Raw genomic sequence first — 219,427 nt, 5'->3', positions numbered from 1 at the left:
CTGCTTGTATTTTAGAAAGACCATAGTTTGGATAATAACCCTGCAGTGCTGGTAGAGCATTTGTGACAGTAAATAACAATAGCATACCTTAAACTACGATAGTATTCAGTCCACGTGGAATCATATTTTGTTAGTATGCTTAATGGAACAAACTTCAGTGTTTAATTTGAAGAAAGCCTGGGTATGTCCACAGCATTGCACCGTGCCTAAAAGCTTGCTCGCCAGATAGATAGTGCTTTTTCACCTTCATTTTTACAACATGCTGCTTTATTTTTCTGAAAATTCTTTTGCCAGAAGAAATTATTCCCGTTTTTATTTAGGCATGAGTATTTCTTATTGTATGTGAAGGAATAGACGCAGCTCCTGACACACTCCCCGTTCTTCACTGTGACAGGAACAGCAGAGGGAGCACAAGAACATCAGTTTCATACAGGTCCATTTTCATATATAGTAAACCACATTGTTGAAGGGGCTCAAACCCTACGCCTTGTGGCAACTCTGCTGCGCAGTGGCCACCTCATGCTCAGTCCTGGTAAAGATACTGGAGGTTAATCAAGGCTTACCAAAGTCTTGCTTTTCTGCTAGTCTGATAATCTCTGCCTGCTGGTATAACATTGTCTTTGTACAGCTTTGTAAATACATGCAGCACTTCATATGCTGTCTCTGACAGAAACTATCCCCTGCATTTTCCTTTTGTACACTTTTTGTGTCTCCATTCCTGGCACTAACTGCTGCTATTTTTGTGCTTTGCTTTCTTGTTTTAGGGAAAAACAGTTCCTAAATAATACACGTGCCATTCATTATTTGTATTTTCAGACACAATAGACTGAATCAACATCTATTGTAACTTAGGGAGATTCACAACAAATGTCATTTTGGCACTTGATGACTGAGTTTGACAGCTAAAAGCTTGTCTTGCCTCCAGGCAAGTGGCAGAAGGAGGGACAAGTTTCCTTGTGCTCCAGGCACAGTTCAGCTTGGTTCAGCAGAACTGAGACAGAGTCTGATACAAAGTCCAGTTGCATGCATCTTTATTTTTATTGAATAGCTGCCCAAAAGCAGCACATCCAAGAACTTTAAAATTACTGTTTTCCCTCTCTCTTAGGAATATCCTTGATCCAGAGGGTTGAATATGTGGAAAGAAGATAGTCACACATGGTGCAATTTTTAATCTTGGCTCTGTGAGTTGTTTTTCTTTAAGTCTCCAAACTCTTCTCAGAAGCATAAGAAGATACTACTGATTCCAATAATGACTGTATATGAACTCACATTGCAGAGGGAAGTACACTTAAGGGCTCACTGAGGTTGTCCAGGCAGCCCACATGTAAGCACTTCTACTTTTGAACTGGACAATACTGTTGTGAGAGTAATGTGTATTACGAGACCTAATTGTATCTCAGGAATGATTCATCTCATAAATTCCTGTTTCTTGTTTCTAAGTACAGAGATACTGACTCATCTATCCCTGCTAAGGTGAAACTGAAGATTTCTTTAAAGCACAGTGTTGTTGTTGTATCAAAAACATCAAGTGGTATTCAGATGTGCCATGGGTCACACTACTTAGATACCAGTTAGTTAAAATAATTCCCATTCTTATTGCAGGGAGTAGCTAAGATGGCCTTTGAGAACTTTCATTTAAACTCTGCCTACATCATTAATATACCTTTGCTCTGCTGTTTTCCAGTTTTCACTGTATTCACTGTATTCCAGTTCACACAGTATTCACTGTGTGCTGGATAAAACCAGATGAAAGCAGGAGCAAAGAGATTGAAAGAATTGCAGCCAATGGTATGAACAAGAATTTTCTTCATTCAAGTTAATCAGATCCATGTAAGGTAAGTCATAATTAACGTCTAGGACAATGTATGAAATAACATTTAATGTGTATAGCTTTTATAAGTAAGTAATTTTAAGAAAATAGCTCAGTTATATCTGTATCCTTTAACCTCAGTCAATGTGTAAGTATAGCAGGGCCCATCCTGCAGTACAGAATTTCATGAGACCAGTGGGACTGAATTGCCCCACAAGGCTGTTAATGGTTTCTGTTGCAACTTTAAAGGGTTCAAGGATTTTCTTTGCCTTCTCCAGCTGACACTGGAATATCTGGAATATCATCTATGTACCCATATATCATATATGCTAAATATCAAACTGGTGGACAGTATAAAATGCATAAAATGAAGTGTTTTGTTTATGTCTTTTACACAGAAGGGTTGGATTTTTGTTGTTTGTTAAAATATTCTGGTGTAGGAATATCAGGTAAGCATGTGTAAATCTCCTGTTACAACAGCTAAAAAGGAATTGTCAGCAGTATGTTGCAGGTAGTGCTTAGAAATACAAAACTAGAACAAAAAATAATAACAAAAAGAACTCACAGTAGTTATGGATGATGAAACTGTATTACCAAGAGCAGCTGAATGACTTTTTTCAAGGCTTCAGACAAGGCCAGTTGCAGAACTGTAACACTTACTGAAGTATCCTGGCATTCAATGTGAGTTTATCAAACTGCAGCGACTCCAGAGAAAAAGGAAAGTGCAACATAAGCCAAACAAATATGTTCTGCTGTTTCCTCTCTGTGTCAAGAGCCTCAAATGAGTGTCAAGTAACATTTTAAGATCAGGCACCAAAATACATTTTCCTATTGACTGCTAACAGCAAAACAAAGACATCTGACAGAATGTTGACTTTATCAAGTAGTCTTAAAATAGATTTATTCACAAAGGCATGGAGGTGTGTATAAATACCAGTGTAGGAAGATTTACCTTCCTCACGTGGCATGGTGTGACTTCCATATGAAAACCATGTAGAGGGAAGGTTTATCTGTGCTTTCATCTGTTTCATACTTGCAAATTAAGTTGGCAGATTTCCATTGGATCTAGTTAGCAAAACAAGAGATGATCAGATAACATGGGATTGATTTTAGAATCTGTTACCATGCTAACCTTAGTGACTTGTAGAAGTCAGAGGTACTAAGCAACAACAGGGTTAATCCCAGCCAAAATAGAAATTCTTGGAATAATCACTGCTTAGATGACTCATCTGTATTATGAAATGGAAATTATTTCAAAACACATTCTGTATTTCCATGCTTACTGGGGATTCTGGACATCAGAAAGATCCTTTTATATCTGAATTGTACACAATGTTTTTCTATTCCTTGTTTGTTTATATACGTGGTGTGCAAGTCTCTAAATGTTCCAGCCTTTGAATCACCAGCTAATAGCTTTAGTGGCTCCAGAAAAACATGCCTTCGACTGCTACACTTCTGCAGCCTTCTTAAAGGCCAGCCAGCCCATGTATGTGGGATTGCTGCTCTGCCTACACAGTCAGGCACTTGCCCAGAAAGTTCTGTGCTTTAGTCCAAATTCATTCTCACATCTCCTAGAATAGAGATGAGTGATGTAGTCTGTCAGTTGTGGCAGGATGCCAAGGGCCATGTCTAAACAGGATTTTTATTGTCATTTATTGATACAAGAATACATCACAGCCAACCTAGCCTCCAAAGGGAACTTCAGGGTGGCTCCTAGTGATACACACAGGCAATCTCAGAAAGCGGGACCCACTAAATGAGGTTGGTCATTACACTTTCATTCCTTTTTGATGTGTTTCCCTCATCAGCCATTGAATAAGAAAATTCACCAGTTGCCATTCTGATGTGCCTCTCCCTGAATACTCTTGGCAGATATGTGAGACCTGAATCAGTTGAATTCCTGAGATAACAACTCTAAGGGTTAATACCATGCAAGTCTTTTAGTTATTTTTAAAAATACACATTTCTGTCCATTTCCATTTGTATTTTACAGATTTTTAGGTAGTTAAGTGTCACAAAATGAACCGATTTCTCTCTTTATTGCAATCAAAAATTAATCTAATTGATGCAAGCTAGTAAGTGGCTTGAATAGAAATTCCACCCTATTATGCACAGTGACACATGAAACTTGCGCTCTTTTGGTCTGACCATGAGAGCTGCTGGGCTGCATCTAACTACTGTGACTAATTTAGGAAGAGAGCCAAATGGTGCCATTCTCTGGCCATTGCTTTGCTTTACTAGCAGTGCAAAACTGATTTTGTATAGTTAATCTTTCAGGATATGCCACAAGCTCTAAGTAGCCTTAGCCAGAGGAGTGCTCTGTCAAAGGTGTTATTGAATTAGCAATACCCTTCAGTTTTAGAACAGGAATGCTAAATCCCTGGAACAGGTTTATACTCTAACTTTGTAATAACTTGAAGTGACTGTAATAATTCTTCCCCAGCTGACCTGAAAATATACATTAAATACTAGGTGAAAGAGAAAATTGCTTACGCGAGCTAGTAGATGCAAGTTCAAGTTACCACATGATTTTTGTTATGATAGTTCACTCAGAATCTGAAATCATCTGGAAGAAGAGGAATACTGAGTTCTTTGTTCGGTCTATTTGGGCAATGTAAAGCCAGAATATCAGGCCAGAATTCTTTTCTATTATTGCACAGCAATGAAAATGTTCAAGATAGGCACAGCCTCTCTTCTGAGTCAGCAGGAGGGATCCTGCATTGGGTAGAGCTATCCCAAATCCCAGCATTGAATCCTTAGTAAGATTTATTTCAAGTTCAAAAAACTTGGGCTTTTATAAATCATCTCAAACTGCCACTTCCACAAACAGAGAGTTGTGGAATGCACTGACAGAGGTCAGGAGATTCATTTATAGCTGGGGTGTGGAAGGGATGAGTGAAAATACACTGAGGAAATCCATCTTTTCTTTTGAGGGAATATCATTTTGAATTTAAAACAAAACCACTGAGAGCTGCCAGTTTGGTGTTCATCCATCACGAGCTGTCTCACTTGACCCTACCTACAGAGGCTTATTTTCAGTCTATGTAAATGTTAATGTTTATGCATGTCTCCAAGCAAAATGTGTTCTTAATCTCCTGCTGAATTCTTGCATCAGAACAAACTGAAGTTTGGCATGGCCACCAGTGATTTTCCAGTAAAAAAAAACCTACCTTATAGGAGTTCCATATGCTTTCAATTTTTAAGATATTTAATAATGTTTTCACCTCTAATTAGGAGGACTATCTGGGTTTGGCTCTTCCAGTCTCCTGGGAACTAAAAGTACAGTTTTGCCAGTTTCTGGGTCATTACAAAATTCCATTCCTCGTGTTAAATTTTGCTTTTCAAGTTCTGAATGAACTCAGAATTTGGATCCATGTTGAAGCAGCAACTGATTTCCTGGAAAATCCTAAACTAAATTAAATACCACAACTGTCATAAACAGAACACTTAAGTTTAGAAAACAATAGCAGAGAAATCTTGAGTAAAGGTTACTATATTCAACCCTTTGTTTTCTATCCTAGGAATAATTTGTTTCACACAGGTGGTTATTTATAAAATCATTATATTTACCCATATTCCTAGCTAGAAGTCATGAAATACAGATTCTTCCTAAGGTGCTTTGGTTCAGACTGTATTTCCTCTATTTATTTGCTACTTTATGACTAAAATGGCAATTTCTTTTGCAAGTCAAGCAAACAAAGAGTTCTGTTTGATGCCCTTCGAATCAGCTGAGATAGTAACCCACAAAAACTGGGGTTCACAATGGAAAATCAATTGTCTCTTAATGACAGCAGCCCCTCTGGTGCTGGTTAAATGTACTCCAAACTAAACAGCACAAAGTTCAGAGTCTGGGATTAGAACACTGCAAGCTGGTTTCAAGGAGCCCTGTCATGGACTCGCATTGTCTAATTTGGCTTTACATGAGTAACCTCAAGTCTGCATTCTTTCCACCAGTGATTAGATGTTCTCTGCAGTTTGTACTGTGAGGCCATGGAGCACATCCTCAGCTCCTGCAAACCACTGGTGGTGCAATTGTTTTTGGAGGAGCTATACTTTTTACACATCTAGATCTGCAGATACAGTATTTCTTTCACTGACTCACAAAACACAAATGTGAAAATTCATTTTCAAAGAGAAAATACTTTATCACCACCTCACATGTCCACACACAAGGACATTCATGTTTCATTGTGCCAGTTTATACCTGCTGGAATGGGATTTACAATACACAGATGTAAATGCTAGTGTTGGTGACAGATTGGGCATAAACTGCAGCCATAACTGAAGACACACTTGCTGCATGGCTGCATTGTCTGTCCCTGCCAGAGCCTGACTAGCCACTTTTCCTTCATTATTTAGGAAAAGCAATATGCCATAAAAACATCCGTTCAGTGCCCAAATAATGAAATTTTCCATAAAGGCCTACTGCTGTCAGGTCCTAGAGGTGTTCACCCCAAGCTCTTACAGCTAGGTAGAAATAGGTATTAGTTTCCACCATCTGTGTAATTCCACAGCTTCGGAGTTATGAGTCTATGCAATATTAAAAGCTGGTTTGTTTCTAGCACAGATTGATTAGGACATATTAGTATTGCATGTATTGAATAATTGTTTTAAGTGAAGTTTGCAGTTGCTTTGGTGTGTGTGGAGGGTGATGCAGAGATACAGTTATAAACGGAACTGGAAGCCTGTTTCGGTCCCAAGTTTCACTGAACTTTCATCACACCATTCATGCCATGTTCAACGATGGTTCTGGGGGAACCATTCTGGGTGATAACCACAGCATTGATCTCCAGAACTCAATGTTGGCTGTCAGGTAAGAGCTTTCAAAGCAGCCAACAGAAAGCATTAGCTTGGTGAAATTTAGAGGAGGGTGCAAGGACTCTGTACTCCCATTGACAAAAGAAGTCTGGAGATAATTTGTGGCAGAGATTTTTATTCCTGGGATGAATCTTTTTTTTACATAGCGAATGAAAAGGCAGCATATGAGGGGGGTTTCTGCACCAAGTAATCAAGAGATGTCTTTCCATGCTAGAACTTCAAACTCCATGAAACTTGCCCAGCTCGTGATTATGCACAGTTACTCAACACAGGCTGACAGGGGAATCTTCTTTATGTCCCTGTTGTCACTTGTGGCTTCCTATCAAAGCTGAATAACTTCACCATTTCAGAGTTTCCAAATGACACTGAAGAAGCCTGGCACGATCAGCTAAGCTTCTGTTTCAGTCAGGAACCTCCAAACAGGCTAGGATCAAAAACTTCCCATGGAAACAGGAGGGGGCAAATTAATCTGCAACATAATCTAATGGAATTCCATGGATTTATTAGCAGAAACTGGGGGAATGTGTCTAAACCAACATGCATTCAAACCAGAAAAAGCCATGCTCCTGTGTATTGGTCTGTGTCCACTGGTTCTGCTGGTCTCTTCTAACTGCTGCCCAGTTCTGAACAGCTCAGAGATGAGTCCTACCAGAGAGTAGCCCAGCCCAGAAACACTTCCTAGGGCCCTGCCTGCCAGTCCCTGAGCTTTGAAGCAAAATATTCATGATAAGAAAAAGTGTTAGATGTGATGTTTCAATAACCAGATTAAAAACTGCTGAATTTCCTTCCTGCACATCTCTTGCCACAAAGGAAATACAACCTTAGCTTGTGAAAACTTGCCACAATTCTGTACTGCTGCACTAAGAAGCCAATCTGTATTTTGATTTCTTCCAGAGTGACCCACTGTTACTGAACCTGGACAGATGGGAGCATTCATTTCCTGAGCACTTCGTGCCCCATTCATTTGCTTTGGGGCTTCAACATCCAATTTATGATGCAGATGTTCGACATGGGGGATACAAGTTTTGTTTTGTTGGCTGAATTCCAAGGACACTGCTGGATTTTGTATGCGATGATGTGCTTTTGGAGTCCTATCACTGCCAAAGCTGCCAAGATACTTGGCCTCATGAGGGGACTCTTTCTATTCAGGAATTTAAGCACTAAGCCTGCTTGCCTCTGTTCAGAATATAGACCTGTCCTTCTCTATGCCTGTTCTCTGCCACTTCCAACTTTTTCATTCAGGCTTCTCCTATGCTGAAAGTATATTTTCCCTTCTCCTTCAGGTTCCTACATTGTGGTTGGTGAACACTCAGGAGTTTGCTTGCTGTAGTGATGTTTTAATGGAGGCTTGAGTTTTCCTTACAATGCCATTTTCTTCCTGTGAAACCTTGGATAATAACTTGGAACTTCTGTGCTCCCTGAGTTGCCCATAAGAAGCAGGTACAAACAGGCACTGTCAGTGGTGGTGTGGAAATTATGCAGGCTTGTGAGCCATGTGAAAAATACTACTGGAAAGATAAGCCCAGTGCTATTAGTCACTCCACAGTAGCAAAGTGAATTACAAGCTCAGTGGTGGAGAGATGCAGGTTAGTGTGTAGTCAGTCTCTTTGTGCTTCTATCACATGTAAAAGAGCATTTTCTAAGCATTTCTTTTTTCCCTTAGCAGCAAAATGAGTAACTTCTGAAAGAGTTAGTAGAGACTTACCAGAGCCTTCACTTTCCCCTCAGTTCTTGTCATTAATGTAAATTAATGATGATATTATTAAAGAAACCTGTTGTTTCCTTTCTTTGTTTCCACTAGTTAGTTCTAGTCAAATATACCCAATGACAATTGCCTTGGTTTCTGGTGCACAGGGTACAAGTGACCTGAGCAATCAATAGGATATCCACATTTTGCCAGCTGTTTTATAGTCCAAAGAGGTTGAATCTGAACTTGTTTTTTCATGTTACATCCAGAGCTTTGGGAGAGTGTTTTGGCAGGCTTCCTGATGGGCACAGCTCCCGTTCCCAGAGTTCTCTCCAAAGCATTAAGAATGGAAATAAGCAGCTAAGAATTTTCCAGTTTAGATCAGGCTCTGTGTATGTTAAGAGAAACAGAAGCATAACCGCAAGTACCAGCGTAAAGCCCTTAATGTAGACAGGCTGCAGCAGAAAGCAGAGCTTAACCTGGTGAAACTCTTGTAAACTGTTATTACAGTAATGGCTTCACATATTTGCACCCCATGTTTGTCTTGATATGAGGATATAGTGGTATAAAGTGGGCTTTTTAATGTAAAGATCTGCCTAGCTAGGTTGCCTAAAATCAGAGGCAGCCTCAGTGAGTTCTTAATGATGTTTTACTCTGAAATAGGATTGCTTATAGGAAACTATCAAAGCCACTGTGACAGAGAGAAGCGCTTTACTTTGCTCTGCTCTCTTCAGGGTGATTCCTTGGTTTGTGTTGTGGATATTGCTTTAATGAGTGACAAAAATAAGATAAATGGTACATAGCATCCATTTTATGAGTGCTTTTTTGTGACAAATGCTGGAGAAGTGCTCCAGACACACCAATACCAGGAATATGGGGATAATACTATGTTACAGAGAGCATGAGCTGGAAAAAAACCTTGAGGCATAGGGGGGACGAAGGAAAAAGAACTGATTCCTGATTTCTCTTTGAGCAGCCTTTCAGTATCTGAAGGGGGCCCACAGTGATGCTGGAGAGGGACTATTCATTAGGGACTGTAGTGATAGGACAAGGGGTAACGGGTTGAAACTTAAACAGGGGAGGTTTAGATTGGATATAAGGAATAAATTCTTTACTGTTACGGTGGTGAGGTACTGGAATGGGTTGCTCAGGGAGGTTGTGAATTCTCCATCCCTGGCAGTGTTCAAGGTCAGGCTGGATGAAGCCTTGGGTGATATGGTTTAGTGTGAGGTGTCCCTGCCCATGGCAGGGGGGTTGGAATTAGATGATCTTAAGGTCCTTTCCAACCCTAACTACTTTATGATTCTATGATTACAGTCCAGATCTTGTGGAAGTAAATGGGAAACTTTCCATCTCCTCTAATAGGAGTTGGCCTGGATCCCCAGGATATCACTTTAGCAAAGCAGGGCTACAACTGGTAGTAGGCACAGGCAGATAGAACAAAAACAATTCAAAGGAATTTATTGTAGACAAGAGATTGAATTATGGCAAAGCTGTCACGTTTGCTGAGGATAACAATATATCCAGTGTCATGATCTTCATGCTGTTTGTTTTTTAATCTTGAAGGTGAACTGATAGAATCTCACAGCTACTCTGTTGTACTCCTGTTTTATGGGTAGCTTAGATCAGGAATGAAGTAATAGCATAGTCATTAAAGAGCTACTTAATATCAGAGCTACCAGCAGGCAGGAATCCTGGCTTGGAACACTCAGCTCCAGTTCCTAGAAGTTCTGCATCTCACAGGGACTGGATCTTTTACTACCAAGTTTTCCTTGCTGTGTTTTACCAATTTCTCAGGGTTTCCTAGAACATGTGCTCATTTCTAGATAATTTATATTCACTGAAAATTATGTTTTCATAGAATGAGACATCCCTATCTCAAGCATCTCCCCAAAATGAGATTCTCAGCCCTGGAAATACTGTTTGCACTTCAACTACTATCTTTAAAACGCTTAGCATCTGAGCCTAAACACCACTTTAAAATGTTCTGAGAAACTGGTTTTATTAAGCATGTCAAGCCTTTGGATTATTTTAAAAAGACAATACTCAAATATATTCCCTTACACACTTGTTTCCTTCAGTGTAAGAATGATCATTCACCTTAAATAGTAGCACAGTGCCCTGCAATGCCAAGCGTTGGTGGAATGGCTCTACAATAAAGTCAAGCTTCACATTTTAATCTCTCTCTGAGCCACATCCTGTTTTCGGTTAACTGATCTCAGAGGGGGGAAATTTACCAGAGGAAATATCTCTAGCTTGGAAAGTACCAAAAACTTATCTTTAGTTTCTTTCTGTAATTCAGCACCTTTTAAGACAGAGGTGTCATACTTTTGAAAAGCCTCAAAGCAAAAGCAAAGGAGTGAGCTCCCAGCACAGAAAGGAGGGGGATAGCTGCCCCTTCATCCTGAAACAAAACCTGACCCTCTGGTCTAACACTGATCTTTCTGCAATCAGCAAATTGCATCTCTTTATGTCCTGAAAGCTTCAAAAGCCACATCCAGAAATGTTTTAAGAACTTCTTCAGAAGCTAACTCACATCTGGGCAGAACCTGCCTGTGCCAGGTTAACTTGCCACGAGTTGTAACAGCCCTAATCACAAAACAAAGCAAGCAAATGTTTCAGGCCAAGGACTGCTGAAACTGTATCACACCTTCCCCATAGACACTGAAGTTAAGTTTAATACGTGGCCCTGGTGACTCTGCACTTGGAGCATCTACACACGCATGTACACACGAAGAAGTAGAGATAAGGAAGCGGAAATGAAGAGACATTACATGTGATTCTGCAGGTATTTAGTAGGGAAAGTCTTCTCCGTTACAGAGGTGGATGTTGACATTTAAATTGGAAGCCTTAATAAAACAGACATCCTTTTCCTCTGTGACAATTCCATTGCCAAATCTTATTAACATCCTGGCTCTTGGTAAAGGTCACGCAAGCAGGAGCCATGGCTAGAGTTGATCAGATAATTGCACACCCACATTGTTAAATTAGTGTTTCTTGTGCTGTGACACCATTACTGAACTGCATATGATCCTTTTCATCTCGTGAGATCTAAGGTTTTTACAAAAGGAAGCAAATGGGATTGCCTCTTTATGGAGGAAGGTGGAAGCATCTACTAGACTCAGATTTTTCTGACAATGTAAGGCTCAAATCCTTTTGGAAAGTCTTGTATGCTAGTCCTTTTTGGAAAGGGACTACAAGGTGGGACTGAAAAGAGTATTTGGTCCATAGGTGTATTTTCAGTAAAACAAATTGTGGACATAAATGTAGGAAACTTTTCAGATAAACTGCTTGCAAAAACGGGACTTTTGTTATTAGAACCCCTCCAGGAGATGGTCATTCTTTGTCTCTAGGGCCCATGAATGAACCAGTCCACAGCTGTGAAATGACATTGCCCATGCAGCAGATGAGCGAAGTTATGTTCTGCTACAGGCAGCAGAGCTTGGAAGGGCAGAGACAACTGAGCAGCGACCTGCCTCAGATAGACAGGTACATTCTTACTGTGTTCTGTGGATATTTTTCATACTTCAGTTATTTACAATTTACCACTAAATGATGATTGAAAATTTCAGTCTCTATTTTATACAAACATTTTTCATCCTGGTGTTTGGTATTGTATGGGTTTCTTTAGCCTTTGTTCTGCAAACAGTGCCAGGCTTGGTGCTTACAGTATCCTCACAATACTGTATGCTTGCAAAATTAACTTTCCCTGTGTGTACACAGACTTCCAGTCTATTTGCTGTATAAAGGATAAATGCATATCCTACCCATGGACCTGGCTACCTTTTGAGAGGTTCTTTCCTTAGGTGTGTTTGATTTTAAGCTAAACTGCCCTTTTGAAGTCTAGAGAAATGTTTTCTTTATTCTTGCTTTGTTTGACATTGTCCTTCTGAGACAAAAAAGCAGAAGTTTAATGGCATTTTTTCCTGGGAAATCTTCTGTAAACACAGTATGTGTATAGCAAAGGAATGCGTGAAAGAGAATGATGTTATATCATACAGAGCTGAGTCACACAGAGCTGTGTGAGCAGGGTTTAGGATGTTCTTAGCTTCTGCCTGAAAACAGGAACATGGCTGTTCATAGCAACTAGAGAAAAAAGTTCTGGAATTGGTTCTGGTATTTCTTCTAGCAGTGCAAGAACGCACTACAGTATATACTTCACTTATCTGAAGAAGGGGTATGTCTTGATCCCAGAAGCTGCTCTCCTCCCCTTCTGTTATTCAACATAGCTGTTTGGTATGTATTTGATAACCTGTAATATGTCAGGGGCAGTCACCCAGGTTAGCTGTTCCAGATGTGGAACTACTCTGTGTGCACACACAGCACAGGAAGGTGTCCGCTGATGGATAATAACCTCATCACAAGGTACCTGGATGTGAACAGTATTGTAAACACAGCTTCACAAGCCAAGTAAAGCATCTCAAGAACCACCTCTGTCCCTGCCCATGGCAGGGGGGTTGGAACTAGATGATCTTAAGGTCCTTTCCAACCCTAACTGTTCTATGATTCTATGACCTACCCCCTGTGGTATTCCCCAAGTTCCGTGCACACGGAAGAGCCAAGAGATCTGCATCTTCAGCTTTCTCTCTTCTGTCTGAATCCTACCAGGTCGGTAATTTCATAGTGAACTTTGTCAGGGGAAACGAGGATCTTCTCCCCTGATAGTGATGGTTTCTTTACTGCACTATGAGCATCTTCAAAGGATTTGCACCCGTTGTTTAATCTGCCTTGCATTAGGGTGGTGGTGGAAACACTTTCTGTGCCTGAGTGCAGCTGGAGGTGAGGCACAGCCCGGCTTGCTTGAGGCTTCCCAGGCCGGTTCAAGTCAAGCCTCCCACTCCCTTACTGGGGGCGGCGGGTTTCCCCCAGCAGAGGTGTGGAGAGGGCGTTTTGTACTGTCACTTCGCCGTGGGGAGGCAGGAATCCCTGTCACAGCCGGGTTCCCCTGTCCCATGGCCACAGCCGCTCCAGTTTCAGGAACTGGCTACGCACACTCAGCCAGCCTGGGGCAATCTGCTCCCTTGGGCCTTTCTTCGCTCCGTTCCCCATCCCCGGAGCCGGGGGCAAGGCCGGCTTCTGGCCGGCCCCGGAGGCGCTTGGGGCTGCCCGCTCCTCCCGGCCTCGGCGAGGCAGCAGCGGCAGGAGCCGCCCGGCTGCGCTTCCTCTGCCCGCGGTACCAGCTCCCCCTCCGCGCCGAGCATCGGGCTCCGGGCCCGGCCCCTTCCCGGCCCCCGCCCCACCAGGGGCCTGGGCTGCCTCTGGGGCGCCGGGCTCAGGTAAGCGGAGCGGACGGGAGCGAGGGGGCGGCCGCCGAGGAGCGCACGGGGCTGGGAGTGCCCGGCTCCATCCGCCCTGCGGAGCCGGCGATGGGGAGGGATGGAGGGAGGGAGGGTGTCCGCCGAGCCGGGGCTGCGGCTCCGCTCCCTGCCCTCCGCTGCCGTTCTACCGAGCGGTATCGGTATGACCCACCCGTGCGGGTGCTCCAGCGCCGGCCCGTCTGCCCCGTCCTCACCTCGGCACCGACCCATGACAGCTTCCTTAACGCGCAGGTGCACGTTTGGTGTTGCTGGTTTTATGGTTCTTGGCAGACTGGGAAGCTCCCTGTCAAATACCTGGAGAGCCCAAAGGAACTGGCTAAGCTAGGCTGCAGAAAGTGCTGTTTGCTCAAAAAAGAGTGTTTTAAATGCAGGGTGTGTCCTACCCACCGCTGCAGCTCTGCCTGGCCTGGTGCAAGCAGGCTTGCTTCTATTTGTAGAGACCTGTCAGTCAATATTACTTTTGATAATACTGAGAGAGGTTATTGTGTGTCAGTACTGTTGTAGGAAAAAAGAGATTTATAAAGGCATTATTATGATCAAACTGCACCAGGTCCCCAGGTGAAAACCTTTCCTGGACTTTCCAAGCAACTATGAAGACGCCAGGATCAGTTTTTGTTCCATTTCACCCACACAGCTCTTGTAACCAAAACCAATACTGAACACACGTGATGTGTGCCTCAAGGTATACCTGCTAAGAGCCAAGGGTTAAGCTTTTTGTGGACTTAAGAGTTGTTTCATTTCACCACTAGTTATATGACTTCAGAAAGGTCACTGTGAACTCATTTGCTCAGTTCCTCCATCTATGAAGTGTGATCACAGATTTGGGCTGCTGGGATTTGAAGGTGGTTGGGGATTTACTCTACAGGAAACACTTCTGTGTGACTTGGACTGATGGGATTGTAGCTCTGAGATAGTGGCTATATTTACTTCATCTTTCTGCGCACTAAAAAACCCTGGAAAGAAAACCCCAACCCTTCATTTTAATACACTGTCAATTTTCATGTTGTGTTTGAGGGAAATTTTAAGTCTGTACAGTAATTTCCTGCTGGTACCTATTCAAACCCCACTGTGACATTTAGTCATGCATGTCAGCTACAGGCTCAATTAAACAGGTCACTAGACTGCAGCACAGGTTTGCAGCTGTTATGTTCTCTCACCTCAAAGTGGGCCTGTTTCTGCTTGTTTGAACACCAATTCTTTTCCTTCCCTTTGACAGTAGGTTACTTCAGATGGCTGAGAAAACAAGCAGAGGCCCACAGGATAGCCCTGTCTCATCTCCTGATGAAAATGAATTTCCTTCTGGATACCCCACTAACATATGTGAGGATGTGCCTGATCAGAAGTACCTGTGCAGCAACTGCAATAACATTCTGAAGAAGGCCCTGCAGACGCTCTGTGGGCACAGGTACTGCTCAGCCTGCCTCGCCTGGATTGCACGGTAGGTCCTTGGGGTGCTGCCATGGCTGAAAGTGCTCCTGAGAGCTGTGTTGTGCTGGGTAGATGACCCTGTGGCTACCTGGCCCACAGTCATTTCACTGTCTGGAAGTACTACCTGCAGGGGACTGCAGGGTACTCTCTACCTCATTCTTTCCAGTATGGAAGTGTGGGGAAGGCTGGATTTCTGGGCTTGCAGTGTGAGAGAATGATTCTGATTTAGCCTTGAAGAACTCATACAAGGATGAGTTACTGCTTCCGTGGGACGTTACAGTCCTTTGATAAGTGATGTTATAGGATTTTAATAAATGTTATCTTGGAGTTTTATTTGTAGTAACTCAGCTGGGTCAGTACATGTTAAGATGCTGCTGCTCTTAGTGACGAACAATGACAGCCAATGTTCAGGACAACCTAAAAAGCCAGGAGCTGGGAGGGGATTTGCTTTGTTTGATTAGTTGCTTCTATCCTGCCTTTTCTTGCACAATTACACTTTGATCCAAATGCTGTGGAAAAGGGTATGTCTGCCTGAAACTGTAGTACAATTCCATGGATTTGAGCTGACTTCAGCTTTGATGTATTGGAAAACAGCAGCTGTCAAGATTCAGTGACTGGCTGAGTACGTGTAAGGCCTGTTACTGTGCTTCCTCAGGGATTTGTTAGTAAGCTGTTTGTGTTTGTCAATACATGCAGTCTTAGCTCTGGTCACAGTGTGGGGCACACAGAAAGCTGAGTCAGTGCACTGGCCACGTTGTGATTTAAAGATCAATGTGTAGTAATGTAAAAATGTGTTGAAATTAATGTATTTGACCAACTTTTGTAAATCCATTACTGTAAATACAGAACAAAGCTCCATAATGAAGTAGCATAACCCATAAATTCCAAAAACTGTCAGCAGAACAGAGCTAGAATTGTTCTATCTTCCCACTAGTCTTACTGCACAAAGGGGGAACTGCCTCAAAGGATCTGATTAGTGCAGTTTGAAAGCAGTTGTGCTCTGTTCAGATGGATGCTTTTCTTATGGCTTCTTGATCTGTGTTAGTTCGTTATTAGCTAATAACACTGTGCTAATAGCACTGGCAGTGCAGTACATCTCTAGTAAAGCTGTATTTTTGCTTTTCCTTTATGAAACTCTGTGGTAAGTATTTTGAGAGGAGATAGAAACCTTTTTAGCTGCAGTGGGATGTTGACTGTCTAGAACTCAATTCTGTACTGGTTTTATGATCACTTTGTGATGTGAAGTCTATGCATCTATCTGGAGAAAATGTGTTTTCTGTTCTAAAAGACTTTAGTTTTCATGTTACCTTTTCCACAAGGTGTTTTTGCATAATTCATGAAATAAATAGGTTTGCATCTTTATTTATTTTTTCCAATCTTATTTTGCTGAAATACAGATAAGATTTATGGGCCTAGTCATGAGGAACAGAAAAGCAGAGTGGTTTTGACATCACAATATTAAAAAAGGACTATGGATTTTGAGTGGAGGTTACAATGTCCATCACTTTGTGTCAGTGTCTATACAATGACCTCCTAAACCACAGCACACAGACTGATTGTTAGTGCATTCTTCTTTCTTTTTGCCAGAAACAATAAAAATGCAATTTGCCAGAAATGTAAAGAGGAAGATCCCAGCACTTCCAGTGAGGGAAGTCTGTTGGCAGAAGAAAGGGTGAGTTGTAGTTCACTAATTTATCATTAAATGTTCTGTGATCTACTCTGTAGTCATCGTTGGCCCACACTGCAGGAGGGAATAATAGAAAATGTGTTAGCAACTGATAGTTACACATTTTATTTTATGCTTTAGTCATCTGGATTTCCCAGGTTTTGACTTAAGGAGGTATAATGGCAGCCTTAGGACTTCCAAAGCCTGCCAGGTTCTGCAACATAAAATCCCACACACTTCCATAGGATTAATTTTTTATTGTCTCAAAGTAACCAGTGCTTTCCTACTTGTAATAATACATCTTAGCTGTTACTTACTATCCTTAGTGGATTTTCCAGTCTCATGATTCTCTGTACCCTTCAAACATATTACCAAACTTGCAGGTGGAGCATCCCTAAGGAGAGAAGAGTATCAGATAGGGGCTGAATTGCCTAGAAAGTATTTGACAGCCAGAGTATCTGGAGGAAATAGTGGAAAACACAGAGCTGACTATAATGATTGATCAAAACTAGGCACAGGCAAATGTTTCATCTATACTTTCACTGTGCAGATCTTTTCTGCTTTTGTGTGATTTTCCAGACAGATTGCTGCACTATTCGATATCCTGAATACAAACTGGGCCATAATATCCAGTCTCAGCTGATCTTTTTTCCTCCTTTCTGATTATGTGCAGGAATATGAAGAGGCACACATTCTGTCTGAATGTGTTAGGGAAAAATGGAAGTAAATAGGCAGTGAGGTGAAAGATGAAGTTTGGGAAGTGGCTGCAGCAAAATAATGAAGCTGGAGTTAATAGTGAATAGCACAGAAAAAATCCTCAATCCTGCAATAAATTTCCCAGTGACAAATTTAATGCATAATGTAACCAAAACCGGGTACAGTTAAACCCTTATGAACTTCTTGTTCCATGTTAACTCTCAGTTCTCTTATAACTCTAGGATTTCTCTGCTGCGGGATTCTCACAGGGTCTGCTGGGTCTTTCTGCACAATCTGTGGGTGGGTGGTTGTAAACAGGGCCCCATTCTTGCAAGCTGATCTGCCTGATCAGATTCTTATGCCCGCCTGAGTGTCCAGACAAAGTCAATCACCACGAAGGCATGAGGATCTGCCTGTGTAGATCAACTTACAGCAAGTTGTCTGAGTTTGTAAACAACATGAATAATAGCAGCTTTATTCGTAATATCTATTCCTGACAATCTCTGCTTAACTTTGCTGTGGGTTTGTTTAATGTTTATTGCCCATGCTGTTTACATGTTTATATTTAAAATATGATACCTACACAAGGAAAAGAAAGGCTTTATCAGGATGTGTGTTTGCCTTAGTTTATCTGATGATCTATTTCTGTAGTCTCTTCCATCCCTCCATCTTACACTTTTGACTTATAATCCCTTCCTATATATTTCTATGATTTATAATCCCTTCAACATTACTTCAAGTCTTATCATGGTGCTGTTCATCAGTATCAACCGTTGAGCGTCTTCATCTGTCAGTACAATCAGTTAGAGGAGTAGGGCATCACACCCTGGCTGCTGACATTCATGGGCCTGGCTTAGAGGTCAGTGCCCTAGTTTAAACTGGACACAAATCACTCTGTGGCTCTCCCCTCTCTGTCTGTGGTTAGAGCAGCCATAGTTCCCGGTTCAGCTGCAGAGGGCCAGCTTTAGCTGGAGAGAAAAAAAACCCCACTGGATTTATCCTGGAAAGCTTTTGGTCAGATTGGTCTGTTTGCTAACTTGTTCCTACCTGATGGTCCTGACCACATGAGCTGTAGACCAGTCCTGCCTTAGCTAGAAGCCATAAGACCCACACTGTGTGGGTCAGAGTGCCAAGGAGAAGTGCATATGGTAGTAGATTTTGGATGGGACATGGCAGGGGACCTCCACTTGTGTGACAAGCAGGACTGGGCAGGTATGCGTGCCATGACAGCCACCCATGGTCAACATCAGCAGCACCTCCACCAGCATCTTCCTTTGAAGCAGAGAAAATGAAAAAAGGGAGATGTGCAACTGCAATACATCAAATCAGATATGTTTCTGTTGCCTTCTGTTTGACCCAGAGCACTTTTATGTCCCCAAGAGTCATCTCAATTACTGTATGAATGTCTGACTCAGGTCTCTAAAGGAGTTCTGTACAGACTTGGGTTCCCAGAGGTTTGGGTGAATATTTCAAAGCAGTCACCTGTGCAGATGAAAGAAGAGATGAGGATTTCCTTCCTTGTTTTCCACCTGAGTAGTGTCCATAATGATTTAACAACCACAAGTGTGAACCAAGAAGCACAGGGAATGCACGTAGGAGTAAGAGACACATGCACTGCTGGGACTGTCCCTGTAGTTAAATATATTTTAAATTATCTATTTTGTAATGTCAGGAAATTCCTGGAGTTTTTCTCTTATGACACAGGGGGAAAAGCCACCATGTGCCTGGTGACTTGACTCATTTTACTTTGATTTTGCTCATAACTTAGATGGTCCTGACCAGGAATGTTGAAGCTGATGATTTTATTTATTTGTTTTAGCTCACTTGGAGGAATTGCAGTCACTTGACTGCATCATTTGTAAATCCTTTCCTTCCTCTATTTGCAAAGGTTCCCTCTGCCCAGTTCTTGCCTTCTCTGTGTTGGAAAATCTGCAGTCCTCTCCGTTGTGTACTTAACCAAGAGAGCATCTAAAACCATGCCATTAACTTTAGCAGTGCTTGTTCTTGTGTCAGTGTGCCTATTTTGATTGTGCAAGTTGTACTGTTTGCAGTGTGTAGTGTTTCATAATTTACATAAGAATTGTACATTTTTTCATGGTTAACATAGCAAAAACAATCTAAGTAGTGCAAAAAACCCCACTCACATATGGTTTACATTTCTTTAGTGCACAGTGCCATAGTAAATAGAAACAGCCATGGCCTGAGCAATGTATTCTCACTGCAGAACAGTCTCATGTCTTCTGTGCAGCACGTTTAGGAGGTGTTAATGACCCCAGTAATGAAATGCATTCATTAAGAGTGGCACATGGCAGCACCCTACAGTTAGGGTCCTGTCAGCACATTCATTGCATGTGATAGATTTCAGGCTTCTATGAAAAGGAACTTAAAATAATGGCTGTAGTTGGCTAGGGATATTTTCAATAAATTTGTATTACATCAAACAGTTTAATTTTGAACTGTAAGAAAGAAATTATTCAACAAATATTTGGGCTTCTGCTGCACAAAGATGGACTTGCTGGGTTAGAGAGCTTTATGGCAGTATAGCAAAAGTAAAAGAAATAAGGGATTTATCAAGATCTAAGATTTTAACACAGTCACCTCATTCCCATGTCAGAAATGCATTGAGGAGCACCTTCTGACCAATGCTTCTTTCCTTACTGTGCTTCCTTTCCAGGCATTTGGTGATGCTGCTATTAATAAAGAGATTTCTGAACTGAGAGTACACTGTGTGACCCTGGGATGCAGCTGGTCTGGTATCATGAAAAACTTCGAAGTATGTTTAAAGGCAGTTTATTTAAATGCACTCTGACTTGAATGGGGACAGGAGGACAATGAAACCAGGTTCTCAGCAAACACATATCAGTGTAACATCAGTAGAATCAACCAAAGCACCAGGATTTATACCAACAGAGTACCTAAAAAATGTGCCATTAACTTTAGTAGGCCTTAGACCAAATTGAGAAGAGACTGATGAGAAATGCCCCAGGTAAATAGGTGTGGGAAGAGAGGGTCTTTCTGCATTTGTAGTCTGCTATGTACCTCATGTAACTGTGAGAAGCAGCTGAGGTGCTGCTGCCTTTTCTTTGCTAATTATGAACAAATTTTCTGTGCGACTGTATTCATCTTTAAGGAAAAATCTACCCACTTAGCTTCATAGTTCTGAGAATTAGAACCCCTCTCAGCATGAATACATGGCAAAATTGGTTTGAGAGTTGGGTGTGTGATTGAAATTGGCATTTCTGAGCCAGGTATGTAGGGGACAGCCATCTCCCTGTAAAGACAAAATCAGTAACAGAGATCAGAGTAAATAGTTCTTATTGGAAGACTGTGTAGACCTACTGGATATAGTTATGAAAGAAGTAATGCTGATATTTTTCCTTGTTGAGATGAGATGATGCAAATAGTGTAAAGGAAATGTTTCAAGAGTTATTTTGAGTATAGTTATATACAACAATAACAATTGTTGCACAGAAGGTGTCAGACGCTATGCAGAGATGTCAGCAGACTAACCACATGCCAGAGCATGATGGTCTCAGTGGTCAAAAAAACCCTCAAAACCTCTCCAAAACCACCTTAGAAAAAAACCCAGGCTAAAAGTTAGGGATCCTCTAATATGATTAAAAAAGCTGGGACCAGGGTCATGTTATTTTCAAACACAAGCATTGGAGAAAGACAGTTCAAGGGAGACCTCGTATTTGAGATCAGCAAATATTGTTGGTTGGTTGGTTTGGGGATTTTTTAAATTAAGAATTAACAAGAAAGCCCCAATAGTATAGGTGATTTTTTCACCAATAATCTTAGTAACATCATGGAGTGGGGACTTTACCCAAGCTTAAAAGAAACACAAAGCAGAATGTTTCTAGGCTGGCAGAATGGAGACTGTTTAAAGGTGAATGTGTATCTGCAGTTTACATTTTGGTTTATGACTTTCTATTTCCAGGAGCATCAGAGTTTATGTGAATATGCTTTAATCCCCTGTCACACTGGTTGTGGACACATGGTGATGAGAAAGAAACTTGCAGATCATTTGGAAAATGGATGTGTTAATAACGTGACAACGTGTCAGAGGTGTAAGAAGAGCTTATCCAGTAGTGAATACCAAGTAAGATCATTTCTCCCTTTCAAATGAGGGCTCTGTATTAATGCCTTAAATAATCTATCATGACATTTTTCATCCCCTGCTACTGCACTTGGAGAATATTTAGTTTTCCTGAGTTTGCTAGATTTTCCATGCATGTGTTGGAGGGAAAAATGAGCTGTATTTGGTAGTCAGCTTGCGATGTTACAAGAGAGACGAAAATATCTGTGTGCTCATCCTGGGCTTGGCAGCCCATGTTTTAACTCCTGTCTTGAAGCATGTGTCCCGCTACCAGGTAGGTAAGAATCAGAAGAACACAAGTGATGGGAAGCAGTCTTGAAAGTGGCTGGAGTTTTATTTGAACTAAAACTGCCCACAGATTTGTAAGGCAGGCTTTTGTCACATAGTATTTCTATGAGATACGTTCAAGTGTACCTCACCAGATGAGCAGCAGTGTCCATTATAGATCAGGAAGAGCACACTGGATCTGCTGCAAATTGCTCAGTGACTGTTTAAACATATTTAGCTTCTATTTTTTATGTTTAAGTTGTGTTTTCCACTGTTGCCACAGGGACCTGCAAAATGAATTTGCATATACCCTGTATGTATACAGCCTGAAGTTAATAGTAGTGGGTAGCTTTGCATGTCATAACCATCACCAATTTATGCCTTTTCAAATACTGAACTGTGAGATTTACTCAACATGGAGGTAACAGTCCTTCTGGGATAGGAATAAAACATGTTTCTTGGGAAGCTTTTGCATGTGCTCTTCATAGCTTATTAACCCTTACAGAAAGAGAAGAATATAGGGATCCCAACACATTTTACCAGTGCTAAATCCAGTGTATGTTTCAGAGAGACAGTAAATACCAGAAGGTGGCAACCCTTAATCCCTTACTTCTGTGAGTGCCGTAGCAGGTTCGAGAAGGAAACCTGAGCTGCCTGATGTTCCCTGGGCACCCTGTCTTTACAGAGGTCTGTGATGCTGCAGATCCACCTCAGAGGGCTTAATTTTCCTGCTATGAAGAGCTGTTTTCCTCCCACTCATTCAGTTAGCTAACATCTAATTAAGTTTTTGGCTGGGAAACCTTGGCAACCAAGCAGGGGATTGGCCTTGAGATGTTGATTTTTCTCTGCTTCCCTTAGTATTTGTGAAACTGGAATTTTGCTGGTTGCCTGATGTGCTTTATTAAATTTGTAGTTACTTGACATAAGAATTGTGTGTATTCTACAATCTTCTGGGATCACACAGTAAGTTTTGGGCACTGCTCTCGCTCTCTCCATCTTCACCAATCAGTTATTGATCTTGTGATTTCTGTATTTCCATATTCTAAAGGAATGTCTCACCAGCCCCTTTCCCCCTCAAGGAATCAGTGATCTGAAGGAATCAAATAGTAGAAAGGAAGAAAATAAAGGCTTACTTTGTGCAATAGTTAAGACAGAGTATTAAAAATGAGTTAGAGAGTGACAAAAGCCTGTGGCTGCATTTAGGAGGATAGAAAGAGAAACCTCAGCGCTCTTTGCAGGGGAGACTTCAAGGTTGTTGGAATGGCTTTATCAAAAACTTCTGAGCTGCTATAGGAAATGTACTGGTGTGCAAAGGCATTTATAAAGATTAAAGACAGCCCCACCTATGGATTTGAATGCTGACAGCCGTTGTGTTCAATGCACGTATTACACTTGTGTGAACCGATGGCAGGAGGATTATTTTACCCTTCTTGGAGCCAGAAATGGCAGGAAGTCTCATGTTAGAGGTAATGCATTTTGCATTAGCACATCGTGATGGAAAATTTGGATTCCAGCCTTCAAGATGGTAAAAAGCAGGATGCAGGAAGGGTCTGCACATTAAACAAACTGGAAGTCAATGCAAGAAGACTTTATGTTTGGGTTTCCTGTATATTTGCTTTTTGTTCTGTATCCACCTACGTGTCATCGCATACATGTGTACATGTGTGCATGTGCATATAGCTACTGGGCAGGACTTGTACATTGCCAGTCTTGTATCAAATTCACCAGAGTGACCTTGCAAAGCATCTGTAAGCAGTTTCCAAGAGCTCTGGGCCCCATAAGCAAAAGATCACACTGTGTACTTCCACTTAACAGGTATTGCATCTGGAGACCCGTCACTGAACATGCCTGTGGGGCTGAGAAGTAAATTAATCAGCTTAGAGGCTTAGCTTGAGAAGCCTCTGAGCCTGCAGTTCGTTGTGCAGGGGACAGCAGCACCACTCTAAGCAGATGTGCTTTAGTCCCAGATTTCTGAACATTACTTCCTCTAAAAAGAAGCCAGAGAACTCTGCAACTATGGCACAGTGAGGCCCCAGGCAGGCACTCTCTGGACAGGGATTCTGCACTTTGTGCTGTGGAGCTCACAGTGCTCCTGAGGAAATTATCCTTCTTTTCTTTCCTCTTCCTTAAGCCCACACCTTCCAGGAAGAAAGCAAGAAACTTATTGTAAGCTTTTTCTCCCATAACATGAAGTTCCTGTAGAAAAGCCTCCCACATCCCCAAGTTTCTGTAAAACAGGAATAACATTCCAAAGCACAAGCTTTGTTTCAGAGACTCCTAAATAACGATGCTCAGTGATTTTAATAATATACCAAATTCTTTTCTTCTTGTTTTCACAACAGGAACATTCATGTGAAGGCAGTTTATGTAAGGAACAAACCCATGTGCAAACAGAAACACCATCAAGAGAAAAGGTAGGTTAAAGATGAGTGAATTTTCAAAGGTGGTTGGGTGCTGTAAGCTGTGGTAATGCCTTGACTTGATTTAACTTGATTTATAGCTCCTGGGATTGCGGCCTACTTGTTTGTAAGTAAATAAAAGAATCCCTTTAAACTGGTATTTGATTGTTTGCTTTGCTTCTCTGTTTTCTCTCAACAGAACTGCTCTACACCCTCAGTCAACAAGGATGGCTGTCGCTTCTCTGAGGTCGGCTGTTCATTCAGGGTGAGTGACAACGGCTGCCTTCAGAAAGGTCTCCAATGGTGCACAACAGCACTGTGCCTTTGGTCTGACCAGCTTTTGTGTTCTGGATAGTAGATATATAAATTGATTTAGATAGATCTTTAAGAAAAGAGGGAAAGTCTACCCACTTTTAGTAGAACAGCAGAGGAGAGACTGGAGCTGCCATGTTTACACGGTTCAGCCAATGAAACTCTGTATCCTGCACTGTACATTCACTTCAGCTAAAGATAGATATTTATTACAATTCTGATGGTTTATCATATACATTTTAGATATTCCTTTCAGGGTAACATCTCTCAAAACAGCAAAGAATCTTTGCATTTTAGTTGGCATCTGTTGCCTTGTCTCATCTTTTGTGGTCAGTATATATATTAAATACTGGTATATATAAGAATCTTGCTGGGACTCTGCCTGGAATCCTCTTTAATCCAGAAATTGTAGGTAATTGTTTTCTTTTCATGTAGCTTGTGTACACATGTGAACACGTAGCCTAAATGAGAGGGCTCCTCTCACCATGACTCCTTTGAGAATTGACTGAAATGTAGCTGGACCTGTACCTTGCAGTTCTTCCATCTTTGTCTCTCCCAAGAAATTGAAGTGAACATTGCTTGATTTGGCTGCAGGTCAGTTATGCTGGTTGTACAGAGTGTACTGACAGTGTCATCTTCTCACAGGGAAGCAAAGAGAAGGTAAAGGATCATGAGAGAACTGCAGTTGGAGCCCACATGCTGCTTCTGCTGCAGCACATAAAGCAACTGAAGGCAAGCTTGTGCATTGCTGCCAAAGCTGCAAATGGTTACATCCCACAGACAGAGCTGAGAGTGAATGGTGCAGGAAAAAGCATCCCTGATCTGCAGATCCCAGCAGGGCTGGAAACCCGTGGGGATGTGGAAGAAGATTGTTTTCCTGAATCTTCCGTTTCTCAAGAGGAATCTGCTCTGCAGCAACTTGTGAGGGAGAAAGTGATTTCTGAGCTAGAAAATAAGCTACAAGTGTTTGAGAATATTGTGGCAGTCCTCAATAAAGAGGTGGAGATCTCCAGCCTGGAAATCGTGGCCTTTCGGAGACAGAGTGAACTTGATCAAAATATGATACGAGGCCTTGAACTGAAGGTAAATAGTTATGATAAGCATTGTTTGTGTGCTTGTTCTATAGATAACAAGCATTTACACATACCAGTGAGAGGTGGTGTAGAGATAGGACAGGGATGAACACAGGAATTTGAGCTGTGAAGTGTTAAGTTCTGAACACATCTGCGGGATCCTTTTGGAGCTTTGGGTACATTTTCAAATGGACATCTCTTAATATTTGTCATCCAGATCCACATTTAGGTACCTAGATACTCCTGAGAGTTTTGAACATTCAGAGTTTGCTGTGATCCGGTTGTGAGCAAGCAAGACAGTTGCTTGATGCTCCTAAGGATGCATTATTCCTGGAGGACCAACCAACTATCTGTCCAGTTTGCTTTCATTTTGACACATAACTGTTGCTTAAAAAGAAATCAGAGGAGACCCTTCAGGACAAAAGGGCTCCAGAAAGATTCTGCTACTTCTGTAGCACAACAACCTGGAGAGCAGAACTGACTGCAGGCTGATTTGTTTCTTCTAGATTGCAGAGTTGCACCGGTGTCTGACGCAGAAGGACGCAGGCCTGAGCAGCCTTCATAAGAGTCTTCTGTTCTCTGAGCAAGCTTCCTATGATGGGGTCTTTCTGTGGAAAATAACAGACGTTGGCAGGAAGTTACAAGACTCTGTGACTGGAAGAACAGTCAGTTTGTATTCACCAGGTAAAACACATGATGTGTATGTGTGTTAGCAAAAACTAGTCCTTTAGAAAAGCTACTTCTTTCTCTACAATGATGCTTCTTCCTGCTCGTGTGGACAGGAAGTTCTTTAACTCCTTAAACTAAGACACTGTCTATGCAAAGACCTCATGCTTTCCTGCGTGTAGTTCAGGGCAGTTGTGATGTGCTCTTCCAGAGTGTTGTGTTCTGGTCTGGGCTTTCACATTGCATTTTGCCCACCCTGCAGCCTCTTGCAGTGACATCTGCTGGATCCCTCTCGTGTAACCCAGAGCCTGGTGCCTGATGGTACCCAGTGGCTTTCTGCTGCAGTTCTCTCCCATGTGAGAAGTAATTTGATTAGATAAAATATGCTTGCAGTGGCTAATAACGGGTAATTTTCACTGAGGCACTAAAAGCACTCCAGCCACTGGATTTTCATTGCTTATAATCTCCAGGGTGTACTGATACGTCTGTTCTCATCTCTGTGATAGCAAAATACATAATAGACCATCTTTTCCCATATGCCAGAACACTCATTATATCCTTTTCTTTCCCCAAAGGACACTTTACTAATAAAGTGTTCTGATTTTCAGCTTTCTACACTGCAAAATATGGCTACAAGGTATGTCTGAGGGTGTATCTGAATGGGGATGGGACAGGAAAAGGAACCCACATGTCCCTGTTCTTTGTTGTCATGAAAGGAGACTACGATGCTTTACTCTCATGGCCTTTCAGGAACAAGGTAAGAGGGGCAACCTTTTATATCTCTACCAAGAAATAATTCCTTTTACTTAATATAATATAATTTAATTTTATAGGTGACAGAGTTTTAAATCCTTCACCTGAGAACTGTTACAATTTCCCCTGTTGAGAGTAACTGACCTTGCAGCTTGTGAAACATCCATTATCATTTGTATTTAACTATCGATAGAGCATCCAGCTGCTTTTGCAGCATGTTTGCACTTCTGCCTCTGCTGTTTTCCAGTTTATTTTTCAGTTCAATAACTCATCATTTCCACGTTCTGTTTTTCAGGTTACATTTATGTTGCTTGACCAAAACAACAGGGAGCACGTTATTGATGCGTTTCGCCCAGACTTGACTTCTGCTTCATTTCAGAGACCAGTGAATGATATGAATATTGCAAGTGGCTGTCCCATGTTTCTCCCTTTGTTCAAATTACAGTCACCTAAATATGCCTATGTGAAGGAAGACACACTTTTCCTTAAATGCATTGTCGAAACAAATCATTAAATCTTGAAACACGGGTGTCTGGTAAAACACCCACTGAATTTCATTAGTTTACAAGGAAACCAAAACATCAGCTTGAGACCTTGTATTAGTTTTCACGCGCACAGATAATCCAGAGAGCCCAAGCCTGAATCCCTGAACCCATTCACATCAGCTGAATATCTGCCTGCTAGAGTTAGCTACAGCTGAGCATGCCCAGTACTTTGCTCATGGATACTGGAAATGAGAACTGTGATTATTTCATCAAAACAGCCAATATTCCCGGTGTAGGTGTATGTTACAGTCACACACACCCTGCAGATGCACTTGAGGAAAGAAGCACTATACTTTCTCACACCTGGCCCAGATGTGGGTGTCATTCTGTTGGTAGTGGGCAGAGAGAGCAGCCAGAGCTCCCTTCCAGCACCCTGGGGTTGGGAGGTTTCAGAAGCTGAGCTTTCCCTATCCTCCCCCGGCTGTGCAGCTCCATTCCCAGGAGGCACAGTGCTGGCTGGCAGCCCTGGTGTGGGATTCTGCCTGTTCCTCCACCAGGGACATGGGTAGATTCCTTCCCCTAAGGCACTGATTGGGTGTCTCTGTGCTTATTGGTGACCTTGAAAGCAGTGAGTTGTGGATAGCATTTGTAACTGGAGTTGATACCAGATGATTTATGTCTTGCTATTTATTTTAGATCTATATTTATGTGCTCTGTAAAGAGATGTCCTATTGCATCAGCAATCAGTGACCACATTGCACTGTGCCTTGGGGAAATCACCTCTTGTATTTCCAAAGGAGTCGTTTGACTTTCCCATTTCAGATTTGGAGCTCTGAGGGCTGGTAACCCCAGGGAAGTTCAGAGCCAGGCCAAGCAGTGTAAGGACCCCTCAGTAGCTCCATTTTCAAGTGTTCAGTCACTTCCTGGACCTTCAAGGCAAGTGACTTAGTAGAAAATACTGATTTTATTTTTTACTGCTTTATTATTTTTATGTCTAATTCTTATCACATGCTGAAATAGAACTGTTAGACATGTGTTTGTCTTTTTTATTATTATCTTAAAATAGAAGTGAGGAATGAATAATTTTACTCTTTTTTTTAATGAGGAAATCAAACTTGGAAATCATGCTTGGACTGCATCAAAAGGAGTATGTCTGACAGGTCAAGGGAGGGGATTCTCTCCCTCTGCTCCACTCTGGTGAGTCCCTTCTGCAGTCCTGCATCCAGCTCTGGAGCCAGGCGGAGAGAGCTGGGCTGGCTCAGCCTGGAGAAGAGAAGGCTCCTGAAGGGGAGACCTGAGAGCAGCTCCAGTGCCTAAAGGGGCTACAGGAAACCTGGAGAGGGGCTTTGGACACAGGCCTTCAGGGAGAGGACAAGGGGAATGGCTTGAATCTGCCCGAGGGGAGACTGAGCTGAGCTCTAAGGCAGAAGCTCTTCCCTGTGAGGGTGCTGAGGCGCTGGCACAGGGTGCCCAGAGAAGCTGTGGCTGCCCCATCCCTGGCAGTGCTCAAGGCCAGGTTGGATACAGGGGCTTGGAGCAGCTGCTCCAGTGGAAGGGGTTCCTGCCCATGGCAGGGGTTGAAGCTTTAAGGCCCTTTCCAACCCAAACCATTCCATGATTTGAGACCCCAGGTCTCTATTTCTTTCTCTCTTCCATGTTTAAACTGTTCTTTCAGGGACAGAAAATTGTTTTTCCAGTAATGTGCCAATCCCCGTAACCACACTGGAGTAACATGCCTAAAAATATGATGCTTTTCATGACTGTATAATTTTGACAAGTGCTGTATTTATTACAACCATTCCAATTTTCTTACAGTTTTATTTATTTCCTAAATAAAGCTTATAAATTTAAAAAAATAAGGTTTTGTGTTATTTTCACTGTAAAACAGGAAATTTAGCAACTTGGAAATAGGACAACAGCGATTTGCTGTCGGAAGAGCTGCACATTGCTGCAACACTCACTTATTTCTACTGCAGGAGGAGGTTTATGCAGTGCATGGATCTGAGCACTGCTCAGTGCTCCAGAACCAACCAGTCCCATGGGATTTTGACCTGGAAAACTGACTTAAGGGTTGGACAACACCAACTCCCACGGCACTACCTGCTTACCAGGCAGGCTCAGCACATAGAGGAACCTGCTCCTCCATGAGGGAGGTGAGTATAGGTGAAGGCAGCAGGATGTGCCACAGCAGCTTATTCCAGAGCCTCTTGTGGCTCCTGAAGCTGGAGAGAGGCAAGCAGCTGATCTCCCAGGAATTACTGCAGATTAAGATAGTGGTCAGCTCAGCCTGGTTGCCTGGGAGTCAGAGCTGCTCCATACGTGTCTAAGCTTCTGTGGTGCTCACTACCCTGAGCTGCTTTTCCACGAGGGTTTTTTATTAGCTGCTTTTATCACAGTGGCATTGACTTCCTGGGGCTGCCTCTCTGCTCCACTGTTCTTTTTTTGTGCAAAACCCTTTTCCCTGTAGAGCTGTTGTTTCTTCAAAATCAATCAGGAGGGTTTTCCTTGTGTGTGAGACACAGTGAGAGAAGGGGGGGGGGAATGAGTAAAACTGTGTGTGGGTGAGAGCTGGGGAAAGAAAGTGTGTGGGAGAGAAGATGTGAATGTGTGTGTGCAAGAGAATACTGATGCGTATCTGTCTGCATCGAGGGAAGCAAAACCTCTGTGTGTGCATGTGCAGGTTGAGGGATGCATCCAGCAGAGAGTGACTGACCTGATGCCTCCGTGCTCGTCTCCTGTGTGATCCTACCAGGAACAATTACACTGATTTTATTCTTCCTGTGCACAGACAGGATTTCACTGATGGCAGGAGCCCAGTGTCGCTGCAGGCAGGAGGTCACATCACACAGGAGCACCACAAGCTTCAGGGAGGCAGAAGCATCAACACTGGATGAATAAATACCCTGGAGAAAGGACACAACTGTGCCCACCCTGCCTGGTAAAATCAATTTTAAATGTTTATTGCAAGCCCTGTAGTTCCAGTTTTCTTTTTAGCCAGACATTCCCAGAGGGGCAATCCATGAAGTAAAATGGGAGGAAAGCTGCAAGGCTTCAGTTTGCAGGACCTTGTGCTCAGAATCCTGTACTGGAGGTGCCTCTACTTCAGTACAGCATCACTGTGAGCATCACCCAGAGCCAGGTTTTGGGATGACTCAGGCCTGGATGGCCTGAGTTTGCAAAGAGAGGAAATTCGTTACTGGCTGCACATGTGGGGTGGGACAGCCCATTGGTGTGAAACCATCTGAGGGGTGGGAGGTGGATGAAGCCTTGCTCATTTGCAGCAGGTAAGAGCCAGCTGAGGCAGAGGCAAATGGAGCTGCTGCCCAGCTTGTGAAAGTGGCACGTTCATGTGGGCTCTGTGCAACCAACGGCAAGGTCTTGAGGTGACTCAAGGCCTGAAAAGCAGTGGGGGCACCTGGAGCCACAGGCTTGAGCCCAGGCTGAAGCTCATGGAGGAGCATCATGGGCTGGAGGAGTAGGACTGGTGCTGGGGCTCACCCCAGCTTCTGAAAGGCAAAAGCAAAGAGATGGAGTTTGGTGTTTCCATGCTACAGGCTGGGGTGCAAGAGGAAAGGGAGAGCAAAATCCCCCAGGCAAGTGAGGGGCTACCACAGCCACACATGAGGCCATACCCTGGTCCCAGGGATGGCATCAGGGGATCCCTATCTGCACAGCATTGACCCCCACAGACACCACGCATGTTCTGGAGCAGTAATTCCAGTTGCACTAATGGGCATTTGCCTCCTGCAGTTCTTGTAGTTAGGGAAGCAGCACAAATATCCCCCATTTTTCACTCCTCCTCAGGAACAAAATGGGCTCTTCTTTCTCTCTTCTTGGGGTGGATATCTTTTCTGATCCTTTATTTCTTTCTTTTTGGGGGGATGTCTTTTCTAAGCCATGCTCAGGGACCGCAGACATGTCCATAATGTATCTATGTCAAAATTATGTCAAGGCTCCATTAATATAAAGCTTGCACAGCTGTAAGAACGCTTACACGCTCTTCACATCTTATGCAATTGCATAGAAGCACGCAAAGAAGGTTAAGTTTAAGGAAAAAAGGGATATGGATTAAATTCATGCTAAATAAACAATGAAAAGACATGAAACCCAATGCCTGAATGCTCTTCCTTTTAAAGGCAGGGTTGGCATAAGCCAGCTGAATGTCAGATTTAACTGCTCTGATTCTAATTACAACCATACCTTTGTTCCAATCTGCCCTTTGGAATATCACTTTTCTCTGCAAGAGCTCGAACAACAGCGAACTCCCCCGTGCACGAGGCACCGCTGGAGCATTACTGTGTCCATGTGGAATGCATCGAGCCGTGGCGCTTTCCAAACACAGGGCTCTGCTCCAGCCTCTGGTGTTCCTGGAACAAGCTCCTGATTTTCATCTCCAAGACCTTCAGCCACAAAAACGTCTTGATAAGGAAATGGATGACACTTGACTGGGAATGAAGCTGGAATTGGAGCGGTATTGGGAGTTCTTCAATCCAGCAAAAGTGCTTCTGTGGTGGAAATAAGCAGCCAAAATGATTTTGTTCTTGGTCTGGACCAGATCAAATGATGCAGAAAAATCAAAGAGAGTTTTAGTGAGTGGAATCAGGGCTGGTTGCTCCGCTTCTAACAGCCAGGTTGGCAAAGAGTCATTGTGCTTCTGTAGCTACCGTGGTCTCCAATAGTCAAGGACAAGGTTTGTAGGGAAAGAGAATGTATTTTTTAATTGACTAATAAAGCTAACAAATGTCCTGGCAAACTTTTAGGCTTATAAGCCCTTCTTCAGGACATGAAAGGAGCTCATAACCTTGCTCACAGTTGCTTCAAGCTTGACTTGGTTGTGTTGATAAATCAGGTGGTTTCAGTGAAAAGGTGCTTGAGACTCTAGAACAGATGGAAACACTGGCCAGGAGAGAGATAATTCTGTCAATATCCCAAGCTACTTCAGTTGCAGCTACTTTTATCACCATGGATGTGTCCTATTTTGCCAGCTGCATCTCCAGATGGGAATGACACTTGTGAACTGTTTAGAGCAGCCTATGAGAGCTGAGCTGGGTTTCTCCTGCATCGCTTTGCTGCAGGAGGTTCCGCAGCCAGTGCCAGTCATCCCTGCAGATCTATCTCCACACCAGCCCTGTAGTTCAGAGGCAGCTTCATGTTTGGGTTTCCATTCAATATTCCTCGGCTTCGGTCTCCAAGACTACAAGCCAACATCCAACCCCTCCTCCCACTCCTGTTTTCAAAGAAAGAAAAACACTGTGAAAAGGAGCTACCCAATTTCTGGGCAGTTTTCAAAGCAGAAGGAAAGGCTCTGCTCTGGCCAGGCCTTCTGATGGCTCCCGGCTGGGCTCAGCTGTGGTTCTCCGGGTGCTCAATCCTTGTGCCAGCTGGAAAGCACCTTCCCCACTTCTGCAAGTGTGAAGAAGCAATGAAAAGCTTCTAAGGATAAAACGGGGATGTCAGAGTAGTTAAAAACCTCTGGGGCTTCATTCAAATCCTTTTGCAAATGCTGGTTTTGGTTGGAAATAGAATAGCAGGGAAGGAGTCAGGGAGCTTGTGCTGGAGGATCACCAGCGCCTGGCTTTGCACCATCGCTTGGGGTCTCATTATTTCTGCTCATTTGCTTACAGGATATTCTGCTTCCAACAACGGGATTTAACCAGGGGCTTCCCTGCTTCTGTGGCATGGAGAGCAGGTCAGCATCTTCTGACAGCTCTGCACGATGGGCACCGAGATGTCTTCAGCTGGGGATGTGAGAGCAGCATGGAGATGTTCAGGTCAGCATGGGCCCAGGTGGGTGCTCCGTCCCCAGCACTGCGTGTCAGGCATTGTCCCAGCGAGGTCCCTGGAGCCCACTGGTGCAAAGCCAGTCACTCAGCTGTGTCCTACCACTGCTACCACACCAGTGTCTGTCAGGGGCCATGAGCCTTCACATGGTGCCAAAGAAAAGGGATCTCCAGCAGCTTCCCTGACTCCACAAAGGTGTGTGGGAAAAGCTGGGTGTGCAAAGAAACAGAAGGAGAAAAGGGATGAGGAAGAAGAGGAGGAGAGCAGCATCCGTAGCTCATGGCAGTGGGAGCTGAGGCTAGGCTCGATGGGGATGGCATGGCAGGAACACCCACAGAGAAACCAGAGTTAAATGATTGTGTAGCTTCATTCATGTTAGGAAAGAGAGGATGCATCTCTAATTCCTGGTGTTTTCTGTCTGGGACTTCAGTTCCAGGGCAATGTCACTGGGCTCTTCCCATTGGCAGGTGCCAGGTTTGGGGTACCCTCTCCATGCCAGAGGGATTTTGGTGAGGTTATAACCCTGCTTACACGTGGTGAACTCAATCCAGTGTTTGATTTACATGTCACATCATCTGCATTCCCATGGCAAACCACCAAGATGCTGCAAACACAACCCATGGTGGTGGGGAGGAGAGTGTAGGAACATCCCCATATGCGGCTCCACCAGCACCACATGGGGATGGGATGGGGCAAACCAGCACCACTGGCTGCAGGCAAGTGAGTGGCAGTGTTGGTCCAAGGGGAGAGCGATGGTGCAAGAGCTATTTTAATCTGCGGTGACTCACGGTGAGCCCATTGTGACTCACCGCAGAGTTTGGTGGTTTGGCTTGTTTGGAGATGTGTCAGGTTCACTGTGCAGGGGAAGGATGGTGTTGAACACTGGGGAGTGAGCTGCCGTTTCTTTCAGCTGCCTAAACATGGGCCCAGCCATAGGGTGTAGCCATAGCATGGCATTGCTTGGCACAGTACAGCATAGCTTGGCACAGTACAGCATGGCTTAGCACTGCACTGCACAGCATGTCAAGCCCCCACCTGCCACCACCCTCATGTTTCACTGGGCTTTGTCTTACACAGCACTGCAAAGCCAAGAGAACAGCCTTAGGGCACCCATGACTGGGGGAACCCAAAGCATCACGGGTGTGCAGCATCACCCGCACGCTGCCAAGGGCCGGTCAGGGTGTGAGGAGCGCTCAGACACTGGTGCTTTATGGGGCAGTTTGGTACAAAGAAATCATTCCTAAGGTGTTTCAAGGTGTTTCAGCCCTCGCTCTCAGAGCTGCTCACTTGCAGGACAGGCTCTTTTGCAGGTGCTCTGCCCCTGGTGCAGGGAGCCCACCCCACACTGCTGCGCAGAGCTCATCCCTTACAGGCAATTAAATCTGTGTCGACTCTGCTTGGGCTTGGCCCAGCCCCTGCTCCAGGAATCAGCTTCTCTGCTGCCTGAGCAGGCCTGAAAGTGTTTCTTTTTGGGCAGCATTTTCCAACAAACAGCAAACCCGTCAGATTTCTTCTTGGCACCGACCAGAGCATTTTTCAGTGATTGATTTTCTCTGTTGCGATTCAAAGAAAGGCTCCCCCCATTTCTAGGAATCCCGGCGAGCACAGGTTGTTCCCTCACGCAGGACAATGCTCTGCAGGCAGCGCACCCCTGCCCACACCCCATCCAGGGGCCCCGGGGGTGCCCTGCCTGGCTGCAGATCCTAATCCAAGAAGGGACACACGTACCGAGTCAGGGAGGTCCCTGTGTGTGTCACAGGGTGACGGTGCCCTCTGTAAGGACTCTGTGTGCATGGCTGACCCTGGGTGCCCTCAGAGACCCCCAGATGCCCCAGGGATCCCCAGTTTGTGGGTGCAGAGGGCATGTGGGGGTGATGGTGCATGTGGGGATGTGGAGTGCCTCGGTGGGGCTCTGGGTGTGATGGTACCAACGTGGGGCAGCAGCAGGTACCCCACGGATGGGAAGAGCAGGTACCCCAATGGGGGCGGATGCAGTTACCCCAGTGGGGGCAGCAGCAGGTACCCGAAAGGGGGGTGCAGGTACCCCAAGGGGGGGGTGCAGATACCCCAGTGGGGGGTGCAGGTACCCCAATGGGGGGGGCAGTTACCCCAGTGGGGGCAGCAGCAGGTACCCCAAACGGGGGTGCAGGTACCCCAATGGGGGGGTGCAGGTACCCCAGTGGGGGGGTGCAGGTGCTCCAATGGGGGTGCAGGTACCCCAATGGGGGGTGCAGTTACCCCAATGGGGGGTGCAGTTACCCCAGTGGGGGCAGCAGCAGGTACCCCAAGGGGGGGTGCAGGTACCCCAATGGGGGGGTGCAGGTACACCAAGGGGGGGGGGTGCAGTTGCCCCAATGGGGGGGATGCAGATACCCCAGTGGGGGGTGCAGGTACCCCGGTGAGGGGGGGCGGGTGCAGGTGCCCCGCTCCTTGCCCGCTCTCCGCTCTCTCTCCGGTCCCGTCCGCAGCTCTCGGAGGCTTCGGGGGCGGCCCCGCGGTAATTGCATAATCGGGACGTCAATGGGGGAAGCGCGGGAAGATGGCGCCCCCGCCGCGCGCCGCCGCTCCCCGCCGCGGGCCCCGGGCGGGCGGGCGCTGACCCGGAGCGGGCGGCGGTGACGGCGGCGGAGCGGGGAGCGCTGAGGGCACCGGAGCGGGCACCGGTAAGGGCAGCATTGAGGGCACCGCCGAGGGCAGCATTGAGGGTACCGGTAAGGGCAGCACTGGGGGCACCGGTAAGGGCAGCGCTGCGGGGACACGGGCAGTGCGGGGCCGGCGTGGGCGCAGCCCGGCTGGAAGCGCCCGGAGCGGCGGGGTCGGGTGGGACGGACGGACGGATGGATGGATGGACGGATGGACGGACGGCGCCGCAGCGCCTTTGAATGAGCCAATGGCGGCGGGGCCCGAGGCCGCCGCTCCCGGGGCTGCCCCCGGCGCTCCCGCCCGGCAGGTGCGGCCGGAGCCGCGGGGCTGGCGGAGGGGACAAGGGGCAGGCTCGGAGCCTCCCCCCGCTCTGTCCGCAGCCTCCTCCCGGTGGGGGGGGGGAGCTCCCATCCGTGTGTGCGGGGCCGGGAGCGGAGGGAGCTGAGCACCCACCACCGGGCGCGCTCCCCCGGTCTGGGTTCCGTAACGGCTCTAAGCCGTGCTGCCGGTGACACGCTGCAGCTCGCTGCTGCCGGCCCCGCGCCCGCCGCTGCACCGGGAGTGAGCTCCAGCGCTCCTGCTCGGGCAACGGGAGCACCGGGACCCGCAGGGCCGGGCGAGAGGGAGCTGGTGTCGCGCACGGCGTGGTCGGGCTCCGTGATGCGATCCCCGGCGCGGGGCCACGCGTGCGACGGGAGCGCAGAGAGGAGCAAAGTAACTTTGAAGCCGTTTTACTGATGTCTGTCGGGGATCTACGGGTGTCTGATGGGGATTTAGGGACGTCTGTTAGGGCTTTGCTAGTGTCTGTTAGGGCTTTGCTGGTGTCTGTTGGGGATTTGGTGGTGTCGGGGATCGCAGCTGCAGGGTGGGTGCTGCCGGCTGGAGACGGCTTCTGTGCCTTCCACGCTTCAAACCTTCCGTAGTGAAACTCGGCTGCTCGCCTGCGCTCGCTGTGTGTGGTGCTGCCGCTTCCCTGCGCATGCAGTGTGCCTGTCACTGCTGAGCCTGGGGAACGGCTGGGAAAGTGTGACTTAAAAACACATTACATTTAAAGCCATTATTGCTCATGTGCCCCTGCTCAAGGCTGAGCCGGTGCAGGCCTGCGGCATGTCCCTGTGTCACACAGAGTAGCTCCATGCTCCAGGAGCTAAGGCACTCGGGGTTAACTCATTCATGTCCAATGTTAGCAGAGATTTTAGCTGCTCCCTTTGATTTCACATGAACTAACCTGTCTCATCAGCACTTATTTTGTGGGTCCTGAACCCCACTGGTGGGGCTGAGCCAGCCTCAGCTCCATGCTCCTGGTAAAACCCTCCATCACACCATGCTTGGCGATGGGTGCCTGGTGTCACAGTGCAAGGGCCGGGTGATGACCGTGTGCATCCTCTCCAGGCTCTGCCGATGGAGACCACCAAGCTCAACCCCATCATCCGGGATGTCTATGCTGCTGCTGGCCGTGTCCAGCAAGCACCAGCTGTGGCAAGGAGGGCCAGTGGCTGCAGAGAACTCATGGTCAAGCTGACGGAGGGGCAGTACGTGCTGTGCCGCTGGACTGATGGGCTCTATTACCTTGGGAAGATCAAAAGGGTAATGTGGGCACCCAGAAAGGGTAATATGGGCAATCCCAAGTGTAGGTAGCACCACTGCAGGGTCACCTTGTGGCTCAGAGGGTTGCTGGCCTGGGCTATGGCATGTCCTGTGGTCACTGGGGCATTTTGGGTTGATGTCCTGCTGTTGGGTGTTGTACCCAGAACCCAACTTCCCACAGCTCCGGAGGCAGGGCCGATCACCAGGGAAAATAGGGAAGCGCTGGGAATGGGAGCTGATGCTTGACAGTTCTTTGTACTCTTTCCCTGCAGGTGAGTGGCTCCAAGCAAAGCTGCCTTGTCACGTTTGAGGACAACTCCAAGTACTGGGTCCTCTGGAAGGACATCCAGCATGGTGAGTGCCTCCCTGTCTTCCCTTCCCACTGTCGTGTCAGTGAAACATTCCCAGCACTGCAGAGATGGGGCTGTGCCTTGCACATCCCAACTCTGCCATCTCCATCCTGCAGCCGGTGTCCCCGGAGAAGAGCCCAAGTGCAACATCTGCCTGGGACAGACGTCGGGTCCCACAAATGAAATCCTCATCTGTGGGAAGTGCGGGCTGGGTGAGTATGGACCCGTACCCCATGATCTGCTGTATCCCACCATGGGGTCGGGGTCCAACCAGCCCAGCAGTGCTCATGCTGAGCCTTCCCACAGGTTATCACCAGCAGTGCCATGTCCCAGTGGCGAGTGGCGGCGAGAGCCCTCTGGGGACACCGTGGTTCTGTCGCCGCTGCATATTTGCCCTGGCTGTGAGGGTGAGTGGGATGCTCGGGGTTCCCAGCTCCTTGTGCTGCCCACCCTTGGTGCAGGATGCGGCCCCCAAGTGGCTGTGCTGACCCTCATCCTGCTCACCTCTGCAGAAAGGGGGTGCCCTGAAGAAGGGAGCCATTGCCAAGACACTGCAAGCTGTCAAAATGGTGCTGTCCTACAACCCCGAGCTGCTCGAGTGGGACTCCCCACACCGGACCAACCAGCAGCAGTGCTACTGCTACTGCGGCGGCCCCGGCGAGTAAGCCCCTGCCTGCCGGGAGGGGGATTGTGTCTGGTTTGGGGGGGAAGAGCATTCACAAATGAAGGTGGGATCAGGGAGAGAAGTCCCCAGCTTGCAGGGCACTCTCCTGGCTTTGCCATCCACATCTCTGCTCATTCCTGAAGACACCGTTTGTACCTACCTCTGTGGCTGCATTAAACACAAGTTGGGGCCAGACTTTCCCTGGCTGGGGTCTCTGTGCTTGGGAGGGGGCCAGGGCAGTGGCTGCCACACGCTGCCCTCTCTGTCACCCACCTCCTCTCTCCCCAGGTGGTACCTGAAGATGCTGCAGTGCTACCGCTGCCGGCAGTGGTTCCATGAAGCCTGTACCCAGTGCCTCAATGACCCCATGATGTTTGGGGACCGGTACGTCCCTTCCAGACTCTGCTGGTTTGGTGCTGGGTGTCAGAACTGGCTTCCCAGGAGGGCTTCATGCATGGACACATCTCCAGTCCATGTCTCTCTGATCCAGCTGCCCTGGTGCAAACGGGTGGCCCCGTTCTGCAGAGCTCAGCTCCTCCTGGCCATGCTGTCACTGTTAGCGACTGGAGCACTCTCCTCACCCCGCCCTTCCCTAGGCCCTGCATGGCTGTGGGGTGACCCCAACCCCAGCACTCCCCATCCCTGCTGTTTTCCAGGTTCTATGTGTTTTTCTGCTCCGTGTGCAACCAGGGACCTGAATACATCAAGCGCCTGCCCCTGAGATGGTAAGAAACAGCCCCAGCTCCTTCGTACCTTCAGGTGTACCTTGATGGTCTGAAAGCACTTTGTAAAGTGTATTAACAGTGCTGGCAGCCCAGCTCCTCCCTGCTGCTCCTCTTGTGCTTGGCCATGTTACTGGTGCTGATGGGCTGCTGGGAATGTTTTGGGTTGGAAGGGACCTTAAAGCTTGTCCAGTTCCAACCCCTGCCACAGGCAGGGACCCCTTCCACTGGAGCAGCTGCTCCAAGCCCCTGTGTCCAACCTGGCCTTGAACACTGCCAGGTATGGGGCAGCCGCAGCTTTCAGAGCTTGCTATCTAGCTGCAATTCACATGAATAAGATGTACTGTACCTAACATGCAAGGGCACATGGCTGAGGCTTGTTAAAAAGCTGGAAAACTGGGCTGGAACCATCCTGCTGGGGAGAGGGTGAGCTGCTGACCCTCCCAACCCCATCCCTCCTGCAGGGTGGATGTCGTCCATCTCGCCCTCTACAACCTGGGCGTACAGAGCAAGAAGAAATACTTTGACTTCGAGGAGATCTTGGCCTTTGTGAACCATCACTGGGACCCACTGCAGCTCGGGAAGGTAAAACTGTGCAGCTTGGGATGGGGCTGGAGGGCAGTCTTTGTGTCACATCCCTGCCTGACCACTGCCATCTCCCACAGCTGACGGGTACCCCCATCTCTGAGCGCGGCCCCCACCTCCTCAACGCCCTCAACAGCTACAAAAGCAGGTGAGACCTGTGATGGGGATGCGATGGGATGCAGGATGCTCCCGTGTTCCCCCTGCCTGAGGGCTGCTTCCTCCCCTTCACTTCCCAGGTTTCTGTGTGGGAAGGAAATCAAAAAGAAGAAATGCATCTTCCGCCTGCGGATCCGCGTCCCACCAAACCCCCCCAGCAAGGTGCTGCCAGAGAAAGCCCCTGGCATGGCAGAGAGCGGCTCCTGCGAGCTGAAGAAGAGGGGGAAAAGCAAATATGTCCATAAAGAGAGGTGAGAGACCAGAGTGACCCAGGCACCCCTTGCTCCTGCACCCCTGGGGTGCTCTCACCCCCCTCACCTCCGCTTGCTCTGCAGCCTGCTGCCCCGGCAGCTCCAGCAGCAGAAGCGGCGAGCAGCACGGCGCAAGAGGGCCAAGTTCCTGCTGGAAGATGCCATTCCCAGTGTGAGTCCATTGCCCCCTCCTCTGCACAGCCACTGGGCTTAGCAGCCGAGTGGGACCCCCATTCCCATCCCTGGGGCTCCCCACAAGGTTCCCCCGCTCCTGCGGGCAGGGAGAGCCCCTGTCCCTACCCTGGGGTTTGCAAACGTCCTGTGCCAAGCCCGCTTCCCAGGGGAAGGAGCGCGGTGGCTCCCGGGCAGAGGGGGACGATGCCGGGGCCGCGGGCAGCACCGCTCCGCTCGGCAGGGACCACTGAGCTTGTTTTCGCGGCGCAGAGTGACTTCACCTCGGCCTGGAGCACCAACCACCACCTGGCCAGCATCTTCGACTTCACACTGGATGAAATACAGAGCCTGAAGAGGTCCGTGCGGCCGGGGCAGGGCTGGGGGTGGTTCAACACCCAGGTGTGAAGGCAGGGCTGGGGGTGGAATGGGCTGCAGTGACCTCGCACCAGGCTGGGGCTGATGCTGCATCTTGTCTCCAGTGCCAGCTCAGGACAGACTTTCCTATCGGATGTGGACTCCACGGACGCTGCCAGCACCTCAGGCTCAGCCACCACAAGCCTCTCCTATGAGTCCAGGTGAGGGCTGTGCCCCTTGGCCCTTCCAGTGGCATGGCCAGGGAGGTAAGGGGCTGCCCCTTTCCCACCACAGCACCCTCATGTCCTGGTATGGGGATGTCCCACATCAGGGAGCCTTTCCTCTCTGGTCCCAAAGCCTCGCTGGGTGTGCAGGGTCAGAGCTGTTGGTCCTTCCTGAGCTCACCCCCGTTCCCAGCCTGATCCCCCCATGGTCACAGTGTGGGTCCACGGTGCAGGGGGGACCTTGTGGGTGCTGCCCTCACCTCTCCTGTGTCCCCTCTCGCAGCCGGAGGACCGTGGGCAGCCGCAAGCGCAAGCTGTCATCAGCAGCATACACCTCGGGGGCCAAGAGGAGGAGTGGGGACATGGGCAGGCGCCCGACCACCGGCACCCCCGAGGGCAGCGAGGCAGCCTGCGGCCCCGACCGCACCGACGACGGCATCGACAGCCACACCTTCGAGAGCATCAGCGAGGATGACTCCTCCCTCTCCCACCTCAAGTCCTCCATCAGCAGCTACTTCGGGGCAGCAGGCAGGCTGGTGTGCGGGGAGAAGTACCAGGTGCTGGCGCGAAGGGTGACGCTGGAGGGGAAGGTGCAGTACCTGGTGGAGTGGGAAGGCACGACCCCATACTGAGCCCCGCCAGCCCCACAGCCTCTCCCAGAGCCAAACCAGAGGAGATGGGATGATGGGAACCCCTCACTATGAATCGGAGGAGCTCGTCTGCAGCAGGGCTGGGACCTTTCCATGCTGGCAATCCTGGCTGGGGCCAGATCCTCAGGAACCACCACAGATAGAGGCAGTCCTGGAGCTGGTGCCTTCAGTGGTGCTGCTCTTGGTGAAACCCACAGCCTTGCTCTTTTAATAACTGTTACTTTAATGGCCACGTGTATGCAGAGAGTGTGGCCCAGCTCTGCTTTCCTGATGGAGCCTTTGTCCAAGCCCAAGGCACCACCACAGTGGTGGTAAGCGCAGTGAGTGGGTCTGGCCTTTCCAGAAGGGTCCCCCAGCATGGCTGGGTGCCCACTGGGGAAGCCTCTTTGGGGGGTACCCCACAACCTGCTCACACAGATGTCACGTCCAAGCCTTACAATGCAGACTTGAAGGGGTCCTGCTGCTAAAGCAGAAAGCACCCCCCTTGCCTGGGCTTTCACTGCCCATCCCTGTGCCTATAGGAGACTGTGGGTGACTCTCTCCAGAGTGTGTGGGGTTTTCCTCCTCATCATAAATCCATTCATTAAAGGAATGTGGTTTGTTTTAAATGAGGGGGAAATGCCCTGTCAACAGCCTTGTGGCCAACTTCTGTGGCTGCGGGGCAGATGTGTGTGGTTGCTCTGGTCCCCTGGCCTGGACTGTGTGTGGTGATGCACCAGCTTCTTTTCCCTGTTCTGACAATCATGGCCTTGGAAGAGATCAGCCAAAAGATACACCCTTGCCTTAAAACCACCACGGGCATTGCACAGACTGGAGCCTGAGGCCTTTGTTCCCACAGGAATTCTTGTCCTGAATGTGCCAAACAAGCAGACAAACCAAAAAGGCTGAAGAGGACAGCAGGGGCATGGGGAGCGGTTGTACCAGGGCCCCACAGCCATCCCCGTGGCCTCGTGGCTGTGCCTTGCTTGTGCTTTCTGCTACCAGCATGGTGTGGATGTTTGTGAGCATGTGAGGTTGATTTGTCTGCAGAAGGGGAGGAGCAGCCCCTTCTCTAACTAAAGCAATAGAGTCAGGGTGTTCAGGAGCAAAGCAGTTGTCTTTTAAAGGAATTCTAATAGCATCAGATGTATTTGTTAGATTTGTTCTAAGAGAGAAAGAGATTTTTAACGTTGACCTCCTCGTCTCTCCCCTATCACCAGGGGCTGTCCCATGGGGCTGGAAGGTGTCATCCTTTTGGGAGATGGGACTCCCCATCCCTACAGGGAGAGGTGCAGCTCCTGCAGCCAGCCTGGTCACTCCCATCCTGCCTTGGCTTTGTCACCAAAGGGTCATTTAAAGTGTTCCCCTTTCACAAGTGCCTGTGAAGCCCTTGTTACTGTCCAGGTTGCTGCCTGGGAGTGCAGGGGCTGCCAAGAGCTGTGCCAGGGCCATGCAGGGGGATTATTCCCATGGGATGGCCAATGGACATTGCATGGGTGGGAGCACCCAACATGTGGCCTTGGTTCCTCACCTCTCCCTCTGTTCCCTTTCTTCTCCTCCTGGCCTCTTGCAGAGAATTGAATGTGGAGCCTTAAAAACTACTCCTGTTGCAGAGTATATTTTGTATTAGCTGTAATAGATAATTATAATGACTCTGTGCACCTTCTAAAGATTTATGAGTTCAGGTTGCTGCTTGTAATAACCAGCCCTTGTTATACCCGAGTTGTAATTAATATGTCTGATGTACAATTAAAAAGTCGAGGTTTTTTCTAACATCACTGGTTCTTTGGAGTGTCAGAGTTGTTGGGTTTGGGCACTGGGGGTCAGTGTGTGCTCCCAGCAGATGTCCATCGCTGAGCCATGCTCTGTGCCAGGGTGAGATGTGCCCTCAGCTGGAGAGATGCTGCAGTGAAGCACAAGAACAGCAGAAGGATGCAGAGGGGAGACTGGGCAGTTCCTTTGGGTTTAGCACTGCTGTTTCCTGCTCTCAGAACTCAGACCATTTTCCTTCTTGTCTCTTCTTCCCTGCACCTCCTCTGAGAGCTGATGGGGTCACACAAGCCTGCCTGAATGCCCTGTGCCACTTCATTATGAGCCCAAAATGGGCAGATGGGAGCCAGTGGAGCATCAGCCAACATCAGGCCAGTCAATGCAAACCCACGATGAGCCCTTCCTGTTGCCCTGCTCGCTGTACCAGCAAACTGCATCAACACTGAGCCTGCCCAGGTAAGAAACACTGCTGTTTATTCCCTTCCCAGTCACACAAATAACTTGATCGTGTTCCATAAGTTATATCCCATTAAACTATTAATGTGAGCATCTTTTTGCAAGGTTAAACATGGCCTGGGTAGAAAGCCACTGTGGAGGTGTGGGTAGGGGATGCAGGGCTGGTGACAATGTCCTGGTCCTGCTGCACTTGCTGTCCCTGAACTGGCCATAGATGTTGCTCATCTCAGCCTAGCTCAGCCCAGCTCAGCAGGTAGGGTCAGTGTGTGTGCTGCTTGCAGCTCCTGGTAAATCCTTGCAGCATCTGCTTAAGTCTGCTGTTCCCTTGGATTCTGTAGGACTCGAACCAGCACGTTGCATGGCAGCAGCACAGGGTGTGACCCAGCGCATCATGGGGCACCTGGCCACATCCTGCTGCCCCCAGGCTGCTCAGTGCATCCTGGAGCACAGGGTCAGGCCAGGGAGGGGAGGTTTGGAGGGAGACCAGCAGGGCTCAGCACATTTTACCTGCTGCTTTCTGTACTTCTCAGTCCTGTGGGACACTTTCCTCCAGCCATTTGAGGTAGAGAGGGTTTCCTTGGTCAATAGGCAGGCTGATGGTTTCGGGAATTTCAAAGGGATGGATGGATCTAAAGTGGAAACAGCCGCAGAGGAACAGTGTCACCAGCAGCCCCGCTCGCAGGCGCAGGAAGCAGAGGTCTCTGCTCCCAGCCGTGCGCTGACTTCAAAGCACCCGCATCTTCTTTTTGCCATGTGAGAATGTTGCTTTGAGTCTGGGGCTTACCACAGCCAGCAGCTGACTGCCGGGGGCCCTGGCCCAAAGCTGCCTCTGTTCACCACCCAGTGCTTGGGAAACACAGGAAATCCTGCCTGGAGGCAGCCAGGGAACGACCTGTGTTTGGAGGAGAATCCCTCCCTGTACCCAGTACAGAGGGACTGCTTGGAAGCCCAAGAGCTGATATTCCCACCACCCTTTTCTACTGATGCCATCTCTGGGTTTTTCTAGCTCACAAGGTACATCAGGACCACTTAACCTGGCCCTTGGGAAGGGGCTCAAGGCCTGAGCAGGAGGTGGCAGCCTACCTTGGACTGGAAACCCAGTGCTCCACAGAGCAGGAGCCTCACCTGACATAGTTGGACAATTCGCCTATTTTCGATGTCCTTGTTTTCACCAACTGTGGAGAGGAAAAAAACCCAAACTGAAACAAACCCCGAGGGGGAAGGGGATGGAGCAATCCTGCCTGCACAGCCCCCTGCACCCATCCAGCACGCCAGCACCAGTCACCACCGGCAGGTGCTGAGGGTCCATGAGGATTTTGTGATGTGGGAATTGTCACTTACCAGCAGTATTTCAGTGGATTCTTCCAGTTCCCCTTCCCAGAAGTACCTAGATTTAAAGGAAAAGAAGCATCAGCAAATGCAGCTCTGGCTGCAGCCCTGCTGATACCCCAGGGAGGAGGTTCACTTCCCTGCATGGTGCTTTCTGCACACGGCCGTTCCTTTACAAAGTGATGCTCAAGAAGCATCACTGGCCCAAAATGCTGCTGTGCATGTGACTGAGCACCCTGGATTCCCCGACTAGAGCCTCCTTGGCTGTGCCAGTCTAGAGAGAGCTGCCCTAGGTGACAGCAGGGCACAGGAGCTGGGACTGGGGTGGCCATGGTGGGGCTGAGCAGTGGTGGCCCTGCTCCAAGCTTGGGAACAGTGCTCACAGGGACTGTAGCACAGCTGCGGCTGAGAAGCTGCGTACAGCAGCATCTTGCTTTTGTCCTCTCTTTCCCTGCAGGAGTTGCACTTCTGAGTCAGAAATGACCTCTCAGAACATTCATGTTGACAAAAGGCCATCAGGATTTCATCTGTGTGCTGGGTTCTGCAATCGGAGGCGTCACGGTGTCTCTTGAGCAGGGCTTGGAGGAGGAAGAGCTGAAGCAGGCAAGGCTGTGTGACAGCAACTGGGCTCTGGCCATTGTGGCACAACGGGAGGAATGATTTTACTGGGTTTGCCCCATTTCAGCAGCCTCAGTTGGGCTATGGGAGAGTCTTGGGGATGCAGGGGTAGGCTGGTTTAGGGTTTTGTTCTTTAACCACTTTAACAAGTACAATCCCTTTGCATGGATACCTGCAGAACATGGCTGGTTGTATTTCAAGGTCAAAGATGCTGGTTTTCCTTCCTGAAAGTGCTGCTTAATTCTATAAAGGCCAATTTTCTGCTCCCTGTCTTAGCTGCTCTTTAGATCCTCTAAAAATAGGCACCACATCCTTAGGCCCATAAATCACCTTCCTCTTTGCTAGATCTCTGTGTAGCCAAGTAACCAATAAATAAGTGGTCCCCATGGGCAGCTGGAGCATCTGCACTCCCGAATAAGCTGAGAGCACTTTGCAGGGGTGAGGATCATCTTTACCATCTGCAACAACCAACAGACCCAGCAGCCTTCTGGAAACTGCCTCCTCTCCCTGGGGCTTGGGGTGTCCATCTCCTCCCCATGGGGAGCCTGGGTTTGCCTCCTCCATTGGGGAATATTGAGCCCAACTTACAAGGCTGAGCTCTTGGGCAGGATGTTCACGTAGGCAGCCAGCTTCTTATCCATGATGGCCCTGGGTGAGAGAGGAGGAGGAGTTAGTGCCTGTCCCAGCTTGCTGTGGCTCAGCACCCACTCCCAGGCACAGGGACATCCCCTTGTGCTGCCCCCAACTGCCAGCAGCAGCTTTGATGCTGGAGTCCTGGGATCTAGGGTTAGTTATTACCCTGAGGAAGCAGATGCAGAGATGCCCTATAGCTGGAGCTTCTTCAGCTCAGGTCCTCATGATGTGGTTCTGGGGCACTCCCTGCTGAGCAGGAGGGTTGGGTGTTGCTCCTGGCATGGAGCAGCACACAGGACCTGTGCCTCATACACTGCGGGGATCCTGCCTGGCATCAGCCCAGTGCACATCTCCCCATGGGGACACCAGGGCATGGCCACAAGAACTGGGTCTGGGATGGCTAAGAAGGGGTTTGTCTCCCAGACATGTACTTATGCTGTCAAACTATGCCCCTTCCTTATATAACAGATTAAATGTGGAGGTTGTTAAACTAACAACATCAAGGGTTTTCTACCCAAAATGTCCTAGAAAGAAAGCCCAAATTAAATTCCTTCCCTCCGGCTGCTTCTTTTAGCTGTGGGCTGATGTGTTACTGCAGAGCAGCTTGGGTCTACCAGCAGAAGTGATATTTGATTAAAGAGCCCTGAGGCAATCTCAGGATGGATTTTGAGAAGAACTAGGTCAGATGTTGTGTTTTCTGACCACAGCAATGTCTGGGCCCTTCCCACAGTGATGCAGCCCCGTCCCTCCTGCAAGCAGCTCTGGTAAAGCAGGACACTAGTGCCTTCTCCTTTGGTTTTCCTTAACACTGGCCTCACCAAGTGCTATGACAATGCAAACATTTAACTTCTAGTTGACTTTGAACTGCAGAGAACACCGGGTGATGAAATATGGGAAGGTGTGATCCAACAGCCTGCAGAAGTTAACTCCTGAAGAGGAGAATGAGCTTCCCCACTGTACCTCACCTTGCAATCTGCCCTTGCCCCACAGGGAAAGCTGGGCTCTCGTTTGGATGTGCATCAGCTCCTTTGCATTTGCCTGCATTATCAGCCCTGCTTTCCCCATAGAGGTTTGTACCTTGCAACTATGAGCACAAGGCAAAAGTGCCCTCATGGGGCTGCTCAGGCTCAGGGAGGATTTGGGAAGTGCCAGAGCACTGGGAGGAAAGCAGCCCTTCCCAATGATCCCATAACATCTTGTCACCCCAGCACTGCACTGGAGAACCAGTGCCTGGACCCAGCTCACTGGAGGAATTGGGTTTAATGTCTAAGCACAGCAAGGTGATGGAGGTGGGCTTCTCCCTGCCCATGGCTCAGAGAGGACAGCCATCGAGGAGGCTCTGGCTTGCTTGCTCTCACCATGTGCAGCCAGTGGTAGGCATTTAATGCTTGTAGAGCATCTTGAGTTAATCTGTAGACCAACACACTGCAGCAGCAGGAGCGGAGATATCCCCCGCTGCGTTTGTCATGTCAAACACATGGCACAAATCCTTTTGTTTCTGCTGCCTGCATCCCCCAAGTCACTTTAGTGCAGGAACTTTTGGATTTGAGTGGGTAGCTTCTAATTGCTTCTGCTCTGTTCCAATAAGCTGTGATCCCGACTGAGATCCTGAACTTTGTTCCAGCAAACTCAGAGGAAACAAGCAGCCACCATGGGAACGGGAAACATCATAAAAAGCTGAACGTGATCAGTGGAAAACGTCTGCATAATACATGATATCTTTGGGCTGGGCACTTGATGTGTGTCCCTGCCTCACAGCAGGCTCTGAACTGACACAGATGAAATATTAATAAGCAGAGAAGCAAGGGAAATGATCTGCACAAGTCTAAGGCAGAACCCAAGGCTGCTCAGCTGTCATGGGAGGTGCAGTGGCCACATCATCCAGCCCAAAGGAGTCAGCTTCTCACAGCAGGCATGGGGCAGAGGACAGATCTGTGTGGACTTGGGGGCTTCTTCTGAAGCTTTAAAGTTAACAGTAATCCAGATAAACTGGCTCAGAACGGACACAGCAAGCAAGCTGGATACTGAATTCTACCTGCAGTTAATCCACTTTCCCAAACATTGAACCCTTTTCCCTTAAAAGCAGTGGAAATTTCCTTGCAGACCCATCTGTCAGAGTGAGTGTCCCTCTGAGCAAAGTAAAGGAAGAATAAGCAACAGCACAGGAAAAAGGTGTGAAGGAAAATGAGTGTAGAAGCCCATCCTCTACAACCACAGCTCATTCATCCAAATCCCAGAACAAAGGAATAATTTCTCTCCCAGTAAAAGCACAACCAAAGTACATGTAACTCAGCAATGGGAAGGGATTTCTTTCCCCTCCCTTCCCTGCAAGATAAGGAACAAAGAGGGGAAAACATTTGCAAAGGTGTTGAGATTAAGTATTTTGAGGAACTGAGGCTCTTTCAGCAGCCATGTACAGTCACTCCTTTTTGCAGAAGACACCAAGCAGTGCAGACATTATTCTGTTTGTATTTCCTCCTACAGTTGCAGTATTTAAGGTGACACAAAATCCCTTTCAGAAGCCTGTCAGTTCCTCAATGACTTTTTGGGAATGCTTTACAGAAGACAGAGAGGTTTTGGCAAGCAGCAAGGTAGCAGGGAAAACAGCACAGGAGGTGTTGCAGGAAACTTCATGGTCCATCATAAACATTGCCCCAGTCAACACAGTTACAGTGCTTTGAACAAACCAGCTATTGAGGCAGGGACTGACAGATGTGTGAAAAACAACCTGCATGCAAAACAGCATGCAAAGTATCTCATATGTTAAAAGAGAGAGGGAAAATCAAGGCAAAACCCTTATTCCCCGAAGTTTGGTCAGCAGAGTGCAGGCTTCAGGTGGTGACTGAAGCGCCTGTTCTCTTTGCTGTAGACCACTTCTGTCTCATTCTCATGGCAGTGTGCTGTGCTTTATCCCTCTGCATAAACACCTCTCCTGCAATTTCTGTATTGTTCTAGAGAAGAAAAAAGACTCTGTTAGATCAGATAACATGGAACTGGGGCTTAATCCATCTGAGGACCCGAAGATTTAGGGCCATGGCTTTAAAACGAAAGGCAGTGGAATAAACTGGGAATTGGCTTGATGTTACTGCAGCACTGACTTCAGAGACAATTGCCAGCTTTTAGAAAGCACAGTTCTTGGTAAGTGGATACATGGTACAGGGAGACAAGGAGAGTGCAGGAGCAAAGGAACACCATTTGGGTAGATGTACAAAGCGCAGGGAAGTAGAGATGCTCTCGAGAGACATAGGAAAGCTTTATTCCACAAGAATAAAGCTTGCTTTTCCATTTCAAACAATTCCAGCAGCCATCAGGGGAAGTGTCTCTGTACCTTGCAATATCCTTGGCAATCTGCTCGTTGAGGCAGTTGATGAAGGCAATGGAGTGAGTCCCAGAGATGTAGCTGCCGGTGATGGCAGAGTGCAGCTGAAGGGTGAGACTCCTCAGCACCGGGTACATCAGCAATGACAGAGTCACCACCTAAATGCAAGACATGTGAATGATGATGCCAGGGCAAAATACTGCCTTCTGTAAAAGCAGGCACTTATGTGTGGCTCAGGGGAAGTCTCTGGTCTTTAAACATTACAGTAACACCACTCATAACTTCAGTGAAAACACTGTCATAGGGAGATCCATTCTCCTTCCATGGGGCAGGAAAGGGTCAGGTTTGGAGGCTGCATCAGCCCAGGAGTGCCCAGACCCCTGGGTTACAGACTCTACCACACAGTCTCTGCAGCCATGACTGGTTTTCCAAAGGAGAATAAGGATGTAAGTCACTGGTTGTCTCTGTTCAAACACATCTTTCCTGCTGTAGCTGCAGGGTGAGGCAGGTCCACCCCTCTGGAAATCGGTGGGGATGGGACCCTCTGCCTCCCCATAGATGTGTAAAGGAGGAGAACAGTAGGTCAAGTAGGGGAGCCTGATGTGGGAGCAGAGCCATGGGGTAATACAGTCTGTGCAGGGACAATTACACTCTCCTGCTGGTGGATGTTGCACAGCCCACCCAGGCTATGATAGAGACTCACTAGCAGGCAAGGGAGAGAAGACTTAAGCATGGGGTTTAAGTTCATTTCTTCCTAATTCTCTCATACTAATAGGACAGTGAAATTGCATCCTTTGGGGCACAAAGCCCTTAGTGGGCACAGCCCAGGTCTCTGTCAGATGGGCTGCAGAAAACAATAACAGCCTCTCCATTGGCTGGCAGTGCAGTGGCAACAGGTTGGTTTTGTGTCCATTACTGCTGCCAAGCCCCTTCGCTCCTCTTTGTACCCACATGCCATAAACAGCCACATGAACATACACAATCAGCTCAGCAGGACGCTGCAGGAACAGCAATGGCAAGGTTAATCTGGTGTGCTGAGTAATGGCTGCAGGATGGTGCCATACCCGGGGCTGCAGCATTCACCCTCTCTGCACAGCTGCTCTCCCTTTGTCTTTTGTCTTGTTTTGGAATAAACAGCATCTGGCCCTTATTCAGCCACAGTGATGAAAAAGGTGCTTATAACACTAAGAATATATTCCTTATTTCCACCCTCATTTGTCCTCTGAAAATTCCATGGGCCCATGTCATAGATTGGGTTCTGTTAAGACTGAATTAAGGAAAATCTCTCTTGTCACCACAAGAGCTCATTCCCATTTGGAACATGATGGATGAGCTGTATCTGTTGTCTCCTCTTTTCCAATCCATTTGAGGAAGTATTCTTTATTATCATAAGGGTTCTCATAAGAATTTGTAGAGCTTCTTTAGTGCTTTTCTTCCCCCACTAAGCCATTTAGCAAATATGATGCAACAAATCCCAGGAGCTACTCAAGACAGTTAAAACAAACAGAACTATCCTGGTCTATGTGTTTTTCCAGATTACAATGTAATCATGCTCCCTGCTTAGCAAAGAGAACATAATCTGACCTGTTCAGCATGGCAATCATTAATCTCCTTGGAAAATGTAATGCATGGGATGGGGAAATCCCCATGACCATTTGCATTGAAGAGTGACCACTCTCTTGCAGGGGTTTTTGGGGTGGTTTCCCCCTTTTTTTTTCCTGTGAAGAAAGATAAAAGCTGCTTTTTTGCCCCCCCCCCCCCCCCAATAATTGTCTTTGCCAAAGGATGGTGCAAAAGTGGAGTGAAACAACCTGATAAACCCAACAAACCCCCTGCCAAACTGTTGACCAACACTGAGAATCCTGCTGTCAGATTTAAGCATCCATTGAACAGCATCGAGCAGCAGAATTCCAGCTGCAACTTCTGCAGGATTCCTTTTGGCTTCGGGGCACTACAAACAGCTTCAGGGTTTCCGATCACCGCACCGGGACTCTGTGCCCAGCGTTGATGAGGTTCTGTCGGAGAACACAACCCCCAAACACACCGGGATGTGCGGGGAGGGTCCTGGTGCGGTGGGAATCACCCCTGGGCAGCTCCCCATGCTCCCCGCAGGGATGGAGCACACTCCGCCTGCACCATCCCTTGTCCCTTACAGAGGTGTCCCGGGTCCCTTGGTCCATCCCATCCCCAGCTCCCGGACACGCCGCCGATGGACGGACCGCACTTACCAGCAGCAGCGCGGCGCGGCCCGCACGGGGCCAGCCCTGGGCAGCGGCCGGCAGCGGCCAGCGAGGGCTCGGCCACTCCATCCCCTCGGCTCCCATCGCTCCACCTGCTCTGCCCCGCGCTGGGAGCGCTGCCCGCAGCCGGCACTGACTCCTCCTCCTCTTCCTCCCCTGCAGGCTGAGCACCGGCACCGGGTCCCCATGGCCCTCCTGCAGCCCCGGGGCCAGCCCCAGCCCTGGCACCCAGGCTCCCTGCCTGCCCCGTGCTGTTCTGCACCCGCAGAGCTGAGGGCCCTGGAAATGGGGTCCAGCCACAGGGTTAGGGTTAGGGTTAGCACACCGAGGACGGGTGCTGTCACCACAACTGCACCAGCGTCTGCTGCAGGAATCCCTCCCTCCAGCCTCAGCACTGGGGTCCTGCCGGTGCCACCTCCTGTGCTCTTGTTGATGTCGCTTTTGCTTCGTTTTCCCACCTATAAAAAGTTGTTTTATCAGATTTAACACCACTGGGGCTCTGTTCTCTTTGAATACAAACTATGGCGAAGCTGCCGATCGCTGCTGTGCTGTTTGGGCCCAGGACGCTCCCTGAGCAGCCCGGCACAGAGACCCACACAGCTCCATTGTCACCCTGTGACTCCATCACCTCAGCTCTCAGCCGCTGTCAGGGAAGCCCATGTGCTGCCCCATGCACTGTGCAGCCCTTGTGAGGCAGCCCGAGCCTGGGCTCTGGTCAGAGCCTGAGGGCACAGGAGGGGCCTTGGGAGGGCATCAAAGACCCCCGAGCTTTGCAGTGTGGTAACAGCCACGTATTTGCCACCCTCAATTGTCTCTCCTCTTGTCCATGGGCTGAAAGTGACTTTCCTCTTCTGCTGTGAAGCAAACACTATGTGTTCTTGCGGCATGTCCCACCGTGAAGGGGCTGAGCTGTCCCCATCCCTGTGAGAGGGGATCCGAGCACTGCAGCCCCTTCCCAGCCAGCGGTACCCATTGCACAGCGTGACACCGCTCTGCCCCTCCAGCAGCGTGTGCGGCCCCGGAGGGTCCTGTTCCCACCGCCCCACGGCGCTATCCCAGGCTCGCTCCGGGCACCCCCGGGACGGACCCAATCCCCCCCGTTGGAGCCATTTCCCCTCTCCCCTCACAACCACAGCGCAGCCGCCGCCATCACCGCCCCTCAGCCTTGGCTCCGCCCCCCTCCCTCCTGCCCAATCAGCTCGCGAGGCTCCGCGCGGCCGCCATTTTGTTTACAGCAGAGCGGACGCGACAGGAACCCTTAGCGACGGCGCGGCGGTTGCTAGGGGCGGGGCGGTCTCGCGATGCTCTGAGGCGCCCCAAGATGGCGGAGGCGGTGTGGGAGCTGCTGGAGCGGGTGGCAGGGCGGGCAGCGCCCATGGAGGAGCTGCGGGAGCTGCGCCTCGCCGTGCAGGCCGTGCCCCCTGCAGCCCTGCGCGGCCGCCTCAGCGCCCAGCACCTCACGGCGCTCTTCCAGCTGCTGAGCGTCGATGACCGGTGAGCTCCGGACCGGCCCTGTGGGCCTGGCCCGGCCCCGAACCTCCCTGCCCGCACCCCGTCTGCGGCCCGCTCCTGCAACGGTTCTTTTCTCTCTCTGTCCGCCCAGGGAGCAGGTGGCTGCGTGTGTTTCCATCCTGGAGAGGCTCCTGCAGGCCCTGGACCCGCTCTGGGTGATCCGGAACCTCAGGGAGGAGCTTCAGAAAGGGCTGTTCCACCCCGATGACTCCGTGAAAATCCTCTCCATAGCTCAGGTACAGGGGTTCCTGCAGGAGGGGACAGAGCTCCGTTTTGGGCCGGGCTGGGTTAGTCCTGATCTGTTACTGTTGTTTCATGCCCTCATTAGGGGCAGAAGCGCTACAGCAGGTGTTATATACAGGAGTCGGGCACTTCTATAGTCATGGAGCTTTGGATAAATGCTGTGCAGTGTGTTGGTATATAACACTTTCTGACGTATCTGTTAAATGTGACATCTAAAACTATGTCTTAACAGCGGTAACTTGTAAATGAATCATCTGTCACATGCCCTGGATAAACCTTGCTAAACCAGCACTGGCAGCATTAAGTGCAGCAGCATTCTGATAGTCAGGATGCTCTGAAGAGTCTTGTGGAAGCACTGGAGACCGGGATGTAGTAACTTGACACTTGTTGCATTCATTTAAAAGAACAGAGTCGTGGAACATTGTAGTTTGGAACGGGCTTCAAGAGGTTTCACATTCAGCCCCTCTGAAAGCAGGGCCAGCTTGCAGCAGGCTGCACAAGGTATTGTCCGGTGGAGTTCAGAGGGGCTTCAGAAATGACTCTGTCAGTAGCTGTTCCAGTGCTCGGGTGTCCTTACAGGAGAAAAAGTTGATTTAATGTATTTAGTTTTCCTTTTTTCCTATATTAAATCCCATTTAGGTCGGGAGGATTGTTGAAAATTCAGATGCTGTTCCAGAAATTCTCAACAGTCCTGAACTGTTAAGGCAAATAATAAACTGCATTGGTGGAGAGAGAATAGCAGTGGCTAAAGAGGTAAGTGCTGCTTCCTTGCTTTCTTCCTCTGCAGACTGATGTAGCCATCACACACAACACCTTTGCTACTGTGTCCGAGATCATGACCACTGCTATTCTGTGAAGAAAAGACAGTCTATGTTGCCTTAAAGATTATAAGCAGGCAGGTGCTTTAAGCCCAGAAATTACTTAGATGTGATAGAAAATCTACATAGAACTGTTATCTCTCGGTAGCTGTTTATGCCAAAGTGAACTCAGAGCTAATTTTGATGCTAGAGACTCGGATCACAGTAATCATAACCAGCTGCCCTTCATGAGAAGTGAATCACAATTAAAACTTTAGGTGTAGAACTGGCTTTAATAAGTTAATTAAGAACATTGAGACTAAGTCTGACTGTGCTGTGGCTTTGCTTTTAATACTAAGCTCTTGTTTTTGCTTCCAGGCCATCAAATCTCTCTCCAGAATAGCACAGACACAAGATGGTTTAGAGGCTTTGTTTGTGAGCAGTTTGTTGAGTGACTTGAAGAATGTCATGGCAACAAGTGATGTTGTTCGATACCGAGTGTATGAGGTAGGGGTGTGATCAAGGTCACATTTGACTGACGTGCTACCGTGGTCCTCTGGCACTGTAGCTCTGCGTTGCTGTCTGTATTTTGTGGCTTTTATATTGTATGCATCACTGGTTTCCAAACTTCCCTTCCTGTCTGCATTTTGTCAAGACAAGAAAGGAGTAGGAAGAGTTCAGCAGTGTTGGCTCTCAAATAATGACATAGCTCTGTTTACAGGGATGCTGGGGAGGGACTCTTCATTAGGGATTGTAGTGATAAGACAAGGGATAAGGGGTTGAAACTTAAACAGCAGAGGTTTAGATTGGATAGAAGGAAGAAATTCTTTACTGTGAGGCTGGTGAGGCACTGGTATGGGTTGCCCAGAGAGGTTGTGAATGCTCCATCCCTGGCAGTGTTCAAGGACAGGTTGGATGAAGCTTTACATGGTATGGTTTAGTGTGAGATGTCCCTGCCCATGGCAGGGGGGTTGGAACTGGATGACTTTAAGATCCTTTCCAGCCCTAACTATTCTATGATTCTATGTTTGCTTCTCTGAAAGCAAAGTAGCTGCTATAGTCTCTTTAGCTTTGGATATGAAGTGCTGTTGAAACTTCCGGAAGGGCAAAAAGACTGAGAAGAGAGATGCCAAATGTGTCAGTCTAAATATGTATGACAAAGGAGAAGTAATAGAATTTAGGCAGTTTAATGAGGATAACATCTGAATAAGAGGTGACTTTGAGCAGAAATCAAATGTATGTGCTGTAAATTTGGAGCTCCTTATGAACTTGTTTCAGGCAAATATCTAAGTTAACTACGGAAACATAGGGAAATTCTGTATTTAATATGTGTAGTCAGCATTATAAGACTTACTTGGCTGTTACTGTGAATTGTTATCTCTATAATGTTTTTAGAATCCATCCCTTTTTTGTTTCCCTCTGCTTTTAGTTAATTGTTGAGATTTCGTCAGTGTCAGCAGAGTCCCTAAATTATTGTGCAAACAGTGGTTTATTATCGGAGTTGATTGGAGAGCTGACTGGAGATGACATGCTGGTCAGGTATGTCACGAGTGAGTTTCTCAATGAGTTTTCCCCTATTTTTGTTTGGATTTTGCCTTAAGGGTAGAAAACCAGTTTGTTGTTAACCAAAGAGGGCTTCAAAACCCCATCTGAAATAGGCCAAAATACGTGTCTGTTTCAGGGCTACATGCATAGAGATGGTGACCTCGCTGGCCCATACCCCACACGGGCGTCAGTATCTTGCTCAACAAGGAGTTATTGATAAAATTTCCAACATCATTGTTGGAGCAGAGTCTGATCCTTTCTCAAGCTTCTATTTACCAGGTAATGTCACTCATTTCTTGCTTCCAGTGTTTACTGCTTGCTTTTACTCATGAGTTAAACCAAGAGAGCTATCAAGCCTCTGAAAGCTCATGTTAACACTTGAATATAGATACATATGTTGGATATATATGAAATGCTGAAGGACATTCTAACACATGGATAATATTACTCATTAACAGTGGTAGTACAGGCAAGACCTGAAGAGACTGTGCTAAAGCTCTGAAGTTTGTGTTATTGGAGCCTTTTTTTGTCCATGATATAGCAGCTGTCTTGAATTCATTGAGTAACTTCCAAAATACTCTCCTGTTCCTTAGTTCTGTCCTTATGCTGATGCCTTTCACGAGGATTCAGTTTCAATAGCACTAGCTTAGCAGTGAAACAATCTTAATGTATATCTAGTTTTGCCATTGCTAAAGTTATTGTGCCCTCACTCTGAATGCTGCTTTTTTTTCTTGTTCCATCAGGATTCGTTAAGTTTTTTGGGAATCTGGCTGTTGTAGACAGTCCCCAGCAGATCTGTGAGCGATACCCGGTCTTCATAGAGAAAGTCTTTGAAATGGCAGAAAGTCATGATCCGACCATGATTGGAGTGGCTGTGGACACCCTAGGAATCCTGGGATCAAATGTGGAAGGCAAACAGGTTTTACAGAAAACCAGTTAGTATCTGAAAGCTGACAGGAGTTGTGTTGGTTTGGATACTTCTCTTTCTACTGATGTCCTCAGCCTCTTGCCAGGACTAGAAGAACATGAATGCTCATATAATGATGCTTTCTGTAAAGGCTGCTTTGTTTCTTTTAATATAGAACAATTTAGAAGATAGAAGGGAGATGCTGGACTACTTGCTGCAAGTAATCCTTGATTTTTAAGTGAAAATCTGTTTTAGCAGATAGCTATCAGAGTACTGTCAATGGGACTGAAGATTTCTGATTACAAGTGTGCTAATGTCTGTACTTCCCAAGATAGCTCAGTTGTGACGCACGACTTCCTTTCTGGAAATGTTTGGATAGTCTGAAGAATTAATGTAAAAACTTTGGATCTGTCTACCTTAGATCCATATGAAACAAAGAGAGCCTTACACTGCTTTTGTGATAGTAAATCAAGCAGTTGCTGTTCTCAGGTGTAATGTACAACGCTCCACCAGTTGTTGTAGTATAATGTGATTGACAGGTAACTCTCTACTCCTGTAGAGGTCTGAATTACTTAAAACCACTTTGTTTTTATGTTCCAAGGAAGTAGATTTCAGAGTCTGTTGAGCAAAATAGGGCACCAGGCAAAGAGTGCCCCCACAGAGCTACGCCTTCGATGCTTGGATGCGATTTCATCTCTTCTTTACTTGCCTGTGAGTTTGTGCTTTGGTTTGTTGTCTTTTAAATCTAAAGAATGAAATTACTGTGTATCTGACTGTGTGAAGATCTTTTGCAGTGTCAAGCTTAGGTAAAAGTGAGAGCTTTCTAATGTTCCAAGTCATTAACTTTACTGGTTTGAGTTTCTCCTATTTATTTGTTTGCTTCAAGTTTGGAGTTTGTTTGCAAGAAGCCAGGTGTTCTCAAATCATGTTTATAAAACATGAAGTCAAAACATCCTTGGCAATGGAATGAGAGTCAACAATTTAATATGATATGGTTTTAATAGTATAGCTCTAAATGAGTGAATAAGCCATTTCCATTTGTCTGGCAGGGCTGCTCTCCAGCACAGCACTTCTCTTGTGTATCAAGATCAATTTATTTAAATGTCTCCTCCAAGCCAAATGAAATAGAGAAAACCATTTCTTCATTCATGGAAGAATTTAAACTATTTCAATTTAATCTGCTAGTGGCTTATTTTAAATAATTTCCTTAACTATTGAATATACACTCAAGACATGAAAGCTTTTCAGAATCCTAATGAAACTCTTTCTCTACGTGATGTATGTAGCCAGAGCAGCAGACAGAAGACCTTTTAAGAATGACTGAATCGTGGTTCACATCCTTGTCTAGCCAGCCACTGGAACTCTTCAGGAGCATCAGTACTCAGCCATTCCCTGATCTCCACTGTGGGGCTTTACGGGTGTTTACTGTAAGTGCTTTTTGGTTTTAAAGATGAGGTAGTGAGTTGTAATCCATTCAGTCTCAGATGTTTGAGGGTTTCTAAGTGAATGCCATAGACCCCTTCTTGAAGCCCACAAGGGCTCAGAAAGAAGTCCTTTTTCATTATGCCCCACTTGTGTTCACCATTTAAATGATGCATCAGACGTGTCGTGTCTGTAATGCTCATTTCCTTATGAACTGAAGTGTGGGGAAGCATCAGCCATGCTCTAGGGTGCTGCTTCGATATCAGAGGCACTGCTGTGATAATTCACTTCACTTGAAAGATAAGCACTGAGCTGTACTTAATTTTCCAGTACAGTTAAACCCTGCTGCTTGATTTAAGTGGTGGTTGTGTAACTACTGTTTAGAATGAATAGCCCATTTAATTTTTCCTGTTCCTTGGTTATTACGTAAGTATACTGTGTAACTGGTTTTGGGGGTTTTAAAATGTTTCCCTCTTCTCTTTTCATGTTTAGGCTATTGCCAATCAACCGTGGGCCCAGAAGCTGATGCTTGACAGTCCAGGCTTCGTGGAGTACATTGTTGACAGATCTGTGGAGCCTGACAAAGCCTCAAAGGATGCCAAATACGAACTGGTCAAGGCCCTTGTAAACTCTAAAACAATTGCAGAAATCTTTGGGAATCAGTATTACTTGAGGCTTAGAGCTTACTTGAATGAAGGCCCTTACTATGTTAAGGCAGTTGCTACTACAGCTGTGGAAGGAGCAGAGTAATGTCACTGATGTCTTGGTTCCCCTTGCAAACCGTGTTACTGAAATAGTGTCAAGACTCCCCATGCTGGAGTCTCTTTAAATTGTCTCTTTAAAGGAACATGAAGCACTTCAACTCTGAAATGAAAGTCATGAGAGCAGATCAAAACCTATAGGGCACAGTGTATTTTCCCATAGAATGTCATGGCAGAAGTTCTCTGTGTACTGCTGTGAGACAGGTGACCAAGGTGAGCACTCTGTCAACTGCTGGCTGGTTTACTTTGCAGAAATGGTGGGTGTTTGGTTAAACTCTTGTTGGGTTTGGAGTTCCTGTCGTGTTTTCTCAGTCAATCACAGTTCAATTAAAACCAAACAAACACCAAAACACCTCCAGGTTTGTAACCTCAGCTGCTGCCACAATTTCTTTATCTGTTCTTATATTTTATATCTGCCAAAGTTGGCACTTCCATGGAACACACTCTTCCAGCCCAAACCTGGCTGATAAGAATGAGCTGGTAGCCTTCTGTCCACAGGAGGGAGTATGAACTGGATTCTCTTCTATTGTCAACTTGCTGGGTGTGAGTTGTGCTTGAATAAATAATCCTATACATTGTTTACACTCTTTATGCTGAGGATGTGGGGTAAGAAAAAGCTTTTAACCCTTTTAAAAATAAAGGAATATGCACTCTAGTGTGTAACAACCAAATTGGGAGCGTTGGCTCCCTGCTTGACTGCGGCTGTGTATGGCAGCTCAGTTTACTTGCTCGAAAGGAGCATGAGCTCTAGCACTGCAAGTCTGCTTCAGAACCAAATCTGAAATTGTTTACACTATTTTTTAACTAATTTTTTAGTTTTAAGGGTTGTTTTTAAGAAAAGTACTATTTTAGTTGCCTGAGTTAGAATAAAAGGCTCAAGAACACAAAGCTTTCGTGTTTTAAGGGCATGAACTGAATTAGGAGGACAAAATGTAGTACCTTACCATGTTGTAATCATCTTTGAAGATGGTCAGCTAGCTGCTGCTGAGATGCAAGCTGGACACTAGTGACATGTGATATATGTTCATCCATAAACAGAGACCATTATATACTTTATACAGAAGGTTTATATTATTTTTTGTTAAGAACATAAGAAATCTAAGGAATAGCTTGGGGGGGGTGGGGAGGGAAGCATCATTAAATATGAAATTACTACTTTTTTGCTTATTTTAGTAGTGTGTCAGGTCAGGTATATCTCTGTGGAAGGTACTTGCCCTGTGTCCCTACTCTGCCAAGTGAAGCAGGATGAGCTAGTCATGCAGTAACTCTCTTCTTGCTTGTAGTGACTTTGACCTGCAGCAGAAGTGATGTTATTGCCTGCCATAATTTGCTGGCAAGGAGTCAAAGTGGGCTCAGAAGGGCAGGGTACGTAGGTGAGGAAGTTCCCTTAAGATTAAATAAGCTGTTGGAATGGAAGTGATCTGCTTTGTTGCTTCTGATCTAAGATGTACAAAAGTTGTCACCCAACGTTATACTGCTGCTGACGCTTTCATCCTAGATGTGCATAATAAACATCTGCTAGTGAGAAATGTGGTACATTGTGTCTCATTTGTGAACAGAGAGAGCTCAGAACCTTCCTGCATCCAGCAAAATATGAAAGCACTAAAAAGGATATGAAAGAGTACAGAAGTCCTCAGTTTGTGCTTGTATTGGACAGCGTAGCTTTGTTGTTTTAGGTGGCTTTGTGTGCTGGTAGCTCTGTATGAGCTGTATGCTCAAATCTCAGTAAAGGAAACTGATGTAGAAACCTTTTCTGCAATTCATGAGTCTCTTCCATGTGTGTTTTCAGCTGTTGCTTTTGAAGGCTACTCTGTGTGCTAAGTTTTTAGCATCTGCTTTACATGGTACGTTTGCCAAGTACAATGTTTTAGAATACACAGAGATGCCAAACAAGGGGATTTTCATATGTGCACATATGCTTTATTTTGCTGAGCTTTGAGCTCAACATTCCAATTAATTGGTCAGGTGCTTACTCCTTACTACATGGAGTTCCCCACTCATCCTGTGTACTGCCATATGGCTTATGGGTTGCTGTATCTTGTATATAATGGAAACATTTAAGTGTGTTGTCCCTGTCCTCACCTCTGTAAAGTAACAAGTGGCGAGAATTGGGATAAAACCAGAAATTGAATGACAAGAGAGTGAGAATTGAGGTAATGCTGAACCTGGATGAACTTCATTCAAAACCACCAAACCCACAGCCCAGACCACTTCATCTGACCCTGGTTAACAAGCAGCATAACTTGGTGCTTAAGAACTGTGGATCCTTTGGAGCACATCTCCACTTCCTTCAGAGCAGGTGAGGCCCTCAGAGGTACCTGTGTGTCTCATCCCATGTGTCTGTCACAGCTGTAGAGCAAATCTGCCCAGCTGGTCTTTCTGCTGCTGAAATCCTTGGTGTGGAAGAGTTAACCTGGAGGATGTAGGCATGGGTGGGCTTTGCGTTCTGTTCCTAATGGGGAATTTTTGCACTTGGATAGTGTTGTTATCCCTGTGTTGGGAAATGTGTTCTGACTTCACTGCCAATACTCTTCTCCAGTGTAACTGTGGCATTAAGCTGCTTGTGCCAGTGTTCCTCTGATGCCATCACTAACAGAACTACACGACTCTAGCAGGTAAGTTAGATTTCTTGCCCACAGTCTCCCTGGGCTGCTCGCCTGAGCAATTCCCATGATGGTTTGATGTCTGTTCCCACTCTAAGCTGTTCTCTAGTTCCACTGGTGCTGTAAAATGGGCTGCTCAGAAGTAGCTCCCTATTGTGGGCAGGAAGATTCCCCTTTGGTACAAAAGATTTTGGGGTAGATGATGCCTCAGGTGTAGAAGGAGCATTGACATAAGGTAGAGAACTTCAAAAGCCTGAAAACACTGGACACAGACAAAGTTTCTTGGAATATTCTGTTTTACTTGTATTCGTGCACTTGTAGGTACTTTAGTTAACAGTACATCCAGCTCTGCTGCTCTAACACACTACAGCACTGAGAATTCATCTGCTGTGGAAGGAAAGAGACCTAACCTTGAGAGGACATTGTTATTCCTGATGTTAAAGGATAAAACAGCTGGTAAAAGGAAATTCAGACTTCCTTCACAAACATTAAATCTTAATTGACAAAATGAAGCACCTCATTTTTTATTCCATCCAAGTTAAACTGTTTGAACTTGTCAATATAGGTCAAAACCTTGCAGGACACCAGACTGTAGTAAGTTTCCAGTAAAGAGCAATCTTTCCCATCGCTTGTTTCCTTCCAGTCTTTAAATAACTCGTCCTCTTCCATGTTGGAAGAGGTGAAAATGAATTTGTAGCAGCATCGATTGTAGCTGATGTGTTTCTGCCCAGAAAACCGGGAGCTGTGAATGGGAGTGATGCCAGCTTTCTTAGCACAGATCCCAACAAAGACATCGGGGGGCACTGACCCTGCCACCTCCTTGGAGGCCACAAACACCTTGCGAGCGACATCCTGTGACATGATGAAGGCGCTCCCTTCACAGTAATCTGGGTAAAGCTCCTCTGGGTATTGAAGGATGGGAACAAAGCCAGGGCTAGCAGGGTCTCTGTTGGGCACTCCTTGATGAATGACCCTTCCAATGTAGATGTCCTCGAGTTGTGTTAAACTAAGCAAGTATTCAGCCAGACTGGGAACACCAACAAACATGTCTTCATCTGCTTTAAGGATATACTGTGCATGGGAGCAGGAAGTCACTGTCCACTCCACGCTCATCAACATCTTCTGTGTCTGTGTCCCAGGAGAATCAATGAAACTGCCTTCAATAATGTCTCTGTGCTCTTGAGACTCCTCATCGATCTCCAGCTGGGTGGTTACTGAAGCAGGCTTTCCTAAAGCAAACAGCGTGAGGACAGTGTAACCTCTGGTGTCTGTCACATTGCCCCATGTCTGCCTGATCACGTTGCGTCTCGTCCTGTTCTCTGGGCTGCTGAAGACAAGAATGAGCAGAAATACCTCTTGATCGGAGCACGTCGCTGGGCTGTGGCTGATGTAAGAGAGGTTTGCCTTCAGAGGCTCCGTATTGAGCTGCCTGGCCCGCTCCCTGATTTCAAGAGTCTTTGCATCGGTGTAAGAAAGAGGCAATGACCGCAGGAAGTATTCCTCCAGTAAGTCTGCTCCAAAAAGCAGCACGTGGAAAAGCAGGACATTGAAGAGAATGAAGCACCACTGGTGAGTCCGTAGCCTGCAGAGTGTCAGCTGGGGAGGAGAAGACACAGACACTGGATTCTCTTGCTACTACAGTACAGAAGCTTCCCTCTGCTTAGAACATATCCATGCAAAACAATCACAACTTCTAGACCGTGGTCTCTGTATCATTAGTGCAAGACTCTCCCTAGAAACCAAAGCATCCCTACTTCTTGTGGTGCAGCAAGATCCCAAGCTGAGAAGGACATTGCTCTGGGAGGCATTTTGTGCATCCATGTGTAGAAATACTGAGGAATACCTCACTATTAATGTTTTCTGACTGTTTTTAACCTGCTACTGGTGGCCTGAGATGCTAACGAAGATCTCTAATGTTAACGTATGTCCTCAAAGGTGAGCCTTTGGTACGTGGCCTGAGTTCTTGGCACAGTTTGAATCATAGAAGCCTCATGCTAGCACCCTGAGTAATGATCCAAATCACTTACCTGCATGGTGGTGGGAGCTCTCCCTGCAGCAGGGTCTGTGTCAACACCAGAGGCAGTTTCTCCCTGGCAGAGGCTTTTGGGGCAGTGTCTGTATCTGGGTCTGCAGGATCCAGTTACTGCCCAGCGCCCAGAGACTGTGGCTTCCCCCTTACCTGCGTGTGGGAGGAAAGCTGATCCAAGGGGATGATCGTGTTGCAGCTGCATAGAACACAAAGCAAACACAACTTGAGCCTTTCCCTCTATTAATTTCTGGCACTTGGGGTTGGGTGTCTCAGAAGCACAGAAGGGCAGCAGCTGCTCAGGCTCACTGGTGGAAGGGGTCCTCTGGTACCTGTGTGAATCTGTGCTAGCTCTGCCAGGTTGTTGCTGTTTCCTATAGCTGTGCCATTGTGGGCTTGGTTCCCTGGTCAGTGGTGGTTGATCCCTTCACTAAGTGAGTGCTTTGTGTCTCCCAGGGTGGAGGTTTGGGGTGTGAACCTATGGGCTTGTCTTGTGTGGGTTCCCAATGGATGTGCAGAACACCCGAAGCCCATGGGCACTGCTGGGCCAGGCTGTCCCTGCTGGAAACAGGTGTGCTTCCAATGAGCCCCTGGGAGGAAGGCAGGAGGAAAGGGCTGTGCAATGGGAGCTGATGGTGTTCAGCCATTAGGCTTATGGCCACGAGGCTGGGAATGTTCTGATGTGTCCCACCACCTCCTGCCCCTTCCAGCCAGGCTGTCACAAGCTGCATTGGATGTTCCTTTGTTTCCTCTCTGCTTTAAATGAGCCTTTGTATCCATGCTTGTGTGGTGGCTGCATGTCCTGGTGCAGAGCTGCAGTGATCTCCCCCTGGCCAGGCTCCTGCCTTCTGTGGTGGCCTCGGCTGCTCCGGAGCATCCCTGTGTTAATGTTGGCACAGCCACGGCTGTGCTGGAGCTGACTGGGCTGGGGAGCTGTGGGGGGCTGGAAGTGCTGGAAGGGGAAGTGCCAAAGACACCACGAACAGGATGGAGGTGTCAGCAGGGGTGAGGGTTGGGTTTGACAGCAGGTCTGTGAGCGGGGGGGCTTGTTGGGTCCCCAGCAGCCCCCTGGATGGGGCAGATGATGGCAATGATGTTGTTTGATGGGCAAATAGTGGCAGGAGGTGTCAGCTTCCATGCAGGAGCCTCCATTCCAGGCTCCATGCAGGAGCACAGAGATCATGGTGTATTTATCAAGGTTGAAAAGGTTTCTCATAGCAGTTCTGTTACTGCACCCTTAGGTGAAAGGGTGTGAGGGGAATGCAGAATTGCTGTGGCTTGCTTTAGCTGTGTGCCTTGCAAGGGTGCGATGCTCTGAGCATTGCAGTCCTCCCTGCAGCATCCTTAGGGCAGATGGAGAAGAGCTTTGATTTCTGGTGTAACCAAGGGTTAATTCCCCAGCCCTGAGCCCCTCAGCGCTTCCAGTGCCTGCCCCTGGGTCTGTGGCAGTGTGGGACATGCTGGGCAATCTCATTGCTTACAGAAGAAACCAGGTCCCCACAATGTGGTTACAGCTTGCAAAGCCAACCTAAACACTCACAGTGGGCAAGTGCCAATGTGGGGCTCTGATTTAGGCTCTCCAAAACTGGAACCAAAGCCCTTCCACAGAGCTGGTGTATCAGCTGGGCTGCAGCTTCAGCCGGACCAGCCCCACAGTCACTGTAAGCTGTGCTTTGAAGCTGGGCGAGCTGTCAGCACGGGAAGCATCAGTCAGATGGGCTCTCTGACATGAAGAGCTAAGAGGACGATATTTGTCACGTACAACAACAGCTCTTCAGCCCTAGACCCCCACTCCGGGAGAAATCCCCCTTTGAAGATGCTCCATCTCCAGCTAAACCGTTAAATAAGCAAACAAACACAAGCATTTGAAACCCGCTGCATTAAAACCTGTGTGTTTAGAGTACCAATAGGATAATGAAAGCCACATGTGCATCATCCCTGTCCCAGTTGTGCCCAGCGTGGTGCTTGCACTGCTTGTGAAGTCATTTCTTCAGCACGGCTTTGTGGTGGCAGCAGGAACTTCAGACATTGCTGATATCATGTGCATGGGATGAGCAGTACCCCACTGCAGGCAGCGCAGCATCAGCTCATGGGTGAGGGGTTCTGTGCATCTGAGCAGCCAGGATGAGACCCCAGGGGACAAAACTGAGGATCAGAAATGGGAACACTGCTGAAAGGTAAAATTGCTCATGTGGGAATGCCACAAACCACTCGGCTGCAGGGATTTGCCCTGGGATCATCCCTCCATCGCCTCTAAAACCCCAACGTAAGGTACAGCAGCTTCTGTCTGACCTTATCCCACTCTTCAGATGGGTACAGTCAAACCATTCAGGGTAAACCTCATTCCCAGTGAGAATGAAGGGTTTCCAGAAGAAGAATGAACTCGGGGCCCTGGAGTGGCTGAAGCCAGGTCAGTCTGGGGAAAGGAGTGATGTTCCTACAGCTCACATAAACCCCAAAGGATCTTGTGGGTGTAAATTAGGGGAACAACCAGGAAAGCAGCTTCTCCTGAGCCCCAGGGCTATTGTTTGCTTTAGGGAAGGTATTTTCCTCTTCTCCTTAAATTTATGTCCAAGCAAACCTCATTATGGACGCAGGGATGTACCCATAAAGCTGCAGACAACCTGACCTACCATATGAGCAGTGAGTGTTTAGAGTGGAGGATGCTTGGGGTGGATGTGTTGGAGAGGACAGATTCTTAAGGTCTCCTGGCTTCCCTGCCAGTGCTGGGAAGAGGGAAGCAGAGCCTGGCTTATCTTGATTCCGCTCTGCTCCACTTCATGAAGATGTGAAGGCTTTGGATGCCGCAGTGTTCCCGGGTGATGGCGAGGGCAGGCAGATGGATTTACTGGGAAACACAGTGAAAACTGGCTTTAATACCATAAATGTATGGTATAAAATCATAAATCCATTATGAAAGCCGGAGCTCTGCCTTCCCCATGTGTCCATGTGGGTGCTCCATCTCACCCACTGTTCTTCCCCCTCTCTGTCCCCTGCTCACAGGCTCTCCCCTAAAGCTGGGTTGATCCCACAGGCAGGTTTCAGCTCTTCACTCCTGCTCCAGGGCCATGCCAGATCCTCGCCCATTGGCAGGCACCACAGACTCTTCCCATAAGACATTCCCAGTTCCCTTATTTTAAGGGTTGGAGATATCCCTTGTTGATATCCCTTGAGATATCCAAAGCATCCCTTTGGATGGAAAGCCACTGGGATGCTCCTGGGACCACAGGGCATTCATAGGTATCCTCAGTGTCTCAGACCCTTCCTAAAGGGTCCCCCCTGTTTGCACGCTGCCTTTTGCAGTGCTTCACCTGCACATGCCGACTGATAGCACGAGGGCTGGGAAGGATTTGTCTGGGTTTCAATAAGAGCAGTGGCTGTGATAAATAAATGGAGATAATTGTCTTGGTCTTAGTCACCGAACAGCAATGTTTGTGCTGAGGAAGATGATTCAGCTCTTGCAGGCGATTCGTCACCTTACGTTCTCCATCAGGCTTGGGAGGTGATGGAAGATAAAGCTTTATAGGAGTTACACAGTGTGTGCTCCATTTATCTTTTGATATTAAACATCCCTTTGGGTGTTAAACATAAGGAGAAACCTTAAAAACAAGGCACGAAGGCGGCATGCTGACACACCGAACAGATTGGCTGCTCCTGGTGCATAAATGAGGGTGTCTTTTCTTCCTATTTAATGGCTCCATTGACTGGGTTAAACCCATGTTTTTATAGCCAAGTTCCTAGAATTCATTTTGCTTTGCATACATCAGTCTCGGAGCTGCAGCGATCAATCTTTTTGTAGGGGTATGTTTGATTGTTACTCCTTGAGTTTAATGACAGCTTTGACAACCAACTACCACTGTATTCCCTGACAGAGACAGCTTAAACCCTCCGTGCATTCTGGAAGTGCCACGTTCAGCCTCGGAAATACCAAACCCAATATAAGCTGAATGGGGAATGCATGAGCTTGTGCTGGGTTGAGGTGATGGGAATCCAGACCTTGGGCTGAGCCAGTTCCTAAGCAGTGATCTCCCTGCTGAGATGTCAGCCTGACATAAATCCCCTTTGTTTGCAGTGAACCAGAACCTTGCCTCTTGTTACTCACTTTCAGAGCAGGTTACTTTGCTTTGCCCTTTCCTTCCCTGATGTTAGAGACAGGCTCTGTGCTCGGCACATCCAGATTGCACATGAAACCCGTTTGACACAGACAACCCCCAGAGCATCTGAGCCTTGAGTCAAGCCCTGCTGTGATTCATTCAGTCCTTGCTCTGGCAACGTCTGCAGTCAGGAGCTGGTTCTGTGCCTGCTCCATGGGCACTGGGCAGAAAGCTGGGGGGTTTCCTCTGGGGTTGAGGGGGGTGTACGGGAGATGCACCCCAAAATGCAAAGCTTGCCCAAGGCTGTGGAGGGAAACAGGTCCTGGGGCTCATGCAGTGCCCCAGCCCATGCTCTTCGGGACACACGGTGCTGGATGGAATCCACTGCACTCCCATTGCATGGAGCTGGTGTGCCAAAGGTGTGGGGAGGGAGCTGCAGCCCCCCAGCCATAACCCATTGCCCTCCTGTCGGGGTTATCAGGGAGCTGGAGGATGAGGATGTTCTCCAACAGGAATCCTCATGGCTGGACTGGGGTAACGCACCCCCAGGGATGACTTCCTCTGCCTCTTGCCTCTGACTCATCCACTGCTGCCTCCCCAGGTTTGTTGTGCTCCCAGGCAGAGGCTGCATCCTTCAGTCTCTGCTGCCCCATCACCATGGGCCATGGTGGTGCCTGTGCCTCCTGCTGTGCTCAGCCTTTGTGGGGGGGGTCTCTGACTGGGGTTTGCCTGGAGCCCCTCGCTGGTTCCCCAGCCTGCCTCTGCCATAGAGAACATGTGTGTGCCCACAGCACACGGCCATGCAAACAGCACCAGCATCCCTGGATGCACCCACTCCCTGGTGTGCTCCCTGCCCAGCCCCATGGTGTGTGTGTGCTCTTGCATGCTGGATGCTGAAGGGGCTCCCCAGCAGAGTGGGGCTGAGGATGCCAGGAGGAGGTTGAGGTTTAGTGTCACCATGAAACAATGGTTAATTCTATGTTTTGTTGATAGGATAACGTGGGGAAATGAAGACTTGCAGCATGGATGGAACACTGAGGAGTGCTGCAGCTGGAGGTGGGGAGGGCTCAGCCACACCTGGGCCCCAGGTGCTGAATGGTGCCATTGCTGAGAGCACTGCCCTGCCCTCCCCTGCCTCGAGTTTAGGGCAAAATCAGACTGTGCAGGGGCAGAACAAGCAACCTCAGCTGGGAGCGGACACTGCTCCGTGACAGTCAATAGCAGACTGTAAATAACTCCCATCCCCTGCTTGTTCTCTGGGTCGTGGCACACACTGTGCCCTGCAACACCTTCTGGAGCTTAATACCTGGGCAAGGAAACAACAACCAGTGGGGGAGAAAGGAAGGAAATATTCTGCTTGTTGTGTGTTCAGCACAGGCTGCGAAGTGATGCTCTGAGGGAGCAAGGGCCTCGTGTTGTGTGGAGCTCCAGAACTGCTCCATGCTGGAGCTGGGAGCGGCTCCCAGGACATGGGCTCTGCTTCCCCAGGTGGGATCCCAGTGGGGCAGCTTGTCCCTGTGCCCAGGTGGCCTCAGCATCCCCCCCTGTGGGCAGGCACCAGGTCCCCTCCAGGCGCTCATCCTGCAGTGCTGGGGTATGGATGCTCTCTTCTTCTGGCTCTTTCTCATTCCCCAGCATCACCACCCCCCTCCCGTAGCCATTCTAACTCATTCCTCCCCCACGCCTGTGTTATCACCTCACATGTCAATACGCGGCTGTGCCACCCACCCCTCTCCTCACTGAGCTGCACGGCAACGTTTCACACCCGATAATGTGAGGCAATTAGTGAATGAAGAATAACGTGCCTGATGGGTGGGGAAGCATCACACGGGTGGATTGCACGGGGAGGATTAATTGCTTCTCTCTCAAATGACTCCTAGTGTAGGAGAGTCCATATGGAGAGGGAGGAGGAGGAAGAGATGCTGCGGGAGAAACAAAGTCCCTGGTCCCAGTGAGAAGTGTAAAGCCCAGTGCAGCTGAGTGGGAGCTTCCCGCTGGAGCTGGAGCCTGCGGCAGCCAATGGGTACCATGTGTGGATGCATCACACGAGGGCTGGGGCTCACAGGAGAGCAAGGAGGGGGTAGCAAGGGGAGAAGGGGGGTGAGGAGCTGCTGGAGAGAAGCATGGAGCCAGGCTGAGAGAGCTGGGCTGGGGCAGCCTGGAGAGGAGAAGGCTCCTGAAGGGGAGACCTGAGAGCAGCTCCAGTGCCTAAAGGGGCTGCAGGGAAACTGGAGAGGGGCTTGGACAAGGGCCTGGAGGGCCAGGCCAAGGGGAATGGCTTGAACCTGCCTGAGGGGAGACTGAGCTGAGCTCTTAGGCAGAAGCTGTTCCCTGTGAGGGTGCTGAGGCGCTGGCACAGGGTGCCCAGAGGAGCTGTGGCTGCCCCATCCCTGGCAGTGCTCAAGGCCAGGTTAGACACAGGGGCTTGGAGCAGCTGCTCCAGTGGAAGGTGTCCCTGCCCGTGGCAGGGGTTGGAGCTGGAGGAGCTCTGAGGTCCTTTCCAACCCAAACCATTTATGACTCTGTGAAAACACCTCTCGGGCAGTGGGGAGCTGCTGCCCTGGTTGTTGTCACCCTCCCCCAGGGTCTGACTGAAGTGGCTTTGGTGGCTGAGGCAGTCGGGGAGCATTGCACAAGGCACAGGGCTCCTTTGTCTGTGTGAGAGCATTTCCTTCGTACTACATGGTTCTCATTGAGCATTTCTGCTCTCTCCAAGCCTGGGGTCCCAGGAACCTGCACCATGAGCTCCCCAGCGCCTGTGCAGCAGCGTGGGCTCCGGAAGAGGGATAAAGAAAGAAGCAAGAGAGGTGAGGAGTGGGCCAGAGCTGGGGTGAGTGGAGGCTGCTGTGCTTGCATTGGTGGTGGGAGACAGCTTTGGAGCACTTTGGATTTGGCCACACCGTTATGGATGGCACCTCCTAGCACCCATGGGCCTGAACTTGGAGACAGCACCTTGGGCTCCATCCCCTTAACCCTTTCCCAGAGGCAGCCGGCTCATTTCCAGCTGTCCCCGGGCTGGGGTTGTGTTATTGCAGCAGTGTCCCCCCGGGAAGATCAATGCTTCCCGGCCCCGGCCGCGCAGCACGGCACAGGAATTCCCCCGCAGGCCGGGGCTCGGCTGGGCTGTTTGCTTTGGGTACAGCCCCAGGGCACAGCGGAGCTCAAATATTTGTGCGGCGGTAGGAAAGGAAATGATAACAGTAATTGGAGAGAATACATAGGAGTCAATAGGAGTCAATAGAAGTCAATAGGAGTCAATAGAAGTCAATAGGAGTCAATAGAAGTGAACAGAAGGACACCAGGTCCTCCCGGGGCGGGCAGGGGTCGGCGGTGCGGGACGCGCTCCGGGGGCCCTGGGCTGCTCCATTGGCTGTTGCCCGGAGGCCGTGGGGCCGGTGCCGGGGGGCGGTGGGAGGTGCCCGCACGGCCGCCAGGGGGCGCCGTGGTGCAGCGGCGGCGCGGGGGGCGCGGAGGGTGCGGGAGCCGCCGCTCGCCATGGGCAGCCCCGTTGGGCAGCGCCGCGGGCGGGGGGCGGACGGGGGCACCGGGGCCCCGTAGGGACGGTCCTGCCCCGCTCCGCCTCCGGTCCCACCGAGCCCCGGCACCTGTTGCTGCCGCGCTCCCCCCTCGGCCCCGGCATGCGGAGCTCCCGGCCGGGCGCGCCGTGATGGGCGGCCGGGAGCGGAGCCCGGACGGCGGCGGCGGTGGTGGTGGTGGTGGTGTTGGTGGTTGTTGTGGTGGTGTTGGTGGTGCTGGTGGTGGTGGTGGTGGCTCTGCCCGCAGCCGGCAGCCCCCGGCCGTGGGGTGCTCTGCTCCGCCTCGGCTCTCCGCGCACCGGCGCCGCTTCGCCGATGCCGTTCTCGGGCGAGGAGCGGAGCCTGCAGGGGATCTACAAACCGGCGGAGGGCAGGGCGGCCGGCGGGGCCGCCGTCTGTACCGAGTGCTACACCAACCGCTCCTTCCTCTACGACGATGGCAGCGCTCACAGGTACCGCCGGTGGGGCTCGGACCGTGGGGGTCGCGGTGGGATGTGAGGGGGGGGGTCGGAGGCTCCATGTGCCGCCGTCGAGGGGAGCTGCGGGGCAGGGCCGAGGGGAGCCCCTGTCCTCCGCCGTCTCCTCCCGGAGGGGCCGGGACCCGCTGCAAGGTCCTGCCCCCGGTGCCCCGTCCTGTTATCGTGCTCAAGGGGAGCAGGAAGTTTCTGCACCCCTCGCAGGGGTCCCCGTGAACCCGCTCCGGGCACTGGGGCCCTGGGAAGGGAGCGCTTGGAGGCTGCCTGGGCACAGGGGATGCTCGGAGGTCCCGAGTTGTTCCCAGTCACATCCTCCGAGGGAAAAGGGCAGATGCAGCCCCTCTGTGGTGCCTGCACGGACTGGGGCCCATGGGTCGGGCAGGGTTTTGGAGGAGCCCTGAAGCCATCCCAGAGCCAGAGGACTCAAACGCACAGAGGTGGAAAAGCCACATTCCCACAGGCACATGGCAGCTTTGGGCTTGTTTTGTGCCAGACTCAGTGTCCTGAACGAGGGAGGGGCTGTAGAAGTGAAGAGCTGCCCAAAGGGGAGCACAAGGACTTGGTGCCACTGTCCTCTCCTGCTTACATATCTCACAAGGGGATGAATGCTTGTTGCTGAAGTACCCCAGCTTTTCCTGATAACTCCTTTGTATTGTCATTGATCTGGTTATATTTACTGATGTGGCCCTTCTGTCTGTCACACTCATCAAACATCAGCTTAAACAAGGCAATGAAGTGTGTACATCAGTTTCTTCCTGGCAGATAAGGACCTTGCCTGGGTTTGTGCCCTGGGCTGGTCAACTGGAGCTCTCCATGTTGAGATGTCGCTCTGATTTAGGGACACCATCTTTTGTTCCTAAAAGACCAGGTAGAAAAAGAAGGAACAGTGTATTTGGTGCACCCCATAACTTCCAGTACATCACCATTGACTGGGTAGTTGATAAAATCCTTGAATATTGGTTCTTGGGATTAAATCCCTCATTGTTTCCCTGCAGTCCTCTCTCATGGACCTCAGGAGCCAGGCCCAGCTCACTCCTGACAACACCACTTGGTTGCCTTGGGCAAGGCCAAGGTGGCTGCAGAGCCCCAGTGTCTTCAGCAAACCCCATTTTGCAGCTGTACTTGGTGTGTTTGCAGTAATGGTGTCCTTGAACATCATTGAATGTGTCTGGGGGGGTCAGAGGCAGGCTGGAGATGGCAGCTGTGAAGGGCTCCGACTTAAGCATTACAGGACAAGGATGAGTTGCTGAGCTCAGCAGCAGTTATTGCTCCTTATACTGCAGAACTGCTCAGGGTCATTTAACCTCATCTAATGCACACCAATGAAATCCTTGTCCATAGCTCTTCCCGACTGTCCCTTTAGATCTGGATAGAAGAGCTTTGTTTTCTAGTTATTATTATGCAGCTCAATGTGTTTCTAACCCCCTCTGGCTCCAGAGAGGTTGAAATGCTGTTGTTTTCTGTGGCTTGTCTTGCCTTCCTCTGTGTTCAGCCCTTTGCTGCCCTTCAGAGATGTTAAACAAGCTGCTTGGAGCCACCAGGACTCGGCAGCTTTGCCCATAGGCGTGTGTGAAGGGTACGAGAGCCAGGCTGTATCTGAGCAGCAAAGATGTGTAGCACAACCCATGTACGTTTTGCTGTGTGCTCAAGGGGACTTCAGCTGGGTTGGCCCCATTAAAAGAAGTGGAAGCCCCAATTATCCTCATGCTTAACAGATCTAGAGATGGCTCAAAAGCTGCTGAGGACAAACTACACTTATCCATTGCCTGAGCGTGATGGGGAGGTGCGGATGTCTGTGTGCTGTCTTCTGTCCTTGTAAGGGGACAAAGGCCCTGAAAGTCCTTTCCAGTCGAAAGAAAGGGGTTAACAGTAAAAGCAATTGGAAGTCTGTTTGGAGAGCAAATACACATTTCTGGCACCCAGAGGGTACAAATAACCTCAATTTTACTTTCCTACCTCGTGGGAAACCAGGCACTGTTTGTTCAAGGAGCTGTCACTCAGGGAATACAGGATTTCCTCTGGCCAGCAGCTCCTCTTCCCCTGCCTTGCCCATGTAAGGGCACTCTGGGAAGAAGCAGTGATGGATGAGTGGCCATATGGAAGAGCTCATGCAAAAATACCCTGCACAAGGAAGGGGCCTGCGGGAGAAGCAGGGACGTGCGAGAGGAGACCTGGGTTTTCCATCCGCTACCTCCCCCTGCTATGGCTTATTTAAGAAGATGAAAGAAGGTGGAATGCACGAGGATACCTGGAGAAGCTGCTTGGGAAGATCCCATCTTTGCATTAGACGTATGTGGCTTTCCTCATGTCTGTTTTTAATGCCTATTATGGGAGCTCTATCCCCTGTCTGTTGGGCTGCACCTCTCTGCTTGGGTTCAGTGCTGCTGTTTGTACTTGGAGTGAGCAGTAGATGTCCTGTGCTGAGCAGGGTGGGTTTGGGTGCTGTGGGATGTGGGTCCCAGCTGGAGCATCTGCTCCAGTGTTTGGGAAGCCGAGGATGGGGTCTTAGAGCAGCAACCAGAGGGAGCTGTGAGTGCTGCAGGCAGGGAAGCTCTGATTGTGGTTATCCAGGTAGGTTTGATAGGGGATGCCTCACCTGGGCAGCCAGGACAGGTTGTGCTTTCTGGTGCAGCAATCACAGCCAGATGTGAAGCAGAGGCTGCAAGGTTAACAATGAAAGAGAAGAAAGAAGCATTGTTTAACCTGGTTTCTTGCTCCGTGTGAGCACGTCAGGGCCAGGCTGTGATCTCCCATCGCTTCTCCTGCCACTCATTAGATGTATCAGATGGACTGTCTCAGTTCAGCACAGGGACAGGCCCTGCAGCTGAGAACCTGTTGTTGTCTCTTAAGTTTTCCATTCTCTGGAAGTGAATGGGAAGATGCTTTGTGGCAGAGCTTGCACTGAATCAGCTGCGTAGCTGATCAATAACCAGGTCATCCAGGTGACATTACAGACGTTTATGAGCTTCCCAAAAGTCAACCTTGTGGATTGCAACTGTTGCTGTGGCTGCCCATGGGGATCCTGGCCTGGCTGTTCCGGGAGCAGCCGCAATAGGGAACCATAAAACCTCAGGGACAAGCACCCTGTATCTTCGGAGCACAGCAGAGATAAGGAATTCTGCTCTAGTTTTCCTCAGTTGATGGTGAGAGGGATGCACGTGGCTGTGATCCAGGGCTCAATGGGGCTGTCATCAGGTTATGCTGCTAAAACTGCCTCCGGAAAGCACCCCCCAGCATACCTGGGGCAGTGGGGAGAGGATTTGGGACCCTCCTGCTGTTCTCTTTAATGAAGGGCCATGACAGACCCAATGTCCTCCTTGCAAACTGCCTGTGGGCTCTGTCTGTGTCAGCCATGGCTGGAGTACAGCAAAGCAGGTCAGTGCCTGTGCTCAGGGCTCCTTCTGCCCTGCACAAATATGTACAGCATCTATTTGAATCCTCCATCAGAGACCTCGTCCTGACCCCAGTCCTGGTTCCCAAGTGCTGCATGTGGTTTGTTTTGGAGCCCGTTAGCGTTTCTTTTGCACCCGTGCCAAGCGGTGCCGAGTGTGGAACATCTCATTCATTCTCCTTGGGAATAAACAGGCCAAGAGCCACATTAGGGCTGAGCACAGGCTCCTCTGGTGTCGCTGGTGACACCACAGATCAACCCATCCCAGGGCTGTACCTCTGCAGCCTGTCCGACCAGCATCACCAGTGTGCTTCAATGGTGCGGATGGAAGCTTCCCCTGGGATGTGCCTGGTCCCTCTTGAATGTATTGGTACTTTCTGCCTCTGCAGAGGATGTGAGTTCTCTGATGCGGCTGCTCCATGTGAAAATGTGCTGCTTGTCCTTTGATTTCCCTGGGCTCCCACAGCTCTTGTGATGCACTCGCTCCCCGGTCATCTGCTCTGATTTCACCTGCTTTTCATCACGTCCCTTTCCAGGCTGAAGACTCCTCCTGATCTATTTGGTCTCTGCTTGTACAAAACACTTTATAACCCCATAGTTATCTCCATTACCTTCTCTGTGCCTTATCATCTCTGAAGAGGGGAACCAGAGTGTGTGTGGCTCTGCGGTGGGTTTATCTGTGCTATCACAGCCTCTTCTGATGCTTTGGGTTTTGGCCACCACTGACAGCTGCTGGCTTTGTAGTATTGTGTGCTGTGACTTTGGCTCTTTCCTGAGGCTGATTGGCAGAGCCTGTGCAGGAAGGTGATTTCTCTCCCTTTGGATTAGTTGGCATTTGTCAATGCTAATTTTCACCTGACATTTTGGCACCGGGTCAGTCAGTGCTGCAGCTGTTTACAGGCAGGTTCAGGACTGACCTTCCTGCCTCATTTGCAGTCATCACCATCACTTCTGAGCCCACGGAGGAGCAGGGAGCCTGGTGGGAGCCCACAGGAGATGTTTGTTCCCTTTCTGTTTGCCTCCTGTCTTTAATCCAGGAGACATCCTGCTCTTTGTCCTGCCGCATCCTGGTCTGGCAGTCGGGCTCAGAAGCCTCTTGGGGTTGTTTCTGTGCTCTCGAGCACTGGGCAGACTCTTCCTCCTCCCACCTCTCTCTGTTATGTTCTGCATTCAGCAGAGGGGAGTGTTCTGCAGGGCCTGGAGCACATGGAGGTTTCTTCTCCAAGCTGCATCCCAGCTGCCCACAGCAGTTGGGACCATATCGAGGGAGGACTTTATCAGCAGATCTTTATCAGAGTTAGCAGCCGTTTTGACATGAGCCTGAGAAACCCTGGGCACTGACTGCGGTGGTGGAGGGATATAACAGCCTGGGCTGAGGGACTGGGACACAGCCAGGATTGTGTGCTGTGGGGAGCCAGGCATGCTCCTGTCTGTGAATGATGCTGGAGAGTAGCGAGCTCTGCCTTGAGAGCATCTCCTTGCTCATCCTGGTGGGAGCTGGGAGCAGGTAGCATTGAGAGCATCTCCTTGCTCATCCTGATGGGAGCTGGGAGCAGGTAGCATTGAGAGCATCTCCTTGCTCATCCTGATGGGAGCTGGGAGCAGGTAGCATTGAGAGCATCTCCTTGCTCATCCTGGTGGGAGCTGGGAGGAGGTAGCATTGAGAGCATCTCCTTGCTCATCATGATGGGAGCTGGGAGCAGGTTGCGTTGTCCTGCTTACAACTACCAAGATGAGGGTTTGGGCTGGTTCCCAAGGGTTAGAGGGTGACTTTGGTCCCAGGTAACTCCATGTGGGAGGAGGAGCCCCAGGAAAAAAAACAGATTGGGCAACAAGAGGACAGGACTTTCAAGCCCTGCTTTAGCTGGAGATGAGCTTTTCTGTGCCCTGGGCTGGAGGAAGGAGGGCTGCTGCTGCCTGCAGGAGGGAGCACGGGCAGGACCCAGGCTGCGATGGAGCATTAGGATTCATAGGGACTAAGAAGAGTCCTCGTGGTAGAACTAGAACTGGCCAAGACCCACTTGGCTTTCTGGCCTCCCTCATGATGCCAGTGGCTGAAACTGGGACCCAAGGGACAGCTGAGGGGTGAGCCTTGGCATTGAGTGTGGCTGCAGGGGTAAGCGGTACCTAATGGCAGTGAATAGAGGAGTAGCTAAGGTGTGGAGACCTGCTTGGTGTCAGAAGGAGTTATATTGAGGTCCTTTCCAATCCTAACTATTCTATGATTCTATATTGCCCTTCTTAAGCAGGTGATAGCAGAGGGTTGGCTATTGGCTCCATGAACAGAGCCTGAGGCTGTCACAAGTGAATTGCTCCCTTTTTGCTTTAATGATCTGTTTAGGTTTAAGCTTTTTCACTGTTGGCTGGCATTCCTCAGGAGCCTGGTGTTATCCCTGTGTGCAACAGCACCCTGCCATTAAAGCTGTGTGATTCCTAGGGAATCCCGGTGTGCACAGCCTCCGAAATCCCCAGCAGGACTGATGAGGCCTCCCAGTGAGGGATCACTTCTCACTTCCAGCACAGAGAGTCTCAGTTGCTTGATTCCTTGAGCACTAGGGATGCTTCTGCTCTCAAATGATCTGCGGGTGCTCCCCAGCTGCTCACAAACCCCACACGGTGATAAGGAAGAGAAGGGTCATGTCCTTGCTGGGGAAGGGCTTCATGCTCTGGGAAACCTGCTCCTCAGCATATAGCTCCTTCAAGGGAGATATAGTTTAATGTTGTAATCCATAAATAGCCCTGGAGATAGCTGGGTCAGGAATTTCCCGGCAGGGTTGGTGACCTTGGCTCTGCAGGCTCTGGTTTGGCTTTACCCCTCTGTCTGAGGTTGTTCGTGGCTGAGATGCTGGGGAGGGCACTGGCTGCTGGTGGGAATGGTCAGGCTGGATGGGGGCTGCAGGCAGAGCTTAGCCAGAGGGTTGTGCCCAGCCTGTCCTTTGGTGCAGGTCACTGGTGTAAGTGGTTTGCTTCCAGTAGGGAGCTGAATCTTCACCTTTGGAGGAAGGGAATGGAGTGAGGTCCCTGGGACATCCTTGACCAAGGACGTGGGGATGGGGAGCAGAGCTGTGGCCTTAGGAGAGATGGGTTGGTATGTTGTGCTGCAAGGGATCAGGAGAGCTAATCTGCACTCTGATTGCACATGTACTCAATAGACTAAACCCATTGCAGATGGATGGTTGTGCTCTGGTCTGGCTCTGATGGGGAGCAGGGAGCCTGGCTGGTGCTGTCCTTCCCCTGGCTGTGCTGTGAGCCAGGTCAGGATGTGTCTGGTCCAGTGAGTCCTGCCCTGTGCCAAGCACCAACCAAGGGCCACTCTGCTCCTGTGCTCCTTGAACTCCTCTTTCTGGTCTTGTTGCTGCCTCTCCCCAGCAGATGCTGTGCTCATATCCCTGGTGCTTGGCACCGCAGGGTCCTGTGTGTGCAGACACAGTGCTCATGAATCCAGGCCCCTGAGGATGCAGCATCCCAGAGAGCTGGATCCCAGCCTGGTTCCTGTGCTGTTCACCACAAACACATCCTTCAGCTTCCTTTGTTCCCACTGGGGCTGGAGGAGCCGAGCTCCTGTGCTCCGTGTGCTGCTGTGGCATGAAAGATGAGTGAAAAGGCTTCTCAGCAGGGCTCTGCCTTGCCCGAGCTTTACCCTGTTGTACAGAGTGAATGTGTGCATCAAGCCAGAAGGAAATGGGGAGATGTGGGGTTGAGCTGCTAATATGGGGTTGTCTAATAAGAAAACCCAGCTCTGGACCTGGAAGGAACACTTTCCACTTTTATCTTCTAGCAAATAGCATTGCCAGCGGGGGGAAGGCTCGTGGAGCTTTGCACTGACTCACGCTTCCTGTTCGTTTTCAATGTGAAATACACAAAATGCTAATCCTGCCATGAGGCCTGTGGTGCTAAATTGCCTGCACTTGTTGAAAGCGAAGCGATGGATGGATTTGTCACGGGGCTCTGCAGCTCCATACGAGTTTTGAGCAATGGCAGCCCCTGATGTGGATGCTCTTCATGTGGACAGATCCGGATTTGGATGCAGGAGTTTAATGTGGGGGACTGAGCGCTTCATGTACTGCCTATATGTGTGTGTGTGTGTGTTCTATGGCTGTGGTACCCACAGAACTTGGGCTGAAGCTGCTCAGAGGATCTGGAAATCAAGCCTTGGATGTTATGATGGATCTGGTCACATCCCTTGGAGCACTTTAAGCTCTCTGAATCAAAAAGTAATAAATCCACAGCCATCAGACAGGTAATAAGAAGCTGATAAAGCAATTAAGTGGAATGGAGATGATTGCTTGTGGACACAGAGGTGTTTATGAAGTAGATACAATGATTTCATTAACAGAAATAGACTCCATCTCTCCCCGATTCTGCAATGATTTCTCACTTGTTATGGGACTTATGCTCAGGAAATAGGAGGTTTTAATGTTGTATTTTTGGGGTAAAGAACACTACCACTTGGCCTGTGTGTGTGCTCCTCCCTAAGGGACCACATTGTGGTGTATAAGACCCTCCTGTGGCTCTGGACACATCATCTGGGTGCCAGGGCTGTGATCTCTATGAATGGCATCAGGGTCACTGTATGACCTCTGGGGAGGGAAAGGGGATGGTGGGATAAGGATGTGGGGCTCTCCCTCTGCCAAGCTGAGGTGTAGGTTAGCTGCTTTCCTTCCTCCATGGTCTTTGCCCTCTCCTTTGGGCTGTGTTGTGCTGCTGTGCCAAGGGTGATGCCAATGCTGGCAGCAGTTGTGTGTTGAAGGCACAGGAGAGGTTTCTGCCTTCCAGCCCAGCTCTGGAGACTGAGCATGCGTCTCCCCATGGGCTTGGGCCATTAAGGGACCCCACAGGGATGTCACTCAGAAGAGAAAAGGCAAAATGAGAGGGGGAAACTACTGTAACCCGGTAACCAGAAGGGCTGTGGGAGGAGAAACAAACAGGAGATGATTGTGTGTATTTAAATAAATATAGAACAAGAAAAGGCAGAATTTCCTCTATGACTTTGCTCACCTGAGAGGCTCTGAGAGCCTGGCAGAGCTTGCCTGCACTGATGGACCAGGGATGCAGGGCCAGACTCTGCTGGGTATCAAAGCTTGAGGAATAGCGGCTGTGTTTGGGATAGGGATGCTGAGATTGGATGTGAGGCACTTGCTTTCCTTCCTACACATCTGGACTGCCTGGACATCCTCGTGGGGAAAGGATGGAGTTGGGACAGACAGCTGCCAGCAGGACCTCCTACTTATGACTCCTTTTACAGCATGGGACACTGGGAGAGGAGGAAGTTAGGCTGTAAATCCCTAAAACATGGGGCAAGAGTTTGCCCTAAATGTAGGTTCAAGTGTTTTGCACACCCCAGCCTCTAGAAGAGGAAGAGCATTTTGGGAGGGTCTTTTTGGTGCCGACAGAGCAGGGAGCATCACCTGGAGCTCCTGATGGTGCCTGGCAGGTTTGGGTGTTACATCACAAGGGTTCCATAATGTAGGATTATGGATCTGTTGATGCCCCCAGGTGGTTTGGGACTGGTTTGTGGTGGGAAGCAGGAGGATGCTCTGTGGTTTCTGTGGTGCATGGCATGCAAGGAAGCAGAAGAGGAACTTGGGTTCTGTCCTTCCTCTTCTTTGATATGTGTTAGTCAATAAACACCATAAACCCCTAACACACATTGCAATGAGCTTCCAGCTGTGGAGTTTCCTCTGAGCAAAGCTGCCTCTTGAGCACTGGGGACCTGCACAGGGCCTATGTGCTGCAGAGCCGCCATGGCCAGGAACAGCCCCAGCCGGTACCAGCACACGTGTGAGCTGCTGCTGGTCTCCTGCCTGCTTTCCCAGTATCAGGGATGGTGCCATCAGCAGCGCAGCTTTCCCGATGCCCTGGTGGGAATGCAGCAAGGGAAGAATGCACTTGCAACCATCCCACGCGTGAGAGAGCGCACGGAAGGAACCCAACGTTGGTGCAGCTCCGAGGTGCCTGCTAGAACACGCTCCATGGAGCTAACCTGCTATGGGGACTGTCTTAGCTGCAGTTTAACGGTAGGAGAGATCCAAGGGGTGATCTGGTTTGGGTCACGCTCTCCTTGATCCCAGTTCCCGTGTTCCCCATAGGGTGTCCCCTTCCTGGCATGCCGATTGCTGCTGGGGAGCTGGCCAAGCTGGGGGAGAGACGGTGTCGTAGTGAGAAAGTGGAATAGTGTTGAGGTTTCCATATGCTGATTACAACGTGCAGCTTTAATGGTACATGGTTCTGGAGGAAGGAAGGGAAGAGGAGATAAAAATAAAGCTGCAGTCCTGTATTTAGCTATAAATCACTTTGGGATATTTTTTTTCCCAGTAGTATTTGAAGAGTCTGCAATAACCAGACTTGTTCATGAGTGTTTTATTTTAGCCACTACTGTTTTGAAGAAGTAGCCGGGTTGCTGTGGCAGTTCTGGAGCTCACAGTCCCTGTGTCTGGGTGGAGAGGAGGGTTGCAAACTCTCTGTGTCAGGAGAGACAAGGAAGGAGCACTTACTTTCTAAGACACTGATTTGAAACACGTCTTAAAGTGCCCGTGTAATTGATAAAGACCCGTTATCAAAGAGATGCATGCAGTATTTGTCTTGCTGAACCTTCATTCTGAATGGTTTCTTATGTGAGGATAAGAGAGAATGTATTCAAGATGTAGCTGCTACTGCAGATAGGAGAAGAAACTCAGATGCAGATACACAGAGATGGATTAATCGGGTTTGAAAAGAGCCATACCCAAAACCCAAGAGACAAGTGTTTGACAAGTGGATGGGCAGATAGGAGCCTCCTTAGCTTTTGGTGAGTGCAGGGTAATGATGGACCTGCCTGGACCACAGCCATGTGGGGAGTGCAAGCCAGGGCAATAGCTGTGTGTAAAGGTGCCCTTTCCACATGGCAGTCGGTGTGGCTGTGGTTGTGCAGCCGTAGCTTTCCTCTGGGAAAGGAAACAAAATGCTCCTTTAAACAGGCACTTAATAATCAATGGAGATTGCTGTGTGTGACAGTCTCCTTCAGATGCAATTATAATCACCCACATTGGGAGTGAGGCACCTGGCTCCCCACTTTAAAGTATGCATTATAATAGGAGAGTGGATGATTTCTGAAGTTTAGCTTTTCTCTCTCTGAAAGTCCAGTTTTGGGATGCTCCCCTGGCCTCACAGCATTGAGATGTCTCAGCTGGGCTAGAACTTTGCTGGAGGTGGCCCAGAGAAAGTACATTTTTGGTATAATTTATCATAGTTAATCTCTAAATTAATTGTGGCTTTTATAGGGGGGATTAGATTAGTGTTAGATCCTCCTTTGCAACGTGAGCTAGAGATGCTCAGCTAACTTCTGTGCTTCTATTTAATCCAGAGGGAGTCCTTGAGTTAAGAGGAGTTTGGCTTGATTTCCCCTAAAGACCAAGTTTTGGACCAATGGATGTCATAGAATAACTTCACTGATACCCAAGTCCCTGCACAGATGCGTTACTCAGTGCAGAGCTGCAGTGGCTGCAGTGTGCATATGGCAGCTGAAAGGGATTGAAAAGCTCTGGGGGTGTAGAATTAAGTGGCAAATAACATCAGTGAAAATCATCTCAAGTGCAGAGTGAGCTGTCTTGTCTTCTGGGGCCGTGTTCAGCATCATGCTGGATGCTCTTCCAGAGACTTGGGAACGACAGCTGATCAGGTCTTTGGAATGTGGTCAGCTGGGAACTTCCTTACAGAGGTTTGAGTTGTTGAAGGAGAAGACAGTCTGTGGAGCTTCAGATCCCATCTCTGCAGCCAGCAGCAAACCCCCTAGATGGCTGCTTATTGCCAATTTAGCATTCAGCTGTTTGAAGTTCTTTTGCCTGTATATAGCTTATGCAGTATGTACTGGAGGCAAAGCTGTGGGAAGGTGGTATGAGTGGGTTGGAGCGGCTTTGGGTGAGACCCTTGGAAGTGCAGCTGACAGGAGTTGGAGCCTTTCATCTATTTGCCTGCCTCACACTCCAAAGTTATATCTAAGGGACTAGGAATCAGCTCACTGCAGAGGTGCCATGTCTCCTCTTCCAAGTTCTCCCTGTCCTTCCCACTTCTGAAATTGGGTTTCCTGGCATGGCACAGATAAATGTTGCTGGTGAAGGATCAGGACCTGTGATCTTGCCTTGTGTGTGTGCACTCTGGCTTTCCGGCAGTGAATGGCTGCTTTGCCTTGGGAAGTTCCAGCTTAATCCTGATCTGCTATAATTAGTAGCTCTAGCTAACATGGGGAGCAGTGTCGTAGTCATGTTCTGGTTGGTAAATGTGGTTTGAAAAGGAGACCAAAGACAAGCTGTTAACCCTCTGAAATGAGTTTGTGAGCTGATGGAGTTTCATCTTTCCTGTGTGGCAGGGCAGGTTGCATGTAGCTGTCCGTATGCAGTTTTCCATGTCTGAGCAGTTGCCTCGCATCTCTCCCAGGCACTGTGATCCCCCCATCCCCTGCTCAGACACATGGGCACACCAAGGGACAGGTGACATCCCTTCCTGGCCGCGACACTTGGCAGCTGGACATGACTGACTCATCAGCGTTAGCGGTTTCTCATTTAATCCTGAGGCTGTTGGGATGATTTAAGCACTGGCAGTCCAGAGGGGCAGCTTGTGCTGCTTCCTCCAGCACAGTTGTGGAGCCATCACCTTGGCTGCCTCCCATCCATACTTTTCTTAGCGGGGGGAGGCTGGGGGTGGATCTGGGCTTGGCTGCCAGCTGTACATCTCTCTTGCGAGCAGTTTGATTTCCTCCTGCCGATTGGGCTTTTCCATTGGCTCCCTTTGCTCGCTCTCTGTTCGCCTGCTGAGGAGCGAATGTCCTGCGCTCGGCGCTGCCCTGCGCGGCGCCGGCCCCTCGCCTGAGGCCGGCAGACCCCCCCCGTCACCCATGCCCCCGGGGGAAGCGATCTGCAGAGGGGGCACCGCCGCCTGCCCCGCAATGTAACTGCAGCCGACGGGCGGGCAGCCCCTCCCGGCGCGGGGTGCGGGGCCGGCCCCGGAGGAGGTGCCGGAGCGGGCGGAGGGCTCGGGCAGGGCAGGGTCCGTCCATCCCCCTACCCCATTGCCGCTACCCCCTTCTCTCCCGCAGGCTCTCGTCGCCCGGCGGCTGCGGGGACGGCGGCGGGGGCCGCAGGAGCGGGGTCATTCTGGACATCGCCGCCCTGAAGATGACGGAGCTGGAGTCCGAGGTGCTGCCGCTGCCGCCCCGGTACCGCTTCCGCGATCTGCTGCTGGGGGACCAGTCCTTCCAGAGCGACGACAGGTTCGGGGTGCACGGGGGGCAGGGACGGGGACAGACACGCACATACCTGGGGATGGGGATGCGGTCCCGGGAGCAGGCGGACCCCGCTCCGGGGCGGCCGTGGAGCTCTCCGCGGTGCTGTACCTGGCTCGGAGCGGAGCTCTCCGCGGTGCTGGCGGCCGGTTCCCGTCGTGGCGGCCGCGGCGGATGCGGGCACTGGGGTGCGGGAGTGTCCGGAGGCTGCGGGCACTGGGGGGGTCGGCAGGAAGCAGTGGGCATGGCCGGGAGAAGGGGCACGGGGTGGGTGGGCTGGGGATGGAGGTCACAGGGATGAGCCGTGGACAGCAGGCACCAGAAATATGTGCGTGTTCCAGGGCTGATGGACATGCTGATGCTGCTGGCGTTGGGAGCTGTGGGTCTAACGGGCCAGCAGACGTTGAGATATGTGCATATTCTGGGCAGTTTGTTGTGTCTGTGAGTTCTGTCAGGGGCTGACAAGGAGGGAAAGGGATCATTGTCTAGGAGATGCATGGGATATAATTGGAGAGGTGAGAAGCTGGTGGAACTCCCTGTTAAGCCGTATGCAGAGTTTGGGCTAAGCACATAGATTTATTTAGGAGGCTAGGCTCATCCAGGCTGTTCTCAGAGGCTGTCTTTGCAGCAGAGGATGCTGATGGGAGCGGAGTAACTCTAAAGAGCTTCCGTGAATATGGCACAACTCTCCCTTCCTTGGGATGCCTAAAGAAATGGCCTTTATGGGTTGCTATTCCTGGCTGACTGGCAGGGATTTATTACCAGGTTGAGTGAGCTAAAGCAAGAGGAGAAATGCCGTGAGTGGCAAGTGAATTCCATGAGCAGAGCAGTTAAATGAAGAGGAATAAGAACAACCCTCCCTTCAACTCCATTCATATCATAAAAATCAAGGAGCTACAGTGCTGATGGGGAATCAGTAAGATTGTCATCTGCATGATGTATGCAGAGAGATGTAACTCGTGTTGAGAAAACCCTTCCGTTGCTGCTGAGTTAGCCTTTGGTTGGCTGCTGTGTATTTGGTACACCCGCATCAAGGCTTTTGTGCATCTGTGATAAAAGGCAAGTGAATTCTTTTATGTATGCACTTGTCATGCGAAACCAAACAAAAAAAGACGTGGACTTTGATACTGTGGGATTTACAGATGCTCTAAAGACGTGTTCCTAACTTTGGTAGCTGTGTAAGAATTGGTCTGTCTAGAAAATGTGACCCTCAGGGTTTTAAATCCCTGATTTCCTTACCAGGCACTTAAGCATTAATATAGTTTTATGGCATAATGTGAGAGGTTAATAGGAAACTCCTGCTGCAGAAAATGCCTGGCTTTCAGAATGGTTACGATATGGCTCAGTTGGATAAGTCTGAAGTTTAGAGTTCTAATAGTTTTCATATTTAAGTATTTTAATGGATCTGAAATTCAGAGGATGGCAATTGCAGATTGTGGTTTTCCTGCATTTCACTGGTCTACCCCTTAACCTTCATTTTCATCTTGATTTGAGTGTTTCTGATTCAGAACATCTCCCTGGTTTTAGTGTGGAGATACTCCGGATTATTCTGTTACATTCATTAGCCTTGTTTCCCAAGATACCTGTGTTCCACTGGCTCTGTGTGCTGCTATCTTTAGTTGTTTGACTTTCCCCTTCACCTAGAAAATACTAAAAGCTTCACAGTGTATTTGGGAATGCAAATCTATGAGCATACATTTGCTACTCACACAAAGTCCTCTTGGCTTCCCTGGGCTTTTGGAGATGCTGCTGTTAGGCCTCAGTGTCAGTCTGGGTCAATAATGATACTGGGACCTTATAGATAAACCAAGCTCACTGGTGTAATTAAGACTAGTAGGTTAGTCTGTTCCAGATCAACTGAATAAGGAGCTGATTGAGGCTAGCAGAAAAAAAGCAGGAAGCCTTTTGGCTTTGCTGTGCTTATAAATACTAAGCAGCTGAGGGATGTGCTTTGAAGTTACAGCACTGACAGGAATGCATGGAGGAAGATTCCCCCATGTAAGCAGTATGGGGAACTGTGCATGGTAAAATAGAGCTCATTGGACTTGTGTAACACCGAAGGAAAACACCCAGAGCACTAAATATCTCATTTGTAAAAGCAATGCTGAATACATTAGCATCTCCAATATTTGCTTGTGAAAAGCTCCCCTAGAATGATAAGAGTGCTGATGAAAGTGAGGAGGTTTCTGGGGTCAGCAGGAGACTAAAAGGATGGGAGGCTGTGGGGGAATCCAAGTTTCACTACTGGGGATTTAGAGCCACTTCTGTTAGAGATGTATTAATCCATCCTCATCACAGAGGATGCTGAGGAGACACCAACACTGGTCTGAGGTAGTGCTGGAGCCTGAGGAGACAAGAGCTTGGTGAACAAGGAGATAATTAGAGAGCTGCGGTACAGCAGGAGGAAAGTGTCCAGATAACCCACAGCACTGAAAGAATTAATCAGTGAATATGAGGTGGAACAGGTAAAATAGGCTGCTTCTTATTTACTTGTAGAATATGAAAGGTGAAGACAGTCAGTCTAAGGACGTAGGGCTTAGTTTCTGGCAGGTAGACTGACATGAGAATTACAATAATACTTTGAATGTTGTGTGGAGGATGCTACTAAATCAGCCAGGAAGCAAATAGGAAAAGATCACCTAGAAGAGGAATGGGTGAGGTAAATGCATTTGTGCAATAGGGGGAAAAGCCTAATGACAAGAGAATCTAGAGTTGTCAAATGGAAGTGCTCCTTCCAAGGTCTTTGGGACTCATTACCACAAGGCATCTGGAGGGCTTTGGGCTCAGCTGTATTTCAGTGCCATACAGCTGTACTTAAATACCATGCTTGACATTTTTGTCAGGCAGGTCTTCAGGTTCTAGAAACAGGATTAACTGTCATTCAGATCTACATCTCCAGAGGGCACAAACTACAGGGTACAAACCCTTACTGACAGGGACTGAGAGGGTGATTTCTCCTTTGGGAAGGAAAGGTTCTCTTTGGGAACCTTGCAGTTGCCTCGGTGCTTTGGCAGAAGTCCTCTCTGGTTCTAGAAGTTTCTTTCCCTCTTTTGGGAAGGTTCTGTCCATGTCAATAGTGGGATGAAAAGAGATCTGTTCTGTTTTCCTATGGCAGTATTGCATTTCTTATCTCACTGATGTTCTCTTGTCGTAGAAGTATTCATAGCCACTGGAATATAACAGTCAAGAGGCAGGGTTTAAAGTGTTGAGCCTGTAACTAAAAGAAGGTGAGGAACCAGAGACATGAATACTGCCAGTGCCTGGCTGCCCTGCCACATACCTGGGACATGATGACTCCAGAACAGGAATCCTCTGTGCGATGGTGCCTATGTGTGTGAGAGCAATGCCAAGGGCTGCTGGTGGAAGGGAGAAGGAGCTCAATGCTGCATCCCATTGGAGCTGCAGGTCTGGGCTCTCTATGGAAGGCTTCTGTTCTAAAGTGATACTGGTATTTGCTGATGAAAAGCAGCTGAGAAAGCACATCTGCTGGATTGATAAATATTGTTTTATACCACAAGCTGTGGCTTCCCTTTGATCTTTGCTGTCCTGACTACGGCAGTTTTTGGTCTCCTGCATTCTCTTCTCTTGGACGGAGCTGACAACTGGGCTGGGGCATGTATAAAAAAAGCCCACAAATGAAATCAAACTGTATTCTCAGAGATGTGCCACTAAGAGCTTATTCGTTGCCTCATTTAAATAGTCTGAATGCTTTCCAGAAAATCATAGTCAGAAGCCACAGTCCTATTTACAGTAGCAAGAAGTAATGGATGTCACTGTGATTAAGTGCATTTTTTTCTGAGGCTAATTATCAGAAAAGAATCATTTTGATGGGTAAGGGTGTTTGGAAAAGCTGCTTGAGCAGAAGAATTCAGCACCAGCTCCATAAAAACATTAACATCTATTTCAAATCAAAGATCTTTCAGATATTGCATAACCCAGAAAAGAGGCTTTTAACAACTGGGGCAAATTCTGCTTCCAGGTCAGACTGGGTTTGGAAGCTCCTTTGTCTGTTAACTGACATCTGGTCTTGGTCTCTTGAGCTTGTCCCTCAGCATGGCTCTGGATCATAGGTTGGGTTATAGCTGGCACAACCAAACCAGAGTGCTGAAGTATCAGGCTTGTAGGAGCTTACCCTTGCACTTTTCATGCTAACATGCCCCAAGTGACTTTCTCATCAGATGCATCATTACATTAATGGATCTGGGCAGTTTTGTGTCCCTGTGTTAGGTTCTTTGGATGTGTCTGTGGCTGAATCCCTGCTTCATTGCCATTTGATTTAATGGGCAATATTTCTCATTTTATTTGGAAGATGCAGATGCTGATTTGGAAATGCCAGTTTGTGTCCTGAAGTTAGAGCCATTTATTTCTGTGATGATGAGGTAGTGGCCAAGATTTTAGGCTCTGGACTGCAATGTCTCTTCAAGCTGTACCATCTGTGCTGGTGAAGGTTTGTACCTGGATTTAGGAGATCCAGCTCTGATGCCCGTGTGCCACAAAGTCCCTTGATGAAGGCTCTTCATCTGCCAGCAGTCTGATCCCTTGCTTGTGGAAGCAGGATGGAGGTGTTTATTGTCTAACAGCCATTCCCTCAATACGAGCATTAAGTCCCAGTCTCCCACAGCTCTGTGTGCAGAATCTCTTGAGGGCTGTCTCAGTTGTGATGCCTGAGGCCAGCCGCAAACCAAGTGATAAATAACACTGGTGAAGACGGTGGGATCTGAAAGTTGTGTATGATGACTTGAATTGAATTGCTTCTCCTCAGCTTTTGCCACCTGGCAAAGCAAAAACAGGACATTTATTAATTGGATTCGGCTCTTTTCCTGAGTCAACACTTAGCCAGAAAGTTTTTATCTGACAGTACAGAAACAAGTGCTCTGCTCAGGAAGCCTGCAGCACTGACCCCATTCCCTATTAGCTGCTGTCTAAGTTGTTGGAGAAGCTACCACCCAAGAGCTTATGGGGTGGCCAGGTCCTCCCCAGTGAGGGGGGCTGCAGCAGGCCCTCTCCCTTAAGAGACATGTGCATTTTCTTCTGTTTGTAGGCTTTTTCTTTTAGTCACAGCTAGCATTCCTAATTGCAGTTTGCTTTCAGTCGTTCTGAAAGGCTGTCGTGGTGATGACTAATGTGGTGTCTTCACTGGAGTGCTGCTTGGAGCTTTTTAAATGGATGTTTCCTTGTAGCTACTGGTGTGCCTTTGAGTATTCATCCTAAGGCAGGAACCCCTGGACATCAGCAGGAATATTAGGAAAGTTATGAAAGTGATAGAATAAGAGAAGAAATGCATTTCTCTTATAATCCTGTATATTATTTTATTAGAAAAGAGTCATTATTCTTTTCAGGGATATTGCTTTTACTGTCAGGAGCAGACCTTGGCTAGCAATAAAAGTGAGCACACGTAGCAGTGTGGTGGAATGAGTGGAGGTGTCCCTGGAGTGCTGCAGTATGTGCAGCTGCGCCCTGATGAAAAGGAAGAACAACATTGATTTTCAGTTATTTAGCGCAATTTAACACTATGGGCTCAAATTTCCATCCCTCCCTGGTGTATTTTTGCAGTTTATTTACTTTAGTTTCTATGCAATCTATGGGGAAGATGGACTTGAAAATGAGAATGTAGTGGTTTAAGTTACCTGAGAGTGCCTGTTCGAGTGAAGGGGAAAACGTGAGCAAGGGGAGCATGCCCTGCTGAGAGCAGTGGGGATAGTCCTAAGAGAGACTTGCAGCAGCCGAGGAGCTGGTTTTGGCTCATATTGTGTGAAAGAGCAAAGGGGGAGGGAAGGAGGAGCAGCTCTTGCAACCAAGGAGTGAGGGCTCGGTCCAGGTGGACACACTGTCACAGAGCACCTTGTGTGGCTGCTATTGGCCCTCTGGGAAGAGAATCCATCACAATGGCATTTTTACTGCCCTGCACCCGTTGTACAGGACACACAATGTCCAGACTGAGGAAATGGAGTGCAGAGTGACACGAGAAATGTCCTTCTGTGGTTAACTAGGGCAAATCTCCTTCCATGTGTTCTGAGACCGAAGCTCAACGAGGACATTGCCGGTTGCTCCAGCTGTGCACAAGCCTTGGGGCACTTTTCTGCCCGGAGCTCCTGTGCTCTGATGGATGACGGCTTCAACTTGCCAGTACAGAGCAGAGAACAGAAATCCCATGCAAACCAGTGACAGCAGCTTGGTTGCATTGAGGATCCTGCCACTGATCTACATTTTGTAGGGTTCATGGGTCCCTTTTGCACCAGGGAAGTGTCATGGATGTGAGTCTGTCCACAGATAGGGTGAAGGAATGATATTTGTCATCACAGCAAACCCCTGCATCTGCAGAAATCAATAGCAGTGCTGCTGTTGGCTTGGGTGAGGGCAGGAGGTCAGGCTGAGACTGAAGCTGTCACCGCTGCTGTTGTGGCAGTATGAGAAACAACCCGGCAGTTGTAGCTGTAATTGCAGAGAACACATTACATTTCCCTGCTATGTTTTCCCACTGCTTTATCTCATCACAGTTGCATCTTTGTTCTCGAGGGAAATCATTTATTGCCATTCTGAAGGTGGTGCTCATTCCTTTTCCTCTGCACAACCTGTTCATGGCTGACTGCGTGTAGGGAGCGTTGGAGCTCAGGCATCCCCCGCTTGCAGCCTTGGGGGAGATGGGGGCTCAACTCCTGCAGCACCATCACAGCCTTCTGCAGCCTGCCCAGGCCTCGTGCAGCTCTGCTTGGGTGTGAGCTGCTCTCTCATAGACCCCTCTGTGGTCATGGTAAAAGAGATCACCAGCAGACCCTAAATACATTGCTTAGTAAATCTGCCCCATGTCTTCTCCTTCAAGGCAGCATCTCAGAAACTTCATTTTGTGGTAGACTGTGCAGCAGAGGGGTTTAAAGAGGAACAAAAAGTCTCAGATTTGAATCAAAACATCTGTTTCTAGGAAGTTCCCCCAATAGAGAGGATTAATTCTCTATTGTCTACTGTTTTCAGCTCTTATCAGAAGCGATGTGAACACATTGCCTGCTGAAGCCCTGCAGCTAGCACAGGTTTCCTTGCCATGCTGCATTTGCCTCTGCTCCACTGGCACCTGCTTGGATCTGTAGCAAAGATGCAGAGCTTCCCAGTGCCTGACCCTCACTCAGTGCTCCACCATCGTCCGTTTACTGAGCCACGTTTCATGTCTACTGTTGTCAATAGTTTCTTTGTCAGAGATGATTTTTGCTGCTGCTCTTTAATAATACTGTGGCAGAGCCCTCTTGAGGACAACACAGACATGACTCCATCCAACATCCATGACAACATCCACCGAAACTCCAAACCCAGGGCAAAATGGTGATTTTATTATTCTCTCCAGGACAATTTGCAGTCACCTGTCCTGTGCCTTTTGGGGTTTTGTATGTATGCTTTTTATGTAGCTCTGCACAAAGCTGACTGGTGTGGTGTGCAATGTAAGATGTTGGATACGCTGTCTGTGGGGTGCAGGGGTTGTGGATGGGGTCTGTCTGTGCCATCAATTGTTGTGTTCCCCATGCAGCAGCAGCTCAGCTGAGGCTGGAGACTGAGATCCTCCACCCAGCCTGATCCTGCTTTGGGATGTGTGAGGGTCCTGAGGAAGGTGCTGTCATCCTGCTGTCTGCATCCTGCCGTCTGCAGGCCCTGAAACTCTTGGAGCTCCGTGTGGATCTGCAGGTTGTATCCCCCCTTCCTCGCGTGATCCTTGCTCTTCTTCACACTCTGCCTGTTCCTTGGTCCTCACTTGCAGAGGGTTGTGGCAGGTTCCTCACTCCGTGTTGGCTCTTGCTCCTGTCCTTAACACCGGGAACGAACACGGATGCTGTCTGTCTGTCTGCTCTCTGCTACCACAGCAGGGTTTAACTTTCACTTCCAGGTGGTGTGAAACCCACCACGTCTCCTGTGATGGAGATCTGATGGGTTATGTCACATGTGGGTGGCAGGTGCCGCATGGTGAGCGCTGGTGCTCTCTGCTCCTAGGGGCCATTAGCTCCTTGTCCAGGCTCGGATCCTCTCGGAGCCGGGCTCCATCCCGCAGGCTCGTGCACCTCCATCCTCCATCAGTGCGGATCACACGGCGCCTTCGGGGAGGAACCGTGGGGGAGTGCGGCAGGAGGCTGCGGAGCCCGCGCCGGTACTCCAGGGCTGTGTTTGGATTAGTGACTGTGCCGTGCTTCCTGCAGCCCACGCGGGCTCCCGCAGCAGTGATGCTCTGCTAATTTAGCAGCTACCTTGAGGCAGGAGCAGTTGCGTTTTGGGCTGTGGGTACAGTCATCGAGCCTTGCCTGGGATCTGCGCCGGTGCTGGTTGTTGGCGCAGCCGTTGCTCTGGTTCAGTTTTGCTGCAGCCGTTTTCTGCCTGCAGATCAAGACAAGCACATTGAGTTTGGAATTGGGCTTTCCAAATGCTGTGCTGCTGCTTTGGCCTGGCCAGATCAATGGGAGCTTCCGCTGTGGGTCAGCACCCATCACCCATTACCGGGGTGCCAAGCGGTAGCTGGAGCATGAAGCACAAACGCTCAGTGGCAGGGTACGTGCTTGCTCCCTGATGGCAGGAGCTGTCAAGAGAAACGTCTCCTCTGTCTAGGAGAGAGGAACGTTTCTGGGGAGCAGGTGGTGGAGATGTTTAGCAAATGTCAGCTTGAGACCTTGCCATGCTGTGGGCTGAAGTGACACTGCTGAGAAACGTGTCATCCTGTCAGAAAGCAGCAAGAAAAATCCACCAGCTCTGTGTTTACGAGCAAGGAAAGGCCTTTGCCAAAAGTGGGTGGTTTTCCACCCCTGAGACTCGTGGAATGAGAGCTCCTCGGAGCAGTGGGAATCCTGCTCCAGCACATAGCTTAAGCCTGAAAGCAGGAGCTATTGGCACCGGGTAGGGCATCGCCATCCCCCTGGGCAAAGGCTGCCAGGCTCTGCTGACCCCGCACCATGGTTCCTGCCTTCTCTTCGGGGTTTCCTTTGCTCCCTTGGCTCCTCTGTGGGTTTTAGGAAGAAGCAGCCTCTGCGCTTCCCCCTTCCTTTGCTCAGGAGCCCAGAGCCTCGCTCTGCAGGGGAGGTGGGAGGATCTCACCTCCTTCACATGGAGCAGGTCCAGGCAGGGGTGATGCCAGCCAAGCAGCTCTGGCGCGATGCAGATACCTCCATGTGATGAGTAAGGCTTGGCCTTGCACCTCGTGTAATTGGGGTTTTGACAGAGCTGGGGTAGCTGGGGCTCTGCCAGCGCTGCCGTTCATCGCTGCTCCTGACGTGGGATGTCTATTTTAACCAGAGACCAGGCAGCTTCTGCCCCCCTGCAGGCAGAGAGGAAGTGAATGCGCTCAGTTTATAGATTGTCTCAAGTCTTCTGCTGGTTCAGAAGTCTTGTAACTATCACCATTAGGACATAAGCATCTGGCCAAGCCATGCTGTATTATATCTGAATGCTTTAATCAATCCCCTAGAGCTATTTAATTTGAAAGTGGCCTTCTTACTGCACACAGTGTGCTACTCTGTGTATGAGCAAAACCAGCTTAAACAGAAAGGTTTCCTGCAGATGGGTGCTCAATACAGTTTTTCAAAGCTAGAACACTCCGACTTCTCCTTTCAGACCAACTAGGGATGTGATTGCATGACCAGGAGTGGGGAGAGCTGTGGAGACACAAGGAAGCTCATTTGTCCAGTGTCCACGTGTCAGTGTGTGAAGCACATAATTACATCTGAGCTGGTAGTATTGTTTGGGGGAAAAAAACCCTAATTTAATAAAAATGTGTAGTAATTGGTTATTAGAAGAGACTTTAATTGAAATAACTGGCATGGCCACTAGTGTGCTAATTTAATCTGGTATTTGTAATGCAGAGTCACAGTGTTTGTTCAAGGATAGAGGAATGGGTATTAGGTGGTGCTTGTATTTCTCAGCATGAAGTTACAGCTGGTCTCTGGGAAGACATTTATTTGAGCAAGCTATTTAGTCACTGTTCCTGAACTCGGATTTTGAAGATGGATTTGCTTCATTATAGTTTGATGCAATTACACCCACACTGCTGAGAGTGAAGGCCTCCTCTGACACTTCACTTCTCACTTCAGATGACTTGAGTGGTCTTTCTAGTCATGTGGAGCAGCTCCACCTCTCTGGCACAGGGACATACCCTTGCTGAGGAGCTCGCACACATATGTGCATGAGTGTTCTCACCCACGTGCTGGCACACAAGCGAAAGGGGATGTTCGTCTTTCCTGTACACCCTTTCATCCCTCCTTGTCTGAAGCTCCTCAAGGCCTGCGTGCATGGCAACAGTTCCAGCTTGGTAAATCAGCACCGTGAGGTTTTCCCATGTGGAGAAAAGCTTTATAGTCTCATCCAGAGTGGAGGTCTCTCCAGTGGCCGTCTCAGAGCTGTTGCCAGGGGTTGCCACAAGCTGGATGGCTCTGCTGCAGGAGCTACTTATCTGCTGGGTCACTGGAAGTGTTACGTGGTGACAGGCTGGTGACACAAAGAGCCATTAAATCTCATCAACCTTTTCCAGAGCTGACATTCAACGATTGTTCCTTTTCATCTTCATCCAAAATGCTTTTAAAGCCCAATATTGTCATCTTGTTTGGCTTCTTCCCACACTGTATCTGCACTTAGAACTGCCCAGTGCTGATGGAGAGGTTTATTGCCAGCAGCTATTGTGCTAAAATTGTGAGGAAAACCAATTTCTGGTTACTGTCTCTAATGGGAGATATATCTTCTTGCTAAGAACTTGCAAGTGGATTTTAGTGCCAGATGCAGTGTTCTGTGGCTAGGAAATATTCGTCCTTCCAGGGTTCAGCAGCATAAGTATTTCTGCTTACAGACGTGCACATGTATGAAGGATGGATGCTTTCCCAATGGTGTGGGTTAAACCCCCAAAACAAACAGCTATGAAAAAGAGCAAAGCCCACTGAGCCTCAAACCTTGCCCTCGGATGCCTGGGAGCATGCCCTGTACAGCCTTGTGCCGGACTCCTGGCTCCAGAGCTGTGCAGCAAGACCAGGTTAAGCCCAAAGTGTTAGTTAAGTGAATCCAAAGCCGTTGTTGGCTGGAGGAAGCCCTGTGCTGGTGCATAGAGGAGCGAGAGTGTCTTCTGCTGTGTCCATGACATGCAGGTTCTCCAAGGACAGTTGGTGATGCTCTTTGGAAGTGCATCCAGCTTTGGAAGTAAGCTTTGTTCAGCCTGTAAGCATGCTGAAGCAGAGGGCACTATGCCAGGCATGGCTGTGCCTGCTGAATGAAGCTGGCATTCACACTCGAGCAATGGCTTTGCCAAGTGAGCTCCAAAGGGAGTACATGGCTTCAGAGGGAGCAAGTTTGGAGAGCCTGGATTGGGCTTTTAGTGGGAGGGAGGAGGAGGAGGAGGAATGTTCATCTCTGTTGCAGGGAATTAGGAAAGACTGAGGTGAAATGCATGCCTAGATGAGACCTATGCACTGTGGGTGCCTTTTTATGTGTTGCGTGATCCCCCATGCCCTTTTGAAGTGAATCCTCCTTTTGAAGGAGGCTGATTTCCAAGAGCACAGTGGATGCTGTGATCCTGTGTGTATTGGTGAGCACAGAGGGCACTGAGGTTTGCCTCGGGGCTGGATTGCTGCTTTTCTTGAGCAGCTTCTAAGATCTGGAACAATTATTCCACCTTTTAAGGCCCTTTTTGTCCTCTAAGCTGCCCTGTTTCCTAATAGCAGATCTTAGGGAGAGAAAGGAGTGCAGCTGAACCTGCTAGTGCAGATATTAATACAGTCATGTTATAATTTAATCTTGATCCCATTAAACACACTTAATGATCAGAGAGTTCTTCACTTAGTGTAATGGACACTTTTCCAGATGATGGGGCTGAAGATCAGACACTTGTTATGAATGTCTGTTTATTAAACAATCTTTCTTCCTAAAAGCTTCTGCCCAGCCAGAATGAATATAAATGGAGAGGATGGTGCTTGCAGCTCAGTCTTCAAGGAAATACCAAGTAAAACACTGGAGCCTATTCCTGTTTGGGTTTGTGTGTCTTTATATAAGAGACGAGAACAGGCCAAGGCCATTTAAGGTGTGCTTTTACTGTAGGTGTATGAGGCGGTCGAGCCCTGATGTCCATGAAGTAGCATCTGCTCTCAGACTGGCTCCTGGAGCGGCTATTTCCTTCCCAACAGATGATTTGGTCATGGGAGCTGAACCAGAAGCTGATGTGCAGATAAGACCAAGTGTGTGTAATAACCTGACTTAAAATGCTTCTCTGTGGCTTTAGTCTGACCGGGTGTGCTCTTTCATGTGTATGGCAATGCCTGTCTCCTCTGGGGGGGAATTTTAGGGATATTTATGTAGAAGAGGCCCCTGTAGCCTCTTCCATTGGGAGGACAGTGTTTAATGCAGTCATCTGCACACCTTACTCCTATATTTCAGAGTACACAAAGTGGGTAGGCACCTGACATTGTAAAAGACCTTTGCCATTGCATAAATGCTGTGTTTAGGGCTCTTAGGCACGCTGTGCCTGGTCATGGTGGTGCTTTGGGTGATCCAAGCATTGCACCTTCCTGTTCCTTTTAATGCCTTGGTGCTTTCGGCTGAATGTGTAAAGAGGGAGACCCTGTTTGTCACGTCCATGACAGCGTCTGGGCACAGCGTGAGCCTTGCCATGGGCACTGCACATCACCTGGGCCCCAGGGACTCCTGCTTCCTGCAGAGCTTCCAGCTGCAGAGCACTGTTGATGGGTAAGCAAGTTTTCCTCATTGAAGTTAAAATAAGAAATGTACTTGAAGATCAATGGTCTGGTACAACCCCTTGTTCTCGTCCTTCCCACACACCATGATGAGCCTGTCACAGACTCCATGGAGTTCATGCCTGATTTCTGCAGCGCATTGTGAATTTCCTTTTATACGGACTTGCCATTTTCTCTGTCTTATGTAATGTATTACAAAATGAAGACAGACAGAAACAGAGAACGGATGGCAAATGGTACCTCGCATGATCCTGCGGCCCTGGGGAGGGGACAACATGTTATTACTATGAGACATAACCAGTAGAGCTGATGGAGAGCCCCAAAGCCCAAGTTTCTGGTTTGAAGATTCATCTCTCCTAAAAACAATCAAAAGAAATATATATATTTAAAAAGTTTTAGGAAGGTTTTTAGCTCAGAGAATCGTAGAATAGTTTGAGTTGGACGGGACCTTAAAGCTCATCCAGTCCCGACCCTGCCATGCGCAGGGACACCTTCCACTAGAGCATCTTGCTCCAAGCCCCATCCAGCCTGGCTAAATGATGAAATTCCCCACATTTTAAGCAGAAATGGAGCCATTTAATAAGTAAGCACTGCTGTGCAGTGTGAGTGATCATTTCATTAGGGTGTTAGTACTTCAGTGACAGAGTTGCTGCAGAAATGTCACACAGAAAAGGCTCCGAGTCCTTTAAAACTGCAGAGCAGGAATCACGTTGGCATTTTGAAAGTCTGGGAATTGCTTCCTGGATAGCTGTGCCAGGGAACCCGGGGAGGTGTTTGCAGCAGTGAGGGAGCTGCCTGTACCTCCCGGCTCATTAAACGCTGTAGCTTGTCTACAGCCGGATTGTCACCGGCTCCTGAAGACACTTTGCTGCTGGGCTGGAAATAGCGTGTGCTGGAAGGGCTCAGGAGAGGCTGCGTGGGGAGGCACAAGGCTCCTTTCCAGCTTTTCCTGCCTGTCAATCCCTTGGGAAGAGCTGAGGCGCATCCCAGTGAAGCAGGGTGTTCCCCAGAGCAGGGGTTGTTGGTGATGTGCACAGGAGTGTGCTGCTGCTGTCCTGACCTCAGCCACAGGGTGAGGATGCTCAGAGCATCCCTCTCCTTTCTCTGGGTCTTGGCTCACCACCTGCAGAAGGAGGGTAGGGAAAGGGGAAGGGACCTGTGGGAGTCAGGCCCTTGGGAAGGTTGGAAGGAAGAACTGCCATGGTAATTACACCACAGGACATGGAATTACTGCCTCCTCCTGCCCAACAGCCTGAGCATAGGATGGCTCCTATGCTGCTGCTCTTGTGGGTTTTGTGAGCAATACCCAGGGATGCTCACAAGGTGTTTTCTGATTCCCATGGGAAAAATACTGCACAAGTGCTTACAGTCATAAGCATTCTACAGTGCAAAGATGATTGCAGCTGGGAGGCAACAAACAGCAGCTGCTGACAGTGGAGGGCAACCACATTGCTCTGCCAGCCCATGCTCAGGACCCTTCTGCTCCTCCAGGCTGGGTTTGGGTCCTGCCCTGGCACCTCCTCTGAGCTTCACCACCTTCCTCCCTGCATTGCTCTCCTCCCTGTGCAAAGCCAAGGCTGACTCATGCTCTGCCTGTCCCTGGCGGCACCGGCTGCCAGCTCTGCCTGGGTGAGGGCTCGGGCGCTGCTCTCATTAAGTCTTGGGAAGCAGATAAGTGACCCCATTATGCACTCACCTGGAAAAGCGGCTGGGCCATGCCTGGGTCCTGAGCTCTGCCCAGAGACTTCTCATGCTTCCCTTGCAGATATATACTTAGATTCTACCCAAGGGCTTTTAATTTCCTCAGTGGCTTGAGCAGCCGTGACAGGTATACTGATACCTTCCCTTTCCCCTCCAGCTACTTTAACCTGTCATCAGCTTTGTTAAGATACAGGAAGAGATTACAAGTCACTGCAAAGCTTCAGGGGCTCATTGCTGTGCTTGTAAGCATGTGAAATGCACCACAGGAGTAGGAAATGTGTCAGAGGTACCGTGGTTTCATAGGGATATCTGCTCAGCATCTGCTCGGGGCTGCTCTACTTCTTCTTCTCCCTGCTAAGCAGTCCCAAGTTAACACACTGGGTTTGCAGCTTTCGTGTTTGTCGCCGATGAGCCACACTTAGAGAGGTAAAAATGGGTTTGCAAAGGCTGCGATGACAGTTCTGGGATTCAGCATGCGAGGCTTTTGCATTGCCTTTATATAATGGCTCTTGCCAACGCTCCAGGGAACTGGGGACTTCCTTGGCAAAGGGGACCCGGTGTCCCTCCTCTGGGCTAGCCAAGGGGAGAACTGACTGCGAGTCCCCTGCATCCATCCAGGGCATACCCATGGGGAGACTGAGTCCCAGGCAGTCAGAGCAGTGGGTGCCAGGGCTGGTGTGGGTGCTGCTCATTGCACCGGGCAGGAGGGAAGCTGCAAAGCATGGGTGTCTATTGCTGGGTGATTTCTGACCTCCTGAGTTCTAAATGCTGTATTCTGTGTTCTACATGCTATGAAATGGTTAAAATCTGAAATGTGAATACAGAGAACTCGGGGAAGAGGCAGAAATCAAAGGTTCTTCTGGTACCAGACACAGCATTTCCCTCTGGGCTTGCAGCCTGCCTGCAAGCTCCATATGTATTCTCTTACTTTACATAATTTTTCCATCTCTCCCCATCAGCTCAGCTCTTCAAAGGCTTCCTTCTGTTTCCAGCTCTCTATTGCTGCTAAATATGCCCTCCTCTCTGCTCTTCCTGAAGCGCCAGTGCTCCAGTTTAGCAGAGGAGTCTCCCAAAGTGCTGAGATGCTGGGTGAGGAGGCAGGGAGCTGCTGCCAGGTGCTGTTCGGTGGCACTGCCAAGAGTAAATAGGGGAAGCAAGGGGGTAAAACACAGCCAGTTAATTCCTGCCTGTGCCATGCAAGTCTTTGTAGTGCCTTTGAGTGCCTGGTGTCTGCTGTGGCACCGGTGGCTGTGGGATGGTGTCAGGGAATATTGGGGTTCCCCTGCTCCAGGCTCTCTCCTGTGGGTCTCTTCCATTTGCCATAGTGCTGAGCACGCCCCAGAAACACAGTGGGGCTGGAGCAGCTCCCCAGGCCCACCCTGGTGTTGGATGCAGGAGGGAGGTCTTGGGAGGTGGCTCCCTAAAGGTGGATGTGGCTGCAATGGGGGCACTGCCTGCAGCAAACGTGCTCCAGTGGAGATCCCCAGATGGAGAGAAGGGTTTTGGTAGGGTTGGGGTTTTGGCAGTAACCTCTGAGCCCAGTTGCCATCCCAGCCAGCTGCTGTGAGGACAGAAATCCCTGCCGCGTGTGAACTCTGCCTGAAATGCTTTTAATGACAGTGTAATAACAACACTTAGTGCTTGGTACAGAGCTTCTCACCCCTGGAACTGAAACGCTTTACTGCAAAGGGTAATGACCATTATCCCTGTGTTCACCGGGGGGGAATAGCTGGATTTTATTTGTGTGAATAATTATAACGAGTGGAATTAATCAACTTTTCATATGAATAGTGTTGCTTTTTAAAGACAAACGTCGGGAAAGAGGCCTAGATACAAAGGCAGACTCACAGGGGTGTAGATCCATCTGATGGCTTCTCGGGGACCTCGTCAGTGCCTGTGGTGCAGAGGCATTAACCCTGCCAAGGCAGCGTGCAGAGGGAAGAGAAAGCACTGAAAGTAAATGCAAGGAGTGCAGTATTGACTTACTGGTGCCCTAGATTGTGGTGAGCAGGCACTGCAGGGAGCTGCTGCTTCCCAGCGCTCAATGTGTGTTGCTCCCTTTGCATTTGCCTCTCCAGCTGCTCAAAACCCCATTGCTTAGGAAGATTATCCCCGTTCCTAAATGTCTGCTGGCTCTTGGTGTGTTCCATGTAGAAATGGAGAAATTCCAGTAAAAGAATTATCATTTCAGCTGAAATAATTATAGTTCCTTAGCTGGAGCACTGAAAGAGGCTGTATCTTCTTAGGAGCTCTGGCAAAATCACTGCGAGTTGGGCTTTTCCCCCCCTCCTTCTCTGTCCTGCTCTACATCCCCTGTTGCTTCTTGGCCCTCTTCAGACTGCATGCTTGCAGGGGAAAAAGGGCTATGTCCTGGTGCTGAGCCCAAGGAAACAGAGGCTTGATGGTAATGCGCATGGTGAGGATCAGTGCCTCTCTGTGCTGTGACTGCAGGTGGGAGAGACACTGAGATGCTTTCTTGTGTTGCTGCCCCGCTGCTTCCAGCCCCTCATGGGTTCTGTTTGTGGAGATGCCAAGACATGGGTTCACCTGCAGGAAAACTGAAGTCCTGGGAAATCCTCCCGTTATCTTTGGCACTTGTTGCTGAGGGCCCCTGCTCGCAGGCACTGCAGGGGAGAGGAAGGCAGGAGCCAGGATCCATCGGATACAGAGCAGGACAAGAGCTTAAATGCCGGCCACATTTGCAAGTACTTGGAATTGCAAAGCGCTGGTGTGGACTTGCCTGGCCCTCATGTGGTGTGGAGCAGTGTGCAGGCAGCACCGTGCGGGCAGCTCGGAGGGATCCACGGCTCTCTTATGGGGAGCAGCCTCTGGGAAGCCCCAGGTCAGCTGGATGCCCGTCTCTGTGGACAGCAGGTAGGAGTCAGCATCCATCCATCCCTGGATTCCCCCAGCCTCTTCAGGAAGGGTCTGATCGTCTGTGTCTCTTAAACCCTGGTTTTCATGGCACAGCTCAGCCCTGAGAAGGATCTGTTGGCTCTCCGCAGCAGCTGAGTGCTGAGGTCCTGCTGCCGTGCTGGTGGCCATGGGCCAGAGAAGACCTTCCCCTCCTGGCTAATGGAAGGAAAATGGAGATAAGGTTTTTAAATGGACTCTGGATCAATACAAACAGTATTTTCTAAGCACTTTTATTAATAAGTACACACATCCTTGTTGCCCAGAGATGATTCCCAAGCATCTCCTGTATACTCTAATAACCTCTGCAATCTGAAGCAATCTATGTATTGGTATGGTGGTTTTGACTGTAGAAGGAACTCAACCTCTTTGGATTCAACCCTCTCATTAACTACAACTCCACCTTCAGATCAGTAGTCAAACATATGGGCAGAAGGACCTGTCTTGTTAGGAAAAGAGTCATTTGGGCTGCTCTTGTACACAGGGAGCGGGCAAGGGGTCTGTGCTCCCACCACATCCCTATGTGAGGAGCAGCACTGGCAGCCCACAGGGATGGAAGGGCCAAGTCCTACATGAAAACAGAGGGTGGATCATCAATGTTATTTTCTTTTTGCATTTTTTTTTCTTCTTGGCAAATCTGTTATTTTAACTGAAACAAATGTCAGAGGGAAAAAATATCCTATTGAGGAAGCAGGAGCTCTGCCTTCTGCGATGTTAACGGCGCGTTGGGAAAGGGAACAATTATTAAACAGAAATAGAATGAAATCATTACGTTTCCCCAAAAACACTGCTGTTCCCAGCCAGCTCTGTTGAAGAGGGTGCTTCTGATGGTGCTTGAACAACGCTGCTTTATGCAGCTTGGTGCTAGCCTGGTTGCAGAAGCCTTGCGGAGGAGCATGGGGTTGTTTTTGCAGGGCTGTGCGTGAGCCTTGGCAACCTCAAAAGCCTTGGCAGCTTCTGAAAAGCTGTTCAGCAGAATGCATGGTGACAATGTAGGGCATTCCCCAGCCAGCAAAGGGCAAACTTCTTGGAAACCAGGTCAGCAAATGGCTGGGCCAAAGAGGGTTGTAGCATTTGTCAAGGTATTAGCAGTGCTCGAGGGTTCATTAAGCCATTGATGTTGTGCTATTACAGTTGTTGGGGTCTTGACATATACGAAGTGACTGTGGTGGTAATAAAATTGCGTGGGACCTCGCTTGTCCTTGGAGTTATTAAATGAAGGGAGGTCAGGATCACCCTGTAAAGGCAGTGCAAACACAAACCAGCCTGATGAGGAGCAGTGGAGGGTATTGATCCCTGGAGCTTGGTGTCAGTCTGGATAGAAAGGTCATTTTCCTAGAGCTGCTCAATGGGTCCATAGAACCCACTATTCACTAGAGAGGGAATAATGAACCTTAATGACTTTGAGCTCAGACTCCCCTAAATTATCACTGTATTTGTATGACTGTAGCCCCTCCTGTAGAGCAACAGCTCTGCTGTGGCTGGTGAATTGTCTTGTGAGATGCTGATGCGGTTGAGTGCAGATGTTTGCTAGCAAAACATGCTCTTCTATTCGAGTTACCTTTTCTGGTGATGGAGGTATTTTTATGTATGTAGTTGATGCCTTTCAGGGTGACTGTTGAAGCTTTTGACATCTATTTAACTGTCTGTTCTTACAGAAGGCTTTGCACACTAACACCTTCAGGTTGTATCTCAACAGAACAGATTGGTTTGCCAGAATAATGTGGAAAATCCCAAACGCTTCCTGTTTCATCAACTGGTTATACTGGACTAGGTTGTGCTTTATTAATAGTGACTTGAATAGGTGTTTAAAAGGAGTGTTGGTCTGAAAGGTACCCGCATGAAGGAGGCTATTTAACAATGCAGTTGCAGTGGGTTCCATTAAGACTAATGAAAAATGTGCCTGTTCCTAACTCTTATTTCCAGGAACATGATTACCCCTGCAATTGCTGCTCAGCAATTCCCAGCCACCTCCAGCCCGTGGCACAGCAGTGGTCTCTGCGTAATGCAGACGCTGCAATGAGACATCAGCACTTTGTAATGGGCTCTCCAACTAAAATTAAGCAGTGATTTCCCAGCTTCCGGCTGGATTCAGTGAGCTGGGTGAATGCTTCTGGACCAGAGAAGTTCTTGTTTGGTCTTTGATGTGACATTGATTGTGTTAGGTTCATTTTCACTCTGGATTCCCTTGGAGAACACGCTGTACACACATGGTGATGGTGTGGAGCTGAGCCTCCTGTACCATGGGGTAACACAGTGTGTCCTGCAGAGCAGGCTCACTGGGCTGTGCTTCAGGTTACCTTTACAGCCACGGCTCTTTCTAGGAGCATCCTGTTTCCCAGCATTGAACATTCTGGATGTACTGAGTGATGCGTTGTGCCTGGTGTGTTTGAATTTAGGGTAAGCATAGAGCAGCCACGAACAGGCATCACCAGCACAGGCGACCTGCATTAGTCATAGATGTCTTTTCTTATGGAACAGCCCTTTGCTTTCTGAGCTACAGGAAAGCATCTTCATCCATTCAGTGTGATCTTTACCCTTTGCCATCAGTGTCCTGGCTTTCTGACCAGGGAGCTCCTCCCGCATTGCTGGTGGCTCAGTGACCCAGGCAGCTCCAGGTTGCCTTTGCTCCAAGTTCCTGCTTTACTCCTTCTCCTTCATCTGCTTTTCATGGCATAGCAGGGCTCAATCACTGCCTGGGAGGTGGCTTGGGAGCAGAGATGCTGCTGGGGCTGTGGGTGTTTGGGTGACCCTGCATTGGATTCCTCCCCTCTCCTGGTTTTCCTGCCTTGGTTTGTGTTTAAATGCTTAACAGAAAAGGCTTCTTCATGTTCCCGCAGGTGGGAACTGTGTTTCTGAAGGGGTTCTTTGATATGGCTTTTGTCACCTTCTATACAGCTAAAGTGTGACAGAGGAGTATTCATTTTCTGTTAAGATTCCCCAGGTATTTCCCTAAAAGTCTTACTGCTTGATGGCCTTAATGCTGAGAGTATAATTTTCATATCTGATCTATTCATGTCTAATGTCAATCCTGAACTTGGAATTATTCTGGAATGAGGAATCCAATGCAGTGTAGAATTCACAAATAGATCCCTAAAAGAGAGATCTGATTGCCCCAGTCTCAGTGGCTCCTGTTTTGTAGGAGCATTTGTCACACCCTGAGCTGGGCACAGTCCCATCCAGAGGGTTAATAACAGCAGTAATCACATTTGGGGCTTGAGAACAGCACCCTGAAGTGAACAGATGTAGAGCAATAGGTTGAAGATGAAGCAAACCATGAAGCAGAAAGGAATGACTCTGTTAGTAAATGAATGCATTGAGCTAATGAATCATTTTGAGGGAAAAGGAGAAATTAAACGTATGCTGAAAGCTGGCACATTAGTAAATGGGCTGTGGGTTTTTATCCATTTTATATTTCAAAATGCTGAAATAAAGTATATCTTAGGGTGAAATTGCATTAAGAACTAATGCTCTGAGCAGGGAAACAAGGATTTGGTTAACTGGAAACAGGGACTTGGTTTCTCTTCCCAGAACAGTGAGGGCTTGATTGCCTTTGTGCCAAGGGGCAAGTCATGGTTAGGTACTGATCTTAGGAGGAAGAACAGCATTGGCATGTGATGGGGAGGTGTTGGCATGTCATGGGGTGGTATTGGCATGTCATGGGGAGGTGTTGGCATGTCATGGGGTGGTATTGGCATGCCATGGGGTGCTGTGCACCCCATGTGCCCAGTGGCACCCCCCACTAGTGGCACCCCCAAAAGAGGGCAGGATGCACGACCACCCCTTTGCAGTCCCATCTGCACACTGGGACCCTCATAGGTCTATCCCTTGTGCAGGACTCCCCTGGCCACTGTGAATCCCCTTTTCTGCCTGGCATCTTGAGGACTCAATGCCAAGCACACTGAGGGAGCATCAGGTTTTGTTCTCACCTGCAGAGGGAACACCGGCTGTTCTGGGACAGGGTATGTGCCCCTCTCTGGGTCATGTTTAGCCTGGCCAGGGCAGCAGTGATTGAGCCCCTGGGACGGCTCAGAGGGAAGCAGCAGCAAGTTGTTCTTTGCTCAGTTCACAGCAGGAGCATTCAGGAGGGGACCTTGCTCTGCTGCTTTGTGTCTGCGAGCCAAGCGTGCTGAGTCTATTCCCTGGCATGCAGTCCACGCACCGCTCTTCACACAGAGGAATCAGATAAAATAGCTTCCTCCCCCTCATGTTGCTACTTAAAACCAGGGATGGGGAAAAAATAATCCCTCAGCCCCTGCCCTGCTTGTGGTGATAAGAGCAATGCAATCCTCTTTTGAAAGGAGGCGGCCAAGGCAATTACGTTACTTAATAAACAGCCATTTCAGGGCTTTCTGCATTGTGGATGTCTTCCTGGTCCTTCTGCACCACATCCATTGCAGCAGCGAGGCCAGAGAGTTTGCCTTGACTCCCCTCACCACCAAAATAAATGCACAGGGCAGGATTGTTCCACTGAGCAGCTGTGACTGGGGAGAGGGAAGAAGGAAGGAGATGGTACGTGCCGACAGCTCTGAACTGATTGCGGTGAGGATTGCTATGTATGAGAGAGTTCAGGGGGGAAAGAGGAGGAAGTCACAGAGGCAGCCAAAGCTCGCAGGATGGCAAGAGCCAAGCTGAAGAATTCCCCCTCTGAGAGCAATTCCCATGTAAAAACTGTCCCACCAGCGACGACAGAAGATGTCCATGGGGTGAGCCCCTTGTTACCGGCTCGAAGGATGGGATCCATGGGGAGTGATGTCGGACAAAGGTATTGCAGGACTGCAGTGATGCGTGGGGCTTTGGGGGGGCTAAGGGGGGGAGGCTGCACCTTTTATCTTTTAAATGAGAGGGAAAGGATTAGTGCCACCATGGGCTGGAGGGGTGGTGGATCAGATCCTCCTGGCAGCAGTGTTAAAGAGCCACACAGCTCCAAAGTTGTATTATGAAATAGGTGGTTGGAGCAGGAGAAAGCCAGTTCCTTTAAATTGTTTATAAGTGCTTCTTGGTTTTTTATATGCCCAAAGCATGTCTGAATGGCAGCCCTGAGCCTGTGGGGCTGCCACACCACACTGTTAACTTGCATTGCACCTTATCTGTGCAGGGTGACTGAAGCTTATTTACGCTGCTAACGCCACAGCATGCACTGTACATAAGCACCATGTTTGCATGGCAGAAGAGATGCCTGGTCCCCCATCTGAGGAATTATTTAGTTGTAGCTGCACACAAAATAGAAGCTGCCACACAGAATGGTGCAGCCTCTTCCTGCAAGCACACAGCTGATGCGTATGGGAAGAAACTAGCTGCTTTTTCAGGAGGATGGAAATGCTGTACTTGGATTGCAGTGTTTCAGAAGATGACAAATCCCCTAGTTGTGATGTGGATGTATATATGTCAGTAATTCAGTTCTTGTTCTGTTCATTCCATTTGCTGTTTTCTTTCCCCCCCCATCCATTCTGCCTTTCCACCCTTCTATGCTGTCTTCCTTCTTGGCAATAACTGCCTCCCCTGTGATTGTGTACTGTATATCTTCTAGGATGTAATTTGGAGCTGTTTCTAGCTCTGGTTTCCAGTGCAAATGGGCACTGTAGGAAAGCTTCTGCTCATGGTGAATTCCACTCATTTGGCTTCAGATTGGAAGAAATGAACACCCCAGCTTCACCACCTTGGTGTCATCTCATGGTGGGATGGGGGGAAGATGGCAACAAGCCAGGGTTAGTGGTGTGGTCCCCAGTGGGGATGCCAAGGAGGGAGCTGTGTGTTGCAGGAGCATTGGTGTGGTCACCACCCCTGTGCCAGGTACATGCTTTAGTCTCCAGGTCTGGCAGGCAGAGTCCTGGTGTACTTGCAGAACAGGAGTGATGATGTCTTGGTCTGGTGTGTGGGGTGTCAGTGCTCCAGATGGCACTGATGGCTGTTCTCTGGAGAGCAGACGCTTGGATCTTGTGTGTCATTGCCTTCTAACTTCGTGAGGCAGAGGCTTACACGTGTGGCAAGCTGCAAATGGGCATCGTGTGGGTGCGTTGGAGCTGAACCCCTGAAGCTTGTGTGGTCTTAGCAGGTTTTGACAAGGGATCTGAATCTCCTGGTGTTGATCAGGCTGCTTGTGCGCTGGGTTTGTTCCTTGCTTTCGTTGCCTCAAAAAGACATCAAAGATGGACTTGTCCTGGGGGTAGCTCTGTCTCTGAAGGCATGTCCTAAATGCTACTGTTGGCAAAGCCTTTGCTTCCCCTCTGCACTTCTGGGTACTGTTGATGTACCCCTCATAACAGTGCCAGTGTTCAAATGCAGATGCTCTGGAGCTAGAAAAAGACTCAGATTTGCAGGTGGGAGACTTCCAGACTCATCCAACCACCGCTAATCAGCTGTGATCAGACACATAAGAGGGGCTGAGTGGGTTCCTACCCATGGAGCCAAACCTTCATCCCAGGGCTGATCCTCCTTACCTCTTGGTGGAGAGCATGGCACAAAGAAGGGATGCTGCAAGGCATCATTGGATCGGGGAGGGCAGAGGACAGCAATTCCAAGTATCCCATAACTGCAGTGTTTTAGTGGACTCTTGTCAGCATGCAAGTGTGCAGAGCACACCAGGATGCCTCAGGGCTCCATAAAATAACCCAATTCCCTGCGTTTCACTGGAATCTCAAGTGTTTTGCTGCAGTCTGAGAGGCAGAGGAGTTGATGAAACACTTTTACACTGCTCTGGCAGTGGGCAGAGGCACTGGCAGTGTCTGAATTCCCGACTGCCAGGCTTTCCTCGTGCTCCGTGCGCTGCTTCCCAACAACTGACTTGGCAATTAAGACTAAGATTTGTGCACTTCTCTTTCACTGCATATGCAAGCAACAAAGGCAGGGAGATTGCTTAGGAAATGATGAATAGTGCTTGAGATGCTTCGTCTCCTCCAAAGCCAGACAGAAGTGATGGTATCAAGTTAGCAGCAATTGTCACTGGGAGCTGGGAGTGAAATTGCCAGGTGATGGTGGAAGAAGATGCTGTGATACAGGATGTTCTCAGGGATGCAAATGAATTCTGTCGATGACTGAAGCCAGTGAAGTTTATTCTCACTTACTTTATTTATCTCCCTACTCTGCCTCTTAGTCATTGCAGCATCTCAAAGTTTTTAGGGGTTCTCAGTCAAAACAGAAGGATTTGAATTCTCTGAAGAGAAACCACTTCACAGCCATGTATTATTGCACCTTTGGAGGCAAAAAAGGGGAGTTCAGGGCTGGACCTGGGGTCACTTTCCTGTGGGTAGAGCTGTGGGCAGGATGGACCAGCCCTGGCTGCTCATGTAGGATTGGTTCCCACTGAAGATGCTTGGATCTACTTCTGTACATCAGGGGCTGCTCTGAGAAGGGGATGTAACCAGGGCAGCATCCCGGGCAGGGCAGGCTCTACCATCAGACCTGCCTGGGTACCAAAGCACCCCTGGCACACAGCAGTCATGGGGCTGGAGCAGGCCATGAAAGGTTGAGTCTTTCCCTTATGGGCTCTTCCTGAAGCAGTTTGGTCCCATTTGGCTTGTGCTGGGGGGGAATTTGATAGGGAACAGACTCACAGAACAGCCAAGTGCGATGCTGGGCTCTCCATCGGGCAGCTCTGTGTTTGGGAGGAAGCTGCTGGCAGGCATGAGCACATGTAAATATGTGTTTGGGTCTGGTTTCATGGGGGTGATGTCTCTGTAGTGCAGGAGATGTGGGTTTAAAAACACAAACATTTGTACAAGATAATCATGTCCTGTTTATGCAGCTCTGCTGGAAGTGGAGGAAACCATGTCCTCTGCCTGTGCTGGGGCACACTGATACTCTGAAGGGACTGCAAGGAGCTTGGGTTTGAAGCAGTGCCCTGGTGATGCTGTGTGTGTCTCTCTCTGCCCCGTGTTTCACCCTTGTCTCTTTGAGTCGCATTTGCTGAGTTCCGATGGCCGAAACCTGAACTGTGAGGTTTGGGGAAGGAAATGAGCACTGCAGAAGAGCTGAGGTTGGAGAGGACCTCGGGAGGGCTCTGATCCAACCCCAAAGCGGGACTGACTTTAAAGCTGGCTCAGCTGGCCTGGGACCAGCCCTTCTGAGGTTTGGGCATTGCCCAGGCTGGAGAGGTTGCAGCTTCTCTGGGTGCCTGCTTTAGGGCTTGATCACTCTCAGGATGAATGATTGTTCCCTTCATCCTCTACCTGTTTTCCTTTTCCTCTTCCCTCTTGTCCTTTTCCTGCATGCATCCGAGAGAACCTGACTACTCCTCACCCGTCAGGTAGCCAAGGGCAGCAATTAATCCCTTCCTTTCTCTCCTTCGGGCTGCACATTCCCAACTCCCGCAGCCTTGTCTCGTCTCTTGGGTTGAGGTATTTTGGCAGGAATAAATGGGACTTTGCTTCAGCCGTGTTACAGCCAAACAAGGTGCCTGGAGCCTCTCGGTGACAAATAGCAGCACTCTGCTGGGGCGAGCTTAATGCAATGTTTCTTGGAAGTAAAACACTTGAGGGAGTGAGGAATGACCCGAATGTGTCTGAAAATGCAGTTTCTGGTGATGCTTGTTCCCCCAGAAGGCAGCCAGGTCTTGCTAAATGTGCTCTCATCACCCGACACCCACACACAAGCAGTGGAAAGGTCCAGTGTGGCCATTGAAACCGTTATAACCCGTCTGCCCTTGCAGGCAGGTTTCCCAGTGATGGTCTCCACAGCAGCAAGTGCCTGGGTGCAGTTCCCCTCGCTGTTGAATCATTGCTGTGCTGTGCTGCTGAATCCTCACCCGGGGGCACAATCAGCAGCTAACTTCTCTTTTCTTCTTATCATTCCTTTAACAGAAGCTTTCTCCACCAAAGAGCCCTAGGAGATGCCTCTGTTTTCAGGGAGCAACATAAGCTGCTTTGCTACTTCAGCTTTTGTGCAGGAGAAACACTGTGGTAGGGACTTCTCCTGTGCCTGCCAACACACACGGTCCAGCCTCGGCTCTTCTGCTGCTGCTCTTGGCTGCCTGTGGAGGGTTTATAGCAGAGGTGCTGACACCTGGGGTATTGGTTTGGTTATGGGAGGATGTCTGTCTGTGCCAGAGCTCGCTCCTGCACCCTCTGTGTCAGGGTGTGAAGGCAGCCCTGCTGCTGGTGGGCAGGAATGAGCATCACTGCAGGCAGGGTCCCTGCCTAAGCCTGCATGGAGAAGACCTGAAAGAGAGCCCAGGGGTCTGTAGGGTTTCACTTACAAACCCTCTGGCTGGGCTGGGAGCCCCTCACAGGGATGTGTTCCTAGTGATGGGAATCTCTGTATGGAGAGCGTTGAATCCACATCAGGGTTTGCTGTGCGGCTGTTTGCTGACAGGGTGTTGGTGCTCTGTGGTGATTGCCCAGGCTTGAGCGTGGCATCTCTGAGCCTTTCACCAGCAGTAACTGGACCGTGGGCTTCTCTTAGAGCTGGGATCTGGCCACCCAGCCTGCTGCAGGTCCGTGCCCAGCATCCCCATTGGAAGGTGCTCACTGAGCATCGCCTGTTCTTGCAGTCTTGGGTGTCATTTCCTTGGGTTGTTCCTCCAGTCACCATTGTACAGCTCAAAGAGAGGGAGTTGTCACTGCTCACACACCTTTTAACATGGGTATTTCTTACCCAAGTAGCAGTGAGTGCTGCTGTGTGATGCTGAGCGTGTTTCCAGTGTAGGACCACTGCAGAAACCAGGCAGGGTGCTCAACTGATGCATGTATTATAAGGGCAATATGCAAGCACCCTGCTTGATCCTGATGAACAGGAAATGATCCCAGATGCCGGCTGCCAGCACAGCAAGCTGACAGCAGGAGTCCTTTGCACTAAACAGAGCCCTTCACAAACACAGCCAAGGATTCCATCCCAGGCTGCAGCATGGGGGCTTGAGCCTGCTTGTCTCTTGTGCTTGTCCTGGATCTGTGCTGGACCCCTGAGCTCTGCTCATCCTCCCTCTGCAGGGGACAAGACCCACATCACCATGTCCCACCCAGGGCTCAGCCCTGAGCTCCCTCCTGCAGGGTTTGGATGCATCTCAGTGGCTGCTCCTGTATGTGTGGTCCCCATCCCTCAAACCCCTGTCCCCAGGCACCCTTTGGCAGAACGTGTTTGCATCCCAAGCTGGCAGCACCGTAGCAGCCTCCTGAGGGGAACAGGCTGAGTTTTGGAAGCCTGAAGGCTCCTCCCACGGCTGCTGGAGAGCTGCCAGCACCGCTGAATCTCAGTGCCCTATATAGGTGCTGATATGCAGACGAAGCACCTAAGCTAAGGATTCCTGCACTGAAGCACAGATTTGGGCTTTTCCTCTATTTTAGGTGGCTCATTTTCATCAGGTCCCATCAGGCCATGGGGATTAGCCCCTTTTTCCTCCTCTGGTGAAGGCTTTCCTGATGTGCTAAGAGCAGGATGCTGCCGCCAGCCATTGGGTGATGTGGAACTGTGGCACAGGGGGGTCTTGCAGCCCTGTCTCCAAGCTCACGCTTCCTCTGCAAGGCTCAGGACCGCAGGGACTCATTTAGCTCCTTAGGAAAGGCAGGGAGATGTCTTAGAGCAACCTCAGCATCTGCAGGGCCTTTCTGCCCAGGAGCCCTATGCCCACTTTGGCAGCACCTACTCACTCCTCTGGGAGAGCCAAAACTTGCTGGCAGGTAATAGCAGGCATTGTTGGGAGCTGCTGGGCACCAGTGTGCGTCTGCTGCTGCGGGAAGCGCTGGGGTTTGGCATCCTGCCTTGTTTGTTTCTGAACCTTATATCTGTTGTGGTGTAGGATTTGCAGAGGGATGCCAAGGAAAACAGCCTCTGTGCTTCACATCACCTTGATGTGCTGCCTGCGGCGCTCCCGCTGCCTGCACGCTGCCTGCACACTGCCTGCACGCTGCCTGCCCGCACAGCATCTCCGTGCAGTGATGGGGTTTGTTCATGTGGCACTCCTTCAGCTTCAGTGTGTGCTGGAGCAGTTGGGGGCTTTTATGGGCTTCCTCCATACTGGGGGTGCTTGGAGATGGAGTCCCATCCCTGGGGTCATCCCTGCTCCATGCAGGGAGATGGGCAGCCTCGTGTTTGCGAGCAGGACGCGTGCATCTTCGTCTCCCTTTCCCTTTCCTCTTGCTTGTTCCTCCTCTCCCCCTCTTTGCTTTCTTTTTTCATCTCGTCCCATCTGTCCTTCTCACATCAGGCTATTTTTGGGGGATGAGTTTCTCACTGTCAATATGGTAGGAACCGTGGTGCATCTCCTGTCTTAGAGGATGAACACTGCTTTGGGTAGCCTTCCCAAGCAATTACATTGCTCAGTTCTCTTTAACCCCCTGCCTTGCCCCTCTCTTGGAGGTGTTTTGAGACTGGAGGCTAAAGGGCACTTAATTTGAGGGCTCTGTCCTCTGGGATGCAGGAGAGAGCCATCAGGTTTAGTGCCCTTTAGCCCCCGGTCTCAAAACGCCTCTGAGTCTTGCAAGTGGTCCTTAGGCAGCCTGAAGCCAAGTGTGGTGTTGGGCAGGTCATTACTTGTGCCTTTAGTGAAGGGTTATTTCTTTTCTTGGCTTGGAAACGATGGCTGTAAATTGAATGGGAAATGCACAACCAGATGTGAATTTTTAATGCCTTTCATTTGCCAAAATACCTCCCAGAAAGGTCAGGATTGAGCAGTGAGGGCTGGAGCTGGCAGGGAGTTCACTGCAAGGGAGCAGATCTCTGCGAGCTCAGCTTGAGCTGCTGCTGTGCTTTGCTGCTCTCTTCTCCACCTGAGCATCTTGGAGCACCTGAAATGTCCAGAGAAACTGTGGCTGCCCCATCCCTGGCAGTGCTCAAGGCCAGGTTGGACACGGGCTTGGAGCAGCTGCTCCAGTGGAAGGGGTCCCTGCCCATGGCAGGGGTTGGAACTAGAGGAGCTTTAAGGTCCCTTCCAACCCAAAGCATCCTGTGAACCACAGGGATATCATTTAACCTCAGATTATCTGCCTGAGGCAGATGAGATAAATGCCACCCAGTTCCCACAGCACCCTGGTATAGGCAGGGTGCCAGCCAGGAGCTCAGTGTCATGGTTTAATGGTTAGAGGTCCCGGTGCAGCACCTCTCTTCCAGACCATGGAGTCTGGAGAGGAGCGAAGGTCAGGCTCGGTGCTATGATATGTAGTTATCTTCCATGGGAGGAATGAGATGAGTTGAGGTTTGTCTGCACAGGGATGCTCAGGGAGGCAGATCTGGATGAAATAAGAAAGTGAATTTAAAGTGGATTATCTCAAACGTATTAAAAGCCAGCGTAACCTTTGTGGCTCCGTTAAATAGCTTTAATCCTGTGTATTGTAAATCTACTCTTTCCTTCCAAGGGGGACTGTGCACAAAAGGGTTTGTGCCATTGTGCTAATCCTCCCTAGCAGGAAACCTGGAGTAACTGTCAGGTAAGAGACACTGCAGACAAGTGCACAAAGGCTGGGGTGGAGCTGATGGGGAGCAGCGAAGGGAGGATGCTTGCGCAGCCCCTTTGGAGCTGGGTTGGCAGCACTCCTCAGGCTTGCACTTCTATAAAGTTTTTGTTATCAGCAAAACAGTTGTTTTTAGGTGAGATTTGGGGGATTTTTAGTTTTCTTCAAAAAAATGTCTTATTTTCTCAGCAGTTTGACTGTTTATGAGAATTTGGGTGCCTGGTGGGGAGAAGGAGCAGTTTCAGTGCAGCATCTCAGGGTTGATTCTTCCCCCTCCCATCAGTTCATTCATTTGGAAGCCAAGAGCACCTTTTTATCACATGTACTTTAACCATAGCACAGAGTGGCCAAAGCCACTGTTGGTGAGGTTTATGGTCTGTCCATCACTTTGGAGCCCCTTTTACTCATGGTGCCTTTTTGCGAGTGAGGTGTTCGCTCCCATTGTGAGTGTGTGATTGAATGTGCTGTTGCTGTTTGGTTTTCAGGAGTGTTCTACCTTGGGGAGCTGCAGCCAAAATAAGCCCTTGTTTGTGCAGTGTTCCTGGTTGCCAGCTGGCAATGGATGAGCAGAAAATCAAATAATTTGCTGTTTCTTTCCCGTAAACACCTCTGCAAGGCACAAAATGCTCCTGTGCAGAATGAACACGAGTGGAGGGGCTTGCGCAGCCCATGCTGTTAATGTGGGATAATCCAGTTTGCCTGTGCTTGCCTCTGGTTTGCAGCTGGAGGAAGTCTGGGTTCTTCATCATTACAATGCCAGGGCTGCTCTGAGGGGTGATGGAGGCATCCGGGATGGTGGCACAGAGACCGCTGGGGCATGAGCTGCCTTACTGGTCTGTGATGGGTGCACAAGCAAGACAACAGTCAGCAGGGCAGGGGGAAGTGATCAGAGGACTCAACCTCCTTCATAAAAACTAGGTTTTATTAATAAACCTAGTTTGAGCTTTTTTCCCATACATTAAGGCCAGGTTGGACACAGGGGCTTGGAGCAGCTGCTCCAGTGGAAGGTGTCCCTGGCCATGGCAGGGGGTTGAACTGGATGATATTGAGATTCCCTTCCAACCCAAACCATTCCATGATTCTATGAAGATGGGAGGTCAATGGCTTTATTTTTGCAAGTGGATTATTTGTGGGCAAGGCTGGGTGAGCAGCACCAGGGGTGCTGGGCTGCTTGAGGCAGCACTTTGGCTCCTTGGTGGCAGGGAAGCCTCTTGGGCTGCATTGGAGCCTCTTGTCTGGACAGAAGCACTTCCTCATCCCACACCGGCTCCCTCAGCTCCCTCCCTCAAGGCCCCAGCATCTCTCCCATATTGAGCATCATCTCCCATGGGTCTCCTGGGTCTGGGAATCTGCTGATGGTATCCCCTGGGATGGCAGCTCCATAGGCACAGGCTGTGCTCTCTGCAGGCATTTCAGCTCTGGGGTGATGAGCTCCTCCCTGCAGCCTTCTCAGATAATAGAAGAGTAGTAGCAAAGTAAATCATGTCACGGGGAGGCTGCTGTGTGTGCCGTGCAGCTGAGGGATGAATTAGCTTTCCTTTGGACTCGTGTTTTAATTGAAATGTGAATTTATTGCTTTTATTTAGCCTGAGCTATGCTGGAGTGCTGTGGACTCATACAGCACAAAGGAAAATAACAGAGAAAGCCTTCCTGTGCTGCAGCTGACCCCTGTGCTTTGATTATATGTCTCATTTACCCTGACTCATGTTAAATAAGGACAGGAAAGAGTATAGCACTAAGTGTAGCACTAACACCAGCGGTGATGGGACCATGGTCATCAATGGGGATGGATGTGTCTTGAAGAGAACATCATTTGTGCAAACAGATATTTTCCCTTTGCAGCTGCAGTTGCTTTGTTTCACAGCACTGTACTGCTGTGTGTCTGTGTGCCTGTGGGATGTACAGTACACGAGCACAGCCCCTTCCCCTCCCACTGCTCTTGTACATCTCTGTGTTCTTCTTCCTCCCCCTGCTGTGACCCCCCGTGTTACCCTCATCATTCCTTTCTGTTCTCTTGTTATCCCTTCTCCGGTGATCACCTGTGTCTGTAGAACCAGCTCTGTGAAGGTGTGCGTAGGAGAAACACAATGTTAGGTTCCTAAAAACACCCCAACAGCATCTTTCAGATCTGATTCCTCTGTACAAAGTGTGACACTGATTTGAGACAGAGCAGCGATGCAGAGTGTGAGGCTCATTGTAAGAAACATAGAAAGGAAAAAAAGGCATAAAAAGTGTTTTTATCCATGGAGCTGAGTCCGTAAAGAGGCAAAGCCTCCAGCGCATCACTGGGACCTCAGTGGGGACATATCCCAGGCATGGATCGACCCCTGGCCGAGCACTCAGGTGGTCCTTGTCCCTTCGGCGCTGGCATTCCCTGTGTTCCTGCCTGGCGGCTGTACGTTCCCTCACCTCCTGTGATGCTCTCGCTCTGTAGGCCTCACGCCGAGGACTTCAGCGTGGATTCCTCCTTCTCACAGTAAGTGCACTGCATGTGTTGTGCTGTGGGGAGGGGATGGGTGTTGCTGCGGCACCATCGGCACTCTTCCATTGGGGAAAGACAACTGTGTTCTCTCTCCAGAGGGTGAAAACCTCCTCCAGTTTGGGGTGTTTGTGTGGTGTGTGTGTGCATGGTGTCCGGTGAGACAGGTGTTGGTAGATGAGACATTCCAGGCCAGGCTGGATGTGGTTCGGAGCAACCTGGTGCAGTTGGAGATGTCCCCATTGGGGTTGGACCAGATGACCTTTGATGGTCCCTTCCAACCCAGACTGTGATTGTATTGTGGGCAGTATCTGCTGCCAAGACTGGTGGTTGGCCTTCACTTTAAATTGGTCATGGATTGTTCTGCTTTTCAGGGAGCTGATAAGCATGAGATTCATCCTTCACTGGTCTTGGCACCAAGGAGCTGTGCATGGGACCAGCAAACCCTTCTGAAAGAGAATGGTTCCCACCATGGGGAGGGCTGTGCACTCAGACACACAGGTTTCTTGGGGAAGAAGTGATATCCTCGGCAGCAAACTGGTGATTACCCATTAACTATGAGCTCCGTGCACAGACCCTCATTAAACAATTGAGATTCATCAGCAGAAGCAATTATAGGAGCAGACTCATGAGTTTCCATCTCCAATGTTACAAAACAAATAAGGCAAACAGAGCAGTGTGTTACACCATTGCTTCTTCCCTTCCTGGGTTGTAATCCTTACTAAAGCCCTGAGCCAGGGCTCCCAGCCTGGGGCAGCCTGGGATGGAGCAGTGTGTCCTGCTTCATCCCAGAGCCAAACCTGTGTTTTTGGGAGCACAGGGTGCTGCTGGGTCACTGCTGTGCTGCTGGCCCTGCTGTGCATCTCCACCACTTGCTCTTAGGTATTGAGGATATTTGCCTGGAGAGATCTTCAGCCCATGGAACCTCCAGTGCTTTGTTTGCTGCCTGAAAATGAGCTCTGTACCCGCTGCATGCGGTTGGAGAGGGATTATCGCTGCCTGCAGGGAATGAGGAGCTGATAAAAATCCCATTTCCAGTGCAATATCCTCCCTAATGAAATAGGACAAAGAAGTCCAGCAGCAGATTTCTTTTCTATCAGTACAGATTCATGAGGCCTTTCCTGCAGTGTGTGTCTGGGTTGGCCACTGCCTGTGGCCCAGCTCAGCAGAGCCCTTGTGGGAAGCCAAGGGTGGTCTTGGGCAGGGTTTTTCCAGTAGTGGCTGTTTGGAGCTTGCTTTTCATCCCCAAACCATCAAACTGCAGTGTTAGTGCTGGGGCCAGGATGACATTACCTGCATCCCACTGTGTTTAATTTGCTGCAGAGTGGTTATCGCTCCTTTCTTCAGGCAAGAATCACTCCATAATGAAGCAGGAGAGGCTTTTTTCCCTCAGTGTATTCCCACAGTAAAAGAAACAAGCTTCTGAGCTGGTCCTGGAGCAACATATGCCACAGCAGCCTGGTTCCCAGTGCAGGGTATCCATCGGTGTGGGTCTCAATTTGCTGTTTGTGCCTCAGCATGTGCTGTGTCCAGAGCCCGAGCAGCTCCACAAACTCATCCCTGCCTCTGTGTGAGCTGAGTGCTCCATCAGTCTGGATGGGTCACCCAGGCAGCCTGACCGGGGGGCTAGGTCCTGCAGGGCTGCAATGGTACCCATGAGAGGTGATGTGGGACCTGCTGAGCACCTTGGGGCTCGATGCTTCCATGATCTAAGGGGATGTCAGAGCTCCTGTTGTGGCTGGTCCTGCACAGTGCATGGAGGGGATGCATGGACAGTGGGGATGTGCAGATGTCCCCCTGGAGCTGTGCAGCCCTGTGCAGTTCTGAAGCTGTTTCTTCACCAGCACCAAGCCAGTAGAGCCTTGCTGAAAGCCACAACCTTCCTCCTTTGAGTAATTGTTCAATTGCTGTCTATTGAGCGTGGGGGCAGCCTGTTCCCTGTTTTCACTTTGGCAGGCACCTGGGTTTGGTCTACACTTACAGCTGTACAGTTATTCCCACTTTCCATCTCAAAACATGCACTGGGAGCAGCTCGTCGCACCAGTGAGCTGGGAGCTCCAGTGGGAAGGGCTGTAGCTGCCCCCCATCCTCTGGATAGGTAAATGCATAGATCCTGGAGGTGGTGTTCAGTACCCAAAGCTCGCTCAGTCTCATCCGTCTTGCTGTAGCTTCAGTACCCAAATGTTTGTTGCCATTAGAAAAGGTAGAAAATGACCATTAAGAAAAGGTGGAGAAAAGCAAAAAGCATCTCTGAAGGAGGTCAGGGGGTTGGCAGCTGCTGGAGATCTGCCTGGGTAGTTATGTGGTTGTCATCAGCAGGTGTCTGAGCCTCAAGCTGCATCTGGTACCCACAGCCTATCCCTGATGACCCCCCCAGGCCATCTCTTTAATTCCAGACTTGGGCACAGCCACATTCCTTACGGATTTGATCTGGTTTTGCATGGAGCATGCAGAGCTGTCCTCTGGGCTGAGCTGGAGCAGTGGGATGAAGCAGGATCTCACTTGAGGCTGTGCTGCCTTGGCAGGGGTGGGTGATGGCACCCACTAGATTGCAGAGATTTCTGGGGTTATTTTTGGTTTCTTGGGGTTTGGGCTTTTTTTGGTGTTTTTTCCCAAAAAAAAAGCAGAGTTTTTTTTACATCTCACTACATGATGAAGTTTCTTGAGAAATTTCCTGGGACAAGAACAGCTTTTCCCAGCCAGCCAGAGTGTGAGAACAAGGACTGGAGCTGCAGGAGATGCCAAGGTTTTTCTTGTCTTGTGCTCATCCTGGTCTTGCATCCTGCACTTCTCCGAACAAACTATTCTGTCTTTTTTTGGATCTCATCATCTTACAACAAATTGCCCCTAATCCTAGATTAAAAAAGTACAATAAATAACAGAGCAGAGATGAAATTGCTCAGGCATTATGAAGCGCATAATAGGGGTAATTACACATCCAAGCAGAGGGCTTGTAAGTAGACTTGTCCTGTGGTGTTATCTGCATGGTCTGGGGGGGTTCAGCCAGTGTGAAGCAAGGGGAGTGGGGTGATACCTGCTCCCTTCCTGCAGAGCCTGCTGCTGCCTGTGCTCCTTGGTGCTGCCTGGGCTGGGCTGGCTCCACACTGCCCCATTATCAGGAGGGATGCTCAGCCATGGGGAGAGATGCTCTGCTGTCAGGAGGGATGCTCAGCCATGGGGAGAGGTGCTCTGCTGTCAGGAGGGATGCTCAGCCATGGGGAGAGGTGCTCTGCTGTCAGGAGGGATGCTCAGCCATGGGGAGAGATGCTCTGCTGTCCGGAGGGATGCTCAGCCATGGGGAGAGATGCTCTGCTGTCAGGAGGGATGCTCAGCCATGGGGAGAGGTGCTCTGCTGTGAGGAGGGATGCTCAGCCATGGGGAGAGATGCTCTGCTGTCAGGAGGGATGCTCAGCCATGGGGAGAGATGCTCTGCTGTCAGGAGGGATGCTCAGCCATGGGGAGAGATGCTCTGCTGTCAGGAGGGATGCTCAGCCATAGGGAGAGATGCTCTGCTGTCAGGAGGGATGCTCAGCCCCAGCAGCAGGGAGGGGACAGTTGAATGGACCAGCTTGTCTGAGCTGCTCCGAGGGCAGAGCCTGTTGGGGTGTGTGCTTTAGGGTGATAACACAGTCAGAGTTTAGCTTGATTTTGTTTCAAAGTTAATTTCTTGACAATGAAATTAAAGGGTATGTTTTAGATGATATCATCTCCTTCCCTCAGCTGGAAATAGAGAAGCTTTGATACTTTGGGGTGGTTGCTGCTGCCTGGGAAAAGCCATCACTCATTCAGCTCTGGGGTGTTGGCTTAACCTGGTGCCTGCAGAGCGGGTGCCAGTGCTGGACCACAGCAGCTCCCTGGTCCCCATCATGCTGTGCCTTTGCTCTGCGCTCCCTCCTCCTGCAGACAGAAGCCCTATGGGACAGCCACCATCAGCAGGGCATTGGGAGGGCCATGGCTGTAGACCCCCATTAACGTCCAGGGGCTCAACTCAGCCACAAGGGCAGGTTATCTGCACAGGAACATGTTCTTTCTACTTGTTCCTTCGTCTCTTTGCACTGATAGACACCCCCTTCCCCCTCCCCATGACCTGCTTCAGTTGCTTTCCCAATGTATCTTCTTCCTGCAGCCATTAAGGTGGATGGATATGTGGGCTGCTTTGTCATGAAAAGTTAGATCTCTTCTAATCATTCAGTTCTTTTACCCATCAGTGTTTATATTCATAGTCTCGAGGTGGGCTGCGGAGCTCCAGATCAGCAAACCATCTGTCTGGCGACAGAGATTTATATTGCTGTTTGTTTCTTTGATACGGAGGCGAATGTCTGGGAGAGGAATCATGCTCCCTCAAGTCTCCCTCTCCTCAATGCATTTAATCCTCGGGGACTCTGATGAATGGGATGCCCAGCACTCATGACGGAGCTGAAGGCCAGTTCTTAGCGTTTCTGGACGTTTTCAATAAGGAGAAGGAGCAATCAGCTTGTGTGTGCACTGTTGTGAGGAGCTGGGGCAGCTGATTTATGCCCTGGCTCAGATAAATCATTTGCCAAACCCGGCTTTGGAAATTATTAGTTTTACTGTGTGTTAAAGCTGTGCTTATGAAGCTCTGCAATGACGGCTCCTCAGGCATCGTGCGCTCATAAATCCCCCTGCTTCACTCCTCAGTGCTGTGGTCCCCATGGCAGGGCCTGTGGTTGCTCACCCTCCTCCCTGCTCCCTTCGTGTGCCAGCCAGGCTGGCTGGTGAGCTGGGTTCCATGCAAAGACCCCTTGTGCTGTCTGGTCCCTGCGAGCATCAGGGCTCCAGGGGGGATGCAGGCTCAGCTCCCGTCTGTGCTGCTGCCAGGGATGGTTGGGGTGAGGTGTGCTCTTGGGGGAGCCCCACAGCTGCTGCCAGGGATGTTTGGGGTGAGGTGTGCTCTTGGGGGAGCCCCACAGCTGCTGCCGTGGGCTCATTTGTGTGAAGCATTTTCCTCACTGGATGCTGTGCAATGTCCTGCTGAGCACTGCCAGCTGTACCTGGGCATCCTTCCCCTTGGCATCGTGACCAGCACAGATGCCAAATGTCCTAACAGAGGTTGGTGTGTGCCCCACTGAGGCTGTTGGTTATTGTCACCTGTGTTATGGAGCTGCTCGGTGGGTGACATCCTGCCAAGGGTCCCAGGCACAGGGTCTGTGGTGGACCTGCAGTGTTTGCTTCCCTGATAAGGCTCCTGCTTTCTTTCCTCTCCAGCACTGACAATGGGGACAAGGTGACCGTAGAGCACAGAGCCCCTGGGCTCTGCCCACAGCAGCTCCAGAGCCAGAGATGGGTCTGCATCACCCACCCCTCAGGCTGTACCTGGTCCAGGCTGTGCTGCCCCAGCAGCATCAGGTTGATGCTGAAGTCCAGGCTCTTCAGATCAAGTCTGACTTTTCCACCTGATAGGGGACTCCACAAGAAGCTCTGAGGAGCTCTCAAGCATGTGCTGTGCAGTCAGTGTCCCCATGAGCTGTCAGCTTGGTTGTGACATGCCAGTGGGCACCGGTGGGTACCAGGACCTGGATCCCTGGGGCAATGAGGGTGTCCTAAACCCCTTCCCAATCTGCAGCTCCTCCTGCATCCACAGTAAATACCTGTTTATCCCTCTGTTGTCAGAGGGAGTAGCAGCTGCTTTCCAATAGATCCCGATCCGTGTGCCAGGCAGCACGCTTGGCTGGAGCCAGCACCATGTGTGCATGGGGGACTGCACAGGAGAAATGGAAGGGGATGGTAGGTTTAATGACTGTCACTGTGAATTTGCTCACACTGGTCTCTGCCTTGGCTTGGTAATAGGCCTGATTAATGAGATCTTGATGACCTCTTCCAAGCAGTTAAAAACATAGTAATAATAGTAGCACTTACTTAAGAGACTTGTTGAATACAGTGAAATAGGGGAAATAATGGCTAATTTATATTGCACTTAACTCCATTATCAGCTGTAACAGTAATGAGCAGACTTTGTCTTGCTCAGAGTCCAAAGCTGAGACATCAGGAAACATTCCCTTTCTGCCTGCACTTAGCAGACAGAGTGTAATTTATAACCCTGCCTAGGATGAACAAGTGAGTTTGCAAAGGGCTACGGGCACTTGTACAGTAATAGGAGAAGAGTTGGCAGATGAGCTGAGCAGGACCAGGTTGGTCTGGATGCCATTAATCTGGGTATGCTTGATCCCAGACCCTGCACTGGGAGCAACCCCCAGCCTTGGTGAGGCTTTCCCCATCCATGAGCATCCACCCGGCATGTGGGGACCAGCATGAGGGAAGTGGATGAGTGTCAGTGATGGAGACTGGAGCAGCTGAAGATGAAGAAGGTCACAATGGTGGACGAGCCATGTTCAGCTTCACCTGTGGCTCCTCTCTGCTGGTTTCTGTGCAGTGCCCCATCGTGTGGCTCTCACTGTGGTGTCTTGTCCCCGTGCCACAAGTCACCAGCAGCTCCCAATGCCAAGTGACGTTTGGAATTGGTTGTCAGCTCCTGGGTTTTTCTGGAATGGCCAAATGTGGTTTCTTAGCAACAAAGGGTTGGTTTTTTCTCCTTTTAGATCAGATTTGTTGTTTAACAGCTTCAACGCTGAATGCTGCTCCTACCTGGGTAGAGCCAGGACATGGGTGTACCAGGGAACATCACCCTCACTGGTTCCTGGTCTGATGCAGCCACAGGGGCTTGGAGCAGATCGAGTGTTGCTGAGGAGACTGCTCCACTTTTCTGAGGGGCTTTGAATGCTGTAAAGCACATGGGAAAGGAGAAGTCTGCAAGTCTGATGTCAACTGGCTGGATGTGAATGAAAGCCAAGCTCTCAACCCGAAGCAGGCCTGGCCCCATGGGTCACATCTGCATCTTTAGTAGTCACTGATGCACCACGTCTTGGTGTTCATGGCCGGTGGTAGCAGTGATTTGGTACTGTGGAGCCTGGGGTCTGCTGTGGGCTGCTCTGGGGGAGGTCACTCAGCTGGGATTGGGAGATGGGGCTTCTGGGGGGCTCCGGGTCCAACCTGCCCACCCCACTGACATTCTGCTCTGGTGCTGTCCCCATAGGGTGCAGGTGGAGTTCTATGTGAATGAAAACACCTTCAAGGAGCGGCTGAAGCTCTTCTTCATCAAAAACCAGCGATCCAGTGAGTGCTCCATGTGTGCAGTGAGCATCTGTGGGAGAACCCAAACCCTGCCCAAGCTGGGAGAGCCAGGCTCTATCCCAGCGGGATGCGAAGCCATTGCCATCTGCTGGTGGCTGTTAACCTGGGTGTCCTCGGTGCCTGTTGGCCTTTCTGTTGGGTGTTGGCCAACCTGGTTGCATGGGATGATGATTGCCACCTTTGCTCACTGGAGACAACCACAGCATGGAATCCAGTTGGGACAAATTGCCAGGAGCAGGTTGGGTGTTGAGAGCTGCCTGGGAGGGGGTAGGGAGCAACCATCCCCATCGTGATGCCAGTGATGTCCTTTCACCCATAGGGAGGTCAGTGGCTATGGGGCAGCCGAGGCAGGCTGTGAGCTCCCCACTCGCTGCAGATTAGCCTCCACTTGACTAATAGTGTTGTTATTGCCTTTCTCCGAGCTGTCATTAGCTGTCTGGAGGGAGTCTGCTCCTTAATTTATAAATCCCTATTTTCCTTTCCGCCCTGCATCCTGCGCCTTGTTCCAGAGCTGGAGCCAGCACAACAGGGTGCCCACGGGGAAGTTCTTAATGAAAATGTGATGAATTCCTCACTTGTAATTTGAGCAACAACCCAATGAACTGGCTGGAGATGGATTGCGGATAAAGCAGCAGCTTTTGCTCACCATCCCTCATGCAAGCTGGGAGCAGAGTGGGGCCCTGGCCCTGCTGTCTGATGCTTTTTAATGGATGCTTGCTAATGAGGGGGATACACTCCAGCAGCTCCTCATTTGTGTCTCGCATCTATTGGGGTCAGCAAGGAGCTGACTCATGGTTATTTATGGCTATGTTGGTCTCCTGTCTGACACTGGGTATGATGCAAAGCATGAGCAATGTTTGCGTGCTACCCTGGGGCACAGTGGGGTCCTGTGGTGTGTGGGGCTGTGCTGTGGGGTGCCCGGGTTGTGCTGCCTGGCCCATGCTGTGCTCTCCCTGCCGCAGGTCTGAGGATCCGGCTCTTCAACTTCTCCCTGAAGCTGCTCACCTGCCTCCTGTACATCGTCCGTGTCCTGCTGGACAACCCAGAGGAGGGCATAGGCTGGTGAGTGCCAGTGGTGCCACTGGTGAGAGTGGATGCGGTGCTTACAGCAGGTGTGAAGATGCACAGTGGGGGCTTTCCTCACTCTGTTTCACTTGGTGCTTTAGCAAACTCACTGGTCTGGGGGCTTTGCTCCCTGCTCAAATGTGGGTGTCCTCTGACCCTGCACAGCAAAGAGATGGTGGCAAAATCGAGGGTGATGTTCATTTCCAGTGCTGCCTGGTTCTGATGATCAGGGCTGCACCGTGGCCTTCACACACAGGCAATGGCTCATGACTTCAGTGGGTGGCCATGCAAGTGTTTTCTGAAGGCTGATGCCCTTGAAGACACTTCTGCTAAATCCCATTTAAGTGTTTGGGAAAGGAATATGTTGTGCCATTTAAATCCTTGAGGTGACAAATGATTACATACAGCAGCTTTGCTCTGGGTTTCAGTGTAAGCCTATTTTTAATGTGTCCTTGCTTTGTTTAGCTCACATACAAAGTGGGGTTTTTCTAAGAGCAAGGAGAGTTAGCAAGTTAACCTTCTCTTTGCAATGGTTGCAGAACAACCAAGTACATCCTCGTGCTCCAAATGTGGCTTCAAACCTGTGAGGTTTAAGCATGACACATGCACATCCCTGAACAGTTGAGCCCCGCTGCTGTTTGGGAATGTTCCCTTGCCTGAGGGTGCGTGGCAAATAGGGGCTGGCCAGAGGGAATGCTACAGCCCCTGCTATAGGGACCAGTGTGTGTCTGAATCCATGGGAGTGTGCTCTGGGGTCTCCACAGCATCAGGACACAGCAGCCAGGGCATCCCATGAGCCCTGGGGATTGAACACCAGCACCCTTGCTCCTTCCTCCCCCTCACTGACTGCTTCCCTTCCTTTGCCTTTCTCTTATAGCTGGGAATGTGAAAAACAGAATTACACCACGTTCAACCAGTCCACAAAGATAAACTGGTGAGTCGAGAGCTGTTCCAGTGCTGGGGTCTGGCTCTGCCAGGGTGCCGGAATGCAGGGATGGATGTGACTGCTGCTGGCAGCGGCCCAGGGCCACTTCTTGGTCTCAGGGCTGCTCCAGGTGTGCACAGCAGCATCCCGGATTGAAGCAATTGACTGTGCGTGTGGCTGTACCCCTGGGAATGATTTATTCCCTGTGCAGCCATTAATGATGCACTTATGCATGAACATAAAATGTTCCTAACTGCTGGAACAAACTGCAGTAAGGAACAAACACCAGTGCCAGTCCTTGGCTGGATCCTGCATCCATGATGGCCTCATATTAGTGTCTGGTGGGGGGTAAAAACGTTGCTGTTTGGGCTACAAATTCAATCTGTTTTGATTTTCCTTGCAGGTCACACATCTTCTGGGTGGACAGGAAGACACCGCTGTGGGCTGTGCAGGTGAGTGCCCATGGCTGTATGGGAGGCAGCAGGTCTCTGTGCATCCTGTGCTGGAACAACAAGGGGCAATGGGTTATCTTCAGTGAGCACAAAATGAGCTGGGGCTTCTGCTGGGAGAACATGGCCCTGGGTGAAAGTCACCGGGAGGGATAGGAGAGGGAACGCTGTAGGAAGGTAAAACCATGAGGCTCAGTTCCTCCCCAGCCTGGATGCAGCTGTGTCCGTAATGGGCTGTTTCCAGGCTGGGGAATGGCTTGTGAGAGGGTTGAGCACCCGTCAGCTCCTGCTCAGGGCTGCCTGAGGCTCACACGTCCAACCCAAACAAACAGGTCCTCATCTACAGTACCCACGGGCTCCTCATCACACAGGGCAGGGCGGGCTCGGGATGCTCTGATGACTGATGCTGCATCACAGGAGCCCTCAGCAGCCTTTGGTGTCTGTCTCTGCAGGTCAGCATAGCTCTAATCAGCTTTCTGGAGACCATGCTGCTCATCTATCTCAGCTACAAGGTACGTGCCCTGCAGGGAGCAGTGGGCAGTGAAGCGCTGCCTGGGTCAGATCCCCCCCTCCATGTGAATTCATTTCGCCTCCTTTGAGCTGTCTGAAGCCTGAGGCATCCTGCAGGACGTTTGTGTCAGTGATGGCTCAGTCTGTGTCTGTTTTCCTCCCTCATTCCCCCCCGGCTGCTGGATAAGTGTTGTACAGAGCAGAGCTGGGGGGTCTCTTTCCTTTAAATTCAGCCTGTTTACCAAAACTCGCTGGTTTTATGGGGAACAGATTGATGCATGTTGAGCTTCCTCAGCCTGAGGACCTGGAGCTGAGCTTGGCAGCAGGACTCCTTGTGCTGAGGTCTGCTGCCGCCGGAGGTAGCAGGCACTGCTCCAAGCCAGACAGGGAGAGGCACCAGCTGACTCCTTTGGACCAAAGCCCCTTAAAATGGCCAAGAAAAGTGACCTTAACAAATGGCATCTTCTCAGATTCAACTGGGACAGTTGGCAGCAGAGACTCAGACCCTGCGTTACCAGCAGTCTCTATCACTCTCATTCTCTGTCCTGCACTGTATTATGCACTGTATTGCATGCAGCATCCCCAGCTTTGGGAGCAGCAGTGATGGACAGAGGGATGTCATGGCTGCAGAAAGGACTGAGCAGTTTGGGGAGGTTTTATTGCCTGTGTTCCTGCTGCCAGCACCACATCCCTCTCCCATAGGCAAACCAGAGCATCTTCCTGGCTCCTCTGGCATCCTTCCCCCATCTAGCAGGGTCTGTGGCAGAGTAGGAGCTTTTTAATTGTCCTTTGGCAGGTTTTTAAGCTTCCTTAATTGTTATTTGCCTCTCATTCCTCAGGGGAACATCTGGGAACAGATATTCCGCATTTCATTCATCCTGGAGATGATCAACACGGTGCCATTTATTATCACAGTGAGTGTTTCCCAGTGACATTTTAAAGCAGCTTTAAGTTAAGTTTAACAAGTCCTGTATCTTTGGTGGTGAAATAAAGGAACATGGGTGTGTGGCCAAGTAGTATTTAAAGCTGGCAGGATATTTTTCCTTCAATGTAATGACTTTCTCTGGAGTGTTAGCCCAAAAACCATCTTCCCTTTTCAGCTGCTCTGCTGCAGCCAGGGCTGCTTTCAATGGCAGCCTCTGGAAAGGCCAGTGCTGCGTTTGGAGATGGATCCTTCCCAGCAGGACTCAAATTGCCTGTTTATAGGGGTTATTTCTGTAAAGAGTGTGGATTTTTGTGTTATTAACTCTTGTTTTTGCAGATATTCTGGCCTCCTTTGCGGAATCTGTTTATTCCTGTGTTTCTGAACTGCTGGCTTGCCAAATACGCCCTGGAGAACATGATTGTGAGTGACCGGATGCATCCCACCCCCTTTCACCTGCCCTGGGGTTGGTGGGAGGTGAGGCTTTGCCAGCTGGTGATGCTGTGCAGTGACCCGCTGTGGACCAGGAGCCCTTTGGTGTCAGAGCCATGCTGATTCTGTTGGTTGCACATTGAGAGGGACGGCCTCTGGCTGTCCCCAGGATATGGTTTTACATCAGGACGAGGTGTTCCAGCCGTTCCCATGTGCCCATTTCTGGCTGTTTCTCCTGGCAGCAGAGCCCAGACCCACTCATAGAAATGCACATCCCTTTTCAAGGGCCAGATTCTGGGCTGATCTTCATCTGGGTGGGCACTGCTGGCAGCAGGGGGCAGCGGTTGGTACCCGGATGGGCACTTTCCCCTCAGCCTCTCCGAGCTGGTGAGAGCCCTTTCCTCTCTTTGCAGAATGACCTACACCGAGCCATACAAAGGACCCAGTCTGCGATGTTTAACCAAGTGCTCATTCTGATCTGCACCCTCCTGTGTCTTGTTTTCACGGGGTAAGTGTTGCTCTTCCTTTCACTAAACCACCTTTTTCACACAGGGAAACCAGCTTAATGTGTCCTAAGGGTGATGGATGGAGCCAGGCTCTTACAGGAGAGGGAGGTGGGGTGAGATCTTCTTGTCTGGGGTAGGGTGGCATTGCCAGGACATGAAGTGGTGATGTTGGTGATGTGGGAAGTCAGAGGAGGTTCTGCCTTTAGTCTTCTAGCCTGATTCTTCAGTCTGAGAGGTTTGTGCACACTGAGGAAAGCATAACAAGGGTGCCCAGAGGAGCTGTGGCTGCCCCATCCCTGGCATTAAGGCCAGGTTGGACAGGGCTTGGATCAACCTGCTCTAGTGGAAGGTGTATTGTAGGGACTAATTATGTTCCCTAATTATATGGTTTTAACAGAAACCTGTTAATGGTGTGTATAAGGGTGTTGGAGGGAGATGGTCACTGCATACAGAGCAGGGCTGGGAGTGCTGCAGGGTCAAGGGCAGGGACAGCAGTTTCCTGCAGGGACAGGCTCTAATGTGTGTGATGCCTCATTCACCAGGACCCATTGCACTCCTTGGTTCTGACCACGCTCTTCTCCCCACCACGATACCACTTGAGATACCTATTACACAAAGAGCTCATTTGTGTAATAGGCCACTGGGGCTCCTGCTAATTAACTGGCCCTTTTACCCTGCTCGTTGCCAGCAACAAGGGCAGCTCTTTATAGAGGAGTCAGTTCTCACTGCTGGGTACTTAGCTTTAAATTAGGCTTTTTGAAGCTTCCTCTGGCTCCTTTGGTCTGGATTTGGAACATATAATACCACTGAGCTGCTGAATGGTGAGGAAATGAAGCTTTTAGGCTCATGAGTCTGGCAGTAAAGGCAATCTTCACTTGTGAATGACTAATGCAACTGCAGTGCTCATCAGTGCTCCCTGCCCATGGCACCTCCTGCCTGCTATGGCCGTGGTTGTGTGTCTTGATGGATGCAACAGGGCTACAATTTGGGTACAGGATGACTTAGGTCATGCTTGTGTATAGCAAGGTAACTTAGAAACTGCTGGTAGTGAGGTGGCTCTGGGATACAGCTTTCCAAGAGCAGTGGCATAGGAATAGGATCTGCCTCCTGCTGCTGGAGCACATCCCTCTTATGAAAGCCCTTCCTGTGGGATGAGTCTCTCTAGAGCCTTACTGGGAAAGCTGCTTGCTTCCATGAGTTGGGTTTTTTTGCAATGCAATGGCAGCCTCCCAGTGGTGTTCAACATGTTTTCCATGGCACAGACTTGCTGTGACCCATCAGCCATGTCCTAGACATCCCAGTGCTGCTCTGGTGAGCAGCCACATCACAAGAAATCCTTCATCTGTGTCAGTAGTGGAATCATCTCTGCTGGTGACATAAATCCACTGCTGATGCTGACAGTGTGTTACAGACAGATTTACTCCATGGACATGGGTTTAAGTTGAGTTCTAGGGTCCCCTACTGACTTCAACAGGCACTGCCTGTCTCCTGGGCAGGGCAGCACTCACTGTGATGCTCACTTTCTCCCTTCAGGACCTGTGGCATCCAGCATTTAGAAAGAGCAGGTGAGAAGCTCTCCCTCTTCAAGTCCTTCTATTTCTGCATCGTCACCTTTTCCACTGTGGGCTACGGAGACGTGACACCAAAGATCTGGCCTTCCCAGCTCCTCGTGGTCATCATGATCTGTGTCGCCCTCGTCGTGCTGCCGCTCCAGGTTAGCCCTGCCCGAGGATGGAGAGGGATGCAGAGGGATGCAGAGCGTGTGCCCAGGCAGCCCTGCCGATGGGGACAGCAGCTCTCTGCCTTCGCTTGCAGTTCGAGGAGCTCGTCTACCTGTGGATGGAGAGACAGAAGTCGGGAGGCAACTACAGCCGTCACCGTGCCCAGACAGAGAAACACGTTGTCCTGTGTGTCAGCTCCCTCAAGATCGATCTCCTCATGGACTTCCTCAATGAGTTTTATGCACACCCACGCCTGCAGGTGAGGACCAGGCATGGTGGTGGCTGCCCAGCTGCAGTGGATGGGGCAGCATGTACTGTACTGGCCAAGGAGAGGTGATGAGTGGTACCCTAGGGCCTCCTCACTTTGCTGTGTTCATGGTGGGGCTCTCTCTGCTTGATCCCCTCTGTGTTCTGGCCAGGCCTGTTGCAGCTCTGTGTAAGCACATGGAGAGGGATTTTCCTAAATGTAAAAGATGTATCTGCTGAATGGAGAGTCTCAGGCAGAAACAGAACATGTAATTGCTAAACCTCTCTGGGATTTAACCAGCTTTTACTGGAGTATCCCCATATAATGAGTGATCGTCTTGCAAATGGCTGTGCCTTTCCTGCTTCCCAGGATGAAAGGATCACAGATGTGTTTAAGATTTGCATTTCATTCACATCCATTTCATTACCATCACCCAGCCGTGACTCCAGCTTGACATTCAAGCTGTAAAGTCCTGCTCCTTGCACTTTGCTGTGAGCACTAAGCTCTCTGCTAGTTCCATAGTCAGATGTGCCTGCATTGGCTTTATTATGTGGAACAGGGTGGAGATGATGCTGATGTGTTTCCCATGACCATTGTAGGACCCTGGAGCAGGGGGTGTCACACACCAGGGGCAAGTACCAGAAGCCCCAGAGCAACAAAGCCCCATGTGCAGGACCTCCATCCTGCCGACCCACGTGAGCCTCTCTCTTTCAGGACTACTACGTGGTGATACTGTGCCCAACAGAGATGGACATCCAGGTGCGACGGGTCCTGCAGATCCCTCTGTGGTCACAGCGAGTGATCTACCTGCAGGGCTCTGCGCTGAAGGACCAGGACCTCATGAGAGCCAAGTGAGCTGAGGAGCACGCTGCACATCCACGGCAAGGCCGGTGCTGCCGTGCAGACCTTGGAGCCACAGAGAGGGTCCCCAATGTCAGCCCAGATGCATGATGATGGGCATCCCTGCATGGGGGTCTCAGAGGGGGTTGGCAGTGCCCTGGCTGGTACAGGCAGATGCCATTGGCCATTGCAGTTGATGGAATCGCTGCTCTCTGTTTGCAGGATGGACAATGGGGAAGCCTGTTTCATCCTCAGCAGCCGGAACGAGGTGGACCGCACTGCGGCGGTGAGCCAGGCCTGGGGGTGGCATGGTCAGAGATCATTCATGGCTCAGCCATAAGGGACCGGGGTGATCGCTGCATCTCACCTCTGCCCAGCACAGCAGAGCATCAGGAGGCAGCTGCAGTGAGAGCGTGGGGTTGAGAGCTGAGCCCCTGCAACTTCATCTTCCTTTTGCTGTCCCAGTTTCCCAGCAGTGCTGGGCTTTGGGGAGCAGGACAGGGCAGGTCTCTCGGTGCTGGAGGACCCTTTGCCATAGGTCTCCATGGTGGCCGGGTGCTCTGCATTTCATCCTTGGTGCAGAAGCACTGGGGAGAATAAGCCATCAGACAAGCAGCTTTTGTTCTTTTCCTTGCTAGGATCACCAGACCATCCTGAGGGCCTGGGCTGTGAAGGATTTTGCCCCAAACTGTCCCCTCTATGTTCAGATTCTAAAGCCTGAAAACAAGTTCCACGTCAAGTTTGCTGGTGAGTTGAAGGGGCTGTGCTGGAAGAGAATTAGCTCAGGACAGGCTTCTCCTTGTCTGCTGCAAGGGGCTGTCAGCCCCGTTATCATGATGCTCACTGAAGCCTGTACCAATGTGTGAACCCCACACCTTGCAGCAGCGTGGCCTCAGTGGGGTGGTGTCAACCTTTCCTATGGTGCTGGCCTGTCCCTGTTTTCCTGTCTGCGTCAGCCCCATTCATGGTGTTGCTCAGGGGCTGTTGATCGGCTGAAAGCCCCCTCAGAGCATCAGGAAGAGGGAGCACCCCAACATCACTGCATCCCCCAGCACTGTCAGCAAGGAACCAACCCCTCCATCCCTGTCCCTGCTGTGACAGTGACAGCCCCTCTGCCTTTCAGATCACGTCGTCTGTGAAGAGGAGTGCAAATACGCCATGCTGGCACTGAACTGTGTCTGCCCTGCCACCTCCACCCTCATCACCCTGCTGGTGCACACCTCCCGTGGCCAGTGAGTGCTGCCTGCCCCTGCCTGCCCTGCCTGCCCTGCCTGCCCCTGCCTGCCTATGCTCTGGGCCCAGGGGGAGAGGGTGAGGGTCTGACATGGGTCATGGGGAGCCCAGTAGGGACCTGGGAGCAGAAGCCCATATTGCAGGGGGAACAGAGCAGTGCGGATGAGCTGCCAGCACCAGCTTTCCAGGGGCTGGGAATTGATGTATCTTCTTTATACCAGCATGGTCCTGCAGGTGGGAGGGTTAATTCACAGCTCGTGCAAACACAGGCCCTGCAGGCTGTATGGCAGGTCCATACACAGTGATGCTGTGGGTCCTGAGCTCCTTGGCCGGTCACAAATGTCTGCATTTTGGGTAAAGTGTCATCAAAAGAGTTATGAAACATCATTTCCAGACGGCTCCTTCCCTGTGCTCGGAGCTGTTTGCCAACAGGGGCTCTGAACCCTGTCTCTGCACCCCCCGGGAGCCCTCATTGAATAAAAAGGCACTTAAAACCAGCAATGAACATGAGCTGCAAGCACTGACAGCTCATAGTGCCACGTCCCTGCGATCTCACTGCTGCTGGGCTAAACATGCTTCAGTGCTCATTAGCACTCCTGCTGTCGGGAGATGGATGGTGTGATGGGGGCTGTGCCAGCACCAGCGGGTCCCATCCTGACGCCATCGGGGGGTCCATCCCCACACGCTGTCATTGCAGGGAGGGCCAGGAGTCCCCGGAGCAGTGGCAGCGGATGTACGGGCGCTGCTCGGGCAATGAGGTCTACCACATCCGGATGGGCGACAGCAAGTTCTTCATGGAGTACGAGGGGAAGAGTTTCACCTACGCGGCCTTCCATGCACACAAGAAGTGAGAGCCAGGGGTGGATGTGGTGTATCTGGCACTCTGCATCTCTGGGGGTCAGGGCTGGGCATGGAGGGCACTGGGAGGTCTTTCGTGCAGGGGCAAAGGCTCAAAGGGGCTATTCTCCAGCTGTGAATGCCCACGCTGTGTTCCTGGAACAGGTACGGAGTCTGCCTGATCGGCATCCGGAGGGAGGAGAACAAGAGCATCCTGCTGAACCCCGGCCCGCGGCACATCATGGCAGCATCCGACACCTGCTTCTACATCAACATCACCAAGGAGGAGAACTCTGCCTTCATCTTCAAGCAGGAGGAGAAGCAGAAGAAGAAGGGGTTTGCTGGGAGAGGCACCTACGATGGCCCATCCCGCCTGCCTGTGCACAGCATCATCGCCAGCATGGGTGAGTTGGTGGGGCAGGGGGTAGTGAGGGTCCCTGGAATGGGGCAGGAGCCTGCACACTCCATCTCCTTCCAGTCACCTCCCCATTAAAATACACCCTGGCCCTTGCTCCCGGGCTGCTCTCAGCAAGCTCAGATATCATTATTAAAGACCCATGTCCAGTATTATGAACAGTATTTGCATAGATCCCCCAAGCCCTGGCTGGAAGAATAAATGCCAATGGCCACATCCTAAATCACGTCCATGATTCACAGCCCGACCAGGAGCACAGTTCGCTCTGCAGCGAGTGGTGCATTTCCTCACATAAATACCATGAGTCACTACTTCCAGCCTGTATCTGGGCAGAGCGGGTTCTGGGGAGGCTGAGCTGCACCAGCAGGTTATGTTTCAGGCAAATAAGTTATGCGTTTGTACTCATGAGCAGCAATTTGCATTGATTATCCCAGCAAGGCGCAGAGCGCTGTGCTCAACAGCCTTTGCCAGTGCTCTCCTTACATGGGTCATTGGCAGGGGGACCTTTGAGAGGGATGGAAATCGCATGGGTGCCTGGAGAGCTCAGTGTTCACTACAGCTCCATAACTATGTTTGAGGTTTGGAAGGAGGACAGGATGGGGAGGCCTCTCCTGTCCTGGGTGAAGATGTAGAGCTCAGCAGGAGGGATGCAGGAAGTAGAGGAGGGTGTTGTGCTGTGTTGGAGGCTGCCTGCCTCTCCTAGGGAGCTTGAGGATGATGGGGGCAAAGGGGTGTCCATGGGGAGGGCAGTGTCCCAGCAAGGGCAGACACAGTGGCATCAGCTGTGGCATCACCTGGCTGGTGTCCTGCAGAGCCTGCAAAGCGGAGTTAGGCTGGATGGTTGTCCTCCTTGAGATACATCTGAACCATAAACTGCTATACAGGCAGGTTTTGCAGTAGGTGGGCATGTAGAGCAGCCAGCCTAATGGAGGTGGCCACAGTGCGGGGACAGAGAAGGTGACAGTCCCCAGGGCCAGCAGCCTGCACCCACCATAGGAGCTGTGCCCCAGGGAGATGCTCCACACAGCAGTGCCCAAGCAGAGGTCACTGGTGGGTGCTTTGCCTTCACTCCCTGTGCCCATGGGTGGTTTAGCTGTATGTAACAGGCACGATGCTTTGCTGCTCTTCACTGCCTTATAGCACATTCGCTGTGCCTCCCTCCCCACCGTGTCCAGGTACAGTAGCCATGGACCTGCAGAACACGGAGTGCCGCCCTGCTAACAGCAGCAAGCTGGCGCTGCCGGCAGAGAACGGCTCCGGCACCCGCCGGCCCAGCATCGCACCTGTACTGGAGCTGGCTGACACCTCCTCCCTGCTGCCCTGCGACCTGCTCAGCGACCAGTCCGAGGATGAGATGACACAGTCGGACGAGGAGGGGTCGGCGGTTGTGGAGTGAGTTCCGCCTGTGGTCAGACTGTTCCTTGATGCATCCCTATGAGGGTGATGAGAGAGGCTGTGGCTGCCCCATCCCTGCAGTGCTCAAGGCCAGGTTGGACACAGGGGCTTGGAGCAGCTGCTCCAGTGGAAGGGGTCCCTGTCCATGGCAGGGGTTGGAGCTTTAAGGCCCTTTCCAACCCAAACCATTCTAAGACTCTATTACTCATTTCAGAGAGATGGGGACCATTGTAAATGACGGGTGTTCGATAGTGCCTTAGGCCTCCTGGGGCTCATTCCCTCTCAGGTTCTGCATGAGCACATGAACATGTGCACCATGGGCAATCACTGCTTTTGGGGTGCTTTGGAAACACCTCCTTGGGTCCCAGTGAAGTTGCACCAAGGCAGACGCTGCTGGGGGTGGGCAGGTTGTTCCATCAGTCCTCTCACCTCCCCTCACTCTCTGACATGAAAGGGATTCTGTTCTCCATGGCAGATAAATGAAACCTCACAAAATAAACGTTTAAAGCTGTTTCTGGCAGCCAGGTAAGCACTTGCTTTACTGGTTACCTGCTGGGCACTGTCACAGCCATGGGGGGAGTTTACTGCAAACACACAAACTGGCTTTTAATTCAGGTCCCCTTTTAGCTGTTCTCTAAAGGACAATTTCAGCTTCTGGTTCCATCAGAGATGCAAATGGTGATTTTTTAAATGTCTCTTCACCAAAACGAGCTCTGAAAATGGGCCATGAGGTTGTTCTGTTTCTTTATGTGGCTCAGCATCACCGTCCTCTCCTGGAGCTCACTGCTCTGCCTCCCTTAAGCAATGCTTAATGGTGCTTAATCTGCTGCCTTCTCCCCCTCTGCTGGGAGCACTGCATACTTACAGCCTCGTAACCCATTGTATGGCAAAAATCATTCCTAAATACGTGCATTTGGGAAACCTCCAGCTGCTGCAGGGGTTTTGTGGAGCATTTACCAGTGCTGAATCCTGGGCTGCTGTTCCTAAACGTTATTCCCATTATCCGAGTGTTGTGCCTATGGAGAGCTCTCCCCACGGCCTCACGCTGCTGGCTTTGGTCTCTGCTGCAGGTACGTGAAAGGCTACCCCCCGAACTCCCCATACATCGGGAGCTCCCCGACCCTGTGCCACCTTTTACCCGAGAAGGCCCCATTCTGCTGCCTGAGGCTGGACAAGGTACAATGGGGCTGCAGCCCCCGGGATGGGACGGCTCTGTGCGTGCTGGGGGGGTGAGAGCCTCACACCGAGCCCCTGCGCTGCCTTCCACCGCACAGGGCTGCAAGCACAACAGCTTTGAAGATGCCAAAGCCTACGGGTTTAAGAACAAACTGATTATCGTTTCGGCAGAGACGGCTGGGAACGGGCTCTATAACTTCATTGTCCCCCTGCGTGCGTACTATCGGTCCCGCAAAGAGCTGAACCCAATTGTGTTGCTGCTGGACAACAAGCAAGTACTTTTCCATGGGTGTTTTCCATCGCACTGAGCCCTCCCCTGTGACTTCATGAGCATCTCACCCTGTGGGGATGGATGCGTGGGGGAATGGCAGGGCCACTGTTGGGTATCTTGGCTTATGTTGGCCCTGGGAACTCCTGTGTGGGCTTTTGGGTCTGTCTTTACCCCATGGACTTGATGAAGCACCTTGCTCTCTGTTGCTCTTCCTCCAGGCCTGAGCACCACTTCCTGGAAGCCATCTGTTGTTTCCCCATGGTTTACTACATGGAGGGCACGATCGACAAGTAAGTGTTTCCATTTACCTCTTGTTACTTATGGCACTGCCTAAATGTGTTGAATTTACCCCAACCCAGACTTCTGGGTCATCCCATGAGAAGCCCCAGGGCTGATACCATAGGGCTGAGCCCACCCTTGGCTTCCTGGGTTGTCAAACCCCCTTGGTAGATGGGAGCAAGCGGAGAGCTGGTGGTTGGGAGCAGGCTGGGCTTGCCATAGCACTGCACGTCGCAGTGTGCTGCTTCCCTGTGTCCTTTCCAAGGGCTGACCCTGCGCTCTTCTCTTTGGGAACTGCCCAGCCTGGACAGCTTGCTGCAGTGCGGCATCATCTACGCCGACAACCTGGTGGTTGTGGACAAGGAGAGCACGATGAGCGCTGAGGAGGACTACATGGCAGACGCGAAGACCATTGTCAATGTCCAGACCATGTTCAGGTGAGGGGAGCACTGCCCTGGCTCCTGCGTGGCCACTGACCTCTGCTGCAGGCAAGACTGGGAGGGTGCTGGTGGCTGGGGTGGTGGCTGTGGGCAGTGGGACTCACCTGTGGTTGGACTTGCTCTGGGAAGCAGCATCTGATCATCTCTTTCTGACCTCAGACAGGTACAGGGATGGTTTTGGTCTTCCACAGGCTTTAAATACATGGAATGCTCTCACTTCTGAGTAAGCTGCAGGAAAACAGGTCTCTTTCCATTGCAGGCTCTTCCCCAGCCTCAGCATTATCACAGAGCTGACCCACCCCTCCAACATGAGGTTCATGCAGTTCAGAGCAAAGGACAGTTACTCTCTTGCCCTTTCCAAGCTAGAGAAGGTAAGAGAAGTCTTCCCCTGCACATTGGGCCTGGGAAGTCAATGCTGGGAGTGACTATAGTTCCTCAAAGTGCTGTACTCTTCTGCATGCTGCAGCTGCTATAGGCAGAGGGCATCTACCTGAGATAACCTGCAGACAATGAGTGAGCAGTTGATCTTTGGGCTCGTTACCTCCTTCTATGTATTTATGTGTTTATTCAGTGCTGGGGGTTTGTACTGCTGCTGTGCTGGGCCTCTGCATCAGGTTTAATGCTGTGACTGCAGTAAGGGGAGGCAGTGAAGTCACTTTGCTTAGGCAGATCTTCCAACAAGGGGGAAAACCCCCTGAGCCACACACTGGGGCATTCAGTCTATGTCAGTAAACCCCAACCCATCACTAAATGCCCTGGAGGATGTGAACAAGCCCCTGTGGGTGCTCACGTCTCCCATTCCTCCTCCAGAAAGAGCGAGAGAATGGCTCCAACCTGGCCTTCATGTTCCGGTTGCCCTTTGCAGCCGGGAGGGTCTTCAGCATCAGCATGCTGGACACGCTGCTCTACCAGGTATGAACACAGCGGGCTCCGTGTACTGCACCCTACAGCTGTGGCCACCCCTTTGCATCCCCCCATCCATAACTGAGCAATCCTTTTCTCTGGGTTCCTGCCCAATGTCTCCCTGTAGTCGTTTGTGAAGGACTACATGATCACCATCACCCGGCTGCTGCTGGGCCTCGACACCACGCCGGGATCCGGCTACCTCTGTGCGGTACGTGCCGAGTCCTCAGGGTTGAAGCCATCAGGTCAAGTTGTCATGGATCTGGTGGGATCTGTCAGCCTGTGCATGGGGATGGAGGGTTCCCATCTTCCACCCTGGAAGATGGGGGTAGGCAACATTGCCAGGTCACTGCTCCCCTTGCACTGTGGGTGGGGAACATCAGTGCTACCAAAGGTACAAAAGCCCAAGAGCTGCCAAGGGCCAAAGACCCTGTTTTGAAGGCTGGAAACTGCCCCTGGTCTTTCTGTGGATCTTCACTTTTGGGACTGAGAGGGATGAGGTGGGGTAAGCTCAGGAGCAACCGCAAGCTGCTCCTCAGGTGGCTTTGCATGGCACTGATGGTTGATGTTTGTCCTCTGTTGCACAGATGAAGATCACTGAAGATGATCTGTGGATCCGGACCTACGGCCGCCTCTTCCAGAAGCTCTGCTCCTCCAGTGCTGAGATTCCAATTGGGATTTACAGGACGGAGTCACACATGTTTGCCACCTCTGAGGTAGGGGCATGGCAGTGATGTGTGCCTGGAAGGGGATGCTGGTGGTCCCATCACCACACAGCAGAGATGTGGTCCATGAGGCTGGCCGGGTCCATTGCACCCTTGGACCTGGGTGCAGCATCAGTGGGGAGGAATGAGGGGAGGGGAAGCTCTGCCTTTGTTTTGTGAGTGGCTCTGTGTGTGCATGGTGGTGGTGGTGTCCTGGTTCCCAACCGGATAAACTGGTCCATGTGAGTGCCAGTTCTCCAGGCAGCAGCCTGGCTGCGGGTGGACAGGGGGGTTTCCTCAGCACAGCTCTGCCATGCTGCATGGCACTGAGTCCATGGGGAGCAGGGGGGATGTGGCACAGTGGGGCTGCCCCTTTGCTGGGCTCACTTTGGTTTTCCTTCCTTTTCCCTGCTGCAGCCCCACGACATCAGAGCGCAGGTGAGTGCCGTCTGCGTCCGGGTGCTTGGCTGGCATTGGGCATTATCCTGGCTGCCAGCACTGCCTCCTTGTCCCCCCCCAACCTGGAGGCTGGTCTGTGGGCAAGCAATGGTCTGGCTTGTGCCAGCAGCTCTCTGGCTGCTGAGAGCCACCACACTGCCTGTCCCCATGATGCCGGCTGAGCATCAGCAGTCCGGGAATGCCAAAGGCCTTGATGCTCCAAAGTGGAATTAACTGGGACAAGGAGCAGGGGGGTGAGCCAGGCTCTGTTGTAAATCCTTCCAGTTTTCAGCTTTGTGGGAAGTAGCTACAGGGAGCCAAAAGTTGACATTTAATTAAATGCCATCCACCTCTTCCTTGGAGATGCTTTAAACCACTTTATTAATACATTCCTGCTCTCCAGTGGGATTGCTGTATTGGAGATGCAGCAGCCTGTAAGGTGGAGGAAGGCAAGGGCAGCTATAATGGTGTAAAGGATACCAGGAGCCTGTTAGACTCCACTTATCCCAGATCTGATGCCTGCTCTAACGGCACAGAGATGATGCGCTGGGAGAGTGCGTGTGTGTCAGAGGGAGGATCCCATCCTAAGGGAGACACCCACCCCATCAGAGGCAGGATGGGCTCCTCCTACCTCCCCCCTTGCCCTCCGTGACCTGCTGGGCTTCCAGTCACAGATCTCAATCAATGTGGAGGACTGCGAGGACACAAAGGACGTCAAGGAGCACTGGGGCATCAAGACCGGGCACCACAGGAACTCGTGCTCCAGTGACCAGTCGGAGCACCCGCTGCTGCGGCGCAAGAGCATGCAATGGGCCCGGCGGCTGAGCAGGAAGGGCAACAAGCACTCCAGTAAGACGGCCGAGTGGATCAGCCAGCAGCGCATCAGCCTCTACCGGCGCTCCGAGCGCCAGGAGCTCTCCGAGCTGGTCAAAAACCGCATGAAGCACCTGGGCTTGCCCACGACTGGGTACGGTAAGTGCCGTGCGGGCTGCGTCCCTCTCCTGGGCTCCTCAGGTAACCCTGGGCTGAGCCTAACCCCGAGCTGAGCCTAACCCTAAGCTGAACCCAACCCCGTACCGAGCCTAAACCAAGCCTAACCCCCAAACCTAACCCCGTGCCAAGCCTGATCCTCCAGCCTAACCCCGCAGGTGCTGCCGGGCTTGGCTCAAGCAGTGCCTCATTCCCCAGCTTGCTTGTGCTTCTGCTCAAGGCTGGGGTCCCGCAGCGCAGAGCCCCCCTCGCTGCCACCCCCATGGGGGGCTCTGGGATGGGTCCAGGCAGGAGTTTGCAGTGGCAGAGTGACTCTGGCCCCTGTGCCTGCAGTGGGACCAGGTGCCACCGCGCAGCCTTAACCCTAACCCTAACCCCTAAACGCAGCAGGGAGAAGTGAAGCCCCATCCGCTGGCACAGATCCCCTTTGTTGTAGACTTGAATCCTTCCTAAAACTCCATGGAAAACCTTTCGGTAGCTGCAGGGATGAGTGGTTTGCTTCATTGTGGTGTCTGGCTGCGACGAGCCTGCATGGCCCCGGGGCACCCGCAGCCCCCAGGGTCCCTCCGTGCAGCTGCATTGTCTGTGTCCCCCCCGATGATCCCCCCTGCCCCGGTTTACACCACTCTGTAGCCTGCAGCTTCCTTGGTTTGGTTTTGCTTTGGTTTTTCCTTTCTTGCCTTTAAGCCATCCTGTGCTGCGCCTGTTTGCTCCATTCTCCAGGCCTGTCCGTCTGTCCCTGCTCGCTTGCAGGCTGGCACCATGCCCTGGCCGGGATGGGAGCTGTATCAGGGGGGTTGTGTGTGTGTTGGGGGGGTTGTTCTTCCTCTCTCCGTTCTGGATTCTCCCTCACAGCCCCTGAGGTACATGAAAGGGGAGAAACGTAAAGAAAACACAGCACAAGGGGGTTTGGAGTGGAGGGCATATGGCCACAGGCATTGGCCAGCCCCATAGGGAGCAAGGCTGGAGAGCTGCCTTGCAGCAGGGCAGAGAAGCTCAGGGTGCTCCAGGCAAGGGCTGGCAGTGGTTTATGTCCCTCCTCTCTTTGGTTCCTACATGATGAGTCCCAGAAGCTTCTGCTGCTTTTCCTATGGAACTTCCAGCTCCCTGCAGCTCTGTTGCAGAGCCTGGAGCATGGCTGATGCCATTCACCGCCTTAAGGGAGCTGTTTCACACAGTGTGGGAAGCTGGGGGACAGGGAGAGCTGGAAGCCCATGCGCCTGAAGCCAGAGCCTGTGCACCAAACACAGGCAGAGGTGAAGGCAGAGGCAGCTTCTCTGCCTGAATGACTCCCATTGAGGATCGCAGGGGCCGCCTGCCCCAGCCCGGCAGGGATGCTCCCTGAAGCTGCATCCTTCTGCCGTGTTTAGGTTGGAGCACCCCAGGGAAGCTCCAGCAGTCGAGGAGGCAGCGGAGGGGGTGTGGGGAGGAACACAGGACCCGTCTCCCGTCGGGATGGGAGGGCACTGGGCACAGCAGGGGGGACCAGCATCTCCATAACCCCTGCGGCACGGCTCGTCTGCGGCCGGCTGCGCTGGGATGTGCGTTGTCACCGTGTGTCACCGTCAGTGTCTGGACACCCATGGCGTTTACAGACGAACCCGTTGCTCTGCCTTCTGCTCCTTTCCGTTTTCTTTTGCTCATTTGATTGCTGCAGTGCAGGAGCTCGTCTCTGATATTGCCGAACCATGGCTTGCTGACCTCTCTCTCTCTCTCTGTTTATGTCTGTGCCTTTCCCTGTATGTTCTGTAGAGGATGTAGCAAATTTAACAGCCAGTGATGTGATGAATCGGGTAAACCTGGGATATTTGCAAGGTAATTCCCTTTCCCTGGGAGTCCCGCGTGACTCACGGCGTGCAGCGTACAACAAGATCATGCCAGCTAAGCCCAAACCACACACCCCTGCCGGTTTTCACCTTAGATTCCCGAGTCTTTCAAGCACTGATTGGTTTGGTTTGGGAAACCAAAGGCCGAACAGAGGAGCGAACAGGGACCCACAAAGCCGTGGAGATAAAAGCCTCAGGGACTCTTTCCTAGCTGAGTTCTTACAGGGAAATCACAGCCCTGGGCTGTCAGTAAATGAAACCCTCCCTCCATCGCTCTGCAAGTTGGTTTTGGTCTGTAAAGCCAGGGGCAGGTTGAGGAGGGGATGGGGAGGGGGACGGGACTGAGCACAGCGGAGCTGCTGCTGTGGGATGTGATGAGATGCTGGAGATGCTGCACCAGCCCCTTCTCCTCTTGCCCCACATGGGTCAGGCACAGCTCAGGGTCCAGGCAGCATTTGGAAAGCCCTTCACAGTCCTTACCTTGTGTTCTTTAGCTTGAGCAGACCCTGGTTTCTAACCCAGGCAGCAGCTCCCACAAGCACTGCCCATGCTGCAGCCACCCCAAGCACCCCATTGGTGCCTGCAGCCTTGTTGCATCATGTACACCTTTACACAGTGTAAAGGCACTTAAAGTGGTGTAAAGTGCCCCGGAAAGGCCTCATTTTACTGCAGCAGCTAGAGGTTAGCAATAGCCCATTCTTGCTGTGTTTTAGGCTTCACTAAACCTGTGCTTAAGGTGAAAAGTTGGCATTTTCCTATGAGCTGTCCTTCATCAGAGCAGCAGCCCCAGCCGGGGCTCATGGAAGCCCCACGCCAGCACAGTATATTGCCAGCAGGGTGGTGGGTGCTCGGCAGAGCTCGGACCCCGCTGGCATCTCCCCATCCTGCAGAAGAGTGAGCACCACAGAGGGTCCAGCAGCATCAATTCACCCCAAACCAGAAGCCCCCATGGGCGAACACCCCATGTTGTGGCATCGCTTCCGGTGCCAGAGCTGGAGCTCAGCGCTGACTCCCCCCCAGTAAACCCAGTGATTGCTGGTCTGAGCCCCACTGCTGTGCCGCAGGGGAGCACATGGCAATATACTTGGTGGGTTCAGCAGTGCCCATGGCTGCATGGGATCAGGAGAAGGTGCTTCCATGGAGCAGGGAAACCTGCCGTGAGCCAGGGCCCTTCCCACCTCCCTCCTCATGTCAAACCCCTGTGTCCTGCCGGGTCCCAGGGTCTGTGTGTGCCACCCGCACCCCAGCATTGCCACCCCCTGTCCCCACCTCGCTGTAAGGATGAGCACTGGGATGGACAAGGCTCGAGGGACCCGCTGGTACCCAGGGCTGGACCAGCATCTCCCTCCTATGGTCCCATCCACCATTAGGCACCTTCTGTGGGCTCAGAGATGCTGGGAGGTGTCTGAGCAGCAGAACAAGGGTCCCATGTCCCCCTGCAAACTCTGTGGTGTGCGGTCCAGCTGCAGGGATGCCCTGGGACACATCTGGACATGCACTGGCCAAATGCATGTGGGGGCCTGCTTGGGTCCCTGTGCAGGGTGCCAGGCCTCATGGCTGCTATGGCTTGAGCTCATTGCACAGCTATAGACAAGCTCCATTCCAGAGGTTCCACCCCAGTGCTGAGGCTGAAGAGCAGCTGCCTTGGCCCCTGCCTTGTGCTGGGGGTGGTCATGCACCCATAGGTGCTGTTATGGCTGGAGACTCATCTGTGTCCTGCTGTGTGGTGGGCAGGGGGAGAGCAGGGATGTGGTGGTGGGAGCAGCACTTCTCCCAGTGTCCCTTTCCTGCTCCTGCTGCCATCAAACCGAGCTCCAGTTGTCTGAGACCACCAACCATCGGACGTGCACTGGTGCTGCTCAAGAGGGACCCTTCTGACAGCCCAAGAGTGTCCCAGTGACAGCCTTGCAGTGAGCTGGTGTCCCCCCTGCTGCTCATGCTGCCCCTGGCGTCCGTCTGTCCATCCCCTCTCCATCCTGTCCATCCATATCCACCTGTAAATGGTGTTACTTGTCGCAGCTCCCCCTCCCCAGCCGCCCGCAGCCTTGCACCCCCATTCATTTCACCTATGATCTTGTTCTCAGCTATTCTGGAAAGCACGGCCCCCCCCATGGCCCTGGGGCCACCCCTTTGGCCCTGCAGCACCCATGGGTGGCCCTGATCCCTTCCCCGGGTGGTCACTGTAGTTTAGAGCCATCCCTGAATGGCATCGATGGCTCTGGAACTCCACGGAGGTGGTTTCCCTTGGGCAGGAGAAAGAAGCAGTGATGGAATTAAGCCTGTTGCTGGATGATGCTGGATTAAGTAATGCAAGAAGGGGAGAAGTGGGCAGAGTGGTCCCGGGGGGGGGGGTTTGGCAGCCCTGAGCCAGTGGTTGGACTCGTTGTGCTAGACCTAACGTGGCAAGACTAACCTGTTCCCTTTCTTGCACTAAACCAAGGTAAGAAAACTTACTTTTTTATGGGGGAAAACAGGGACTTTGAAGAGTTCCATCTGCCAGCCTTGCAGCTGGGGTTGGGGGGTTGGGGAGGCACAGAGGGAGGTGGCAGCAGTGTTCTCGGTGCTCCTCCTGTGGCAATGCCGTGTGTTGGGAATGAGCTGCGGTCCCTCAGAGCCGGGTGCTCGGGGATGCTGCAGTGGGGCTGTGGGACCGAGGCCATGGGGTGTCCGTCAGGGCATCCCTCACCAGCCCCTTCCCCTTGTCTCGCAGATGAGATGAACGACCACCAGAACACGTTGTCCTACGTCCTCATCAATCCCCCTCCGGACACGCGGCTGGAGCTCAATGACATCGTGTAGGTGTTGCCCCCATCCCCTCTTAGCCTCTCCCTTTGCCCCCAGACCTGCCCCAGCACTGCCTGCCCCCATTGCATTGCTCTCATCCCAAGACCAGTGGGGTTTTGCCTCCTTTCCAGGCTGTCCCTGTTCCATATGTTCCCAAGCAGTGCCCAAACCAGCCCAGCTTTACTCATCACAGTTCTGACTCTTGGTGTGAAGGTTTTCCCTTGGCTTTCACTGCTGTGCAGCAGAAGGACAAATAACTCTCCATTGTTGAGCCCAGCCCCATGGAACATCCCCACCTTTCCCAGTTTAGTGTCTGCACAGCTCCCTGGTGCTGTGGGTGAAGTGGGGGGGTTCCCATTGGTGTAACCAAGCTGTGCCCCACAGGTACCTGATCCGCTCCGACCCCCTGGCCCACGTGGCCAACGACGGCCACAGCCGCAAGAGCAGCTACAGCAACAAAGTGGGGCCCTGCAACCCCGAAACACGCGACGAGACCCAGCTCTGAGCGGCCCCTGCCCGGGACAGGGTGAGGATGAGGATGGCGGCCGAGGGGAAGGCGGCCGCTGCTGCTGCTGCCCATGGGTGCCCCCGGGACGGTGATGCCCAGCCCCTGTGCTGTGCAAGGGGTGCCCCCGGACGGACAGACGGACAGACGGACACCCACAGGCACCCCGTGGCTTTTAACCTTTTATACCAATACCGCAACTAGTGAGAAAGTCTTCGCTGGTGCTGGTGGGACGTGGCTGAGAGCCGATGGTGAATGACCCTGTGAGAGCAGGAGGACTGTGTTCAACGTTACCCCCCAATGATGCAGGTTGTTTGCATTTGATGGGGTTTGTCAATACAAGAGCAAAACTGCACCAAAACCTTCCTCTGTCACCGGGGATCCCTTGGGGTACCCAAACTTCTCTTTCACCTAACTCATGTTCTTCACCCTCTGTTGGTTTTCTGTTACGGCATCGATGTGAGGAGCACTTGGAGCTGTGCCGGGAGGCAGAGGAGGATGTGCTGGCTGCTGTGGGATGGCTGGAACAGGACGGGACATGGCCATGCAGCTCCTTCGGGTGCCATGGCAGGGCTGCACTGCCTCCAGTGCACCTTAGCCTCTCACAAACCAAACCCCACCAAAACCAGGTGACTGAAAGCCAATCGCCATCCCTATGGCAATGCCTCTTGCCGTACGTGCCCAGCTCTAAGCCCAAGCCCCGGCTGTGGGTCTGTGTTCCCCATTGAGCTCATCCCTCATTGCTGCTGCTGTTGGAGCTGGGCTGCCCAGGGGTCCCTGTGCTGGGGTGGGATGGGACAGGCTGGCCGGGAACAGGCACTGATGGGGTCAGTGTCCCAGCTCAGCCCCTTCCCCTCCTTCCAGTTTGGGGTCTGACACCCGCTCGGCTGCACAGCCTGGATCTGGATGTCCCCTCTCCCCTTCCCATGGGGCATGACCAGTGCCACCATAAGGCAGCGGGTTCTGCCTGCGCCCCCTGCCCGCTGCAGCTCCATCCATCCTTGCTCGACTCGATAACCCAGCAACAACATGTGTCTGCAGCAGAGGTGCATGAATGTACAGAACAACACCAACCCCAGAGCACTGCCTGTGCTGGACAACCGCTTCCGACTGTCCCCGCAGACACCTCCCCAGAGCAGAGACAGCCCATGCGGTTCCCATCTATTTTTGCACACTTGTAAAGGTTTTCTTTGGCTGCCAAGTGAAGAACTCACTCGTTACCTTTCTAGACCTTTACTTGCATAGGTTAAAACTCCAATGTGCTTTCTTTATATCCATGAGAAGCCTGTAAAGCACAACGTTGCCATCAAACCCCATCAGCCATCCCGGACCTGCTGCCAGCTGAATGGTTTAGTGCCATGAACGTTTGACTTCTGTTCCCCCAATAAAAGCTGTTTACAAAAGCCAACCAAAAGCAAACCACAAATACCTGTTTGAAGCTGCAGTTTCAAGCAGTTGTGAGATGGGCTTGAGGGGATCCTCTTTAGTTCTTCATTTGTTCCTGATGTGTTGGTCATGAGGCCTTGGGTGACCTGCACTGGGGACCATCAGCTGATGTGATGGATCATGGCCTTGGAGAGGCATTGCAGGTGAAAGCAATGAGCCCAGCCTGACCCTTCTGCTTCACTTTGGTGTGGGCACAAACCTCACTGCCTCTGATGGGGGTTTTGGGGTTGTTTTGGGGTTGTTTTCAGTTATCGAGGGTTTTAATCTAGATGATGTTTGATTCCTTTCCATTTGTAACGCAGCATGCCAAATATATCATTTGAAATAAAGAAGTTGTTTTAGGCTGAAGAAGAGCATGAAGTTGAAGGACAAAAGCACACACCTGGTCTGTATTAAAGGCCTCATCCCCTATTAGTGTATTTAATCATCCAGATCACAGCCATTGATTTTCTATTCCCTCCTTTGCTTTCAAGGGAGGGTGGAACAGATATGGAGGGTTTAGGAAACCCCAACCAAGCAAGCACCAACCCCCCAGCAGAGTGGGTGCTGTGATTACCTGTGTGTGCTGAGCTGCTCACAGCATCACAGGTTTTAGTAAGCCCCATCCCTGGCAGTGTTCAAGGCCAGGTTGGATGGGGCTTGGAGCAGCTGCTCCAGTGGAAGGGGTTGGAGCTGGATGAGCTTTAATGTCCCTCCCAACCCAGACCAGGCTGATTCCATGATCATTCTCTCTCCATTTGACTGGCTGCTGCTGGGACGGACTCCGTAAGTGCTGTGTTCTGCAGCTAAACCCAGCCCTGAAATGAGCCAGCCCTGAGCATCCAGGTCAGCCACACACACTGCTGGGTGAGTGGTCCCCATTCCAGAGCCCCCCCAGCTGCTGCACGCACTGGAGCTCAGCTTTAGGCACCTCCTTTGCCATGGGCACTCTGAATCCTTACAGACCCTGACTACAAGGAAATAACCTAAGAGGAAACCCACACACCAAAAGCAGTTCAATCTCCCTCTGGTTTGGGATACTATTAAATAACAGCCCTCAATACAACCATATTTTGACAACACTTCTGGTTTTGTTCAAGGTATAAATAGCTGTATTTAAACAGAAAGCTACGTGTATAGACCATGGGCGTTTTGCAGACGTTCTTTCTATGGTGTACATTTATAGCAGACATCCTCTGGGATGTTGATACTGTAGATACTTGCCTGTGGTCAATGCAAGTCAGAACAAACACTTAGTTTTTCTAATTCTTTAGACTCAGCTCCAATACTAATGTAAAAACAGAAGTATTTTATTTTTGTACCGGGCCTGGGAATGCTGGTGCATCAGGAGGAGCTGTTTCTGCTGTCTTGGAGGGTGTCAGCCCCTGCCCTGCACTTCCCACAGGGACAATGAGCTTGGAAGAACAGGATCTGCTGAAGGGAATGGCTGTGCTCCACTGTGGGGATGTGACAGGCCCTGGGGGGAGGCAGAAATGAGGCTGCTGCAGTAGTTTCAAGTGTAGCAGCAAACGGCTCCATCGCATGTTACGTGTCCACTAACGGTTTCCTACACTAAATATGGACTAAATCCATATATCCTGCATTAAAATTGAATATGAAACCAAATGTTAGAGTATATTTATTTCCTGTTTCACCCTTTTTACCTCAATCCGTACAGAACATGACATCTCTGTGTGCCCTGGGAGACCTCTCATCTCTCCGGGTCAGCTCATGCAGGGATAAAGCCCTGGTCCTGTGGCACGTTCTGCTGGAGGCACTGCAGGAGAGGGTTTTGTACAATGACTGTGAAGATGCTTCACATTTCTGTAAAGACAATGCAAATAAAGAGCTGCATGCAGCAACCATGGAGCCTGCGTCTTGTTTCGGTCTTGGGGTGAACCTTGTCTTAAAACCCACGGCAACATGTGGCTCTAGAGTGCCAAAGGCCTGACATGTATGAGCCCATGTTTGGGGTCATCTCTTCCGGACCTTTTCAACCTCAGCTTTCAAATCTCTTCCTCCAGTCATGCCCAAAAGACAATGTTTGATTTGCTCCCTATTGTGTTACAGTAACAGCACATCTGAAGCACGAAACCCACTGCAGAAATCATACCTGTGACTGGTCCCTCAGCCACCCCAGAGGCTGCATCTCCCTGAGTAATCCTGTCACTGCTGGATTAAATGGAAACCCCTGATTGAGAGCTGTTGAATTGGACACCCCATCCCTGGAAGTGCTCAAGGATGCACTTGGATGGGGCTTGGAGCAAGCTGCTCCAGTGGAAGGTATCCCTGCCCATGGCAGGGGGTTGGAACTGGAGGAGCTTTAAGGTTCTATGATTCCCTTACTTTGTACTGCAGCCCCAAATCACTGATCATAGCAAGTGAAAACCCCAAAGAGATCACCAGTTGCTCTGCTGTTAACTCACCAGTGTAGCAGGGAGACATTAAGCTTATTTTGCCTGCACACACAATGTTCTGTCAGCCCTGTGTTGAACTGTATGGAGGTTTGCAGAGTGTTTTCAACTCAGATTAGTCTTGAACCCTGGCCTCAGAGCATGATGGAAACGTGACAGACACTGACTACAGATGCAAACAGCACGTGCAAATACACGACATGTACAGATGATGCACAAAGAGTTTGGGAAAAAGAAATCACACTGAAGAGCACTTTAAAGATGTACATTTTTGTGTTCATTATGTGTAAGAAACAGAGATATTACTCTATATAGGAACTAATTCTCTAGCTCAGAGCAGACACAGTGAGAACACTGTGGTCCACTTGCAGCGAGCTCTATGGAAGGCTTACACCTGGCTTAGGCACATCTTTAGTGGAGTAAAAATCATAACTTGCTTTCAGACATCCTATTCTACAGTCATAGGAAAAGCTGATGCTGTAGCTGGACCTCAAACTCCCACTTTTTCCTATCCAAACTCCCAGCAAACACAAGAACCTTTGTGAAGCTGAAGAGGCTTTTCAGCAAAAGCCAGTTCTTGTTTCACACAGCTAAGGGGGAAGGACCCTGGCTCCTATCAATCCTGGTGAATAACACAGTTAAAGATGCAGGATATGAGTTACTCCTCTTTCTCTAGAGAAGGCATCCAGATGTAGCCCAGCACCAGTAACTGTGCAGGCCTTTCACCTGGGAGGGTGTTTGCACGAAGCTCAAGTGCTGGGGGGAGGCAAAATGTCATTTTCTAAGCAGGGATTTATAGAAGATGAGGCATCAGTAAGATGCTGGCACCTCTCTTCCATGGCAGCTGCCAGTGCACAGATCACCCACCTGTTCTTGCATGGGGTGATCTTCAGTCATTGACAGTGTCACTGCCCTACAACCACAGTTTACCCTGGGCTGACAGCAGGCAGTGAACACACGGAGGTTGGCATTTAGATCATACAAAAGCTATGGGAGGAGTTCTTCTCCCTGCTACCCTACAGGTTTCCCCACATTCACCCACAAATTCTATGTTACCTTATTACAACCATTTTTCTCTCTCTTCCTGTTTCCAGACTAAATTAATAGACCATAATCTTGCCAAGGTATTTGAGATGAATGTTTTTTGATAATTAAAACTCAAGACTATTACTTTTCCAGAGAATTTAGTCTCTTAGAAAGTGACTTACTCCTCTACTACCTCTATGATCCTCAGCTCAGCACTCGGACTATACACTGCCTACAGATGAACTCCTCTCCCTGTCCAAATGGATGTCACATCCTATTGCTTCCAGCATTAAACAAAGCCACACTGCAGCAGGAAAAATCAGGACCTGATCTAGCACAATGATATCCAGGATGATGTCTTCTATTCCAGTCCTTTCTACGGGCAGTGAGATCTCAGCCTGAATGAAACACAGTAAAAAGCACTGGGATCACTGATTTATTCTTTCTTCAATCTACACACAAGGATTAGGTGACTGGAAAAGATTCTTGTACAGTCACAGAGAATTATTCCTGCACTAGAAAAGTCTATAGCCTTGGGAATATAAACTTCACTTCTATGCAGCTCAGATGGATGCATTAGGAAGCTTCAACAACCAGCTCATTTCCAGATTCTAGAGGCACTTGTCTTTACAAATCACAAGGCTGATATTGAAGAGCCCAACAAAGGAAATCCTCTTAATGCTTCCAACCCTCTGTCACTGACTCCACAGATCAAAGGAAACCCACCAGCCACATTCGAGAGTCTGAACTGATGAAATAAATCCTTAATGAGACTGTTAAATTACTTTCCAATTGCCTGAAAGCCTTTTGGCCAAGTTGTTGCAAGCTGCAATCAGGGTCAGAAGAATGAAGCTCTTGTCATGAAGTTATTACAGCTACTTACAGGTGAAGCACAAGTGAACATAGACCAGCACATCTTTAAAGCGTTATTAGTTCTTTGAGGGGATGAGGTGTCACAACAACAAAAGTACACATGAAATAAAAAGGAAATCAGTTAATGGTTTTTATTAAATTTCAGTGTTTCATAAAATAAATATGGTATATAATATCAAACAGTGAGAAATAAAGCACAAGCATGAAAAGCATGGTAACAAAAGCTACACTCATGACTGTGTTTAATACTTAGCACTTTAGAAACCATAAAGCCTTTAAGTATTTACAAGCAGCAAACTATCTAACATAATTTACAACGTTGCAGCAGCCTAGTCAAGGAGTACTGGAAGGGGAAAAGTAAAATGGAGAGACCGCAATGGAAGACCTTCACTTTGCTCTAGCTAGTCAGCACTTTATTACGTACCCTATTTTCCCCTTATGTACATAACTCTTTATAACTTCCATTATTCTCAGAGCTTAATAATTACACTATAACGCTCAGTTCACCTCTAGGATGGTGCAGTGCCTTCTGCACTGAAGACATACGGATTCAAGTAACACTTCAAATAAAAGTAAACATGTGCAAACCAAAGTTACAAGCCTACATGACCCCCAGGTAGTCGTGTCAAACCGGATGGCGCAGGTGTATGTTAGCTGATTAACTTAGGTAAAAGCTACAGAAACCTACTCTGAAGTGTGGCTGGGGCCACGAATGAGAAATGGGAGTATGAAAAGAATGGAACTGAACTGTAAGTATACCCTGGTACCACAGACAAACATTTAATCTGCTGAAACACAAAGACTTTTAAGGTTATAACTCAAGGTTTAATATTTCAACATGAAAAGAAATCCAAAGCCATTCGACTTATTTGGGGTTCCGAAACAAATGCAAATGTCTCTGTTTAAAAACTGCTTTTAAATGAGAAAAACAAATCAATATATATTAATATCTCACCCAAAATAAAAAACATAACACACCCTTCATCTTCGAGCATGCTGCTCATTCAGAATAAGGACAGGACAAAGAAGGTAGAATTACATTTCATGATGTAATAAAAACATTAAAATCTGTGATCATTAAGTGCACCATCGTACAGGAGTAGCGTGCTCAGAGTGGAAATGTTCTATACCTACCAGATTCCATCTTTATTAAAGCAAACAAATCTTTAGGACACTACCTGAAACTGAAATCAGTAATGACTGTGCTCTGTTCAGCTCGCCTTAAGTTTCAGTCAGGCATGTTGCAGCTGGTAGCACCTGTAGTACGCCTCTTCACGATTGTATTCCAGAGATCTTTACATTTGTGAACAACTTGGTTTATAAAAGACTGGCTTTTGCAATCCTTGCAATGCTTATCCTAAAGAGATACTGCGAGTAAACTCTGTTCTGAGCAGCACAAGTTGGGGGCTTTGTTCAGAAATCTGAGCTGGACTTAACGTTGGCAGTAGATACAGTACAACAAGTTGATGTATTAAACAGTTCCTCAAAAAAGTCCCAAAGGAAGGTTTCCCTAAAGACTGTTTAAAAAACCAAACCAAACCCAAAGCACTTCACCCAAGATCTGTTCAATTCTTCTACTGAAGTTCAGCACTCGCCAACTTTAAGAGTGACAGGAGAAAGGAGGGAATGAGGTGGAGAGGAAACGGAACTAAGTTATTCCCAATTTGTACCGATGAAAAGCTTCAAGTAAAAGGAAATCCACTTGTTAAAGATCTTGCTACATGCACAGTCCCTCATCAGTTGAAAGCCACAGTAGTTAGCATTGGGTGTAACAGCAGATTTATTTATTATTCATAAAAAACACTGGCAATGTTCCTTCATTCTTTGTAACTTGCATCCACGGTTTCTGTTTAGAAGCTTCTTAAAAAATGTCTATGGTTCTGCACATTTCATACCAAACTGGAGGAAAATGGTAAACATGTCTTCTTTCGATGCCATCCCATTCAGCAATCCTCTCCCCAAAACTCAGTGTCATTTACGAGACTGAGTCTTCTTTGGCACTGCAGGTCGCTTGGCTTGCCACAAGTGGTTATGAATAGTAAGAGCATCCACACTGACAGACATGGTTTTGGCTGGAATCACGTTAAACTGTTTTCTGTCCGAACTGTACTTATAAAGTTTGTCAATCATTTTCTTGGTGATGCTCTTTGGCCCTGTTCCAGTCAGCTTGTAGATTTCTTCAGTGTCAGGATAGTAGCAATAAAGTGCTCTGAACTGGCAGCCAGCATCACGGAACAAAATGATGTAGTGGTTGGCATCACATTTTTCTAGTTCCTGCATTAAAACCCAAACATACACATAGATTAATACAGAAGCTTTCACCATAAACACGTCAAGCTTTAAGTTTTCACAAATAGCTGAATAAGTGTTATAACTATGATTTTCAGTCCTTTTATAAGCTTATGAGTTCAGCTCTTAATCATGCTTCCCACAAGTCCATACAGTCAAGAGAAATGAGGGACCCCCAATGGAGGTACTAGGAAATGGCATTTGCTACAGCATATCAGCAGGGTTATGAAATGAGCATTACAGATACATCTTATTGAGTGCATTAATAATATTGTATTGTACCTCTAATATTGAATTCTTATGTGGTTCATTCACTTTTCCAGCAAGACAGCAATGAGAGATTGCATTGTGAATAATATGTTTGTTTGATTTGCTGCTGGGTTCCTTAAATAATTTTGGACCTAAGGAAGATAAAGAAGTAAAAATTATTTGCCTTACATTTATGAGCATTAAGATATTCATTCAAAGTGAAAACCAGAAAATCCTTCACAATATCTTAGATATTAAACAGAACAAAATACACTTCAACTTCTCAAAAATAAATGTGTCACATCAAATACATCACAGCTTTTTAAGGCCTGCTATTCATCACAAATGCTCAAACTGAAGCAGTCACCTGTGTATTCTGCCACTGAAGCAATAGAAGATGCAGTTGAAGCATTCTCCCAATCTCTTTCTGTGTTCCTGCTGGGGTTTCTGCTCAGTATTGGTAAGGACTCCATTGATTCAACTCTGGGGGGGATGGAATATAAAAAGTTGTATGATGTGATTTTGGTTTGAAAAATGAACCCTCTTAAATGAATTCACCAGTTGCTGGCTCCGAATGGAAGAGCCCATAGTCCCTTCTCCTCCCCCAAGCAGCCGGATTATCCCTGCTCAACCATCAAAGTGAAATTCTATTCTTCCACTGGGAGAAAACAAAACAAAACTGCAAGTTTGTACAGAACATGGGAGTTGGCAGCCACATAAAACAGGAGATGAATTCGCTACTTACTGCTGGGCCTCCATGCCAGCAAACTGGAGCCAACAACACTGAATCCCAACACTACTGAAAAAATACTCAAGTTAAGCTTAGTTTTCTACCTCTGAGACGGCGTCCCACCGGAGTGCACACTTTCAGGTTCAGTTGTGGCTGCTGAGGCCAATGACAGGCTGGAACCAGACTGAGCACTGCTCAGATTGTCAGCTACAAAATGAAAGAGAATACGTGAAATACATTTTGTTAACGTGGGTTTGCGGACTCAGTGAGAGCAAACAAATCACAGCTCTTACGTGTGGAAGAACACTTTGTCCCTGAATCACTGTAAGATTCTTCACGATGGACTGACTTAGGCCTGGGTTTTTTGGGCTTGGATTTGGGCTTGCCAAGCCCTTGCTCCTCCAGAATCTGCTGCTGTTTTTTCCTTAGATATTCTTGCTTGATAAGTTCTCTTCGGGCTTTCTCTTCTTCTTTCCGTATTCGGTCCTCCTCAGCTTTGCGACTAAAAAGCAAACATGTTACATTCAACATATAACACCTCTCCTCCTCTTAAAGATAAAAAGAAGTATTCCTTTCTGGATGTCATTACCGAGCTTCATCTCTTTTCTGTTCAACTTCAGCCTCCAGCTGCTGTTTCCGAATCCGAGCCTCCTCAGCCTTGCGCTGCTGCTTCAAGAGGAACGCTGCACGTTTCTTTGCGAGCTCATCTTCTGCTTTCTGTTCATCCTGTAAAATAGAGTATTTTAAAGAATAGAAGAGAATATCCTAAGCTGGACATCACACTATTGCTGATGGTATCAGGAAGATTTTAGGGAAATATAAGTTGTTACTTTGGGAAATCTTTACATTCTGATAATTGCCGACTGTAAATCAGAACTGTATTGAACTGTTTGTGGCTCAAGAATAACTGAAGAGACAATTTCACTGTTCCCTTAAGACAGTGAGAAGAGTGTCACCTTCCTCTGACTTGTTTTGAAGGATGCTTCATCACCACAAAAACTTCAAGAACTGCAAATGACAATGCAACTACCATGTGGGCTAGGACGGATGGCACAAACCATCCCAGCATAATGATAACCTCGGAGTCAGTCAGTATATAATCACAGTGTATAAAACAAGAAGTTAAATTCAAGACAACTGAGACATCCCAGCTTGACTTTCCTGAAGGAGAAGTTAAAAAAGTATCCCCATGTCAGCATATTTAAGGTATTTACAATAATCATTGCTAAGCATAAATTAAGATACCAAATGTTCTGTCAGCAGTTCTGAACTTCAATAGGAGAATGCATGCTACCTAAAATATATCCAACCCAACAAGAAGAAATAGCACTGTCCCAAAAGCCCATCAGCTTAACAACAAGCCTTTCTCCAAGTGTGAAATGAGAAAAATTACTTCAATATACTTTCATTGTGAGCCCTGTACACTACTATTGTAAGACAAAACCAAAAGCTGCATGGAAAACAGTCATGTCTTCCAACAGTGCACTGAAGCATCTAATTTTTCACTTGCATCTACAGCCATACAACCAAATTCTCTGTTGGAGCCCTTCAATATTAGGCTGCTTAAAATCTGGGTGCAAATGCCAACCTCCCTCCCAGTTCAGACTCCAGTAGGTTTTCCTAGATCTCTGGATTCTGTCAGAACTCTTTCTTTCAGCTGACACTGGTTCACAGGAGCAAATCCTGCCCTTGCATTCTGCGATCCCTTTGTACTATATCTTAGAAAAATCTATGGGAAGGGAGATAAGCAAGGTTAATCCTTGTTCCTAGTAAAGTTAACACGGATTACATACATTAAGTCAAACCCTTTTCTTCTCCACAAGCAGTTCTTTCCCAATGCAGTTCTTTAAATCCTAATATTGCAACCAAAATGTACTGTGTTCCATCAGAAGACTGAAGATTGAAGTGGACTAAAACACTTCTAATGCTGGGCAAATGTGTAACAATAACCAAACATAGAAAGGTAATATATTTACCTTGAAGAAAAAACCCACACCAGACTTCTGGTCACCTTCACTAATCATATCTGTAGAGCTATCCGGGTTTTCAAGTTCTCCTTCATCTGGAGCTTTTAAGTCAGACAAGTCTACTTCAATGAGATTAGCCTTGCTCCTCAGTGGCTCGTCCACTGGGACATTTTCTTTTCCTGAGCCATCAGAAGAATTCAACCCTGCTTCCTTGAAGCTGTTATTCACCTCCTTGCTCATTTCAGATATAATATTTGCATCTTTGGAGGTGGAGAGAACAAGTGCCCTTTGATTGCTCTCATCATGAAGTCTATAGGTATCAAAGAAACACTTCTCTTGAGAAGCACTCCCAAGATCAGGGCTACTTTCCAAGCCAATTTCTGTTGGTGTCTTTAACAAGCTATTGGATGGAAACGGTCTTAAATGCGGTAGGGTGTCTAGGCTTTGTGTTGGGGTTTTAACACGTGTTGAATTTTGCTGTCTGTCTTTACTGACTTTCAAATCAGATGGTCTCCCTGACCGAGGGCTCCTTCCTTGACCAAACCGAGGGGGTTTACGAAGACTGTTCATTCCAGTTGGAGAGAGGGGCTCAACAAAGTGAATTGATGGTTTTACTTTTTGGTCCTGAGAGTTACTTCTGGTTCCTGGTGTTGGCACTGTTGGAGATTTCATAAGTAGTTCCTGTTGCTGAGAAATCTTCAATATAGCCTGCTGAAGTGTACTGATTGTTTCATTTAGCTTCTCGATAGAAAGATCACATTCATTTATATCCACTTCAGTAACATTGTCTTCTAGGAGGGCAACAGAAATCATTTTGCTTTTCTCCAAGTCATGTATAGCAGCAGAGTCTTTTGCTTTATGTTGCTCAGCAAAAGCGAGGCTTTCTTGCATTTTTACTTTTGTTACTTCAGGAGAATCGTTGAGCATTTCTTCTCTTTCGTCCTCTTTCACAAGAAACTCCTCAGATTTGGAACCCAAAGAAACTTCATCTAAGTCTTCACCATTGTGCCGAGAATATTCCTTTGCAAAATGTTCTGGTTTAAGAGGCTGGGGACCATCGGGAGATTTCCCTTTTTTAACAACATGCAGGAAAGCTGCCTTGCCTAATTTTAGTCGCTGCCTTGCTGACAAGGCTTCCATCTTCTTCTTCTGAGCTTCTATTGCCCTTCTTTTCTCTTCCAACTGCATATGAAGCTGCACCAGTTCAGAAGCTAAAAGATTAACGTTATCTTTATTCTGCCTGTTGGGGCTTTGTTCTCGCTTTTGTTTCCATGTGGTCAGTGGTGCTGGGCAGCTTTCTGATCCATCTGGTGTGGTCTTCTGTGAACTACTTGTGCTGGACTTTGTTTCATAGCTGTTAAGTCTCTGAAGCTTTCGTTCAGCAAAGTTGGTCATTCGGACACTCCCACTAGTCATGGACACGCTGCTAACTTGAGATATTGTACTTAAGCATGGGCTGGAACGTCCACTGGCATCATCCTTGTCTTCATGTTCTTTTACCTTCATATCTTCTTGCAGTTTTGCAGATTCTTCCTCACCAATGTATTTAGCAACTATAGGATGGTCATCTATGACTACCAAATCCTGTTCAGCATCTTCTATGTCTAAGAGATCTGAATCCGAATCCTGTCTCACCATAGTCCATGTAGTATCCGCAACATGTGAATTGAGACTTTTCACATAGCTGGCATTGACTTTACTTGCTATGTCATCATCAGATTTAGCAGCATGAAGAAAAAATCCTCCAGTGGATAGTTCCTGAGGAGAAGGATCTAGACTGCTACTAGCCAATGGTCTGGAAGCTTCTAAACCTCCTTCCACCATGGCCACTGAATCTGCAGTTGCAGGGTCTGCAACTGGAGCGAAATCAGAACTAGAAATTGGAGTAAAAGTCCTGTTGAGGTCATGCTCACCATGACTGCTATTTGCTTTCTTGCGGATCAAAGACAAGTGTCCTTCATTTAATCTTTTTGTTGTAAAACTCCTTTGTTTCCCTTCCCCACATTCATCCTCTTTGTTGATGATCTGTTTTTCCTTTGCTGGTTTTAGAACAGCAGGCATTAGAGGCTCCAAATAAAAACTGTCTGGTTTGCTTTCTGAAGTCTCACTATTTGTTTTTGGAGACCATGCAGATGTAACTATGCTGGGCACCCTGGCTGATGCATTCTGCAATTCCACATCAGCACGGTTTGGCCTTTCTTCAGACCTGATTATTGCAATAAGCTCTTCATCCTCATCCTCGATTTCAACATTGTTCAGCAAGCTCTTCCCATTAGTCTTCATGGATGGAGGATGGGGCTGGTTTTTTGGAGTTACATTAACGATGTTTGAAGCAAGGCTGTCTTTGCTGATTGATCTAGCCAGACTAATGCTATCACCAGACCCAGGATCCACATCAGTACTGGCAGAATGATGAAGAGCAAATGGTGTTGGCTGAGACAGAGGCCTAGAAAAGATAAGAACATTCTAGTCATGCTTAGGCACAAAAAGTTATAACTTGTTCAAATTAAGGACTTTGACAAAAACAGTAACAATTTCTGCTTCTTTGCATCCTTTATCAAAAGTGACCAGCAATACTAAATAGCAACTTAAGATTTGTGTTTAAAGTCTTTTCAATTGCAAGCTTAAAACCACTCATCTCTGAAAATGTAGTGAAAACTAAAGTGACTCTCAGTGCAGTTCTAAGGAAGTGATACCACATCGCTACAGTGCCTGTCACAGTATCCTTTCATTAGGCAGTACTGGAACACTTAAATACATCTGTTACCTGGGTTTCTTATCTGGCCATGCAAGAATTGAACCTCGTGGCTGCCCATCAACACGGGTCAAAGAATTAGAACGATGTCGATGACCTGAAATACATATTTTAAATTGTTAACAGTTTAGAAATGGTCTTTAAGAGAGCACTTTGACTTTATTTAAGAGCAAACATAATAAACCCTTTCACCAAGAGATGGCAGCAGCAAACAGATCTGCTGAAATAATAACCAAAGACAAACAAAGCCTGAGAAAAAGCAGGGGAAAGTAACGACATCCACACATCTGACTGTTGGCTTTTCAAAGATCAAACTGTTCAATTTGCCTTCTCTGTCATGCCCCTGACATTTAAAACGTCCTCACTGCCTGTTGTTAGAACTTAAGAAGTTGGAATGTTTGGTTGGTACCTTAGCTGAGCATCCCTGGATAAGTATAGGCCCTAGGTTTTTGGTAATACAAAATGTTTAGTGAAAACATAGCAATTCCTAGAGTGAACTATCGTTCTGGATGACAACTGTTCTTCCTAAGACTTGGCAAGGGGATTTCTCCTTTCTTTTCACAGAATTTACATTATTAGTGTTAATTTCTTGCACTTGGGATTCTGAGAAAGAAGCTCACTTGTTTGAGAATACCTTTTAATGCAAACAAAGACGATTTACTCAAACTCAGCATGCTTACCACCTGGCTGACTGCAGTTTACTTCCACTTTAGCTCATTCAAATATATTAACTTACATTTTTATTCATTACTCTGTTGACACTGATGATCATTGCTGGTTGAAATGCAAACTTAAGGTAGACTTACCAGGGCTGTCTTCTTGTAAAGATTTTTGTTGCTTTTGTCTCAGAGGAAGCAGTGGATGGGAAGGGCTAAAAGCAGGGCTTCCTCCTTTGCCACTAAGTCAGAAAAGGAAATTGTCATTACTATATATATGGCTAGTAAAGATGAGCTGCTTGAACAGTTTTCATGTTTTAACAGCCTTTTTCAAAGCAGAAGTTAGACTAACTTCTCTGTCATGTAATGGTGACATTAACTGATGGGGTTTATTGGTATTTGCCAAACCAAGATCAAAACAGCACAAAATGCTGCTCTGAACTTGAGAATTGAGAATATTTTAGAGACTCACTGCACAGAACTCAAATTCACTCAGTTTGTAGTGAACATTTAGCAGCAGAAATTACAGGTTATCCAAATGGAAGCGTAAGTTGAAGATTACTAAAGAACATGAAACCAGACTTACAGATAGTCAGGCTCCTCAGGGTGCAGGTAGTATCTGCTGCAAGCTTCAGAGCCTGCCTGAGCTGCAGGCTGCAACTCTGCTGGACTTGTACTAGCAGGGCTGGCCATGAAACTGCGCTTGGTCGCATTGGAAATGGGAACAGGCGGACGACTGCTCTTCTGCTGCAACACTGCTTTAACTGTGCATAGATTTATAACATTAACACAACTTATACTGGTCATCAAAACAACAAAACAGAACAGAACCTTTACACATGAGAATGAAAATTTTATGACAATTCTAAAATGAAACTTTAGGCACTACTCTTTATCTAATGTATCTTATGGTGAAGATAACGGAAAGAAGTTACTAGTAAGTAATAGTGGGCTTAGGGAAAAACTTATCTATCTCATTCAAAGAATTAGAACTCAAGCGGATTTAGAACTAACTTTCCTTCTGTTTTTACTGCTTTTGAAGATCTCCAGCAAGCAGAAACAAAACTCCAAAGGAAACACCGCTGTGCAACAGTTCCATTGTAATGCAAGGATCTTTTAAATAACATGCTAACATCCACAAGGAGTTAAAAACTTACCATCTTTTATTTCCTGAATATCTCTTGGTTGTACGAAGTCTGGTTTGACATTCTCAAACCACCAGAAGAGTTCCGCAATGAACACCATGACATTAGGCTAAAAACGAAACAGGAAAAACACACCTCAGTAACAAAACCCTTGTGATTTACCTACATTTTAGTTTAAAACGTATCCTTCATTATGTTTCTTACCTTTAAAACCAAAGGGGCATATAACATGTCCTCCAATGTGAGGTAAAAGCATTTGTTAAGATACTCATTTGAGAATTCTCTCAAAAGTTGAATATTATAGAGGCTGTCTGCAATTGATGTTACCTCCTTCAAACAAATATCTAGAAAGGTGAAAAAGGTAAGTTACAACACTACAATGGTTTTTTAGCAAAGAAACTCATGTTTGCAATGCTGAAGAGTGACAATTGCTGAAGAATGGAGAAAGTATTTTACAATCTAGATTCTATCATGTCAAATTATGTATTCCTACAGAAGAACATGAGGATGATCAGCTAATACAGTAGTGGATAGGTACTCCTTTTTTATGGTCCACTGAAACCAAGCTTAGTTGAACAAAGAAAGGCATATCACCTAGGTATGTTAAAGGATTATTTTGTAGCTTGTAATATACAGAGCAGAGCCTTCTAAATGCAGTCAGTAAAAAAACAAAATCAGAGGTTACATCTTAAAATACACTGAGGCAGATTCCATGTGACCCAACTCTTCACTCGCTGTATTCCATGTGACTCAACTCTAACTTGCTGTATTCCACTACTTATTAGATGAGTTGCATTTTCACTTCAACTTTCTAGTTCAACTTTCAAAGATTAAAGAATATTTATTGATATATTTAAGCCTTTATTACATACCATCCAGTTTCATTTGCTCTGGACAATAATAGTGTATGACAGCCAGAAGAGCAGCACCATCACTACCATCCTTCATCAAATCTTCAAGCAGAGGGAAGTAAGGGAGTTGCCTGCTTGAAAGATGGTCTCTCCGGTAACGCACCTACCAAAAGAAAACAAGTGATCATGCAATGCTAACAAACAGGAAGGAAGAATGAAAAAGAAAAGGAATTAAGCATTGAAACCTCTTTACAGTGGATCCTTTATAGCATTCTGCTTTAAGTCAAAAGCAATTTACAAGCTTACTTTTCCCTCAATGGAAGCCAATTCTGCAGAATACGATGCTTCCCTTTTCATCACTCTCTTGCATCTGGCAGCAATCCATGCTGCTGGATTCCTAGCTTCATTCCCACATTGTAACTTATTGCAAGCAATTTAAGTCAAAAATCCTTCCACAGAGATGCATGAATGCAGCAGATCCAAAGAAAGAGACACAATAACTACATGAAAACACTTAAAGCTTGGGAAAAACAAAACAACACAGCAAAAGATAATTCAGGCAGGCTAGTGATTTCTCATACATTACCTACATCCACAGACTTGTCAGTCCACAGACAGCAAAGCTCTCTCAGAGATATTCAGAACATGATATGTCTGGCAAGCCAGCCCACAATATGGATATCGTGCAAAAGAAAAGAACATGGCCTTTTCCAAAAAGCAAGGGGAGTAAGTAGAGCCTTTAAATCAATGGCAAAACTCCCCTTGATTTCACTATAGATCAAACTCTTGTGCAAACCATCCCCAAACCCTCACAGAATTTGGAGCATAGCTGAACAACAGCTAATGCCAGTCAACTGGAGAACAAATCTTGGCATTGCTTCTTGCAATTTGTGCAAGAGAAGTTTTAGTGTTGATGTTCACTAAGCACCCACATGCCGGCTAGGCTGGAAGGTTGTGTCTAAGCTCAAGCAGCAAAGCAGTTGGGCAAGCAAAAGAACTACAGACTACAGAGGCTAGCAGAAATACCTTACAGAGTTGGGAAAAGACTCCTTTTACACGTTAGTGCATTAATATCACTTAGCATTTAACAAACTATCTTGACTGATGTGCTGATATACAGAGAATGTATTTAGTTGTCAGAGGCAAGCTGGATTTTATCAATGGGATCATAGACTTCCCAGGACAACCTGGGAAAGCTCTACACAAACACACACATACTCATATGTGTCCATGTAGGATAACACAGGCTGAGAAGAAAAATCTGCTCAAAGGAAAAGTCACACTCAGAGCACTAAGCAGCAGTCAATTCATTTTGCAGAGATGTTATGTGAAGCTTCCCTGGCAAAGGCATCTCTAAAAGCTACCTCTATATGTTAATGCTATTTTCCTGTCCTTTCACCAGGTGCAAGCTACTTTTTTTTCCCCAGCCTGAAGCACTCCACAAATATGTAATGGAATGTGAATCATACTGTACCACACGAGCATATTCCACTGGTTCCAGCATGCAGTGCGATAGGGCATGCATCAGATCGGGCTTACACAAAAAGAAATGGTGAGACACACGACGGTGGTTATTCAAACAAGAAACAAATCAACTGCATTAGCAACATCCATTATGCACTGGAAATGTGGTCATTAAGGCTGATAAAATAAGTATGGACACTAAGGTGAACTGGTTAGCTTAAAAGGTTCAGCACTTAGATGAAGGAAGCACATTAAAGACAAACTTCAGAACTTTAATTCCTCTTGTGTTTAAAGTAGATACAAATATTTCCTTCCCAATAGGCTTAAATGGAATTTAAACTAACTACAGTCAATACTGAGAACTAGAATCCCTTGTTTATTTTAGCTTTGGTGAAAAAAGCATAAATTTATCATCAGAGTTTTTGTATGAACTTAAATTAATTCCTTATTTTTCTCTCAATTATTCTTTTCTTAATCATCTTAAGTCTTTCACACTGAAAACTCTGAATTCTTTCTTGTATTCTGAGTTTTGTGGTTTCTTCCTTCTCCTCCACCCACACATACAATGTATGCCATCTGTATGCACGAAAGTGGGGGCTACTGAAATACAGACAACTTTATATTTAAAAACTAAATAGATCACAAAAGAAAAACTATGGAAGTGACACAGTCTGACAGCTACTATGGAGACTGCTAAATCTGTCAATAAACCAGTATAACCTCACTGGTAGTGGACTAGCAGTGAGATAACCTCTATTTATTCCTTCCTTTACCACCAACTTGGTCAATGACACCCTTGCAAGTCATTTCCATTCCTGTAGCTTCTTCTACTCTCACCCAGTTGTCTCTGAACAAAACATAAACCTGCTAGGCTTCCTCGAAAGGCTATCAAGTATGTCTCAAAAACAGATGTGGCCTTTAAGCACACTAGAATGTAAGTGATAAGCACTAGGTCAACACTTCATTACACACAGGTCATTAAAGAAGGCTGGAAGCCAGGTTTTATTAAACAGCAGATCTCCACTTGCAATTCCTTTATTTCAGATATTTCAAGTTTTTACTATGGTCCATACATTTGGCTCAAGCAAATAAAGGAGTAAAAGGCAGAGGAGTGGGACTGAGCAGAAACTGTGCCTGATCACACCTGCCTTTTCCAAGCACAGTGCTCTTCAGAATCTGCAAAGAGACAACAGCTCTCATCTTCCCAGGGGGAAAATGAAAACATCAACTCCAAGTGCAGGGAAAGGGTATGAGGCTAAGGAAAGCAAAGGAACACAGAAAAATCTCTGCAAGTAGGTATAAAACCAAGAAACTCCGTCAGAAGGAAGGAGGTTTGGGTACCAGAAGTATAATTTGATTGTTTTTCTGTATATCTAGTGGAACTGATATTCACTTGTCACCATACAGAAAATAAGTATTTTCTTCTGATACATAGACAGCCTTTCCTCCTCCCATTATGGCAGCATTTATTTAGCAAACAACTCCAGCAATTACTGTAATGGATCCAAACTGGTTTGTCAAATTTTCTACCCCCACCTCAAGTATTCTCACTTTGACAGATTTACAAACCTGTGCAAGAGCCTTATTTAATGAGCTCCTGCAAAGATCTGAGTATCTGAGCTATGGATTCAAAGACTAAACAACCATTTAAACCGACCAGCTTTTATATCACCTTGGTGCTATGATCAACTGCTTACTTACAACAATAGTAAATGCAACCATTTCAACTGTTGTTAATTTGCTAGCTTTTTTGCTGCTACTCCATATCCCTCACTCCTGCACTGTGCAAACGATTTTGAAGTGATTATGCTGTATGCTGTACAGTATGCAACAATCATGTTATGGAAACTAAGCCTGATGATCCAAAAGCTCACAGGTTTTTTTTCAAAGACCATCTAAGAAGCATTGTAATGGAAGCAAACACTCTGAAGAAAGCTAAAAAGCCATGATTTTGTGGATGACAACTGGTGTAAAAGTAGTTCACTTACAGGTACTAATTTCCAATACCATTTGGAAGGAGACTGCTCAGGAAGCAAGGAAAGGAATGTAGGAATAGGAAAGGAACATCAGCAATGCAAGTTAAAAGCAGTAATACTTAAATGCACTTCAGCAATAAACACTTTCATATTGTAGAGGGGTTATAGCCTAGAAATCTAGATTTAAAAATATTAAAATGAGACCCAAAAGTCAATAGAATCAAATAGTTAAAGGGATCCTCAGACTGTGCATCAACTTGTAAATGAAACAGCTCTTTAGTCCCTTATTGTTGAAGAATATTTTACATTAAAAAGCACATGAAAAACCTTTGCCACTGACACAAAAGTTAAATCACTTGTGCCTTGTTCACGTGTCACACTTTTATCCCCTCTACACAGCAATGCCAATTCGAGGAAAGAACACAGCAGCCTTCTTTGAGGCTTCATTAAATCATAAATTAGGAGCTCAGTTACTGCACAGTATATTTAAGAAAGATCTGGTTTACATTCTCCAGAAATGAAAGTGTTCTTACTTTGCAATGTTAGTGCATTGTGATATAATTTCTAGGGAAAAGGGTGGAAAAAACTACAAACACATATAACATTTGAATGCCAAGAGTATGGATAGAACTTGAATAAGCCTCTGAATACACATTAGACATTTAACCCATGCAAAATGAATATGTCCCAAGAGCTTTCAAAATATATAATATATATTTTGTGCTGTGAAAGCTGAGTCATATTTATTACCCATGTAAAGCTGATACAAGTTATTTTAAGTTGAAGCAAGTTGGTTTTGTCCAACTGAAACTTAAAGTCAGAAGATACCAGTGGGCTTGAGAAGTAAGGAAGGGCACTGATGATAGACAGAGAACAAACTGCATGCACAAAACCTGAGGAGTATCAATGACTGGACACTTGCTGCTTCTCTAACAAAAAAACTATTGAGATATTTATATTTAAATCCATTAACCATCAAAAAACAAAAGTCACAACTGAGGACAACTTTGGGTTACCTTTTGGTGTCCTGGACTTTCTATTAGCTGCTGTTTTAATTTAATCTCTTTCTCTGTGATCTCTCTCATTTTAAGGTTCACCTAAAAGGGCAGCAAATAGTAAAGATATTAAAATACACCTGAACACATTTCAACAAGTCAAATTTTCTTCTTCTTCCCCTTATTTAATGGTCAATCCATTCTACAAACATAAATAGAATAATGTGTTACAACAGTTTTCAAGACCAACACACTTATTAGCAGTTGTTATAATCACAAGGGAATCCTGGCTTTGCAAAGGAGACATACTTTTTGGAATGTGATCTGTTGTCACTCACAAGGGTTTCAGTAACAACCTCTACCCTTTGCAAAGTTTCAGTATTTCTGTTAAATGTATTCAAGTTAGGCAGAATTAAGTCTATTCTGTTATTTAACATGAAACGATGCTTCACCTAAAAAAAAATCCCAAACCTCACAGCAGCTTGTCTAAAAATAAAGAACCCAATTTCTTCATATTCCTAATTTAGTTCTTAATTATCTTCTATGTTTCAAAATTTGCCTTGAAAATTTTACCAGCTTTAATACAGCATCTCTAAGAAAAAGAAACTGCCTTTCCCTGCTAGTTTGATTCTCTTTCCCAATGCTTACAGAAACCTTGGGAAGCCAAGCCTGAACATGAAATTAGAAAATGTTGCAGTATTAAGGGAATCAAGTACCATCAATAATACTTTGTATTAGGAGAATATTATACCCAGCTATCATTGGACTTGAGGTAACAACTAACAATGCAATAATTAAAGCAGTTCTCTTCACCCGAAGTGGAAAAGGTGATAAAACTGTCCAGGTAAAGATGGAAGGAAGACACTCAGCAGAACCTTTCCAGAAATCTTAAAGGTAACAAGAAGAAACAGACACATTTCTCAAAGTAAATTTACCTTGTTGATCCAGAAAACCATTGCATCCTCCAAATCATAGGGCAGTTCTTTTGAGGCACTGAATGTAGAGAAACGCTTGACACTAGCGACCACCTTTTCAATGCTGATCATTTCCACAGTATAGGCCATCATCAGAGCATCAATCATTGCCATATGAGAACTCTAAAAGAAGAAAACAATGAGCATTTAAAAAGAAAATCTTTAAAAACATTATATATTCTAACTGTATTTAAAATGAAAGATTCCTGAGGTTAGTGACCTAGAAATGAAGAGCTCTTTGTTCCATTAACTATTTTAGACAGTGTTAAATAAAAAGAAGGTGATTAGGTGGATTTAATTAAGCTAACCATTTTGATTGGTGCACAGCCCAGATCAGATTCAGACACAGGTGTATCATCACTCTCCATGACGTAAATCCCTTTCCGAGACAGAGCCTGGATCACTGACTGGTGTCCCTGCAGAGCAGCCACCTGATCGCCCTTCAGGATGAGGCTGCAGACGCGGCAGTACAGCTCGCTGGACAGCAGCAGCTTGATGACGGGTGGTTTAATGTGTTCTTGCTCATACTGATCAATGTAAAACGGGTCCTTCAGCTCCTCTGGGACGTTATCTGGAACAACAAAGAGGTTTCAACAAGTGGCACCAGCTATAAGCAGCAGTGAATGTTTTTAGTTTAATACAGAGGCAGCGTATGAACAGAAAAAATACAAGCACAAAAAACCCCAAACATAGGTAAGTCTGGAGTTTCATATTGCAAATGGTTTTCAACAGGTCTTTGTGCTTAAACTTTAGTTAAGTAAAGCACATAGAATCACCCGTTTGCTTTCTCAAGAGACTAGAGTCCTTTTCAAGCAAGCACTTCAACATGGACACAAGTTCCTCTACACATCTCTAGTGGTCTCCTAGAACAAGACCCAGCTTACTCAGCATAATACACTATCACTTCTACTGATGAGTGCAGAGTATTTTAATTGTTATTTGGAATTATAAATCATTTACTTCACTCACAGGCTAAAATGCTCTGTGTATCAGAGAGGCAAAGTTTATATCTCACCAAAGTGTACAGCAACTTCAAGTAATATCCCAAAGCATCTGTGCACAGCAGTTAAACAACTGCAAGGCTCAGCCACCAATTCTCAAACTGGCAAAGAAAATTAAGCCACCCATTCCTTGGTTCTAAACTTCTCCACCAGGTTCTAACCCTCACAAAGGCTTACACTTTGGCTGCTCATCAGCACAGCTTCACAGCTGGCAGGAAAGAGGCACCACCAACAACTAACATTCTGATCGCTCTAAACACATCCGAGACATTCTGAATCCATACATTGCTAGCTGATGTGCTGCCAACATTAAAGGTTATGACACTACAGCACATGGCAAATGTCAATGGATCACAACAGCTGAAGGTAGAAAAAATGGTGTTGTGAGCAATAGTTTCTTGGTATTATTGAAAAGACATAAATCAAGTTAAAAATAGATATAGCCCAAAATAAATGTTTCTACTCATCCTCAGTAATCAGACTAGAAGCTATTGATCTTTATAATAGCCTGGCAGTAATAATGAGTGTCTTCAACTCCAGGAAGAACACTTTCTAGCCTCAAGTGTGTTGTCTTAACAGCAGCCCAACATTTCCTCATTTCCAAACATCAGATTCTATCTTATGCTATCCAGTCACTCTGAAGATCTTCCCCTGAAGTCACTTCAACCGTTCATTTAAATATGTACATCCCCAGTTAAAAGAATTATTAATTTGGCAGCATGTTTACTTTTCATTCAGCTCATTTGCAGAATAATTAAATCTCCCCATTCAAAAGAACCCTCCCACCCATAGCCTATCTTTGAACTGCAAAACGAGCCACACAGGATTTGTGTAGTGCAGAGCATGCTCGTGAAGAAGAGAAACTGAGACAGAATATTACCAGTTACATAGCCAGAACACATCACAGATAAAAACATGCAATAAACCAGTGTTGGTGTAACAGCTCTGACTGTCACTCAGACATACAGCACCACCACCCCTGCTTTTCAAAAGGGTAAGCTCTTTGAAGTTCTTTAAAACTGAGATCACGATTTTTCCTTTATGTGACATTGACTGCTGTGATACACACACCATATACCAAAGATGGTTGGAAGAGACACAATAAAACCCCAGTGGCACCACAGAAGTTTGTTAATGTGGGTGTCCATTTTTAGGAAAATAGAGAATAAATTCAAATATTTTTAATCTTCTTAACATTAGGCAACCTAACCTAAAATCAAAGGCTGATGAAAGCTAATTCATTGTCATTTCCAGGAGAACTAGAACTTCCATTTCTAAAGACTGAGGAAAGATCCAAATATCAAAACCTAAAGCAGCTCACAGAATTCAACATTTCAGCCACCTTACAAGCAGCTGAACCTTTAAGAGTCAAGGATACATTGCTTCTGACTAAAATGATTTGTGAAAGGGAATAATAGGATAGTAGCTCATGAAATATCCATGAAGTAGTACACTTCTGGCAAGAGCATCAGCACCACTCCGAGTTTTAAAGGCTTTTTTAAGACAAAAAGAAAAATGCAAATTCAAAATGTCTGGAATCTGAAGTGCTCGGATGAGGGTTTAGTGGGAACATCTGCCCTCCATCAGCTCCACAGACCCCTGCTGAGCAGGGTAACTGAGGTGACTGTCTGAAACTGCACTGCAACACTGGACAAAGAACCCTGAAGCTGCACCAATGCGGATGCTCTCCACACAGCCCACTGCACCAGCAGACACCTCACGCTGCATCTTCTTCAGGTCCCTCTTCCACAAGGTAGACTGATGATTTTATAGACTGTAACTACAAAAAGCTTTCTCTCCAACACTAACATACCCCTAAGGATATAACCAATCGGATCAGGTTCTTTACACATGCTATTGAAACAGAAGAGGCTATTGGAAGATGAAGCTCAGCTCCCTGGGTGACAGGGGCAGTAAGACCTCAAACATGAATTTGCATTTAAACTAGCAATATTTTAATGATTTTAAAAGCCTTTTCTAGCAATAAATGGATCTAGGTCTTAGTGATGAGATTCCATGTCACAGAAACCCATATATTTTTTAAAAATAAATAATACATCTTATATCTTGGCTGCTGGTCTTTAGTCTGAGGGTCCAGCCAATAGATCTTGAGATCTTTCTCTTCTATAACTAAAGAACTCTCTAACTTCATGTTTCTGACCTCCACATAATGGCTTAAAGACTGAACGGATTTAGACTGACCAGGATTAAAGATGGGTGAGGATAACTTCTAGTACCAGGATACCTTGAATACTGTCATAAGAAGTTCTTCATAAACATTAATCCTCCCATAATAGCAATTTATTTCACTGTGAACACTTGCTCAGTTTTATATTCTACCTTAGTGTATTCAACACTTCCGCCTGCTAAATTTGCCTATGTGAGACAGAAAGGAACAGTTTTGTAACTGATCTCATGTACTAACCAAAGGCCCACAGAAAATTTAAGGTATATAACACACATTCACATATTAACTTTATTTAAGTAATATTCCAATTTACTTCCTACTGGACATAATCACACTACCCACGGCTCATTTCAACAACCCGCTATGGATACACAAGCAGTCACCAGCATCATGGAGAGCTCTTCTCCCCAGATTTTAATGGATCAGAGAAACTCCAACAGTGTCATATGCTTTTTGCTTGCCTCGCTACAGAATGTGTCAATGCTTTTCTTGAGGACAATGTCCCTGTCTTTCCAAGCCCCAGTTTCTGTAAGCATCTTTTTCAACACCTTACTTTCATGACCTATAACTGAACTTACAGGTTAGAAAAATTCCATTCATCAATGGAATATACATTAATGCTTTGGAATTTGAAAAAATCAACAAAAAAACCCCAACTTCTGAGCAATTAACTTCCAAGCTGTAGCTACACACATTTCTGATGAAGCAGTTTAACAGCAAACCCAAACCAATTAAACCATATTAAAAGGTCTTTCATGTTACTATTCCATCTTATCAAAAAGCTTGCAAACACCTTCTGTTTTTCCTTATGTGCTTTCCTAGTTATTATCCCAGGAAAAAACATTTGCATCAACTTCGACATAAGCTTTACAGCTGCCAGTTTTAGACAAACTGAGGTGCTCAAAAGACAAAAGCTTAAGAACTACCAGTGGGTTTATACCTGATAATCAGATCTGTGAAGGCATTGGTTGTTAATTCAGTTTGTCTAAGTTTCTGTTGAAGAATTTACCATGCTACGCTCCGTATCAGAGCTGACCGGATCTCTTTCACACATGGACTTTATGTACATTTCATTACCCAGTTGCATCCAATCAGCTTCTTATAGAGCAAAATGCTCATTTTTGCTGTTTCCCACACTTACAAAAGCAAAGTAATAACATAGTTTTTCCAAATTTTAGCAGCACAAACTCTCATGTGCTCTTGCCCCACTGCAGATACATCTCTACCAGCTATTTTTATGAGATGGTGACTCAAACCTAAGCCATCATAATTCCTCATGAAGCCATTCTTTTGGTCTGCTCTGTCATATCCATGAGTTCTAGTCTCTCCAAATGATGTCAGTTTCAAGTATAAATCACTGTGTACAACAGAGTTTAGAGGATTACAAAAACAACTTCACCTGTAACCATCAGAGGCAATTATTGCCAAATCCTCCTCTCCTCACTTTAGGGTATCATCTCACTGACCCAAACCTGTTCAAAGACAACTACCTGATTATGATTTGATAAAGGAAAACACAGCAATCAGAACAAATTTGACTTATCCCTTGAACTGGAGAAGTGGATACACCCCAGATCTTATTTTACCTCCAGAAGCATGAAGAACTGGTTTCACATGGAAAGGGAGCCAAAACATCCTGGTAAACAGAACGGAGCTTATTCAGATTCTGAGCAGGATTTCATTAGTATCAGTATCTGTTCACAGAATTATTTAGTACTGCATGGATGTCTGCTAGCTACAGATCATGTGCAGAAGCTCCATATTCTCAGCAACTAAGACCATCTGCATTATACTAAAACCATTCTATGCTGGCTCTCATTGCAGAACTGTACTATACTGCTGTAACACTACACGTGAACATTTACATACAACAGGCAGGAAAAACATGCTAAAGACTTTGTACACCGCTGGTGAGAGTGACTGCACTCTCATTATCATATCTCTTGATCAAGCATAAAGCCACAAACCTGGATGAAGCAGAGAGACAAAGTAACAATTATGGAATTCTTCACCGCTGTAAACTTCACACAAGTAACATCCAGTGTTCATGAAATGGCATTATTAAAGAAACTAATGTTTAACTGTCAAACATCTGCAAATTGTAACAGCTTCCTTAATGTATTTTTACCATATTTTTACCCCCTGAAGAAGCAGGGATCCCAGGAATTCAGGCAATTTAGCCCAGGAAACATGCTCACCCTCTACCAACCAGTAAATGTGGGTAGCTATTACAGTACTGTAAAACCTTCTTGAACAGGTAAGTATGAAGTACTTCAAAGACCAAAAAAAGACACAACTTGCATTTCTCCTATAATGTATTACATTAGTCCTTGGCTCTCCTGCCTGCATCTTGCCAAAGGTCTTGAGCTCATGTTAGCATTAAGTCTGGAAACAATGTAAAGCTCCTTGGTGTAATAAGTAAGTAAAACCCACCAAGCCCATTTTGAAGAATTCAAATTTTAGACAGATTTAAACAAGCAACAACATTTGTTATTGAAAGGGTAGGAAACAGCCCACTTGCTCCCAGCAAGCTGCAACACTGAAAACCTCCCATATACTCTTTCCATATCTAAATTTTAATATCATAACCGTGATGATGGGAAATTATTTCCACGCATAAATTAATGCTGTACTAACTAAATCTGCTGAGAGATCAATTTTCTCATTGCCATTAACTATTTTTCCATGTTGTACCAAATGAACACACTGATTTTGTTCACCCTGACTGCTGCTACTCAGAGCCCAAAGGGAACAGCGGCACCAAAGGACCAGGTCTGATCCCCCCAGCTCAGCTCTGCACAGCACATAGTCCTGATCCCACTTGGCAATCTGGTTCATTCCACCGACTGTGAAAGAGTGTTCTCTCCCACGGACAGCTTGCCAAGCCTCTCTAAGCCTCCCACACTCACCTCCTGTGAACTGAAGTTCCACAAACCCAGCAGCACCCTTGCTCCTCGGTCACTTAAACATAATGAATTGTATTTTCACACTGCTGCAGAATTCCTTAAAGTGCATGTTTGGCTCTGATCAAGGTTTGCTGATGAAAAAGATCATTCTGTTCTAATTAAACTCTATTCCCTCAAACTATTGTCTCAGCTAAATGGACTCTATAATCTTTCAAGAGCATAGAAGGTTTCCAGATCCAAGTACTCCCAGATTTATCTGGAGAGATGGATGACACTGACTGGGGAAACACCTTCCTCACAGCATCCTTCCCTGCTGGCCTCTGGAATTCAGACAAACAGTTATAAGACCTCCCTCTGGAGTCCACCTGTACCAATCAGGCATGCATCACATACAGAAGGAGCTATGGGCTTCCAGAAAAAAAGCATCCAGCCCAATTCCTATGCAAGAAGAGGGACTGCCTCACTAGCATGATTTGTGTTGAAAAGAGAAGGTAGCTGTGCTCTGTTGTTTGGCTACCAACATTCTCTCTTTTCATGGCCAGAAGGGGAAAAAAGGAGGAATGCATCATCAAATGAAGTACAACCCAAACTAGGACTTCAACTCCAAATTACTTGTCATGCATGCTCTCAGTAATTTGTCCTTGAGAAAACAAAGAAAGGATAAAGAATTTTCCTGGTTAAGTGCCAGCTTAGATGTGGAGAATTCAAATATCCTTTCATGTAAATACAAATAACAGTTTCAGGTAAAACCTGCAGCGATGAATGACTTCTAGAAACAGTCTACACTAGAATCCAGATCCTGTTTTTGACTATTCCCACACCTCACCATGAGTTTAGCCTTACACAGATGAAAGTGAAATCCAGGATATGCACCAGCATTTGAAAGATTCAGGCACCAAATTATGTCAATTCATACACCCAACTTCCAAATCTAACATTTCAGACAAACACTCTTTACTTAGCCATTTGAAAGCAGTTATTGAAACCCTATCAGATAAGAACTACTCCAGAACATAAGAGTGTTTTAAGATTATAAACAAAGAAGCATTTTTTTCCATCAAATTGAATTGCTTGGTAGCTGCCCAAGACTCACAGAGCAACATCCAGTACGTGAAAACAAAAACATAACCCTAAGAGATGACAAGCATTAAGTTCAAATCTTAGTCAAAATTATAACCACATACAAAACCTTTTTAAACCCATTTCCTTATGAATTAAAGAGGCTTATAAATGTCTAAGTATTTTGCACTGCTATTCCAGAAGTAATGCTCAAGTGCCTAAGCAGACTTGCTGCTAACTGGTCCAAGAGATACAGACACAACCTTGCATTCTGAAGCCCCAGAAGACAGCACCAACAAACACAAGGCCATGAAGCTTTCTCTGCAGCACAGGATCCATGCCAGTCTGTTCTAGTTTAGGATTAGCTTTCTTTCGAAACAAAGTCATAACATAAACAGTGTGTCTCCATGGCTGGAATATCCATTTTATCTCTGATCACTAAAAAAGTCTTCAGGAAATGTTACAAACAATTCCAGTCACTGAAAAATATTTATATGAGGAAATGCCTGCTAAGATTTTTAAGTTATCAGTGTTTTACTAACACCCTCACAAAATTCCCACATTTTTAAATGCTATCTCATAAACGTGTGGTGGTTTTTTGGTCTCTTGTTGCTTGTAATGAAATACCTTTGCTAACACTAAACATTAGAACCCCACGATTTGCTGCTTTCTCCACTACCAACATGATGAGAACACTGACAGAGCTGGCAACATTAAGAAACAGAAGAATTTAGAAAAATATTCCACCAAGGCTTAATGTTTCACTGTAAGAATGGGCTGCTTTAGCCTTGTCACAAAGTAAGCTAGTGCTAAGCCATTAAGCATATTATGTGTTTGGCGAATTAGACTTAGATTATCAGGGCTACCTCATTTTCCAAAACAAGATTCTGCACGTTTTTATTATGCATTTTCTGCTGGATAAACAAAACTCATCAGTATTCCATCTTATTTCTTCATAATGAAGCTACTTAAAGTCAAGAAGCATCTAGTGACAATAATCCAGAATAGGCAGACACATCTAGTGCAAAACAAAAAAGCAGATTTCGGTAAATGCCAGGAAAATACTTTACAAATGGAACTCCAAGAATCTTATTTTTCCAGGTTTGACTGTAAAGGCTTATGACAACAGAAGGGAAAGATGAAAGATGAACTCTATCACCTACACCTTGCTGTTTAATGTCACAGAACATAAACTGTACCTGCTCATTCAATGCTTCTTTTATATAAAAGAACATTGCTGATCATAAATATTTATTTTTAGCTCATTTTGAAACCAAAACCACAATCTGACCAAACCCAAAAGTCTTAACTGATCACATCAAGGGTGTCAAGGTCCTAGCATCCACTGGCCAAGATGACAAGCCAAGGAAGCACACTAAAGCTTTCACAGCATGGAGGGGCTTGGGGCCTGCAAGCAGCAACATACAGCTCTGTGGAAGAAAGCCTACGTGGCTAAAATGAGGATTTAAACAATTTGAGGTCTGAACTCTTCACAAGGGCAATCTGCGAGCGTTCACCATTACGTTTGCTGATTCAGGGCATCTCATATAGTGCCATTTTTGCTGTCGAAGATGACAGGAAACATAGTGTTACAAAGAACTATCATATTATTGTTATTTAAAACAAAGGTGATTTAAGCCCAATTCAATTACTTCTGGAATGGCAGGGGTGACAGAATAAACAAGAACAAAACCAAGAATGACTTTCTGACAGACGTGATCTTACCTATTCCGTAGGCTTTAGCACAGATCCATTGTAGATTAGCAGCTATTTTTGCTCTGGCTGAATCATAGAGCTCCAAAGGGACAATCTCAACTGCACTATCTGCCAGGGCATCCATTTTTCTTCTGGTACTATCTCCACCCACACGAACATCAACATCCACCATCTAAAACAAAACAAAAGACAGTGGACTTTTACACGAGCCATTTCTCTCATTGCATTTCCAAACCACAGCGGAGCGGAGCTGGTTGAATGGGATCGCGGGCACACGTTATGCCAGGCACAATGCGGTGGGATGCACACCACAGGCCCGACATCCTTCAGGGATAGTCACCGAAAAGGCTTATTTAGCGATTTGAAATCCACTTGGAAATCAAAAGACATCCGAGCCCGGAGCGAGCATCGTTGCCTACGGAAGGCAGGGATTTGCGCCCAGCAAGCCCTCAGCCGAGGCTACGACCTATTGAAAGAAGAAAGGAGCGGTCCCATCACCTGCCGCCCGCTGTAATAAAGCCAGGCCAGGGCGCTGCCTCCCCCCCCCCCCCGCAGGCCCCGCCACCCCCCGCCGCCGAACAATGCGGGCAGGTACCGCAGGCCCGAGGCAGCACCTGCGGCTCCTTCCCTCGCCTCGGCCGGAAGAAGCAGCACAGGTTCCTCGCCCGCACCCCCATCCCCGCCGGAGAGGGGCAGGGGGCCGGCGGCTTCCCCCTCCCCGCCGCGGCCCAGCCCGCATCCCCGCCCCCACCCGGGAGGAGGAGGAGGAGGAGAGAGGAGGAGGAGGAGGGAGAGGGGCGCAGCCCACCCGGCGCCGGGAGCCGGCTCCGCGCACGGCAGCCCCCTCACGCCCGCCCGCCGCGGCCTGCAGGCCCCGCCGCCTCACCTTGCCGTGCTACCGCTGCCTCATCCCCGCGGCGGGGGGGGGGGGGGGGGGGCACCGGGGAGGGGCGGGGGGACCGCTGCAGAGCACCGAGGAGCAGGCGGGGGGGGGAGGTTCGGTGGGGACGGGGACGGGACCGGAGCCGGTGCGGGAGGGAGGGAGGGAGGGAGGATGAGGAGGGACGGAGCCGCCGCCGCCGCCGCTCGGGACCGCGCACGCGCGCTCCTGCTCCCTCTCCCTCCTCCTCCTCCTCAGCCCTGCCGGGGCTGCGCGCGCTCGGCGGGGAGAGGAGGCGGGGCCCCGCTCCCGCGCGCGCGCCGGGGCTGTGCGCGTGCGCGTGTCGGCACCGCGCAGGCGCGGGGCTCGGCCGCCCGCGGCCATCGCTAGGCAACGGTTACCAAGGGAACGGGGACCGGCGCTCGGAGCCCTCCCTCCCCTCACGGCACCGGGGCAGGGCACGGACCGGGTGAGGCCCCACGGGCCCGGCCCATGCGGAGCGATCCCAGCCCCTCTCCCGGTGATGACCCCGTGCTGTGGCCTCCTTGCCTGGCTGCGGTTCACCGGGGTCCGCCATGAACGGCGGAGGGACATGGGGGGTCAGATGGAGAAGGCTCAGGGGGACCTGATGGCTCCCTACAGGTGCCTGACAGGAGGATGGAGCCAGGAGGGGCTGGGCTCTGCTTCCAAGGGATGGGACAAGAGGAACCGGCCTCAAGCTGCACAAGGGCAGGTTTAGATGGAGCTGAGGAACAATTCCTGCCCCACAGGGTGCTCAGGGCAGGGCTGCAGGCACCGGCCCTGCAGGGGTTCACACCCCATGGAGATGAGGCCTCAGTGCCATGGGTTAGGGGAGGCCTTGGCAGGGCTGGGAACAATTGGACTGGATGAGCTTAAAGGGCTTCTCCAACGCGATTGATTCTATGATGATGGAGAAGGGGCCTTCCTGGTTAAAAGCAGAGGGAACAATGGGATAGGCTGGAGCTGCTTCCCCCACCGCCTTGCACAGCCCATCTGCCAGCCACGCTGACAAGACATGGGCTGACAACCAGCAACAGCACGAGTAATTCCCCCCAAACCTGATGTGTTAACAGCTGGTGGTGATCAAAGGATGCCAAAAGTGGGTTTTCAGCATCTTGTGTGTTTCTTAGCAAATAGAGAATTTCTGCACCTGGTTTATGGTACAATCAATGGAAAACAGCAAGAAATGTGTGACAGGTTGGTTGTTGGTCATTGCAGGGTGAAGTTACACTATCAAAACCACCTTGGGGCCAGCCCACCAGGCACCATTAGACCCCACTGTCTACCAGCCACTGTCCAGTGTCCTGCTGCCCATATGGGAACCCCAGGTTCATCATGATCCAAGCTGGATCCCGCAGATTAACTCACTTGACAAGTGAGTTTCAGGGCTCATCAGAAAAGTGAAGCTGTATGATTAAGGGAGGAGAGGCTTGAGCCTTTAATGCTTGTGATAGGGAGATGAATTATCTCAATATCCATCTGCTGAAAACATGATTGTAAGTTTAGCTGCACAACAGTGAGAGCAGATTGACCTTATTCTACCTAATTTTGTTATGATTCTCATAAATTCTGTTTTCTGCAGGTAACATTCACATGAAGCATGTTCCAAATCATTAAAGATTAATTTGGGTCTGTCTTAAGGTTCAACATTTATTTCCTTATGCCTTCTCAGAGTGCAAGGAGAGAGCATTCTGCTACGTGTCATCAGGAAATACAACCTGCTGTTCAAAGGTTAATCCAGCCTCTCACACTTCCCTCCTGCAAGACTCTACACAACTGAAGTCAATGTCCCTTGCAAACAACTTGCTAGTTGTTGTATAATCTCTGTTCTGAGAGTTAGGTTTCCGCTAGAGTATTTGCAGGTTGCTGTTTTGTGTGTCCTTAGAACAAGCTGCTCTTGTTTTAAATTAAGCATTAAGGCCCAATCTAAATCCCCTTGAATTCAGGAAGAATGGTTTCATTTGTGGTGGATCGGGCATTAAGTGGGGTGTAGAAACAGCCTGGCCCTTTGGCTCCTAGAGCAGGTGACCTGTATGCAAGGGAGAAAGTGCAACTGGGAGAAAACTGACCTACTTCTTCCTCTGATGTATTTTTCCTGGAGGTAAAGAATGGATCCAGTTGTTAAACCTATCAGCATCGCTTAGGAACAAAACACATTTAAGAGGGTACCAGGCTACCAGTGCACAACCAAGTCAGTGTTACCTGGACCCTTGAAACTCTCAGAGTACAAGCTCAAGAAAATGGGCATTGTGAAGAAAAAGCATGGGAGAGTCCAGTGGTGCAGGGAATGCTCTCCTTTTACAACCCTCTGCTGCAGATGGGATCCTGAATTTAGCATTAGAGAATCACAGAATCCCAAGGGTTGGAAGGGACCTCAAAAGATCATCTAGTCCAACCCCCCTGCAAGAGCAGGGTAACCTAGAGTACATTACCTCTTGCTCTCCCCCTGTCATTCATATGGTGCTATCCTCCAGATCCAAGTTTCGGTATCACTGTCTTCCAGTCTGATGTGTAATGTGCTGCCACTTCTTCCTCCATGGTAATGCCCTGAAAATGCTGCTTAGGACATTTGCATGTCCCTAAGTGGAAGCTGAAATTGAAGCTTTGGGAAACTTTGTAGATGATGATGGAGTGGTTTGTCAAGAACTCGGCACCATCCCACACCAGCGTCCTCAGCATTGTCCTGGAGATAAAAAGCCTGCATTTAAATGGGAGGGTCCTCAGTGGATTGCTAAACCTGTTTGCTTTTTCCACAGGAAAATGACTTCCATATTCAGTAGCAGCAAATTCATCTTTAATTTGCCTGCTCCTTGTTCCTTTCCTGTACTCCACTAAACCTGCTTCAAGGCTTTTCTTCTGGCAAATGTTCATACATTGCTTTTCTATAGGAACTTATTTTCCTGTTAACCATTGAGAGTGGGTGTACCTGTGAGCTGACAAACACTGCGCAACTTGTCTTCCAGCAGAGCTCAGGGTAATTACAAGGAGGCAATACCTGTGACAAATTACTGTACTTGAACACGACACCTATTGCAGGTAACAAAGCTAAACTTGTGTGCTTGTTCCCTGCATCATCCTCTATGATGTCTGTTTCTTCCACTGTATTCCATTTATCAGTATTGAAGAGCACATGTGGAATATCAGTCCTGTGGCATCCCAAAGACATCCGATCTAAGTTTATGTTGTAAAAAGGTGTACAGTCTGTGGCAATATAAGCATGCTGTGCACTGGGATGGTGTAGGGTGGAGATACTGATCAGGTACGTGCAGAAAGCAAGAGCTGACCCATCAGTGGCACCTTCCCATTAGGAAGGCCAGCAGGGAATCAGGATTCTCCTTCATCATCACAAAAAGCACCTTCAGATGAAGTAAAATGCAGACTTCATGAAGCCTGTGCTTCATTGTCCCCTGCAACTATCCGTGTAGAGCGAGGTCTCCATATGATGTCTGTGCCCATCACATAATACCCTAGTGCTAAAACCAGTGGGAAAAAAAAGCTGGGCTTGGGAATTTCAGCCTGCTGGGCAGCCTGATTTCTGCTTCACTGGCTTTCCTCAGTAGGACTTCCCACTTTCCACAGTGATGATTTCCTGTCTTTCATCTCCTTCCTTCCTTTCAGCAGGCAAAGAGCAGTCACCAGCAGGACAGTGAGCCCTTCCCTCCACTCAGATGTACCTGGCAAGGTTCACCATACCCAGCTGTGCACATGGGTTTGTTCCAGGCAGCACCACCACAGAGCAGACAAGAAGAAACCACTGGTGTGGTTTGTGCTGTGCTACTTACTCCCTCTGGATGATTTATAACCCACATCCTTCAGGACTGAGCTGCCTGCTCATTATCACTGCTGGGGCAGCACTTGTGAATTCATCCCTCCTCTTCATCAGTGTGCGAAGGCTGATGGCTCTATCTGGGAAGAGGTTCTTTGCCTTTAATCTTGCTCAGCAGCTCTCAGTGCTCTCAGGGGCAGCCAGAGGAGACAGTCAGATGAATCAACAGGATTTTGTCCTCTTATCCTTGTAAAGCAGCCAACGGTGTGAGGGCAGCCGCGGCAGAGCAGTGCAGAGCAGCCTGTGTGCACTTGCTGCCCAGGCTGCCTGCAGCCCTCTCCTCATGCCTCTATTTTCAGTCCTAGACTAATTTTGAACACTGCTATATCTGCTTCCCTTGCTTAGTTCTGCAGGGCCTCATTTGCCCTTAATATCCCCAGCTGAGACTGACTTAGAGCCTGGGCTCTTCTGGTGGTCACTGCATGGGGTGAACACTGGTACCACCATGTGGGCTACCTGGGAGGCAGAGAGGCCCATCTCCTCTGTGCCAACAGGCTTTACTATCCCCAGTACATACTACAAAGCTCAAAAAAAGTTATATCTGGTTAGAAATTCATTAAGGAAACAGAGTTGTGGTCAAAAAGACATTTAAATAATCACTCAGATGATCGGAGCCAGGGCACTGTAACACAATGGGCTGCAGACCCCCCATTCAACTATGCTCTCACAGCTCAAAATGCCTTTTTCTCCCCTGTACAAAGAGTTTCCTCTGACAGTTCATCACGTTGCCAGCCTTAAGGAGAAGAGAGCAGAATATTATTCTTAGTAATAGAACAGTCACTCCAGCACGATTACCAACACCACGGGAACAGTTTCTAAGTCATGATGCCGCTGTCAGTCATTACTTATATCCAGTTCTGTAACTCATGAGGAATATGCAGTGACATGGCCTTGTGCAGCAGGAACCACATGCAACAGGCCATAGTTTTCATGTAAATACAGAAAACAAACTAAGCACAGATAGCAGGACTCCATTCATTCATGTGCTCGCATTATTCTGTGGGTAATCCGCATGCAGCTCAGCTATTTATGCTGATGGATGCAGCAAGTTATTCAGATTTATTTCTTTTCCCCTTGCTTAACATGTTTGATGTGTATCCAATGGTGCCAGAGGAAGAACCACTTCACACCTCTGCCTCTGACGTTGGGGCCTTGCCTGGGTTTCCCTGGTAGCCCATGGGGATGCTTGGGGGGTTCTCATATCCCTCTGTCTGCAGGGACTGTCCTGCTGCAGGGAGCAAAGAGCCAGGCAGGGAGTGCTGGCAGCTCTGCTCCTCACAGAGGGGCTGCCCCTCTGATGGGCATTAAGATAACAGTATTAAAGCAGTATTAATATACTCCTCCTGTGGAGCTCTTGTCTCCAGAGCCCTGCACAAACATGGATTAATGACTCCTATGGCCAGGGGCAGTGTTATCAGAGCAAGGGGTGGCAGCTCCTGGGAGCCAGACCTTCCCTTGCCGGCTGTGAGGATATCCCTCACTGGGCCTGTGGTTATCCACAGCAATTACAGCTCCGGACGCACTGGTGGGGTTTAAGTGCCTGCATTAATAACGGGAGGGGTGTTAAGATGTAAGATATCTTTGTCTCTAAGGTTATTTATGTTGGAAGTCCCTGGACTATGTTTAGGAGGATGGTGGATCAATAGCATTTATAGAGCTTTCCGGAGAGACTTTCACACCAAGAGGTTTGATCCCAACCTGCCTTCCTTATACCTTGTCCTTTCTTGAGCATCTCCAACCAGGGACTAACTGGGTAAGTGCTGAAAGGTTCTTGTCATCATCTAACTAATGAGTCAATTTCTCTGTATCTTTATATTCATTAACCCTTTTCAGCAGCTGGAGTTGGGCAGCATTCCGGCAGGGATCATTTTCCTTGGGAACCATTGAGCTGCTTTACCCAGATGATTTCTTTTTAAGTCACTTTTTTCCTAAGGGCACTTTGGAAAGTCAGACTCTGTTTACCACAAATGTATAACTATGCAAAGACAGAATAACTCATCTCCAACTTCTTCACCGCTATTTAAACACTACTGGAAAGCAATGACCAATTGAAAGGCAGAAGAAATGAGTAAGAAAACAAGCCCTGATTGAATCCCAGGTGCTAGCTCTGCCCCTGCTCCTGGCTGTGCCGTGACTGACAGCAATGTACCCAGCATCTTCATACAATGATGGAATGGCTTGTGTTGGAAGGGACCTTAAAGCTCATCCAGTCCAACCCCTGCCACGGGCAGGGACCCCTTCCACTGGAGCAGCTGCTCCAAGCCCCTGTGTCCAACCTGGCCTTGAGCACTGCCAGGGATGGGGCAGCCACAGCTTTTCCACCATCCCAATAAATGCCATGGGGTTTGTGGCTGGAGCAGTGCACAGCAGTACACCAATAACCGGGCTCCCAACCGAACAGCACAGCAGTCCTCTCTCCACATGAGCTGGGGGTGACTGATCCCAACCCCAACATCCTGAACCACTGGGAAGTGTTACCTTTCGGAACTCACAGCAGGCTCCAGCCAATCTTTATCCCAAAACGTGTTTACAGCATCATTGTTTCACATTCCTTACACAGAGGGAGGTGTTCACATGGGAACCAAACCAGGGCCGCCCTGTTCCAGGTCCCCCAGGGGATGCACAAAGATGGAAGCTGCCTGCCAGGTCCTGGAATATCACCTCTGACACAGGGGGGATGAACCTGACCCAGGCATTCCCTTTCCCTGGGGCAGGTTTGTGTTATGGTCTGGGATACAGGAGGACTTTGAGTCATTCTTGGATGTTAAGGCTTCTCCCTTCGCTGACACAAACCGTGTGGCCCTGGAGGACAGCACTGAAACTCGCTCCAGGGGATTTTGGGTACAAGGCTTCAGCCCAGAGAGCTTCTGAAAGCAAATAAACTGCCTCAAAAGCCACTTAAAGCATCACCAGTTCACCACAGCAGGGCCTGGCACTGACTTCCCACTGCATTTCACTCATTCCCATTCAGTAGTTCTAGCTCCTGTCATTCCAGTGGGACACAGCTCCCTGTTCACCTTGGTGCCAGCCCCGTGCCGCAGCCAAGCCCTTCACCTGGCAGCCCTGTCCCCTCTCGCCCTGCCTCTAACGAGGTGCCAAACCAAACACAGGCTTCCTCACCCCCTTGGGTCCCTGCCAGCCTACACATGCCACACTTAAACCTGCAGCCAGGGGAGTGTGTTAATGCACAGATTAGTCAGAGCAATGGGAACATCTCAATCCTGCTTTTCCGGGTCCTATTTACAGCCAGAACCTGATGACTGTAAAACTCTCCCCGAGCAGGAAAAACCAAACCCAGCAGCTCTGAGCCACTGAGAGCAAACTGCAGCTGAGGACCTCAGAGCAGAGGTCGTGCCATGCACCCCAGGGCATTAGCATCCCAGCCAGGAGTGTGGGGACCCGGCTAACCCCTGCCTGTTCCTGCCCCGGGGTGCATGGCACATCCCTTGTGCTGCAGAGCCTGGCACACCATTTGCTCCCTGCACATCCCAACAGAGAGGCTGTGCCACTGTGAGCAGCACCCAGAGCTGAAATGCAATGTGGATGGTGGTGGCCCTATCCTGCTGTGACAGGGGTGAACCCTGCTGTCCCCATCAAAGCAGGTACTGTGCTGGTGACCTGGGCCACAAGGCATGGATGCTGTCACAGTGTGTGGGGCTGTATGGATCTGGCCCATATGTGCAGTGCCATGCTGGTCCCTAGGCATGCTGAGGGTGATGCCCCAGGCTCCCCTCGCTCCCAGGGTTCAGAGCTGGCTGAGAGGAGCCCATAACCCCAGGCTGGCTGTAGGAACTGGGGTGACAGGACCCCTGGGGCTGCCAGGAGCACACAGGGAAGGGGATGCTGTGAGGGACACCCCTATCCATAGGGCTGGGCCATGGGGTGCTGATCAGGACACACAGATGCCGTGGGACCCCACTGAAACCCACCCACCCCCCAGACAATGCTGACTTACCAGCGGCAGCCGTCGGCATCCTCGCAGCCTCAGGTGTCATGAGGGGCTGTGGGCAGCATCCTGTGCATGGGAGCCCATGGCACATCCCGGGGCTCAGCACCGGGGGGCTCGGATCCCTCTGCCCCCCAGGAAGGGCTGGGGGCAGCAGGGCCGCGTTGTGCTCCACAGCATCCCTGCCGTTGCCACGGCAACTGCTGAATGACTCACGCTTATTGTGAGTGACATCAGAGATGCAGAGGAGGGACCGGGAGCAGATAGTCCTGGTTTGGTTTTCCTGGTAAAGATGGAAGGTTTGGGGCTGGGAAAACATCCGGATCCAGCTTCCCTGGGCAGCATCTCAACAGGGTCCTGGACACCAGTGGAATTCAGAGGCAGGAGATGCTGGGGCCCCTCCATGGGCATGAAAGGGACTGAGGCAAAGACACCCCAGGCAGAAGAGGCCCTGCACCCCCGAGCTGCACTTGGGCCTCAGTTCTATACAAAACAACCAGATTGAGGAAAATGGATAGAGGTTTCTTATCTTGTCTGGCTTCATCTTCACACCAGGCACGAGAACAGGGGAAGGTCACCTTCAGGGGCTCCTTATCCTGAGCGTGCTGCTCTTACCCATCATCCCAGTGGGATCCTGCCCATCATCCCAACAGGACCATAGCTGTGTGTCAGAGGCACTCACAGCTCCCAGTGCCAGCAGCCTGGCAGGGTCATGCAATGGGAGCCAAAAAGGGGTTTTACTTGGAAACTGGTCAAGAGCAGGGAGGAGCATTGCTGGACACATGGACAGAGCATTGGGGATGGCCACAAACACTCCACATGCAGACATCTCTCAGTGGTTTGGTAACACGTTTGCTCATAGCCATGCAGGGTTACACACAGCCAGAGACACTGATGCTCCTTCCCCTCTCACTCACAGGCTCCCTTACATTGAGCCCAATGAGACAGAAGGGAATGTTTTTAGCAGGATGAGTCCTGCTCCAGGCTCTGTGCTGAGCAGGAACAGCATCAGGTCACAGCAACACAGCAGCTCCACAAGCACCAAGGCATAAACTGCTCTTGGCCCTCCCTATGAGCAGCCCTGAAGGCATCACTCAACCCCACAGACACCTTTTAGGGGCTCCTGGGCATCCCCCTTGGCTGGGGCTGGGATCAGGGAACCCAACACTTGGGGCTTCCATTTTTAGCCCAGCAAACTATAAATAGAGCCCATAGTAACCCATGGAAATCCGAGTGACTTCAGGGACAGCACTGGGAACACTGCGGCAACCAGGGCTGCACCCCTGGGGCCAGTGGGAAAGGCTCCATCCCACTTCCAGGCACCTGGATGGGTAACAACACAGGGAACTGCACACCAGTGATGGGGAGAAGTGGGCACCATGATCCTGCAAGGGGAGCACAGGATGGGAGAGGAGGAATGGGGAAGGGTCACCCATGTCATGGGGAATTGGGTGTTTGCTCTTGGTGTAGGAGCAGGGAGGAAGGTGCCCGGCTGCAGGGAAGGCAGGAACAGGGTGGGAAGCAGAGAGCACCCCATGATTCATCACACGCAGCCTGGCAACGAGCTCCTGTGTCGGGGAACACACAGAGGGAACAGCCCCTGGTGTCCTTTTAAGGACCATTTACCAGGGTCTATCTGCTTTCTATCGCACGGTTCCCATAGGAGCCATGCAGGATGTGGGGGTCCAGCAGCCCTACTGAGCCTGTGCTGTGGCTGCAGGGACCACAGGGAACAGAGCAGAACTCATCCCATGGGCCAAGAAATCCAGAGATAGGTCCCAAATCCCACCCCAGCCCTCACGCAATGGGAAGGGGCTGAGGTGGGGGCATGGCTGGAGGCAGCTGTGCTATTCCAAGGGCTAAATAAATGTTCAATAAATATCAATTGAACCCAGCTCCAAGCACTGGGAGCTGCTGCAGGTACAGGGCTCCCAGGCACAGATTCCCTCTGGAGCAGCCCTTCCACAGAGCACAAACAGAGGTTTACTCCAACACAGATGTGGTTTATGCCCAAGCTCCAGCTCATAAAAGCCAAGTAACCACATCATGCATAAGCACTACCAGTCTCCCATCAATTACTGGTTTGAGGGTGCACCTGTGGCTGCTCACACTGCACAGCACTGGGGAGCTCAGGCAGTTCTTGTCCTGATCTAAGTGCGAAGCCACCACAGGCATCGCCTGCTCCATGTACACAGAGCCCTGGCTCAGCCCCAGCTCCTGCTCCATGCACACAGAGCCCTGGCTCAGCCCCAGCTCCTGCTCCATGCACACAGAGCCCTGGCTCAGCCCCAGCTCCTGCTCCATGCACACAGAGCCCTGGCTCAGCCCCAGCTCCTGCTCCATGCACACAGAGCTCTGCTCAGCCCCAGCTCCTGCTCCATGTACACAGAGCCCTGCTCAGCCCCAGCTCCTGCTCCATGCACACAGACATGGGAGAGCTCATTATGCAACTGCTGATGGCATCACTCATGAAACCTGTTTGAGAGCTCAACCCTTCCCTGGCACAGCAGAAGGGAAGCAGCAGAACAGCATCCATGGGGTGCAGGAGATGTGCAGGTCACCAAGACGTGAGGTTTGCATCCCATCAGCTGCTGCATTGATCACCTGCAACTTATTAACCACATAGAATTGCATTGACCACCCAGAGCCACCAATGACCCCTCGGGAGCCCCCAGCACAGGCTCTGAGCTCAGGCTGTATCTGGGCACTGACCCCAGTCCAGGCACCGACTGACTCCATATGGAGCCGGTCACCTCTCCAGGTTTATTTTGGTCAGCCTGGCCTGGTCCAGCACATCTCACGTTACCAGTGTCCCTTCCCTGGCTCCACCAGTGCCGGATTCCTGCTGACACCGGATACACAGGGCTCGGGCACTGCTGGCCCTGCTCAGGTCACACTCCCTGGCAGTTGTACCAATGCTGCTCACATGTGTACCCCACAGACCTGCCCCTTTCCAAGCCACTTTCCAGGACCAAGCCCCCAGAGCAACAACTGCACCTCCTGCCTTTGAGGTGAAGGCTTCTCAATAGCAAGAGGAAAGGATTCGCACCATTAACTCTGCTCCAAACCCATTTCCCTGTAGCAGAGCATCCCCAGAGCTGCTGCTCCCTTTGGCCAATTCCTCTCTTACAGTTAAGTCTCCATTAAAACAAACAGCACAAAGATTTGGGTTGTCACAGAGGAACGGTGCCTTGTTCTGGGCGCTGCTGACCTGTAGGAGCCCCCTTGTTCTGTCCCTACAGGCCCTTATCAAAGCCCACTCTCTACTTCCTATAGGTCCCCTGAAGCTATTGGATGTGCTGCTCCTTTTTAGGGGTTACTGTGACCACTGATTCATGGGGACAGGTGAGGGCATGAGAGGAGAAAGCCCGAGCAGTGCAGAGCGCGCTGGGAGCAGCTCCATAAACCACCCATGGAAGGGCTGGGAATGACTCCTTGTCACACAGTTTGTGCTGTTAGCCACATCTCACCAGCCAGCACCAAGATGTGTCTTCAGTCAGGTACAACCTGTCCTTACCTTCCCCATCCTTTGCCTGGCTGGAGGATGCTCTGGGGTGAAGCAGCAGATCTCTGTCCTTATCCATGCTGGAGGACACCAGCACATCTCTGTGTGCTCCTGGCCCCGAGAGCCAGCAGGCACCTCCACCACCACCCATCCTGTCACTTGTTCATGTTTAAGGTGTGGGTTCCTGCCCAGACCTGCTGTACCGGTTCAGGTGCAGAAGCACCATTATCTAATGATACACCACAAGCGGCTTTAAGGGGTTTTGTGTTTAAATGAATGGACCTTTGCACTGTCCTGTAGCTCATCAGTGCAATAAAGGAAGTCTGAGTTAGGGGCCACCTGGCACCACAATACCTGCATTTATCACCACCACAGTAGCAAACCTGTGCTGAGGAAGCTGCAGCTCCATGGCTTATGCCCTAATCCTCTATCTTTCACAGGATACAATGAGTATTAACTCCTTACCAGCTGCTGCACCACAGGCCAGACAAAGCATCTGCTGTCAGTGCTCTCCTTGCCCTGAACGTGGCGTGAAAATGCTGATAACACCTCCTCTTCCTTAGAGAAACCACCTCACATTTACACTCCTCATCAGTTGCCTCAAGGCAACCACACACAGCTCATCCCCACAGAGCCAGCATCACTGGCACCACAAGAGCATCTTGGTTTCATCACACAGAGTTACTGTCTCCCACCCCACCACCAGATGCTGGCTGCTATTGATCTGCTTTCCTTCAAGAGGGCTCCCTTGTTATGGAACAAAAGGCTTCCAATTTATCAGTCAACCACCATGAGGATAACTCCTTCTTCAATGGCACTGGTCCACCCAAGGGGATAACCGAACCCTGGTTCACAGCCCTTGTAATGCATCTCACCAAGGCGACTTCCCGGAAGATGGAGAACTAACTTCCAGCTGTAAAACCAGGCACTGAACCAGGAATTTTCCATTACAGGTTTCTTGATCAGCTATTGAAATCCCTTATTTCCTGCCAAAGGAGTCTGTGGGTACAAGGAGCACTGAGCGCTGCGGATCCATGAACCTCTGCTGCTGGAGAAGGATGCTTCAGAACACCTTGTAATAAATCAAAAACCTTTATTTTTAAGATATATTATAAATGTACAGCACACATAACATCAGTGTCTTCAGTGTGTATGTGTGAGCAGGTTTAAAGACTCAGCATTCATTCTGGCCCTCTTTGTGGGTACGACCTCTCCACACGGTCAACGGATGGAACTGTTTCAGTGGGAGCAGGCTGGGCTTTGATAACACCCCAGTCACATCTCAGTGCAGATGAGCAGCGTTTGGTGCTGCTGGTTTCCCACTTGAGGTCAGTGACCCACAGGAGCCCATCCAGAATGAACCCTGAATTCCACAGGCTCAGCGACATCTGCCCTAGTGAAGCTCCCTAGAAGTAATGTTACACCTTGGGAAGAGCTGTGCATGCCACACGTCAGTGCCAGTGCGTACAAAGAGTCTCGGATGCTGTACCTAAGGATGTGCTACACAGGTGAAGTGACAAATACAGAGCCAGTACCTTGCAAGATAAGTCTTCCTGGTGCTGCCTTGTGGTAAGTGCTGGATGGCAAATCACTGTCTTGGGCAGTTCATGATGATAAACGCAGGCTGCTGTTACCTGCTGCAGACACTTGGTTTTGTGGGGCTTGGTTTAAACTGTGCTCCAATTTCTCCCCTGCTCCCAGAGACTGATATAAAACTATACCCAAATTCAGTAAGAATTTAATGCCTTTACATTGACTGAAGTTCACACACTGCAAACAGGACCTGAAGATCTTCAAATATGGGGTGAGAGGTCCTTAAAAACCCCTTTTGTTATACCCAGATGTGTGAGCCACCACCATGACCACACATTCACCTCAATACTGTGCACCATGCGTAGGGACATGGGGATCACTGCCCTGGCCAGTCAGCAATTGTCCTGCCCAACAACAGCACCACAAACCCTTCAGATTAATAATGAGCCAGAGAGGAAGATACAATCAGTGGTTTGCTTATGCCTTAAAGCACAAGGACTCATGATCAGATGGGAACATCCAGCTGCAAGGGCCACTATCCTGCTAGGTAATAGAAATGGTAGGTATTAAAAGTAGAAAGCCAGGGCATTCACTCTGGATGAAGCACTCACCATCCTGTGCAAGGGACGTGGAGAAAACCATCCCTGAAGCCAAGGTCACTGCTCATCTCATTCCACAGGTGACATTTGCCAACAGCTTTACTATACATTCGTTTGGTTAAACAGCTTTCAAAATACATTAAAAGATCCTCAGCCCGTGAATCACAAATCAAATAACCTAAACAGGCCTAACTAAAAGGGTTTCCAGAACCACTCAAGTGTTTCTTGGGCATGAAGATCAATTCCCACACGTTTGGTTCCGGGAGGGTGAGAAAACCAACAGGGTGAAGGCTGTAACAGGACTCATCTGTGCCCTGTGAGCAGCCAGGAAGCAGAGATTTGCTGGAGGTTTCAGGCTTCTGGCAGGAGGGACCTTTACACCTTCCCATAGGAGTGCACTGAAAACCCCATTAGAAACCACACAATCTTCCAGCACATGGAGAAGTGTCCTTGAAATGGAGGAAAGATCAACCTGTGAAGTGTAGGGAGATCTTGGGTGACCATTGCCAAAGGGATGCAGCCAAAGAAGACTCAAATCACTGCTCACAGGGAGAGAAAGAGCGGAGGATGCTTTGGCCTGGACCAGACACTGGAGGTTTGTTCCAAGGGTGATGCTAGCTCAGGCTCACAGGGAAAGACAATCAAGTTGTAAAGCAGCCACTGGCATTTTCCCCCAGATACATCCCATTAAATGCACCCTATAAAGAGTATGAATATGAAGCCCTGAGAACAAACTTCCATTTAGCACATATGTATTAAAAATATCAGTGCTTTGATGACAAAATCACAAGTTACATATATTTAAATAAATAGCTTTCAAGAGTCACACAACATCAAAAGCAGATTGTCTGTATCGACTGATGGGGTGAAGAGCTACAACTGTAAAACACATGTGATGAGCCACCTACCTCCTTGCTTCCTTACTGCTGGATTTCACAGGCTTCCACATATTCCCTTGACCACACTATGAGACACATAAACACGTCTGCTAGTTACAACTTGAACACCAGAGATGCACGCATGGGCCTGAGCCTGTAAATCCTTGTTCCTGTGAGCAATTCCTCCTCAAAAGACAGTGTTTCACTCCTTAAAGCTTAAACCATCCCCACGTGCTCAAGGACCTCTCGCTGGCTCACAGACCAGATCCACCAGCCCTCTGCCCTTCAGCCTGACAGGGCAGCTCATCACCAGGCACAGCTCTTACCACACACGCTCCTTGTGCCTGGAGAGCTGCCTGCATGTTCTGACTCAACAGCAAGGATCTTCCTGGGGCTTCTGCAGGTTTGGGAGCAATGAGGGTAACCAACACCTTTGTAGGCACCATGGGCTCTGTTCACTGGGATGAAGCAGCACTACACCCCTGTGTGACAGGGCACTGCTGCTAGTTCATACCCTAACACCACCACCATCAGGTCTTGACCAATTCAAGTGTTCATTTAAACTCAAGTGCATTTTGGTTTTAAATCATCTCCTTCTGTGCTTATCACCTCCTAAATTCTGGCCTCTTTCAGCCACTGGCAATGAGTTCTCAGAAGACAAGCTGGACTATCTATGTTAAAGCTGTACCAAACAAGATGACCATTTGGCAGATGAGGAAGAACACACTCCCCAACACTTTGGCTATGTAAATGTGGAGCTCTAGAATAATGAATTCCAGAAATAACCACATATTCCTGGGCCTTCAGGCATCTGAAAGACACAGTATTCCTAAGGTCTCTAACTGCTGTTGCAACACCTAGTTATGTTGTTGAACCTGTACAATCTTACCCTCCTCTGTTTCATAAGCATGATGTGTTTTACCAATGCCTTTTTCCCCACACCTTGTAAAGGTTTGCCAGCACTGACTGTTCTGGCACACAGAGGGAGCAGCTCTGGCAACCTTCATCACCCCAATCAAACTGACACTGAAGAAGAGGCACAGTTCATCAGCAGGTCCTGGCAGCATCATCCTCTCTCTGATCTCACTGCTGTGGGGTTGATGCAAAGAGACACAAGCAGCAGAACCTGTACCCTTAGAAGCGAGCCACCTGCTCCTCAGACACCGAGTACCAGGAATGCCCCAGCTTCAACCCCTAAAAGCTGGGGGGCTGGTTCAAGTTCATCATCCACACTGCCCTGGCAGTAGCCACAGCCAGTCCTGGGGCAGCTCCTCCCATGGCAGCTGGGGTTGCTCACTTGCCACAGATGCAAACCAGATGCCAAACCTGCAGAAGACTCTAAAGTTGACAGATGACCCTTGCTGGTCTGCCTGGAAGCTCCACAGCCACTCCAGGGTCTGCTCAGGGAGTACTGAAATCAAAAGCAGCATTTCATCAACAAGGCTTTACATTCCTCACAGACCAAGACTGCTACCAAAGTATCTTTGTTACATCTGAACCTGTCCTTACCCATTCAGAAACCAAAAAGCCCCCAAACTACAGGGTCATTTTCCTCAGCTGTCTTCTAAAAACACTCATTAAAAGGAATATTTACAAGAAACCCAACTGGTAGAGAAGGGCATGAGCCTCTGACATCAAGAGCTTCAAGTAACAGCATCTTCTGGTAGTATTACAGGCAAAAAGCTTCAGGGAGCAAGAACAAAAATGGATAAAACAATCAAAACCTTTGATAACTTTACAACATTCAGTCCCAGCTCCTCAGGAGTCACTGTGCTGTACTCACTGGGCTGCAGGGCTTGGCTCCTAGCTGTTGTAAGACAGATAACAACCTCATGTCATGCTGTCGATCTGTTCTTGGTGAGAGTCCAGTCTGAACAGAAGCATCATCTCTATAAAGCTTGGCATTTCTGAATGTAGAAGTAAATATTTCAGCAGTCATGAACTGCAAAGCTTAATATGGAATTACAAATAAAGTCCTGGGATAGGCAGTCAAGATAAAATCTCATGCTGTTCTGATTTCCCCACCCTTCATATTAATGATGTGAAATTGGCAACTCCAGTGCCTTGACTGCATAACAGCAGAGACTGGATGCCAAGCTCAGGCCAAAACTTGTTGTAGGGTTTCGGGTTGCATCTTGTTGCATTTTTGCTTCAGAAAAGCCCCACATTTAACAAGGTGACTTGCATTGCTCCTCAGGATCCCTCAACTTGACAGGGCACCTTTGTGCTAGCTAAGGATGGGGTCCCCAGCTGGTTTCTCTGCATTTTGGAGAGGCAGGGCTTGCCTAGCCTGGCTTTCCAAAACCACAGCTGTTAAGTGCAAGATAGGGCAGGGATCAGGGCAGATGTGAAGCATGTTCCATTAATCTGAAAACACAACCTGGTTTTGGTTGGACTCACACCTGCAGAGCGCAGCTGAAAACCGGCTGGAGAATCACAGCGAGTTCTGTCCTTGAAAGCTCTCAGTTCCCATCTGCAATCCCAGTCAGTCTTCTGACAGAACGGGAAACCCCAGCCTGACATTCTTGGTATGTCCAAGGTAAAAACAAGTGTCAAGAAAAGCCACTTCCACCTCAAAGATGGTCATTTCAAGCTTGCTTTTAAACACGTGAAACAAGGTAAAAACCTGAACTGTTCTGCTGCCTTAGAGCTCACCAATGAAAAAACCATGCAAATCTGTGTAAACAATTTGAAACAAAGTCAAAAACCACAAGTCTCCCTTTCCCAAAGTGTGTACATAAAAATGGAAAACACCCCACTATGTGAATATATCCCTCCTTGCACTAGGATACGGCAGAGTATGAACCTATGAACAGCAGCCTACTTGAGATTCCAAGCCTTGGAGTAGCAAGTTCTGCTGTGAAAGAGATACTACGTCTTTAACAGAGCTGACAGAGAATCCCCTACACGTACTGCAACAACACTAACGCAGAAAATAAATAGGAAAAAGTAATGCTATTTATTAAAACAATTCCATCTCTGAGTTATTCTCACTTAAATTAAAACAGGTGATCAACAGGTTTGGATAGAAATGGGTTTCCTCTCCCAACAGAGTGGAACTCTTAAAAAACATTTGCTAAGAATCAATTTTAAAAAGCTTTTTAGAATTGGATAGAGCCATAAATTAATACTGTATGGAGATGATTTAATATTCTATGCTAGTGGTCAGTGACCTTTTGTAAACACTAGCCAGATGCTAGCAAAACTGGCTAGAAAACTACTGTCACAGGCCTTTTGAATGATTGGATTTCTTTCCAACAGTCAGATTCTTGATTATTTTCACAAAACCTTTTCCTATTTTTTGATATATTTCATTTTAAACCTAATACCTGAAAACAAGTCTTCAAACCTCTTCCACTAACACTAAATCCACAAGGCAATTAACTTCAGTTGGCCATAACTACATAAACTCTCGTGTGAGACCCCCCGTTCAGACAGGATCAACCCCTCTCCCCTTCCATCCACTTCCTCCCAAGCACTCCATGCACCCTCCCGCTGGGTGAAGGTGAGGTGAGGGCAGTAGGAAGTGGCACAGTGGACTGACATCCCCCTCTATGTGCGATTCAGCGTCTGGAAGATTCGAGAGATCTGTAGCATAACAGGCCCAGTTTCCGGATCATTCATCCACTGAGTGCTGTTCAAGGGGTTTTCAAGCATATCCTCGAAGGCTGCCAAGAGATGGAAATTGCAACACTCAATTAGTCCCTTAGTCAGCAAAGGCTTCAGTGTTTGGGATGCTCCAACAAGAGGACAGTTAGAAATAGCTACAACCCAAAGGCAGGGGCAAACATCACCCCAAAATGGTGGGAGTATACATTGTGCATTGCACTCTGCTTCCCCCTTCCCCAGCACTAAATTCACTGCACACAGCAGAGACAGAAGTAGAGTGCCTTAAGCCCCCATCTCAAGCTCTATCTTTTCAGAGGCCCCAGGATCCAGAAGGAAAGCAGCATCTTCCCTCTGAGGAGCTCATGCTTTCTCCTTCCTGGTGTCTGGAAAGCAAAGGATGTCAGGGAAGCAGCCAGTTCCATCTGCCTACACACAGGCAGAGGGGGAAAGGTTGTGCACAACAACTGCCTCCATTTCTGAACACTGACAGCCATCAAAGTATTTAAGAGCAGTTTTTGCTTTCTTAACACAGCTGTCTTTAAAACAAGCTTTGGTGTTTCCTTTTGCTTCTTTAAATGTGCCAGTTTTCATTCTCTTACTTATGTTCGAGGACCCAGACAGCTACTGCAAGAGTTAAGTTGCAAATCTGGCAGAAGAACGGTCTAGGCAATAGTTTGAAAGCTTTGTGACTAGTGGACATCTGGGGCAGTCACTATGGAACAGGACAAAACAGCACTTGCACATCTGACCTATTCGGAAGCCACCAAAATGTCAGTGTTGTAAGAGTCTGGCAGACTGACACCAAGGTCAGTTTCTTAATATTCCCTAGGGGTGTTCATGTACAACGCTCCAACTGGGAGCTATAAGTACCCAGCACCTCTGAAAGGCTCATCATTAATACCCTGCTCAAGGTCATGCAGCATGCCTACAGAGAAGTGCAGATCTCACCTTTCACCACTTCAACTATATTCTTTCACATGGACTCAAAAGCTTAAAACTTGAGATTTATCAACATTCTGCATGTATCTCATTAAATTCATTATTAAAATCTGTGACAGAAGCAATTTGCAGATGTATCATTAGGAATGTATTTTCTCTGATCATCCAAGCTTCACAGGCACATATAATGGCATTTCATTTTCTATTTATATTCTGAGCCGCAGTGTGGAACCCTCGCTGGAAATGAAGAGCCCATTTGTTCAGGAGGCAGAGTGGGAAGGTTCTGCTCTTGAATTATTTAAAGGCTTGCAAACTCTCCTAATTACATTTAAAGTAGTATTTTTAAAAGCTCTCTGGAAAGTGCTGCTTTCTTTAAAAGCACTGCTGCAAATACATTCTGAAGCCAAAAAAGACTAAATGCCAAACTTTTTATACACATCACAGAGCCAATGTCATTCTTCTGTATCATCCTCCAGCATTGGAGAGACCAATTCATCAGAGACTGATGTTTTACTGTCAGGCTCATCAGCTGGGTACTTGCTGTGCTCACAGTCTGACCACCAGCACACAGGTTTTACCAAGGAGCTGAAACCCAAGCAAGGGGAAGTGTATTGTCACATATCTCAACTTTGACAGGCAAGGCCTCAGCTCAGACTTGTTTGCTTACTCTTCCACAAGTTATCTTCCCTCTCAGTGATCAGGCCTCAGCAAGCAGTAAGCTGTACAGCAGAAGACACCCTTGTTTTTAATGCTAAATAATCAGAGTTCCAGTCAGACGTTCCAGATTTTTCCCCTTGTGGCCAAAGGGAGCACACAAAAGGTCTCCTAAATCCACAAAAGCATTGCAGCCAGCAGCTATTAACGTTCTGAGTTCAGCAAGTGTAATCCAGTAGCCTGGGGCATGAGCAGCATCTCTGGGACAGCCCCAAGTTCTGTTCTGGGTTTAGCTGAGTTGCAGTATGAAGCAAACAAACAATACAGCTGCTGAAAGTGAGGGAAAGGGTACAGAGCTGCACCTATCCCATAAAGCGAGCTGTCATCATCCAGCCTCTACTCTGCTGGCAACTACAGAGACAGTGTTTAGACACCACGAACCCACACAGGACTTACCTAGTAGAGTTTTAGGGTTGGTTAGCCCTAACTGTACCACTGGGTTTTCTAAGATGGCTTGGAAGAGAGGGCTGTTGGTGTCAATGCCCTTATCTAAGTCCTCTGGTGAAGGCTTTCTGTCTCCCAGCAGCCATTCACACTGAAAGAAATCAGCAGACACATCAGACTTCATGATTGGGTACATCAGAACAAAAGTGTCTCAAAGGTTTTGACAACGTGGCAGGTTACCTATTTTTCCCTGTCACAGTTAAGACAGAGCTGTACATTTTCACACTAGATTACTATTCATTTGCATGTTTCTCCCATAGAAAGAAGCTTTTATTTCAACAGGAACAGCAGCACTGCTTGGTGTGGTAATAAAGTTAATACCAACTTTGGATGCCTTAGAGCTCAAGAACAATGTGTGTTACCCTACACACACAGCATCAAAGGAACCCCATCAGCATGGCTACACCTCAGCAGCCTCAAGTATCATCCAGGCCAATATCCTCTAACAGTGGCCAGCACTGGATGCTTAAGAGAAGACTCCTTGGCTGTCAGCTGTGCCCACATAACTTTCCTTAACATATCCACTAGCAGGGGACTAACCAACCTTTGAAAGCCTCTATAGTTTTTGACTCCATAAATTGTGGAATGCATTGCTGCAGAATGGTAATTTACACATTACATGGCTTGATTGTCTTGCTTGATCACTTATTCCTGTTCTTTAATTGATTGTTAAGTATTTGGAATACCTTTTCCTTTCTCAGGATAGCATAATCTCTTTGGCAGACTCCACTGGGGGAGTTTCTCAAAAGCTCTTTGAAAACCCACATATGCTACCCCAGCCAGATCAGCCTCAACCTCACACATACTGAGTTCCTCTAAGAATCTTTGTATTCCACTTGTGTATCTAATGTGAAAGAGGCACAGAATACATAGTGCTCGTTTAATCTCCAGTATCAGTTGGGCTTTATGATAGATCAAAACATCAGCCAATTTCATGATGAAAAGAATCAGTTGAACAGATTATTACAGCAAGAACAGAAGTGACAGTGTACTCACGGCTGCGTTCTGCTGGTTGTTGTTTACTCTGAGTGCATCTACCACTTCTTTTTCATCAAACCCCATCTCCATCAGGGCAATGACAGCCTAGAACAGATTCACGCAGCTTAATACATGTCACATTTAAAACAGAAATGAGAACATTCACATCTGTATTTGTGAGGAGCATATGTGGGGTAACAACCCCACTGCTTCCTTTTGCAGACCACTAGGTAATCTTATCTACAAGGTTTTCAAATATCCTATATCGAAAGTGTCTTTATTATGGAAGAAAGATAAATCTCAAGAGTGAAGGTAGTTCCTATCCTCACCACTGAAAGCTGAATGCAAGGCAAAGAGCAAGTGTACCTGGGGCAGAAAGGAGAAGAGCAGGACAGAAACATCTTATTTTAAGACTTCTGTCACAAAGCTTTTGTTCACATCTCACTGCAGACCAAACTTCACATGCACTTGTAGTTCTATTCACTTGATTTAATTCCACCTCTCACATTTATTATACTGCTAGTCAGTGTTATGTGTTTAGACAAGCGTATCTAGATATTGTTAGCAGAACGTTTAAGCATTTAGAAATTGTACCCAGGTCAAATATTTACCACTTTTAACTGAAATCACAAGACACAGTTGTAAAAACCAAGTTCTAGATTCTAAAGAGCACCTCCTGGTGAGTTTACAGTGCGATAACACATTTTCTCTTCAGCTGATACTGATAAAAAGGCTACCTTTAAGTCTTCAGCAGACTTAAATCTAATGATATTTTTCATTGCCCCCTTAAAATACAATGATGCTTTTCCATCCTTTTCTACAGCAAAAGGACTTGTTGCCATCCTGCAACCCCTTCTCTTCCTAGACAGCAGTCATAAAAAGCAATGCCAGCTCAGCAGCTCATTTTAGTCCCATCAGATGGTTTTCAGGTGCAGAAGTAACAGTGTCAGTAGTTTAGATACTGCTATCTAAGACAGCAGTGCATTAATTAGGTAATATCCCTTTCAGCAGCCTGAATTTAAACTGTCCCTAAAGACTTCAACTAAAATACTGTCAAGCCAGCATAACATACATCTAGCCAGATGTCCCATTTCATTTATTAACTAAATGATAATCTGGATTCCATAGTGCCCGTACAGGCCCTTCCAATCCCAACAGCTACACAGCAAGATAAACAGCACGTACTCGTGGGTCTGGACGGAACTCTCTTTTCCTCCGGATCTTCTTGAATATCTCCGTCAGCTCATCCTTGGCCTCTTCCTCGCCTGCTTCTGAACTAGGACCTGCAGTTGCTTCAGCAGAAGATGCACCAGCTTCATCTGTGGCTTCTGATGGAGTCTGACCTGGAAGCGGAGCATCCACCGTAGGGTCATCTGCGTGTTCTATCAACCACTCCATGGCCTGCGTCACTGACATACTGAAAAGCAAATCAAAACACAGGGGTGAGATGTACAGTAGCATCCCAAAGACGTTTGCCTTTGCATTTACACCCATGGTATACCGACTTGCAGGTTATCTAGTATCTGAAGTCATAAACAATAAAGTTTTAGAGCAAATCTCAGGGCACTTTAATTCTCTGTGCTTTCAGGGCACCACAGTATTCTCTGAAGCCTGGAAGACACAGGGATGAAATCCAACTTGGACAGCTGCAACCCAGATTTTAAGGGGCATTTCTGAGGCAGTCACCTTATTCTCCACATCAGCTGCTTTATTTCACAACAGAGAAAACACTGACTATGTGCAACTGTTGACAAAGCTGCAAGCAAATCATGTTCCAGATTCACAGGAACCACATCTCAGATGCAAGCTGCTTTGCTGCCTAAAAAGATCTCTCTCAGACATCTATCCAGTCATCAAGGAATGCCATTATAGCAAAGCAAGAAATAAGGAGGGTGAAAAATGATACATGTACACAACATGCCTTGAGCAGGATTCAACACAGGCAATTGCACTTGGACATGAACACTTCGTTGTTCTTCCACTCTGACTTAAGCAGAAATCTGTTATCCCTCAAAGGAGGGGCCAGCCCAAGGGAACAGAACATCATGATCAGAATAGTCACTTGCTATGCAGTGCAAGTGCTCAAGCTAAGGGATCTTGAGAGCCCCAGCACATCTCTTCCCAGTGAATACAGAGGAAGAAACAAAGGTCAACTGAAACAGAAACAGAGGGCAACTGAACATGTAATTTCATTTGACACATGGGAATTATTACATGTTCGTAGAAAAGAAAGCCTTTGCCTATTTGACTTTTCAGTTCCAACATGAATGATGGAGAACACTGGGGGAGAAAGTCTTTCTGAGTCACAAGGGAGCGGAAAAGAGTGACTGGAATATGTTGTGGATTCTCTATCATTAACAAACCCATCTCAGGAGTGAGTCAGTACAGCTGATCCTTCTTAGGGGATAAGAAGTACATCACCTGCTGTTTTCCTACAGCTGCTATCTGAACTTCACATGTTCAGCACAGAGTATTTGTCTTCAGCTGAAAGACCAGTGCACATGGAATGGGTTTGCTTTTTTCTCTGGAAAATGGGAATTCTAAAGCGGAATAAAATGTGAGTTCAATACTTGGAAACAGTGCCAGTGAAGCACACACCGGCAGCTCCTTCCAGAGCAAGCACAGCACTGCTTCCCTTCCCTGTGCCATCCCCACCTGCTGCCCGAGGCAGCGCTCTTCTTGGAGTTAATGCTTTCTCCAACCTAGTTTTAGGTGACCCACATAAGGAGACTTTAGAGAAAAGATTCATTTTGTGGTTTAACCATATCAGGTAGTTCACAGGAGCGTGCTGAGTACACTTACTGATTTAATCGAAGGGCTTTGACAGCTCTGCTTTCTGGAAACCCCATTTCTGTAAGCTGGCGCAGAGCTATCTCATCCACTCTGTCTTCCTCATCCTCATCCAGCATGGCTACACATACACAAACAAAACAATGTTCAGATTGACTTCAAGCTGAAATAAACCCCTTCCTCAGTGGAATGGCATGCGTTAAGTTCAGCCTCCATTCTCCCTCTTTCATTTCTGCCCTGAATTTGCTATCTCATCATTTAATATGCTGCACTCAGCTTTGTTTGGCTCAGATATTCTTCCAGGACAAAGACTTTGTCCAGATATGTTCAAGATCCCACATAAAAGACAACTCACATGAGCACAGTATTTCCACACAAGTAAATATGTACGAGATCCACTGAAGACCTATCTATCATTTATCTGGAAAGTAAATTGGATCTGGTCATAGCATATCTCAAGGGTAGGCATTTCCCACAGACTGAACCAACAGCTACACCTTCTCCTCCTTTTACTATCTCCTTGTGCATTTTCAACTATTCTTTACCATCCCTAAAGCATAACTTGAAGTTTTCCCATTTTTTTTACTACTGAAGACTTTATTTTTAACTGGAACTCCTCATTCATCCCAAAGGGACCTCTGAAACTCAGTTTTATATAAGCTATATCCACAAGGTGAAAATCTTGGCTGTAAAGATATGTTCATACCATTTGCCTTCTTAAATAGTTCAACTGCATCTGGGTTCAGTGCTAGCAGTTTCTGTGCAACTTCTATGAGAGACACCAAGATCTTCCGGAGCTCTGTCTGGAACTGCAAGAAAGGAAACTGTCAGAACATTCAGACAAGTTACCAGCCATCACTGAATCTTAATATACCTGTTGTTAGTATCTCAGCGGTGGTCTGGCCCCCTGTACAGGTAACTGCTTTATTAGGGCTTCCTTTGCATTATTTAGCCTCTCAAGAGGCACTGGCCTTTCCTGTGAAGTGTTACATGTAAATAGGATGGGCAGAAAGTTCTTTATTTCTACCACAGCCACCCAGTTCCACCACAGGATGTGTGGTGGTCCACAAAACTCACTTCTTCACAGAAACACTTCAACACACTGCAGATGTGTTATCAGGGACAGTCACAGTACCTCTGTAGCAGCAGTACTTGCTTCTCTGAACCAACAAACTTTCCTGGTCTACTCTTTGCTTTCCAGTAATCTAAATTTGAACAACACAGATCAAAGCTATTTTCTAAACTGAAGCATCACAAATTCCTTTCAGCTGGACACTTGTTTTTAAGTAAGCTGTGCTCAAGCAGGTCATTTGGCCATTAAACAGCTTAAATGACAACTGTCCCTTTAGGTTACTAGGGCATGCTGACAACCTGCAATACGTGGGCAGATTCTCTGCTTCATATCCTGCTAGTACAGGAGGGTAGATGTGGTCCCCACACTGCTGAAGACAGAGTTATTTATTATCACCAAATAGCATGACCTGTATCCAAATCTTAAGCTATCTACTTTGATATGCATTATATACATCTGTATTTGTCTTACAGAGAAAAGAGAATCACATTTACATGTAAAACAAAAGGTTACAGAAGATAAAGGCCTATTTGGATGTCAGTGTGTGAGTTAAGGCCAAGTCTAATACTTACATCCCTCATGTTGTGATGGGCCACAGTGCGATCTACATTGCGAGAGGGCAGATTTGCAGTCGCTTTGAGAATAGCATCTTTATCAGGAGCTTTCTGCTCTTGTTTCCTCTGAAGGACAGGAAACATGATCAGGTTTCATAACCCATTATCCACAGAACAAAGAACACAGCTCAGAGGAGAGCAGTTTCATATTCTTCACTGAGGCATCAAGCAGGGCTCTGTAACTCACAACTAAGAGAAACAGCAGTCTAGCAATAGAATGGATTAACAGTACCAGTACCATTTTGCAATTATAGAGCAAAACTGGACCTGTTGGACTGCCCCACTTTCAGTCCTTACACCTATTTCTGTTACCTAATCACGCAGAGAAATTCCAGCACAGAGGGAAAGTGATGTATCAAACAGAGAGAACTTATAGGCCCCAGTGCCCAGGACCATATTCTGCTCTGCGTAGTCTGCTCATAGCATGCTCTCTTCAAACCCAGAGATAGACTAATGCTGTGCACAGACTAACAACTGCTTCACAGTGGAAGTGCTTTGCTGCTTGCAAGTATCATGCAGAGATATAGGGTGCCTTGGATTTTCAGTACATGCTCATAGTCCAGGACAAAACATAGCAGGGTACAAACTATAAATATTTCCAGTCTTATAACTTAGGCTCTTACAGTGACATTCAGCTCAGCAAGACCATACTGAAGAGAGAAACATACACCAATACCTACAGGAAGGGCTACAGAGACATACACCAATACCTACAGGAAGCAAGAAGAAACAAAGCTGTGCAAGGACAAAGAGACTTAGGAACACACAACATCAAGCAGAAGCATTGCTCAAGGTGTTTATGCAGTAACATCAAATGCAGTAGCACTGGTGCATAAGCAGCATCCTGGGCATCACTGACCTTCAGGAACAATCACATTCCAATAAAGTTTCAATACAATAGTAAGGGAGCAACACTCCAGCGCTAGAGACCAGGTTACAGGGTGACAAGCCACATATAGCTAAAGATAGGAGACAGCCTGACAGCAAGTCAATGTATTTCTATTGGGTTTTCAAACAGAGACAAAGCAAGATACTTGCTGAACTATACTTACAGAGTTATTAGACATTTGTTCAAAGAGCAAATCTATACAACTTCCACAGAGTGTATCTGCATGTCTTATTCTAATGCGAATGTTCTCACAATCAAAGTGAAAAAGTACACCACTAATCCCTCCACTTATCATTAATAAAGCAGTTAAACAAGTTGAGAAGTCTCAAACTCACTTTCTCCTCTGCTGACACATCTGCCATTTTGGGGAGTGGTGGTGGAGCACGCTTCTTTATCAACAGCAAGACATCTAGAGAGAGAATGACACCAAAATACATCAGAAAGTTGTATGAAAACAGCTCTTGTGAGATACTTCACAAATTCCATTTTCCTAGAGACTAATTTTGTATTAATTCCCCTGTAGCATCAGGTCCTTCTTCATACTTCATACTTCAAAGCCTCTATGGCTTTACACACTCCTTCAGTGCCCACAGCTCCTGAGTGCACAGTCAACTCAAAAGATTATTAATCTTTGGCTGTTACTGGTTTCTTCTCTTCACACAAAGTGTATTAGAGGCTCCAGTTATCTTCTACGTTAACAGGACAGCAATTGGCTCATAATAATTAGAAAGCATCAAGTCTTTCAGTGCTTCCACTAAGAAGGAAGCAGTAGAGACAGGTCACAGATGGGTTTGGGTCTACGCTGGGACCATCCAACTACAGCAAGGAAAGCACCAGTCTTCAACAAGAACTTCCAGTACCAGGCTGAAGCTCACCTTTGCATGTGAATGGCAGTAGAGAGATTCATGGTCTACAGTAGGATGTATCCCTGGGAGGCCACCAGGGCAAGTCTCGAGGGCAAACAGATCTTCAGTATCAGATATCCCACATCACCAGGCAAGGGCTTGCTTTGTGCTTTTAAGACTAGCACTTACTAATACATCCCTACAAGGTGTCCTTTTTCTAGAGATCCAGAAACTTGGTTTCTAGAAATACTAGATGCTTTCCAAGTTTCTAGCATCTCAGTTACCACCACCTACATTCTGAGGGTGGAAACACGCAGACAGACTGCAGAGCCCAAAACAGGCCTGTGCAGCATCTGCAGTCCTTCACCCAGATACGCCTGCCACACAGTTTTTAGTCCACTGCGTTAAGCAGGTACAAAGCAAACAAAGTATGCTTTGCACAACAAGTTTCCCTGATCTGGCTCAGCACATAACAGCCAAGAGCAACAGCTGGTGCAGGCTGTTAACCCTCATTTGCCCAGCTGATCAGAATGTGAAAGGACCCACATGCTGACTCTTGGCTGCCCTGTGCAGTCAGCTGTTGGCTGTAATCTTGTCTGGGTGACAAGCAAGGCACATGCTGCAGAGGGAGGAGTGAGGAGGCATGCCAGCTCACTGTGACTACACAGTTAACACTGCATAGCTGCTGCAAATGCAATTCAAAACTCCAAGAGCCAGCACCTCGCCTAGAAATAATACACCACGAATCAGCAAAAATGGTGCCCGTTGCCTCTTCCTAAGAGGACACTTCTCAGCTCTAAAGGTGAGAGGTGACACTGCCTGGGAACAGACACCAAAATGCTCATGGTCATGGCACATGTTCTGCAGCCTGAATGAACTCGGGCAAAACCCCAGGAACTCTATTCCTGCTGAGCTTCTGGCTCAGACAGTATTTGAGTCTACAGTAGTCCTGCTTCTCTTTGCACCACTGCCCTTTATCTCCAGAGGGGCCATTAGCTTGAGCTGTCTAGTAAAACCTGACTCCAGCTCTTATCTTTAGATCTTCTTTTGTTTCACATTAATCCTTCACACCTTTAAAGTTCAGGAGCAAATACACACCTCACATACTCTCCTGTAGTCAGTGATACTACAACGTGATGGATTCTGACCTGTGACTGCAGAGATAGAATGAGGCCAGAATTGCAGACACTCAGATACAGCAACCATCCTTTTACTTGACTGGGAGACTTCAGGAAAACCCTCATCCCAAAAGCATTGGATTGTCTGGCTTGGAATACTCAGCCATAACTGAGTAATTTTTGAATCATTCTGAAGGATAAATGCTGCCCTGGAGATTTAGTAAAATTCCTTTAGAAGGAGGTAAAAATAACCTGTTTAATTTTATAACTTAATGGACACACTGAACTCCTTTTCAACTCTCAAATGGAAGAGCAAAGAAAAGCAAACTGCTCAAGGTGCTTTCTCTGGGGGAAAAAAGTCTTTTTTCCTCTTCTTTTTTTGCCATCTTACTAACTTCCTATGTCAAAGCAGAGTAGATATTAGAAAGTTACCATCTGGAACTCGCCAAATGGTTAAACACAATCTCATGTTTCCAGGCTGACAGCATTAAAACCCAGACGACCTCACCTCCGTCTTGAACGTTTTCCTCCAACACTGTTTTTGTGTCTGTCAGCACCTTCTCAGAAGTAGCATGGATCAACTTATGATGCGTCACGGTTTTTGGGTCCTCCAAGCTCCCAGGTACACACTGCAGAAGATAATAAATATTAAAGATCAGAGCACAGAAATAAGCCTCCTGCATGAATCACTGCACCTTGCACTTAAGATTCTCCATATACAAGCTGTGCCATCGTTTACTAGCTTCTTAATAGCTTAAGCTAGAGGCCAGTGCACAGAATATGTTTTACTAAAGAAACTGAGGTTTCTACCTGCATATCCAGGCTCCTGGCTGGGAAGAATAATCAACAAAAGGCAGGATTTTAACTTTCCTTCCTCAATGCTGTCAAATTAATAGCTACTTCAGGGAGTTGGACTTGATCCTCAAGGGTCCCTTCCAACTTGACATGTTCTATGATTCCATGATTTAAGTTCCAACTGATTATGACAGTCTAAAAAACTTCTTTAGACAGTTTCAAAGCATTAACATTACAGCTCAATCACCGCAAGTGGGCTCTTCAGGGGCACCAGCCTACATGAGTGGATTTATACTTTCACATTATGTCTCCATCACACAGGTCTGAGTCCTTGGTCCTATATTCAGGCCTGCAGAGATTTGGAGCAAAGCATGGATGCTCCAGGACCCACAGCTGTGTTAGTGCTGCAACAGATCACTAAGGTCACTCCTCTTAGTGAGAAGTCTGGGGGCAGCAATTAGTATCATGAAGTAAGAATGCAAATCTACAAAGAGCATCCAGTGTTTCTACAGAAGGGCTGTAATAACACAGCATGCTTCTCATTTGTAACCAGTGTCAAAACAAAGGAGAGACTCTGCTTCATCTAGTAATTATTATTTACACACACACCCTCAGACGAAACAAGCAACAGCCTGCAGTGATTCTGTATACTTGACCTTAAACTGGGGAGGAAACAGCAGTTTCTGCACCTTGTTCCAAAGTGAAATCAACAGACTTGGCTGCTGGAGCCCTGACCTGGGCTCCTGCTCAATGTGCTGAACCAAAGTTATAGTCACACCTTTTCTTCCCAACCATAAATAATCAGCATACAGTAACTTGTTTTCATATATGAACATTGTGCTCAATTCCTTACTGTGATTATAAACTGTGTGTCAATTAATTCACTAGGAAATCCAGTTCAAACCCAGACAAAAGAGCATGTGCACACACAGAGGCCTTGAACTGACTCCACACCATGGTGACTTCCAGACCTCCGGAACATTACATCAGTGCATCTAGAGACTTCTAATCTGTTTGAGCAGAAAAAGAGCACACAGTGGTTGCAATTCCAGAAAGGCTAAATTAAAAATAACTGCCTACCAAAGCCATGGAACGGATGCTGCTGCCCTCACCACAACAGGACACTGAACACTGACCTCCCCTGCTCTGCTCACAGAAACAGCTTTTAATGATGCTTCTTTCAAGATGCTTTTACCATGTCTGCAGAGAATGTGCTCACCCTTCAGGTAAGAGCCATTTCCAGAAATCCCACTGAAATCACTGCTTCACTTTGATGTAGTCCTGTCCACCATAATATGGATCATCAGCCTCCTTCAAAGGAATCCTTTTAGCTCATCACCACCTTTCCTGTTGTGACTGCAGCTGATGGAAGGCTCAGCTACCTGGCTCTTTTCAAACACAATGCACTTGTTTTCAACACTGACCTTCAGTTCCTCATATGAGCTTCTATAAGGCTCTAATGCCTCAGTAAGACTGAGGTGAGAATGCTTGAGCCCTGCTCTGTATAACAGTAGCTTCTTACTAATCCTTCAGCATATTAACTGCTGAACCAGAGCCAAAGAACACATTAAAGCCTAGAAGCAGCTGGGAGCACCTCCTGTAATTGATCTGATAAGATACCCAAAATGCATAAGAGTACATCAGTGGAACATCTCCTCTCTGAACAAGCTCAATATATGAGTCACAGATCCTGAGAGTTCCACCCCAAAAGGAAGAACTTGAAAATGGGAACTGGGAGGTGTATGTTTGGGGCAGCACAGGAATGTTTTCCCTGCCACAGATAAAGGGCAGGGGGTTGTGTGTGTGTGCAACCATAATACTAAGGTGAAAACGCATGTGATACAATGAAAGTTGCTGTTTTAAAAGAGAATTCGTGTGGACACTGATTCTAACTGCCAGATCCTCTGACCACTCTATTGACAACTGCAGAGAAGAAGAAGGCAAATATGGAGAGTACATGTATCAAAGAGACTGCTTAGTGAAATACTTATCTTAACACTTTAACGTGCCCTGGAAATAGAAAGGCCATCTTAGGCAATGCCTCTACTAGCTCTTAACAGAGCACCAGGAACTATGAGCCCCAAGCATCAGATCTCACTGTGGAATCCTGCTTCATGAGAACCATTCTGCCAAAACACAGGATTTTTGCATTAAATGCAATGTTTTAAAGTGCACCACAAGCCACCTTCCTGCCCAGGACACACCAGCACTGGTAATCCCCAGGAAGAGCAGGAAAGAGGAGAGGAATTCCTGCAGAGCACAGAGGAAGCAAGGGAAATCGCAGGGTGCATCCTGCTGCCCCAGGGCATGGCAGGGCTAAGGAGCACTGCTCCCCACAATCAGAGGCAGTGCGTGGGGACGATGAGCTCCCTCTCATCTTTTTGTACACAAGGATTGCAAGGAGAGGATTTGCTGTTTCATCCCTTTGCTTCCAGCATAAGTATTTGCCTTTAACATGAGCTCAGGCTGCTTTGCCAGGCAGGTGAGAGAAACCTTTGTTCACAGGTGCCTGAGCAACTGCTGAACTTGTAAACCCTGCTGATGCCAAATGCTGTTTGTGAAGTCTGGAATGCTGATAAACCACAGGGCTGTTTGGTTGGCTTGAAAATAAGAATAAGCTTTTATTTTGTTTGCTTTTATTAACAGAAACATTTGTAAATAGCACTGACACTCCCTGCTGCTAAGCTTGGGTGGCTTAAACCATTTGCATCCCTCACATAGTCCCCAAACCATGCCCAGGGGCATGAACCTACTGTGAAAACTAGCACCTTGCATCTCTATTCCACAGATACTCCTTATCATACCTTAAAAGCCAGGTGAGTATCACTGAGACTGCTTAAGGGGAACAGAAGCACAGGGCATTAAAAGCTTGTCCCACAGTGCCTAGAAAGTTACAGGTGGAGCTTGCACACATGCACAGCCCATGTTTGTGTGTCCTAAGTGAATGACCTCAATTTTACAGCAGGATTTCAGAACCACTGTGACCCTCAGCAACTGATACTCAGTTAGAGTATCAGAACCAGGACATACAAAGTATGTAAGAGTGAGTTTGTGTTAAGTGACCCTTCTGAAGTCTGGTTCTGAAATGAACAGTTGCTTCTTAAGGAAGCCACAGGATTGCTCAGGGTCTGCTCCTGCTGAGGCAGTGGGACCTTGTGCTGTAGTGACTGTTCCAAGAGAACACTTTGATGGTGAAACACAAGTTAAAAAATCCCTAGGAATGGAAACAACATTATCAGGTTCACAGACTATCAAGACAGCTTTACTAAAGGCAGGAGTTTAACAATAATCACCACTAAATGGTTCAGAACTGTTCCAAATGTCAACTTCCTTTGCTTCCCAAAAGAATGATTTCAAAGACTTTAGGGAACATAATAACTAGCATCTCACAAGAGATGGCTGCATAAATTATCTCGAGGTGCTATCAAGATTCATTGCAATATACACACGATCAGGAGAGATGATTTTTCCATTTCTATTCCCCCCCCAAAACTATATATTATCCATAATGGTTATGCAAATTCACACCATTAGCACAAAGCAGCAGAGAGAATGAAATCAAACATCATGCCAAGTTATCGTCTTCTGCCCTAACTCACACTGCAATGCAAGCAGCTCTTCAATTAAGCCTCCTGATAATTAAAGGCCTTTCAGTGCTGCACACACGCATGTAATTGTTACCCCACCCTGTTTTGGCAGGTTTTGCACCACTTAATCACTCAGCTGTGCTGAAGAGGGACACCAGGGAAGCACAAGCCTTATCCCAGGACTGTAACAGTGTGGGGGGACCTGAACTCCACAATTTGCAGCAAGGCATCCCCATTTTCCCTCAGGATGTAGCTCTTCTGATCCCTAAATCAAAAAGCACTTAAAAAGACAAGAAAAACAGTGTGTGCTGTGACCTGCTGTAAGCCAGGGGTTCTAGCCAGAAGCAATGAGCTGACCCAAGGCAGAGGACTCCTGGCACCCTTCCTTCACAGCGTGCTCAGTCAGAAACTAAAACCTTTTACCCTTCAAATGGAGGTTAAGGAATTAAATATTACAGTATGTTCGCCTATTGCAAGTGTGGTTTATGAAATGAAGTCTTTGCAAGACTTTATAGACAAAACAAACCTCACTATTAAACGCAGTTCAGTAAGCTGCACTCCCAAAGGTGGGAGCAGAGGCTCTTGCTTTTGCCAATCTAAAGTTACACATCCCTCAGCAATGCTCTCAAGCTCCCAGATCAGGCTGCACTGGTTCCAGAACGACAGACTTCAGGACAGCCCTGGTGACAGGTCACAACCTTACACTCAGTGGCTGTAAATCCTGAGCTTGATTTAAAGTGAAACACCATCACGGTAGAGCTTCAAAAAATCAGTCCAATAGTTCTGGAACCAGAGGTTTTCAGGTTTAACACCCACAAACACAGCAGTTGTGAGCACACAGGTACCAAGAGCCTGGGTTTTCCAGCTCAGCTTCCACAAGCTTTGCCTGTGCAGTTTTACTTGTTTTCTCCTCCAGACAGTGGTAATTTACCCGTTGGACCCGTTCATTAAGACCTTACTGCTTAGAGCTCAGGGAGAGCTTTACAAGAGTCCATTATCTCCCCACCAAACATCCCACGGTGCCAACACAGGGCACCACTGGGCGAAGGCTTTTTCAAACAAGGGAAGTTCTCCTTTACAGTCGCTTTTCTTATGCTCTTCCATAGGAACAAGAAACAAACCAGGCTAAGCTCAGAGGGGAAACCATCAGGACCCGCTTCAGAGCCACTGGGTCACAAGCAGCACGCAGGAGCTGGCAGCCTCCAACACTACACAAAGCACACGCCAAATTCTGTAACCAAGGGTTGCAAAGTATTTCCCTCCCCTAAATACTCCTTCCCAATACATAAAACGCTTGGAACAGGCATTTTCTTTCTCTGTGGAACAGCTTCACGCAATTCGGGGGGGGCAGATAGGGTAAAGACGGAAACAGAACACAAACACCCGTTTACTTGAGCCAATTCTTTGTCTTATCTCGCTTAAAAACATTTACAGGGCGTTGGAAAAATCAGTTTTCTTCACAATGGGAATTCCCCCGTCCCCCCACCGTGACTTCCAGCCCCAGCCCATGGCTCACACCGACCCAGGCTCCCCGCTCCGTCCCAGCGCACCGTCCCACGGCTCCTTACGTGTTTGAGGCACCGCTCCTTCAGCTTCTCCACCGTGGTGTCCTCGGGGACCTCCTCCAGCCACTCCGCACCCTCCATGGTGCACACATGGAGCCTCAGCACCTTGCCCGTGAAGATCTTCTCCTCCTGCACGAACATGGCCCCGGGCCCCGCCGCTCCTCCGCCGCCGCCTCCTCACCAGGCCCCGGGCACCGCCGGGCCCTGCGCTACCGCTCTCCCATGAAGGTGACCCCGCCAGGCCCGAGGGGGGCGGCGAGCCCGGCCTAGGCCGCGCTGTGGGAGCGGAGCCCGGAGCCGCTGCCCCTGCCCCGGCCCCGCCGCGATCCCGACCCCGCTGCCGCCGCCCGCACCTGGGCCCTCCGGTCCCTCCGGGGGGACGGGGGCGCTCCCGCGGAGACCGGAAGCGGAAGTGAGCTGTCGCGGTGTACGCTGGGAGGTGTAGTTTTAACGGGGGGCAATGCGCCGGAAGTAAGGGCTGAGGCGGAGCCGGCCGGGGACAGACCACGGTGACCGGGGAGAGAGGGGGAGTTTATTAACGTTTATTGATTATTAAAGTTTATTAACGGCTCCGCGGATGATAATAATAGTAATGATAATAATGTTAATCATCATCATATTAATAACAATACATTTCAAGTGGAAACGGCCCCCGCCCCGGAGCACTGTGGGCAGTGTAGTCCCCGCGGTGCACGCTGGGAGTTGTAGTCCTCCGCTCTCTGGGCTCCCCCGCCGCTCTCGCCCAGGCCGCCCCAAGGCCACCGGCCCCGGGACACCGGGAGGGCCCGGCCGGAGCCTGCAGCCCTCACCCGAGCGGGCCGGGGCGGCCGGGGGCAGGCGGTGTTCTCCCGGCCGCCGCTAGAGGGGAACCGTGAGCTGCCTGCGCCGAGCAGCAGCCGCTGCCGCCGAGGCAGCGATGGGCGCTGGAGCGGGGCCTGTGTGTCCGTCCGGGGCTGTCTGTCCGTCCGGGGCTGTCTGTCCGTCCGGGGCCTGTGTGCCCGTCCGGGGCTGTCTGTCCATCCGGGGCTGTCTGTCCTTCCGGGGCTGCCTGTCCGTCCGGGGCTGTCTGTCCGTCCGGGGCTGTCTGTCCGTCCGTACCCGGCCGAGGTTGAGCCCTCGTCACGTTCCCCTCATCCATAGTGAAGCACCGGCCGCACACTGCCCACACCCGGTGTGCTTTGGGCTGTTCTCCATTCCCAGGTTGTTACCTGCAGCCTGCGGAGTGTTTTGGGTGTTAAATCACTGTTAAAGGGAACATGAAATGAAACAAAAGGGCTCTGCGCTGTGGAATATGTGTGAAATACAAGGAAATGCCGTTGTTCATCTCAGAGTGAGCGCTGTGATGTTCACGTTACAGCCCGGAGCCGGTGAAACCAAAGCTGTCTGGAAGGAACAAATCCAGGCGGAATCAGCAGACCCGGAGCCAATAAAGGCAATGAAGTGCTCTGTGAGAAGGAGCTGGGAGCTCTGGGGAGCCAAATTCCACTCCCATCCAAAAGCAGACCGAGTCTTGGCTCGTCAGGTACCGCTGGAGGGGTCTTACACTTGTCCCGTACCCCCGGTGGCAGCTCCTGGGGGGTCAAACGCGAGGGTTTCCTTCCCTGTTCCCAGGTACACAGGAATCCCATGGCTGCAGAGCTCAGGCACCAGCTTCCAGAACCCACGAGAGGGAGCTAATTCCCGTTCAGTGAATTCCCTGCCAGCAGCAGCTCCCATTGGGAACAGCTTGTGTGAGCTCCCCCCACCCCAAGCCAAGCGTGGCCCTGGCTCCATGGGGTGTCCGTTGGGGCAATGGGGTGACCCCAAACTCTGCCTTTGCGAAGAGCCAGGCTCTGACCCCAGGCAGTGGCTTTAGAGCCCGAGCACCAAGGCACGTCCCTGTTGGCAAAGCCACTTCCATGGGTGCTGGCACAGGGAGAACCCTGCTTTTCACCTGGTTACCACCGTTATTCACTCACCACAAGTGTTCCTGCTTCAGGAAGGGAGCTGGAAGCCTGGACACCGACTCAGGAAGGGGATGCTCAGTGACCCCAGCAGCGGCTCTGTCTGTGGGGAGAGCAATGGTAACGTTTATGCTGTGAGATACCTTAAACCAGTAAAGAAACGTTGGGTGATTTCACACCCAGCTGAACACAGTGGTGATGAGGATGTGTGCATGCTACCAGCCATAAAGGGGGCTCGGAGCAGTCAGTACTGCAAGCAGAAGTGGTATTTGGAGATGAATCTGGAGCTGAGGCAGGAAAAAGGGGAGATTTCTGCTTTCTGGCCATATCTTGCGTTGAGACAGTGCTTGCCTAACACAAGTGGAATACTTTATTTTCATGCTTTGAATGCAGCTCCCGTGTGCTTGATAAAATGTACCCATAAAATTGCAAATATGAGGCAATTTGACTACTGATGGCTAATGCATCATAACGGCGAAGGAAACGCGACCATTTAAAGACACCCCATTTAAACGTTGGGCTCTACCTCCTTTCCTTGCACTACAGCCGAATAAATAAACAATATGTGTGTATTATGTTAATATTGTCCAAAGCCAAAAGAATGAGTGCACAATGTGTTGCTTGCTTTTTATGGCTGATTCATTATGCCCAGGCCAATGTGCGAACGAGGACAAGGGGAAAGTAACGGCCCTTTTCCTTTGAGAAATGGCTCTTTTTGGTTTCTGTCTCCAGGTGAATTATTTTCCCCTGATTGCATCTCGCAGCAGGACCCTCCTTTACTCAGAGTGAGGCAGTGGTGGCCTGGGGCTACCCCTATGGAAAATGGTGAGTCCTTGTGTAGGAGAACACTGAGTACCCCATGGAGAGCGGGGCTGTACCTGGGGAGCATCCTAACATTAGCATTGATTCCTGCAGGAGCTCCAGAGGAGGGGATGGAAACAGGCGCTGCTGCCCAGGGTCTCCTCTGGGGCAAACTGGGGGCTGCCCTACTGCCTGCAAGTTGTCTGTGGCTCTCAAGGGAGGACACAGGACCCCTTAGTACACAGGGGTGTTGGCTTGGCTGATTTGGCTCTTTGCAAGGAACTCCAAGGAGCTCGGTCCACACCAAGCAGTGCTGGTGGAGCAGAGGAGTCCAGCCCAGGGAAATCCACACCAGCAAACCCATAACCTCTTTTAAATTGTCTGAGAGTGGGAGGAATAAAAAGAGAGTGAAAATTACACACACCCCCCAGCCTTTTCCTGGGCAATCTTGGGATTTATTGAGCTGACTCCAGTGGGATGCTACATCATGTCATCCAAGACTTGTGTATCGACTCCCTTTTCCTGCTGCTGCTGAGTGAAGAATTATGATAGCGGGAGGGATAATGAAGCAGACATGTTTTCTTCAAATCAAACCCATTCTCTTAAGCCGGGATAAGAGGGTAAAGAACTTTCCCTTTGTGATCTTTCTCTCAGTAATGTGTTTTGACAATTTAATTTAGAAGTCATAGAGTAGCGAAGACAAAGTCACCGGGTGGGTGGACATCGGAGAGTTCACTTGCCTTTGTGATGAATTGGTGATAGTACAGAGATGACAAAACAACACAGGGGGACAAGAAGGAGGCTGGCAGCACTGTCGGCAGCATGCACAGGATAAATTGAACGCTACACTTCATCCAGGATCTTCAATAGTCCCAAGCATCCCAATATCATTTATGAATTGCAATTAGCATTTTGTGATGGCTCCTGCTCGAGCTGCGGATGTCGCTTGGGTTTGGGTTTTGCAAGAGCTGCAAAGTGAAGTTTTCCTCAGTTTAAAGTACTGAGTTATTTAAATCAAAGCAATACATACACTCAGAGGGGTTGTTTGCAAGCTGCAGAGGTTGGGAGTGTGGATTTCTTTGTGAGGCTTCCTGGGGTCCTGGCTCACATGGCTCTCCTTGTGTGTATCCTGCTTGTGTCTGACAGCCTGTCCTGGGAATGCCACAGGATCGCCAGCAAAGCAGCCAAGAGAAGCACCAGGATCCATCTGTGCGCACAACCCCTGTATGGGATCCTGGCTGTGTTCATCACGCTGCACCACAGAGGATGCCCCATCTCACCCACTCTCTGGACCCCACAGCATCCCCATCCTCATGCTTCGAGGCTGATAGGGTCCAGGTTTATTTATCTTTTCCTGAGACATAGAAACTTCCATCTTGTGCCCCTGAGCAACTTCCCCATCCGACAGTGGAGGAGCAATCCCTGCTCCTGCTCCCCTCTCCATCCCAGCTGCGGGAGCAGCCCCTTCTGCTTCCCCTTCCCTGCAAACCGAGATCATCTTAAAAACCATACTAAAAAGAGCATTTTAAGTTGGAAACTGGGAAAATCCGTGGGCAATATCCATCGGGCTGTGACTTCCAGCGCTGGCTCAGGACCCACAGCACCCCAGGGCTGCCTCACCCCCCCTGCAGCACCCCAGGACCTCTCTGCCCCATCCAGCTCTGCCATCAGCGCTGCTGCTGCTACCCCAGTGCAGACACACGCAGATTTGTTGTACAATTTAACTCCAGAATCACTCTGCAAGGCCCCTGACTGTGCTCCAAACGACTCTGTGGGTTGTTATAAATATACAAAGCTTTTTGTGGGGATATTCATGAAATTCTATCACCGCTTCCCCTGGCTGGTAATGGCCTTGTTTATGTATGGGCTCTATACCTGGCTTTGCAGCCTCTCCAAACACAATTCTATTACCGTGTTTAACTGCTCTATCAGTGCAGTACTTAGCTCTCTCTGCTCTCCAGCACAGCTCCTTAATGGCCAGGGAAGGTATTAGACACTGCAGTTCCTGAGTATTCAAAAGAAAGTTCAAATCTTACCATGTCTTTATTTTAAAATTCATGGAATTTCTAAGTACCAACTTCTAGGCCATGACCAAACAGTCATTGCTTTCCTAAACAGCCTGCTATTACTCTCCCTTTCTCCCCACCAGTTCACCTGCAGCCCTTTGGGTGCCAGTCCCAGTCATGGGGTATGTAAAGGGATGTGGCAGTACCTGTGTGAGAAGGGGAGAAGGATCAGGCCACTGGCAGTGCTGGGGATGGCAGTGGTGGAAATCATCCTCCGAGTCCTTCCTTATGCTCAGCTGGGGTGGGCTGAGCTTCGCCCCTCCTCCTGCACTGGTCCTGGGGTCTGCAGAGCTGCTCCTCTCACACATTCTCACTCCTGTCTCCTGCTGCCATGTGCAGTCTTTTCCCCCTTCTTACATACAAGACCCCAGAGGTGCTACCACCATCACTGATGGGCTCGGTCTTGGCCAGCAGCGGGTCCGTCTTGGTTGGCATCGGCTCTGTTGGACACAGTTGCTTCCAACAGCTTCTTACAAGCCACCCATGTAGCTTGTAGCTACAAGCCACCCAAGCCACTACCAAACCCTTGCCATGCACCACCGGTACACCAATGTTCTGCTCTGGGGTCCTGCAGGGACCCCGTTCACACATTTCTTTCCTAAACAGAGAAGAACCCCCCTTCGGCTTCATATTTGAAGTCCTGCTTCCTGTGCATGCCAGCAGAGAACGATGCATACCCACATCTGCTACCTCATCCATCGGGGTGACCATCACCACGTGTCTGGGTGGCAGGAGGCAGCCGGGAGGATTTGCCTTCCCTTTCCAGCTGATCCAGAGCGTTTCCTTGTTTCCTCGTGCGTGTTGGCACAATGACACAGTTTAATTGTTGGAAACAAGAGCAGGAAATATTAGCAGCACCGGCACAATAGGATTTTAATTTAGCCTCAGGATAGAAATGGGTCTCTAGCAGAGTGCTGGGCTCCAGCACTGCCTGCGAGCACGAGGAGCCTGGAGTTTGCCTAATGGTTTGCACAACTGGGGTAATTCTGTAGGGATGCGAGGGACTTAATTGGGCTCATGCTTAAACATCCTCGTAATGCGAGGCACACTGAGTGCTCTGAGCATTATTATTAAACAGCCCATTTCACTTTTTAATGATCATCTTGGATCACTGTAACAGCGATCAGCAAATAATCCTGGGCAAACAAGCATCTGTCGTTACTGCTCCCACAGCTGGGGCTGCCGCTGGGCTCTGAGCCTGGCCAAGGTGGGGAGACAGCCATTCCCCCAGCCCCATGGAGCCCCACATGGTCCCTGCTGCACAGCACCCTCCTCAGGCCGGGGGGCTCAGAGCTTGGGGTGAGTCCTCAGCACCATGTACCCCATTGGGACACCAATGCCTGCCCCAAAAGCCACGTGTGTCACCGCCGGCCGCGACACTGAGGTAAAATATGGGGCATCACTAAATAATTCAGGTGGTGAGAGGGGCTCTCGGGCTGGTGTGTTGCTCGTCTGCAGTGTAATTAATAGTCTTTAGATTAAATATGAAATCATTCCTCGTCATTAATAATTTAGCCGCAGCGTGGCGATCTTTAGAGAGCAGCAGCACTTCATATTCTCCTCAAGTCTGTTGCCTGGAACGCTTAGGGGAAGCTGGATGCCCTTTCATCCATCTCAATTACAAGGGCTGGTGCTCGTTTCCTTCCTCAACACTGGTTTGTGAAGGTGTAAAACTCTGCTCCTGCTTTTCCTAAGCTGGTGTTGAACAGCATCTGTGTATCCCAGGAATGAGGAGCCGTTGTTCTACATCAGCGCTCATCTGCTGTAGAGGTGTGGAGCTCCAGCGCTTCCCAAGCTGTTCCCAATGCCCCGGATGGCATCAGGTTGGATGTAGCTTGAATCCACTTTCCACCATCCTGACTGCAACCACGGGCCCCAGGACGGGTCTGAGCATGCTGCTGGTCCTCACCAGCATTGCAGAGGGAGGTGGAGGGATGGAGATGAGCTCCCCATGGCCAAGGTGCCTCCACAGCCACTCTGCAATGGGTTTTGCTGCTGTGCTGATGACCTCGGCCATGCACAAGCACCAGCAATAAACTGGTCCCCATAATCTCCTGCAAACAGGAGCTGAGCCACCTCTCCTGCTGCTCTTCCAGCCCCCCGGCCCCATGGCTGTGCTTTCTCCAGGCAGGATGGAGATGTTGGGTTTCGCTAATGCTGACAAGTACCATAACTTAGCTTTACACAGCACTAAAACTGGAGAAGAAATTCATGTCCTGGGACATGTGTGACACTGCTGCGGCTGGCAGTGGATTTATGTGCAGCCCCAGCGGCTCCCAGCAAGGAAAGCATCCTGGTGCATCCGGAGAGGCCACTCCTCTGCCTCCAAACAGCCCCTGACCTGGCTGGTGAAACACATTAAATCAGCCACCCCACTGCAGTTCCCTATGCAGGTCCCTCCCCATGGGTACAAGCTTCACCATCTGCATCCTTCTGTGGTGCTGATGGGCTCCCAACATGTGCTGGACCAGGTGAGCTCACACAATCCTGCCCGAGGATGCCCTGGAGGGAGCAGGGATGCTCCAAAGCAGGAAGCAGCATCAGTCTGGGCAGAAGCAGAGCTGAACCCCCGGGATCTGCACTCCCATTCCCCACCATGCAATCACAGCTTGGCCACCCATAGCAGGAGGAACATTCTGGAGCCCCGGGGGTGCCAGGCTGGTGCTGTGCCGGCTGCAGCCCTGGAGGGACCTGCCTTTTGCCGAGTGCCATAATTCCTGTTTCCAAACAGCAAACAAACACTTGGCATCTGCTGCAGTCAAATGTGAAATCAAAGCCAGGTCCCCGGGGGTGCAGCAGCAGCCAGGGCAGGAGGGGTGAAGGGGCAGGATGAGGCCAACCCCAGCATAGGGCAGGGAATCACAGCCCTGGGCTGAGCGGGGTGAAGGCAGCAGCTCCGGGGGTCCCTGTGAGTCCCACAGCCCCAGCAAACACAGACACTAAATGTCACATCTCTCAAGAAGCCCTAAATAACCATCCAGCTGCTGTAACCTTTATGGAGCCCTCCTGATTCACACCTTAGCTGTTACAATAGGATAAACTTGTTTGCACACCTGGCTGTGTTTTAAATAGATTTAATTCCTTTGTGCCTCTCTGCAGCTTCCTCTGATGACTAAATGACTTGTCAGCGTTCAGAATGAAGGCTGAATGCTG

At 48.6% G+C, this 219,427-nt stretch overlaps 8 protein-coding genes across 8 annotated transcripts; 4 read left to right on the top strand and 4 right to left on the bottom strand.

Annotated features, from left to right (window-relative positions):
* The first annotated feature begins 14,862 nt into the window (after positions 1 to 14,862).
* On the top strand, positions 14,863 to 28,461 carry TRAF1 (TNF receptor associated factor 1). The gene is made up of 10 exons (XM_031046510.2): positions 14,863 to 15,071; positions 16,649 to 16,733; positions 20,098 to 20,196; positions 21,364 to 21,525; positions 24,132 to 24,203; positions 24,388 to 24,453; positions 25,146 to 25,583; positions 26,080 to 26,257; positions 26,848 to 26,996; positions 27,288 to 28,461. Exons 1-10 carry the CDS (start codon positions 14,863 to 14,865, stop codon positions 27,504 to 27,506), a joined length of 1,677 nt encoding a protein of 558 aa, XP_030902370.2. The 3' UTR covers positions 27,507 to 28,461.
* An 8,657-nt stretch (positions 28,462 to 37,118) lies between these two features.
* PHF19 (PHD finger protein 19) lies at positions 37,119 to 43,353 on the top strand. The gene is made up of 14 exons (XM_031046549.2): positions 37,119 to 37,488; positions 37,761 to 37,842; positions 37,955 to 38,050; positions 38,145 to 38,245; positions 38,351 to 38,499; positions 38,791 to 38,886; positions 39,159 to 39,227; positions 39,689 to 39,809; positions 39,890 to 39,957; positions 40,046 to 40,216; positions 40,301 to 40,388; positions 40,661 to 40,746; positions 40,870 to 40,965; positions 41,252 to 43,353. Exons 1-14 carry the CDS (start codon positions 37,303 to 37,305, stop codon positions 41,598 to 41,600), a joined length of 1,758 nt encoding a protein of 585 aa, XP_030902409.2. The 5' UTR covers positions 37,119 to 37,302; the 3' UTR covers positions 41,601 to 43,353.
* Positions 43,354 to 43,851: 498 nt separating this feature from the next.
* Positions 43,852 to 52,031, bottom strand: LOC101872893 (protein CutA homolog). The gene is made up of 8 exons (XM_034067810.1): positions 51,951 to 52,031; positions 49,732 to 49,880; positions 46,359 to 46,418; positions 45,165 to 45,210; positions 44,949 to 44,998; positions 44,682 to 44,715; positions 44,561 to 44,646; positions 43,852 to 44,452 (listed from the first exon to the last, which is right to left on the bottom strand). Exons 1-8 carry the CDS (start codon positions 52,029 to 52,031, stop codon positions 44,350 to 44,352), a joined length of 609 nt encoding a protein of 202 aa, XP_033923701.1. The 3' UTR covers positions 43,852 to 44,349.
* Positions 52,032 to 53,265: 1,234 nt separating this feature from the next.
* Positions 53,266 to 60,678, top strand: PSMD5 (proteasome 26S subunit, non-ATPase 5). Its single transcript, XM_034067898.1, has 10 exons — positions 53,266 to 53,456; positions 53,566 to 53,710; positions 54,357 to 54,470; positions 54,893 to 55,021; positions 55,944 to 56,053; positions 56,196 to 56,338; positions 56,803 to 56,994; positions 57,568 to 57,677; positions 58,253 to 58,393; positions 58,881 to 60,678. The coding sequence occupies exons 1-10, from the start codon at positions 53,284 to 53,286 to the stop codon at positions 59,136 to 59,138; spliced, it is 1,515 nt and encodes a 504-aa protein (XP_033923789.1). The 5' UTR covers positions 53,266 to 53,283; the 3' UTR covers positions 59,139 to 60,678.
* A 1,569-nt stretch (positions 60,679 to 62,247) lies between these two features.
* Positions 62,248 to 63,785, bottom strand: B3GALT9 (beta-1,3-galactosyltransferase 9). The gene is made up of 2 exons (XM_005146362.2): positions 63,780 to 63,785; positions 62,248 to 63,348 (listed from the first exon to the last, which is right to left on the bottom strand). The coding sequence occupies exons 1-2, from the start codon at positions 63,783 to 63,785 to the stop codon at positions 62,248 to 62,250; spliced, it is 1,107 nt and encodes a 368-aa protein (XP_005146419.2).
* A 7,938-nt stretch (positions 63,786 to 71,723) lies between these two features.
* Positions 71,724 to 147,072, top strand: KCNT1 (potassium sodium-activated channel subfamily T member 1). The gene is made up of 31 exons (XM_034067717.1): positions 71,724 to 71,860; positions 84,346 to 84,519; positions 123,748 to 123,827; positions 124,808 to 124,907; positions 125,788 to 125,844; positions 126,239 to 126,287; positions 126,737 to 126,796; positions 127,634 to 127,708; positions 128,056 to 128,139; positions 128,562 to 128,656; positions 130,188 to 130,368; positions 130,470 to 130,634; positions 131,337 to 131,473; positions 131,685 to 131,748; positions 132,101 to 132,209; positions 132,586 to 132,694; positions 133,393 to 133,542; positions 133,698 to 133,936; positions 135,123 to 135,339; positions 136,413 to 136,518; positions 136,617 to 136,789; positions 137,008 to 137,079; positions 137,371 to 137,505; positions 137,768 to 137,879; positions 138,319 to 138,420; positions 138,539 to 138,622; positions 138,999 to 139,127; positions 139,533 to 139,553; positions 140,222 to 140,525; positions 145,080 to 145,164; positions 145,538 to 147,072. The coding sequence occupies exons 1-31, from the start codon at positions 71,724 to 71,726 to the stop codon at positions 145,656 to 145,658; spliced, it is 3,726 nt and encodes a 1,241-aa protein (XP_033923608.1). The 3' UTR covers positions 145,659 to 147,072.
* Positions 147,073 to 152,199: 5,127 nt separating this feature from the next.
* CAMSAP1 (calmodulin regulated spectrin associated protein 1) lies at positions 152,200 to 176,489 on the bottom strand. Its single transcript, XM_005146300.3, has 17 exons — positions 176,327 to 176,489; positions 167,756 to 168,018; positions 167,409 to 167,570; positions 166,495 to 166,575; positions 162,060 to 162,201; positions 161,392 to 161,531; positions 161,200 to 161,296; positions 160,629 to 160,806; positions 160,193 to 160,284; positions 159,399 to 159,483; positions 156,641 to 159,077; positions 155,254 to 155,390; positions 154,958 to 155,166; positions 154,769 to 154,871; positions 154,302 to 154,417; positions 153,968 to 154,086; positions 152,200 to 153,670 (listed from the first exon to the last, which is right to left on the bottom strand). Exons 1-17 carry the CDS (start codon positions 176,487 to 176,489, stop codon positions 153,368 to 153,370), a joined length of 4,827 nt encoding a protein of 1,608 aa, XP_005146357.2. The 3' UTR covers positions 152,200 to 153,367.
* Positions 176,490 to 189,571: 13,082 nt separating this feature from the next.
* On the bottom strand, positions 189,572 to 211,836 carry UBAC1 (UBA domain containing 1). The gene is made up of 10 exons (XM_005146301.3): positions 211,468 to 211,836; positions 206,026 to 206,146; positions 203,890 to 203,963; positions 202,624 to 202,731; positions 201,686 to 201,788; positions 200,992 to 201,100; positions 199,375 to 199,606; positions 198,208 to 198,294; positions 197,164 to 197,302; positions 189,572 to 195,173 (listed from the first exon to the last, which is right to left on the bottom strand). The coding sequence occupies exons 1-10, from the start codon at positions 211,603 to 211,605 to the stop codon at positions 195,058 to 195,060; spliced, it is 1,227 nt and encodes a 408-aa protein (XP_005146358.2). The 5' UTR covers positions 211,606 to 211,836; the 3' UTR covers positions 189,572 to 195,057.
* Between the last annotated feature and the right edge of the window lie 7,591 nt (positions 211,837 to 219,427).

This window comes from Melopsittacus undulatus, chromosome 11 (assembly GCF_012275295.1).
Source record: "Melopsittacus undulatus isolate bMelUnd1 chromosome 11, bMelUnd1.mat.Z, whole genome shotgun sequence".
In the NCBI taxonomy this organism is placed as follows: domain Eukaryota; kingdom Metazoa; phylum Chordata; class Aves; order Psittaciformes; family Psittaculidae; genus Melopsittacus; species Melopsittacus undulatus.
Note: the sequence above shows the minus strand (reverse complement) of the source record. Positions and strands in the feature narration are given on the sequence as shown.

Bases quoted from the DNA above. Each gene is read 5' to 3' on its own strand.
- TRAF1 (XM_031046510.2), top strand. From the start codon at position 14,863: ATGGCTGAGAAAACAAGCAGAGGCCCACAGGATAGCCCTGTCTCATCT. The intron at 24,454-25,145 runs GTGAGTGACAAC...ATCTTCTCACAG, and splicing joins AGGTCGGCTGTTCATTCAGG to GGAAGCAAAGAGAAGGTAAA. The intron at 26,997-27,287 runs GTAAGAGGGGCA...TCTGTTTTTCAG, and splicing joins CATGGCCTTTCAGGAACAAG to GTTACATTTATGTTGCTTGA.
- PHF19 (XM_031046549.2), top strand. From the start codon at position 37,303: ATGGAGACCACCAAGCTCAACCCCATCATCCGGGATGTCTATGCTGCT. The intron at 39,958-40,045 runs GTGAGACCTGTG...TTCACTTCCCAG, and splicing joins CTCAACAGCTACAAAAGCAG to GTTTCTGTGTGGGAAGGAAA. The intron at 40,747-40,869 runs GTCCGTGCGGCC...TCTTGTCTCCAG, and splicing joins GAAATACAGAGCCTGAAGAG to TGCCAGCTCAGGACAGACTT.
- LOC101872893 (XM_034067810.1), bottom strand. From the start codon at position 52,031: ATGGAGTGGCCGAGCCCTCGCTGGCCGCTGCCGGCCGCTGCCCAGGGC. The intron at 45,211-46,358 runs GTAAGTTGGGCT...CTTTAAATCTAG, and splicing joins CTGCCCAAGAGCTCAGCCTT to GTACTTCTGGGAAGGGGAAC. The intron at 44,716-44,948 runs GTGAGGCTCCTG...CTCCAAACACAG, and splicing joins GAATTGTCCAACTATGTCAG to GTCGTTCCCTGGCTGCCTCC.
- PSMD5 (XM_034067898.1), top strand. From the start codon at position 53,284: ATGGCGGAGGCGGTGTGGGAGCTGCTGGAGCGGGTGGCAGGGCGGGCA. The intron at 56,995-57,567 runs GTTAGTATCTGA...TTATGTTCCAAG, and splicing joins ACAGGTTTTACAGAAAACCA to GAAGTAGATTTCAGAGTCTG. The intron at 58,394-58,880 runs GTAAGTGCTTTT...TTTCATGTTTAG, and splicing joins GGGCTTTACGGGTGTTTACT to GCTATTGCCAATCAACCGTG.
- KCNT1 (XM_034067717.1), top strand. From the start codon at position 71,724: ATGCCGTTCTCGGGCGAGGAGCGGAGCCTGCAGGGGATCTACAAACCG. The intron at 71,861-84,345 runs GTACCGCCGGTG...TCTCTCCCGCAG, and splicing joins GACGATGGCAGCGCTCACAG to GCTCTCGTCGCCCGGCGGCT. The intron at 137,080-137,370 runs GTAAGTGTTTCC...GGAACTGCCCAG, and splicing joins ATGGAGGGCACGATCGACAA to CCTGGACAGCTTGCTGCAGT.
- CAMSAP1 (XM_005146300.3), bottom strand. From the start codon at position 176,489: ATGGTGGATGTTGATGTTCGTGTGGGTGGAGATAGTACCAGAAGAAAA. The intron at 160,285-160,628 runs GTAAGTCTGGTT...TTTCTGACTTAG, and splicing joins CCTGAGGAGCCTGACTATCT to TGGCAAAGGAGGAAGCCCTG. The intron at 155,391-156,640 runs GTAAATATATTA...TCTATTTTACAG, and splicing joins GTGTGGGTTTTTTCTTCAAG to GATGAACAGAAAGCAGAAGA.
- UBAC1 (XM_005146301.3), bottom strand. From the start codon at position 211,605: ATGTTCGTGCAGGAGGAGAAGATCTTCACGGGCAAGGTGCTGAGGCTC. The intron at 202,732-203,889 runs GTGAGTTTGAGA...CCTGTCCTTCAG, and splicing joins ATGTGTCAGCAGAGGAGAAA to AGGAAACAAGAGCAGAAAGC. The intron at 201,101-201,685 runs GTATGAACATAT...GTGTATGTGTAG, and splicing joins ACTATTTAAGAAGGCAAATG to CCATGCTGGATGAGGATGAG.